General features: G+C 29.0%; 14 protein-coding genes and 1 pseudogene across 31 annotated transcripts; 6 read left to right on the top strand and 9 right to left on the bottom strand.

Annotated features, from left to right (window-relative positions):
- Positions 1-2,023: 2,023 nt before the first annotated feature.
- On the bottom strand, positions 2,024-11,461 carry LOC107164028 (UDP-glycosyltransferase UGT4-like). The gene is made up of 7 exons (XM_089220765.1): positions 11,237-11,461; positions 7,610-7,841; positions 6,407-6,617; positions 5,660-6,059; positions 4,101-4,323; positions 2,990-3,209; positions 2,024-2,319 (listed from the first exon to the last, which is right to left on the bottom strand). The coding sequence occupies exons 1-7, from the start codon at positions 11,246-11,248 to the stop codon at positions 2,052-2,054; spliced, it is 1,566 nt and encodes a 521-aa protein (XP_089076891.1). The 5' UTR covers positions 11,249-11,461; the 3' UTR covers positions 2,024-2,051.
- Positions 11,462-15,613: 4,152 nt separating this feature from the next.
- trio (trio Rho guanine nucleotide exchange factor) lies at positions 15,614-134,091 on the bottom strand. Of its 4 annotated transcripts, XM_015511720.2 has the most exons (36): positions 133,811-134,091; positions 106,395-106,580; positions 100,225-100,432; positions 100,043-100,156; positions 99,781-99,980; positions 99,487-99,715; positions 99,217-99,339; positions 98,966-99,157; positions 98,768-98,899; positions 98,587-98,709; positions 98,257-98,358; positions 97,937-98,155; positions 97,752-97,874; positions 76,736-76,927; positions 75,805-75,977; positions 74,568-74,739; positions 73,813-73,980; positions 73,494-73,676; positions 73,291-73,410; positions 73,042-73,233; positions 72,110-72,556; positions 71,851-72,050; positions 71,625-71,786; positions 70,807-71,554; positions 70,500-70,741; positions 70,365-70,440; positions 55,896-56,112; positions 26,816-26,915; positions 21,953-22,058; positions 21,179-21,334; positions 20,533-20,613; positions 19,970-20,316; positions 19,311-19,467; positions 18,838-19,065; positions 17,925-18,125; positions 15,614-17,046 (listed from the first exon to the last, which is right to left on the bottom strand). In XM_015511720.2, the coding sequence occupies exons 2-36, from the start codon at positions 106,571-106,573 to the stop codon at positions 16,786-16,788; spliced, it is 6,873 nt and encodes a 2,290-aa protein (XP_015367206.1). In that variant the 5' UTR covers positions 106,574-106,580; positions 133,811-134,091; the 3' UTR covers positions 15,614-16,785. The 4 variants fall into 4 exon arrangements, with proteins under 4 accessions (XP_015367206.1, XP_015367208.1, XP_015367209.1 ...); XM_015511722.2 differs by lacking the exon at positions 20,533-20,613; XM_015511723.2 differs by lacking the exon at positions 98,257-98,358.
- LOC149058768 (uncharacterized) lies at positions 107,685-108,711 on the top strand (annotated as a pseudogene).
- Positions 134,092-140,783: 6,692 nt separating the features above from the next.
- On the bottom strand, positions 140,784-143,370 carry LOC107164036 (uncharacterized). The gene is made up of 4 exons (XM_015511712.2): positions 143,102-143,370; positions 142,824-142,946; positions 141,911-142,091; positions 140,784-141,824 (listed from the first exon to the last, which is right to left on the bottom strand). The coding sequence occupies exons 1-4, from the start codon at positions 143,142-143,144 to the stop codon at positions 140,891-140,893; spliced, it is 1,281 nt and encodes a 426-aa protein (XP_015367198.2). The 5' UTR covers positions 143,145-143,370; the 3' UTR covers positions 140,784-140,890.
- Positions 143,371-144,959: 1,589 nt separating this feature from the next.
- OXA1L (OXA1L mitochondrial inner membrane protein) lies at positions 144,960-150,965 on the top strand. The gene is made up of 8 exons (XM_089220307.1): positions 144,960-145,424; positions 145,502-145,631; positions 146,462-146,605; positions 149,776-149,861; positions 149,923-150,087; positions 150,154-150,270; positions 150,522-150,681; positions 150,753-150,965. The coding sequence occupies exons 1-8, from the start codon at positions 145,113-145,115 to the stop codon at positions 150,896-150,898; spliced, it is 1,260 nt and encodes a 419-aa protein (XP_089076433.1). The 5' UTR covers positions 144,960-145,112; the 3' UTR covers positions 150,899-150,965.
- Positions 150,966-152,407: 1,442 nt separating this feature from the next.
- Positions 152,408-159,435, bottom strand: LOC107164034 (tudor domain containing protein). 3 transcript variants are annotated; one of them, XM_089220306.1, is made up of 3 exons: positions 159,360-159,435; positions 156,883-156,955; positions 152,408-154,245 (listed from the first exon to the last, which is right to left on the bottom strand). In XM_089220306.1, the coding sequence occupies exon 3, from the start codon at positions 154,226-154,228 to the stop codon at positions 152,666-152,668; it is 1,563 nt and encodes a 520-aa protein (XP_089076432.1). In that variant the 5' UTR covers positions 154,229-154,245; positions 156,883-156,955; positions 159,360-159,435; the 3' UTR covers positions 152,408-152,665. The 3 variants fall into 3 exon arrangements, with proteins under 3 accessions (XP_089076432.1, XP_089076431.1, XP_015367195.2); XM_089220305.1 differs by lacking the exon at positions 159,360-159,435 and adding an exon at positions 157,566-158,104; XM_015511709.2 differs by lacking the exons at positions 156,883-156,955; positions 159,360-159,435 and adding an exon at positions 157,566-158,104.
- Positions 159,436-162,686: 3,251 nt separating this feature from the next.
- LOC149058767 (general transcription factor II-I repeat domain-containing protein 2-like) lies at positions 162,687-163,683 on the bottom strand. The gene is made up of 3 exons (XM_089218457.1): positions 163,650-163,683; positions 163,142-163,549; positions 162,687-163,066 (listed from the first exon to the last, which is right to left on the bottom strand). The coding sequence occupies exons 1-3, from the start codon at positions 163,681-163,683 to the stop codon at positions 162,687-162,689; spliced, it is 822 nt and encodes a 273-aa protein (XP_089074583.1).
- Positions 163,684-169,130: 5,447 nt separating this feature from the next.
- Positions 169,131-172,541, top strand: SelR (methionine sulfoxide reductase SelR). Of its 4 annotated transcripts, none has more exons than XM_015511731.2 (5): positions 169,133-169,531; positions 169,633-169,833; positions 169,892-170,064; positions 172,040-172,230; positions 172,304-172,541. In XM_015511731.2, exons 2-4 carry the CDS (start codon positions 169,655-169,657, stop codon positions 172,216-172,218), a joined length of 531 nt encoding a protein of 176 aa, XP_015367217.1. In that variant the 5' UTR covers positions 169,133-169,531; positions 169,633-169,654; the 3' UTR covers positions 172,219-172,230; positions 172,304-172,541. The 4 variants fall into 4 exon arrangements, with proteins under 4 accessions (XP_015367218.1, XP_015367217.1, XP_015367216.1 ...); XM_015511730.2 differs by having other exon boundaries at positions 169,607-169,833; XM_015511732.2 differs by having other exon boundaries at positions 169,131-169,833; positions 172,076-172,230.
- Positions 172,542-172,929: 388 nt separating this feature from the next.
- On the bottom strand, positions 172,930-194,337 carry ctrip (E3 ubiquitin-protein ligase ctrip). 9 transcript variants are annotated; one of them, XM_089220983.1, is made up of 37 exons: positions 194,196-194,337; positions 193,479-193,578; positions 192,065-192,132; positions 187,315-187,417; positions 187,109-187,225; positions 186,919-187,012; positions 186,587-186,644; positions 185,411-185,584; positions 185,238-185,346; positions 184,944-185,173; positions 184,701-184,871; positions 184,400-184,587; positions 183,991-184,179; positions 183,742-183,903; positions 183,492-183,614; positions 183,256-183,426; positions 182,928-183,164; positions 182,309-182,511; positions 182,033-182,180; positions 181,406-181,679; positions 181,181-181,319; positions 180,782-180,978; positions 179,798-179,946; positions 179,497-179,733; positions 179,240-179,428; positions 178,368-178,550; positions 178,115-178,306; positions 177,289-177,488; positions 175,659-175,780; positions 175,343-175,530; positions 175,164-175,273; positions 174,824-175,094; positions 174,508-174,753; positions 174,245-174,433; positions 174,025-174,165; positions 173,638-173,959; positions 172,930-173,319 (listed from the first exon to the last, which is right to left on the bottom strand). In XM_089220983.1, the coding sequence occupies exons 4-37, from the start codon at positions 187,365-187,367 to the stop codon at positions 173,123-173,125; spliced, it is 5,973 nt and encodes a 1,990-aa protein (XP_089077109.1). In that variant the 5' UTR covers positions 187,368-187,417; positions 192,065-192,132; positions 193,479-193,578; positions 194,196-194,337; the 3' UTR covers positions 172,930-173,122. The 9 variants fall into 9 exon arrangements, with proteins under 9 accessions (XP_089077109.1, XP_089077106.1, XP_089077107.1 ...); XM_089220980.1 differs by having other exon boundaries at positions 194,034-194,335; XM_089220981.1 differs by lacking the exon at positions 192,065-192,132.
- Positions 188,046-189,526, top strand: dgt1 (KAT8 regulatory NSL complex subunit dim gamma-tubulin 1). Its single transcript, XM_015511725.2, has 2 exons — positions 188,046-188,624; positions 188,701-189,526. The coding sequence occupies exons 1-2, from the start codon at positions 188,293-188,295 to the stop codon at positions 189,173-189,175; spliced, it is 807 nt and encodes a 268-aa protein (XP_015367211.1). The 5' UTR covers positions 188,046-188,292; the 3' UTR covers positions 189,176-189,526.
- Positions 194,338-201,281: 6,944 nt separating the features above from the next.
- Positions 201,282-204,937, top strand: GlcAT-I (Glucuronyltransferase I). Its single transcript, XM_089220362.1, has 7 exons — positions 201,282-201,914; positions 201,998-202,050; positions 203,361-203,500; positions 203,562-203,721; positions 203,793-203,939; positions 204,031-204,324; positions 204,534-204,937. Exons 1-7 carry the CDS (start codon positions 201,797-201,799, stop codon positions 204,630-204,632), a joined length of 1,011 nt encoding a protein of 336 aa, XP_089076488.1. The 5' UTR covers positions 201,282-201,796; the 3' UTR covers positions 204,633-204,937.
- Positions 204,938-207,215: 2,278 nt separating this feature from the next.
- On the bottom strand, positions 207,216-211,399 carry LOC107164043 (uncharacterized). The gene is made up of 2 exons (XM_015511719.2): positions 211,064-211,399; positions 207,216-210,047 (listed from the first exon to the last, which is right to left on the bottom strand). The coding sequence occupies exons 1-2, from the start codon at positions 211,215-211,217 to the stop codon at positions 209,650-209,652; spliced, it is 552 nt and encodes a 183-aa protein (XP_015367205.2). The 5' UTR covers positions 211,218-211,399; the 3' UTR covers positions 207,216-209,649.
- Positions 211,400-212,131: 732 nt separating this feature from the next.
- LOC107164025 (H2.0-like homeobox protein) lies at positions 212,132-213,859 on the top strand. Its single transcript, XM_015511699.2, has 3 exons — positions 212,132-212,411; positions 213,495-213,652; positions 213,720-213,859. Exons 1-3 carry the CDS (start codon positions 212,321-212,323, stop codon positions 213,789-213,791), a joined length of 321 nt encoding a protein of 106 aa, XP_015367185.1. The 5' UTR covers positions 212,132-212,320; the 3' UTR covers positions 213,792-213,859.
- On the bottom strand, positions 213,804-228,763 carry Cpr73D (Cuticular protein 73D). Of its 2 annotated transcripts, none has more exons than XM_015511705.2 (4): positions 228,635-228,763; positions 223,336-223,593; positions 222,620-222,924; positions 213,804-215,974 (listed from the first exon to the last, which is right to left on the bottom strand). In XM_015511705.2, the coding sequence occupies exons 2-4, from the start codon at positions 223,581-223,583 to the stop codon at positions 214,836-214,838; spliced, it is 1,692 nt and encodes a 563-aa protein (XP_015367191.2). In that variant the 5' UTR covers positions 223,584-223,593; positions 228,635-228,763; the 3' UTR covers positions 213,804-214,835. The 2 variants fall into 2 exon arrangements, with proteins under 2 accessions (XP_015367191.2, XP_015367192.2); XM_015511706.2 differs by having other exon boundaries at positions 223,336-223,588; positions 228,635-228,757.
- Positions 228,764-233,096: 4,333 nt separating this feature from the next.
- On the bottom strand, positions 233,097-237,027 carry Obp73a (Odorant-binding protein 73a). Its single transcript, XM_089220907.1, has 7 exons — positions 236,742-237,027; positions 236,569-236,665; positions 236,393-236,508; positions 234,738-234,773; positions 234,446-234,602; positions 233,423-233,487; positions 233,097-233,354 (listed from the first exon to the last, which is right to left on the bottom strand). The coding sequence occupies exons 1-7, from the start codon at positions 236,817-236,819 to the stop codon at positions 233,304-233,306; spliced, it is 600 nt and encodes a 199-aa protein (XP_089077033.1). The 5' UTR covers positions 236,820-237,027; the 3' UTR covers positions 233,097-233,303.
- Between the last annotated feature and the right edge of the window lie 7,386 nt (positions 237,028-244,413).

The following is a 244,413-nucleotide window of genomic DNA, read 5'->3' as shown; positions in this document are numbered from 1 at the left end:
TTCAAGCCATACGGCAGATAAGACGATAAAACGGTCTATATTATTGTTCAAGATTTGTTTTACTAACAATTATTTTATACAATATAATATGTAAATATTTAAATTAAAATAATTTAAGTTCCGACTAACTTAAGATTATTAGGTAGGTATATAATATATATTAGATTATCAAATGAAAAACATCATAAGATTCTAATTTTCGAACGTAGTAGGTGACATATTTTTTCGAAATAACTCATCAGTACAATACATATTGGCCTGATGAATTTATTTTTGACTTGACTAGATGAATGATTTCTATAAATGCTGAAGTAGAAAATCGAAGTAATTCGAATACTCCAAAGCTTAATGACAAACACAAAAAAATTATTTAAAAAACACACAATATCATTGTAAATTATTGAAGGAATATATTATATTATACTGATGAATTTATTCATTGAAAAATATAATATTTTTTAAAACGCTATTCTCGTAGAAAATAGATGTTTATTGTTAATTTACAAGGTTTATTTGTTAAATTTACCTATGATGATTTTTTTCAGTATGTACAGGGTGATTCTTTTATCAAACAACACTCATTATTTAAAAAAGTATTGACTTTTTTCAATTTTTTTTTTTTTCAAAATTGTAGATTTACACTCTTCTTGAATTGTTTATTATTTTTATATTTTTCACCCTTATATTTATTATATACACCACCATCAACTTTTGATTTTCAAATGGTAACCTATACTTCAAATTTCATAATTTAATAAAGCTATTTTTTTAATTAATTATTACGTTAAAATTTTGAATTTAGCGCTAGTAGTTTATGAGTTATAGGTATTTAAAGTTTAGATTGGCAGAGTGGAGTGGTACGGGGTTACCCCGCAAAATGTTTGTCCACTACTCCGCTTGTCTAAACTTTAAATACTTATAACTCATAAACTACTAGTCCTAAATTCGATTTTTATGTATCAACATTTTTAGAAAAATATTCTGCTTTGGAATATGAAATTAAAAAACTATGTTGCCATTCAAAAAAGTAAAAAACTTAAAAAATGATAAGGATAAAAAATATTTAAAAATATAATTTTTTTTAAAAGTGTTGGTTTTTTAACAACTTGAAACTATGTAAAACAATATTTTGAAAAAAGTCAATACTTTTATAAATAATGAGTGTTGTTTGATAAACGAATCACCCTGTATATTCGCCGGCCGCCGATGTGAATACAATGAAGTACCGACATAGTTACAATTATTTTCATTGATTTAAAGCCAAATTGACGGACATTCTTGAATCGATATTGATAAAGTTCTATAAAACTATTACATACTATGTATGTCTGTCTTATCTATAATATACATTTCTATAATAATAATATACATTTTTGAACAATACTGTTATAGTAGCAGTACTCGTAAAATCTATCGAAAAGAGGCATTTACTGCTATAGAAGTGATATTTTTAAATGTTTTATGTATAAAAAATCAAGTTTCACTGTTCCCACACTCCATAAAGTGAGTTACATCAGGAACTGACAAAATAAACAGATATAAGTCGTTCTAAAATAATTATGTTATTTACACATAAATACATAATATTTGATTTCCAAATTGTATAAATAAACATATAGGAATAATATAATATATTATTTTTAATGGCAATTATAACTAGAAAAGAAATATTAACTTATATTTCGTATCATTTATTGATGATAATTATTTACGATTGTTTATCTGTAGTATCAAAATATTGTCACCCGTAACAACGACCTACTTACATTTTATGATATTATTTGATATTATGGAACTATATGTATACTGCTAGGTATTAAATAGCTGCAGTACTAGAGAATTAATTAATTTAGGAATGCTTTTTAGTTTTTATAATTATTTATAACCCTCATTGTTAGCCAAAATGTAAACTTTTTAAGCAGAACTAATTTATAAAATATGTTAGGTACATCGCATAAAGCTATTTACTGTACAATAATTGTATTCTACACATCAATATATTATTAAATAATTGTATAATATGTTTAGATAGGTATGACTTTATTTTATTTTTACTTTCTGTCTTTTAAATTAATTATCTTTTTCAAGTAATTTATGGACTTATATAAAATTATCGCGATTAAAGATACAATAGCGCCAATCAAAACCAGCACATCAATCAGAAAATATTGATACCAATTTAAGTGCGTGGACGCGGACAATTTGTAATCTGCAACGCCGTTTCGGATTAAGTATTCCACCGAATGTACTGCGGTATCCATCGCGGAAACTGGCACGTCTTTGAAGATATTAGAAGCTATTTGTGCGTTTTTCTTATAACTGAAATTAAATGTATCAATAATATAATAAAGGTATTTAAAAGAATAATATGCAGATATAACCATATATGCGAAATTACAAGTCATTCCAGTGTTATGCCATGGCCTGATTTACTACTGACTCTGACTCAAATTTAAAATTAAAATTAAAAACTTGTTTTGTAATCGAATTTTTTTACTATTTCTAATATCTGGTTAGTGGTTTCGCTTACGTGGAAATAATCTGCAAAGTGTAAAACTAAGTGATTTAAAATAATTTTTCAAACTAGGCTAAACCGGTTTTGAAGATAAATATAGACATTATTGTTATATTTTATTCATGCTTCTATATATGAAATACTTTATTATTGAATTCAATAATTCGAATTTAACACATCCATTATTACAATGACCTAAAGTATTAAGGTAACTACAAAATTGCAAATTATACTAAGTGTCCTTGCATGCACTATACAAAAGACAAAGTTGAACGTATTTTTTTTCAAAAAATAATTTGATAAAATTACCCCTAGATTTTCAGGTATCAAATTCAATCAATGATTGAAACTGATTTCCAACTTTATTTAAAGCTCTGGACATAAGCGTATTCATGTAGGCGTAAATAACACGTATCAGAGGTGTATTATTGTATTTATATTAATGAATCGGTTAGTACCTTCTAAATTTCTTACCTTTTATCAGAGAAGATTTTTCCTATAGCATCGACGAGAACTCTTACGTTTAGGTTTTCCAGTAAGATTTCAATTCCGAAACCATTTTCGATAACGAACCTCATGTTGTAAAATTGATCAGTGAAAAACGGGAATCCAATCAATGGCAGACTATAGTGTAGTGCCTCTACAAGACTGTGATATCCTCCGTGAGTGATGAAAAGCTTACAGTTTCTATGGCCTTTGAACAGAAATCATAATATTATATAGGTATCAACGATGTATAATTTAAGTGTAGCTAATCTTATGTAATTAATATACATAATAATAATAAATAAACTACCTAATAAAGTTTAGTACACGAGATATATATATATTTTTTTTTAAGGCAATAACAGTAATAACACACAATTATTTCATAACTAATTATTGTCAGAATTATTAAAAATGTCAATAATAATAAATAATATATCGATGCATAATATAGGTATTTATTTATAGATATTAGATATTGGAACCTACAGATTCAGTGTTTATTTCGTAATATTATTTTTGATGCTGCCTTTTCTATCGATTTAAAAATAATTCTTATCAGTGTAGTACCGTTCTCGATAAAAAGCAGTATTTTACATTTAGTAATAAATAATTATTAATAAATATTATTAACTGTATGGATTTTTATAACACACATATCATATCAATTACTATTAAAAACCATACATTCATATCGTATAATAGTATAATATAGGCAATATACCGCTATCATAGTAGAGTCACCATCGAATGACGGTTGCAGCACAATTGCGTGACCCATGAACACAGACTTTATCTGGTAACAGATAAAAAATATTTTTTTTAATAATTTTTTTTGACGGTTAAAATAAGGGGTTCATTCGTTTTCATTTCAATTTTGAATTCCCACTTTACTTTCTTTGGATAAAGATTAAAAATATTCTTTAGATTTTGATCACCCCGAAAGTGAACGATTCCTAGCCTGTGACAGCACATATCATAATGACAAATAAGTCATAAGTATATAGATGGTCTCATAACCAAGCAGTGTTTATTTGCATCTAAGAACATGTAGTATAACTTGTCGAATATTCGATAATTATATTATTCGTGCACTCACTCAAGATGTATTGTTGTGGAAACCATTTATCGATGTACACGTTGTCGGGTAGGTTAGCAATAGTGCCGTTTTCCCATTTCCATAGCACGATTTGCTTGAGTTTCCTGAACGATTCGACAAATGCCTGGACTTCGTGTTCTCCAAGGTCCGACATTTTTATGTTCGATCCGAAACTGAAGTAGATCGCTCCATGGGTTGCACCGTCCAAGAGTGATTTGAATTTCTGCCGAACATTAAAATAATGAAAACGTTAAAATTGATCAAATGACTACCTATGTATGATATTTGTGATATTAAATTACGTACATTTTAGGAACCTAGCTTTAATTTAGGCAGTCGGTAATTAGACCACATTCTATCTATACGTGCTTTGCATACAGTATTAGTTTACATTTTACTACCCAGATATTGTACAAAACGAAAATATACGAATATAGGTATGAGTGGTATGACATTTATTAATAACAGTCTGTTATTAACAGAAGCTATATAATTTGGACTTTTTTTTAATAAGTATAAAATATGATTCTATAGGTTCGTAAAATTAGTCAAATAATTATTTGTTTTTCAGTAACTTAAAAATATAATTATTTCTTTAAATCATCCGATTTATATTTCACAAATTCATATTTGGTTTTTCCCTTCTTCGTATTTTTTGATTTAATTAATATAATTAATATTTTCCAATTTATAAAGTTTGTTTCCCTGGTTCATATGTTCATATGTGTTTAATATAAAATTTCTGCTATCTACGAATCCCAATTCGTTAATGAAAAATTTCTGACAATCTTTAATTATACGTATTTATTTTATGTTGTACTTATATAAAAATTATTATAATAGCTACACATGTTTTATTATAAAAACCGTGTTGTTATTACTATTTAAATTGAACATTCATTTATATTTTTCTAAAAACTAAAGCGTTTAATACATTTTAAGAGAAACCTACTTATAATTTTAGTAATTTATGGTTGATAAAATTATGGACGTACATAATATGTATAGTTGAAATGCATTACATAACTATAAACTATTTATTGTTAAGTATACCTATAGTATTAATAGTACAACACATTACATATACAATTATTGAAGTTGATTAATTGATTTTGTTTAGATATTATATTATTTGAATAGTATTTACCAACAAAAAATTGTTTGTAAAATAATTACACTTTTATCATTTTATACTGTTTTATAGTTAACTTTTTTCGATGTATGTTTTTCAATTTTTGATTTATGATTTCATATTTGAATAATTATTGTTGAGACAACCTGTATGTATAAAAGACAAATTTCAAACGTATGGTTCTCCACCCCCCCCCCCCTCCTTAACGATTTAAAAACATTTTTTTCATAGATATTTCAAAGATATTTTTTATTCTCACGCCAGCTATGGTCAGCCGTCATTGATTAGTATTAAAATAATCAGACAAATGGAGTGAAAATAAAATATCATAAAACAATTTTTAAAACCTGCTGTCGTGGTAAAATTTTTTTTTTAAATCATCCAAAAAAGGTGAGTAAATGTGAAGATGTCTGCACGTGCAGCTTACCCGGTCAACGGCAGTAGACGTCTGCGGCTGCATGTGCATGCCGGCCACTTGCACCACGTTAGGCGAATAAGGCCTGGCGTACGACACGGAGTGGTGGCCGTTGACCAACGTAAGCTGAACAGCATTGCGGAGTACATCCAGCGGCGGGCAGTTCCGGTGTCCGGGGTACGTGTACAGATCGTCCAGCATCTGCTGATCCGTAGACCGGAAAACTACCTCGGACGCGATCAGCTCGGCGGCAGCGATAACCGAGTTGTACAGCCGTTCGCCGAATGACATTGAGTCGGAGTACCGAAGCCACAACGACGGCACGTACGCGGGATGGTCCGGCACGTCCAGTGTTTGGCTAAGCGTCACTGATGGTGCCATCGGACTCAGGCACACCACCGGAGCGGAATATCTGCTCAGTCATTGTGAAACGTTATTATATTTGCAGGGTGATTAAAAAAGAGCACCAAGTCTTAGATGTTCATTTATGAATATACATATTATATAGGTATTAATAGATGAACCCGATGACATTTTGTGAAATCATTTAAAGAGTAAACAATAAACATGTCCAATTCATATTTGCTGTAGTTGTTTCCTTCTCCCCACTAATGTAACAATAAATAAAATATGAGGCAAGAAGTAAAAACCCATAAAGATTGGCGCTATTATTTACTGCTCACATCCCGTTTGAATTGCCCATATGATCTATATTATGAAAAAACTGCAAGACATAATTATTACTGTCATTATTATTACCTGTGGCCTACCGCCAGATAAATGTCACTGTACCAGCATTCAATCAAAACAAGATCGAAGACATACCGAGTGTCATTGAGAAACGCACGAGTCTCATTCAGCTCCAGAGTCCGCGTAACCATCTTCATCATAGCTAGCTTGACGTTGATCATATTGGTCACCCGATATAAATGGCGTATTTCCAGTGGATTGCGAATTCTCTGGATTTTCACTGCGCCCACGAAAAAAATTCATATTATATTTTTAAAAAAATTCACTTGATCCCACTCGATATATCTTGCACCCTCTACGTATTCATGTGATTTTGATTTTATATTTAGCTTAGGTAAAAGCATAATATTTTTCACTAGTATAGCATATGGCCAATGACCATGTATATCAATATATATTATTACTTATTTATTAGTGTTGGAAAATAATTAGAAATATTAAGTCTTGTACCTAGCTACCGTAAATTATTATATTTGAATAAAAGATTGGGCGTCACGCGTTTGGGCGAATTTTTAAAAATCGCAATGTGTTTGGGCAATTTAGCATAATGCGTTTGGGCGAGTGATTTTAAAACATTGCGATGTGTTTGGGCGACCATTTTTTTATTATTTATTTTGAATACCCTGGGACGCTGTATTTTATCAATCCATTTTACCTCTTATTTTGACAAACTTGGGACTTTCTATGAATTCCACGGGTGTGATTAAAACTGGATTGTTTATTTATGTGCGTGCGCCTGAAATTAAAAATTGAAATGATTTAGATTTTTTATAAATGAAGTTAAAATATAGTTAAAATTGAAAAAATATTTTTGTTTTTTGTTTTATCTTATAATCATTACAATTTTATCTTTTATATTGTGTCGCACCGTCCGCACTGCACGTCAATCACTTGTTTAATAATATTGAATCCTCAGTACACGTCGAACCACGACCTTCGCTCACTAATTATGTGCAATCTAAAGATAAATGATAAACAAAATACGAAAAATAATAATCCCGTTCACAAAATTCAGGAATAAAAAAAATATATTGTCTCGCCCAAACACATTATAAGAAACTCGGTTAACTCGCCCAAACACATTACTTTTATTATACAGGTAAAAAGGCAATTCGCCCAAACGCAAACCGCCCAAAAGAATAAATATCAACGATAGATTGGGTAAAAGCAATTAATTAGGTAGGTATATGCATAATATTATACATTACATACCATTGGGAATGGGTACGTGTCGGTAAGTGGTCGGCACATTTCCCTTTGGATAGAACGGGCTGACTACAGTCACGTGGTGACCACGATTTGCCAATTCCAGAAATAGTGGATTGAAACCGGAAAAATGACTGTAAATTGGCAACGGAAAGAACGCCAATATATTCGCACCGTCAGCCATTGGACGCACTACACCACTACCGAAGATTGTCAAAATCGCGACAATTATTGAAACCTACGATGCAAAAATCAGAAAAACAATAAGTTAAAACACATAATAGAAAATTATTATTAATGATGTTTTTGAAACATCGCATACACCAATTATTGAAGATCTTAGATCAGTATTAGGTATTTAGGTGTCCCCAATTTTGTCCAACAAGTGTGCTACATTAATGATTTGAAGTATCTGGTGTTCGACCACTTTTTATTTAGGTACATTATTTATATTATTACATGCCACATAAAAATAAAATATGTAATATAATTCTCCTTTCGTTATATTATCTCCATCGCAGGAAATCCGAAATATTATGTTTTTCTTCGCTATTAAATACTTAAATTTATATCTAAAGCGTAATAGACAATAGCTTGTTAAATATTATGCACGCGTGTCAACCGATATTAGTTTATCTAATTCATTTTTAATATGATCGAGCAAAATTATTCCAAAAATCAACCAGTCGATTATTGCGATCGATTTAAAGTTAAACCTTTAACTTAAATGGCCAATAGTCAATACCATCTCGAAATTTGTAAATTGACCTCACCATTTGTATAGAGCTATCGAAAATTGGGTTGCGACCTACTAACCACCTTTAAGTTGTAGAAATAAATTTTTAGCTAACAATAATCTAATAATGGGCGATACCCGTTTCCACCAAATAAAATTATTTACCACGTTTTTACAAAAACAATTGTATACTACTATATATTCTACGATTGAAAAATAAATATCAACCAATTATATATATATATATACAGGGTGATTGATTTATCATAAATTCATAAAACACTCATTATTTCAAAAAGTATTGACTTTTTCAAAATATTTTTTTACATAGTTTCGAGTTGTTAAAAAACCAACGTTTTTATTAAAAAAATTATATTTTAAAATATTTTTTATCCTTATAATTTTTTAAGTTTTTTACTTTTTTGAATGACAACATAGTTTTAATTTCATATTTCAAAGCAGAATATTTTTCTTAGTATTTTGATATATAAAAATCGAATTTGGGGCTAGTAGTTTATAAGTTATAAGTATTTAAAGTTTAGATTGGCAGAGTGGAGTGGTACGGGGTTATCCCGCAAAATGTTTGTCCACTACTCCGCTTGTCTAAACTTTAAATACTTATAAGTTATAACTCATAAACTACTATAGCCCCAAATTCGATTTCTATGTATCAAAATACTTAGAAAAATATTCTGCTTTGGAATATGAAATTAAAACTCTGTTGTCGTTCAAAAAAGTAAAAAACTTAAAAAAATGATAAGGATAAAAAAATATTTTAAAATATAATTTTTTAATGAAAACGTTGGTTTTTTAACAACTTGAAACCATGTAAAAAAATATTTTGAAAAAAGTCAATACGTTTTGAAATAATGAGTGTTTTATGATAAATCAATCACGCTGTATGTGAGTAGATACAATATATACATAGCTAAATATACTAATATATCATTTTTTCAATCCATCATTAGTATTTTAAATAAAATTATTACTGTATTAAAGATTTTGATGTAATTAAGCGTAGTACCTATACAAATTATTTAGGTAAATTAACCGTGGTGAAATTAGGTAGATCTCATTTGGTGGTAACAGATATTGGTGGAAAAGAAAAAGATGATACACCTTTGGTAGATACGGGTATTGGTGGAAAAGGGAAAGGCCAAATTTTGGTGGAAACGTGTTAAGCCCCTAATAATGATTAGTGGTTTTCGAAAAAAATACGCTGATTACGAATTGCGTCTCATATGAAAATAAATAAAAAGTTATAATACGTCATATTTTCTATAAAAACAAATTAGTAGATTCATAAAAAATTATCTTTCAAACTTATACCGATACAATGATATTTTTTACTAGAGTTAAAATTGCAAAATACACACAAAAACAATATATTTTTTACCAATAGCGGCAATAATGGTAATATGTTTTATACGCAGTTACAATTTCAAATATAAAAATGGAAACATAAATATTGTTTAATTTTTATAATTTTTACTAGTATGATCCTATAAAAAATAACCGGGGCGCAACTAATATAGTATTACCCTCAAGAACACCAGGGACGCAATTCGGAAGGAGTTATAAAAGTATTTTAACTATAAGAATTAAATTTTACCGAAAATATAACACTGAACGTTTGTCAAATTTCGTCACACGTTTGCATGCAGACCGTCAAAAAAAAGAAATGATAAATTATTTAACATGAGATACATAATTATAATTAAAATTTAGAATACTATAATGAGAGTGTCAATAAGAATATTATTCAATGTAACGATATTATATGAGTAAAGTGTATTAGTATAGTGTACCTATACTAAGAATTTTCACACTTTTATGATACACATTTTGACGAAACTTATTCCTTCTGAAAAATAAACACGAGTGTGCATTTTGATTATTCGCAATTATGCTCAATTTGCTTATAGCTCATATTGCTCATAATATGTAACAAACCAAACATGTAATGGAATTATTTCAGAAAAAAATAATAAAATACGGATTATATTAACGTATTTTTTGACGTTATAGTTTTAATGGATACTTTTAGATGAAGTTACACTGATATTTGTTGTCTCCGTCTTGCAAGTGCACAGCATAACAAATTTAAGCTCAACAGATCACGTGTAGCTGCGCTAGTTTATCAATCAAAGTGAATCGACCTATTACGATTACGAAACATGATGATGAGAATATTATCTATGTTTGTATGTGAGTTTCTTACGATGGAAGAATTTTTTAGAAAATTTTGCTTAGTATAATATATTAGTATAGCGTATAGCGTATAGCATAAATTCAAAATGTTCATGACTAACTTGAAATCTGGATTTATTGTAAAACACCCACACACAAATCTTCAGGTTTCGTCAAACGTCGATTCTCTTTAATTTATAAGTTATATAGCGAACCCTTACGTGATTCGCTGAGCTTGAATTTGTTATGTTACGCTCTTGCAAAATGTAGACAATAAATGTCTGTGTTACGTCCTCTTTAAAGTGCCTGTTTGTCTTATAATTTTTAATATAAATAATGCAATTAATCAAATAAATATAAACACAATATTTCCTGTAATAAATAAGTACGTATTTCAAATTGTCTACCATTTGTAGATTATTATTATACAATTTACAGGTGCCTTAAATAATTTAGGGGAGACTAGCGTAATATGACATGGGTACGGCACTAAGATTATAATAATTAATTATATTTTATGTATGTTTGAAATATTTGTGTATTTACGTGAGTGTGAATAATTGACATAAATAAATAGGTATTTAGTCAATCAGTCTCAGATCTCAGTTCGTATAATAATAACTAACAATTAATGATGATGTGTTTAAGAAATATTATAATGTTGTATTAATGGCAAGTCTCTCGATGGCGTATACGTGTGCACTTACTTGAGAGAACATTTTTCAAAGAAGATGAACCGAAATGATGACCGTCACAATACAACCACGCGGATGATGTTACACTATATCGGTTTATATTTCAACACCCGATGACGTTATGAGTTACAACTTGTACAGATATTATTAATATTGTTATAGTCCTATAGAAAAAATACACGAAATCATTAGTGCGAGATCGCTTCAATAAATGAAACGGATCACTTCCAATAACTAATAAGCCTATAATAACTGAAACGTGAACTCACACCGTTATTATCATTATCATTCGCACTGTATTTACGTAACGTACACATTTACGATTATACAGCATAGTTCAAACGATCGGTTATTAAAATTATTGGCGAGTTATAATGGTTTATTGGCTACTTATTTTCTTTATAATAATATGATAATGCGTAGTTACACACGACTTCGGTAGAAGTTTCGTATTCAAGACACTTTTTCCTATTCTTTTAGAATAATGTCTAAATAAAATTAAAGTTCTCATATATATTATTATATATAGTTCTATACAAATACAGTATAATATCTACCTATTAGGTTTCTATGGCGGAACAAAAAACACCAGAAATAAGGAGATATTTAAGTAGGTACGTTTATGCGAAAAATGAAAATAAAATTCAGATAATATGAACAGAGTTTTACCGTTTTTGTCATCCTGTATTGTACAACAATTAACAGTGAATATTATTTATATAACTATATATGTATATATGATTATATTATAGTTCCCAAAAAGAAAAATTAACGATAGAAGTTATAATATTATGATGATTCGTAGATGTGGCTTTTATTTTTGATACAATATTTCGATTTACTCGATTACGAAAAACAATTTTTGTGTGCGTTTCCAAAGCCGGAGATTAACCACCTGCCGTCGGCCAAGCAAAACAACAAGTCATAAACTCATAAATCATTATATGATATCCAATGAACATTTGAAATTTTAACTAAATTACCATTATTCCTGTATGCGTTGCTTAACAAAAATACTCCTTTTCGGGATATGAAATGGAAAAAATATGCTGTCTTTTAAAAAATAGGAAAATCAAAATTTTAATTATACCTATTCCAACAACGTTATTATGATGTAATAATTTCGAATCATACAAACAAAATATATTCAAAAACAACTTCTTTGCGATAAATGAATCGCCCTGTATGGTGTGTCATATTTTATACGTGGTGGATTTTTTTTTTCGATTTCACATGTTGTTTCTTTATAGCAAATGTGACTATAAATGTATATAATTAATCATCGAGGAAAAAAAATTCTGAACATTTTATTTATGTATTTATTTTTTATCTCCGTATTAATTAGATTGGTGTTTTGATCATTATACATTTCATATATAGGTAGTCGTGGTTTGTATTTGCATCTGTATCAAATTTAATAAAAGTAATATCGACTAATGTGTTTTTATTTATAATTAATTATTATATTCGAATTTAATTAAGTGTGCTATGTGACTACATTTGCTACACGGTAGTAAACATTTAATAGTATACATAATAATATAGTATCGAAGTCTTTTGATACTACTACGGTCTTGGAGTAAGAAAAGTTATAAATGAAGCTTTCTCTTTCGTTTCAAACTTTCAATTGCAAAATACAAATAAAAGGCAGATAAACATCACCTAGAGGTCTACTCACCAATCGCATTAACTCGTTTAACTAAAAACGATCTTGACGATCACGACCCAACATAAAAATTACATTTTTAAAAATTGAACGTTTTGAACCAAATAAAGTGTGAATTACATTAGAGATTATTTTTTCGTTTCGAAATAGACCGACGTTTAATTTTTAAAAACGTAATTTTGATCGATACAAAATAGAGTCGATATTATAAACATTGATTTATAACGTACTTATGTTACTGATAAAAAAATTCGTCATGTAACATTTTTTTTTTCACGATGAAAAAAATTATTCAACACATTAATTTATTAGTCATGTACAAGCACAGCAGTCGAATGTTGAATTCCAATATTTACACTTATTGTAATAAATATCTACTTACTTTTAGGTAGTAATAAACACTTGAGCTGTCGTCAGATCAGGGCCGTGCTAAGATTTTCGGCGCCCATGGACATTTATATAAGTTTATGATCCACCAACAGCGGTTTCTCAAGCTCGAGGCGCCACATTGATTTTACCAAACTATAGTGTCCGAGGACAAATGCCTCCATTGCCCCCCCCCCCCCCTTAACACGGCCCTGCGTCAGATAGAATCCATTTGGTGACAGGCTGGATCTTTTTTTTTTCAATAAGGCAAAGCAAAAGCTTATTAATTAGTGTTTAATATCTAAATAATTGTCCAATTGATTCTTGATACTTTACAATAAACTAAAGTACATACTTATCTATAATTAAACTATATAGCACTGATTCGTATATTATTTTGAATAGACAACCGCAGGACGTTCCAACACGATAATTATTTCACCCATCTAGGGCGAATAGTTGACCGAACACTAACAAAAACTTGACAAAAGCACCATTTTACCATGGGTAAAATTGGATTAAATTTTCAGTTTGATAATCTGATTTAGTGAAAAAAAAGTAATAAATAGCGATTAATGATGGCTTGAAATCAATACTAGAACAACAACTGTATTACAATAAATACGGAATGGAAATCGAGTACATGGTCATAATTGTGTATCTGTGCGCTCAACCACTAAAGACTAAACGTCTAAACACGTCTTGTTCTTGCCCCATTGCAACTACTGTTGTACACATGGCGTATTATTTAACACCGGATTTATATTCTCTTACAAAACCGGAAATATGATGCTAATATTTCTATAAAACCAACAAATCGCATAATCAGAGCAATAGTGTAACAACTAAAAAATTGTCGATTTTGAGTTAAACACGTTTTCCAATGGTAAAAACATCGTTGTTTACGATGATACCTACGGTATACGTAAAAACAGTAATGCATTTAGGAAAGTAATTGGTGGCTAATGGCTATAAATGGAATAGTGTGATATCTCAAAATAATACATCACTATTGCCACACAATATTATAGCCTTACAATCGTTATTGTAGTACCTAATGTATTTTTTCGAAATAACACCCAACTGAATTGTAAATTGAAATTGTTATAATACTATTATTATTTTAATTGGCTATATTTTTTATTTATATGATAATAATATTTTAATGTTCCATTATCATAATTTGATTAATATGAAAATATTGACAATAAGTTAAAACATTATTTTACAAATCATTATCTACCTGGTGAATAATAATTTTTAAATATAGATTTAGATCCAATACCTAAAGTAAATAAATAATATAGTTTAAAAGAATAGTTTTATGAATATTTTTAATTAAAAGGTAATTTATTTTGATAAATAATTTAGTTGTATTAAAGTAGATAGGATTACATTATGTAACAATGTAACATAAACATTGATACCAACCTGCCATTATTATTATATACAAAACAAGTATTAAGATATAAATTCAAATAAAATATCATGTTTAATATTGAGACTGAAAATAAAACTGATAAGAAGACAATTTGAAGAGAAAATTGTTCACACAATAAGTCTAAAAAATATTTAAAAGTTTATATAAAACTAATAGTAATTGTTTTTTTAGCGATTTAAGATATTTTTTAATACATTAATATAGTTTACCTAATGTTCTCATAATCTCTATTGATTATTTTTCTTTTTTATTAATTCAAAAACAGAAAAATTAATTTTACTACCTGCCTATGTAATTATAAAACCAAAGTTTAGGTTAAAAATTTTATGTAAGATTTCAGTATAAAACTATATTATTAATAGATTGATAAGTATAATTTAAATTTTTTCAAGTGTCAAACAATTTATTTTTATATTATATAAAAGGTAGGTACCTATGTTTAGTTTTTACATAAACATCAAGTTTTAAATTTTACGTGTAAAAGGTATTTTACAATGTTGTCAAAACAAAAAACTCGTTTTTATTAAAACATGGTTTTCGTGATTTGCAGCATTAATGTTCTGATAGTACGAAATATTCTCCTTTTATCCTATAAATATTAAAGGTAAAATAAATTAGTATCTTTTTCTCATAATTTACAAATTATTTCTAAATATTCCAAATTATCTAAATATTCTCTAATCCTTAAAATATGTTCAAATATGCAAAAAACACATTTTCTTATGGACTGTGTCAAATGAATCGTCCACATTTTTAACTCTATAATACAGCATTAACTCAATATTTAACGATATTATGTAAAACATATAAATCTGGACTTTACTAATTATTAACTGGACGATATTTTATCACGTTTTTAAACAAATAAACAGCAATGACAAAAATTACAAAATATTCCAAAGTAAAAATAACTGTCTTAAAAAAAACAACAATTTTTGTTTTATTATTGTTCTTCAATATTATATACAAACATATTATAATGTCATCATAACTTACAATCAACAGTTTGTGCATTAAATTTTGGCAAACAAAAATATAATAATTATAATTATAATATATTATATTAATATAATGTTGATGAAATTAAAATAATAATAAAAAAAAATTATTACACAAAATCAAACATACACAACCTTAGTTTTAATAAGAGCATGGCGATGACAAATCATCCACCAGAGACCCACTCACTCACATTATTTGTGTATTCATATTTTAAAAGTATACATATTAAATAAATATAATAATTTAATATTAGTTTTCTGGTGTCCGTTAGGTGTTGGTATGATACAATAACAATAGAATCTTATTAGATAAGGCATCAATATGATAATCGTAAATATTGGACCATCACATCACTAATGAATATTACGAGCATACTAATAATGAATAGTAATAATTTTTTTTTTACTAAATTTTATTAGACATTTAGATAATGTTTATATTGTACATGTAGGTACTGTCTATAGTATTATATGTATAAATATTGTAGGTTTTAATAATATCAATAATAATGAACGAAACTGCACAGGATTTATAAACAAAAATAAAAATAATTATAGTAAGAGAAACATTATAAAATAGAAATTAGTCTAAATAAACATTTGACTAGATCCTTAAAAAAAAAGAACCTGAAGATGTTTATACAGAACTTGTATGTAATCGTTGTCTACATGGATATTTCTTTTTTTGAAAATCGTTGTTCTCACAGTAAAAATTATAATACATAAATATATACCTATATATATATCCTCTAGAAAGCTCTAAAGTTAAAAGTCAATCTCACGTGATGATAATATTTAATCGATGTTGTCTTAAATGTAAAAACAAATAGTATTATTTTTCTTTATTTATTTTTAAAAACTACTTAGATAAAAATTTAAAAGATAATGTAAAATAGGAATGTCGTCTTGATATTAATAATATAATAATTATTATTATTATAATATTCAATCTGCTTGGGGACATGGTCAGACTTAAATTGTCAATGTGCCGAACACAATCACACTAAACTGTCATAGCTGACAAGTTAAGTAGAATAGTATTTTTTTATTTTCTATTTTATTTGTTTATCATAACACACTCTGCCAACTAACTGGCCTCCTTTGTCTGTTCTTTTTGATAAGCTATAGGTGATTGTATGGCTTTAAGGAAGTCCTGTTGCGTCTGAAGTATTTGCCTGAGGTTCTGCAACCATTCAGAACGCGATTCAGCACTGTGCGCATGACACACAAACCATAGCGGAGGCCTCTTGGGGTCGGTGGATTTGATAATGAAAGATCCATCAGACGAATCATCAGACGAATTACTGCTGGATGAACCGTGCCTCTCATCCAGGGTCATTTTGTTCACCTGAAACACATTAATATGATAAGATTTATAGCCATATGATTAACAATAAGTTTACTATTTATCAGGATATGGAAATCTTTCATATTTAATATTATACTACAAAACAAATCAAAAACTCATGAATTTTTCATGATGTGATAATATGAAATGAACACTTAAATTAGACATTGTGTAATTTTAGCCATCTAATATATGAAATGCAATTTAAATATTGTAATACAACATAATTAATAATTATGATTGTTATTATTATTTTATTATAAGTAATACACATGGGAAATCATAACCTCCTAATAGCACTAATATGTTTTAATCACATAAAGTGCAAATTTAACACATCAAAAATAAGTATTTACACATATATAAGTGTAACAAAAAATTAGAAATGAATCATAAAAGAAAGTTTTATGAAGTTTTAAAATATTAAATAGAAATTAGATTGCTAATAAATATGCATTGTAAATAAATAATCACGTATTGTTATAAAATAAATATGAATGTAACTCATAATAAATCATATTTTCATACGAAATAAATTCTACAAATTTTTTTATGAAATCGACTTTATTGCAATATTATATTGAAGTATAATATTTTGTTTATTCGTTTTTATATAAAAATTGACAGTGAAAACTATTCTTGTAAAACAAAATATGAAAATAATTAATTGTATCTAAATCGATAAGAAAACAATACATGAAACATTAGGTTTCTGTTTTCGTTTCATAAAAAAGTGTACACTTGATGAATTTTTTTAGTACTCTACGATGTGTAAAACGAATAGGTTTTATCTTATGAAATAGCACCTCACTATTTTGTTAACATTTTAATGTCTTAAATTTTTTTTAAGCAAAAAAAGATCGTAGACGATTTTTTACCTGAATGTGCGCCTTGTAAACGTACACTGGACTGCTGAACTGCGCCTTTTTACGCATTTCTTCACTGAGAATTATACTCTGTTCGAACAGGAATACGTGCAGGTCCTTGAGCGGTGGTACTCTGTTCGGATTGCAACTCGGGCCCTCGGCGCACGTCAACATGCCATGCAACAGTAGCTTGCCCTGAGCGGTGATTTTGCCCTAAAACGGTTAATGATAGGTTAATATAAATCGTTTTTATCACGATTTTGTTTGGATTGGATTATGGTAAAATCCGAAAAGCCGAACTTATAAGGATGGGAAATTAAGGCCAGAATAACATGATATAAGAATTGAGCGTAACTAACACATTCCAAAAAGTCGATTTACCGAAAAGGTATTATTATTATGTTGATATATTTTAGAAAGTATCTACCCCAGATATTGGTGTAAAGCGATAGACGAGTTGTACAAGGTAATTCATGTACATAACTACACAAAGTCAATAAAATGCCAATAAAGGCATGTATCCACTATCCAGGGAAGAGAGTAAATTAATATTTTGAGTCATAATCATATTTAAGTTCTTTAAATTTTTATACAATAAAATTTTTTAATTTTTTAGTTTTTTTTTTTTGAAAATTCTAAAACAAATGATTTTTTCGAAAATTATCAAATTTTAAAGCAGTACCTAGTAAATTATACAGCAATAGGTAAGTAACTTACAGTAAATTACGTGACGTTAAAAACAACACTGTTTAAAAATGCATTATCAAGACTTAAAATTAGGTAAAAAAATCTTTTGAGAAACGCATACCTATATATTTGCCAAGAATGTGATTAGGTATACATTGATAAAAGAACCACAGTGTTTATAAGGACCGCAGAGTTACCAAGTCTGTGATTGTATATAATAGGTATATAATGTACTCACGTCAAAACCTTGCAACCGACCAACGTCCATCATGTCGTTGGCTGCTTTGGGCACTACTTGCATGACGTGCATAGCTTGCCGAAGGGCTTCCATCTCGTCTGCCAACCTAGCCCGCTCCGTGTACTTGAACATGTCCCGCAAAAGCAGCTGGTATTTCATAATCCTCTGGACAGGTTTGATGAGGATGTCACTAAGCTGGAGTTTGTGTCCTAGGAACTGACGCATTTCCTATAAAAAAAACGACAAAACAGCTGTTAGATCATATTATAGTGGTATATTTTATGGTCGACCGTATATAGATAAAGCAGACAAAAATATAAAATGGTTATAATTTAAAACATATTTTGATTTTTATACCACCAATATTTTAGTATTACGCTTTAGTGACTGTATTATTAAAATCAGATATAATATTATTTTTCTCGAGCTTATCTATATAAATACTTTAATTTATTTATGGCAGACGTTATTACCTCGAAATAATCATTGTGATCAGAAACGAGGTATTCGGAAACTGGCTTGTTTTGACAGTAAACTACGTACATCAAAAGCTTGCGTTCGTATTTTTTGAACAACTTGCCGAGCTCGTGCGGTCGGGTGAGACATCGCTCAACGGCCGCCAGGAATACACTGTAAAAAATTAAAAATACCAAAAAATTATAAAGTGAAAATACCAAAAATTGAAATTCACTTATGCATAATTCATATCTATTGAGTAGATGATGCACTAAAAATATCAGCGCACTTCCGAAATAATTTATTTCATCAACAATTAAGTAATAAAATTAAGAATTAAAGATATTAAAAAAAAAAATACAGGCATCTTGATAATTATTCGGTTGAATATTTAAAATTATAATATAGTCAATCGTTATTTTGTATATGAAACTAGACCTATACAGTATACATGTAAAATACGGAAATAAATAAGAACACGTCATAAGACACAATTTAAATAATATGATGACTGACTTAAATATCCAAAGATATTTTAAAATATTTAATTATTTGAATAAAATGTAATTAAAAAAAAATATATGTCATTTATTATGATAAAAAAATATTATATACATATGTGTATGTATCTAAATCTACTGTAACTAAAATAAATCAAAAATGTAAAATAACTTACTCTCTATGCCATTCGTAGATGAGTTCGATGTTACCGAAGATCATTTTGTCTTTGCCAGACTTCAAGTCCTCAGGCATAGGGATGTCACAGCCAGCGGCCTCGGGATCTCTCATCACGGTCATGTAGCCTTCGACCACTAGAGAGAGGTCTCTGACGTAGTCTCGTTCGGTCTCTACCAGCTCTCTCATTACATACTCCCGTTTATGTAACGCGTCTTCGCACTCGACGACGTCGTTTTTCAGTCTCGACTCACCGCTTATCTTGTCGGAGGAAAAGTTGGTGGAGTTGATGGTAGAGGCAGCGGCAGCGGCGGCGGCGGCGGCTGCAGCGGTGGTGGTGTGTTGTTCCTATAAAACAGTTTACGATTCAGACAAGAAAACTAGAAGGAAAGAAGGAATAAACAAAAACAAAAAGACAAGCCGTGCACAAGAAATAGGTAACTACTGCGATTGCATACACACATACATACACACAACACTAAACTCTAAGAAATACATCAATTTATCTATATAATCTATATAATGAATTCAATCTACATAAAAATGTTCACTCTCAAAATTCACCATTCTATCTTTGACGATCTGTTCGATTTCAGCCAAGTCGGCCGAAGACGAGGCCGTCACTTCTGCTGACAGTCCCGAAGTCTGAAGAACAACAAACACATCGTGGTTTTGTCAGTTATTACAAAACATTATATAATACACATACACATAATAAAGTCGTCATGATCACGAAACAATAAATAAACTAAACTATAATATAACATGGAACTTTTAGATACCCCCTATCACTGTATATAAGCGAAAACCTGAAGAGGGCTTATATAATCACTTCCAACAATTTTAAAGAACAGGCTTACTCTTGAAACATACGATGATGATTTATTATTTATCCATCAGAATTTTTACTTACATTAAAAAAAGTTCTCTCTACCTACGCCAAATCTTTTATATTGGTACGAAACAATTTGGTACTTATAATAAAATCCCCAACATTTAAAAAAAAAGCTATAGTTGCACCTATGAAGATTGCCTAACGCGCGTATAAAACATAATACTATAAAAGTGTATTATACGATTATGGTACCAATAAAATATTAAGGGTATATTGGTTTAAAATAAATAATCAAGGACATTACATTATTATTATTCATACATCCAAAAATAAAGAAAATTGATATATACTATTGTACAATATTTGTATACTCACTCTTTGTGAAGGGACTGTGGCAGAGTCGGAGGCGTTCACCAAAATCGACTCGGAAATTGGTTTCATGGGTGGCGGCAATTCGAGATCGTCATCCGGTTCTTCACCATTCTGTTCGTCTTCATTCGGCAAAGTTTTGTTGACTTCGCTGACGGGCGACTAAAGAAACAAAACAGCACGCATTAGTATATTTAATATACATATTAAACTTCCCACATTACGAGCGGATTAGAATAATATACTATACGGACTTATTAATTAGTATTAATTTTTACTATGTATATACAAAGTAAAAATCCTGGTTTGAGACTTATAGCACTTAAAAAATGTTAAAATAAAAGCTTTATTTAACACGCAATGTTTTAAACTTTACAAATTTCACATTAAACACATTGTGGTTTGTTATTTACCCACGACGTTTATTATGATAATTTAAATTATTTAATTTTTATACACAAATAACATTGTTTATAAGATTATAACTTATATATGTATATGAAAAAACCGTAGTAGAACATAAATAAACGAGGCGTAATCCTTTTAGAACTTTGAAAAAAAAAAACCATTACTTGAATTATCTTTCGTTAGAATGACTTTGTATAAAATTCTAGGCTATAATATATGTATTAAACATGGACTACATCTCGATAGGCATTCGCCACAAGTCTCGAACTTATAGAGATGAATTATAGATTCATAGCAGATAATAGTATGACGGTAATAGATAAGTGACAATATAGGTATATAAGTATATAGGTATATAGTATTTAATTTTACTTTGTATTTTTTATCCGTTCCCTTTTTGGCCGACGACTGCACGTGGTTTTTGTCGACTTTGCTGCCGTTGCTGAATTTCCTCAATGGTTGTGGGATCCACATCCTCCTGCGGACAAAACGCGTGATGAGTATACGACAAATAAACAAAAATTAAATTATATAATATATACCATGCGCCTATGGTCAGAGATTGCAATACATACATATATATATGTATATATATGAATGTATAACATAATAAACAACCACATATGGTCATAGACTGTAAAACGCGTATTATTATTATCTCAACAAAAACACTACGTCAACTCCGTGTAAAAAAACGCTAAGTAAAAAAAAAAATATATATAAATGCAATAAAATGTGTGATATAAGGTGGAATCTAAGTAAATAGTTTAATGAATAAAATGTATGTATAAATAATTAATTCAAATTTAATAAAAATTGGTTATTTATATTAATTTATAATATGAATTATTTTAACTCAAATTGATCCAATTTTGGTTTACTTAGCCGGAAACAATTTATTTATTGTAATGGTGCTTTCATTATTTATTACATAAACTATTAGTACTTGGCTATACATTTTTTAGACTGAATCTTCCGGCCAAGTAAACCAAAATTGGATCAATTTGAGTTAAAATAATTCATATTATAAATTAATATAAATAACCAATTTTTATTAAATTTGAATTAATTATTTATACATACATTTTATTCATTAAACTATTTACTTAGATTCCACCTTATATCACACATTTTATTGCATTTATATATATTTTTTTTTTTACTTAGCGTTTTTTTACACGGAGTTGACGTAGTGTTTTTGTTGAGATATCATTAGTTTTATTAGGGTCAAGATATTTTTTATTTTTTTTTCCATTATTATGATGTAATGTCTTATTTATAATTTTTTTAAGATGTTTAAACATATCGTTCTGTACAAAAGTACATTTTGTTTCCTATACTTCAGCACCCATTTTAATACTCTATCTGCAGTACACCTACCTTGAACCAGAGGCATTTTTAATTTACCAATTGATCTATTGGTACATTTTTCAATATTTAATAAAATGGAAATAACTGTTTGGATTTTGGATTCTTTCTTTTTAGTGGTACTTCATGTACCGTGTTAATACTGCACTGTTTAATAGTAGTACTATTATAACTTTCAACTACGATTTTAGATTGAGTAGACTCCTGATATTTTTTTTCCTCATATCTCGCGCCTTTTGGAGTTAAGTTACCATTTTTAATGTAGACACAATTCGACACAAATATGAAGACAGTCACAATAAAGTATTATAAATTATAATAAAGACTGTTATAATAATAATTATTATTATAACGACTATATATTATTTAACAATAAAATGCTCAATGGAAAATGATAGATAGTCGATACGGTTAGGTTTGGTGATACCACGTGCATTGAATAATAATATTATGGACACGAGACAATAACGCCGACAACAAGCTCGTACGCAGGACGCGAGACGAAAGAAGAAAGAACGAAATTTCAAATTACGAAAACAGAATGCACCGATACCGATAACTGATAAGCGATTGTGGACCATGTTCGCGTGTTAGTATGTTGTATGTGTCTAGCGGTGGGGGGAAGCAATAGTAGTGGGAGACACACGCCGCCGTCGCAAGAATCCTCTCACTCGTCCCGTCAACATGACGCGTTTAATACGGCAGCCGGCGGCGAAAGTAATATAAAATGATCACTTAAATATCCACAGTTTTTTGATCATAACTAAAATACTATTCAACCGATTCTATTTAAAATTATAAAAGCACGTAGCCTATGATTTTCTCGATCGATTGATATCTCATTCTAACTATTTGGTTCATTTATTAGACCTACAGCCTTTAATAAAGAATACCAAAATATTAACACGTATTAAATGGGAATGTTTAGGTTTCTGTATATATACACGGTCGAGTGCTTCGCCTTCCTTTTTTTTTTACTTAGCTCGCGACACTACCGTGTCGCTGGATAATATATATGGTAATGGGCCGGAGGTTGGGAAATCTCATTGCGGCCCTATAAGGAAACCCAACCGCGGACGGAATATCATCGTCGCAGTGGCGCCGTACGGCGTCGTACACCGCCGAGCAAATCGCCATTATCAAAAAAATATCGCGTTACCGACGAGTTGGTTTTAATAATATACATGTATATATTTATACTAACCTAGGTACCTATATGCGTAACTGCGTAAGTAATATATTTACATATCATCACCAGTAATAAACGTTTGTGCGCGGTGTGAAGAGAAAGTTGTACAAAATACGAATTAATCACACGAGGCAAGTTTAAGTGTAAATACTGCATGAGGAGGGCGCGCACCCATAATATTATAATAAATACTATTTATCTATATAATTAAAACCACGTCGATACAGGACGTACATGATACTTATAAGAAGCGTGGTGGAACGATATGTATATAGTATGTACAAAAAGATACAGGTACATGAACTACGTATAATAACTACGTAATCAAGACTATAAGAACTTTCCGCGGGAAACAATATTTTATATATAGGACAATTGCTGTACGCGTCTTTCTATTATTTTTCATAATTTTGGAATAATATAAAAACGTATATTTTAGTATTTAGGTTCTTGATTGATTTCCTAAATAGTTACTTATTCAAAAAAGTAATAATATTAAAATAGAATACAATAATTATGGATAGGATTTAAATGTTTTATTATTATTATTATTCTTAAAATAATTTTCGTATAATTGAAATCATACATTTTTTAGAGCTGTAAAACACTTTTACAGACAGAACTGATTGTTTTGAACTACTTAAATCTGGAAAAACTATTGTCTAAACTTGCTGTCGGTTCAGCATTTTTAATTATACCTATTATATTAATAAAGGTCATAAAATAAAAAAAACTAAGTGAAGAAAAAAATGTAGGTAGGTGCGCATGTTACGACATTAAACCCCATACTAAAGCTGGATATCGCCGGACTTCGATTTTATTGCGCCAACAGATTAATTAAACTACACCATTACAGACTATTTCTAATTATTAAGAGTATGGAAATTCAAATTACTATATTGTCCAATAATATAATAGACAACAATTGCTACTTAATATTATACCTGAAGGTATTAAATTTAAATAAAAATCATGCATGTAAAATGTTAAAATAAAATTCCAAAAATTGCTTCAATATATGATATTAAAACAAAAATGTGACTTTAAAATCGTCAAAATATGAATGCAGAATGCAAAATAAAAAACTTTTTACTCTAATTCAAAAACATATGAAATGTAGGGTATGTTATAAAATGAGCATAACGTAGGAGCTTCAGAAAACATTGTTAATAATAATATCAAATTCAGTTCCATATATAAATAGGTATATGATAAACTAAGTATACAGGGAGATCCATTTAAGTGGGTACACTAATTATCTCGAAAAGTATTAACTTTTTTTGATTTTTTTGTTTTTAATAAACTTCTAGATTTATGTTTTTCTAAAACACATCATATCTCATTAGTTATTACGTTTTCATTCTACGGGTGACATATTTTATACGTATATATTTGATTTTGCAATATCATAAAATTGAGTTAATTATGTATTCAAAACGGTACATGTATACTTAAATATAGGTAAAATGTAGAACAATATAATATAGAAGCTATTAACTTATTCAGAAGAAATATTAACAAGATACGTTAAGCTCAGGTAGGTTACAACCTAATTAAAATCTGAAGCCTATAAAATATAAATATTGTAAATCGATACAAAATTAAAATGGGTATCAGTTTAATATTATTTAAAAATACATCAATATTGATTTACAGACATTATAATTATTGTGATTAAAAAATTTTATTCGAAACAATAGATTAGTGGTGCTGTGCGTGCAGCGGCGATTCCCCCTCCTCCCATGGTAAAATAATTTGATTGCAGCCACTGCGGTGCACAGCATAATTTAAATGAATCATTTGTGAGTTTATGATGACGAGTTGTAAAAATCAGAAAGTCACAAATATACCTACCTAATATATTACTTTATATTTTATCATGTGAAAAACTGACAATTGGTAAGCCGGATCAACAAATTGTGTATATTTTCAGAACATTCGAATGGGATTAAAAGTACCAAGTAAGCAAACAAAATACAAAATATATATAAACATTGGTTGCCAGACAGCAGCCCACCATATAATATTATGTCAACCGATATCGATTATTACTTATGTACTTGAGAAATTGTAATGTACAAACTCGAAGTATCGAACCTATATAAATCGATCACACAAAATAATAATGAATCCTATAATTACTCAAAATATAATTTCGGGTTTCTAGTTAAAAAAAATTGTAAATTTTAATGATACTATGAAAATAGCTATATGTAGATATTAATATAATTTATTAAATAAAAGAAATATTTTTTGATAGTTATTTGATAATAAATATTACACATTATTAAATATGTTATCACGTCCTATTATAAGAACATCTGTTGCGAGCGCTACCTATAGTAACAACTCGTGAATTATATATATTATGAATTATGAATGTAAATAATTATATGGGGTAAATTTTCGAATCCCGTCAGCAAACATAAAATATCTTAATTTGTGACCATGAGCATAATATAAAAGTATATTTAACACATAATAATATATTATTATACGATTTATAAGCGATGGAAAATTATATGTGAGTGCGGCCTGCATTACGATGTGGGACATGCGTGGTATATATTATATTTAGGCATTAATAGACGAATCGATCGATACAATATATTATAATTGTACTTTAATAAAATAGCATAGTCTGCAGTGATTGTGCGAGATTAAAAATCATTACGTACCCGCTAAAGACACGTCTTTTGGTCACCGGTGAGTTATTGCAAACCAAAGATGTTGTAACGGCAGCGGAGGCATTATCCACACATTCTCCCGAGGTGGTTTCTGAAAAAAAGAAAATATACGAATTGCAATTAGTATTTAGTACAAATATTTATAATCACATTACGTACAATAATAATATACAACAATCACAGGTCGACCGAAGTGATGCAGGATGGATAAATAGGCGCTGTATTGTTATACAACTATTTCGTCGGTTGACAAAAGAGTAAAAACTGCATCGAAAACGGGAATCACGTTTGGCTTACTTAATGTCAATCATTTGAAAAAAAAATAGAAAATACAATATACTGACGGAAACCACAAAGTATTTAATTTATTTGCGGACAACCGCAGTATGCTATCGTGGAGTAATATTCCAAAAACCTATGCGCAAAAAGTAAATATAGCGAGGGGGAAACATTCCCTATCTAGACGGAGTATACTGAATAGTGAAGTGAGTGCGACGATGACTATGCTATGACCTATTGACTACAACTACTTCAGAAGCCAATAATAATAATAAAACAATCTCAATTATTGTACCGAATGTGTATGCGGAAGGTTAGCCAAATAATAATAAAACAAACAAATCAGCCAAAGTCAAATTGTGTTTATTATTAAATTATATTAACGAATTATTGTTCTAGCATTGAAAAGTCTAACTACAATTGATACACAAATTTAAATTTAAATTTAATTTCACGAATAATTTTAGGTATTTATAGGAATGTATATTATTATCATTATAAGTTAGGTATATAACATATTATAATTAATGATTTGACAAGTTTTGAAGTGGTTTGACATTATCAAGTGAAAACATTGTTTGTTACCAAAGAATCATCGATGATTCACCACCACGATTTAAGTTATACTGCAGCAGTTAACACAGTAGCAAAACGATACTTTGTGCTGTATCTTCTGAAATGAGTCATTTGACACTCGATATTAGTTTGTACTACTACTGCTTGCAATGGCTATTTTTATATGCGATAAATGCGTGTTATCAAGTAATGTATAATTTTATTATTATTAGGTAGCATAAAATACATTACAAAAACATGCTGAAGTAATTAATTAACCACGTAGGCGCGTGCGATAGTATTTTAAGTTTGTGGACATACTATTATGTATAGGTATATCTAGATATCGTTAAGCTGGTTTTATAATAATAAGGCATAGGCTAAAACAAAGGTATATCTTAAAAATTTATCACAATTTAAATATTACACTTAGGTAAATAGACATTAATTAAAGACCTTGGATATTTAAAATAATTAGTTAATTCAATACACTATCATTTTGCCTCATGGTGTGTAAGCTAAAATATTTGTTCTTGCAAATTTTCGATAATTCCTGCGAATCTCCCTTCAGTCGTGTTCCCAGGAATGGATCGAGATATAGGTAATAAGTCAATACACCTATACCTGAGAGCGATTATTTGAACGTTACATTTTTTAACCTACAGTATGCAATTAGATTATATTGTTGAAGTTTTTCATAAAAATCTAGTCTATATAATATAAGAATTTTATACGCACGCTTAGCGCCCTAGCCCCCATGGTATACTTGTCGTCTCCAAAATCTATATAATACATAATATAGTACCTACCTACCTAAGTAATATTATAATTGAATTTATTTTTTATCTTTCTCATATTTTCAATAATAATAATAATATAATATGTAACGACGGTGGGTGGCGAACCCTGGAGGTAATTTAAAAATGTACGAGTTATTCTTTATTATTATTATACCACGTTTACATAGGTAGTTATTGAAGTGTTATACATCGATTTTATTATGATGTAAAGTACGGTTATTGATTTTTTGGTTTGCTATAGTATTGCAGCAATACTAATACCAAACTTATAAAATATAAGCCAACATTAGTCTTGCCGTCCCCAGTATCAGTTCCGGACATATATATATGGTATATTATCATTTATAGCGTAGGTTGATATAATGTTTTGTGACTGTGGAGATTTTTGAATGTCAACCATATTATTACAGATTACTCCATTTAAATATTCTACACATTTTGATATACAAATATAAAACGTTTTGAACCATTGTTAGCCTGATATATCATCAACGTATTTATGAGTATTTAAAAATAATAATGCACACGACAATCTCGCGGAGTTACGAAACCACATTGATATCAACGTTTTCAAAAATACTTTGCTGAATTGTTTTTCTATTTTCTTTTTAAAAATTATATAAATGAGTTTAAGCAAAACCACAATCATTGAATCGAAAAATCTTCTAAAATAAGGATAAATTTTCGTACCCGTAAGTTTGATAAATCATAATAATTATAATCGATGATTAAAAAATTACTTATTGTATTATTATAATTATTATTATGCGGTATACTTTTAAAACAACAATATAATTTTTAATCAGTATAAAACTGATATGATTTGTACACAACAAAACTTTGAACTATTACACATAACAATAATAATATTAAGTGGTTTCTAAATCAAAAAAATTAGTCTATCCCGTAACGACTAACGACGAAAAGTAGGTAGAGCGCTAACGTACAGCAATACGACTATGGAGTTTAAAATATCTTTCTCTTCCGTTAACCCGTTGCGCTATTTGTTTACCAATAATGGTATTTTGATTTTTGAGTCAATAAGTTGTATAATATCGTCACTGAGAGGTTATGCATAATACAATTAAAAAAGTAATAACATTACACAATTAATAACCGTTATATAGACCAAGACCATGAATATGCCAAAGAGCGAAAATAACGTCGTTTCTTTTTGCAAAAAATTATTTGAAAAGATTTATGATGTAGGTACCTATAATATATTACCTGCATAGTCGTTAAGTGTAATTATAATCTATATAGGACATGGGTATTATTATTATTATTATGATTATTCATTTATTAATATAAATATTAAATATACATATATAGATTAAATATACTTTTTAAATGTTATGTCCAATGCTATATATATATAATACAATTGCAATAGCGGTAAAGGCAGTTACATTTAAATATAATTACTTTGTCAGTATATTAAACAGCCCACGGTAGGTGTATTTCTCTATAATGGTCGTTGCGTTTATAGAATAAATGATGCATTTATACAATATAACTACTACTTAATGCCTATAATAAAACCCTCTAATGTTATTATGCAAATGCGTACCTACGTGGAGCGTCGAGGGCGAGGTCTTAGAGGCGAGATCGACAACCGTCTGTTACAAAAACGAAACTACTTAACTATAATTAATACACATAATATAGTTTGTAGTCAATATTATTACGGTATGTATATACCGACGTCGAAAATATAAGTAACATAACAATATACATTATATATTTCGCTTCCGCGGATAACGAGTATTGACCATTTTTTTCCGACTTTGAAATGCCCACAACTCTGGAGAACGGTGAGTGCGTGATCGATGTAGGATGGATTCGTAGAGAATATCGAACAATGTAATAAACTACGTGTATAATATAATGCCATTGCGCCACACGTCGTTATTCTGAAGAATAAATGGCAGCGAAATAGTATACAGAACCTTGTATAGCACAAAAGATTCCGCGCGTATATTTTCCACATTCTCAGCTAGACCGTCTCCGACGGAAGTATAATACTATGTAATACGAATTTGAATTATTAGAAAAATTTCGGCCTCGAAGCCTGCAGCGGTGTATAAAATATATTATGTATTGTGTCTATACAGTAGTCCAGCGGCAGCGTTGACCGCCAATCGGCGAAGTGAGCAGGGCCAAACGGTGCTTCTCTATTGCGGCACATAATCTGTTTTTTACACGGTACAATACTGCTAACGATAAATTTATTTTTCTCGAGGCTGATCGTATTATATGAAAAAATGCACGTCACGGGATTTGAAAAATTGACCGCTTGTTACGTTTTTTTTTCCGGCGCCCTTGTGTATGGCACGAGATGAGGTCTATCGCCATGTTATTTATTATTATAGTTATATGAGAGTTTTCGAATTTTAGCACGAATTGTGGGTGGTGGATGATGTGAAAGTCCGCCGACGACACGCACGGGGTGATCCATTATAATTGCGTTAGGATATAAATATAATAATGTATAAAAAGGGGAGATTTTTTCCTCTAGCGTCGCGAAAATTAACGTTATGAAAACTATTTTTTCAGACCTTCAGTATATAAATATAATATATAGGCGTATAATAAATAGATTGTTTGTGGGTTTATGTATTCGTTGTGGTCGCATTGTTAGAAATGTAAACAAAAAAAATGACGCAGTTTTATACCTGTAAATTATATGACGAGTAAACGACATTACGGCACAATTACGGCGGAGGAACGTATATAGGAAATATTCTTCTCAGTTCTTTGCCGCCGAGATTATTATGTTATCGCATCACTATACGTATAGTAATAAACATGGCCGGATACCCGCTACTCACGGGAACTTGGATAAAAAGATACTGCAAACCGTATAGTGGTAAGTTTATTTGCCATTCACACATAATACACAGTCCAGTCGAAGGCGATTGGCGCGTTTGTCGATAAATATTCGATAAATCTCATGTACACAAAACACAGAGCGAACGATAACCGTTAGTGTGTTCATTACACAACGTTTAATATTTTTACTGTGTTACACAATAATATACAATATATACTTGTATGAGAATTAATATAAAATACTACATTCCATCAAGTATATACAAATAGTTGAATCGAAAGACACAGGCTTCTATAGGAGGAAAACAATTTAAAATGAGCACAACTATGATACAGAATCGTTTTTATAAATATAATAATATATAATATACGACACTTAAGTTATTATGCACCTAACATTTAATATTTGCAATAAATTATCACCCACACGGTCAACGCGAACATTATTAAATCATACAAATTCATATACGAATAAATAATTTATATACATTATACAATATACATTATACAATTATATCTGAATAAGTATACTGCTGTGTATTATAATATTATAATCAGTTTTCCAAGTGCACTCAACATATAGTTCGAGTTATCTCGTGGAATATATTCTATGATGGCGCCCTAATGGAAAGTGCATGCAATTTTTTTATTCGAAACACCGTTTAAAAAAATGACCGGATGTTTGTCGTATTTTTAGTATGTTGCTAGAGTGTTTTAAAAATATATGTCAGCCTTTTTCAAGCGATATCTATATATGTATAATAGAATTCGAATGGTAATTGCGTAAATGCATACAGTACAGAGTTAAGTATATTGCAGTGCAATAATTAATCTAGTTTGCAGAAAATGTCGAACCATATGTCACTGACATTACAGTATAATTTAGTATTTTATACTACGATAATACAATGTGTAAAAGTATGTAGATACGTGTTAACAGCGAAATCGTCATTTCGAGCCGGGTTTGTTTTTTTGTCACTATCCTCAATCATTATTCAAACATCGTATACCTATACTATTACATCATAATGCGAACAACAACGCGAATATAGATCGATCAACGTATAATCCACTATTGTTCATTCTGATAGGTATGTATTATACTACGACAGTATGGCACATATAATGAGGCTTTGACTGCAGAGTGTAATATAATAATATATTCATCATATTTGATGATAAATGTTTTTTGCAGGAATATAATACCGTTTGCCAAGTGCAGCGCAAAAAGTTCTGTTTAGCCGAGAAACGAATTTATCTAATATTATTACAAGTAAATGAAGATGTTATACTGTGGTAGGACGTGATCACGAATATATACTACGGTTCAAACGTTTTTGTTCTAAAAAAATCGAATACGCATTTTTGACTGGTACACTTTTTTTTTGTATTTTTAAAATAAATTGTTTTGTGTCAATTAATTAAGTAATGTTTGTTGGTTTTTAGGTTATTTTTAATTTCATGATCGGAAGCAGTTAGAACCGTTTTCTAGAAATATTGATGTTTAAATATAAAATAGTGAACAAATAGTTTTGTATAAATAAGCATTTAAAGTTTAGACGAAGTGAGATAAAATGGCGAGGGGTAAAAAAGTTATGGTCCATTAGGCTTGCGCTCATCTATACATAATAGCTTTAATGCTATAATCAAAAACTGTTCAATATACGATATTCTTTATGTCAACATTATTAGAAAATATATTGTATTCGAAGTGAAACTAAAAATATAGATCGTCGTTAATTTTTTTTTTTTAAGCCAAAACCTACTAAATGATTTTAAAAAATAGTGTATAGCGTATTATACTCAAAATACATTAAATTGTATCGCAAAAGTTATTATTTTAAAAACGTATAAATTGACTTGAACATTATTACCTATAGTATAGGTCCTATACCTAACCTAAACATAGTTGATTTGCTAATGAAACAATATCCTGCGTATATGATGTATATTTAATAACAGCGTTTAATATATAATATAGGTATATATATTAATATATCATTATAAAATCAAAACTGTAGGGGGAACAATTTTTATCTCCCTAGGAATGCACGAGTGTACCTCAGATAGTTTAATATTATAATACTATAGAGTGGGCATTATTTTATGTACTTATATGTGTGTGTACCATTCATTGACTTTAGACATGTTGTGGCAGAGGTCAACATTAATCAATTAGTCTAAAGTTTTTTTTGGTATGCTTTGAAAAATCGATAGTAGGTATAATACATTATTCTCGATTTCAAAACATGGGTATACAATATCATAAATATAATGCGCTCCGCCTTAGGTCATCCACACTAAATAAATTGCAAAAACAACTATAAAAAATAGCTTCCACTTCTTCATACTTTTCTATAATATTTTGACTTTAATCTAGCAACACAACCGACGTTTTAAAACAATTATGCGAACAAACCCCGAGAAGGGGTAGGAGGGTAGTCGATTTTTGGACAATTCGATGAAAATTGTTTTTAAAAGTACACATGATGTATGAAATGTAGAGATGATAAGCTAATAAATTGAGAAATAAGAACAATTTACATAAAAATAAATCTTACACGGGAACCTGACACCGAAAATACTCGTAATTGGTATTGAGGCAGGTTTTAGAAAGTCATAATTTAGAATGCCGAGTTTTAGAATATAACTCTTAGAAACACTATGTTTTAGAAAATAAAACTTTTAGAATTTCAATTTTTAGAAAAAATTTTTTACTGTTTACTCGTATATAAAATGTTTTCTAATAATTCTTTAACAATAAAAATAAATATAATAATTGTTAATACTTATTAATTATTAACAATAGCTCTCATAAATTTATCTAAATTAGAATTAGAATTATTAATTATTCGTTTACATATTTGCAATAAGTTTTGTTCCGTGTTTCTTTGTACTTTTTTCTCATGAATATCATTAAAATAAAAATTTGATAACGATTATCGATTAACAAAGCATTATGTTTATAAATATTTTGCATTTTGATATTTCCCGTCTTCGATCAAACATTAACTATATAATTACAAATTTGGAAAAGTATCTATTATAAAGTATAATTTCTACATTCTGTATCGTAAATTCTATTAAAAAATAAGACAGCATTTTATTTAAAAACTGTACGTTTTATTTATTTTATTTTATTTTCGAAAAGATGCATCCAAATCCTCGTAATTCGACATTAAATTAGATTTAGTATGAGAATCAAGAACGATGATATCTTACTATACATTTTTAATTTATAATATTAATATGTTTAAGATCATGGAGGTCCTTGTGAAACACGACACGGAATAATGCTGGTACTGTTTTTAGGTTCTGGTCACTACAGATGATGTTTTTTAAGTAAAAATATACTTGTGACGAAGTTTAAATGCCATAATGGGCATCGAAATTACGAGTACCCGCTTTAATTAGCCATTACAATATAATATTATATAAATCGTTTAAATGGTTGTTTACCTATACGACGTTATTTTATCTGCCCGCATAGGCATCCCGCCTGGATTACAAAAATGTATAAGTAAAAGTTTCAAAAATCAATTTTTATGGGAATTTTCACGACTTTGCAAGCATAATATTGATGGAAAACGACTGATGATTTCGTGACACATTTAGAAAAATAATATCTTCGTTTACTAAAGAAAGAACAATTGTTTAACGAGAACGAATAAACTCCGTTACGAAATGAGTTCACTCTGTTGTTTAACCAAGCAAAGCCTCCATACAATTTTTTTTCAGAATGAGCGTTTAGCTTTTATATATACCGCCACGCCCATAAATGGTATAAACGCTGAATATCTCGTCGTCTATTTTCCAGTTTAAATAGTTTAATAGATGAAAACAAGTTACAATAACTATAGGAAAAGTTTATGCTGCCGACTTTAATAAAACGTAATTTCTGTATGATATTACGAGTATATTAAAATAACTAAATTAGAGTTGAAGGGGGTCGTGCAATTATAAAGATAAATCAGTAACTATTTTTAATAAATTCATATATTAAAAAGGATAACAATGTTTACAATAAAGTAGATAAGAATAAATCGTAGGTAAATTTCTATTGTTTAATAATACCTAAACATTAAACAATAACAGTATACATAAAATCAGCAAAATGGGAGGTAAGTAGGTGATATGGTCACTCCCTTAAATAAGCCCCATGGCGTGGATCATATTATATTATATTCACCATGCAGCACGCTAAACGTCTCAAACTATTTGTGTGCATCATATATGTATTATACATTATACAAACAAACAAGTTGCTGAAACACGATCCTCCCCTGACGTACCTACATATTAGGTTTTTTTGTTATAGTGTGGCCACGCTTCTAAACGAGTTTTGTCATCGTCGATCTACGGATAAAAAAAGCATCTACGGCGTATACCATAATGATAGATATTTGCGTATTAAAATACATTGAGTACTGCAACTTAATTGTATACTTTCGATCTATTTAAAAATACTTTATAGTATCTTGATAGTGTAAAATGTTTATACAGCAATATTAGACGGGAAAGATGAAAAATAAAACGATAAATTAATGTATAAATGCTATTTTTCGTCTATATAAAATATGATCATAATAAATTATAATATCGTGTATACATGAATGGCGCAGTTTTTGAGCGAAATTCTGAGTAATAATATTAATAAAGATAATAAAAAATGAAATAACAACTACGATAAATATATTACATGTTTGGAAACGCTACTCGCAAATACGATTCATGCTACTTTTACGAGTCTAAAGCGTATATAGACACGCGAATCGGCATTTGACTTTTACGGACCCTCGCGTGTCTCGTATACATGGTGATGAAAAAATATATTAACTATAATAATGCACACACCCTGTATCGAAATAGCACTCTGATGGATTAACCGGACAACTGCGCCGTAGTTTATACGGAAGTTCGTATATACTGTAACATATATATAATATATATTACACCCGCGACCCGAGAATTCATGGTGCTAAACAAACACGTCAGTGAGGACTTAGGGTGTAGAACAATAAACACATACATTATAACGATCGAATAGAGTATACGGACATTTAACATCCTGTGTGTGTTGTATTACAAGGAACCTAAAACCAAAAAAAATAATTTAAAAGAATACAATGAAAAATGTCAATTATTACATCGTTGGAGACGAAACATAAGTATCTATTATTATTTAGGGTCAACACGTGTCCCTGAGAAACAATCGCAGTAACTAATAATTTACATAAACACGCGATTTTTTTTTTTTTGCAAAATAATTATTGATGCCACGTATAGCGGCTATATACTGTGAATCTCTCTTAACACTGATTAGTAATAACTGAATAAGAAAATATTAATACCAAAATTAATATTCAACTGTGGACTTCCCGAAAAAAACAATAGTCATTTATGGCTATATATTATCCCTATTTAATTTCTAATATGCCACTGCCACTGTGATGGAATTAACCATACTCTTGGGGGATAGACGGTATAGCAAACATTTTTATAAACTTAAATTTTAAATACACATAAAAATATATGTTTTACCTATAGGTACTTGCGTGTTCGTACCTTTTCCAAAAATACACTAACAAATATATTAAAAGAACGATGTATTCAACCAAAAATCAAAATAAAATTGAACTGTTTTTCTCATAATTACATACGACTATATGACTCAGATTTCATTCGACACACAATAACTTTATAAGGTAATGATTATTGCTACCCTTTGCTACACCAGTTACTCGCTTATACCTATTGGCAACTAGGTACAAGTCTATAATCATACGAATATACGATATTTCGATTAATTTATAATATTATTTAATATATGATTTTTGTTAAACAAACTATATAATGAGTAAGACAATATTTATAATACAATAATATTGATAGTCCTTTGTATAATATTAAACATATTTCATTATTTAATGATTTTGGTATGGAAAATATATATGCTATCATAATTAAAAATCTGTTCAAAGTTGACAGTTACATATGATATTATAGATATTATAGTAAAAGCATTTACCTTCAATATAGTAATATAATATTATTATGTATTGCCTATAGCTATGCCGTCCATCGAAATGTTAGCAATTCATCTCTATACAAACGCTAATGAGTAAATATAGGCAATAATTCCTGCTGGCAAAAAATGTTGGTTCATAACACATAATTACACAGCTGCCGACAATATTTCTATATTATATTGATACACAATGGACCGACCGGCTGAACGGCGGCAAGAGAGTGAGGTACACAGCCAGTTGGTGTATTATACAAATCATAAAAATTTGGCACTGTGTTCGATATTATTAGTAAACAATCCGAGGAGCATTCGAATTGAAACTCTTGCTAATTGCAACATTTGATGATACTGTGCACTTAAAATAGTTATTTACTGCGTTCGATTATACAGTACTACAGTAGTAATATGCATATTTTAAATTAGGTACACTGTTTGCAACTGCGCCTCCAATGATGTATAGTGTAGCGCTGTTGATCGGGGGTAGGAGTGGGCAATTATTACCAGGAACTTGAGGGAATTGTAAAGAAACAGTGATGGAAACGAATAATAGTTCATGCATCATAAAGCTAAATAATGATGTATTGCATTTCAGTATTCAGATTTTAGCTAAATATAAATTTAAAATAACACTTATATAATAGGTACCTATCTAAAATATGAAACACAAAACATTACATTATACATCTCAAATTATCAATTGAGAAATGTATACATGTACTGGATAGAGTTGATGGCGGGGTATAATTTATTATAATTCTCAGATTTTAATTATATTAGTAGCAAAAAAAAAAATAATAATAATAAACTATACAAATATTGAAGTTATGTAGGTACTTAGTAACAATTTAATAAAATAAATTGTTTATTACTGTTTATAATAATACTAATAATAATAATAATAAAAATAATACTAGATAAAGCAACTTCAAAAAAATTTTAATACACTTCTAATTTCACTATTAAATAAATAAGTATGACGAAAATTAATGATACTATAAATATAAGATAAGTAATATAAATTATCAAATGATACAATACAAATTAGATGATACTTAGACACCGCAACTATAAAAAGTTGGGACGTCTGGACACTCCAATTATTATTATAGTTTGCACATTATTCGCAAAACTCGAGCATCGAGGTAAAATACTAAAACGTAATAGGCATTCATGGAAACTATATTATAACAACTAGCGAAAAGAAAAATACATTGGTGAGCTTGCCACCATAGGTGCATGTTATATTAATATTGCGTTGTAGTTCCGAATGTTAATTTTTAATAAACCAACTATAAACACTGAGTTTTTCGATTTTTTTTTTTTAAGTTTCCTTAACCTTCTCAGTATCTAAAACCTAGGTTTCACCAGTAATTGAATAGCATACAAATTCTCTAAATACAATAACTCAATTTTTTTTCTCCTAAGAATATTAACTGTAGGTTTAGTCGAATAGATCACTAACTATAATTCTGTGCTTATAATATAAAGTAATTTAAAATATATTTTGAAATTTATTATTATAATTAAATGTATAACATAATTATAATATTATATACAGTTTTCAATATTCTCGGAAATTACCGATCCCGACATTTATGGAAGTGACTAACCTGGATGGGGGGAGGGGTTGTCATTTTTGTAATTGGTTTAGTAATTGTTTGCAAACGAAAACGATCGGTTCTTTTTCACGGTTTATACTTCAAGCAGTACGTACGCGAAATAGATGCATACGATTGTTAGTCAATTCGAGATTATACCGCAACCTTTTGCCATTTTTCGTATTAACTGCATAAATAATTATATTAGTCGAATAAGAATCGGCTGTCGTTGTGAAAAGTTTTTAATGATTCTCGATCGAGTCCATTCGCGTGTCATAGCAGTACAATAGAAAAAGCCTTATTGTATGTCTGTATACACTGTTGCAGCGTTCTGAATGTGGACTGAAATACGAACACAGTTACCGAGAAACGCTACCGCAATGTTATAATTACGATTCTTATAAAGGTCAAAACAGTTTGGTTAAGTAGAACGAAATTTAAATATTCGGTTTCAAATAGCTGGTTAACGGTAGGGTGGCAGCGATAGGTGTATACTGCTAAAACGTTATGTATACCGCACTCTGTAAACGACTCACGGTCATAAAAATCGTCTAACACATTTTTGATTTTAAACTTTTCACAGCACAAAAACATACACACAAATAATATATTATACACGCAAGTCCGGAATTCCTGAGCGTTCATAAATTCGCTACATAACGTAAACTATTATTTTTAGTGTCTCTGAAGGACAAGCACGCGCGTATAAACGTTCTCAATGAAACCGAGCGCGAATCAGAAGACTTTTATTATACGTCAACACGCGAGACGAGTGAAAACGGGATGAGTACCAACAATAAACAAAGATTATAATATACTATTTCCTTTTCTCTCTATCATTATTATACGTTCTTTTTCTACCACAAATAAGAAATAACGATGACGACGATGACGACATTAATACTTCGATGAGTATAAAACCGAATAATTCTTTGTAAAATAATAATATAATATAGTTGAGTACTCAAGATAGCAACAAGCGATCAGCGGCGGTAAAATGAACAGTTTGTTTGCCGACAACCCTCCTCTCTGTCTTCCAGCACCAACATCATCGGAAAAAGCGGTACCGATAAAATAAGAATAATAATAACGAAAACGACAATCAACGGAACAACGAGGTAACCAACACCAATGTGAGAGAAGGTGGCGTTGTGCATTTCTAGAATAAATACTTTACTGCACCCTATAGTAAGTACATACATATAATCTAACATTATTTTCTATTTCAACATTCGCTCTAAAATGTCGACAAAAAAATTACGGGTTGTTAATTTGTACTAGATCAAGCGTAAATATATATATATTATTTATATATAAAATAATTTAAAAAAAAAAGTTTTATCGTCAGAAGCCCAGAATTTTATGGCGCCGGTATATTATATTCTACCTGCAGCCGGATTCGAGATTGGTGGCGCCAATGTTTCTACGTCGTAATACTGTTGACACGACGACGACCCGGCGGTCACATCTGCTGCGGTCGAGTGTCTACGATGGTGCCGCTGGCGATGGTGGTGATGATGATGGTGATGTCGGTGGTGGTGATCGTGTTTGGCCGTCACTACCGCCACTGAGGACGACTTCTTGTGCCGGAAAGACCGTATCTTCCGGCTCCACCGGCTCAACCGACCCGGCGACGATGAGTCCGAAGAGTCGTCCGAGTCAGCTCCGCCACCGCTGGTCGTGCTACAAGACGCATCTCCGGCTGGCGATGAGTCGGACGAATCACTGTTGTTTTCGGCGCTGTTGCTGCTGCTGCTACTGCTGCTCGACCAAAAGCCCATCGTCGGACAAATTTCGTTTTACTCGCACTAAACGTCTGAACTCCGATACACGGATACCCGTAAAAACCCACGATTGTATACCGAATATGATAGTTAAGATACGAATATAAAGACGCATACAGCGTTGACGACGACGAACGAAATTAAGCGCGAAACATGGAAAAACATTCACACGATGACCGCCGTCGTGTAGCGGACAGTCGTGCCACGCGTTTGACGGTAAAAACGTCGTCGACGTTAAGCTGCACGTCGCTGCACCAGTTCTTCACTCACTCCTCGCTTCTAGAACGCGCGTCGATGACGAACTGTGAACGTGCGCGCAAACTCACGCACGGGCGCGACAGAACTTGCCACTTGGTGACCGGCCAAACGTGCGCGCGACACCCGTTCGAACTGGTGTCGTCTCTTCGTTAGTGAACGCTCGCGTACACTCACACACACACGTCACACACACAAAATGCACTGTGTAGCCGCCGCGGTCATATTATTAGTGTATTACTATAACAATATATAATTATACAATCTATATATTATTTACTAAATTTCTTCGATCTATCCGTCTAATTATAAACTGTAATATTCTTATACTATAGATGGGTATTTGGAAAAAATTCAAACACGCACTTCTGTTATTGGGGTAAAATTATTTTAAATCGCAATAATAAGTGACATATTATTTACACTAACACTAATATACCTAATTAGAGAAAAATTGCATCGCATGCAGATGATGCGACAATGATATTATTTTCTACCGCGCAAATTAATTGATTACTGAAAAGTATGGTATAGGAAAATACGTACCAGTAAATATAAAAACAAACCAAAATAAAAATTCTCAAGTATAGGATTCAATTTTTTACCTAAAAAATTCAAATGTTTATATAAAACAATACAACCTTTGAAAAAAACTTACATGAACTACACATTTAAAAATGTGAGACAAAAAGAAATTAACATTATCAAAATATTTTCAAGCACGAAATAAGTGCTGACAAATTACTTATTAAAACATACGTATCATTAACTAGATCAATTTTGAAATGTGGAACTAATAAAATCGGATTACCAATATACCTGTTGATATATGTGTGTAAAATTAACAGAAAAATCTCAATGTTAAAATTACTTAATGTTATTCACAGTGAATAAGTATCTTTATGAATGACAATATGTGGTTTTAAAAACATTACATCAGTCCCATAAACAGTCTACTTAATATAACCGGAGAATACCTACTGATCATACCAATAGATCAATTATAATGCTAAAAATGCGCAATCAATATAGATAATAGCAATAGACCCAAACAAACATACGTATGCTGTATGCATCATTTTTCTTTAATCGGTTTGTAAATACTTTTAATAACACAAAATTAACATAACCTATGTACAAAATAATTTATAATAACCAACTCACAAAATCAAAATATAAATAAAAAAAAAAAAATATATCAGAGAAGTAATTCAAAAGCAACACAGAAAATAAATACTTATTTAATATGTCAATTTCGTCTAACAATATAAAAGAAATTTAACATTATGTAAATAAAATTTTATACAATATGATGAATGAATATAATATTATATAATATTGGTTCACATGAAAATATATACAAATGCTTCAAAAATAAACAAATGAGTTGACGTTGTCGGAATTATTCAATAAACTAAAGCCAAAATATGAACCACAACAAAATACTTATTTGATATGTCAATTTCGTCAAATATTAAAAAAGAAACACACATTATCGGTTATATTAAAGAACGGACAAATTATCGGTTGGCATGTAAATATATACACAGATGCTTCAAAAACTAACAAATGAGTATAAGGATATTGCAGCAATTATTCAACCAACCAAAATATTTGCAAAATTATCTGAAAATTTTACACAGCTGAAGCATTTACAATATATAAAGCTGTATCATAGGTATATATTCAATATAAACTTGCAAAATAAAAATAACCAAAATTCTAATGGATTCCATTAGTCCCATACACGCCCTATTAACAGTATCATATAATTTTATTCATGGAAATCAAGACACTGTAGGATAATAAATTGGAAATTAAAGAATGTACATAATAAATAAAAACCAAACAACAAATAACACTAACGTTCTAGCTATCTTTGGAATACAGACTTAGAAGAGGATATACAAATGTATCAACTGACACTGTTGATTAAAAAAATAAATGGTAAAACGAACGGTCGGATATAATAAGTAGTAAGTTTAGTGAAATAATAAAAATAACAGAAAAATAGAACAATCTGAAGAAGAGTTGAAATTGTAAAAGCTTACCTGTGAATTACTCGTCTTATGAAAAAATAGCCAAAAAGAACAATATGTCAAACATATTAATGTATTCATTCAATGCAGTGATAAAAGCTCAATAAAAATTTGACATAACCAAATACCTCCACGGCTTACATGAACATGGCGAAGACACTGTTAAAAATGTGATATTGTTCAGCAAATTCGTTAGTTTGTACGAATTAGTTTAAGTTTATTTTAAATATATAATTATTAAATACAAAATAAAATCAACAAGCCAATGGTTAGCTATCGAGAGTTTAACAATAATACATACACTAAACATATAGATTATAGATATGTATCAGTATTTCATGATTATCAAGAGTTGGTAATAAAATAGAAAAAGTTGAAATATGAAATTAGTATAATAATGACTCCAGCCACATATACACCATATTATATATACACTTCAAAAAAATGAATACTGAGTGAGCATCATGAGCGTCTCATGTTTACTTTATATAGTTTATAAAAGAAATTAACTTTGACTGTTACTCACATAAGTTTGAGGTTATCTCTAATTAATGAATAGGTAACATTCGGATGTTGACAAATGATTTTTCACCGAGATTCAAAACAAATTAATGGACCGCGTGATATCGAAAATAACGATGTATTTATGTGTGTGATATAAGACACACGATGTTCTAGAATGAGCTTTTAATGTCTTTAGTTTTATTCGATATATTATTAAGATTGTACTACAGTTTATTTTATGTATATATTACATCATGTGTTTGTAGTGTGTGGAACGCGCACGTTAATCTCGATTATTTAACTGCAATAGACAATATAACTATACTATAGTATATATAATATATATTAAACTATAATCTAGTACAATGCAACGGCGTTAATTCAGCGTGTACATTAATTCTGAACATCAGATCAAATGAAAACTTCGTTCAACGGTGTAATTTTAAAGCGATATTTTATATAATAGGTACATTATATAACATATTATATCTGCTATCATCACCGGCTAACTGATAAGACATATACATATGTTGTTAGGCTATATGTCACACTATATGATATTTAATATTATACGTGTGGAAATAATCATATTATATTTTACCCGCGGGCTATTATATAGAATTCTTAAATCAATTCATACTTTTATATACTTGACCGCTTTTTGTGCGAGGTATTAATAATTGTCCAATTTCCGAAAATAATGAATACAACTCTAATCGATGTTAATCATATTATACGAAGCACACAAAAATTGCGAATATACGAAACGATTTAGATACTGAATATGGCGGTGGATTTCGGCATAAAATAAATATATAATTTAAGCAGGGCGCCGACTGCCGAGATGACGATTTAAAAAAACAAACAATAACACCTTAACAATGTCACATAATATTGCAGTAGGCAACCTTGGTTGAGTGTCATCTATACATAATACAATATAATATGATGGAATGGAATACTGCAGGAGGAGGATGTGCCTAATTCGAATTGGATTCCGTGCGCCGCAAATTCGGATCAAGGTTGCGGAGGACCTTAATGGCATTTTCAAACGCTAATAATGACTGCAGAATAGTGAGAGAATGAAAGAGGGGAGAAGCAACAAACCCGTTCAAAAGGCGATAACTGTGACTGGTACACATTGTGTATATTATAATAACATTTAAACAATTATATAGATAATATTATAATATCTCTATAATAATAGCCATGCGAAAATTACGATAATTATAATATTGGTGATAACAATAATAAAACGTGCGATAATTAATGTAATAACAATATCGATATTAATGTATAGTCCAAGTAATAAATTAGCGCCAGCAGGTGAATTGCAAAATTAACTGCCGCTCGAATACATGTGCAAAGTGTACAGAAAAACAGTTTCATTTTATATCTCACCAAAAATGGTTATATAATTGCAAGGTGTCACAATTTACGTATATATATATATATATATATTTATATACATAATATATATTATAAAATAAACAATGAAAAATGTGTTTGTGAGTGTAATATACTAATTTACGTAACATGTAGAGATGGTCAATGATATTAATAAACTGATACACAGTATCGCAATTTGTTTAGAATTATTTGATGTACAGAATCAAGATATATTTATAGAAATATGGTTGTGTCAGATATACTGCTGTTTAGATGTTGTGAATTAAATTTTTATAAGACTTTAAATCAATCTTGAGTACCCCACAACACTACCATAATGAGATTATAACCAAGATAAAATAAATTAAACCAAAAACAGAATCTGAGTATATAAAAAATATAATAAACATTGTATTTTTAATGATTAATTCAATATTTTTCTATAATACAATATCGATATTTGAAACTGTCATTGGCCATCACTATTTACTTGTAACACACGTCATCAAATCTGCGTACACAAAACACACAAGATCACGCAAATTACGACATATCGATTTGGCGCGAGAATACAACAAAAATAATATAGAACGATATACTCGTATGCCAAACGTCAATGAAAGGGATTATTTTTAAAAAAAAATGCGCACGCCAACGTATACACTATACACACACACACATATATGTGTGTGTGTGTGTGTGTGTACTAAAAGAAAATTAGGGTCATCGCTAAGTTTGTAGATATTCAGAATTTTGTGGTACCTACATTTTTTGGGCAATAATAGAAAAAAAAACTAATATAAATGTCTTGTGGAAAAAGCAAAAAAGGTTGTGTTAGTCTGAAACACACGGTCATATTGCAGAAATAGAATCTGGACGTCGGCCAGTGATATAGATGTGAATGTATATACGAGAAATAACACGGAGACAGAGGAGGAGAAAAAAAGACAAGAGACGCGCGCGTGTTACCGCATAATACCATTATTATATTGTCCGAGTGTGTACCGTGATGACCCAGTTGAGATTTGAATATGTGGTGAATCGACACTCAAAATGAATCTCAAGAACAAATTTGCTGAACCATAATAATAATAATATCAAAATACAAACACGGGGGCCGAATTCATGTTTTATAGTTTTTTTCTTGTGTTTGCGTTAATATACAATACATGCCCAAATATTGATTATTTCAAATTCAATTCCGTCTAGTTTTGTGGATAAAATATATATATATATTATATATATATATATATATACGTTGTACGTCTTCTAGACTTTTTTATAACGCTCACGCAAATTAAATACTATTTAGTACATCAAAATAATATAAAAACATTAAAAACGTTATTATATTGATTTTCTAGGAGCATTTTTTTAATGTACTACAGCAAGTATATAACTTATAATTTAATAACATTTTTAAAGAATTCTACACATAAAAGCTTAAACAACAAGTATAAGTTAACATTCTCTAACAATTCTATTACATTCTAATAAATAATGTTGATGCACATACAAGATTCAAAAACAAATTTTCTATTAAATTCCAATACTATATATATAACTATAGCTGTTATAACTGCAGATTTATTAGCTTTTCTGCAGTAGATATATATATACTGTATAAGGCGTATTTATATAGTTTGCACATATGGTATAATAAAATGCATTCATTAAATAAGAATATTATTTAAGTCGCATTTATTAATATAAAAGTTAATTTAGTATTTTTTGCGTCAATAATATATAATTTTACGGTATAATTAATATCACGTGGATATACATATATTAATACATATACTATTTTAATAACTGCAACTAGATAATAAAATGTCAAGTTTTAATGAAGTATTATTTCACAAATATGTTAAGAGCAATTCAAATTCGAATTTATACATATGTTTATAATAAAATTATATAGGTAAATAAATCATACACGTTGGCGATGGATACAATTTTACTCCCAAGTGAAAACGAAAAACAAACAATATTTATAAAATAAGCACGTAATCAATATCCATCATCCATTACGTTTCACGTTCATAATGTTTTTTTAGAAAAATACATACTTTACGAAAACTATCTATCTTACATCAAATTTTATGAATGATGTTTTTCTTTGAACCACAACAAATACAGCTAAGACGATTTAAGCTTCGGGTCAAGTCAAAAAAATTTACTCATAACAGATTATTGTATGTGCGAATATGGGGTAATATTATATATACCGTATTATGTACATTGGAAAACAAGCTGCTATCACGTTCGATCAATCTGCAGGAATTAGGTACCACAGTGAATAATTAATGTTCAGACATTTATTTTAATTGAAATTCACTAAAAAAAAAAATGCCTAGCACAATAACTCTAGTTGTATAAGCTATTGAGAAGTTATCATCATAATATTAAAAGACGATAACTGAAAATATGGCACATCATTATACCAATTGGTTTTTCTATATATGAGATTCCAAAATAATTAATAAGTATAAAATTACGTCAAATTTGAATTTAATTACATTAAACATTTGTGTTATGCCATATTGGACGAGCGTCATGACTTTATAATCAACTGCAGGAGTTGTTAAAGTGAAAATATACTCATCGCTTGAATAACATACATTCTGCCAGAAGTTGATTTTAAAAAAAAAGATATACCTTTTGAATGATAATAATTTAAATTGACTTCGAAGAGAATAAAAAATTGTTTTTAAAACTTACATTACATTATACTATATGAGTCAATATTATATCGTTGGATTAAATAAAGAAAAAAATGAGCAATCACCTAAAATTAAGTATAGGTATACGGAACAAAAATGGACCATAAATTAATAGTAGTTTATAAACATAATATACGACCGAAATTTATCCATATAATATTATTTATAAACAACGATTTAGTGTTATTTTCATACATACAATAAAAACTTCATAAGTTTATCGTACATTTTGCAATTGTAAACATTCTGAAATATCGTTTTACAATAATATATCTACTATCTACCGTTAAAAAATAAAAAGTGTGATACTATTAAAAAGTTCAGTGATTATTATTTGATATTTGATTAAGTATACCTTTTGGACAATCATCCATTTTTTCGAGCAGTTAATCAGTTATAAACACAATAATTGTTTATAATATAATGCATAGTAATACTACCTAAATATAATGTACGTAACATTTTTCGAAAAAAATTATATTGTGATAATAACAAAATTTTCGGAAATCACTGCATACTATAATATTTAATGTAAGAATAAAGCACCAACAAATTAACTGCGGCACGACGACAGAAGAGGAATTACTATAGGACGATGTGTTACAGAATAGTAACCGACCGTCATTCGTTAAATTTTAATATTGACTGGCGTTTCCGGGCAAGGCGCGATTATCTACTCTGCTCGTGAAAATATAATATAGTATTTAATACAATTACTGGCTTTAATAACTGCAATTTGCAAACACAATTTATATTCGTTAAGTCCTTCTCGCAGTCCAATCGGAATGAATTAAACTAGTATATTAAATGATGTAATATAATATGAATTATAAACCTGATAAGTATCATTATAGTTAAGGATTACAAAGTATAAAATATAAAATATTGTATCTGTTATATATCATACGTGTGATCTACCAACTTGGAAATTATATCGGACAGTTAAAATTCAGTACTTATTAGAAGGAAGGCGAATGATTTAAATTTTAAGTGGATCGATTAATATAATATTATATTGGTTTAACAACAATGCATTTTTGTTGTGCCTATCGCGCCATCTTTTGGAACATTAGCGACTAAAGGAGTCTCAAAGTTGCAATACAAAAAATTTGAATTAAAAAAATATCAACAATATGTTAACATGTATATTATAGTAATATATATATATATATATAAGTTTGGATGATTATTGTCAGAAAAACTTAATAAAAAATAATAGTTATAATATATAAATCTCACGTAACAATACAGGAAAACCGATAGTTATTAGATCACGCGTGACAGTATAGTAGTATAATATGGTGCCCAATAAAATAAAAAGTTTAGTATAAGTTCATATTTACCAGTTTTTTATGTAATATTTATTAAGATATAGGTATGTAAATAATCATAAGTCTAATAATACACATATACTATATAATATTATATAATATATTATATATTATATATATAATCAAACCGAAGTTACAAAAATTTAAATGTTACGGGATTTTGTTTTATATTATGTATTTATATAGTTCTATGTAAGAATATAAACATATTATGTACCTACCTATACCATTAGTAGTAATACGAGTATATTTCATAAACTTTAAAATATAGTATTAGATACAATATTATAATATATTCTAATCAATGAACACTATTTAAGTCATCTATATGCGATTTAACCGAAACCTTGCGTTAATCACCATATTATATGGGATAGAGTACCTATTAAAACTCAACAGATATAGGTAAACCTTTAATTCAAGAAGACTAAGCGCCCACCTATATATACAATACGTATAGAAAAGTCTGAAAAGTATTATATTATAATATATATATTGGACGAAAATTGCGATAAAACGCTTTCCTTTATACTTATAAGTTATAAGTATACTAAGTTATATATATATATATATACTATACAATTATGTACATCGTTCCAATCGTATATAAACATTTATTTAGACATTCTAATACCTATTACGCTGCTCTCCCAAAAAAGCAGGTAGTGGATTAAAAATAAGAAATTAAGTCATCAAAATGAAAACATTAGGTTTTTTTTTCATTTAATTATTAAAAACTATTAGTTGGTGCTATCAAAAAAATTAAAACGTCTCAAAAAGAATAGAATTTACAGGCTGTGCTAATCGCGTTTATAATATTTAAACTCGAAGACACTTTTTCATTCGAGTTTTTTCTTGATATAAAATGAAACATCGCAAGCAAATCGAAGTTCTTCTCTGAAGCAACAATTTGGTGCCTTGACTACATATGATTATAAATTGCCCTAGTGGTATTTATTTTTAGCCTACTTCAAATTTTTTTAACAAAACATTTATATTGACTGCTTTAATTTTTTAAAATTACACCAGCATTCATATTCAAAATCAGAATATACTTTTTCGAAAGTTCTGACGTATAAAAATTGAATTTTCAATCATAAGTTAGTAAGTTATAATAATTGTTTATTTAAAATACACATACATCCATTGATAAAATTACTGTTTGATAAAAAAAATAATCACCGTGTATACCTATAGCGGACGGATGGCGTTTATCCTAGAGCCTAACCCATGTCACTGATGCATAGATATTAAATAGTCGACCGCGAGGGATGATAACGTGTGCTTGCGAAATAATAATGTAATCGAAAGACGGCGGCGAAGGTTCAATATACTCATTGTTGTAACCGGCCGAAAACGGCGATTCGCGATGCCGTTATACAGCCGACCGTCTCGGGAGCGTAACGGCGCCGGAAGCGATACACGTCGCGCCGCCGGGAGCACGCGGCGCGCAGCCGAGCGGCGTTTCGTCGTCGCGGTTGTTTCATCGATTTGACTGCGGCCGCAGTGCAGCCTCCTCTACCACCGCCGCATTCTCATCAACCACGCACCACAATGACCCTGACCTTCGGAAGTATTTGATCCCGTGTCTCTTTATCCCTTTGCCAACAAGCACAAAAACCGATTTGTTTGTGAATAGAAAAAACTAAATCAACATTTTAACGGCATTCATTAGTTGTAGAGGATATTAGGATGTCATCTTTATTGGTGGTACCACCGTCCGTCACGATTATATTGGAAAATAAACTTTCGCATGAAAGTAGCAAATTCACGCGACTTTCTGGTTGTTGACAATCGGTACACGAGCATGAGGCATGCCACACAATGTGCAAAACCTATCATTATATAGTATGACACGAAAAAACAATGTCCGAAGCCCTCACACATAATATATTATACACAGCGATAATTTTGTCACGAACTCCACAATAAATTACGAAAAAATACTACATTTTTAATGTTTTTTACTAGCATTTAATAACACACTATTCAGTATTTTATATATTACTTAGTTTTATTGACAACATTTTTATTTCTAATTTAAAAATATATATTATTTCCTAAGACGTTACCAAATGTATCACGTTGATCTCACTCTGTATACAGTTTTACACTAACGTAAACAGTTATAAGTCAATCTGTCTTGCGTATCAATGGTGGTGTGGCTGCGGAAAGTTTAAATTTCAAACACGAGTCTTCTTATAACAATAACAACAACGACAACGACAACGACAACGACAACGACAACGACAACGACAACGACAACGACAACGACAACGACGATGACGATGACAATTATAGCATTATGACCATTGCAGAGACGATATATCAAATCCATAAAATTGCATCTTTTTAAACAACTGTATCTAAGGATATAAATGTATCATATACCAACCAAATATGTAATAAATTGTGTGCGTATTAAAACTTTTACTCTTGCGATACATATACATAAAAACATTTATTTCGACGTTGCCTATTTATTTCTTAAGTTAATTTTATGCAATTATTAATTTTCCCCATCGATTATAATTTATAAATGATAACCAATATTTATTATCACTAAATACTCAGTAGTTTATTAACTCAGTAAATGTAGTAGCTATCTTGCTACTGCTACTTATATTATTATTATAAAGTAGTGTAAATTATAGAATGAAGCGACGATCGAGGAGCGGTGTGCCGAGTGCAGGAAGCCCGAAATCCCAAACGAGTGTGCGTAATACGAAAAGCTTAACAAATCCATAGAAATCTAATTTTAATTTTAAATAAGTTCACTCCATCCCTTTAATTTAATTTTCCTATTAAAATACTGTATACCTACATACAATTTATTATGCATATTGTATAGTTACTACTATTAGTATAGTATACTGTTATTTTTACTATAACATAGCCGAAAATTTTAACTCATAAACTCTATATAGGTTATGAAATCAAAAGTACTATCCATTTTTTCCCTATAAAGTAAGCTACCAATATCCAGAATTTAGGAATATTTAAAATATTATATAAAAAACATTTGACACCTACGTAATGGATAAATACATCATGGACAAATAACAATAAAATAATGAATTTTCCTTAAACTGGTGTTATTCAATAATTTGTATGTAGGTATTTATAAGAATTATGAAAGTCTTAGTGGTATTCATGAATATTATATTTAATATTAAGTTTGATAAGTGAGTGATGGATGTCCATAATAATATTATAATACTTTTAAAACTTAAGAAAATCATAACGTTCCTAGAAAAAAAATAGGGTTTGTGACTATAGGAGTCATTGAGTGGACAGTAGTGATGGAATAATATTGTTCTAATAATATATTACTATGTAACAGTGATGCGACGGACACAGCAATCAATAAACTATACAATAACCCACCGACGGGCTCGTTTCCTTGAGGTTCTACTAAGATTTTGCAGCTAGTCCGTTGGGAATTGGGTAGTATATAGTAGCTATGGACAAAAACAATTCGTACCCTGTACCCATGCTATCGTTCGGCACTATCCACTACCACTCACAAACATAACTCAATACCACACAAAACGCATAACCACTATATCACCCAATACCGTACACAAAAATAGTACGATACCACACAAATTTATTAAAACCAATACATACATATATCGTTTTACAATATACATAAGTGTATCTCGAGGGCTGACTAGAAATAGTGTGTATTATTAAATAGAAGACAACATAGCGCGTAGAATGAGTGTAGTATGCTAATTACTATCAAAGGAATAATAACATGGAAAAATGCTCATGGACAAGCTCGAACAGTTGAAATTTCGACTACTTCAGAATCGGGGATGAGGGAGACTACGCGGTGGTAGCTTATTATAATAGTCAATAAGATTTTAATTAAGATGGAGTTAACTATATAATTTTTAAATGTGTTAATTACTTAAAATATAAATTTGGTTGAGCGATACGTGACTGAGTGAGGTCGACAGGGAACACTTACCTACCTGTCTATCTAACTTATCATAACATTCATACCCTATCACACGACCATATCGGTGCTAATGCCGATGCTCGATACCGATAGTGATCATTGTCATCAAACTAATGACCGTCACGTGTATAATATGTGACTGCAAATATAAATTTTATAACCATGGCACTTCGGGATTCGTTTCTTGACAGTCGTACAGATTACACGATTAAACAGGACATACATTTATAATACGAGTATACAAAGCCATTATATAATAGTTACGGGGTTATGACGGTTCTTCCGTACTGCACTGCACACGTGTTTGGAGGAACGAAATCGATAACGAAAAAAAGGTATCAGGTTAGAGCTACAATTTTTAATTCGGATTCTACATACAAACGGTGATACTTCTACGGACTACATAATACGTGTCTTGAGTTGAAATAATTTTTGAAAAATCTCGTCTACAGTAGCTTTGTAGAAATTGCACACATGGAGGTTATTTTTTTTCATTCAGATTTTTAATACTATTAGTTTAAAACTTTGAATATCTACTTTCTATAAAAGTAATCGAAATATAATAATAAAAATAATATTTACGAAATTTAAATCAACGATATAAACTATTATATTAATATTATGTTAACGTATTGACGTCCTTAACAAGTATGATGAAACGTGAAAAAAGTCAAACACTCACCTGCCTGCAGTTATTGAAGAAACTAAAACAATAACCTTATTATATAGAATAAAAATTACCTTTTACACGATACACCTGACTAACATTGAAGTCGTTTTGCCTGCAAATATTCACTTTTTTGTGTGTAAAATATTTGAAACTTACACTACAATTTATACACGAAAAGCCAACACGATTTCGACTTTTGTTCGATCGATTTACAACGTATACGTAAACTATTGAATACATTTGATATTGAAGTTACTGCAGCACTATGACACTGCACGACAAACAATCGTTATTATCAGTTCTCATGTGTGGTTATAATTGGAAAGGTTTGGGATTGTAATTCACATACACTGTTTAAAAATATAAATTATTAGGTAAACGACATTGAAAAATTCCGTTCGATGTATAATCTGGTTTTAAAGTCTCAACACAATATAACGACGCCGCAGTGGTAATGTTTAACTTTATTACAATAAACAAGATAGTCGAATACCTCAAAATACAATCAAATTAGTCATTATAGATAATAAACTAAAATCATAAAAAATTCAACCGTATTTGTTAAAGAATCTGAATTAAAAACTTGGCAAGATATAATATAACATAACACTATGAAAGTGTGTTTTTTTTAAATAAGTTTACTTACAATTTAGCGAAAGTCAAAACGTGGGAACAGTTTATTTTTATAACTGTCTAATAATAAATATTTTTTATGTCAAAAGATATAATATATTGAATTAATGAACGTACAAGATTAAAAAAAAAAATTAATAAAATATACAAACTTTGAACTTTCATAGTTAAATTTGATCTTTCTCGCAGTTTGGGTAAAAAAAAAGGTAAAAATCAAATCACAAAATATAAGCAATAAATCATTATAAATAATTATTGACTCTTTTCAGGCTTCAGGTATTTATACAAATAAAAATAATGAAATCGGTGAAATAAAAGGTATAAGGGACGCGCTATGTCGACATTTCATTGTAGACACTTTGTAAGCCAGTTTCCTTTTTTGTACAACACTGCCACACTGGCTATACTAGGTTGATTATTTATAATGCCATCATGCTATTACAAGAACAATTATTCATCAAAGGACAAAAAAAAATCCCAATGATATATGCAGATATGCATTTAATGTGTCAATATTAGATTCACAAAAATACCTAAAAAACAAGTTGATATTTTTATTTATGGAAGATAAATTATGATATTATATTGTACCCTAAGTATTATAATGACTTGAAAGTTAAAATTTACAAATTTAATTTAAATCTTTTTAAATCAATATTACCGAATATAAAATAATTGACACATCGCAGGAACAACCAACGAGTTAATTGACAAAGTTTTCCAAAATATAGTACAAAATTACGGAAATTATCAGTGGCCATAAATAAAAATGTCTCTTATATCATATCAGCATTCAAATCGAAATTCCATGCAACACGGCAATGTAGAAGTCCATCGATACTAAAATAGTTTAATGAATCAAGACGATGTTGTCATTAATCCAACTGAATTTTTAAAGTCACTTGATTTGCTTGGCATGCCAATCATTCTACTACGAAACATCAATCAACCACGACAGTCGTGGCACGACTGCAATGACACCAGATTTTCAATGAAAAAGTTGATGATCAACATTAACAAAATTACAATTTTAAACGGAAAATTTAAAGGCGAATATGTATAGTTCTGTTACTACGCATCCCAATGATTTCCACAAATACGCCATTCGAATTCAAACTTTGCAGTTTCTGGTGCGATTCGCATTTGTAATGACCATCAACAAAGAACAAGGACAATTGCTACATAAGTGTGTGGACTGAATTTGGAAAATTTTTACTTCTCACATGGATAGCTCCCATGTTCCCATGTTCACGCGCACCAGAAAACCTTCTGATTTATTTACAGAAGAAAAACAAAAAAATTGTGTGTATCAAAATGCACTTCAATAAATAGCAATAAATGCAACAGTGGGTAATTCATCACGTATAATATAACAAATGGTTATAAAAAGTACACGGGACCAGCAGTGATATAAATTCAAATTAACTTGTTATACTCGTGCGTATAAAAATTTATTAAGCATGAACATTTAAATTATTGTAGGTATACAACTGCTTTAGAATATCGAAAGTACAAAACTACTTTTTCTATAAATTAACTAATAAACGATACAAGTATCAATGTATCATTGAGATAACACTTCGGGATAATTATTTAGCCTCCTCCGTACTTTATCACGAACTTATTCCTAATCACGTCATGTATAAACTAATACATATTATCTTATGAACGGTGTTTTCCTTACCTGTGGTTTGCGGTGACTTGAGTGACGGCGGTTGTTTGAGTACAATATGTGGCACCAGTCCTTCGGTACAATCGGATGGTACCCGCACTAAAACCATTTCACTCGTACCACCACAGCAGTCCAAGAGCTCAACCTGCTGACCTTTGGCGACGGTCACCTGGCCGGCGGCCGTGGCCGTGAAATCCGCGATTACCCAGGTCATCTCCACGCCCGAGTTCTGTGAACAAAAACCATAGGACATTAATAATGCGCAACGAACTGCACAAGGTGAAATTATGTGTAGTACATAACCGAGAAAAATAAAGTATAATAATGAAAATGTTCAGTAGATCGAAATGAATATATGTGGTCAAAGAGATTTTGAAACGGGTGAAGTACATCAATACATAATATATATATAAATATATATGCTTTATTGTAATGCAGCAGGACCTACATTATTACAGGTAGTAGATTGGACACCTGTGCAGCGAATCCGGAATGTTTGCAATAATGTATACTGTACTATAATATAATATATACAAACACAAAAGCTCAATTTACGTATATATACTGCGATGCTATATTATAAATACACAAATTCGCTTGCGCAACATATATTATTATTATATCGCATACACAGATATATAAAACTGTACAAGAAAGGATATCCGATCGTATAAAATAAAATTAGAGAATACAGAGCAATTTTGGGATGCGTTTTTTTATACGACCTACCTATACATACGTATCCTATCCTATATAACAATATATACGCGTAGCTATAGCTGCTGGTACACGGATATCTGGTAATGCGTGCGAATACCAGGCTATGCAGCCATTATATTTATTAGAATTTTCACCGATTTTAATACAATCGTTCGATCCAGCTGCGCAGGTATATATATTTATATATTCATATGCACAGAGAAACGATGTAAGATCCTCCCCCTTCTGTTTCGATTAGTGTATTGAATAATATTTTCTATACACTGTTATCACTTATAATAGAATAAAACGAGAAGCTATTAAATAATATATCATCATATTATATCATATGGTTATAATTCTATAGCTGCAGTAACGGAATAAACACATTTTCATGCTCGTTAAATTTTAATTCGCTTATAAACGTTATCCGCTCGAAACGCATTTACATGATTTTAATAATCAAAAGGTATTTTTATAAATTTAGTGCGTGAAAAACGATAGCGCATCGACGGTACTACGGCTAAATTATTTGTTTTATTATTTGACGTATATATAGTTTCACGGTTCGCATGTCTAAATTTACAAGAACAATTTATTGAAAAAGAAGGCATATAATATATATGCATATATAATATTGGTACGCAAATATAACCGTTATTAGTGTCGTTTAATATCCGTTTGGTAAAAATATAAATTAAAGGCTCACTTATAATTAATATTACGCACTTAACGGCAATAAATACGAATTAAAATGTCACATGTGTTTACCTACCCCAACTTTATTGCAGCCTTACAACCTTAACTACTTCAAATACAATAAGATGAAATTTTATCCGGCTAACAATACACTAAATATTATAACACTGAGGCTACAGTGCTACATTATACAATATTATATAATTAGGTTTATGAAATAAAATTTAAAGTGAAGCGAATTTTTCAAGCTCCTTTTATTTAAAATGTAATAAAATATTCACGCAGAATTTTCAAGTGCTGCACGAGGTATACTATATAGATCATTTAACAACTGTTCCCAGCCAATTCTCGAGGGGTAAACTTTTACTTTAAAGGTAAAAACACTGAACATAAAACTACGAATATTATTCCGACATATTAAAGTATACACTTTCACAATAACACAAAGCTTTCCTCTAAATTACAAAATGATATAATTTATGTTTTTTGCAAACATAACAAAATATTTATTATAATAATTATAATAAATATATTAAGATGAAAATATTGTATGTTTATAGTGGGAAAATATATAATAAATAATAATGATTACTGTTGTAATAACTATTATACTATTTGCGATTTCCAAAAATGTAAGTTAAAAATGAATTTTTAGTTGCGATTTCCCCAACCTTAAGTGCCTCCAATGGGCGGTTTCTTATTTCCAGCCTCTCAAAAGCCATATCACCTCCATCACATGCACTTATTGTAAAACAACATTTACAGATTGTGTATATTTAAATAAACGTTAAAAAAAAAAAGTTGCGATTTACAGCATTATACCTATAACCGCATGATTATAAGTACTATTTTTTTAATATCAATACTATAACATATTATTTAGCATAAGTTATAACGTATATACTGAATATAAGGTTATAATATAATTCATATGGTAGAAAATAACATTGCGATATACGTTTATTTTACATATTATAACAATTTTTAAAACAATATTTTAATAATAAGCGTACAAATTATTACTATCGTGGAACGCGGGATTCGTCATCATACTTATGGCCGTTCTTACAATATTCAGTTAAAGTTAACGGACACTTAACCGGAAATTGTAAGAACAGCCCTTAATAATAAACGAATAATCCTATATAATAATATAATATGACACTGATATATAGAAAACCGTCAAATAATAAATACTATATAGTTAAATTTCAACTTGAGCCGAGAGAGTTGTAGACAAATTACGAGTTCCTATAACGGTAATAAATGTTTCGAAAGTTTGATCCGATTGTTTGCCAAATAAAACAAAAATATAGTCTGTTTGGTTGAACGCTATATAAATCGTGCATTACAGTACTACCAAATAATATTATGCGCAAAAATTATTATTATTACTCAATTTTTTTTATGAAAAAAATAATAAATGTTATACACAATTTTCGCAACTATATTATTCTTATCCAGAGTTTTAAACATTACCTTTTTAGTATATATAATATTTATAAAAAAATTAGTCTTGACATTTAATGGTATTGAGATATCGAAATTTCAATTCAAAAATTTTATTGCATATAAATTAAAACGATAGTAAATTCACACAACAACTATAAGTTTTAAATACACAAAGTCCAAATTGTGCTCGAAGAAAGGATTTAATAAAAGAAAATGTTTTACTACTGAATGGCTGATGATGGTATTCAAGAATTATAATTTTAAATAATAAGAACGGTGATACGGATTTTTTTGAATTAATTTCATGCAAGAATTTATAATAAAGAAAAAATTAACGTATGTTTATGCGCTATATTTGATATAGGTACAGGCCCGAAAGTTAGTTGACACCTATATATAGGTATATGTATATAGGTTATATGTATTAATTTAATACTAATATACCAGTGCCCAATGACGTATTCAGGAAATACTACGATAAATGGCCTCGCGCATTTTTTTGAAGCTATATATTATAATAAATATTTGTATCATCTATTCTTTATATTTATACAAATAGTGTACTCATTAACTTCAAAGAATAATATAAAATTAAGAATTAAAATAGTTAGGATTATTTAATATTTTAGGGGATTGGGAGCTTTGAGAAATCATATAATAATAATATAATATGTAGTATGTAGTATAGCGTACCTATAAATTAATTTAAACAATAGTTATCAACATCGTTAAGTAGGTACATCATTAATCATCTTTTCTTGCCTATCTATATTCCCTTGATAATTTAACTTCAAAATTACTGTAAATGCGCATAAATTAAAATTGAGGGATATTTTCAAATTTTAAAGACTAATAATAAAGTTAAGTTTATAAAGTATTATTACATTTATTATCCCTCATGAGTGTTACATTATTCATAAAAAAAAATAATAATAATAAATAAATAAGATAGAAATTTGATTTAAAAAAAATTAAATGAAACGAGATTTCGTTAGACTTCTTAAATGTATAAGAAAATAATAAATATACACCTAATATACTCATCATACACATTTATTAATTACTTCATAAAAAAAAAAAAAAGAATACTGAAAAGAATGAAACTAATGTAATCGATTCAACAAATTATGCTATATAACGTCATTCGCCAATACACCGATATAATAATATACATAATATTATATACACTGTTCATAAATAAGATATTACACTTCGAGGTTAATGGATACCCGTAAGTAAATAATTATTTTTTGTTATCTACTTGAATAAAAAACTTTCACGGATAACACACACAAATATTTTGAAACTATATATAGGGCGATAAAATTACAACTTTTCATTATCTGAGTACATAACTATATACAATATTTAATACTGTTATTAAAACGTGTGTATTTCATAAAATTATATCATTCTATATATATTTAAGTTTGTAATTTATTTTTTGTAACTATAATACCGAGTCCATTTTATAATGAATTAAATTATGAGAATTAGAAAAAAAGTACAGTATTGAAATACATTATAATCCAAACAATAGGCAACATAAAACGACAATAGAAATCTTAAAGTAATAATATATAATAGGTATCTATAATACCTATACGGCTATAATACCTACATAATTTATATTATATGTGGTATATTATTATATATTGCTCATGAACTTAGACGATATTGTCGACATAATAAAATATCTATTAAACTGACTTAGATAATTTAAAACTGAAAATATTAGAAACTAATATGTATATATAATATATATGTATATGTATGGATGTGTATAATACATTATTTTGCACAATTAGCAGATTAATACTTGATACAAATAATAACAATAATAATTCAAATGTACATACAGAGCACCTGAGCGCGGTGAATAAAATTTAAACAGAATATTTTGTTGTCAACAGTACAGGACACAGGTTTATGCATAACAGGTAAATTACTATTACCCTAATAAAATATAATTAAGTAAAAAGTGCAGGAAGACGCCTTATTCTATTTTTAATATAACAATCAATGAATAACCACTATCATACTTTAAATTCTGGCAAACATTAAAACATTAATTTGAAAAAAATTGAACTGCGTTTAATATGGTTCATATACCTACGTGTTTAAAATAACTAATTTCATTATTATCAGTTTCCATAACGTAGGAGGACAAAAAGTAATAACAATAATAATTACAATAAAAATTCTTGCGATCGGTGATTAAAATAAAAGAAGTATGCCATAAATGTTTTAGTAAAAAATAATGTAAAATTAGAAAATTGAACGAAATTCACGCACTTATTACGCGTGTTGGTCATATATACATTTGAGCGCGGGTAGAATACGCCCGATCCATATAGACTTTTTGCTAAAATTATTAATTTTTGTTCGTCGCCGTAGTTATATATCGATATATTATATAAACATAAAGTAAATAGGTGTGACAATTTCGTTTTAAGACACCAAATTAGAACAAGAAACGTTCTCAAAAATTTTACATAAATTTAAGATTTATGTGAAGGTTAGCTCTACTGTGTGAGCCTCCCTTTCACCACCCCATCGCTGTCATTCCTCCACTCCTCCCTCAAATTTAATCATTGTAAATAATATGTATAGTATATAGATTGTAAATATTCAATAAACGTTATTAAATAAAAAAGAAGACACCACGAACCGAAATGACGACAACACATTATACATTTGTATCATATACCTAATATGAAAATGATAAGATTGGGGAAAACGGGATAGATAGCAATAAGACCTCGCTAAAAAATAACAAGCCATTTATTAAAAATACTCAAAGTTGCTCCACCGGGTGGTTTCTTCGTTTTGTGAACTATATGTCTTATTTTTTCTCTCTGAATATCACATTCACTTATTGTTTGGTATTTTATTTAAGCAGATTGGACAATAAAAATATTAAATATATTATAGGTATATGGTATATATTTATGTAGATATAAATTCATGTTAATAGTTCAATGAGTTGAGATTTAAGATTGAAATTCAAACAAAAATATATTATATTTAGTTGAAATTATTATTTTTTTAACATGTACAATAGGTAAGAATTTTGTAACATTTTATAACTTCCTGCGACCAAGGTAATACAAAATATGATTTAATACCTCATAATTATACTAATGTACAAATTGTACAACAATGATTATTATATCACTTAGGCAAGTAGTACATATTAACATCACCACGAAATCCAATCGAATATGGCCAATTGGTCGACGATCTACGTGTTTCAAAAACGCGCGTTGGCATGGACCATACACTACTGTACTATATACCTGCAGTTCGGACGCGGTGGCGGCTGAGGATCGCGAGACTGTTGAACGGTGCCTGTACGATCCCGGCGTGTCAATGGTGTGTTGCCGGGCGAGCGCGGCAGCTATGTTCGACGCGCTCGTCTGTCTGAACCACGGCAACGATATCTTGCGCCGGTGGGACTTATCTGCAGCCGCCACCTGAGTGTCCGCCAGACGCGGACCGCCGACCAGACGTTGCAGCGGCGGCATTTTCGACGGTGTAGTGTTAGCCGTCGTCGTGGTCGCGGTCTTCGGGGCGGCGGCGGCTAGCGGTACGGCCGCAGTCGACACGTTGTCGGCGCGGCGGGCACCACCACCGGAGCTCGGTGCTGCCATCGACCAGAGCGGTTCGCCATCGACTGGCGACACTCGCCGGCCGCCTCTGCTCGATCGCTCGCTGCCGCTACCGCCGACGAGTCTTTGTGTGTATACGCGCGTAATATGTACGTGCGTGATGAGTGTGTGCGTAGTGCGTCGGTGCGTACGCGAGTGTGGTATGGACCAGGTAGAATGGTGGAGACGCCGGAGGATGGGTGGTATATGTGTGGAGCACGGAGGGAGCGGTGTAGCGTCAAGCGGCGCTCCGGTCGCTTGCGCTTTACAGACGGCACGCAAAGGGAGTAGAATTCGTCGTGGATGGCGGTTGGTTTCGAGGGGCGCATGTTACAGGGTGTGGACGGGTGGATTGGTATGCGGGGGCTGGTCGAGGAAAAACCGCCCCACACGACCTACCCACCACCGAAGCGGATTATCCTTATCTAAAAACTGTTCACCACCACTGACCTCACCTGTATCGCCCAACATTATCCCACATATCGTTCACGCGCGCGACTATGCCACTTTCGTACACACGCAAATAATACTATATTGTACGATCTGGGTGAGAATAAAAGCATAGAAAAGGAACAAAAAATAAAAACTCTTGTCGGCCCTTTTCGTTTTATTTATTTTAGGGATATAGGTATTATTATATTTTTACCACAATGGTAAAGGCAACATACATATTATATATTTGTATATATAGGATCAAATTTCACGAACGTTCAAATATCATGACGTGTGTTTTGGCGATGCAGTTTTGATCAACCTGGTTGCTTATAACTGCATCCCCAAAATATCAACGATGATGAAGAGAGACACCTGCGTATTTATAATTCTGTAACACGTATATGAAAAAAAATTATGTTCAATTTAAATGAGTCTATTGGTTAAAACACACCGGATTCATAGATACGTCGTAATAGTTGTATGGTGTTCAAAAGTTTAGATCAGTACAACTCTGGACATTTCCCGATAGATTATAATTATAGTGAATGAATACCACGATTAAAACAGCCAATTAGAATAAGATAAAATCCACACAACACGACAGATGACGTAGATATGAGCTTTAATATAAATATAATTTATAAATATGATGGGGAGAATTTAGGCTAAGCGGTATATTGAACTATTATAATTTATAGTGATTATATACGTCTATATTATCTTATTATATTATCTACTTTTTTATAATAATTGCGATCTAGGGTTATCAGGTACTTAACACTTGTCGTAATATATTATTTGAATTGAATTTCAGCGATCATTTCCGTCACCGATGTGAAAATTAAACTACCGAGTAACCGAGTTATCAATCGTAGTCGAACTAAATAGACGGCTATATATAATATGTTACGTACGTAACATTTTATATAGAGGTATGAGATATTATGAACAAAAACTCCATAACGTAGGTGCTATTGGAAATGTTACAATGTATACTATTTTCCCTCAGGGCGTGTGGAGGACGGAGGTCCAAAATAATGTGTTCTGTTGCAGATCATAATCATATAAATATATTATATCATAATACGAAGGTACATACTAAATACTACTATACAACATAATATTGAAATTATTTCTCGGTATCGATCGATTGCTGCGCACTCCGCTGTAGCACACCACGACACAGTTGGTCGCGCGTACTTATTATGAATATTTTATGTTGTCCGTCGACAATAATTTACCATACAAATATTCAACAGTAGCAATATATACAAAACAAAATTACTATTTGTGGGGTCCTCCTCACTTATAAACACATACTCACAGAGTGTGATGTGTATAGCTTGGAGAGAGGAAGAATGCAAATATCAGATCACCTTACGGAGTCTCTAAGCCCTGAACCTTCCAACATCACCAACCTTTGCCAATTTCTTTCGACAACACAGCTGTTAAATCTATTGTAATTAGCATCACATACCCCCATCTATCCCATATAGCAAAGAAATATTGCATGAATATACCTTGATGATTCATTTACATATATGTATATCTATTGTATGTCTTATATAATGCTGTACAAAATTTTTTAATAAACATGAGATATCTGTGGCATGTCTATATTATGAACCAACTATACTCATCGCTTGGATGTTCAGAATGAATATTCAACATATATATCAGATAAAAAATAAATATATGATATTTTCCTAATATCAAGGAAATATTAAATGTATATTAAATGATTATTGATTCAAGTACAATGATATATGTAATTAATATACTTTTAATATCAACAACATATCCATAAGATATCTGTCACATGTCTTATTAACCAATTATCCACATCTCTTGGATGTACAGAATGAAATATTTAAAAATATTAGATAAAAATAAATATATGATATTCTTCTTATATCAAAGAAATATTAAATGTATATTCAATGATTATTGATTTTAATACGAGATATCTATAATAGGGAGACAAAACCTGATTTTTCCTGATACACCTATATGAACTAGAACAATTAAATTAAATTAAATCTTTTAAGTTAACATTTTCAAAAAAAAACCTAACCTATAAAAATGGGTTCAATTTTTCAAAAATAATAAATTAGATACATTTTTTTTAAAACTTTTTTACCAAAACATTAAATTCAACTAAAATATGAAACAATTGTAGACCTTTTAGACTGAATTACAATGATTACAAAATTATATATGACCTCAGTGCTGGCAGAACGAATGTTGGAATTTCAGGAGCGGCATTGTTTATAAATAAAAATATATGAATTATATAAGGGTGACATGTTATAGGTAATTGGCACAGGGCAGCAAAAAATCTAGCACCGACACTGTATGACCTAATATTATAAAAATATTTGTATTAAATAAAGTGAACAATAGAGATATATATTTTTGAATGAAATTCATCTTAAATTTTTTTTTTTTTAAATCATAGTTGAATTGAAATATAATAATGTGCATATAATTATTTAATTTCTTTTTTTTCGAGCCTTCCTTTGGCACACGTTAACCATTTCCCAATTGAGATGATGATTTCGTCATCAGACGAATGTTTAATATCACCTATACTTCATTAATTATGTATATATTTTTACCTATTTATATTATTTTGTATTATCTCATTTATCTTATTTATCTTATATAACCTAACTAGTATTATTAATTATACTCTGTAATTTTATGCATTTAATTTAATATCTGTATTATTTAATGTATCGTATTGTTTCGTAAATTGTAATTACGTCTAATGGTCATAGCAACCGCGGGCCTGTTCCATATAATACGAAAAAAATACTATTAATACTTATCATAATAAAACGAGTATCACACAACCCAAAAAAGAAACCCAGTATAGAATAATCATATTTTTATGTCCATTCTGAGATGCACACAATTACAACTATCAAAATACGCATTGGGTATGTAGTCAGTACTCAGTTGAACTAAAATTAAAAAATACTCAAACGTTTTAAATTATTTGACGCAAAAAAAATATTTCAGTATTTTTATCGGGCTAGGATTCAAATTTAAATAGCTAATATTTATGGCCATAATGTTGTTTTAGACTTCTATTCAGTAAAAAAAAAAACAAATAACATACCGGCTTCAGTCCCTATTATTTATTTTGGTATACTGTAGAGCCATATAGACGACGCACATTTCATGCATTCACCATCACTCAATACTTTCACATACAATTTACTCAGTCGATTACGAACTGTAAACACATATGGACACGAGCATTTTTTAACCGTTAGATATTTTGCGCAGTTTTTGATTAATAACGACTTTATAATATTGCATAGATACCCAACGATAGTAATAATAAATAGTACGCGGGTTAGATACCGAAGCTATTCAAATTATAAGATTTTTTAATTTTAAATGTAAAAATCCCGAGCCCATTGTCGATTTTCAGTGCTGTCAAAAATAAAGTATTTGGCCTTAACTAAAACACATTTTTTTTGTTAACCTCACTATGGTTATATATACAGGTATTGGTTATAGATTATAAAACCTTTTTAATTTTACTATAGGCAGTACCTATATTAGTAGGGCATGGACCAATTGCGCCTAAAACAAAATTTGTATTTTAGGGTCAGTATACCAATTACGCCTCTTATATTTTATAGTTGATGTACCAATTATTACGCGTGTAATTTAGTAAATGTGCAACATTCAATCTTGATTTAATCCAAAAATAATCGTTGCCGATTTCGAACAAGCTATACATTTTGCAGCTATACAATTCTGCCTTCAATACTTTTAGTGGGATTTAGATTTCATTTATCACAAGCTTGGTGGAGGAATATTCGAAGTTATGAACTACAAAAAGAGTATAAAAACCCTAATTCTTAAGGAGAAAAATGGCTGCATTTAATTTTTGGTTTGTCACTTTTTCCACACGAAAAAGTGAAGGATGTGTTTGTAGAAGAAATAATGATGATTCTAATTATCTCACCTATTAATACTCTCAAAAACTTATTTATGTGTTTATATATATTTTTATTATATTTATAATTACGATTTAATTTTAAATAATTAACGATCAAACTTCGACAAAATATAGGCTAAGTTAATAAGTGATAGGCCCAAACAGGAAATGAATTTAACACACAGTTTGAGACATATAAGAGGTAGGATTTTGAATAGGCTACGAAGTGAATGGGTTCAGCTATAGTGTTATATATGTGCAATTTTAAAAGAATCCTTTTACACTATACAATGTTAAGTCTGCAGTTTAATTAGTGACATATTACCACATAGGAGATAAATCACAAAACACTAATATAAGGCAAATCGATTAAATAGTCAACTTTAATGGTCAATGGTGTCATGGTGCCGACTAAGAGTTTACAATGTTTGATGGGAGAAATATATGATTGTGAGGTGTGTCAGTGTGGAATATATGAAGTGGTGTAGGTATAGTCGTTACTCATCATATATCAATTATATTAGAGGTTTACACTGTAGTTTAATTGAAAATTTGAAAATCTAACATTGAAATTAGGATCTTAAGTTGTCGCTCAGTCCTGGGATTCGACAAATAATGTGATACCGATACAAAAGTCAAATTCAACATCATGCAGAGTAACCGTTTTTAAAATACGTATAATCCAAAAAAAGGACATTAATTAATATTAAACGATGACCTATCCCATGTTAAAAACAAAACCTATATATTATATTTTAGTCATTATTCATTAATATTAAACTGTTATGGTCTGGAATGATTGGTATAGCCGTATAAGTACTTTAGTTATAACTAAATTATATAAACACATCACTCAAAACTATTATTGAACCAACTAATTTATTGTACAGCAATGTTAATCACGAACAATATAATATAATGATATTAAACTATACAAAATCAATGTGCAAAGCTCTCACTTGATATAAAATATGACGAAAAGCCATTAACAGTCAATTAAAATATAAAATTTAGTTTATAATAGCAGTGTACGCTATAGTGTAGATGTACTGATAAAGTGCCTATGAGAGAATTTCCGGAAAAAAAAAACTATATTATTATTTATTACCTACAAATTAATCTCCACTATACATAATAATAGCATAGTGACGTTTTGAAGATCCGAACCAATTATATCAGTAGACATTCAGACTTAACTTTCTGAAGTTTGCAGAGTAAACAATGTATTTACTAAATTTACCTGGACAAACATTGGCTAAAATGGCTATATTCACGCACTAATGCTCTATATTAAGTCGATTGAGCGGATGCCAATTGAGTGTTGTTAGTTACCTATACACACATTTTTAACAGATGACGACAGATCGAGTTTTGGCATAAAACTGTGTTTGAGTATCTATACATTTACGCACATTAGATTATGCCGAATCTGTTTAGAATGACGGGTTTATAAGATACACAACAATCGAACATTCTTATTAAAATAATCGCTTTGAAATATTTTTATGTAAATTGTAGTTGGAAAAAAAATCTACGATTAAATTATATTATGTTTAGCAAAATTTTTTAACCAAAACATTCAACCTTAACCCAAAACAGTTTATGCCAAAATCGTTCTACGTTAATTTGTGTTAAATTTGTTTGTGCCAAAAATCCGTTTTCTCCCATAAACAGCTAGTATGTCATCTTCATAATTGTCTGATGTTATGATTCGTAAAACAGAATTTTAAAAGAAGTTTTATTTCGAAAAAATATTATTATGGACCGGCATGTAGTATTTTTTTTTTAAACTAAATTATAATGACAAAATTGTACTTCTTAACATGACAAAATAAACAGGTATGACAGCAATATTTCATTCTGATGATTTTCTGCGCAAATATGGCGTACGTTATGCTCCACTTCTCATTGGTCGAGAATTGATCACAAGACTTATCAAATATGCATAATTCGTTTTGTGATAAAAGTGATATATTTTGAAAAATGAAGTGTCTTTCGAAATTAATCATTACTCTTCGAATTCTTATTTAATATTTTTACTAAAGACTTGTACCTAGTAATTTTATAAATTAGATTTCGCACTTATTTATAAAATGCCGATGAGATCGTTCGAAGGGTTTTGTCTTAGATCATATAGTAAATGATCTAAGGGTTTTGTGAATTGCGAATGATAACAAACGTACTGATAAGGAGCAAAGCGTCAGCCATTTTGTGCGTATCACAAAGTTGCTGTCATACCTGTTTATTTTGTCATGCTTCTTAATATATACGATATACCTAAGTTATAACAACTTAATAATAAACACTTTCTCCTTTGAGCAATTCATAAAAAAATTAACAAATAAATTTGTTATTTGTCTGAAATAGTTATCGCCATATATTGAGGAATATAACGTAATTACTAAATAATATTAAAAAAAACTTTTTTAATAAACCGTATTAAATACTGTTCTTCACGACTTCACAAGACATATCAAAAAACCACAAATTAAAAAAACAATGCTTATTTTCGTATAAGGGGAACATAACAAAATAAATTCATATAAATAAAAGATTTTTTTCTCAGTTTTCTAACAATAATTTTAGACTATTTAAACTAGTGACTTGGTATTAAACTTAGGAACAACATTTTCAAACAAAAATATCTAGTTTAAAAACTGTAAGTCAGTCTTTGCCAAGGTAACTTTTTTTTTTTATGTTAAAATTACGGATACATAATAACCGTGGTTACCATTTAAACGCTTGAATAAAAAATATGAAAATATGCAATATTCATAATAATTATAATAGTAATTTAATCTGTTTATCATTGAAAACCATTATTTATACAAACAAAAATATTTGGTTTTCGTAAGCCAAAACTAAATTTTAATTCAGCCAACTTAAACCAACATATTATGAGAGTTGAAAAATTAAATTAAACATCTTAGTTATTGATAAAAATGTCATGAAATTGGTCATAAGTTCTAAGATAAGTCGTCAGCAACTTGCGTTCGTTAGAGTAACAAGTTTTCGTTTGTTTGCACAAAATTGTTACAGTAATACATCTTCGGGAAGCGAGCACATATATGATACACTTCTCTGGTAACTTAAAGTAATAACTATTATATTCAAAATAAAAGAACTTGAAACAAAATATAGGTATGTACTCTATTTATAGGTGTTTTTAACGAAAATTTACCTAATAGTTTTATTGAAGTACATTAGTAAATGGTTTAATGTTCTAATACAATCTGACACATAAATTATGCTTATATAAGAAAATTATTTTACAAAAAACTAACGACATAATAATACTCACAATATTTAAAGATAATCTAATTTCAGGTCTAAGCTGAAAAATAAACATTTGTTTATTTTGAATTTGTTACCAGGTTACCTACTTATCAAACGACAAACAGTACATTACTTTATTATTAATTTTTAATTAAAAACTTTTTTAAAAACTACTGTGGTGCCTCACCGGACTAAAAAACTCACGTTGAGCCCCCAAAATAATTCATAAAATAGAATAAAATTCTAAAGTTTTTATTTTATAACTTATTATTATTATTACTATTATTTATATTATATTAATTTAGTACGTACCTTGTCGGAATCTGTAGTGTTTCCTGATCCAAAAGAAGCCAGTGATCCTCGGTCTAAGTTTTCTTCTTCTAAATCTCTATATGATAAATTAAATTGATTATAATAATTTGAGAAGCAAATGTGTAATACACATACCGGCTAGATCGTTGACTGTCAGGTTTAAGTTTTGCTGGACTTTTGGGCATATACATACGCAAAGCTGAATTGAAGTATGTTTCTTGAATTACTTCCCTGAGTTTTTTCACCCAGGTTTGTTTTGCTTCTAATGTGGACGCTTTTAACACAATACGGTAATCAGAAATTGGTGCACGGCCAGTCCACACGGCAAATTTGCATTCATCTCCTTCAATGTGTTCAGTTACACCAAGTTCCGAAGTCTGAAATAAGTTTAGTATTAAACATTAATACTATAAAAAAATCAAACATATTGAAGATAAATTACCATGAGTTTATTTTTGTATAGGTATTTTACTTTAGGATTATTTGAGTGATCTTTTACATGTTTGGCAAATACTAAATACAATTCAAACAAAAAACAATGCCTTTCACGGCTTTTACGTAACAGATGATGTCTTGAATCAGAAACGTATAATGTATCTTGTACAACAACATCACCAAGTTCATCAGTAGAAATATCACATCCTTCTAATAAAGACAGATGCAATGCATCATTGGCCTTTCGGGGTACACTCAACATCACGTCCAAGCCATCTTTAATTTCTCCTTGGCCTTCTTTGCAACATGATTGGAGATCTTTTAATAGCAATTGGTACTTGGTGATTCTTTGTACTGGTTTTATTAAATAAGCAGCAATAGGATGATCAATGTTATGTTTCTTTTGAAGCTCTTCAAAAACGCCACCACACGAACCAGAGTGTTGCACTAATATGGCATTAGACTCTGGTTTATTTTTACAATATTTCACATACATATCAAATTTTTGAGCCCAAGTGACAAAACAATGTCCCACATCTTCAGGCATTGTCTCATACTTTTCCAGTTCTTTGATAAAAACATCTCTATGAAAATTGCGTATGTCTTCAATGTTACCAAATAGAATATCAATTCGTCCATGAAGTCCAATAGGGACATTTTGAAGAGCCCGTATTTCATCTAAATAAGCTTTGATACAAACATCTAAGTCTTTTACATATGTTCTTTCAGTTTGGAGAAGTTCCGCCATAATGAATCTAGATAAACAAATAAAAATATAATAATTTTTGTAAAGTAAAATAAAAATAAATTCTTATTTTAACTTACTCTTTTCTTCTAGCTGATCTCCTTTTTTCTTCATTTAATTCTTTCAGATCTTTAGTTGATTCTTTTACTTTTTGTTCTAAATTTGGATCTGAGTTTCTATCAATGGACAGATCACGAGTATCAACATGTTCTTGAATGCCTAAACTCTTTTCCAATTCAAACCTTAACATATAAAATCAAAATTACATTTTAAGTTTATAAACTTTTAGTTGTACCATTTATATACCTATATTTATCCATTCTAGAACTAAAATGTTTGTAGGTATTATCAACTGCAGCCACCCATTGTTTTATGGCATTGGCGTGAGCATGGCCTTTTTCCACTAAATTGTCAGCTAACTGTATTAATAACTTGACTTTTTCTCGTGTCTCTTTGGCCGATGTTTTAAACTCATTATGCTCACGAAGTAAATGTCTTGTTTCATCCTAAGTGTAAATAAAATTTTAATAATAATAATTTAATCTTAACTATTTATTTGACTAACCTGTGTAGCACCAACAGTAGTATGAGTATTTAGATATTGTTCACCAGCATTGTGTATCCACTCCATTGCTTGTTTGGCTGACTTATCAAACAATACAAACTGCTGACACTGATCAAGTCGTTTTTTTCTTTGAGACCAATGATCGAGTACTTTGTTTTCCTGGCCTGATAATTTTTCAAGAATGTTTTTAACTCTAGCTTCAGAAGCTGTGTCTACAGTAGCTATAGACTGATTAGTACAGCTATAATACTGCAAGCTACGATTAGTATATTTTAAAAATGTTTCAGCCGTTCGCCTGGCCAATGTGCATGCTTTTAGAAAAGCTTCTTTTTGTTCTTGATGTTTAGTACAAAGTTGTCCTAATTTATCAGCTTCAATACTACCACCACCACACCAATCTTCCTCACGACGGTATTCTCTTTCAAGACTATCCATAACAGAACATACCTAATAAAAATAAATAAAATTGTAGTATGATAACATAGATAAGATATTTTGTTTGTGCCGTCGGCCTACAGTCCGACGTTAAACGACTGTGCAGTAGTGTGTGTGTGCGAGTGGACACTACACACTCGTCCACAGTCGTCGTCGTTGTCGTGCGAGCGCTAGCGGACGAGTCGTCCGCCTTGCACTCGTTCGCGTGATTATTATTTATTACGTTTCGGCCGTTTCGCTGTCTTTTTATAAATTGTTAATAATAATTATAATGTTCATGTTTAATAAATATCTAATTGTGTTTTAATAATTGGCTTGTGAGTTTCCTAGTGTGTAGGACTAAGGCCCCTCCTACAGTTCAGAAGTGGGATTCGAACCCACGCCCTCAGATTTAATTTTATTTTAATTTTATCATTAATTTTATGTTTGAAACAAATGCATTACTAAAAAAGTTTACAGTTAACACAGATAATACAATGGTTAAAATATATATTTACTTGTTCTGCAGTTTTATAGAAGTTTAGACTAGCGGTGACTAATTTGTGTCGTTCTTCAGCACATGTAACCAACTGTTGCCACCGTTTAGTCACTTCAACTGCCATTTCTTTTACTGTAGTTAAATCATAATGATTTGCTGCTACAAGAGATTCAGCCAATTGTTTTACTTGAACAGCAGCTGAATGAGTTTTCTAAAAGTAAAAATGGTTTGAAAATTATCAAAGTATGTTTTATTTTAGTGTAATTACTTCAATCGCAACTTGAAATTGTTCATGTTCTTTTTTCAGAATTTCTGCATCAACTAAACAGTTGGGAATAGTAAAATTTGCTGATAGCATTGATTCACCATTACGAATCCAACTAATTACCTAAGAGTGAAAAAAAATTAATACATATCATCCTGTTATATAGTATAAAACATAACGATTCTCAATAAAAAAAATATATTTACTTGTGATGCATCATTATTAAATTGACACAATTGAACAGCTTGATCAAGCCGGCTACGTTTAATTTCTGATAACTCTACCAAGTCCATATGTCGTTCATGCAAAAACTCAAGCAACACTTGTACTCTAGTTTGAGCAGTATATTGACTATCAGCCATTACACCGACTCCGGATTTATCCAACACCTTGTTTAACAAATACACATAGGTACATAGCACATTATTAAAAATATTTTTGGTCCATCATTTTAATAGTGGTGATTATTATTAATTAATATTTTATTAATCCCATTATCTTCTTCTTATATTAATAATAATTTACTTGAGCCAATTGTTCGCCTTGCTCCAGTGCTTGGTAAACTGCTGCCTGCATTTGTGCTACTGAATCATTGTGGCGAGATAACCGTGACTCAGCTTCTGCTAATGTTGTTATTACTTCATTTTGATTTCGTTCTAGTTCATTTGCCCAAAGTTCCAACTGAGAAGAAACCTGAAAGGCATAGATAAAAAAATGGAAAAATAAATAAATAAAATAATACTTGGGTGCTGATTGAATTATGTGTCTGCACAGGGTGTTTTAAATGAACATGAGAATAACTATGAAGACAACGGGAAATCAGAGAATAAACTTTTTGTTTTCATATCAAACTGACATTGAATTTAAAGTATTATTGCCAGTATGTCCCTGCTATAGTTCTAAAAGGCTAAGAATAGAACTGGCTTAAAACCAGTGAATTGAAAAAATTGTATTTACTTAGCGCCTGTTATTCTGCTACAATTCATAGAAAAATAAAACATATTATCCACAAATTATTTGTTAACATTTAAGACATTAATTTTAATGATAAAAAAAATAACAACAAATTCAGAACAATTATATAAAAAATCAATGCCATAAATGATTGTACAAAAAATATTGAGAAATACAGTCCATGTGACTATGTATTATTGATACCTTTAATAATAAGAAAAATTAATTAATTAATGTTAATTATAAAAACAAAGAATATTCATAATGTCAATTTTTTTCTTATTTATACATATAAAGATACATTAGATTATTCTTAAAGAACTTACTTCGAGTGCATCCCTTTCAAAAATCCGTAATCTCAGGCATAAATCCAATTTTAATTTTCGAGTTGCCCATAGTTGTTCCAACTCTAAGCGTTGTTTATTTAAACGCTCGAGCGCAGCATCTACTGCAGCAACTGATCCAGTGGGGTCCATTTCAGCAGTCACGCCTCCACTTCTACAGAGAAAAAAATTTGGTTTTAATAATAGTTTTGCAATTTTTTTTTAACTACAAACTCGTATTCTAACAATTTTTTTATAGTAGTTTTGTTATTATTTTTCGCCCAAGTAATTTTAGATTTCACCATAGTACTATTAGTTTGGGTAATTGATTTTTTTTTTTTATACATTTTTTTTTAAGGTAAACCAAAAATTAATAACTAATGAAAATGTTGTGAAACGTACATATATAATTATCATCATTAGAACGGAGTAATAACACTACGAATATATAAGCGCTTAGGTTATACATGCAAACTTAAGATAACAAACGTAAAATAATGCGTGAATAAAATTATTTAGAGACGTACAGAAACGTAAGATAAGAAAATGCGAACGATAAAGAACAGGCGCCAATGTACTGACTGATTTTTAGCCAATCGCAAACAAATTAGCAGCTAGGCAGAATTGGGATAGTTTGCTTTGCTATTAAACGACTGTTTTAGTAAATTATTTGATTTAATTTTATGAAACACGTTTATACTAATGATGTAACTATGTTGGTGCACAGAGGATAACCCTCTCACTGGTATTATATATATCTAATTCAAAAATGAATGCACAAATTCTTAAATCTTTAGATCTTAGTTGAATAATCAATAATATCTGAGGACTGACATTAATAATATATATATATATATATATATATATATATATATATAGGGGTGTGTGTATGTGTAAACCAATAAGAAAACAATTTCAGAATCAGAAAATCTTTTAACTTTTACTGAAAAAGCTCCAAAATATTTTTAGCTATTGCATGATTGTGCAAAATGATTATCAATTTTAACCTATATCATTTTTAATTCCGTAGTCTGAAATAGAATAGATTACATACGTAGTACTTGTATAAAATGTGTTGATATACAAAATATATTGGTGATATTAATATTAAATTCTAATATTATGCAAAAGTTGTTACGAAAAATAATTTAACAATACTAACTATTTACTATTATTATTATTTTTATTATTATCTAGTGTTCATAACCTTCCGACTCTCAAAACATTATTGTTTGATTACCTAAGTTCTTGTAACAACGCCTCCCCTTCGGTTATTGTAGAATGGCACGCATCCAAACAAGAATCCCGCTGGTGACTGACTTGTTCTAGAGCTCTTTCAGTTCCTTCCAGAGTGTCTGCTGCCTCATCACAACCATCAGTTTCGGCTCTGAGTTCATCGAGCCAGCCTTGGAGCTATAATATATAATACATAAGTAACACAACACACGTCGATCGATAGAAGACAATATATATTATTGTACGTGCAGTGCACAATTATATGATGAAGTCAACGGGACAGAAGGATCCACTATTGTTTGCGTGTTAATAGTTTTATATTATTATACTCATACCTATGTATTTAGAAACGTATCTAGGTTAATTTATCTTGGTATTTGGAGTATTATTTTAGCTAGGTACTTCATCAATTCTACTTTTTTTTTCTGAAATTATGATTTATGTTAATCTATTTTTTAAAGAACGATTTTCGAAATTATAAATAACAAATATTCTAGACAATATGTAACTAAACATTTCTGGTAAAAAATATATAAACTTTTTTAAATAATTGTAACAAAAAAAAATATTATATTTGTAATCAATTTACCTATATAATAAGTTTTTACTTATATCAAGTTATCCATGTTACTTTGTAAAATAAGTATTTTATAATTACTGTATATTATGAAGAAAAATAATAATATTAACCTAGAGAAATAGCTTTATTTGTTGAATTTAAATCCATATACGTTTTCCAATATTTTTTGTTACTTTTAGAGCTACAATCAACAAATCCTCTTCTATAAATATTAAATTAGTCTAATCAACTAAGTACACCAACTATATATTATACTATTAAGATTTGGTATACTTTACACACTTATTTAAAGAAAATTAAACATCAAAGAGCAGTAAAAAAAAATTATTCCCTAATTTTGTTCTGTTATTTTTACCTCAGACTGATGGGTATAGAAATTCACCGCTCTCTGCAAACGCCGTCTTCTAGCTTGAACACGAGCCGCAAAAGCGGCTACATGACTTTCAAGTTCAGCGGCTACCGAGCAAATGTCAGACGCGTCACATTCACCAGTTTGAGACAGTTCTTCGGCAGCCGTCAGCAATTTCTCAGCATTAGTATACGTGTTCTGAAATTTAAATAGATACGTGTTATATATTATATTGTTATTCATTAAATATTTTAATGATTTTTTTGATTTTTAATACTGTGCCTTAATCATATTCATTAATAATTATATTATAGTCGTTCGATGAAATTATTAATTTTTTTTTTTTTTTTTTTATTAGCTTTCAGTTTAACTATTACAGCTCAACAATTATATGAATTATTAATTTATTCATCGTAATAGTATACATGAAATTATATAAATTATTTTACCAAAATTAACTTCTTCATAGAAAATGTAACACCCTATAGAGTATAATCCTTAAAATGCGATCCAATCTTTGTGTATATGGGTTTATTTACGAAAAAAAAATCGAATTATGAAACAAATTAACATATTTAAAACACGGCTTCAACAACACAAGTTACAATCAGCGGTGCGTGAAGTTTATAATTGTTACACTGCAGTTCTTTATTAATACATAATTATAAGTATACAGCTTATTCAATACAACTGTTGATCTTCACGTGAAATCATACATTTACATATAAATTAAACAGATTATATCCACGATGTATAAGGTAAAATTGAAAAAAAATTCATCTAACTTTGTGATATAGATATTGTTGATAACATTCTTTTGTATTAAAATGATATATTTTAGATTTAAATATATAATAGAGTAGGTAGGTATTAAGTAAGCATCAATCTACACACTTTTCACATTCTCCCCCGTGTGAAATTAACTTATGATTTATAATTCCGCATAATTATATGATGATAAAGGGAGGTGGTGAGGTAATTCCCAAAGGAATTAAAATTGCAAACGTGTTTGGCTGAAGTTATATTTTTTAGATTCTGAGCGGAGCGATGAATGTATTGATTTTACCATGATGTGTTTTTTTTTTTTTTGTGTCTGTCATCACGTTTTGGGGCAGTAAAAATGCTTCGATTTTTGACTTCAGTACCTCGTTCGATCAGAAAGTGAATCTAGTTGGTACTTTGGGGGGTCAAAAGTAAAAAATTCTTAATACTTTTCTTTATCACAAATAAAAATTCCACTGGAAATTCAAATTAAATTTTTATGAGCATTTGAAATTTAAATTTTTACAACATTGGATTTTCACTTTTAGCGATTTCCTTATTTTGGTGTAACTCTAAAACAAATTACCACAGGTTGAAATTTTGACTGAATGTTTATATATATGTATATATATGTTTATATATGCGTTTTATGTATTTGATAAAGTTTTCAAAATATTTAGATTTGTTTTGAGCTGTTTACTGACATTTTAATTTTTCAACTTTTTTAGTTTTTTTTTCTATAAATATCGATAAAAATTTATTTGTTCGGTAGAAAAGCTTGAAAATTTAATACAAGGCTTCTAACACATTGTAACATAGAAGTTAAGAAATATTAAAAATTCGTAGGCACGATTTTTTTTTATAAGCATTTAAAGTTCAAATTTTGACTAAATACGTAAAAATTACGGCAATGTTCAAATTATCTTAGATAGAAATTCATAAAAGTTTTTCTTTTTAATTCTAAGATTTGAAAATTTAATACCAGGCTCCTAACATATTTTTACAATAGAAGTTGAAAAATAAAAGAAATACATAGTCACAATTTTTTTTTTAAGCATTTAAAGTTTAAATTTTTACAACATATTATGTAAAAATCACGAAAATTCGTAAATTATTTTATGCTAGAAATTCATAAAAAATTTTCCTTTTATATCTAAGATTTGAAAATTTAATACAAGGCTCATTATATATTTTTACAATAGCAATTGAAAAATAAAAGAAAATAAATATATAGTCACAATTTTTTTTTTATAAGAATTTAAAGTTCAAATTTTGACTAAATACATAAAAATTACGGCAATGTTCAAATTATCTTAGATAGAAATTCATAAAAGTTTTCCTTTTTAATTCTAAGATTTGAAACTTTAATACAAGGCTCCTAACATATTTTTACAATAGCAGTTGTAAAATAAAAGGAATACATAGTCACAATTTTTTTTTTAAGCATTCAAAGTTTGAGTTTTGACAACATATTATGTAAAAATCACGAAAATATTTCTTTTTATATCTAAGATTTGAAAATTTAATACAAGGCTCATAATATATTTTTACAATAAAAATTGAAAAATAAAAGAAATGCGTAGCCTCAATTTTTTTTATAAGCATTCAAAGTTTGAATTTTTACAACATATTATGTAAAAATCACGAAAATTCGTAAATTATTTTATGCTAGAAATTCATAAAAAATTTTCTTTTTATATCTAAGATTTGAAAATTTAATACAAGGCTCATTATATATTTTTACAATAGCAATTGAAAAATAAAATAAATATATAGTCACAATTTTTTTTTATAAGCATTTAAACTTCAAATTTTGGCTAAATACGTAAAAATTACGGCAATGTTCAAATTATCTTAGATAGAAATTCATAAAAGTTTTCCTTTTTAATACTAAGATTTGAAAATTTTTAATAATCTATAATATATCCTAGACAGATAAACCGTCTTCGCTCAGAATCGTTTTTTGTATACAATGATATAATATCATTGGATTCAAATTTAATTCCATCCATTACAGTAACCCACTTGTAACCTACTGTATAGCAGAGCGACATACACGACTTACCCGCTTTTTTTTCTAATGCTTTTTTTTATCTATTCTAGCCACCCAATTTCGATATTTCTATATTTAACCCTCTCCCTATATAAAAAATGAAAAGAAAAATAAGTCTAAGTATGCAACTTTAATTTATAAAACAAATTATTATCATAGTGTACCAGAGAAAATATAATTTAAAATAAATTTAGATTAATTGGTTTTAAATATTAAGCAATTTATTATAATATAGAACGTACACTGATTAATATTATAATAATCACCTTGCATATAAACATACTTATACATAATAAATTTGGTTTATTTATTACAACTAGTTGGCCTAAAAACTAAAAGACAATTTAAAAAAAAAATTAAAATAATTCTTTTTTATTACTATAATTTTGTGTACAAGCGGACATTTTAAAATTATACAAGAACTGAGTTCATTAAAAATGTACTACCTATGTCTAATTATTATACTCAAAGTACTACCTTAATAAGTACCATACAGAATACAAAAATAATACAACGTGTATTCATACACAAATTAAATATTATTCTTAACATACTACGCATAGGTATACTTATATAATAATGGCAAGAAAAACGCCAAACGCAATTCCCACATTGTTATTTTAACCTTCTCAATAATTAGAGGACTATAGGTATGGCTAGCGGAATTCATCACTAACATTTAGGTATAGATTTACCAAAGAAAAAAAATGGCGTAAACAATATATAAACATTATATTTAAATCATTATTATTGTTTTACGACCAAATAGCATAATATTGTATGATAACGTTCATTTTTATATGTATATACTAATATAATATTAAAAAGTATATATCGTATATATCATGTAGTTTGGTACATCGTTGTATTAAAGTAGTCTGTCGAGTAACTATATATATATGTCCACTCCCAAATAAGGATCTCGGCCTTCGACGTCCATCATATTTTTTTATTTGCTTTCCCTCGATTTAATGGCAAATTTAGAGTTATACTGAGATGTACTATTTTACGACTGCGATCAGGCTTAGATAATACATATATATATATATATATATTGTGAACACAATAAAAGTATATACCACAAACGAACCTCGTCACATTCCACACCTGACATTTTGTTCGGCTAATATTGTACGTCTGCAAGTAGTTCATCCGTTCATATCATCGATATATTATATATCTTAAACATATTATATTGCACGATTATACTAACTTATCATATACCATAATATATTAATATATAATATTATATGGTCTTATAATAATATATCGAACGAAAAACGGTTAATATTTCATAACATAATATAATGGTTCACAAACTTCGCGGTTCGACTACTATGCATGCGCGTATAGATATTATGCACGTTGTCATAAAATCGTATGAAATATTATACAATGTAAAAATTCATGAACAAAAACTAAATTTAATTATATAGCTAATATATATTCTACAGCAATAACTATAATTTTGTTTTCAATAAATAAGATAATATATTATTAAATATATAACATATATTATATTATGACACGTGTATTATATTATACTGTGTCGGAATCCATTTACAAAATATTGTTTAATAAATACAATTTAATGTGTATATAGGCTATCTAATTCATTTTGCTCAAAGATACGTTATATTATTTCAAATGTTGGTGTTAACAACTATTATATACCTATACGTTTTTTTTTATACACATATATTTTAATATTTATTTTGCTGAAAATATTTTTAATTGAAAACCTTTACTAAAGTTTGAATCTAATTGTGATGTAGTATAAATTGGTTAGTTTTAAATGATACCTAAATACATACAGGGTGTCCCGTGAAGATTTACCCATTGCGATATCTCTCGAAATAATGGTGATATCAAAATTCTAGTTTGGCAATAAAACTCACAGGGATAAGAACTACAATTGTTTCATATTTTAATGTTTTGGTAAAAAAGTTTAAAAATATACTTTTATATTTAATTATTTCCAAAAAATTAAAAGATAGCCATTTTGTAGAGAATATTTTTATGAAAATAATGACGTTTCAAAATTTTATTTTCATTAATTTCCTGATTTATAATATTTTTTTTAGTTTCGAGAAAAATTGCAAATTATTTAACACCATAATATTGTTATCAAACATGTGACCCGCAGCACCACACGCATCCTTATACGGCCAGCCGAATATACTCTCCATGTATACAGTCCAGTTATACATTTATAATCATATTTTATTTCATCAAAACTAGAAAAAATATCAAAAATCAGAAAATTAATGGAAATAAAATTTTGAAATGTCAATATTTTCAGAAAGATAAACACTACAAAATGGCTATCTTTATTTTTTTTTGGAGATAATTAAATAAAAATATATATTTTTTAAATATTTTACAAAAACATTAAAATTAATTTTAAAATGAAATAATTGTAGTTCTTATCCCTGTGAATCTTATTATAAAACCAGAATTTTGATATCTCCATTATTTCGTAAGATATCGCAATGGGTAAATCCTCGCGGGACACTCTGTATACTTAAATTATTTTCGAGATGATTTTTATATTCATGTGAACATATCTATACATTTAAATTTAAAGAACATAAAAAAATGTATTACACTCAAATATTTAAATTAAAAAATATAATTATTCAATCAGATTTAGTTAGATAAATTTAAATTTAAATATTTTACGATTTATTTTTAGCTAAATAAATTGATCAGCGTTCGCAAATAAGCAGACGTTGATAAAAAAAATTATATAAAAATATATTATTTTATTTTAGATAAGATACTGTCTTAAAAATATAATACGACCCTAAACCTCACAGTTAAAATAACTAAGCATCTAAATAATTTTTAGTCTTCATAAAAATGTCCTATCTAGTTTTATTTGATGACGATGTAATTCAATTTCCCTAGAAACAACTAATCTACTATAAAAAAAAAACAATACGCAGTTGTCATCGAAAATACTGTCGTTATGGTTAACCGAATGCGAGATACATATATATACTATAGGTATCATAATATAAATCAAAAAAATTACGCCTATTAGATTTCTAACAACTCCTGTGTTTAATTGATCCACCATCAATAACAATCTCATGGGTGAGTGCCCAACACACAGAACTTAAGTATATTTATATATATATAATACGAATAATATTACTTTACAATTGAAAAAAAAAGTAAGTTTTTAACTGCTTAATTACTAGGAACCACATAATCATAGTTTTATTTTCCGGTCGTAGTGTATTCAGGTTCAATAACCAGAAATCGTTAAGTTTTAATGTAATAATAATTAAACATATCTAACAAAAACAATAAACAAAAAGGATATTATATTATCGTTAACTCAATTGGATTAATATTTTAAACATAATACGAGTAGATATTGTAGGTACTACACATTTTCTTACACAGCTAATGCACATGAAGATAACTAAATCACCATTAAAAACAGGCAATCAATCATCATTCAACCTAAACTGTAATAGCACTTAAAAGTAAAAAATTTAAAACACTGCGAAGTTTAGATAAATACAGTACCAGTGAGTCTAAAAAAATTCCGTAGCAACTATTTATAAAAATAATCATAATCAAACATTATGGCAATCAATATATTTTGTCAATATACATGCAATATTAGAATAATATTATATAATATTAATAAGTCTTGAGAGGGCGTCACGCCCGTATTTGTTTGCGCGTATAATAAATTGTAAAATAAAAATACTTATAACTAACTTAAAAACTGAATTATCGTAAAAATACTTGCAAAAAAACATATACAAAATGTTCTTTTTGCCAAGTTTTATGATAGGCCTATTCAATATAATGTTTAAGCTAACGGAGTAAAACGTGAACTGCCGATCGTAAGTTCGCTTTGTTACGCGTTTGTAAGACTGAGACAACCAATACGGGTGTTGCGCCCTCTTAATTAAATATTGTAAATAAATTAAAATAAATCGATTAATCTAAATTGTATAGCATACATTATTTTCATACTGATTTTGTACACACTTATATTTTAATTTGTATACCATTTAACTTGATATACCGGGTATAACGTGTAGTTTACAATAAAACGGATCGATTACCAATAAGCGTTTTATTTTAAATTCAATTGGCGTTCCGCAAACAATGAATCAAATTATTAAATGTATTTTAATGCTCACGTAGAATACATTTTAATTTAATTAACCTGGACTAAACGGCTTGTACTAGATTTACTGCGGAAATGTTATGGCTCTAATATTATAATATTGTTTTGAGGATGTTGATAATTTGTTAGAAATAATGTCCCATATATTTTTTAAATTCTTATATCTCGTGTTCAACATCAAAATTATATTTATAATCTACATTATAATACTTACTTATAACTACTTGAGTAAGATTATTTAAAATAAATACATACTTACATTATATATACATTACATAATGTATAATATAAATATACATATATAAAGATTCAATGGAACAAATATAACTAACAATTATTACAAACTGATAACCACAATAGTTAAATAATATTACAACCTTACATTTAAAATTGAATTCATTAGAAAACTGAGATCCATTCATAAATACAAATTATTAAATATGACGTTATCTGCGGTGTATTAAAATGTTCAAATATACATCAATGAAACATTACAAAACTACATAAATTACCTTATCAGTGGACACGAAATTATCCGAAATAATAAAATACTATAACATTAATATAATAACGTCTATAATTTTATTGATAACAGATTAAGTTCGAAATAGTTCAAAATCATTTAAAATATAATATAGATAAGCCCTAGAAAAAATTTAACATAATAATAGTATCAAACATAATAACAAGCAAATAATATCAAAAAAGTAGTATCAAAGCCACCGGTTTAGCGAACTTTTCTTAACCATTATTGTAATTTCCACTATGGGAGTTTTAAAGAATTCTAATTTAAACTTAAATTATCCAGGAACACTACGCCACGCCATCCTCGAAAAAACAATAAAATACGTTTATAAAAAAACACTAAGTCTTATTCTATAGTAATTTATACAAACACACACCTACATATAATTATATATGTGTATAACCGTCAATATATAGATAATGAACTAGATTTCTCCATGTTCCCTTTAATGTTCTGTTTAATATCATCGGTCGTGAAAAAATTAATTAAGCCGTCAATAGCACGCATCTTTTATTCGTATGATTTAATGTAATGGTGATAAAATAATATTATTGACGGCATTAAAATAGTTTTTTTTATTAATATAATGACAATAATTATATAATAATTTTTATACATTTTGATACTGAAATTGTTTGAATTAATGATCACGGTACCCGCTATATTATACTATTATACAGTGCACGGCGTACATAAAATATTTCTCAAACCCAGCAATCGTATCAAAATTTAAGGGACATTTAAATTTCAAGTGAAAACATTTGTAATGAGAAATTGCAATCACGCAGTGTACGCAATAAAGCAATATACTATATGGTATTATAGTTATATCAATATTTTAACTTCACAAGTCCAAAAACCAGTCGATTTTTATTTATTAATTCAAAACAATTTTGAACATTCATAACTAATATTTTAATATTATATATTTAACACGTAGTGTTGTGTACATACGCATATATAATAAAACATTGACAATGTATCAGTTATATAACGATTATACTTCCTTATATCTCTAGTAAATTATATTTTCTTACTTCTCATATCTCCACTCACTTCCATTGACGAGGTCTTAACATCTCTTAAACCACTATCAGATATCTGTAGTTTCGGTCCTGAAAGAAAAGCTGACCCTCTTTTATATCGCTACCACGAAGTACTCAGTTCATCAATATCTACTATTTTTAACAAATCACTTACTGAAGGGATATTTATTTAGAAATTTAGCCGCTTTACTCTGATTTTAAAATCAGGAATTCCGGCAGATATTACCAACTACTCTCCAATCTCTATCCTCCCATTATTTAATAAAATATTCGATTTAATCGTACTTAAATGTACGTAAAGAAAGGTCACTCTTTTTGACACTTTCTCAAGACCAAAATAGTTTTTTTCTAGTCACTCGACAGTAACCAATGATGTCGACTTTAATTTTTATCCACATGGATTTTTTTAATTCGAAGCACCAAGTTGACGTCATTCACATTGGCTTCTAAAAAACATTCGACTCAATCGACCACGGTACATTAATTTTCTTTCTGACCATCTTGAAGTTAGAGAATTATTCTTATCTTGCAGGTTAGTCGTCTTTGAACAATCGTAGGTAGTTCGTTAATCTTTTCAAGATGTCATCAGAACAGTTTAATATCCATTCTGGTGTACCTCGAGGTAGCTACTTAGGTTCCCTTATTTTTTGTTTTCATCAACGCTGTTGGCTCACAAATTTCTGTAAATCGTATTTCACTGTTTGCTGATGATTCCAAAATTGTCTATATTATTTTGTTTAGGACTTTATTAGAATACGGGTCAGTAGATTGGTCCCCTCAATACCTTAAGGAACATACGCATCTTGATGAATTTACAGCAGTGCAGACCCATTAAATGAGTTTTGTCAGTTACCACCTCAAATATTTCCCACTCTCCTCACGACTATATTCATATCATAGCACCTTATTTGTTAGAATGGCACGATATTCGTGTTCCCTGCAGTAAAACCAGGTATAAGGGATTATTTATCTAACCGTTAACCGTACAAATTTTGCTAATAATTCCCCCCAATTCAAAATGATATTGATAGCCAATAATAATAAGTAATTTTTTCGTACCCTTGCTAGCTCCAATTTATAATAATATACTCAAATTATATTTTTAATTATACTAGGAATTTATAGTTAGGTCAAGCCCAGTTCTGACACGCAAAACACCACAACAGATGATATAGCTGTGAAACCCAGCTAAAATCTAATTGTTGTTATCTTTTATGTAAGAATGTCACTAACGTATTTTACATAACTTTAAGGTATGTATTTGAAAAATATGGTATTTTAGTATTTTTAAATAATCAAAAAAATATATATATATTTATAAAAATGCATTAAAAATAATATATTTATCAAAATGCATTATTATTAATTATAAAAAGGGTGTGATGCCATGCTTAATGAAATTTTTACAAATATTACGATTCTTAAAATCTAAACAAATTAAAATTATATTTTCACTCATCCACGCGTATATGAGCGACGTATCCATAACAAATTGATGCAAAAATTCAGCAAATATACGTATAATAAAATATAGATAATATTACACGAGGACTGCCACTATTCTTGTTGCGGTTATAATTCATTGTGATACACATAATATACATTATGTATACCTATATACCAGGGGTGGCAAACATGAATAATTCTACGAACCACATGGATAAATAAATTATTATATCAAGAGCCAAAATGTTTATAAATACATTTCATAATTTTTATAATTTTATCGTTTGTAAATAAATATTGGTTTTCTTTTAATAAGACGTGAGCCACAAGTTGGCCACTCCTGCTATATGCCCTAATATCACGTCCATCCTTCTTGTGTACATAATGCATATATACTATATAATATACAACGTATATGTAATGCAATACATCATACATGATTTTATATAATACGAATCACTGCGCTCAACGCTACGATTTACACACATTTCGAAATATTAGGATCCTCGTATATCATGGGTTCATTTCAAAGTAATAATTGTTGAGACAATATTATAGACAAGAGAACGACGCGACGGTCGTTGAAAAACCCGGTACGCGAGATTCGCTGCAAATTCGACTTTTATATTAAACATTACATAGGCTTAGCATATTATAATACAAGAATGTACGCTTAAATAGGTATATACTATACGCAGTATATACATTTATATGTTAGACATTACTACACAACCATTCACTTTTCGTTGGCTGCAGGCTAAACAAAAAAACAACAAAAACTGGTCGAAAGGGCCGCGACGACGGCGGCAGCATGCGGCAATCGCGATCTCGATCCGATCGCGACGCCGTGCACGCGGAGGCATAGATGATTTCGTATTCGATTGAATAATAAGGTCAATAATTGATTTTTTCCCAAGCAATAACATTGTTTGCTGCCATTGGAGTACCTACATATATAATTTATAGTGGCCGCAGGTATCGTACAACGGTATTATTTATACGCAGTGATTGTCTAATACGTAATATATATATATAAAATATGAATATAGTATTAATTCTCACTTACACCGATTTCATTAGAATAACGGCGTTGTCAATGATCGTCGAAAAGTCACAGTAGATGGGTAAGTAATAGTTTTATTGTCGAGCTACCGTTTCCCACCACACAAATAATGCTAATTGGATTGGAAAAATAACAATAGAATAAGCGGTGACTATAGCGAGGAAAGTATGTTTTCCGAATTAAGAAAAAACGAAATACTATACTCTTCATCCGACGTTCATCTGTAGCATTAAACTCGGCCAATTTACACGCAATGAAGCAATATAATATATAGGTTGAGTATACAGACCCTAAAAAGTCGTCAGATATAAATGTAAACACTATAATAATATAAATCATATACTTATTAGTATAATAATATATAAGTAACTAGACAATTATTATTATTGAACGGGTTAAAATAAAAATTTACTTCTTTCATTTGAAGGCTATAATAATCACATTATTATAGCCTGATTCACGCCTTACCCCTATAACCTGATTATTTTTTCTGGATATTTTTTACTCGTGGTATATGGTGATTTTATGGAATTTAAGAAATTTTTAAGAGGCGTTTGTTTTTATCTAATCCATCTCATATTTCTCTACATATACAAGAGGGCGTTTTTTTGTTTAATAAGTATAATTTTAAACTGATTAATTAGGTGCTTTCTTTCCATATCCTTTTCAGAGATCATCAGCTGTCAATTACATGTCACCGAGCCCGCTGAACTTCAATTATCGATTGTATTCTTTATAATAACCACTACCTATCACAAAAAAAGTTTTAGTACACGACTATAACATGACAATAAACGTTATCGTGGTTTAATACCAACAGTAGTAGACAAATGTAATCGTATAGATAATCGATTTTACATAAAGAAATATATTTTTCCAACACGTAGGTAATATGTATTATATATTTTTCAAGCCATGGCTTGAAAATCTGATTAGTGTAGTCTAAATCTATGCATAGATTTAGACTATACTAGTCAGTAGTTAGATTATGACACATACAACATAATACAAATATCCACTCTGATTTTTATAATTCTATCCTTTCATATTTCCTAAACGAATAGTCTTTTTTTTAAACTTATTGTAGTTATTGCACTTTTATTACCAAATATATGCAAATTATTAGTCTGTTATGTTTCAAAATAAAGCTGATAAGTCGATTGAGGTTTCTGTTATTATTATATGCGTTCATCATACAGATACCATGAGATATTGGAACTAATTAAGAATTTAAATTTAACAAGAATATATTGTAAGTAATGACTATAATGACTAATGAATATTTCACAAAAATCATATACAATATTTATCTGGAAGTAAGAACTTGTATAAGACTGTTTTTCATACTCAGTATACGAAAACGAGAATGAATGAGACATTTCGAAACAAAAGAATAATTTTGAACATGGTAAATACAAATTCTTAAACAGTAGGTGTACTTAATAACACTATATTTTGTCGAAAACCAGGGCAAATAATATCATTGTTCTTATAATTTTCTGGAGGCGACAAGTGAAATGGCTCGATGCATTGTTTATTCAGAAGCTATGTATTAATAGTTGTATGTCTTTTGCATGCTACATAATACGAAAGATAGATTATGTTGTCCACGTTGTTATTATGTAGGCCAATCTAACCTAAATATTTTGGGTTTAGAGCAGTTATTATTTTCATATTTATTATATTAATATTTCACACACAGATGATATTTTTATGGTCATCTACGATATCTCAGTTGAATAATAATTCCACTACATTTGCATTAAACTTTTATTAACTATAATAGGTAGTTATAAGAATTATTGAAATTATAATTCACACCTGCAGGTCACAGGTCCTAATAAATATAACCTAAAACATAAAGAACTAGTTTTTAATTGTGTTTTCTTACGAAATAATGTATAAATAAGGCTGACTGGTTTATCATGAATATTAAATAGTCATAAAATACATAGGAATATTAATATATAAATACATTATTTTCTTTTACATAATTTAATAAAAATTAATTTTGATACCATGTAAATTAAAAACACAAAACTAAGTGCAATAAAAAATCGTTATCCCTAAATTACCTAACTATCTAGTACATAATATTGGTATAATGCTTATATTAATTAAACAATAAACAATTTTACGATATTTTGATAAAAATATATTTAAATGATAGTGCTTTAAAATATACAATAATACCATATAAATATATAATATTACCTTACACCAATTTGTAAATAATACCTATTTACATCATCTCAGTTCAAAACTATTTTAAAATCCAAAAAGCAAAGAACCCAGAATTAATAGCGGAACCTCTTTAATAACAATATTTATTATAAAAGTGTAATATCATATAAGAGAGTAAACAAACATCCCCACATTCTATTATAAAAAAAAATTAAAGAGAATACTTAATCTGTATGTATAGGTAACATAAAATGCGAAACAGGTTAATATTTTGTATAAAATTATAAAACTATATTGTAAAACAAAAATAACTTAAATTTGAAAAAGGAATTTTATAAATAAATGCAAAATAATAACTATCATTATCAATGAAATTTTGAGTGTTTACACCTATCCCATTGTCATTTCCCCCTAATAAATGAATTATTTATGTAATAAATATATATGAAAATTGTAAAAAAAAATGTAGTTAAATCTATACTTAACCCCCTCCCCCAATTTCATTATCCTAGCCACACTATTGGCCATTATAAACTATACCATACTAATAAGTAATTAGTAATTATAATTACTATAGTAATAGCCAATAGGTAATTTGTAATAATTCATGTATAACTATGCTGATATTTCGGATAAAAGATTGTAAAATGTTTAATTGTTAAAGATAATAAACATAATTTATTGGTTAAGAAAAATTTAATAATTTAATCTTCAATTTTTAAAACAATTCAAATCTTATTTAATAAGTTTTAGTCAATATTTTATTTTTATTCGATGTTATATTAAAATCAGATTGTTTTCTATACCTCATCACGTAAATTATAAAAATATACTTAGGAGAGAGCACTTTCAAATGAATAAACGCGTTCGTTAGCGGTTAAAAACAATAAGGCGTGAACACAAAACCACTTCCTGGCTTAGGTCACACAACCCCAAGTCCCCACATTTCATCAGACAAAACCAACTCTATTGTCCAGATAAAAACAGGGTGCAGCCTGAATAATGGTCTATTCAAAGTTAGACCACGTTGATATTATTTTATATATTTTCTAAAAGAAAATATATATTTTTTTTTTAATTTAAATTGAATAGTTTAAGTATTTTGTAAACATAACATACAAATTCAGTGAGTTTATGTTTTTTAAAGGTATTTTATAAAATACTATATTATGTTTAAATATTTTATAAATCGATTTATTTATTTAAATAAACCGCAATCTAATTTTATTATTAAGTATCTAAGTAAAATCAGCTAAAATCAAGAAAATATAGTATGGTTTGGTATAGTAGACTACTTATTTTTAACATATTACTTCACCGTTGTTTAAATTACTATATATTTTAGTGAGAAAATAAAAATTTTAGCAACTTATAAAAAATAAATAAAGAATAATTAATTGCACCTACATATAAATTTAATCAAGTGAATATTCGTAGTATTATCTATCATATTCGATATGTTTGAATGTGTGATATAGACTACAGATGAGGTATATTATAGGGTTATTATAAAGTACTCTTTCAGGTTTTTTTTTTAATATTCCAAACACAAACATTATATATATATATATGTATATATATATATAAAATATTAGAAGCTACCTTATAAATAATATAATGAGAAGACACGAGAAATCAAACATTTATAAATATGAAGTTGAGTATCAGTGGTGTTTACTTTAGGGGATGTTAGTAAACTCATGCATATAATATGTAACCAACTGAAAAAAAGGAAAAACTTTGCCGTAGAACATACTCAACAGTCAACACCCAACAAAGAAATCTGATGTTCTACAAAAACGAAAGATCCAATGTTTGGTATTGAAGATGTAATAGGCATAGAGATAATCTGAGAGAAAACTAAAAAGTACAAAGGCCAACAACAAATAACCATTTTTTCGAATGGGGTGATATGTTAAGTTGAATGCAGCATAATCATATATTTATTGTCTCTCAAAACGAAGAAGTTCATTTATTCTAATTACAGGACTACTTTTGTCTAAATACACGGTACATATATATAATATACGAACATCTTTGCTTTGCTCAGTATATAATAGATTAGTAATAGCAACCCCAAGGACAAGCCTATAGTTTTTCAATCATTTCGATAGTTGGATTTTCATAATAAAACAACAATATACTTTTCATTAAATTAAAATATATCCTTGTATTGTAGACGCACATCCGTTGATGATAAAGCACATCAAAGAAATTGATTTTTAAACATCATTATTGTATGTAAGTTTATTATATACAAATTATATTAGGACCTTGTAAAATAAATCTAAAAAAAAAACTAAGCAATATATTGGTATCTCAAAGCTCCCACGGTTTACCAAACATATTAGGTAGCTACTATAACCTTAAAAATGATTGATAAAAATTAGAAATAATAAAATGTTTATATCTTTCTTAAACCTATGACTAACTATTATTATCATTATTGAAAAATCATTAACATTATCTACATGTAATATTATAGTTTCTTACAAATGTTGCGATAGACAGAAGTTTATCATAAATTAACAAACAATTTTGGGTTTACGGATGATTGTTACACGTTGAAACAAATGAAAAAAAAAATTAGAAATTCGTTTTTTGATACACCTATAGTCTATCTATAGAGAAATAGACATAAGAAACCTATTTCCCGCAAGACATGAAAAACCATTTGTTTATACCTCTTGCGTATATATATTCATAAGAATAAATCAGAAATCTGTTCAAAATAAGTAGCTACCTACCTAAATGTATATATACATTATTTAATATATAGTGTTCTATAGTGTTTATATTGGAATGATATGAATGTAGTAAAAATTAAAAATCCACGAATATTTATTTCTGTTGTCTTTTTTTATCACTATGTATACTTACCCATACGAATCAATAGGAAAATCGAATAAATACACGAGTAAGTAGAACGATGTCTAATACTTTTGCAAAACGCATTACAACGTTTGTATCATTCATTAAAATAAAATAAACAACTGAAAAAGTATCCAATACACAATGGCATAAGTAAACGTACGCAATAGGCAAAGAAGCGCGTGTTTGCGGAAAAGTGATTTTCCGCAACATTGCAACAAAATATTTATATTACCCATCGAGGCGGTTCACGTACACCATAATATGTTCACTTTTCTCTTTCTAGTCATAATATATATATGCTGGAGAGACGCTTTATAAATGATTTATGTTATATATATATATATATAACGAAATTACGAAACAACGGTAAAGTTTGAATCGTCCGAGAATGGGTTAAGAATCTGGGTGTTATAAATTTATAACACATTAAAATTATTAAGTGCCGTATATTGACGGTTTAGTCGACGAGAAGAATACATATTTATTATATGTATAAAATGTAATACGTATAAATAATAACGTACTCACCGAATGTGAGGGAGATACGTTTTTTTCTTATTATTCTTATTTTTATTTTATTATTTTCGGAAGTACAAAAGAACTCCACGCATTCTTAGACGTAAATATAATAGACGATGGATCTCGGCGGCAGCGGTGACGACGACGTGAACGATATATGTCATGCATGCAAAAGAAAAAAAACTAATAATAAACAATATTATATTACACACGGCTCGCGAACTATATAACGTGCACAAAAGAAACACCACACACGCACACAAACCCGCACGTACTGGCGACCAGAGAGAAGAACCTTATTCCAAGCACAAGTACCTGTGGCATGTGAGCACGGCATGGAGACTGGAGGATCAGCACTCAGCGCGGCCCGCGTATACGACGGTCGCCGCGGTTACCACTACTACTACCACCACTACTATACAATCACCACTGACTGTCGACGCCACTTACCACGATTGCCGCTACTGCCGCTACTGCCACCACTGTCTAGGCGGCACTATAAACCTACTTACATAATGTAATGTAATAATAATATGGTCTATGGATGATATTTATTATATATACATCATAGGTACACGCGGGATGAAGGCGCGGACGCACGATCTACGATAACGGGATAAACAAATAAGAATATGAAAAATCGCAGACTTCTATATTAACTATAAAAAAAAAAAAATAGATAAATAACTCCGGGCATTAGTTGAAGCCTGGTTCCGCCATTTTCTTGGTTGGCAATGGCATGTTATATATGTTATATATATCATATATTATGTATTTGTGGTAAACATGAATTGATGTTGTATTGTATTCATAATTTCAAGACTTGTTTTAGTAACAAAAAAAATAAATATTTTATATAGATCATTTTGTCATTATTATAATATAATTCACCATTAAAAAATGTATAATTTCATTTATTCCTCATAGGTACATTTAATACATTTTGTATGTAAGATCTTCACTGATAACAATGTAAATAATATAGGAGAACCTTATATCTAGTTAGTATAGAAGTATGTGTGAAAAATGTACCGGTTTCACGCATAGATAATATATTCTATATATTATTATCTATGAATTATGATTTCACGCCATCGACGCACATTTAACGCCTTGTACTGCTATCTCTATACACACGAAGGCACGCAACTTGGGGTACGTAATCTATCATAGGCTGCAATATCGTTAATTATTAAAGATTCATGAAAACCACCCAAAATTACCATTTCGATTCACTCGCTATTATTATATGTTGTTATACTTACATAATATAATGACGAACAATAACGCGAACCATTTATCTGGATAGGCCTAGTTAATTTCCCTGGTCATTTCAAGCGACTTTGAAGAAAACAAAATTATTAAATTTTTTTACTATTTCCCATTATAAAGATTTTTTTAAAACATCTATTATTTTTAATTTCATAATAAATATTTGAAGCGGAAAACTGCTAAAAAAACAATGTATAAGCACTGAATATTCAACAACAAGATTTTTTTTATAGTAATTTTATAATCAAGGATTGATTTGATGGAAAAGTAGTGTGATCCAAACTCTTGCAAGATATTTTTTGTAATTTTATAATCCACCCATCTTTAAAAGCTACTTACTATTAATAAATAAATAAAAACTTTATATTTAAATTTCAATCGCATCAGTTTACTTTTCAAATTAATTTATCGATTCTCGTTATTAAATTAAAATTATAGGTAGCTAAAAACCGAATCTTTTGTAAACTGTAGGCAGTAATTCTATTATATAAACAAGTATTCCGAACAAAGTGTATGAATCAAAATACTATTTTCAAAATCACAAAAATCTACAGGCCAATTTGTGTAATGAGTATATTCTGTTAAATATTGATTCCGTTTACGAATTACCATTACAATATTATCATTAATAACATAAGTAATTAGACAGCCTAAGTCCTAACTATTAGAATACTTCAGATGGGCGAACGCCAGTTATATAAATATATAATACAAGAATATTACATAACGCACAACGGGGGACTAAATCGGTAATACTAAACGAATATTAATTAAAAAGAAAAAATACAATAGTCTTTCGTAGCTATTTGTTCTTGTTTAGAATTTACCATGGATTACGATTTATGCAATTAATTTTGGACACAAATAATATATAGACGTTTAATAGTCATCGATTGTGTATCGATATTATACTATATGCGTTGGCCGCAGGAAGTGTCCCGTTCCTGTCGAGACGGAATACTCGTCCAGAATTTTTACTGCTGTTTATTGTGCTTGTAATTTACAATATTTTGGTATATATAGATTACGTTTATTATGAAAGGATTTCCGAGTGCTTTAATACTATACGAATATACAACTTCTTTCTGCAAAATTAGTTTTTACGGTATTATTAAATACAAAAATATGTTATATAATTAATATTAGTGTACCTACTACCTTTACCTACACTTTTTTTATTTACGATATATCTAGTAAATGCAGCGTATATACATTATACATAGGTTGTTTGGATATTAGGATTGATTATATATTGATACCTATATCCCAACAAACAGGGTATAATTATCACTATTTAAACTTCAAATATCTTTCAATTTGGTTTGGGGGACATTACACTAGAATAATCAATTCTAAATTCCTATGACATACAATTTTTTAACTCATGTATTTTGCTTAAGCGCAAGTGCACAACAAAACTTCTTTTTTTTTTAGTGACAATCCCTATTTTAAATACCATTTTTGGATTGATTATTTACTTTCAAGACATTTTGATGTAATTGTAAAAAATAAATATTATAATTTAATAAGATTTTTAAATTATACCTCTAATTTGGGCAATTTTGAGTTTACAACAAAAGTTGATGCATAAAAATGTCTTGAAAAAATCAATCAATCCGAAAATGATATTTAAAATAGGGTTTGCCATTTTAAAAAAATGAAGTTTTGTTGCACATGAACCAAATAAATAAGTTAAAAGACATTTAAATCATAAGAATTTATGATCGATTAGTCTAGTATAATGTCCAGCAAACAGAATTGAAAGATATTTACAGGGTAATTAGTGATGAAGTGTACCCTGTTTTTTGGGACACACAATATATAATATATTGGGACGTGATTTTTGATTAAATAAATGTAATTGTATAAATAATTATACAAACTTAATCATCGGAATTAATATTATTGCATATAGTTTAAATAAATATATATAATAAATAAAAAAATAAAAAAAATAATTATAATTCAAACTTGATGTATTTGATACCCACGTTTTTTATAATAGCCATAATACATAACCATATCCGAAGTTTGTAATTTAAATATTTACTTCCAACATAATACCAACTTAAAATGACTGAAATTTAAGATTTACATCAAAAACCAAAATCGATTTTGTCGAAAAATGAGTGTGCGTAAAATTTCCCGTTTTTCCCTTAATTTTTAGTTTGTTTTTCTCAATTATTTAGAAAAGTATTAAGAACTTTTTACTTTTGACCCCCCAAAGTACCAACTAGATTCACTTTATGATCGAACGAGGTACTGAAGTCAAAAATCGAAGCATTTTTACTGCCCCAAAACGTGATGACAGACACAAAAAAAAAAAACACACATCATGGTAAAATCAATACATTCATCGCTCCGCTCAGGATCTAAAATATTGATGTTAAACATAACAATAATGTTCTTGGTATTTTTCATATTAACTACGAAGGAAGAGGAATTATATGCATTTTAAGTTTAATATTACCTCACACTAATCGACTTCCACCAAACGAAAAATAAACACAATGCTTTAATAAAAAATTTTCGGAAAATAAATAATTCTATAATATGCTAGTCATAATGAAAAGATCAAAAATAGGCAATTTCAATGATTATTAACGTAAAATTAATATGTTCAAACTGTACTGCACAAACATATCAGTACCACATCTGATCAGACAATTTGTAGCTAAATTTTTCTACAAGAAAAATACTTAATGAAATACTGCATTTATACAAAACGGGATTGATAATTTTTTAATATTAATTATCATTTTTTTATATTCCTTAGTAATAGTTGACAGTATTGCCTATATAAAACTCCTTGAAATCATCACATTGCAATGTCTGACTGATAAATAATGTAAAAAATATTTAAAAGTAAATAATTTGCAAAAATATTATGAAATTACAGTATACTATTGAATATCACTCATTTGTATCTACTGATAAAATAGTTCACTATTTTAGGTGGCTATATAACATAATATTGTATTTCTCTCTTCATTATCAATACAAATAATTATATTTGCTAAAAAAAATTTCTTACAGACCACTACTATATACTACCTATCGAATATAGAAACTCGACTTAGTAAATGAAATGAAATGAATAAGTAATAACTTTATAAATTACCTGGGCCACATTTTCGAAATGTTCATGACTTTTTTGGTATACTCTGGCTTTTTGTAATGTACGTCCAATTCCAGTATTTTTTCTTAGAAACACTTCTCCATGGTTGGACAACCAATCAAGAACCTAAAAATAAATAAAATAAATAGGTATATCTCTAAATAAAAATGATTTTGATATATCAATACTTGTTTGACATCTTCTTGAAATAATCGTAATGCTAATTTCTGATGAAGTCTAATCTTCTTAGAGTGCCATCGATGTTCTAAACTCCTATGATGGTTTAAGATTTGGTGTATGACAGCAAGCACATGACTGGCACCTTCTGAATAATCAGCTGCAGCTTGTTGATGATTTGTTCCAACTGTTTTATTTGTGTTGGCTGAAGAATCTGATCCACTATCCAACTATAGGTAAATAAGAAATTATGCTTATATGTTATGATTAGGTTAGAAATAAAACTAGTAAAAGCTAAAAGCCAATTTCATGCGTGTTAAAAAAAGCTTACATGTTTATGATGTTGTTCAGCGACTGGTGTCAAGTCACTTTGGTTACACACCTGAACCAAATGGTCCAACTGATAGAGCAGCTTCTTACTGGTGCTATGAACCTAACCCAAACCAAAAAATCCCATCATGCATTTAAAAAAAATATAAAAAAATTTACTTTCAATGATGGTTAATTATTTTAAATGCCCATAAACCAAAGTTTTGTAATACAAGGAATAAACCATAGCCAATGCATGAGTAGCCACCGAATTCTAACCAAGGCTTTAGTATTTTTTTTAGGAATTCTGTGTTATCAAAGAATCCTTAAATTTTACAATAATGGAACATACACTTTTTTGTGGAGAATTTCCATAATGTATAAATGGTACATTGCTTGGAGGAGTTGGAAAACTTTCACAGACTTGTACCAAAGTATCCAGTCCGTTTAATAAGCTTTGATAGCCATTATAAACCTATATTTGTCTCAAAAAATTAAGTTTTGTAAGGGAAAAACTATAAAAATTAATTTACCTCAGTATATGCTTGGCACATGAGTTCGTACAAGTTTTGATGTTGGTGAATTGTATTTTCTAAAACCATAATTTCATTTGGTATGGTGACATTTTCTATAGCCTCATCCCAGTTTGGTACATTTTCCACATACTAAAGTAAATATTATAAACTCATTTAAATAAATATTGAGGTGGTTTTTAAACTAGAAATTTATACCTGTTGAGCTTTATGATGAAATAAAACAGATAATGCTAACACTGATGTCCGTTCGTCTAATCCAGCTGCAAACTGTTTCCATGTTCTATCTAATCGTTGAGCAACTGTTCTTATATGATTAGAAGCATAATGTCCAGATTCTATCATGCGATGTGCAACAGCTACGATACGATTTATGTTTACATACACATTCTATAAACATTAAATATGTTAAAAAATATTTTTAATTTACTTAACATTAAAAATTATACCATAGAACTCATAGTAAAATGATTGTGCTCTTCTTGTATATCTTTGGCAAGTTGATAGGAATGTCCAATCTCAACATAACTCATTAAAAATACATCCCGATTATGGCAAATCCAATCAAACATCTAATAAAATGATTATATTGCATTATAAAATATTAATATTATGTAATGAATATTAATTATATAAACATGTAACAACATAATATAATAAAATCCATAATCCATATAAATATAAAAAAAAACACACATAATATATTCATGAAATAATACCTTTTCACAATCTTGTTCAAACAGTCTCAATTGGAAACATTGATCTAATTTAAGTTTTTTATGCTGCCATAGTTGTAATACATGTTTATGAGACGTTCTAATGGTATCCAATTGTTGAAGTATTAGTGGTACAGATGCTTGTAAATCTGGATTACTAATACCATTGCTAGCTTCACTATCACGTCCAGAATACCCAGAATCATAACCACTATTATTGTCTCCAGATAATCTAACCATAAATGAATAATAATTAATTAATATATTTGAATAATTTTGCTTGTCTAGTGAGATTACCTCTGCAAAAGTTGTTGACCAGCTAAATCCATGTCCTCAACAGGGGTTTTAAGAACTTTCTTTTTCATGTCGGTATGAAAGTCAAGGGCGAGTTTGGCACCAGCAATATCATCTCTACAATCATTACGACTCAAGTCTTCTTGTAAATCATCTAAACGATCTAACAAATCAGCAGCTTGCCACATAAATTCTTCAATACTCTAAATAATAATAGAAAATAATAATAAATAAAACAGAAGATTGTAAAATTAATTAAACTCACAAGTCGAATATCAATCCATTGGGCATGATCATAGTGTAGAGATCCATCGAGATCTGACGTCAATTGTGTAGAATCTATAAACTTTGATAGGCCTTCTAAGTTAACCATTGTTGTCTAAAAAATTCCATAAATAGCATTATATTATTTTAAATAGATAATGTTAAAATGTATAAAGTAATTACTTCAAATTTATATTTATGACTAGCCATGCTGGTTCGTTGTTTATGCCAAAAATTATCAGGTTTTACAACATATACAGCATACACATGGTTTCCATTGCCTCCAGCACACCAATCTTGGAGGGCTTTCAAGATTGGTTTGACAGATGACCAGCCAGAACCACCTCGCATATCAATCACAGCTACTAAACCTGATTCTTTAGCTTCACACCTAAAAATTAAACAAATACATCAAACTTTACTTTAAAAACAAAATAACATACCATTCACTTAAATTCAATAATTTTATAATTATAAATTTAAGGAAGAGATAAAAAATTACATTTTCAAAATAATACTTTTACCTTTCACAAAATTATTTAATTAACACTAACTTTAAATACTACTTAAATAAGATGTATAATGATTATCTTCTTAACTACATATTAAAACCAATAACAAAATGTCTGACAGGTGCATTACATTACTATGCGCAACCTGTTAGACTAACAGTCACAATATATTTTTATAAATTAAAATTATCCTCTCTTTTTTTTTATTAAAAATCAGATATACCATCTGATAAATTATAACTATAGATCAGCGGTTCCCAACCTTTTTAGCAGGCGGTGCCCTATTGTTTGTACAAATTGTATTAGGTGCCCTTCTGTGAATATCATGAGAAACGTGATAAAAATAAACACTAGTTTTCATTCATAACTGATTTAAATAATTTTATTGAACATATTATTAATAAATTATAATTTTATTGTTGAAATAAAAAAAAAAAATTCTGTTTTAATAGTGAAAAACTAATAATTAATGAGATATTTGAGGCTGCTTATTTTTGAATAGTTTGGCAATGTTTTTATCTATTATTGAATTATTCCACACATATTAGAAACATTGTATTTAATATTGGATAATAGGTACAGATAGTATTCTAAGTAACTTTGTACATAAAATAATTTTTTGTCTTTTCAACTACAATAAATTTTTAATATATAATTTAATAATTTTTTTCATTCTCGGATGAGCTGTGGCGCCCCTTAAATTAGCTCGAGGTGCCCTTAGGGAACCGCTGCTAAAGATTATTATTCTGTATTCTGTATTAGAGTGTAGTGATAACCATGAAAATGTTGGAAAATTCTGTATAAAAGTTATAAAAACAAAAAAATAGTTGTTCTCAAAATGAAGATGTGATTTTTTTAAGATATATAATTAAAAAGGTTGACAAGTGGGTTACAGCTCTACTACTATAATTAGTAAGGGATGATTTAGAGGGTTACTGTAGAGGATGTGTTAAGTTTTAATTTAATGATAGATCATTGTATAATATTATGACAAATGGTTCAGAGAGAAAAAGGTCTGTCAGGCTTTATTACTAAGTATATTTTATGATATTATTGCTATTACTGCTATTATTGCTATGACTATTAATAATACACAAAGTTGAATTAATTTTTTCCTTAAAAATTGACATTTTCGTCGAAATAATATGGTTAAACGTTAAACGCTTATAAAAAATATTTTGACAATGTATTTTCTATGTTTTGTAAATCCTATATAATTAATTTTATAAAATAACCTTCTACTAAATTTTCAAACTTTATAACCAAACAAACATTTTGTATAGGCAGAAAATGCCAATATACACATAACACATTAGGGGAAAATTTCAAGTATCTAGAATTATTTGTTTTTGAGTTACAATAAAAAAACAAAATCGATTTTCTGAAAACTGATTTTGCGTTAAAGAAAAATGCTTACAATTCTAATTAAGTTTATAATTTATAAATCTTATAATTTCTCAACTAAAATGCACGAGTGGGTAAAGTGGGCCCTACACCTAAATCTAATGTCTCAGTCTTACTAACATACAATCGTGGACCAATACACCATACTAAATTTTTGTTCAGAAGACTTAATTTTGTGTTGTTAGTTTTGTCGTTATTTAAGATATAGTGGATTCGAATATTATATAATTTAGAGGCAAGAATACCCATAATTATACCATCAATTTTATGCTTGAATTATGCATTACATATTCAATTTTAATTTTTAAAATATTTAAATATGGATACAGGGTTGGGCACTTTTCAATTACAGTAATTCAATTACTTAAGTAATTTGTAATTAGTAATTAATTATTAAATATTGATGTAATTTGTAATTGGTAATTAATTATTAAATGTTGATGTAATTTGTAATTGGTATAAAGAATTACAATTTTTCAATTATATAAATTTAGGATTTAGGATTTTCTACAAAGTACAATATATTATATATATATATAAGTTGTACAGCATAAGTTTTATCGAACATTCGATACCGATTCTAAAAGATAATTTTATGATGAACTACAAAATACAGATAATATAGAAAGATATAATATTATACATTTATACTATCTTAATTGTCCTTGTTCTATGTATAAATTAACAATCGTACTATACGATGTACAAATTGTACACTTCGTGTCTACGTATAGGCTTTAGTAACCATCTCATTGTAGTCCGTCACTAATAACGACTTAAAAGTTGATACCTAATTATTTTACTTTTCCTTATTTATTAATAAGTAAAAAATTACTAAAATGAACGCTGATGAATTTTCTCAAAAAATACCAACCATCCAATTTTTGATGGAACATTTTTTACCATTAAGAAAATCGAAAATGATAATATTCGAGCTCTTTGTATTTTGTACAATAACGAAAAGGCTGTGATTTCTGGTTCCATTCAAGCCAACTCAAACCTTCGGACTCATATCAAGGTATCTATTATCAAATCATAATATTTAAAACAATTATTGAATGTATGTTTTATACTTTATACAAAAGCTTTTGGTAAATCAAAATAACGGCAGATAATGCATTTTTTTATTTAGAGAATACATAAAGATAAATTTGAAGATTTCCAAACTCATTAAAAGTCACAACCACGATCATTTAAACGAAAAATATGTGGTGACAATACCGTTTCTTATCCAGTATTAAAACAAACAAAATTAATAAACGGATCAAAATTATTCACTTCTAAACAAAATACATTCGATTGAAATATAATAAATTATGTTGTAAATAGTATGAAACCACTATTAACGATGTCCAATGATATTTCATTAAAATTATTCATGGTATGTATGATGTATCAAATATAGTCTATTTGAAATGTATAATTTTATCCATAATGGATATGATATATGAGTTAAAATAAACTTTTTTTTAAATTCTTATAGAGCTAGGAGTTAGCAGAATTGAATATTATTTAAACAAGATTTTATTTAGATTTTATAAATTTATCTACATAATTTTTACATTATATATGTAACTATAATGATTTATATAATATAACAGTCATATAAACGTTAAATAACGTTCATACTAAATACGAAAAACATGTGAAGTATAAATTATGTTTCAATTGATACATAGAATAAAGGTGCATCTTCAACACATAATCCTTAAGATAAGATCGAGATACTTTTAGATTCTGAACGAAGTGATGAATGTATTGATTTTACAATGATGTGTTTTTTTTTTTATTTGTGTGTCTGTGTACAGCATAACCAGTCGAAATAATGCTTCAATTTCAAACTTTGGGGGTGGCTTCCGATATAAAAGTGAATATCCTCGGTGCATTATAGAGGTTAAAAGCTAACATTTTCCAACAGTTTTCCAAAAAATCGAGAAAAACAAAAAATAAATGACAGAAAAACGGGAATTTTTACGCAAAACCAGTTTTCGACCAAATCGATTTTTTTATTTGGTTGCAATTCAAAAACTTATCACTGTAAATACTTGAAATTTTCACCAAATGTTTATGTTAGTGTTATCTATATACAGTTTAATTTTCACAAAATTTTGACTTTTTTTGAGTTATTTATAGACCACTGACATTTTCGATTTTTTTGAGAATTATTTTTTGAAGTGTCGGTAAAAAAATGTTGGACGACCGAAAAAAGTTGAAAATTTAATACCATGTTCCTTATGAGTTGCTCTTATTGTAGCTAAAAAAAAATTAAAAATCGTTAGTCACAATCTTTTTTTATAATCGTTTATAGTTCAAATTTTTACGAAATCTGTCGAAAATTTGAAAGTTGAAAAATCATATAAAATTTTTTGTGTTTATAACTAAGGATTAAAAATACATCAAAACCATGAATATTTGCAAATTATTTTGTAGTTCAAAATTCATAATATTTGTTTTTTTTTTTTTTATTGATCATTTAAAACTTCGGCAACAAAGGCCATTAGTTATTTTATTTTTTACATTACGTTTGCTTACATGTTTCGATTTGGTTATAAATATTGGTTTGCTTGAGGAAGTTAATTTGTTTGTTTTTATATCTAAGGTTATAAAATTTAACACTAAGTTTTCCATAAGAGTTTTGCTTCAAACAGCTATAGAGGAAATTTGAAGCGTCATTATAGGGAAAATGTTTTGAGCGTTTGAGTTTTAAATTTTTATGAAATCGTGTAATGATAACGATTTATCCTCAAACCAGGTAAATGTATATCTTAGATAATATAAGGTATTATGAATTATGATAACTACATGCAATGTTTTTGGAAAAATTGATTAACCATGCCTTTTGCAAAATGCGTCTTAATTGAAAAATAATATATTTGTTTCAAAATAGAATATATGACAATATTTAAATATAATATATCCTAGACTGACAAATCATCTCCGTTCAGAATCGTTTTTCGTATACAATGATACTTATCATTGCATTCAAATCTAACCTACCCTAGTCAGAGTTCCAGCCCACTACCTATTGTACAGCAGAGCGATACACACTTTCCCGCTTTTTTTTATAAGCGTTTATAGTTCAAATATTTACGAAATCTGTCGAAAACGCGAAAATTTGCAAGTAATTTTGAAGTTGAAAAATCATAAAAATGTTTGTGTTTATAACTAAGGATTAAAAATACAACACTAAGTTTTCCATAAGTTATCCTTCAAGTAGTTATAAATAAAACTCAAAACATCACTATAGGAAAAATTTTAAGTGCGTTTGAATTTTTACGAAATAGCGTAACGATAACGATTTATCCTCAAACGATTTTAAATATTTATTATTATTCAAAAAGTACAAGTCGTAAATATTTGAAAATTTTGCCAGTTATTTAGATTGGCATTTTCTTTACATGATTTAATTTTTAAAATATTTTGACTTTTTTTGAGATATTTATAGACAACTGAAATTTTCAATTTTTCTGAAAAACAATAATCGGCAGCTTTTTTCCATTATTTCGCCGTTTGCTGTTCGACTATCGATTATAAACGCCATAATAATATATGGGAATCAATAATCATAACCTGTAGAGCAACGAAATTCTAGCAGAACGAATTTTTTATAAGTGGGTGATGCTTTTATCAAACAACACTCATTATTTAAAAAAGTATTGACTTTTTTCAAAATATATTTTTACATGGTTTCAATTTGTTGAAAATGTTATTAAAAAATTACATTTTTAAATATTTTTATCTTTATTGTTTTTTAAGTTTTTTTTACTTTTTTTAATGACAACATAGAGTTTTAATTTCATATTCCAAAGCAGAATATTTTTCTAAGTATTTTGATTCATAAAAATCGAATTTAGGACGAGTAGTTTATGAGTTATAAGTATTTAAAGTTTAGACAAGCGGAGTAGTGGACAAACATTTTGCGGAATAACCTTACCACTTCACTCTGCCAATCAAAACTTTAAATACTTAAAACGTTATAACACATAAACTATTCGTCCTAAATTCGATTTTTATGAATCAAAATACTTAAAAAAATTATTCTACTTTAGAATATGAAATTGAGACTATGTTGTCATTAAAAAAAGTAAAACACTTAAAAAATGATAAGGATAAAATATATAATTTTTTAATAAAAACGTTGGTTTTTTAACAACTTGAAACTATGTAAAAAAATATTTTGAAAAAAGTCAATACTTTTATAGTTACCCTGTAACTGTTTATATATACCCTGTATATCTTAATTTCTGGTTTGAAAAAACGCGTAACTGCGGCAAGAGCATCTGATCTGACCTGAGGGTGGCACAACAGCTATATTATTCACATGAACTATGAAGGAAAATTAACATACCTACTTATAATTTAAATTATACTCGTACAATCAAACACATATGATTAAATTAAAACTTTCAATTATGATAAAAAGTAAAAATTTCTTACGGAGGTATAGATCCAAAATATTGCAATAACCGTCGATAATCTTCAAGTTTAGCTCGTTCTCTTCGTGGAGTAGAGGGAAACGTAACTACAGGCGCCCCTCGCTTGTCTCGACCACCAGTGAGGAATGCGATCTTCTCTTGAAGAAGGCCCATCACTTCCAGAGCTCGAACACTATCCATAGTTAACCTTTAAAAAAACTTTTATTTAAATAATATTTTGAATTGTCATGTTACAATCATTGATTATTATATTAAATATATAGTTATTCATTATTATAGTAATATATAAAATATTTAATTATATATATTGATTATTCGATTCAATTTATAATGATAGTCTATAATTTAAATGTTATTTTATAAACAAATTTACAAGTCAGATTTAATACTTAGCAATACAATACTGAATTAAGAATTCATTTTAAAGTTAGTAAAGTATAATCTGGAAACTGTTGAATTATTTAATTGAATAACAATAGAAAAATCTGAATGTACCGCAACATGAAACAAACTTCCGTACCCATTGTTCTTTTGAGACTACTATTCAAATTAAATTGGACTGAAATGAAATATAAATATGCATTGCATTGCATCTCATGTACAAATTATGCTTAGTCTCCGCAATCAATACATCGTGATCTGGAGTGAATACCACCAATATAATGAACACAACCATAATATGATAATTATTATTCGTGTTTTTTTTTTACATTTTTTCCGAAACTAAAATAAATTATTGCCACAAAAATAAAATCATGGCTTCTTATATAATGTATATAACGTTGGTATTAGTAGTTCAATGACTTTAAAAATAAACATAATGCATAGATATTATATACTATAAACGATCACACATAAACATATTACAGTAAATTAAATATTACTTTAAAGCTTATACTACTCCACGGTTTAAGATATAATAAAAAAAAAGCACATCTTAACTACTCAAAAAATTTTGAATTAAAACAAATAATTATGATAAATAATAAACATAGGCGTGCGTAGGAATTTTTCACAGGATTTGCAGAATTATTTTAGTAGGGATTACTTAACCTACTACAAATGAGTAAGATAAATATTGTTTCTAAATTTTGATAACTGGTTTATAATAAATGTGTGTATTTTCCAATATAACATGGGGAAATATATTTCTTTTTGTGTAGAGAGTAGAGATACAAACGTGATAATATTGTAAAACGTTCGGCATTCGGTTACGGGTTCACTGTCTTTGTCGAATTATGTTATTGTGAGTTTTAGTAAATTTAAATACGGCGATATTGTGATTTTTATTATGTGTGCTACATTAGGATACCTATATTGACACGATGAAAAAATGTGTGTATAATTCTTGCAGGACCGAGAATTATTACCAACACTAAATGAAAATAATAATCGTTATACCAAAGAGAGAAACAACAAAGAGTGAGGTGGAATATTAAAGGAATGTGAGAGAACGAGTAAAGAACGAAACTCAGATGGAACCTTCAAAAAATACATTTCTTTTAAGTGTTCAAAAAGAGGTTGCCAAACTTATTGTTCAATTCGAAAACAAAAACCAATTTTTTTCTTACTTAGATTTAAATAATATACGTCACAGTAATTTATCATTAACAGAGATTATGGAATTAGTATGGCAGTGGACACATTTGGTACCAGATCATCAAGTTGTACAATTTACTGGCCGAAGTAAGATCGATTGGTTTAATTTATGTTGTGATGTGGCTATTTATAAATTTGACAAGCGATCAAAATTAGGTGGAAAAGATGTGATAGTTCAAATACAACCGTAGTCGTCTTTGATGTAATAATGATATTAGACCAAATGAGGTAACTGAAAATGATAGTGATGACACAGAAGAAGACAATTATACAGTGGGTGCAAAAAATTATGGAATGCGTGTATCTGGCCTGTAGGTTTTTGGACTTTGTTGCAAAAAAAATGATATTTTGGAATGACGTTTATTCATCATAGAAAAAACGTGACAAAGAAACATTACTTCCTATAATTAAAAATGAAGTAGAACTAAGAAGTATAATCCATAGTGATGATGCAGAGCTTATTCGTCATTAAACAATGAAGGGTACATATACACAGTACTGTGAATCATCAAAAATTGTTTATTTATTCTGATACAAATGCCAATACTCAAACCATAGAATGTTTGTGGAAAATAGATCTGAAATAAGAGTATATACATAATATATAAATTATTACCTAGACAACTTAAAGAGGAGTGGTGCAGATCCCTTCACCCAAACAAGCTAACTATATATTTGACGAATTTCCGTCAGACATAAAAGATGCTTTTATGACATAAATTACGATGAATTCTTATCAGACAAGAAGGATAATTAATTATAAATGAATTAATAACTCTAATTATAACTATTAATATGGATAAATTTAAAGGATAAAATAATAAATTAAATAAAATATAACCTATATGTAGGTCGCACACTGGACCGAAAATGTATGTGTAGGTCGCACATTGGACCGGTGCCTTTATTTTTAACTGTTGCCATTTTATAAAAAGCTTTTTCAGAAGAACAACTAGTGACTGGAATGGTAGTAAATTCTTGTAGAACTTTATATATATTTTCAAAAGTTCTCATTCGGTCTGTTCCAACCTTAGTTATCCAACTCAATCACTGAGTTATTGTACAGTCTGACTTCAGTGTCGAGTTGATCAAAAGATAAACTAAATGTATCATAAATAGTTTGTATAATATGTTCTTTTTCTATTTCTAGTTTTAATAAGTTACCAAAACTATCAATTAAATTTAATGTATCTTGACTGAAACGAACTTTGATGCCATTTAACATTTTATCAATAACACTATTATACACAGTTATCTTCATTTCTTCTTTTGTATTTTCAAAAAAATGTTGCGAATGATGTTCATAATCTACTTTAGTTGATACTTTACGACTTATTACTTCAAGTATGGGTACAGATGGTACATCAATTTTAGTACAACCCATTTTAGTTTCATCAAAAATTGTATTAAATGTTTCGTCGTCGTCGATAGTTCACCGCGGCCAGCGTAGCAATACACATCGTTGTCAATTGCTCCGCGCCATGCGTACACTACCTAGTGCGATTCGTAACCGATTTTATTCTAACTTAGATCAAAATATTAAGGAAATCAATTCACGTATTTGCACAAAACTCTTATTCAAATCGACCGTAAGTGTAATTCCACACGGTCAAATAAGTGTTGATACTAATTAGATCGATTAACTTTCAAGCGTATGGTTCCGCAGGCACTGCACTCGCACGCGACCTTGGTACCGTAGATAACACCGCGGCGCAATGCCGCCCAAGATAATCTCGCCTATTAACAATCAGTCCTCCGTAAGCAACAGTATACAGAGCGGCTCAAATGATGAAGCGAATTCATTAAAAATTGTCATAGCTAAAAATACACAGAACAGTCCATCTGACAGCACAGATTGGATAATCAAAACAAAAAAACGCAAGTCTTCTCCAGGTAACTCGCCTACATCTAAAGTAAACAACAACCTTAACAAATTTACATACACCACTCCCAATCGCTATGAAGCACTCAACGCCTTAAGCGAAGAATCAAATAACGAACATGATGTCACAAATGTCCAAATGCAAACCGAAAATATCATACAGCCACCAACCCCTCCAGCAATTTTTATCATCACTGAAGTTACCTACCATAACTTCTGTAACCAAATAAAAACTCTGATTGGCAATAAAGAATTCTTATGCAAAACCACAACCAAAAATCTGAAATTAATACTAAAATCCCCTAATTCTTTTCGTCAAGTACTAAAATTATTAAACGATAAGTCTATGGAATACTACAAATACCAAGCGAAAGAAGACAAATCTTATCGAGTAGTGTTAAAAAACCTACACCCCACAACGCCCACTGAACTTATTACTCAAGATCTCGAAGATCTTGGATTTTCGGTCAGAAACGTTACCAATATAAAGAAGAAAAACCAGAGCAGAAGTCCACTCCCACTCTTTTTCGTCGACCTTAACCCAGCGCCAAGCAACCCAGAAATTTTCAAGCTCAAGACGCTTTGCCATTCAATAATCAAGATTGAAGAACCTCACTCCAGACGTGATCTACCGCAATGTCACAGATGCCAAAACTACGGGCACACGCACACTTACTGCAATCGTACACCTAGGTGTGTTCGTTGTGGTCAAGCCCATGTCTCCGACATGTGCGAAAAATCAAAGGATACCCCAGCTACTTGCGCCCTATGTGGAAAAGATCACCCAGCAAACTACAGAGGATTTGCGGTACACAAAGAACTACAAAAGTCCAGAAACACGATAGCCTCAACCACACATGTAGACGTTAGCAGGAGACCACTCGACAGCAACGATACAGATAAGAACAAGCAACACTTGAATTGGGGAAAAACACAAGGTAAGCCTCCTAGTAATGCCACCTATTCTTGCTCTTACGCAGATATATTAAAACCACCTAACTCTAACTCTCAAACACACGAATGCTCCTCTTCCCCTGAACCCCCTCCAGCCACTCTTCTCTCATCCTTTCTTGAACAGTTTCAATCACTCATTACACCATTAATAAATCTCCTCACAACGTTAATAAATACAATTTTAACCAAAAATGACAACTAGCCCAAACGTAAATTATCCATTATCAATTTTCTCTTGAAATGCCAATGGTCTCAGACAACACTTAAACGAACTCCAGCACATCCTATCAGAAACAAACGCCGACACTTATTTCTGAAACTCATTTCACCCCACACACTTGTGCGAAAATCTACGGCTTTAATGCCTACTTCTCATGTCATCCTGATTGCACGGCTCATGCAGGTGCTGCAATTTACATCAAATCGAACATAATCCATCATTCACTAACCCCTACTCTACACCTCACATTCAGGCAGCCAGTGTCTCATTAGATGTACCTAACAACATACCTGTCATCGTTTCTGCAGTTTATTGCCCTCCTGGCATCATCACCACTTCAGACCACTTTTCCAACTATTTCTCAACCTTGGGACATCGTTTTATCTCTGGTGGTGATTTCAACTCTAAAAACCCTGCATGGGGTAACCGTTCTCCCAACACCAGAGGCAGAGCTTTACAGCAATGCATAAACAACAAAAATTACTCATCAATAGCTCCCCCAGGTCCAACATACTGGCCCTCTCATAGTAACAGACAACCTGACATTTTGGACATTTTTGTCAAAAAACTACCAAGCAACATACATACTGATCTCACCAACTTCTACGACCTTTCTTCTGACCACTCCCCAACAATGCTTAAACTCGGATTAACGTCCCTCCTCAACAAAGGGAATCTCTTACCCCAAGTCAACTAAACTGGTCAACCTTTAAAAAAATAATAAATAAAGATATCAAACTGTCGGTCTCACTAAAAACAACGAATGACATAAATGTCGCTGTCAATCTCCTCACAACCTCTATCCAAAAAGCTGCACGTGAATCAGTAAAACCCAATAACCATACATACCCAAAAAAACAAACCCCCTATCACATAAAAGTACTACTAGTCGAGAAACGAAGAACAAGAAACCAATGGCAAACATTCAAGTACCCAAATGACAAGGCAAAACTTAACAAACTGAACAGCAAAATAAAAAAGGCTATCCAACACGACAGAAATCAATCCTACAATAATTACGTAGAATCACTGACCACAAAAAACTCATCTCTTTGGAAAGCTACCAAATCTCTACTCCGTCTAAATCAACCTACCCCTCCTTTAAGAAATGAAGACAACTCATGGGTTATTACCGATACTGACAAAGCAAATATTTTAGCGCAACATCTGGAAAAATCTTTTTCTCCTCATATCCAACCCAGTCATACCCAACTAAAAATTGTTGAAAAGTACCTCGAAGCTCCTCTACCAATGTCCATGCCTGCCAAACCTACATGTCCCCATGAAATTAAAACACCATAATCAAAAAAATTCCTGCCAAAAAATCCCCAGGTCACGACCTAATAACGAATTATATCGTAAAAAACTTACCACGTAAAGTCATAGTATACCTATCTCACCTTTACAATGCAATACTCAGATTATCCTTCTTCCCAAACTCCTGGAAGCACTCCATCGTAATACTCATTCTCAAGCCAAACAAACCTCCCGAAAATCCAGCATCATACAGACCAATAAGTCTTCTCCCTACTTTCTCAAAAATCTTCGAAAAAATTCTCTTAAAAAGACTCATCCCTCTTGCCACTGAAGCAAACATTATCCCACACTCCCAGTTCGGTTTTAGAGCACATCACTCGACTATCCACCAACTTCATCGCACTGTCGATAAATTTCTAACGCACTGGAGAAGAAAGAATTCTGCCCTACTGTGTTTCTGGGTGTCTCACAGGCTTTTGACCGGGTCTGGCACGAGGGGCTACTCTACAAACTAAAAAAGTTTCTCCCAGTACCATATTTCCTATTAATAAAATCCTACCTATCCGACCGCTCCTTTAAGGTTCGTCTAAAAAATAGCTATTCAACCAGCTATCGTATTAGCGCAGGTGTACCCCAAGGTAGTGATATCGCTCCCTTTCTTTATTCTGTGTTCACTCACGACATCCCCAAAACTCCCTACACTTTTCTTGGTACATATGCCGATGACACACTAATTTCAGCATCACACCAGGATTCCGAAACTGCTTGCCGGATGATCCAAAGTCACCTTAACATGATAAATCTATGGACCAAACGGTGGAAAATAAAAATCAATGAAACAAAGTCTACTCATGTAACTTTTACATTGCGTAAATTTGTTTGCCCTCCTGTCACATTTAACAACCAAGTAATTCCTCGTCGGACGAAATTAAATACCTAGGGCTAATATTTGACAAACGCCTCAACTGGAGCTCGCATCTTAAACAAAAACGCAAATCAGTGAACTCAAGACTTCATCTTTTGAGACCCCTATTAAAATCAAAACTTTCTTTAATCAACAAACTTATGATATACAAATCGATAATAATTCGTCCACCTTGGCTCTACGGCATTCAACTATGGGGACCAGCTAAACCATCAAACTCTAAAACCCTCCAAGCATTCCAATCCATATGCCTACGGCTAATAACCTCTGCCCCTTGGTATGTTACCAATAAAAATCTACATAAAGACCTGAACATACCAACCCTAAAGGACTTAGCCAAATCATATTACTCAAAATTCCTCTCAACGCTCCGTACTCATTCAAACCCCATAATTAAAAGTTTATCCTCTACCTCAATCATTCCTAGAAGGTTAAAAAGGCAATGGCCAAGAGATCTGCTCAATACCTAATTAAAAAAAAAAAAAAAAAAAAAAAATTAAAAACCCTAATTAAAAAAAATAAAATAAATAAACTCAAACCCTAACTTTTTGTCAGGTGGCACTGCTGGGAGCCTTCCTTCTCTGTAACTAATGTTATTTTTTTTTATTTTTAAGTCACCACACTTACTTATTATACACTATATGTATAGATTGTAAATAAACTTTTATCGTCAATAAAAAAAAAAAAAAAAAAAAAATGTTTCGTCTGATCTCATCGTTTGAAGAGAGTTTTTCAAAGCAGTAATTAGTGTAACTGCTGTATGTAAATCCAAGTTAGGTGATTGTAATATGGCACTACCTAACTTTGTTTACTAAATTTAGAATAGGGCTTAACATAATATACATAGCAAAAACAAATCTAAAAGTTTTCAAAGAATGAATGAGACCTTTTGTTTTGGCTCTTACATCTGGAAGATTTGTTGAATCTGATATTTCTTCCAATGCTTTTAATATTGATACATAATTATGTTTAATTGAGTCAATTGCTTCAGAACGGCATGCCCACCTTGTAGTTGACAGTAGTGCCTTCAATGTTTTTAACTTTTCATTCATTTAAGTTGAAATTTTTTCTAATATAGCATGACGTACACAATAAATTATTAACTAATTTAACAGTTCCAAAAAATCAAATGTCACACGGTTTTCTTTTCCAATGGAATCTATTAACACAAGGTTTAAGCAATGCCCATAACAATGAACATGGGAAAGTTTTGAATTTATCTCTTTACATTTAGCTTGGACATAACCAGACATTGTAGAAGTACCACCGAAGCAATAAACCGATAACACATTAAGCCATTCAATGCCTATATTGTTCAATATATCACAAAATTCAAAAAAAATAGTTTGAGCATCTCCATGTAATAATTTTTTTAAACTGGTCAACTGGTCTTTTTTAAATAATTAATTTGTAGTTTTTAATCTGGTCAATTTTCTTTGTCCTAACCTTATTGATAAACTAAACAAAAAAAAATTGACCAGATAAACTACAAATTAATAAAAATTAAGGAAGTAACTAAACACTACAATTTTGTTCTTAATTTTTATACATCAAAAGCTACGCATAATAACATGAATTTGAACTACGAATAATATTAAATAATAATACTTTTATTTGGTCCTCAATTAAATTTATTACATGCATATAATAATACCTACAATGAATTATTATATTGATTTAAAACGGAAAAATACAGAATATATAAAAATAAATACTATATATCCGAATAAAATCATAACATTGCCTATTACAGTATTACCTATACTTTATTAATGTAAATAACGCAAGCAAGAAATGCAAACGACTGCAGTTGAAGGACAATATTATAAACAGTTGTATTAGCTAGTACTAAAATTTAAAATCCAAATATCGAAATATAGAATAAACATTACACAAATCTTAATATAGAAATACTTTCTAGTTTTCAAGAAGACACAATCAATTTATATTCAATAACCGTAAATCATGTACATGTGGCTTTTTATACATAAAACATAAAAACACATAAACAACAAACTGCAAGAGATGCTTTTAATATGATATTATAAAAGTGCATATAAAATATAATGTAATTCATTGTTCTTAATTACTACATCCCCGGCTACATAATGTATATATACTATATACAGTAGAGAAATCTCTGTGTGTAATATATTATAATACACTTTAATATGATAGTGTTATCACACACCAAAAGAAAAATAGGTATTCCAATAGTTTTTCATCATCCCAATAACTCGGCGTGCACAATCATCTACAGTTGGTAATATTAGAAACAAATCATATCGCCATATCAGGCTAATAAACCATTATTCGTGGTAATACGATGATATTAAACAATACGCTTTACCTATGACCTTTACATAATATATAAGGTGATTTTTTTTTAAAGCACACTTTTTATTCCTAGATTATATTGATTGTTTTAGATTTTATAAATTCTAAATTTCGATTTTTTAGATAAAATATTGTATCTTGCGCCGTTTAGACCTAACCTAACCACGAGACCCTATCTACTTGCATTTGTCCCAACTCCAAGTGCAAATAACAAAAATAATACATTTTGTGTACCTATTTAAAAACTTAGAGAAAATTTTGTCTAATGTTTCATAACACAAATATTTTTCCGATTAAAGTAATTAATATAATATTATGTACCTACTATAAACATTTTAAAAATCTAATTCAAACCTTCAGAAAGACCACAAAAAGGGGCAATTACGTTAAGAAAAATTACCCTATATAATATATAATAAAATAAACCTATACTTTAGTAGTTTAGTCTATAGTTCTATACTTTTTAATACAGTATACACGGGGTATCGATCTCGCGATGTCGTCATGATTATTATTCGTATCGATTCTAGGTATTTGACAGTGGTCGTATACAGGTTTTTTTTTAATATTATTGTTTTTTTATTGGAACACAGAAAACAATGCCTTTTGCGTAATTTATAGCGTATGGTATTATATTATGTGCAGCTATAGCGCGCACAGACGACGGACCCGATGGCGATTGCTGTTGCTGCACAGCTTCATAGCCAAACCGAACGCGATATTGAACCCCGCCAACCACCCGCGGCTCGCGTACGTTTTATACCGCCACTACGTTACTTCATCTCATCTTTTATTTTATTTATTTTGTAATTAATTAATCACGTACGCAGGATAGACGATGGGCCCCCGCAGACCATATAATAATATAATAATATTATTATGTTCTCGTGTATTCTCAACATCACGCAGCAGACAACGGCGGTTCTCGGCGACCGCCGTAGGTCTAGCGTAAAAATGACCAATCATACAATGATACAGTATTCAGGAATCTCTGAATTTCTGATTAGCGGCACACCACGAATAAATTCTCCTTTCATTATTAATCCAGAGCTTACGCTAACGAGCAGTTCTATTATATACACAATACTATCATAAAATACAACTATCTATATAAATACAAATGTATGCAAAACGCCTACATTTTGCCCACGTTGTTTAAAAATTATACTCAGTACATTATACCAATAAGTTATACAATCAATTTCTCAAGTTATATACTTCTATCAACGGCGAAAAGGTACAAAAATATTTGTGCAGTTCAGACATTTTGTTAGCGGAACGCGGAAGCTCTACAATCGTCCACAATTAATTTGTAATACATAATTCGAACCTACAGCCGTCATTGTGTCAATTGTAATGATAAATAATATAAAATACATTATGTAAGTACCTATACTACAGCATACACCCACGCACTCGTCCATCGTACACAACTCTTTGAAATATCATTTGTATTCATTAAATTTACGATAACATTACGACGGAGAATAATCTGAATGTTGTGTAAAGAATATATTATATATTATATATAGAATACTGTGAACCTTGTATAATAATGTAACAATTTAGTTCTGAGATAGAAAAATTGTTTACAAAATCGATTATTCCGACCATCAATAGGAACAGAAAGTTTGAGTTGAACAAGTTAAAATATGAAATAATACCGTATTGCGATAACTACTGAACCATCGGGTTCGAAGAAATAATAAGGAGCTTAAAAGTAATCAATCGTATCTATAGCATTTTGATGACTTCCATATTCCATTCATTGCATTTTCAGTTGATTGCACTATTGTAAAAATTATACATACTATAATCTACATAAATATTCCTTGTTAAAAACAGGGTAAAAACTAAAACTGTACTTGATCACATTTTGAAGAAGAATAAAATAATTTAGGTCATTCCACTAATGCCATAATACATATAATGTATAAGCTTTCAATTCTTGAATAAAAATATGAAAATAGTTTTGTATTTAAAATAAAATCTATATATATGCATATTATAATCTATATATTATTTTAAATCTTAAATCTAGATAAGTAACCTATTTTGTAAAACATAAATTCATACCGTCACAATTGCATTTACCAATTATTGTAAGGAAAAAAACATTTAAAAATAATCTAATTTTGATACAAGTTTAATGTGAATTAAATATTTAATAACACGCTGAGCTATAACAAAAAAATACTCTTTATCACTTTAAAGCTATAACTTACCATTTTATTGTTCAAATAAACAACTATTTTATATAGGTTAATATCTTATACATATTATAATAAACTGTGAACCTCATTATTTATGAACGATTTATACACAAAATGCATGGGAAAGTAATATTTCATTATAGCCATTACACAATATTTTTTACTACACGTTTACCACCGTGTCTTAATAAATAGCCAGTCTACCGTTTATAACAAAAGCTTAATAATTAATTCAATTTAACATATTTTTTTAACACATGATCTACTATTTTTCTCACTTCTCAGTAATCTATTTACTATTTATTTTTGTTTGCTTACTTTTTTTATTGACTTCATGTCTTCATATAACAAGTTCATATCTAAATACAATCATAATCTTTTACAACATCGAGTGATTCAAATAATTGACACCTATAATTTGCAGTTGTAAACTATTTATCTCTCTTAGTATAGTAAGTAAAATATACTAATAGATCCACATTAACCTTCGAAGAATAACTAATATCTTTACCTATCCTACTTTTTCCTTTGTTTCATAAATATAATCGTACTGTAGCCAGTTTTATAACCAAAAATTACGATGATTGTAAAAACGTTTAATTGATTTCATATTCATTTTTTCTACTTTTAGATTTAAATTTTTATAACTTCTTAAGCATTAACAATTTTTTTAGTGAGCCTAAATATTTTGATCAATTTTTTTTTTAAATAAACTAAAAAATATGATTATCAATGCTAAAGTCATGTCGTATACTCGTATGCCTATATTCTCGGAACAGTTGTTCATCTAATCGACGACAAAAAAATATTCTGATTTTATCCATATTGTAATAAACTAATAACACATTAAAAAATGTATAAAAATGTAGAAGGTATCAAAGTTAAATCTACATGACATATTATTCTAACCATGGTAAATAAGTTGAGAAAAATGTTAAAACACACTTAAAAGTAATATAATTTACAATATCGATTGCAAATATCAACACAATTTTCCCAAAATAATATGAACGATAATATAATTTAAGTCTAGTTTTATACAATATTAATTGAAAATTATCTATATCCTATATATAAATAGATACATATACCTTAATAACTAAGTATAGATACAAATGAATCGTAACGACTTACTATAAACCTGACGACTAAGATGATGTAGTTTTTCCAACGCGGACAATGATAAATACGAGAGAATATAGTATACATTGGAATTCATCATATCCTACATATTATATAACATTAATTTACTAGTATACTGCGATACACGTCATCGTGTTATTGAATATCAATACAGTATACGTGATACATTTATATATATATATAGTTTCATAAACCTCGGTTCAGTGGGTTCGTTGATTAAATAATAATAATAACAATAATAACAACTACAATGTTACACGAGTATAAAATCGACGTTACCGAGAAGAGTGAGGACACGCCACTTAAAAAGGAACACTGGAACGATCGGTACGCAATGCGGTCGGGGCAGTTGAGATGAGGGCACGCACTAGAGACAGAAGAAACGACAGAATAGTGAAAACTATGGATTTCTGCTGCTGCAACAGCGGTGAGCGATCGGCGACTATCTTCCATGGGTATTATTACTGATTATTTTGTAGTCAGCTTACCGGTTGACAAAAATCGGATCGGCAGCTACGCATTTTCATGTTCTCGGCGCGAGAAAAAGGAAAAAAATCATCAAGTGGGTATAGAGATAATACGGAGAAAAAAATAAATTGTCAGACCGTAAATCATATTTACAAAGGGCGACGGGTGCGAGTGAACAAGGTATATTATATTATATCATACACACAATGTAGTATAAAATAATATAAGTGCGCGGGCGGGCTCTAACACACGTACCGGCGTACAGCGTACTATTCTATAATATCTAAACAGGCACGTGCAAACGTATACGTCGGAGATTTACATGTGAACGCTCGAGGCGATCCTCTCCATTGTCGATTAAAGAGGGAGGTGGAATAATTTGGAATTCAGGCGAATGGTACACGAGAAATTGTTATGTATACGTAGTCTGTATCAGTACTCCATGATCAGTAAACTGTAAGCATCATATATACCAATAAACGTAATAATCTTGATATATAATATTGAATATATACTATACGTCATGGTACATAAATTTTAGTATATTATAAATTTATTTATATAGTATTATACTTCATATCTTACAGTCATGCATGGTGTAAATTTTCAACCAAATATTTTAAGGTTTAAATAAAAACAAACTTATTAAATATAAACGTCACTCGTAAGTAGCACAACCAGAAATGTACTGTGAGGCAGAGATTTCGTACCTACCTACCTATATATAATTATAAATACTTATCATAGCTCAAAGGGGAGGTCCAAAGTTCAAACAAATAGTGTTGTCAGAATTATAAAATCAAACACCACAGTAGTTTTTATAGGAAAATAATGTAATTAGAAAATAAACTAGATCTATAAGTTAGGTGACTGCACACGGGTGCAGGTGAGAGCAATGACATTCAGACAGTCATGTACCAGATGCCCTCAAAAGTACCTTTTTTATACTAACCCCCCCCCCCCCCCCCCGGAAAAAACTAACCAGAGCAAAATGTACCACACATATGTTAATATATATACTATTTCATTATATAGCCCGTAAAATATACAAATAATAAATAAAATAAAAATAAATGGTTGGGTGGATGGTTAACTTTTTTTAACTGCATATTATGCACTCAAAATACTTCTGTACGCCACTGTATATTAGCACGAATAAACACGTGCAAGGTGCAACTCTTCTCCACGCGGTCAAATCGTGACAGACAGACATTCACTGCCGAAAGATTGGTGGAAAACGGGTTGCGGTTCCGCAGTCATCATGAGAACGGCATGTAAATTGTAATAATATATTCTGATTCTGACGGTTATTCACGGCAGTGGCGATGATGTTTTCGTAAAATTCCTTTTCGATGATAAGCCACCATCATCACCCCACCACGCCACCTAGGTGGGAAACTCATTCCTATACCGTCATAATAATGTATATGTGTGTGTTTATGAATCCAAGCAACGTGACCCAATTTTTGTCTAAACTCAAGCTCTTTGCCCAAAGATAAATATTTTTATTATTATTAACAAACGCTTGTTAAAAAACAAAACTGTTATAATATTCTGAAATCGTCTGGCTCACACCGAACGCGGATTTAGGCCGGAAACATATAACCATGGTTCACCGATGATCAGCGGTTGTGTGGGTATATAATGAGAGATAACCAGTGACCGATTTAGGGTGGCCAGCAGGAGGCTGGGCCCAGAGTGGTAATTTTTAGGGGTGCTAAATTTTGGAGAGCATTTCGATATAATACACTACTTAGGTCACTTGGATGATAAAAAAAAGTAATGACATTCTGATACTAATAAATCATCGTGTTTTTTTTTTACAAATACGCCTATTGCTAAAAAAATCTAGATTGGAAGGTAGTTTTTTTTTCTATTCTTACCTGGGACGCAAAATTCCTAAATACGCATCTCTGGGGATAACTGTGATGTAACGATCCCAATTTAAATAACCACAATATTAATAACTATTAATACTTATATACAATATACTATACATTATAATTAAATGTAAACATTTAACATTGTACACAATATTATAAAAATAAAACTTTATGTAAAAAATCTTATGTATAGGTACAGCATAAATAATCGTTGTACATCACCATGAATATCACTCATTTAAATTGGTTTTTGCAATAAAAAAGAAAAACCTCAATAATAATCTATTGGTTATTAATTTCGTATCAAACAAAAATATTCAGATAAAGTGACAACTATTTTCATTTCTATTTTTTTATCACTAAAATATTACGAAAATTAAACATGTTTATTTTGTTTCAATAATATTGTCATGTGTAAAACTCAAGTTCCACAACTAGAAAAATAATCAAAACAGGACACTATCAACATAAAATATAACTTTATTTGACTCATCTGCAAACGAGTACCACTTCCGTAAGTACAATTTAACATTGTTCGTAAATATATGGAATATGATTATTTGTTGATAATATGCACAGCTGCTGTATATTTCCAATAAATATATTATACATTTATACACTAATACACTGAATTGAAATTATTCATCGATGTTGGAACATATGTGTAGTATTAATGTATTATAAATTATAAAATATTAATAAGATATCGAGTAAGATATTTAATACAATTTCACTAAATCACTACAGCCTATAATGCCTACTGTGCCTAGTGATTAATCCGGCACTGACTATAGGTATTTCAATAGTAATAATAATAAATATAAATAAGAGAAATATTTCCTCATTTCTAGATAATTGATGTGTATAAGCTAGTAAAAACTTAGCTCAAATATACGTGAACATTCTACAACAATATAACCAAAGGGTAAATTCAGGTGTAACATTCCTTCATTTCGAGACAAATTTTAAGTAACTTACTTAGTTTCAAATATTAATTAAACAAAATTTTTAATTCCCATTCTGGCATTTTATGGGCAGAATAATAAATTTAACAAAAATAGTATTATAGTTATATATAGTTTAATCTCAAATGATTAACGTTTTATAATCGATCTACTAAAAAAAGGTTTCATCTTTACATTTATCTCGTCATTGTAGATGATAAACTCATAAAATTGGTTTTCCTACCTATATCTCAAAATTCATTTAGGTAACATTAGCATTGATTAAAAATACTATACAGATACTATTATTAATATTAGTGTTACTTTTAGCAAGCTCCAGTGTAAAATCATATTATTTAAAGACGGGTTATGTAATCCTTGTTGTATTATATGTATATTTAAGATTCTGAGCGGAGCTGTATTGATTTTACAATGATGTGTGTTTTTTTGTGTGTGTACAGCATAACTAGTCGAAATAATGCTTCACTGTAAATACTTGAAATTTTCACCAAATTTTTATGATAGTGTTATCTATATACAGTTTAATTTTCAAAATATTTTGACTTTTTTTGAGATATTTATAGGCGACTGAAATTTTCAATTTGTCTGAAAATTTTTTTTTGAAGTGTCGATAAAAATTTTTTGGCCTTATCAAAATACTTGAAAATTTAATACAAAGTTCCTCATAAGTTATTCTTATAGTGAATAAAAAATTATAAGAATGAATAGGCACAATTTTTTTTAATTAGCATTTGAAGTTCAAATATTGACAAAAATTCGTCAAAACCATGAATATTTTTTTTTGTGTTTGTCATTACTTTTTGGGGCAGTAAAAATGCTTCGAATTTTAACTTCAGTACCTTGTTAAATCAGAAAGTGAATCTAGTTGATACTTTGGGGGATCAAAAAAAAAAATTCTTAGTATTTTTCTAAAAAATCGGGATAAACAAACTAAAAATTAACGGAAAAACAGGAAATTTTACGTACAATCAGTTTTCGACAAAATCGATTTTGATTTTTTATGTAACTTTAAAACGAATGACCATTGATATATGAAATTTTCACCGAATGTTTATATAAGTACCTATGTTCTATCCACCATGAAATTTTTAAAAAAATTTGAATTAAGTTGAACTATTCATAGGTATATGCAATTTTTAATCATTATTAGTTTTTTTTTTTAAATTAAAATCGATAAAAATTTATTTTTTAGATAGAAAATCTTGAAAATTTAATACAAGGTTCTTAAAATATTATTACAATAGCAGTTGAAAAATAAAAGAAATTCATAGTTACAATTTTTTTTTTATAAGCATTTAAAGTTTGAATTTTGACAAAATACGTAAAAATCACAAAAATTCACAAATTATTTTAAGCTAGAAATTAATAAAACATTTTCTTTTTTAAAGTAAGATTTAAAAATGTAATATAAGATTCCTTACAAGTTTTTCAATCTTTATCACAGAAAAAATGTTCACCGGAAATGCAAATTAAATTTTTATAAGCATTTTAATTTCAAAAATTGACAAAAATTCGTCAAAACCATGAATATTCGCGAATTATTTTGTAGTTCAATATTCATAATATTGTTTGTATTTTTTCTAAGGTTATAAAATTCAACACTAAGTTTTCCATAAGTTTTGCTTCAAATAGGTATAGAGAAAATTTGATGCGTCATTATAGGAAAAATGTTTTGAGCGTTTGAGTTTTAAATTTTTATAAAATCGCGTAATGATAACGATTTATCCTCAAACCAGGTATATGTATATCTATGATAATATAAGGTATTATGAATTATGATAACTACATGATAACTACACTAATTGATTAACCATGCCTTATGCAAAATGTGTCTTAATTGAAAAATAATATATTTGTTTCAAAATAGAATATATGACAATATTTAAATATAATAATATATCCTAGACTGACAAATCATCTCCGTTCAGAATCGTTTTTCGTATACAATGATACCTATCATTGCATTCAAATTTAATCCCATCCATTACAGTAACCTACTGTACAGCAGAGCGACATACACAACTTACCCGCTTTTTTAAAAATGAATATCGAAAAAATTTATTTGTTGAGTAGAAAAGCTTGACAATTCAATACAAAGCTCCTAACATATCGCTACAATAGCAGTTGAAAAATAAAATAAATTCATACTCACAATTTTTTTTTATAAGCATTCAAAGTTTGAATTTTGATAAAATACGTAAAAATTACAAAAATTCGCAAATTGTTTTAAGCTAGAAATTCATAAGAAAAATTTTTTAATTTGAAAATTTAATACAAGATTCTTTTCAAGTTTGTCAATATTTATCACAAACAAAATATCCACCAGAAATTCAAATATAAATTTTTATGAGCGTTTGAAATTCAAATTTTTACAACATTGGATTTTCACTAGATTTTTCATTTAGCAATTTTTTTATTTAGGTGTAACTCTAAAACAAATGACCGCAGATACTTGAAATTTTCAATGAATTTTTATACAGGCATTTTCTATATTTGATAAGATTTTAAAAATATTTTGATTTGTTTTGAGCTGTTTACTGGCATTTTAATTTTTCAACTTTTTTAGTTTTTTTTTTTTTTCTATAAATATCGATATTTTAATTTGTTGGGTAGAAAAGCTTGAAAATTTAATTCAAGACACCTAACACATTGTTACAACAGCAGTTGAAAAATATTAAAAATACATGAGCAGGATTTTTTTTTTATAACCATTTTAAATTCAAATTTTGACTAAATACGTAAAAATTACGGCAATGTTCAAATTATATTAGATAGAAATTCATAAAAGCTTTCCTTTTTAAATCTAAGATTTTAGAATTTAATTCAAGGCTCTTACATATATTTACAATATCAGTTGAAAAATAAAACAAATATATAGTCATATTTTTTTTTATAAGCATTTAAAGTTCAAATTTTGACTAAATACGTAAAAGTTACGCGGCAATGTTCAAATTATCTTAGATAGATTTTCATAAAAGTTTTTCTTTTTAATTCTAAGATTTGAAAATTTAATACAAGGCTCCTAACATATTTTTACAATAGCAGTTGCAAAATAAAAGAAATACATAGTTACGATTTGTTTTTATAAGCATTCAAAGTTTGAGCTTTGACAACATATTATGTAAAAATCACGAAAATTCACATATTATTTTAAGCTAGAAATTCATAACAAATTTTCCTTTTGTATCTAAGATTTGAAAATTTAATACATGGCTCCTATCATATTTTTCCAAAGGCAGTTGAAAAATAAAAGAAATACTTAGTCACAATTTTTTTTACAAGCATTCAAAGTTTGAATTTTTTTAATAATCTATAATATATTCTAGACAGATAAACCGTCGACGCTCAGAATCGTTTTTCGTATACATGCAATGATATAATATCATTGGATTCAAATTTAATTCCATCCATTACAGTAACCCACTTGTAACCTACTGTACAGCAGAGCGACATCCACGACTTACCCGCCTTTTATTTTTTTATTAAAATTATTAAAATAATAATATTTACAATATTTATAATATTTTATAATATCCTTTACATTTCATTAACTATTTTGTTTTTTAACGTCATAAAGTCATAACTTAAATTAATCAAACAGAAATCGTATTATTAGACCTCTGGGTCAGAGATAGTACTTAAGTACTTTAATGTAATCATTTTTCATATAATTTTAATTATATTTGTAATATAAAACATTAAAAAAGCGGGAAAGTGGGTATCGCTCTGCTGTACAATAGGTAGTGGGCTGGACCTCTGACTAGGGTAGGTTAGATTTGAATGCAATGATAGGTATCATTGTATACGAAAAACGATCCTGAACGGAGATGATTTGTCAGTCTAGGATATATTATATTTAAATATTGTCATATATTCTATTTTGAAACAAATATATTATTTTTCAATTAAGACGCATTTTGCAAAAGGCATGGTTAATCAATTTTTCCAAAAACATTGCATGTAGTTATCATAATTCATAATACCTTATATTATCTAAGATATACATTTACCTGGTTTGAGGATAAATCGTTATCATTACACGATTTCATAAAAATTTAAAACTCAAACGCTCAAAACATTTTCCCTATAATGACGCTTCAAATTTCCTCTATAGCTGTTTGAAGCAAAACTCTTATGGAAAACTTAGTGTTAAATTTTATAACCTTAGATATAAAAACAAACAAATTAACTTCCTCAAGCAAACCAATATTTATAACCAAATCGAAACATGTAAGCAAACGTAATGTAAAAAATAAAATAACTAATGGCCTTTGTTGCCGAAGTTTTAAATGATCAATAAAAAAAAAAAAAAACAAATATTATGAATTTTGAACTACAAAATAATTTGCAAATATTCATGGTTTTGATGTATTTTTAATCCTTAGTTATAAACACAAAAAATTTTATATGATTTTTCAACTTTCAAATTTTCGACAGATTTCGTAAAAATTTGAACTATAAACGATTATAAAAAAAGATTGTGACTAACGATTTTTAATTTTTTTTTAGCTACAATAAGAGCAACTCATAAGGAACATGGTATTAAATTTTCAACTTTTTTCGGTCGTCCAACATTTTTTTACCGACACTTCAAAAAATAATTCTCAAAAAAATCGAAAATGTCAGTGGTCTACTATAAATAACTCAAAAAAAGTCAAAATTTTGTGAAAATTAAACTGTATATAGATAACACTAACATAAACATTTGGTGAAAATTTCAAGTATTTACAGTGATAAGTTTTTGAATTGCAACCAAATAAAAAAATCGATTTGGTCGAAAACTGGTTTTGCGTAAAAATTCCCGTTTTTCTGTCATTTATTTTTTGTTTTTCTCGATTTTTTGGAAAACTGTTGGAAAATGTTAACTTTTAACCTGTATAATGCACCAAGGATATTCACTTTTACATCGGAAGCCACCCCCAAAGTTTGAAATTGAAGCATTATTTCGACTGGTTATGCTGTACACAAACACACAAATAAAAAAAAAAAACACATCATTGTAAAATCAATACATTCATCACTTCGTTCAGAATCTAAAACGTATTGATATCTTGGATAATATTTGTTGCGGTGGATTATTTTGCATAAAAGATACGTATTATAAAATCCAAAAACTAAAAAGTAACTGATATTTTGTAAGTACGGCTAATATTTTCTTACACTATAAATTTGTGAGAAATAAAAGCAAAATCATGATTCATGATATATTGACTTTTTTAACTTTATGATTTTTAACAACAGGTACTTATTAAAAATATAAATTTATAAATGTAGGTTTAACTATTGAATGTAGTTAAGAAAACTAACATACCTATTAAAACCGTATTGACAGTTATAGAGTACCTAATTAGTAATTAGTAATGAATAATAATGTAATCAGACAAAACTCAGCAACAGCCACAACACAATTTCCCTTAAAATCGGTTTGTTTGATTTTGTTACATTGATATATTATGATATTATATTATTATAAGATAAATTATTAAGTCATATTTGCAGTTTTTAACTAATAATACAATAGCCGAAAATTGCATTACGCCATATAATATTATATTATGACATAAATTGTAACAAGTGTCTAGTAACAGGGAATTTGAATGGCTGCAAGATGGCCGACTTCATTATCATTATCAGTTATCACAAATTTTACTATCATTTCCTTCTCAAAATAATATAATATTTCTTTCCCTTACCTTATTCCTACCCAAGTTGTATTCTAAGTAGTGTGTTCTAAGTCAGAAGTCTAATATACTAATTCTAAGTTTATTATACTATAGTGACAGTAAAATATCTGATTACTTTATCTTATTTTAAATATTGAACAGGTAAAATGAACTCAATACATCAAATACTTCTGAAAATATTTGTGTTTGAACGAATGATTATCAAAAATGAATTTTTACTAATTGTTAAAAAACTTGTTTGTTTAATTGAATGTATAATACTGTCAAAGTTTACCACTACTTGAGTTTAAAATTTTAAATGTTTTATTCATCCCTTTTCTTGATGTATTCACCTGGAGTATTGTTTTAATCGTATTTTTTTTTTATTTTTTTTTATGGTTTTCGTTAATTATGTTATGGATGTCTATGGATGTCACTCTCAGGATTTAAGGATTTTTCTATGTATTATGAAGGTTATAGCTTATTAATAATTAATTGGAATATCATCATTTTTGATAATTATAAACAATATAATATAATATAATATATATTATAATTAAATAATATATATATATATATGTATATTATTTTTAGAATATAAAGTGATAGTAAAATCTGTGATAACTGATAATGATAACGTAGTGTGCAATCTTGCAGCCATTCGGATTCCCTGCCGGCTGTCACTATGTAGACGCTTGTTAAATTGTATAGCATTAGTATAGGTACACAGTGGTTGACTTGGAAATAAAGTAGTAGAGGTACTAGAGCTACTTTTAAAATGTAGCGTCTCTAGCATTTTAATAAAACTTACATAATCATGGCGGTGGGGGGTTAAAAGTTTACATAACATTCCGTCCCATGTGTTCCCCTTTAAAAAGAAGTAGGGGTACGCTAGCGTATCCAAAAAATTAGTTGAGGTACTCAGTTCTCCCCAAGTCAACCACTGTAGGTACATAATTATAGGTGATATGCTCGACGCTCGTATGCATAAAATCTTAAATTATTATAGTACTTAACAGTAAACATTAAGTAAAACCTACATTGTTAATCAAAATAAATCATTTTACCAAGGCGCTAAAATGAACTGTATTATATTAAATAATTCTTCTGAACTTGATTTCATAATATATTTTAACCATAACAAACCTATTTAATTATGTATGCATAAAATACTAAAATTTAGGTGATAATTCTGTACAAATTACAAATTACAAAATAAGTATATTTAAGTAAACAATTAACTCCTATAAAAAAAAATAAAAAGTAAGGATGAAACGAAATGTTGAGAGCATGTGAAAACAACGTAAAAAAATCTGCTTTTTATTCATCTAGCATAAAATAAGTAGGAATAAATAATAATTTTAATTGATATAAACAAATTATTTGAATGGCAATATATTATAAAATATGCTCACATTATTTTTGAATTTCAACACAAGATGCGGCGGAGTTATTTTATTCGGTTATGTTTTCTGAAGTAAAAAATAAACACACAACATATTTTAATCTACTTGATAAATTATTTCATGTGAGAATTACTCGCCACTTAAAAACACCACACACCATAATAGGTAAATTGCTTCACCTACATGATCAATTTTGATGAAATTTGATATGCATAATATGTGAAATATGTAGGTAGTGTAGGTACCCACTAGTAATTTGTAGTGATCTATCAAAAATTTTGTCTATGATAAAGTTTGATTATTTGAAGGCTAATAATATTAATTATTCAAATAAATATATAGATATCTAAAAACAATACAAATGTTTTTTTAGCTAAAAATATATTTGATTTAAATCTCGTAAAAAATAATTAGTAGGTGTATTTACAAATATTAGAAGATATAATTTTGATTGCCATAGTCACTAAAATATTTTTTACAAAAATAAGGAGAAGCTTCAAGTACATAATAATACATACAGTGGCACAACATATAGTTCATTTCAAGATTATCATGTTAAAATTGTTTATACCTACCTAAGCTAAGCTTTCAAATACATGTATACATTTATGATTAAACATTAAATACAACAACATTTTACAACTTAACTGCTTTAATTTAATTGTAATAATGGTACTTTATAAAATCAGAAATAAAATAGTCATTAGTATTGTACATTGTTTTTAAATAAAGCATTTAAAAACTATAAAGGTGAATGTTTTAATAGCTGTTTAAATCAACATTTTAAAGAATCATTTTGGTTATGAATTCATAAAGACGAAGACCTAATTTCATTTGATCATAACTAACTAACTTTGACTTTTAAAAACTACAAATAGACAAGTGCAAGAGCAAAATCATACATGGTCTATCAACAATGTTTAGTAAATGCCAATTTTACTTTTGAATGAATGAAAGTAGTACCTAGGAACTAGCACCTACATCATACAAATACAGATAGGTACTTACTGAGATATATTTATAATATATAATATGTAAGTTGCACTTATGATTTAAGACATTTTTAAAATTAAGTATAAGTATAAGTTTAAGTATATTCAAAATATATTCATCAACAAAACAAATACATTTCTCTTAGTTACAATGAATTATTTAAGCATCGATTTAGGTATTAAATTCAATATTTTTTTTATCTATTACTAAATAAAAAATTTTTTGAGAATAATAATTATAACTATAATAAAACAAAAAAATCCATAGTTAAATAATTAATCAAATAAAAATTCTATACATATTAAAACTTTATATTGCAAAAATAAAAATATTTTGCAAAAATGTTCTTACATAATACTTATTACATTAATACTTCATTAGTTATTTTGCCGATATACTGTACCTATAATAATATTATACATATATAAATATGAGCACACATTATTGTAAAAATAATGATTTTCTAGAAAGTGGATATACCATAAATCTAAAAAATATACATTAATATTAAACAGAAAGATGTAAATGGGTACCATTCTGTTGTGTAGTAAATGTTGAGCTGATCACTATAATAGATACATTTAATTTTGATTCATTGAAATAAAATCATTGTATACAAAAAATAGTTCTGAACGATGACAGTTTGTCAACCTATATTACTAAAGTAAATTTTAAGATATTATTGCTACTAAATTAATTAATTTTACTATGAGTAATACAGTACCTATGATAAATTAATTATTTCTGAAAACATTGGAATTGAAAATTGTACTGTGTGTATAAAATATGATAACATACTTTAATAATTTCAAGTGGGTACTCACAATTAATACTTTTAAATTATGATAAGTCCACTAAACAACTAACATCATTGTTCTTCATTTAAATGTCATTTTGTCCAAACCAAAGAAAAATTTTATTAATACAATTTTAGATTTTATGGGTATTACTATTTTGAGTTAATACTTATGAGAAACCTTGTTTTTAATCCTCAGTCCTTACTCCTTAGTAATAAAAATAAAATTATTTTATAATTACACTATTCAACATCCTATTCTGCTACCTATTCAATTTTTTGTAGAAGGGAAAAATATTTTATCGACAATAATTATAAAAAAAATTTTCTCAAGCCTCAAAAAAACTCAAAATATTTAAGAAATTATATCATGTATGGAAAATACTAGAATTTAGAATACTTAAATTGTAATGTTACTTTCCATTTAAGTTTTTTTTTTTGTTAAAAATAGAAAAGCACCTGAGGAAACTATTATTAAATTTTCGAATATTAGCCATAAATATTAACTTTTAAATGAACTCTTATAAAAATTAAAGGTGTCATTATTATCTAGGTTATCACAGAGGCTTTTTATTATATTTTTATTTTAGAGCGAGTTATGAGTATTTTTAAAATTATAAATTGTTTATATATTATCTTAAAATACTCATAGCTTGCTTTAAAATTAAAATATAATAAAAAGCCTATGAAAATCCTCAATAATAATATTACCATTATTTTTTATGAAAGGTCAATTTACTCTAAATTTTAAACTAAAGAAGCTAAACATGATCTACTGAACGTAAAATTTGCTATGTTACACACTTGTAAGACATAATTTCATGCATCATACTTTTAAAAATATTTAACCACTGTGTACAATATTATAATATACAATATACTATAATAAGGAGGATCACACTACTTATTGTTTACCAACTTCAAACGAGGTAAGTAGGCACTAAGTATTTAAAATAACAATTTTAGGTAATCTAAATTAGATTACTTCAATAATAAAAAAAAAGTTGATCTATCAAAAATTTTAACCGCTTTATTTTAAAAATAATGCCTAAACATATTGAAGTATTACTTAAACTCAATTTAAACAAACACTAACATAGGCGCAAATCACCCAAAAACATTAGGGGGGGGGGGGCTTAAGCACCAACAATGTTTGAGGAAACAGATCAAATTTCCCGTTAATATCATAATTTCACAACAATTATTATGATATTATGTAATATGTTTAATATGTCATTGCAGTTTAATATATACAGATGTAAACTCGACATATTATATTATATATAATCAAATAAATATGAAACTGTTTTTGAATTTTTAATAAAAGTAATTATCATGGAAATATGATGGTAATGTTACTATAAGTTATAATCACGGGATTCGGGGTGCTAGCATTAACATTTAGGGTGCTAAGCACCCTTAGCACCCCTGCGATTTGCGCCTATGAACACTAACCTTAAAGAATTGATTTCTCATAACTTTCTGAGGTATCTACAAGACTACTAACATAAACAATAAGGAATAATGATGAACCACATGTTTACCAACATTGTACTTTAACATAAATACTACAATATGCATTTACTACTAATACATATAACATAATATATACCTACTTAATAATAAATTAACAAACTATTAAACACCTACTGAATATCAATGTACCAAAAAGATTACACGCACAATTGATAATGTACATTGAATAAAGTTCTAAGCTTCTATCTACCTACATTATAATAACTTCTTTAATAAAGGCATCTTTTTAGTATTTTAATATAATTACAGAGCCAATTAAAACTTAATTGTACTTGTAAAAGTCAAGGAATACATCAAAATAATATTCAAATACCTTATCAGTTTTAAACTTTTGTAATTCATCACATATTCCATATGTTATACATTCAAATATTTATTATTGATAAATTTGAACTGACACTGAATGAAATATCTAATAGTTTTATAGTTTACTGGTATAAAACATCTATATTATTTGATGATCATTGAAGTAAGTGTTGACACTGAGGATACCTACCTATAAAATACTACTATAAAATCAATAAGCAAATAGATGTTATACAAGAGTGCAATTGAAATAAAGAGATGAATCTTCAATCTAAGATAAAATATATTCATATTAATATAAACAAAAACCTGTATACCAATTATAAACAGTAAGGTTACAATGAAAGTACAAAAAAATCAACAAAAACATTTAAGCCAAGGTTTAAGTCTATGCAGAATACCTAACTTGTTCTAGGGATACAACTATATAATCAATAGAGGAGCTATAATATGTTGATAGATTTTAACTAAAAAAAACAAACCTATCACAATAACCACATAATGTAGGTATATTTGTATTTTACCAAAAACCATACCAAGGGCAATGAAGACTATTATAGTAATATTTTCTGTATCTAACTACAAGTCAGTCAATGGGATTCATACTATCGAATAAGTAAGGTAGAAGACTCTTAAGAAACAGAATAATATTAGAAATACACAGATTCTACAGTCATGTAAGAAAATGGTGGCAATAAGTTAATGCTTAATGCCAAGGGTTAACGACAATACCACAGAATAGAATAATAATATGACAATACTGAGCAGGTTTCACTGGAATGATAACTAGATAAATGAATAAAATGATTACTCCTTAAGACGTCGTCAAACCATAGGCATACTTATTGGTAGTTCTATGGATAAGACTTACGGTGTTATCGCGTCTTTCGGTTCAAACTGTTGCTCGGCAGTGATCCGACGTCTGGTCGCTGTCGGATGTCCCACACAAAACCGTTCTGCTGGTGCACATCGTGATCCCTAGAATCACTGGAAAACAAAAACCCGAGAATAACAACCAGTAACGGGCGTATATAAACGTTTCGTTGTTAAATTCTTTTCACTTTTCGTACGACTCCATACGCACGACGCTACTGCCGGCTGAACGTCAACACAGAATCGATGGTAGTCGACACTTCGACAGTCAAAGTTCCCGTTGGCCAGAAGCAGCCCCCGACTCTCGGCGATTAGTCGTGTCCCGCCGCCGGCAATCGGAACCGTTGTTGAACCACGGCGACATCTATCGAAGCAACCATGCACCCACCAAAACTCAGTGTGACCATCACAATGTGCTTACTTTTGTTATGACGACAATTGATAAGTGATAAACCATGATCGTTGAATTTAAAACCGCGCGCCCGCCTGTACCGATCGATCATATGAAACACGGTCCCCTGGGCGTTCCGTCGCTTATTGCTGTGCAACCGAGACCCGTGTGCACTCTAGATTCATATTTAACTTGTAGACAATTTTCCTGGCTTTCCGAATATACTATCAAATCGCTTCGTCACCTTCCGGAATATTATCAAAACAATTTAAAACCGCGCGCCCGCCTGTACCGATCGATCGTATAAATCTAAATACTCATTATCTAAATAAACATTATATTATACAATACTAAAATCAGTATTCACTGGGTGAATTACATGGCGCTATCTTGTGTTATAATGTAATTTAAGCGTTGAGCGCCTTGAAAATAATAAACTGCAACCAGGCGTACAAGGTTTCTCATCACTAGTCGTCCGAAAAAATAGTCCCCTAGCTTTGGTCCCCCAACTTCACACACGTCCTTTCACCGATTCACCGTAGTGATTTTGGTAAAGGTAAAATGCTATTTAGTATTTATTTAAATAGCAGTGATTAATAGCAGCTATTGCTATTTTGTATTTTTCTATACACACCATTACTGATTCGTTATTATCACACAATGGCGCCGAACCTATATATACCCTGTTTCAAAAGAGAACAATATACCAGGCGGCCACGGACAAAACCGGTTTTCTTACGTAAATCTGGTATATTGTCTTTTGAAACAGAGTATAGTAGGGGTGGCGGCCGCCACCCCTTTTAAATGGGTGGGTCCTGTTGGCCATACGAATACCTAATAGACAAATTTGTCTGAGTAGAGATACTGAGCGTTCGATTGTTCGCTAATAAATTAGTATACTTTTAACAGTAGTAAACTAGTAACGAACCCCGCGTAATAATATTATGAATTATGAATTTATGATAGTATATATTATGAGTGTATTAACATACGCCACACGGCCACTCGGATGACAGCTGATTGTTAATCCAAATTACCTATTTTTAAACTATTTTGGAAATATTGGGAAAAATTACGTAGAAAAAAACAATATAAGTAAATAATTACTTTTAAAATATAATCAGTCTTGCTATAATAGTATAATCATTATACTATAATGCGATTATGGTGTTTATTACAAGAAAACGGCCGAGTTCCAACTGCCAATTGTTATCTTTATGCTAAAAGTTGTACCAAAATGCCGATAACAGTAAATTTATTTTTAGAATTAGGCACTTAATTTTTGGAAATATAAACATTGATAACATGTTTTGTGCGTTGTTGAATTTTAATGAGTAATTTTAAATTTATTTAGTTGCGTTCGTACACACTACACTCCGATACTCGTGTCTCGTGTCTGGCATATATTATAACCTACTGCATCTCTTACCTACATATTTTGTTTCCTGTGTGACGTATAGTAGTTGATGCATATTATTATAATTTAATCTATTGTAATTTACCTAATTGCTAAGTGTCAAGAAGTGTTTAATGAATAATGTTTAATTGTTATTTTTATTAAAATGTCTGAATTACATAAGAGTTTGGTTTGCTTATGCGGAAAACAAAAATCCAATTTAAATGATACCAATAGGAAAAGGCACATAAGTGCATGTAAAATAGTAGTTGAAAGGTCAAAAGTTGAAGTTAATTAAAACTCGTTTGCGTAGCACAATGGTCGAAGATCGGTTGGAAGCGTTGATGATAATATCTTGTGAGAAAGATGTACCGGTTGATAATACTGAAGTCATCAATATTTTTTTATCATATAGTAGTGTACTTCGTAATTTACTTCATTAATTATTATTTCATATGTATGTAAAAATATATATTAATGTGCAAAAAATAAAATGTTTTTAATGAAAATGTTTTTTTTATTAGCTACTAGTATAAAACTATAGCTCTCAAAAATTATTTAAATATACATAATAGTATATTTTACATTATATAATATAGCCAGTATCCAATTTAAAATAAATTACAATTTTAATGGCAGTTGTGGATTTTGTGTTGAGTATGAAGTAGATATTAAAAGAAATATTAAGAGTTTTTAGAGCGTTTATTAAAATTGTAGAGCAGGGCAGTTAAATAAAATATGGAATTGGTCACAGATATATTCATTTAGATGAAGAGTACTGAATGGATAATCATTGGCCAAGTTTGAATGAGTGGCTGGGTAAAAGGTGGTATCTATGCTTAGCAGATTGAATTGTACAATATATGGACATATGCTCTATGTAAATGTGTAAGTTATTAAACCAAGTTTTTTTTAAGGATATTAGGTGTAATATTTCTATATCTTGAGGTGAAGCTCGGAGGTAGGGTTTTCAGGGAGAGAGAGTCACATACTGGATTTGAGGTGTATTGTTTTATTAGAGGGATGAAGTCCAAATGTGGGAGTTAAGTAAAATAAAGGAAGATAAGATAAGATGAAGATTTAGCTAGGTTGTCTTGATTAAAATATAAAAGAGACAAGTGGTATCAGAACTACTATAGCCGAAAATACATTTAAGAGTTAACGGAAAACCTAATTCATTCATGTAAAAGTTTTTGTAACACATTTAAGAAAAAGTAATTGAGAACATTTTTATAAGTATTTATAATATTTATAAATATAAGTATATATTTTTTTTTCTTTTGATAAAAAAAATGTACTTAGAGACTTAAAATATCTAATCTCAAAAATAAATTTGATTTTTGATTTTCACTACCGCAGACTAGTATTTAAGAATAATTAGGGTAATAGAACTAAATTATTTTACATAACTGATGTTGAGGTATAGCAATATAGGTTTAGTTTAAGGTTGCTGGGTGTTTGGTAATTTTTTACTACCCCCCCCCCCCCATTTGAAATTGAGTTCGGCGCCACTGTTTCTGATGATATTCGAAATGTATTTTATTCTTTTTGTACTTAGGCGTAGAAATGGAATACCTGCAGGGAACTTTCGATTTTAGATTTTCAAAAGTAATAATATAATATATACTTCACAACAGTCAACAATCACAACACTGTTGAAAAAACATCTTATATATTATATTACAATATTATCCGTTATTTATATTTTATTTATTTATTTGCGGATAACGCCCAGCAAATCACATAAGACTAATAATTTACTAAATAGTAATATGGTTATTAGCTAAGCATTTGGAAAAATCACCTACAAAGTTATTAATTTTAATGAAATTATAAATCGCAGAATACGAGTCTGATAAAAATTGTACGTTTGACCCGTGCAGGTCGGTACCGCTATTCGTTCGACAAGCGGATGATACCAGTGTGGACGCTGTACGCGTGTCTGAATGTGTTCGTGGTGCACTACAACTACGTGGAAGGCGTGCGGTACGCGGACGGATCGTTCCGGACGTGCTTCGAGGAGTCGTACTGCTTCGCGTTGATCGAGCTGCTCAACCGGAGCGTCGGCCCGTCGTCCAACGTGATGTGCTCCATGTTCTACGGGCGGGCGGTGGCATAAGCTCGCCGGGCTGGCGGGCGCCAAACGGACGCTCCAGTTCCTGCCTGGACGACACTCGGGACGCGGTGTCGATGGCCAACCGCCTCGCCAGCGTCGCTTTCGCTGCAGTTGTACATGATGTCTGACATGATACTGGTGCCGCCGACCGTGGTGGTCGCGTACTGGTTCAACGGCATGGGCCAGATGGTAGTCTACATACTGGTGTTCGTGCAGTACTATGTGCTGGCCCGCGGGTTCGGCCGCGTCAACGACATGGTCGAGTCGCTGGACATGGTCCGCGGGCCAATCGCTGGCCCGGTTGACCGGCGTTTACGACGAGCTGTGCACGCTCGCCGGCTACGTGAACCGGGCCTACGCGGCCGAGATGCTGCTCCAGTGGGCCTACAACATCGTCCGCGTCATCATGGTCGTGTTCCGACTGATGGAGATCGTGTATTCGCTGGACAGCCCCGTGGCCAAGTATACACGCCTTATCTGTTGGTCCAGCACTTGGGCGAGCTGTTCATCTTTGTGTTGCACACGTCGCGCGTGTGCACGGTCGGCGACCGCCTGTCCGCCGAAATACTTATATACCTATTTACCAGGCGCGCACTAACACAATAGGAGGTTTGAGGGTTTCAACCCCCCCCCTCCAGAAATTTCAGGAAAATTATTAAATATTACGTTTTCATATAGGGTGAAAGTAGTTTTAGTCAATATAAAGAACATAAATATAACTTACTATAGTTCTATTATTGATATTATTAAAAGTTTTAATATTTAAAAATTCTAATATAGAGATACCCTGCAGCCTGCATTTTCAATATTTCCATTGTATTATGAATCACATTCTCGTTAAGATCTTGGTTAGATTAGAGATTTTAAAATATTATAGATCTTATATTATGAAAGTATAATTAATATAATTAGTTATTAAATTCTGTAAAACAAGCGTCTCTATAGTGGTGGGCATATAACACTATAGTTGAAATTGTGTAATCTTATTTTTAGGTTAGATTATATAAATAATTTATTATTTAATGTATTTATCATTATGGATTGTATAAAAACTAACCACCCTCATCCCCCCACCAAAAAAAAAAAATGATTGTGTACGCGGTCGCCCCTGCCTGTGTATTTCTAATATCGTGTTTCGTGTCTGCGCATATTATTGTATAGGCAACTCTCTTCTAAACCCTCAAAAAACTAGATTATAATACAATAATGTAGGTATACAAAAGCCAAAGTCCAGATTAAAAAAAAAATTGAAAACTAAATACCTATTATTAAATTAGAATTTAAAAGCTATACCTAATAATTCTTAACAATCTCAACTTAAATATACATTTAACGGGCTTATACAGTTGTACCTCACTCTATAGCTTATACCTACCTGGCTACCTATCCGCGGAGTAGGTACCTACAAATAAATAAATAGATTAATAACATATTAAATGATCGCACAACCCACGTTCAAAAATGTACCTACAAAATCACAAACTTTAATATTTTTGAAAAATTGAAAAAACGGTTTGACCTCGCCTAAAAATGTTTTAGTTATTTAGCAACACCACAATTAATATTAGGTAGGGTCACTGATTTTAGCGTTTGCCGCCCTACCAGTGAAGATTTTTTTAAAACAGGGCTATAACTAAAAAGAAGAAAAAAACATATACAGCACGCTTCTCGATAATTTTTTTTCACCACAAAGAATATAATATATAATATGAATCATAAATAATAATTTGTTTTTGTCAATAAGTATAAGTAACCATGACAACAAAAACTATGAAACAAAAAAATATGTACCTACCATCCCAAAACCATAGGTTTACCTAACCTACTACCTATACTTATAATAATTTAATTTAAAAAAATTAATGGAAATTGTTCAGGAAAACGTCTTTAATGTTTGATACCTAATTTTTATTAATATTTAATATAGTATGATTTGGATAGATCGAGTAGAAACAAGCAACAGCAAACTCTTCGATTTAAAATTGTATTTTCGTGGTCGATTTACTATAAATTATATTAAATTGCTTTAATCGTACTCCGCGATGCTAGTGATCTTCAAACACTATCCTCAAAACCGAGGTTACTCGGGTAGGTAATACTGTAATCAGAAATAGTTGTGTAGGTAGGACAGGTAGGTAAAATGTGCGTAAAGGTAGTGTTTATTATTATGTTAATACTCCATTATCAATAACTACATCTTTTCGAGTGTCTAGTACTTAGTTTTTTAGGTGTTCCTTTATGTATTTCAATAAAATATAAATTTATGGACTTGGATTAAATAACTGCCATTTTAAATGGTAATATTCAAGACAATTGGTAGTCTTTGGTTTAGTTGAAGGCAGAATAGGCAGATCAACTTGGCACGATGGATATTCAATATAATTTTTATTATGTCTAAATAATTTAAGTATAAACAGAAAACTGTTTACACAATCAAAAAATAGAAAACTGCTCGGAGAAAATTCAATAGAGAGTAAAAAAGAAAATTCAACGGAACATTATGACAGTATTTTAATTTTTTTATATCTAGAATTAGGTGTTAGACATACTTTTACAAATTGTCAGTTCTAAGCTTATTGGTAAAACTGAAGACGTGACATTTTTATTTCCTTTCTAAAACCCACAAAATTTGAACATTTAATATTTCAAAAACTTTTTTTATCTGAATATTAGACATTAACTATTTATTTAGATATAATGGCCTATACCAGGTGACTATGGGCTTTAATTATATCAAATAACTTAATTCAATTTTTGCTTTAAGGCACCAATGCAGAGCTGTCCCAATCGGAAAACAGTAGAATTCAACTCCTATAAGTAACGGCTAGTTCTTTTGTGTAGTAAGAAAACCCTACATATAGTACAGGCAGTGCCGCGTTAAGCTATGTTGCCGCCCCAGGGCCAATTAAAATATGCTACCCTTAATTTTTTATTTTATGTTGATCCTTAAAAATTTTCCGTCCTATCAAACACCATAAAATTTGCCACCTCTGGGCAGTTGCCCCTCCTTGCCCCCCGTTAAATGCGGCTCTGAGTACAGGAGTTGATAATATAATTTTTGAAATAAATATTCATTTTTTAGATGTTGTATTACATTTTATAATATAGACTTTTTATACATATATACAATATAAACAAGCAAAAATTGTTATTATTTTTTATTAAATAATATAATTCACCATTCGCCATACCCTTTGATATCATTTATGTTACTACCAAAGAATAACACATCTCCATGATTGGCAATAAACATAGATTTTTCATTTACGTATTTCGCCAATTGTTGACGTTTAGATATAATCTCAAGAGCTTTGGATTTTTGATCTTCAAAGTCGTTAATAAAATTTTTGTCGTCTGGATTCAAAATTATTGGTTTAAAAGTTGTATCTTTTTTTAATGATGATTTTATATCAGCAGAACAAACTGTGGTCGAAAATTGGTGTTTAACATTATCAGCAAATTCTTTCATTTTCTCCTGAAATAAAGGACTTGTTGAATCATTGCAATATTTTTTACCAGCAGAACTGTTATCTATCAAGAGGTCAACCAAATTTTGATATTTATGTGTCAAAACTAACTCCGATTCTTGGACATCAAGGTCATTTTCTTCTAATGTTTTGTTGTTGTTTTCTTCTGATTTATCATCTAAATCCTCATTTATGGGTAATTTACTTTTCTTAATTTTTTTTTTTGACGATTCAACATTTTCACAGGAGAGCTGTTTCGTTTTTTTCTTTTTATTCTCTAACTGAATGTCGTCATAATTTGGTAGTACAAGTTCTGTTTCTTTCATCTGTTTAGCTCTGCGTTTATTTTTTTTCAGTAGCATTGTATTTAATTCATTTTCAGTTTCAGTTTCTTTATCTTCTTTAACAATAATTTCTTCGTGCATATTGTCATTATTATTAATCATATTATCTTCAACACTTGATGATGTATCATGTTTATCTTTATGCATTTTTGAACGTTCTTTTTTGGATTTAAAATATTCTTTCATGTTCAAACCATTTAAAATTTGACCATCATCTTTAACACCTTTTCCAAGTATACATGTCAATTCTTCTCTTTTGTATTGTGTTAAGTCTTTGCCTCTGGTAAATTTGTGGTAACTGAAAAACACATACAATTATTTATGGACTTAATAAAACTATCAAACCTAATTCTTTGATAAACATTTTTGTTCTTTAGTACATACTGAACTCTTGATCTTGAATTCAAAGAATTTTGAACAAGTGATTTTTTAGTAGCTGTATCTCCATTTAATTCTGATAATTCTTGATACTGGTCAAACTTCTCTGTTAACTGTGATAATAAGCGTGAATATTCTTCGCCTGCTTTGAACCAATCATCTGCATTATTTGCTACAAATCCAAATCCTGTAAAATTTTTAAAATTATATACAGAATTAATATAACTTTTAGAGATACAATATTAGCTAATACTCTAAATTTAGTAAAATAATTTAAGTAATTTGCTAGTTATATTTAATGTAATATTGAAAATTGAATAGGAACACTTAAAAACTAATAAAAAATACTATTATTATTATTAGAATAAGTAGGTTGGTTCCTATTGTTAGATATTCTACTAAATTAAAAATAGTACATCGTATTAATAAGTAATGCAATAGTTAAGAATTAATTTACCTTAAAAAAAAAAAATTTAGAAAAGATAGGTACAATTTGTAGCTTATATTATATACATAACTTTTGTATAATAAATTAGTGGACAAAACCTATAGGTCTGCGATGCATGAAAAAAATTATTTTTAGATATTTATTTTAAAAATAAACATAGATTATTTAAAATAACTTAACTCAACTAACAAAACTTATAAGCCTTGAAAAAGGAAAAATATTTTTATTAATAAATTGGACTTAACTTGAAAATTAGTTTACTTTATTTAGTTTTAGGTATTTGTTTTAATTGTAATACCTATGTTATTTAATATTAAGTGTAGAAAGTTCTACACCTTCAAATAAAACCAAGTTATGAGCTTAGATAAATATGTTAAATGAATACATTTTTAATAACCAAATCAAATTGAGACTAGACTACTAAATTTCTACAAGAAAGATAAGTTTAAAATACAATTTTTAATTAACTACCTGTAGGTTTCACCTTATGTACAACTCTTATATTTTCTGATATTCCTTGTTTATTTTTTCCAAGACCAGATCCTTTAGACCAACCAAATTTTTCAAGCATCCGCTGACCAAATTTTGAGTCGTCTGAAAAAAAAACAGGAATGTTATGATGCACGTAATGCAAAAGTAGATATTTTATCTATCTAAGAATAAAAGCAACTTGGAAATGAAATATTTTGTACCAATGTAATGATTTATAACAACCTTGCTGAAAAAGAAAATTGTTTAATTAAACTTACCATTCGACCAATGATTTTGAGCCGACAGCTTAATACTGTTCATAGTAGAGATGTATCGTTCGCGAGACGCGAACGAACGGATCAAATTGAACGGGTCAAACCTGTGAAAAAAACAATCCTAATCGTGAAATAATAAAAAGTCGTTCATTCCTTCAATTTCGTTCTCGTTCGGATTGCATTGCTAATTGCTAGTTGCTACCAACTCAAAATTCTTAATAAAGAGTGATCCGAACTTGGGCATCGGACAGTTGGGCCACAGAATATTTGAATATATATTTCATCTCTTCTGTGGTTAGTTTATTAATCTCATGGAATAAACGCATCAATCGGGGCCGAACTAAAATGCAGATGTACCAACTTAGAAATATAAAAACTCCCATTTCATTTCAATTTTTATCCCAAAATTATGTATTTTCAAATTCAAATATTATTGTACAATTCGAAAAACCGTGAAAAAATGCGTTTGAAAACGGAAAATTTAGAAAATCTCGTTTACGTGTCATATTCATTAGTAGTCATTAAATAGATTTAAGGCCCTGCTGGATATTTCAGCGTTGGGCCATTTAAAAAAAAAAAAGGGTAAGTGGGTATCACCAGTGTTACTGTTCTATGGTATCACTCTGCTGTACATTAGGGGGTGGGGTGGACCTCTGACTAGGGTAGGTTAAATTTGTATGCGATGTACTGGAGGGGCGATAACAAACAAGAGTGGCGGGGCAATAAATTTTATTCGGTGTATTGGCGGGGCGATAACAAACAAGTACCAAAATTTTCAAATCTTAGATTTAAAAATAAAATTTTTTATGAATTTCTAGCTTAAAATAATTTGCACGTAGCCAGGATTTTATTAATTTTTTTTTTTTTTTTTTTTGGGGGGGGGGGTCAAAATAAATTTTAACAAAATTTTTATACATGATTGATATTCAAAACCTTTTATTTTTTTTATAAACTGAAAGATTAAAACTTTTATAATACTTACACTCAATGCTCATGTAACAATGTAAGATTAATATCTCATGAAACTATGAAAGACATTGCCGTCTGATGATATATATATATATATATAGTGGGTGGGTCCAGACTCATGGACCCCCCTGGATACGTGCCTGCTACTGGCTACTGCACAGAAGCAGAACGGTACTCTGAATTCATTATATATTGTCCACATTTTTTTATTTTTTTGTACTTATAATTATATTTCTATCTTTCTTTTAATCTCTTAGTTAATTTTGTTACAAATTATGTTTATTCCTATAAATAATAATCGTTTAGCCAATTTTTATTCTTACTAACTATTGTTCCAATTAATATTTGTTCCTTACTTTTAAATATATTACGTGATAAAAATCCATTGGTACAAAATATAATTTGGAATAAATTTAGTTGAGAACAATGAGTCTTAAAACAAAAAAATATTGAAAGCAATTAATATTGGTAGTTGGCAGTGTTGGCTTAATATTAACTATTAAGTATTAGGTATTAGGTAATGACTAATGGCTATTTAAAAAAAATAAGGACATAAATGAATTTTAGAACAATTATTCACTGGAACAAATTGACTAAAGAACAACTATTTTGTGGAACAAAAAGTAGTTAATCTTATATATAAAAATCTTTTGTACAAGTTAAATATCTATAATATCTTAAAAGTAATGTTGAAATTATAATTATTGTCATTTGAACGACATTTAATAAATGTAATTACAAATTTAATGTAAATCCTCATTACAACTTTCATATAAATCAGCCTTCTTATGCCGCTAGCGTACTCTAGTGAGAAATTTTGAACTACAAAAATATAATTTTCGGAAAGATATGATAGCGGCAAGCGGCATCACCTTATTTATCTATTATCTTTTATACATCGTGGGTGCTGTAATCGCTAAACTCTAATACCATTGAACATTTTACTATTTTAGTCTTAGTACTCTTGTGGCCTACAGGCTACAGGCAACAGTGAGAGTGAGTGTTCACAACTCATCGGTGGATCTGGTTTTTCAGTCTGAGCGAAATGCCTCCTCCGCGATTAGTTATGAATTTATGCCTTCGTATGCGGGTTGGACAGGTACGTCATTTCCACCGAATTTCTATTTCAAAACGGGTAGTTTTATTTGCCCCAACAAAATTCACAACTCCAGATCATAGGCACGTCTTGTACGCTACAAATCTCACGTTCATTCGACACAGTAGTGACGAAAGTCGCGAGCAGCCGGAAGTGCTTTCATCGGTTAAACGCGAACCCGTGGATTTGAACGAAGATGTTATACCTGAAGCACCAGAAGTGCCTGTTGAAGAGGCAGTTGAACAAGTCGCAGTAGTCTTGGTATATTTTTTTTTATTTGATAAACATATTAGGAAAGAACTGATTTAATAATAATTTCGATTTTGATTTCTGTACAGAATGCATTAGGTGAACAGACGCTAAAAAGTGCAGGACTTGGATCGTTCACTCCTGTAGGATTGTTACAAAATGCTTTAGAATTTATGCATGTATCTTGTGGTTTACCCTGGTGGGGTGCCATTATAGCAGGTGAGCAAATATAATTATTTACATTTTTAAAGATTTGAATACAGACAGATATTTTCCATAAGTAACTGTTTTAAGTAGTGTTCACTGTTCAGTGTGTTCACTAAAATAATGAATTTGTTCATGTTCACATTCAATCCTTAAAAAAGGAACTCTTTATTTTTGTGGTATTTTCAAACAAACCCGTTCATTTAATTTTTATTTTATGAATACTTTACCAGCAGTTAATATAAAAACCCATACACATATAGGACTCTATCCAAAAATAAAAACATAATTATTAACTTTAGAGCATGTAGGTACATATTTTAAAGTATCTGAATTAAATACATATATTTATTAAATAGTAAACAAATTTAGTTTTAAAATCCGTGCAAATTCATTAAAAATATAAGCATATTTAACGTTCTATATTTGAAAAAAATCTGGTGAAGTTTGGGTATCATTCACTTACTATGTATGTGAACGTGTTTTCATGAACAGCGTTCCTTCCATTTTCCAAACACTAGTTTTAATATATGTTAATTTAACAATTTATTCCTTAATAACAACTATTTATTACTATTAATCATATAAACATCTAATAATGAAAACAATTTGGAAAATATTTAATTTATTCATCAATATTTTTTTTGTTTTAAACAAAATAAAACTTGTTTGAAGTTAAACTATTCAAGTTGACCAAAAGATAATTCATTGTTCAAAAATACTTATTATACATAGTTCATAATGGTTATTTTTAACAGTTTACCTAATTTATTAAAATAGTTGAAAAACTCATAATATTTCACCTATAAATAATATGATAACTTAAAATGTATTTATTCTTTCAGGTACTACCATATTGCGTTTATTAGTTTTTCCTTTAGTAGTTACGTCTCAACGTCATACTGCAAGAATGAATAACAATATGCCTCAGATTCAAGCATACCAAGAAAAAATGACAGAAGCTAGATTGCATGGAAATCCTTATGAAAGTAAATTGTTTACTTATTTTTGTTACTGATACTGGTGTATAAATGTCTTTCAATTTGATAATTAATATCCTTGTTCCCTATTTTAATTTAAACTGCAACTGGTTTACCCATTTTAATTGATTTAAAAAAATTGTGTGACTTAACATATTACTTCTCAAAACTTTATGGTTTTGAATAGAATATTGCATGAACAGTGAACTGTGCACTTGTCTTATCAATAGTAAATTTATAATTTAATGAACATACATTGTGAAAGAGACAATTTTTATACAGATGGTTTTATTTAGAATTTCAATATTCATTATATCCAACTTAGTATATCATTAAATTTAGAATGAAATGAAACTTGCATTTATAATTTAATTGTACCTAATAATACATTTTATTATTTTTAATTTACTTTTTTTACAGTAGTTACTGTTACTGTACTTAATATATATATATATATATATATATATAATAATCCACTTAATATAAGTTATTAATACCATAGAAAATATTGTTAAATGTTAATAATTAACATAATAGCATATTTGTATTTTTATCTAGCTTAAATTTTAATACATTTTATTTTGCCTTTTCTTCTAAAGTTTACGTTTAGGCATCTGGCATGCATACAGCAGTATTATATAATATGGACTTCCAGTCATGTTTTTCATGTGATAAAATGTATTTTAAGTATTATCCACTGAGATAGATAATAACATGACAAAATATAGAGGTGTCAGCAACAATACGTGTTTGAATCTTGCATGCGCATTCCCACTTTTTCCCATGTATTAGGTTCTCCGATCTTAATGCTTTGGTATATGCAACCAATGAGAGGCGGAGAACGTAACACACAGTAAAAAGTGGCAAATATGCGCATAAGAATGTTGCTGACATACCTATTTATTTTGTCATGGATAATAATATATACTGGAGTGCAGACTCGGTCGTAAAAACGAGCCGTCGTGTTTGCCGTTACCCCAACCACTGAAGGGCAAAACATTTCATTTTAACATACAATGGACGTAAAGTTATGACTATTTCCATTCATAATTCTTAATTCTTTAACTAATTGAATGAAGTAATAATTAGTCATTACCTTATTGTATTATCATGATTATATATACCTAATATGATATAATCATATAAAAAGAGACGAAATTCAGCAATAAATTAAAATCATATAGAAAAACTTATGATACATTATAATTTAAAAAGAAAAAAATAACACTCATATTTTATATCAGTATATTTATTATTTATACATAAGTACAAAATAATTATTTAAGTATTTCCTTTCGTACCATTATTTAACATGATGTATGTCGGGGTCAGCTACCTAGTTAATATAATATATAAATATACACAAATAGCCCAAATAGGTAATCCAAAAACTATTAAAAAATTTTAAATAAAATTATTTTTGATAGTTTCTTTGGGTTAGAAGGTATATTGTTCAATACTTCTCTCAAATTATATTCCCTTTACTAATGGTGCATTCTTATCTTTTCTGAACGTGGTACTTATTAGTTTAAACAATATATATTCGTGGCTAAGTGCCCCTAAATCCACATTTATTGGAAGCGAGTTAGAAAGAAAAATAAAAGACTACAGCTTTGTACTTTTTTAGCATATTCGACAATATTGCGTGCTCAATTTGTATGCAATTGACTTTCCTGGACCACAACACTTTAATAGCTTTTTCTAAATGCTGTAATATTAATAGAAAAGATTTTAAAGCCTTAATCATTTTACCTCTACTATTACTGCATTCACAAAAGTAACGGCTGTATTATTATTATGATCAGATTGATGATTTTCTATCAACATATCAGCACACAAATTTTTTCATCATACTTCTCACAGTGCATCCAGAAATATCAATCACATATTCTCCCTAATAGTTTTTAGATTACCTAGCTAGTTGTTAGATATATATTAACTAGCTGACCCGACAGACATTGTCTTAAGAGGACGTGATACCCGCATGTGTTGTCTCTGTCTTACAAGTGTATTATATAGTAAATTTTACGTTCAGCAGAACACGTGTAGCTCCGTTTGCTTAGAAATTAGAGTGAATTGACCTCTTATAAAATTTAAAGGTATGATTGTTATCTAGTCAACCTCATATGCTTTTTATTATATTTAAATTTTAAAGGAAGTTATGAGTATTTTAAGATGCACAAAAATATTTACAATTTTAAAATACTCATAACTCGCTTTAAATTTGATATAAAATAAAAAGCATATTAGGTTGTCTAGATAATAATCTTACCTTTAAATTTTATAATAGATCAGTTCACTCTAATTTTTAAGTTAACGGAGCTACACGTGTTCTGCTGAGCGAAAAATGTACCATGTTACGCATTTGTAAGACGGAGACAACACATGCGGGTATCACGTCCTCTTAAATAAAAGCACAAAAGGAAATATTAAAATATATTATTTTGTACTATTGTATAATTTAAACCCAATGGCCTATGTTGCTGAGGGTCTTAATTAATTAAAAATAAAAAAAAACTTGTTTACATAATAAATTTACTGTTATAAAATATGTGTGTAATTATTTTCTTTTTTAAATTATGATTTATCATAGGTTTTTCTGTGTGATTTTAATTTATTGTTAAATTTTATCTTTTTTCATATCATTATATGATATTATATAATATATAAATAATCATGTTAATACAACAAGATAATAATTAATTATTACTACATCCAATTTGTTTAAGAATTAAGAAAATAATTGAAATAAATTAGGAAATATGAACAAAAATAGTAAAGTACACGTCTTTCATACGTAGAAATTAAATGTTTTGCCTTTTGGTGGAGGTGGGGGAGGTGGAATTCGAGACAGCTATTTTTTTTATCATTGCGAAGATTGACGAGTCCGCGGGCTAGTATAATATATTATCAACTATCTCAGTGGCATTATTAATTTATTATCAGTCATAATCATCAATAATAAAATTACTATTTCTATAATTAGTTAGGTACAACTTTTGTTACCAGCTAAAATATTTTTTTAATTAGCATTTAAGCCAATAATAGCGAAAATTACAAGCTATTATATCTAATTATTTATGAAAATATCAAAACCTATTTTTATTAAATTGTATTTTTGATCTAAATATTAAATAATAATGTAATAAGTATTTCAATTTCAATTTTTTTTTTTTTAGTGGCAAGAGCTTCACAAGAACTCATGTTATTTATGAAAACGAATCAAGTAAACCCATTGAAGGGTATGATACTACCAGCTATTCAAGTAATTTACAATCAATCCTAAAAAATGATCTTTTAACAATAATCTACCTTTTTGTTTGTAGTTTCCTATATTTTTAAGTATGTTTTTGGGATTACGAGGAATGGCAATGTTACCTTTAGAAAGTTTCAAATATGGCGGTCTTTGGTGGTTCTCAGATATCACGTTGCCTGACCAATATTTCATATTGCCTGTTGTTACTGTCATTACTCTTGGTGTGACATTAGAGGTATTGTATTGTAGCTATAAAAATATGTATATTTATATTGATTAATTAGTTTTTCAAACATTTTAGCTTGGAGCAGATATTGGTAAACTTACTTCCTCGGGTGTAGGATTTGGAAAGTATCTTAAATATGGAGTACGTGTATTACCTCTTGTTGTGTTTCCTTTTATTGTAAATTTCCCATGTGTGAGTATCAATTTAACTAAATATTTTTATTTTAACTTTTTCAAAACAACATTGATATCAAAAAGATTATGAACTATATTTGTATTAATGACCAAATATTCTGTCCCTTTTATTATTTAATTAGCTAAGTCTCTAACATTTAATAATCTATATCAAACAATTGAATAGATATTTTGTTGCTTGACAATATTGTAATTTTAAGAAAAACTAACTGTGTAATTTATCAATGTATAACTTTATTTATTTTTTAGGCAGTATGTTTATACTGGGCATCTACCAACTTCATTTCACTAGGCCAAGTACTATTTTTGAAAATACCAAGGGTAAGGAATTATTTTAATATAGAAGAAAAGAGGAGTGTAGAAAAACCAAAGTCAAAAAAGAAAGGAGTAATTGGAGAGTTTAAAGAATGTAAGAAATTGTACTTAGTTTTCTTAAAAACACAATATTCTTAAAATAATCATACGCACTTCTTTTCATAGCATGGAAAAATATGCAAGTTGTTAAAGAAATTGAAGAGAGGGAACGTTTAGATCATATGAAATTCACGCAAGCCGGCCGAGCAGCACCAGTTAAAACGTTTAAATATAATCCAAAAATTGTTGGAGGCATCAAAAAGGAAAATTAATGCAAATCATTGTAGTTTAGTTTCTGTTTGTTTTTATATAATATAATATACTATTCAATATATAAAATGTATTAATTATAACTATATTTATATGTATATAATATATATACATACACACAATTTATCTTTAAGGGTCGGGCCACACATAGTGGTCGAGCCGCAGCGGTTCAACCGCTCAACAAATTTAAATTGTTTTATTTTAAATGCAACCGCCCGATACGCGTTCACACTTACGTGGTTCAGCCGCGGAAATTGCTGCGGTCCAAAAGTTGACCGCAACATGTCGCGGTTGACCCGCGTGCGGTTCGACTGCCCAAATGATCAAAACACATTGTTTTGAATTAGTCCGTTCACACATAGTCGCGGTTCATTTTTTCAGAGATCATTTGCATTAAAAAAAAAGAATTCCAATAGTGGGGCCTAAGGTTTATGGTAACTTTCATAACCTAAAATTACACTGTTTTTTTATTTGTAAAAAAAACTGATGTTTTAAAATATAATTTAAATTTTTTTTATCAAATCTATTATAAAATACATGAAAATCTGGTATATTTTCTTTTGGAACAGCGTGCATGTCAACAGTAGTATTACGAGCATGTCAACTGTAGTATATGGTACTATTAATTACTAAGTTTTAAAATATAATAATTTTTCAATCACCCAATACTTTGGTATAACCGCACGCGGTTCGACCGCGCACATGTGAACGGTAATCTGGCGGTTGAACCGCTGCGGCTCGACCGCTATGTGTGGCCCGACCCTAAGAGAGCAAGGAAATGTTAAGACTAAATTGCAATTAGTGACCAATAAATTTAAGACTTTGGATCATAGAGAAAAGGTAGGTCCTAAATTTCAAGTCTCCCCCCCATCAAAAAAAAAATTCTTTAATTTTTCATAAGCATATTCAATATTGTATTAGGGCTTCAGCTCCCCCACTCCCAAAGATCGATTTGCAAGTTTGTTGTTGATACATGTGTATTCTCCAAAGCTACAGCCACTCTTTCTGTGACATAATTACTTATTGATGGGGTATTTATGATGCTTGTCGATATGAGTACCTGATGTAATGTTTAAAACATTTTTTAAAACACGGTGATGAACACCATACATTTCTAACTTAAATAGAAAATTCAAAGAATGTAGTCATACTGCAATATAAAATAATTGGTATGAATAAAACATTGACTGTATTAGTACTATATTCAACCTAAAACATCAAAATACATTTTTTTAAATCATATTATATTGTATCAAGTATATATATGGCATTAGATATTTCAGAATCTCGTTTTTACCAAAGATTTCCTTTAAATTTAACTCTGATTTTATTGTTGTCATAATCCTAATCTGTTTCACTTAGTTGGGTTTTTGTTTTTTTGGACTTAATTGAATTTCAATAGAAGTATCTAACTCAATATAGTATAATATATAGAACCAATTTTAATTGTTTAGGCAGGTATAGGTAGTTTTTAATGAATATTTTTAAATGATATTAAAGTAATACAAACATTTTTTTACAAATTTAATTGTTTATTCATAATAGTTATTAAACTGTTTATGAGTATAATTTAGGTATATCATATTTTCAATAAGCAATACAAAAAAAAAAGGAAACAAATTGACTTATGTATTTATAAAATAAAAAGATAATAAATGTACATTTTTTTTGAATACTTCACAATAGTGTGTATTAGAACAAATAAATTAAAATTAACGTTTATGAATAAAAGAATTCATATTAGAAAACACAACAAAACAATTATTTATTCAATCTTTCTTAATGATCATCGCAACATCTTCATCATTTAAAAATAAATGTATAAGATGCCCATCAACGTAATTGTTTTCAGTTAGTATCATCATAAACTCTGTTTTAGTATTACATATTTGTTTTAGTTTATGCACACTGAAGTATTTCTCATCCAATCCTAATGAACAGCGTAAAGTCAAGTATTTAATGTTTTGTAGGTGTTTAGGAAGCTCGAATAATTTTTCTACATTTACCACACTACTTCCCATATCCACCAACATTATATCCATTGAACCTCTAAACTTAGTTTTTAATTCTGCACGATACCAGATATTGTTCACCAAAGCTCCATACATTTTACAATATTTTGGTTTTTCAACAGGATTTAAAGTTTTAATTATACTTAATTCAGCCAATACAACTTGTCTACTAGGAGGATTTATTTGAACTGTTAGCATATTTAAATGAATAACATTAAATATAATCACTGGAATAGGTTTGATTAGTTTGGCCACATTAAAATCATCAACAAATAGTTCAACTACAGTAGGTTCGCCAGTTTTTTTTACAGTTAAAATCATCTTTTTCTGTTTACATTGTTCCATTTCATTCACAAAACTTTTTGATAAACACTCAGAAAGCCTTTTATTTTCAATTTTAGCTGGAATATGTAATGAACATAGTTTTATAAATGGAGGAGCTGTTTTTAAATAACCAACTGCTTCATAGAATTCTGAACATTTGTCTTGAACTCCATAATCAATGAAATAACAAGTACACTCACCTTCCTTGTGTATCATTAAAATTCTTACTCTGTACCATCTATTGTCAGTTTTACTTTTTGCAATAGCCATTTTACCAATCTTATATTCAGTTAATGGTTCCCAAACAGTTTCATTTTCAAGTATATATTCAATTTTATTTTGTATTACTTTACTATCTTCAGTTTCTACATAGAATTCATTTATTGACTGAGCATAAATAAAATTCACAACCATTTTTGCACCAGATTTATCAATTGTCTTCAAGTTTTCATATGTCTTGGGGGTAATTCCATATGAAATAATGTTATTTACTAATATTTTTATACATCTATCATCCCACTTCATACTCACCAAATAGGTTTCTTCATTGTTTAAAAATGTTACAATTACTTCTATAGATCCTAAAAAGTCAAAAATAATATCATATATATCATTTACAGTTGTAATTACATATTCTTCATGTTCCACATCATCAAGCATGCAATGATAAGCCATTGCATGGTGACAGGCTATTTTTTCAGGTAGTATTTTAAGATTTGACGACAACTCTGAATTTCCATAATCAATAAATTGAACTGTATAAGAGTTTTCTTCAATATTTAAAATTTTAGCTCTATACCAAAGACCATCATTTTCATATTTTGCTGCAACTAGATCTCCGGGCATCATGGAAACCAACATTGAACCTTCATTTTCAAGGAGTTGAAGACTTGTTGCTATATCTTGAATAATCTGTTGATCATTTTTATTTTGAATATAAAAGTTCTTAAATGAATAAAAATATGAAATATAGGCATTCCAACATTTAACTTCCATAGTATTCAGTTTACCACCTGTTAAGTAAACATATTGGAAAATTAATACAACCAAAAACCTAATTTACATGTAGTTATATTTAACAGTTAATCTGGAATATACATCGATTTATTTTAATAATTAAAATTTGTTTATATTAGTCAATAATGTTTACACTGTACAACAATATTGATTTGTGACAATATCAATCGATAAATATCACTTATATCAATCTTAACATTTTTAATACTCTATAGTTTATAGGAGGAGGTGGCAAATTTTTGGACATTACATTCCAAAAATCCCTTTTTTTTCAAGCCATGAAAAATATTATACATTATATAGCCAATATATATATAATAGAAATATTTTAATTTATTCCATGCCGTCAAAATCTTATTGTGTGCCATGAATTTGTCATTCCTGGTCTATAGGTAGGTACATAATAAATTAATACCTAATTAATTGTAAAAACAGAAATGATTTGCAGGGTTAGAGCCATTAAGAGGACACTACACCCGCATGTGCTGTCTCTGTCTTACACGCGTACTACATAGCAAATTTTTGTTCGCTAGATTCAATAGTGTGCTGTTAGTTTTAATATTAGAGTGAATTGACCCATTATCAAACTTTTAGGTAAGAACATTATCTGTGTTCTAATGTTGGTTTTTTTACGATATTTTAATTTTTAAATGAGTTATGTGAATTTTCAAATACCCACACTTAACATGCTCATAACTCAATTAAAAATTAAAATATCATAAAAAACCAACATGAGAACACAGATAATGTTCTTACCTAAAAGTTTGATAATGTGTCAATTCACTCTAATATCAAAACTAATAGCACACTATTGAATCTAGTGAACGAAAATTTGCTATGTAGTATGCGTGTAAGACAGAGACAACACATGACAGTGTAGCGTCCTCTTAAAGGATAAAAATATATCAAAATAATACTCATATAAGAAATAAAAATAAATATCATCACGAAAAAAATAAGAATGATACTTTATAATTTATAATGTTTCTACCTACCATCAGTGGCGCTGAAGTCTTAAAAATCTAGTAGGGCGAAAAATATTTCAAGAGGCCCAACATCTTAATATCGGAAAAAATGGCATACCGTGGAGAAGAAAATGGTCAATATGAAGCGGCCCTATCTAAATTTTCAAAATATGTCGGGCCATGGCCCGACCTTAACATAGGGTTCGGCGCCACTGCCTACCATATTAGTAAAAATAACTTCATCACACTATGCTATGCCAACTCAATATCTAATCAATAAACAAGGTTACTAGAATCTTTAAGAATATCCATAAAACAATTAAAAATATCAATGTAAATTATAGGTATTCATTTTATTGTTTGGATTCTAAAAGAATGTTAGTGGATTAGTGTTTTAATTCTACATTTGGTTTTAGGGTACCTACATTAAAAATTTTAAAACGTCATTACTTCAAAAGTAAAGTAGATACCTGTATTATTTAAAATTTCATTTATCTTACTTGATAAATAATTAAATTTTTTTTTACATATTATATTATATTCTAGAATACTTAAGATCAAAAATACAGTATGATCACAATATTAGGTACTACTGAATATCTCAGCTGGGTGACCTAGTACCTATTAAAATGAGGTTTTCGGAAGTTGATATGAAGTACTTAAATACATATTTTCAGATCAATTTCAAATTTTTAGCTCTCTCAGTACGCGCAAGTCCAAATTTTGATTTACTTTAACTTGGTCAGTTTTGTAAAAAAAAAAAACTTTTTAAGAATAAATGTTTTAAAAAAAATTCTCTATCTAATTTACAGAAAACAATTTGGGTAGCCATTTAAAAAAAGTAAGTTATATTGCGCATGTGTGTACCGAGGGAGCTAAAAATTTGAAATTGGTCTGATGATATGTATTTAATTACTCCCTATCACTTCCCGAAAACCCCATTTCAATACAATGTCACCCAGCTAAAGGTATTCAATGGTACCTAATATTGTGATATTATATATATATATACACTGTATAATATATATATAAACAAAAGTTAAATCTATCCGTATGTTTTGAATTCTTAAAGAATATTAAGTACTCATTCAATTTCTACTGTTTGTAGGTGCCATTAAATATGTATCAAACACCTAGTACCAATTTTAAAGAAATTTTTTCTGAAAGGTCGCTAAGCTTTGATTGCGCCTACCTATGAATAGTTGGTTCAATAAACAAAAAATGTAATGGCAATGACAATTAATACGACCACAGATATATAAGATATAGCTATAGATATAGTTTATATACCTGTGAACATGGCTATGAAAATAAATAAATACAAACATACATAATGTTTAATTAAAGTCTGTGATGCAGCCAAGAATATGTAAGGGAAGGGGTTAAGTATAAATTAAACTAAGTTTTTAATAGTTTTTATACATAAATAATAAATTTCTTAGAGGGAAAAACAACCAATATCCCCCCAGACTATGACATTGATTATAATACATAAATTTGCAAATAAAACACCAAACCCGCATGTTATCTCAGTTATACAAACGTAGAATTATTTAGAATGTAGCAATTTGCATTCAGCAGAATCAATTCTATGTTGTTACCGTTAGTAATAGAGTGAATAGACTTATTAACAAACATAAGACAATAAATATAAGAATATTATCTTACCTCAGGATTTTTTTGATAATTTAATTTTGAAATGAATAACAATTGGGTATGTACCAATGAGATAAGTAATGCTCTGAAAAATATTTGAATAATTTTATTTAATAATAGGTCAATTTACTTAAATATTTAAGCTAGGTAACAACACAATATTGATTCTTTTAAACACAGATTTACAATATTGTAAGCTTGACGCTTGTTAACACATATGAGTTTAGCAACATTAGCATAATAATGCAATTGATAAAATACTTCTATTAATGATGTCGGTGGATCCCAGAGATGAGATTCACAATATAACCTAATAATAGTGTCTTTCTCATTGAATCATCAGGAATCACAGTACTGTATTAACACAATGCTAATTATTCTTGCATTGCAGTAACATCTAACCGCCTTTTGTGGAAGCCTTTATATCTGGGACTTTCTGGAGATATTATATGCGTTAATAGTACTTAATACACACTATGTGAATTAAATAAATGTACCGATAAGTAATAGTAATTATAATTAATTATATAAATATGTCATGATCCTTAAAGAAAATAATAAATTATGTGAATATTATACTATATAAGTAGGTATGTTTACAATTTTCAGTTTCTTAACAGTCTTTTAAGTTATTTGTCAAGAATCTGTTAATCTTCTGTATTGTATTACATATTTACATTTAAATTTACACTTACTCATGGTATCGTTATGATGATCTACGAAGATTGTAACCGAACACTTGAACTACGACGACAAGATTTTTACATTTTAAGAACATATAAGCATGGTAACGAAATATCATCACGAACCGGGGACTGGTGAGACGACTAGTAATGAGTGTCAACTGTCAATATTCGGTAAACGTTAACCTTAACAAATTCACAAAATCCTTAATACACGTTGCACGTGCTCAATCGTCGCATCGTGCAGTCACACTCAGCACCTTAGATCGGCACAACACACACCACAAACACTGTCATAATTATACCATAATAATTACTATAAGTTACCTATAAATATTATAGGTATAACAATTATTACACATTAATATTAATAAATATTATTAAATGCGGAATTACGTAAAGTATGTTTACAAAGTGCACAGCTGCCAGAGGTACAGACAGTGGTACAGCACTACAGAAGTATAGAAGTCAGAATCAGAAACACCGCCACACGGCCACGCGCCCACACGGCACACACAAGCGAATACGGTAAATGAATGACAATAAATAATAATACATTAGGTAATTGCGGGTAATGCGGGTAGGGTACCTAGGTAATTGATTAATACGGTATAATATTATCATTTACCATAATATTTCAAATTCTAAATATAGCTGTTAACAATTAACATTCAACACGATAATGGAATAATATTATTGTTCATTTTTTTTTATTCCAAGTTATAAATATCAAGGTAATATAAATTTAATACACATAATACACTTAATTTTTTTTATTTTGACTCATTTGTGTACATTTTGTTAAAAATCCATCAATTTTAGGTTCACCTAAAATAAGTATGAACGTAACAGGTGTACACTGTACAGACTAACAGTTTACAGTTGTATGCCCGTGCAAGTTGCAAGTACCTTTATAGCGGTGACGCGGTGTATACTGGTATAAGTAATTGGGTTATCTGTCGCTGGATTAAAATATCTATTTATTTAATCTTACTTAGAAGGTAGTGTGCTACAGATCACGAGATTCATTAAGCATGTACACTGTGTACGTAAACCTATAATAAATTCTATAATTTAATTTTTTTACTCATTAACTTGGATCTTAAATATTTGTAAAATCTCTATAAACTTTTAAAACTTAAAATTATGCCACACCGCCCACACCAGAATGTAATGTCACCCTGACCATAATATTTTAAATGTAAGTAGTACGTAGGTAGTAGGTACGTACTATTACAATGATGTTATATTCACACATATTCTTAACAAATTAAATAAAATGCAACAGTTCAAAAAACAACGGCCAGACTGTTAGATAAATCGAAAATTTCTAGATATGCAAAAAACCTTTTGAAAAGGGCAAGGACGCATGTCTCTCTCTCTGGCCTGCATATCCTGCAGTAGCGAGCGCCAGCCATTTCAGTAACATCCTCCCAATACCGAGTCCTGCGAGTGACAACTGCCCGTCTTGTGACAATAAATAATCCATGTGATTAAATATTTAGAATCGAGTATTTTGTATAATGAGTTGTCGTATTGTATCACCCAGACCCAGCGTATATTATATTTGTAAGGGGCTGTTGAGCATTGTTTGCAATATTGTGAAAATTTTTTGCGCTGTTAGAACTTGAAATACATTTTTATGTTGTTGATAATGTAATAATGATAATAATAATGGCGAGGACTGAGAAGGTTGGTGAAATGATACAAAAATTATATTTTTGAATAACCACCGTCCGGCGTCCACCGATGTCATAATAGTGTGGTAACATTGATTAATGATTATAAATACTATAGATCACTCACTGCAATACAAAAATACAAAATACGTTGCGCCGGCCAACACAATCGGATACCGCTTTAAGGCGTTGCGGTCGCCTTGTTGATCGGATAACGTCGTGACATGTAATCGCTAGTGTCGCTTTGGTCAGCGGCCGTCGCGTTATGATCGTCTGCGGTGATAACAATGGAAATATGGCTATTTTTAAACATGTTTCCTGCCTAAATAGCTACAAAAATATTGTTTACAACTACAATGGAAAATCTGAAAACGGTTAAAATTAATCATTCATATACTCCATAGTCCATTGTCTCCATTGAGTTTTGAGTTCATTCGAATATCGACATTCGCACACACCTACATTTAATTGCATTTAAATAATTAGGCGAATTTTTTAAGAAAATCTAAATTTATTGCGCTTATAATTTTTAAATTCACTAAAAAATGTCGGGAGGTGAAAAATGCATGTACTTTAACTGCTATAAAACGTGGAAGACAAGCAATAATGTTTTTCATGTCTTTCCATCAAATCCAGAAATTTTAAGAACATGGATAGTGAATTCTGGTAAATATTTTTTTAAAGAGTATACAAAATTAAAAATGTAGAGTAATTGGAACAAATGCACTTTACCAACCCCCTCACGATTTTCAAAAAAATTTTTTTTAACCGACTTGTTTTTTTATGCTTAAAACGATGGTGTAATCTTTTTTTTTACCGGAAACTATTATTTTAGAAGTTATAGCCTTCCAAAGTTTACGATTTTACGCTTATGTGTTTGCGGGCAAAGCTATAAGACAGCCACTATAACAAATTTTTATTATTTTTTTTATGTATTTTAACCAGCTGTGGGACATTTCGACTTTTTTTGAGTTATTTATAGACCACTGAAATTTTCGATTTTTTTGAGAATTTTTTTTTGAAGGGTCGGTAAAGAAAGTTTGGACGACCAAAAAAACTTGAAAATTTAATACACGGTTCCTTATGAGATGTTCTTATTGTAGCTAAAAAAAATAAAATATCGTGAGCTATAACTTTTTTTAATAAGCGTTTACAGTTCAAAATTTTAAGAAATCTGTCGAAAAAGCAAAAATTTGCAAGTAATTTTGAAGTTGGAAATTCATAAAAATTTTTGGCCCTATCAAAATACTTGAAAATTTAATACAAAGTTCCTCATAAGTTATTCTTATAGTGATTAAAAAATTATAAGAATACATAGGCACAATTTTTTTTTATTAGTATTTGAAGTTCAAATATTGGCAAAAATTCGTCAAAACCGTGAATATTTGCAAATTAGTTTTAAGTTGAAAAATCATAAAATTGTTTGCATTTATAACTAAGGATTAAAAATACAAAACTAAGTTTTCCTTCAAGTAGCTATAGAGAAAACTCGAAGCATCATTATAGGAAAAATTTTAAGTACGTTTGAATTTTAAATTTTTACGAAATAGCGTAACGATAACGATTTGTCCTCAAACGATTTTAAACATTTGTTATTATTCAAAAAGTATAAGTCATAGATACTTGATCGTCATTTTGATGCGTCATTATAGGAAAAATGTTTTGAGCGTTTGAGTTTTAAATTTTTATGAAATCGCGTAATGATAACGATTTATCCTCAAACCAGGTATATGTATATCTATGATAATATAAGGTATTATGAATTATGATAACTACATGATAACTACACTAATTGATTAACCATGCCTTATGCAAAATGCGTCTTAATTGAAAAATAATATATTTGTTTCAAAATAGAATATATGACAATATTTAAATATAATATATCCTAGACTGACAAATCATCTCCGTTCAGAATCGTTTTTCGTATACAATGATACCTATCATTGCATTCAAATTCAATCCCATCCATTACAGTAACCTACTGTACAGCAGAGCGACATCCACGACTTACCCGGTTTTTAATATTTGTGATTAGGTATTCAAAAAGTATATGTCGTAGATACATGAAAATTTTACCAGTTATTTAGATTGGCATTTTCTTTACATGATTTAATTTTCAAAAGATTTTGACTTTTTTTTAGGTATTTATAGACAACTGAAATTTTCAATTTTTCTGAAAAATTTTTTTTGAAGTGTCGATAAATTTTTTTTGGCCCTATCAAAATACTTGAAAATTTAATACAAAGTTCCTCATATGTTATTCTTATACGTTAAAATTACGGCAATTTTCAAATTATCTTAGATAGAAATTCATAAAATTTTTCTTTTTAATTCTAAGATTTCAGAATTTAATACAAGGCACATAATATATATTTTTATTATAGCAGTTGAAAAATAAAATAAATAAATAGCCACATTTTTTTTTTACATGCTTTCAAATTTTAATTTTGACAACATACGTAAAAATCCCTAAAATTCATAAATTATTTTATCCTAGAAATTCATGAAAAATTTTCCTTTTATACCTAAGGTTTGAAAATTTAATACAAGGCTCCTAAAATATTATTACAATAGCAGTTGAAAAATAAAAGAAATATATAGTCACAAATCTTTTTTATAAGCATTTACAGTTCAAATTTTGACTAAATACATAAAAATTACGGCAATGTTCAAATTATCTTAATCAAACTATCATAATTACTCTATGCATTTTTTACATTGCAGCATAGGAAGTGCACAATCCGTTTTCATATAATCTGTGGTTTGTATTTTGTAACTGGAAATAACTGGGTTCTAGAAAAGTACTTCTGAAATATTTTAATGGAATCTGCATATAATTTCCTTGCGATAAATGATACATTTAGCCGAGTATATTTATCCTATGTTTGTCGACTTGTCGTGTAGTGAGAATGATTAATCAGTCATCTCATCCGCAAACGGACGGCAACAACTACGTTTCCCATTCTTGTTTAGCCTTAGAGGCGTCGGGTCATGTCATTTGTATATTATATAAATAGAAAAAAATTACGAAGTTGGGTAACTTTTAACAATATAGCTATGACTAGAAGCAATTCAAAAATGCACATTTAAACAACAATTTTCAAAATGGATCAATGTTTAGTAAACTCATTTAGAATGCCTTAATGTAGTTATGTCCATTATTTATAGCATTTTTAAAAGCTTATAAATCATTAATTTAGATCAGGGGTCGGCAACCTTTTTACCTACACGGGCCATAATTTGTTTCAGTTTTTAATGGAAGGCCGCATACAAAATTAAAATATTAAAAAATATAATTTTAACAAATAATACTAATATATTTACAGATAGCAACAAACATATTATGAATTTAACATTGCAGTTGTGCTTATTAACTAATTTTTAATTAAATACATTAGTAGAGACAATTTAAAAGTTTAAAAATAATTATTAATTAATTCTTGAATGCAATTTAGTATACAAATATTAAGTTACTAGTGTGATTTTTGAGGTTGAATTTTTCCAATAATGCCAAAGCATTTTTGCGTATATAGTTAACCGTCGATACTACAATATTCATTACATCTTTCCATGCTAAAACTTTGCAACATAATGCCTCTTGATGTATGATGCAATGAAATATCATAGGTGCTTCATGTCTTTCTTCCACCATTTTCGCATTTATTCTCCCAATTAATCCTTTATTAATTCCACTCATATTTCTACCACCGTCTGTAGTAACACTAACTAGTTTGTTCCAACTTAATCCAAGTTTTTTAAATGTTTTGTCAATTTCGATAAATAAGTCTTCTCCCGTTGTAGTTCCCTTCAAACTACATAATTCAGCTAATTCTTCAGAAATATTGAAATTAAAATCAATTCCTCGAATAAATATTAATAACTGAGCAGTATCTCAAACATCAGTACTTTCGTCAGTTGCGATAGAAAAACAATCAAATTTAGAAACTTTTGCTTTCAGTTTAAATATTAAATTTGTTCCTAACTCTTCGGTACGTCTAACACAGGTCCTAGCTGAGAGACTGATGTCTTCAAATTGTTTTTTTTTCTCAGGGCATATTTCATTTACAACGGCTAACATACATTTTTTTATAAACTCAGAGTCGTTGAATGGACGATTACACTTGGCTATAATTTCAGCAACTACGAAACTAGCTCGTACTCCTGATTCGTTTTGATTATGTTGTAATTTAAAACTATTTTGTTGATTAGTTAATGAACTTTTAAAATTGTTTATTTTAATCTGTCTAAGATCACCAGTGAGAGTGTCAAATTTTAATTTATGCTCTGTTTCATAGTGACGTTTAACATTATACTCTTTTACAGTTAAAATGGTTTTTTTTGCAAATTAAACATAATAGTTTACCTTTATTTTCGATAAAAAAATATAAATCTGTCCATGATTCGTTGAATGTACGATGTTCATCACTAATTTTACGTTTTTTTGACATTGAATTGATAGGTTATTATAAAACAGTTGAAATTTAAACTTCACGTTGGAATGTTTCGAAACGAACTGCACTAAGCCACTAAGGCCATAACCAATACGTATTTGTCGTAATCGACGATATATACATTACATAAGATTAGATTACGTTTTCGATCATAGCTTATCTCGCATTGATTAAATATTATTTATACATTTTATAATAATTTAAGCTACAAAATTAAAATTTTAAATACCATGAATTATATTTGGAGGGTCGCAACAAAAAGTTCCGAGGGCCGCATGCGGCCCGCGGGCCGCGGGTTGCCGGTGCCTGATTTAGATGATTGAGATGAAAAATGAATTATAAAAGTTTATTCAATTATTTTGTGTGCTTTTCTTGAAATAATTATTTCAGTTTTATAATAACTATACCTATAAGGTAAAATTAATTTGGTGTATACACGGTAAATATTTTTATGTAAGAGGAAATTTGGTGGACAATGAGTGTGTAATCACCGTATTGTATCACGCGATAAATCGGAGTGCTCTAAGTGAGACATTCCGGCTTGAAACATTTTAGTTTGGTACCGTGGAAGAGCTGGCTGTGAACAAAAAAATACATACTACTACCTTTTACAAAAATTCTACTATCTTATAAGCTATAAGTTTTAAATCTACAATAATCAATACTTGAAACCTTTTTAAACACATCAAACACATATCTTATTAATTATAATAATAAAGTTTATACCTAGATGGCTAGATAACTCTTTTTATTAATATTACATTAATGATTAAGATAAACCAGTAAATATTAAAAAGTAATACACTGTCCACTACAGTATACATCTACATCATAGACCAGTACTTTTTGATGTGATCCATTGGTTAAAAATTGATCGTAAATCGCGTTAGTAATCCATATGCCTACAAAAAAATGGCATGCTTTCCGCAGAAAGGCAATTATATTCCAAAAAAATGTAAACATATGTAAACAGAGGCGGATTATCCATTAGGCTCGTGAGGCTCGAGCCTAGGGTGGCAATTTGTAGAGGGCGGCAAATTGTTTCATGTTATTTTATTTTTATGAACAAAAAAAAGAAAAAGATACTGGCATTCAAATGGGGTACTCATAAGTCATAATGTTTGGTATCTAAAGAAATTAATTGCTACTTGTTTCTTGTTATAACATGCATTATTACACAATGTTTTGTTAGCCCCCCCCCCCCCAGAATGTTAACCCTAGTTGCGCCTATGGCAACAATAGGACATCTCCATATTTTGGTCAAAATTAGTTTTTTATTGCACATTAAATTGTCATTAATAAATTATTAAGAAAACAAATTGCGTCGTTTGGTGCAATAACCAGAAAAATCTGATTGTTAAATACAGAGATATCATATAAAATATGGAGATGACTATTGTTTTTACACTAAAAATATTTTATTTATTACGCGAATAATTCCATAATATATGTACATACTGTATTATACATGTATATTATAAATAATTAGACATCTCTCGCATAGTCGCATCTCCCCGACTCAAAATTTTATTCTGATAATTGGTCACTAGCCACTGTAGGCTAGAATAGAGGTAAGTGTTTGCCACATGCCCACATATAACGTATACGGTATACAAACAGACAATTTATTAATTGGAGATGTCTTCTTGTTGTTGCTCCCATGTCTTCATTTGTTTAGTACACAATACACATGCACTATCATATTAGGTATATTATAACTTATAAGACTATTCACTTTTAAGTGGACGTGATACCCGCATGTGTTGTCTCCGTCTTACAAGTACATAACATAGCAAATTTTACGCTCAGCAAAACAAGTGTAGCTCCGTTATAATTATTTAACTATACGAAAATATTATTACTAGGTAATTATTAGTAGATACCTAGTACCTACTACCAATTTACCAAGACAATTTTTATCAATAATTATCATTATCGTTTATCGTCGACGGCGGTATGAGATATCCAAATACACATTATTATAGTTTTGAATTAATATATAGATTTGTAAAGAAAACTGAAAAGTTCATTGTTGTGGTGCAACTAACATGACTGATCAGAATGTCGATTATTGAAAAAATCATGTTTTTAAAATACAATTAACAAATTTTTGATTATTACAAATTATTTCAGCACTAAAAAGTAAAAATAATTTTTTTTTGTATTTGAAGATTATTTCAAATACTTCTAAAAAGTATTTGAGTATTTCTCAAATACTTTACTATTTATAGTATTTGGGTGGTATTTTTAATACTTTATTTTAAGAGTATTTGAGTAATTACTTAAATACTTTTAAAAAGTATTTTTTACAACACTGCTCATAGTTCGTTCGTTTTTTTCACCAGGGACTGCGGTAAATTTACACCATGTCGACATGTCCAAGCGAGAATGTTCGCAACTGAGTAGGTACCTACATAGATTTGACCGTAGTACACATCACGGAGAGATTACGGCTGCATACTAGTTGCGTCCCGAAAATATTTACGAAAAAAGGTCTAAATCCGAATTGCGGCCCGAGTTTATTTTGGGTACAGACGAGTTGCGGCCCGGGTTTTTTCAATTCTAGATAATTTAATCTTAACCGAAAGACCTTTCATGCAGTGACTTGGTATACTTTATAAGTACGTCCTGATATCTTCAACGGATGTAGAACGAAGTTTTTCTCGATTTTAGAGTATATTTACTGAAAATTTAAGTCTTTAGTAGTCAACTGTAACTCTTCAAGTAACTTTGAAATATTAAAAAATATACTTAATTTATTATTGTTCATGACTTTTTATTTAGATGAGTGAATGTTCAAAATGCAACATCCTACTTTATACAAAATACATAGCTAAATATATCTACATTAGGTATACATCAATTATTTCAAATAGATATATATTTAATACATTTTTTTGTCCATATTACTCATTTAATGAATTATATATATTTGTCATTTTTAAATTAAATAAATTTAATTAACATGCATTTTTGTTAGCATATTTTTGCATATTTGAATGAAAATCAATGCATATTATAACATAATAAAATATAATTACATACATATAATTAATTTAATTTTAAATTCCGGGACGCAATTCATAGGTAACTCAAAAAAGCTCGGGCCGCAATTCGTATGCATCCCAAAAAAACTCGGGCCGCAATTCGGAAGAAATTTTTACCGCGGGACGCAACTAGTAGGTAGCCACCCGAGATTACACAGTCGTCGCCAACCTATTGTCACCTCACACAGTAATATTTACCATAATATATACATCAATACATCATTTTTTTTGATTTTTTTTCATCCTATGTAAACTCGATTCACTAAACCTTACTATAGAACTGAAATAATTTGTGTTATTTACTTGAAATAATTATTTCAGTTTTATAGTAAACCAGTATAAGGTTTGGTGAATCGAGTTTCAAAGGATAAAAAAAAAAAATATTGTGTATGCGGTAAATATTTGTGTGCGAGGCGGAAATAGTTTGGCAACGACTGTGTAATCTCCCCGTGGTGTGTAATACGGTCAAATCGATGTACGTCCCTCTTGGACATGGTGTAATTACGGCGGAGAAAAAAACTAACGAACTGTGAATAGGTATACAAATGTAATGTACTTACGTCTTACATACACTACTCACTACTGTTGATAATATGTAAAATCAAGTTAAGTAAGTACGAATGTACGATATTATTTTAACGGTACCTATCTATTACTTATTAATTTAAAGTGACGACACTTAATATAACCACACTAAAAATTGTTGGCCTAAATATTTTGAAATTATCATTGTGTATACTGTATGTCTGTGTAGGACGTAGGTGCTACTTCAGTACTTCAAAAACATTATTCAAATTTAACACATTAATTACAGTGATACACACGATACCCACTTGCGACTTGCCAACCTATATATTAATATATAATTTTATATAATACAATAATTAATTATTATAAAACGTCACTAATATAATATTGCAGTAACGACAGGTAACGTCACAATGTTCTAAGTAGACAATAGTACCTACATATTGCCATATTGGTGTGTTTTTTGACAATTTGAAGTATAATAGTATCAATTAAAAATTATATTAAGTAGTTACATGCCAACATTTATAAAGGGTTCTTTAAAAACAGATAACACCAAATGGCAAATTTAAATGTTCAAATAAGCTGCATGCCCATTGACGGTTGCCTATTGAAAATGGCTTCCTCATTTTTGTACTAGCACAGTCGCGCCTTTAGGTACTACAGACTCTAATGCTTTATATAACCCCATATAGGATAAATAATATTATCTCAATTAAATTGTTGACTGGTTACGAGGAATTATTGTTCCATACAATGGTTCCGCGTTATAAATTATAATATAATTATAATAAAGGTACCTATTCCTTCTTCAACAAGTCCTGATTAAATCGGCGTAAATAGAAAATAGAAATTATGACTTTGAGACATGAATACAATATTGTGGTATATTATTGTGAATGTGAAAGTGTGATACCAGATTATTATATAATTATATGATGTATTAGGTTTGTTCGTTTTGACAAAAAGTGTACACTTTTTCATAATGGTGTACACCTGAAGCGTATGTTTTAGAAAAGTGTTAGCATACACACTGTTTGTTTTGAAATAGTGTGGGTTTGGTGTGTGCACTATCCACACCAACTAAAGTGCAGGTGTCGAACTTGATTTTTGGTGTGGAGCCAGTTATTATCATAAATATTTCCTTATCACTCACTACATGCTGACTGCCGAGCCAACCACACGTCCTGAAACGTTTGTTTTAAATTGGCACACCACACACCATACCCAACACTTCTATACTATAGTGTTAACACTTAGTTTTTAAAACGAACAAATCTATTAATATAAGCAAGCTGGTGGTTGGGCATTGGGCAAGACGTGTTTGTCCCAAATAAACTTTGTTCCGCAAAACATTTGTTCCATTGTACTTTTGTTCCATAAAATATCTGTTTCCATCTACTTTTGTTCCATAAATATTTATTCTACAGAACACGTCTTGTTCCACGTTTGGGACAAACGTTTTTTGGAACAAATATTCGTGGGACAAAGTGTATTGGTATAAATGGTTTATGGAAAAAAAGTCTATAGGAACAAATGTTCTGCGGACAAAAGTCTTTCGGAACAAATATTTTGTGGAACAAGAGGTAGTGATCCATATTAATCTATTCAATCAATCATGGGTTACACCATAGAACATAATAGAAGCGACAGCTATCAAAATTCCATTGTTCACCGAAAAATATTTCTGTTGACCTTGAGCTGGAGGCTCGGCATGATGTTGGCAGCCGCGGATGACCGGTATGATGTTGTAATCGTATCGCAATGCTTAATGTGTTTCCTTAAAAAATTTAAATTATCAATATCACAGAAAAAAGTGATAACAGTTGAAACATGCTACAGATCACGATTTAAGATATATCTTATATATCTTAAATCGTGCTACAGACCAAGGTTTATAGATAATTATCTATAAACCTTGTCCATTTAGCCTGCAGCTGTTTGACTGTCGCTTCTATTATGTTCTAGTATGGTTACACGGTCTCCTTATCACAAATCGATGTGTAACCAGCCTGCTACAGCGGCCTATGACCACAGAATGACCGAATGAGATGAACTGATAAGGTTGAACAAGCTTGATGGCAACTTCAGCTAATTGCTAAATGGCAAATGCTCACTTGACTGTGGTCAGTACCATGACAAAATAAATTTAATTCTAGTACTCTACTACTCTAGTCCATTAGTCCATCTCTGTTTGCGTTTGGTGTGTGGCTTATTAGTTACCACTTACCATTGGTGTTTGGGTTCTGACCAGATACGATCACTACATAGTACGTACGCATATAATATTATACATTTACATAATATTATATTAATACGTATTTTATTTATAAACCGTTGAATAGTTCATAAATAAAATTCTTTGACCCAGATAGTCGATATTGTGTACATGAATGTATTGTAAAAGTAGAGTATTGCGTTTAACCAGTGAAATTTTACCGCTGAAAAACAAGATTAATTATATTAAAATAAGGACCATGAGTCAAGGAGAATCAGCCGACTTCAAGGCAGATTTGAAAAAACGTTTATCACCCATTCAATACCATGTCACCCAAGAAAAAGGAACGGAGAGGTAATCATTTGTATTGACACGTTTAGAAACTAAAAAAAGTTGATGATTGGTTTTACAGAGCCTTTACTGGCAAGTTTAACAAAACCACAGAAGCTGGTTTGTATACTTGCGTTGTATGCAATGAAACATTATTCACTTCGGAAACAAAATTTGATTCTGGCTGCGGTTGGCCTGCGTTCAATGATGTGATTGATCAAAAAAAAGTAAAACTAACAACTGACACTTCAAATGGTATGTTCACAGAATTTTGGTAGTAGCCATGGTTTTTCTAGACTATTCTCTTTTTCTTATTGTATCTGTCGAGGGATTGGAAACGCTGCATAAATAACAACACAATATACATTTCATTAATGATTGTTTGTTAGTTGAATATTTACATTATAATATATTTTTGCTATTCTTATATACTTTTTAATTTGATTAAGAGTATCTATCTAAAGCTTCTTAGTAATGCTTAAGAGAATGTCAGCACACTATTTGCTTTTTCTCTATGATTCACAAAATGCATTTACACAGAATCATTTTTGTTATGTTTATAGAGTAAAATCACACATTACAAAAAAGATAGATAATAATATTTTTGAGGGGATGACATATTGATATTATATTTTATTGTTATTTGATTTTGTATTCGACTTTCAAAATAAACAAAATTTTTTTTGTAGATTTTAATGATATTTAAATTGTATTGAGACAATACTTAGACTAATTGATATGTCATTCCCTCAAAAATATTATTCTCTATCTTTTTTGTTATGGGTGATTTTTTTCTAAGATTACTTATCAACATAGCAAAAATGATTCTACTTAAATGCGTTTTGTCTTTGCTGATGCTCAACCTAACCCTGGTCAAAGAAAAAACAAATAGTGCACTGACATCCTTATGTAAAAATCTTTTAAATTTTGTAAGCAATGCAATAACAATTTCAAATGCTATATTAATAGGGTTTCCTTTTGTATTTTAAAATGTTGGGTATTATTGTGAAACTTTGGATAGTGGACTAGTGAAATAATTGTATTTTAGTGTGATTTTGGTAATGATTATGACATTGAGTTACTTTTTAAAAATAACTATTTGACGTTTGATATTTAGTTGCATCTTGTTAGTTGAATATGTTATTGATGGATAAATCAATTATTATTATTTTAGTAATTGTCTTGTAAAATGTTAATTTTTCCAAACTTGTCAGATCTCATTTTTCAATGTTTATCTTTTAATTTGTATAAGGTTATTATAATTTAATTCTTAAGCTTTTATCACAGAGTAACCAAATACTTTAGGCATGGTCAATTAAGAAGACGGCACATCCGCATTTGTTGTCTCGGTCTTACAAATGTATAACACAGCTATTTTACATTCAGAAATTCACATCTAATTCTGCTAACTTAGAATGTGAGAGAATATAGACTCCTATTATGAAACTTGATGATTAGAACATTATTTGTTTTTGTTTTACGATAATTAAGTTTTTAAGTGAGTTATGCTCGTAACTCACTTAAAACTGTATAATTGTAAAAGACTTCCAAATTTTTTTGACACAGATAATGTTTTTACCATCAGGTCTATTCACTCTTATTTTTAAGCTAATAGAATAAGACGTGAACTGCTAAGCATAAATTTGTTATGTTAAATGTTTGTAAGACTGAGATGCGGGTATGGCCTCTCATAATAATATTATATTTTCTTTAAACATTATCAATTATTTTTTTAATAATAGTGTAAATATTTATGCTGCAATATTAAAACATTGCAATACATTTTAGTAGATCTTTTTAAACAATTTGTTTTTAAATCACTCATGTTACATAATTATCTAAATTAATCCCCTGTTAGAAAAGTATCTATCGACAATAACTATTGGATTAATATTATTTTATAAAATATTACTAATAAATAATGTTGTTGCATTATATTAAATTTATTGACTGTTATTTATTATAAATCTCTAATACTGAATAATTGAACATTATAACTTAGTAATGAACATTATAATTTCAAATTCTATAATATTCATATTGTGCTATTTTTCTTTTCATACAACTGGCAACTGCGTATGAGATTTTCACATTTTTTAAAGAATATTCAAAAATTTTTTTACAATATTAATATGCATATAAAACACAATTTATTTGGTGTTGGTGGCGTTTCCTTCATTCCTCGAATATACAAAACAATGCTGTCGCTTTATGACGGTGATGGACACAGTTGGAGCAAATTTGCTGTTATTGATAACCAACCCAGGTATGATAAGAACTGAAGTGCAGTGTGGAAAATGTGATGCACATCTAGGACATGTTTTTAAAGACGGCCCTCCACCAACAGGACGAAGATTTTGTATTAATAGTGCTTCAATGAATTTTTATCCAATAAATCCAGAAAAATAATCTTTGCACATGGTAATTCATTAATGTACGAAGTTTGGTATATGTAATATATATATATATATATATATTTTTTTTTGTTTTTCAGAAATATTGGGTGTTTTTGTTTGCAGTTACTACATATTTATTAACACAAAATTGATAATAGTCAACATAAACATGTTAATATTTATTTGTGGTTTCCATAATTTTATTAAACTAATACTTTATTCTATCTGTTATGATAATTAAACTATTAATTATCCCCTAATAAGAAAATATTGTAATTGATGTAAGGAAATTAATATTTATTTGGAATTGATTAATAAATATGTTTGTAAACAATATTTTGTTCAATTTTTCATTATTAAAATGAAATAATAATAATATTGAAAAGAAAGACAAAACTTTTAGGATTGTTGTATAAATATTCTAATCAATAAAGATACTAAAATGGAATGTATTTCAAATGTTACACGTGCTAAAAAAAGTATATTTCTATATATTATATATATATGTATATATAATATATATACATATATTATAAAATATCACACACCCAAGAACAAAGAAACATTTTAGAGATCTTAAAAGTATTAAATTTAAATTTAAAATAAAAGCAATTTCAATAGTTTAGAAATAAAAAATAACCCTAAAAAACAATCTTGTTTTGTATTATTAATTATATGCATATTATTTACACAAAAATTATTCAAAGAAAATTACTAAATAATATATATATATATGTATGTATATTATAGAGAATATATATGGATATTGCTCTTTTTTTTATTAATAATGTAAGTTTTTAACCAGATTATTATTTTGCCATTAACAATACAATGTAATTATTTAAGTTGGAATATATCAAATGGTTTTATATATTTTTAAAGTGTTGATACTACATTAAGAAATTACTCTGCAGTAATTATGAAAGGTGGAAGGAATGTTGTCCTTCAGAGGCTGCCAGTTGCAGTTTTTTTCTCATTAAATCAATGCTGGAGTAATCTGGTAGTTTAAGGTAGTTTACACATGTCATTACAGATGGTAAGTAATCATCTGGATTATCATTATCATCAAATATTCGCCGCACAATGGTCAATGCAGGAGAAAGTGATTTGAAACCTAAAACAAATTTTTTTTTTTAATTGTAATTAAATAACAAAAGAAGGAACCAAAATTATTAATAGGATTTGAAAAATTAGCTATTTTAATAGTCATAGATAATACATGTTTTTTTTTTTTTTTATTGGTCTTGACATTTCTGCTTAGACTACTAGGTCATTAGCATATCACTATAAACATAAATTAATTATACTTATAATAAGGAACAAAGCAAAGAAATAAGAGAAAAAACAAAAAAAAAGTACAAGAGAATTAAATTGTTTGGTATTTTAATACATGTATTATCTATGGTTATAGTGCACATAAGTATATGTTTACCTCCAACAGGCAGACGTGGCGCACCGGTAACGAATCTCAAAAAGTCCCTCTGTTGTTGATAATTATACTCTGACAATATTTTGAAAAGAAACCCAATAGCTCTAGAATTTCCTGTATATCCATGGTCCAAGCGGCATGACTCTGATAACATACGCACATCCCAATTTTTAGTCGTGTTTGTATGCCCACAAAATATTGCTTCCAACTCTTCAGGATAGAACAATTGTCCAAGGCGTTTAAGAGAGAATACACTTTCAAATCCTTCTCGGAGACTCTCCATTTGCTTGGAAACGCCTTCTCGTAAAAACCAATGACAAACCAACTAAAAATTAAATTCAAAATTAATACTAAAGGTAGAAAACATATTTTTTTTATTTATCAAATTACCTGAATATATTTTTCCAAATTGTCAATTGTGACATCTATATTTATTCCATTTTTCCGTAATTCAATTGAGGCATGTCCAGGTAATGTAAAATTAAGTCCCAAATCTTCTACCGGACAACCATCTAAAGTAATTTTTTTAATCTAAAATGCATAAGAGTTAAATTTATTACCTCAAAAATCATAACTATGTTAAGTAATTGTTGATAGTAGTGTAAAATACCTTTTCAGCTTTTTGTTCATCATTTAGTGAATTATCAATAAGTATTAGTCTTTTTTCAAGTACTAATTCATGAAGTTTTGATAAGGTTTTGTATATTTCAGGAACTATATATGAAAGATCACCAAGAGTAAGGTAATTTTCATGGCCTAATAGCCAACGATACATGGTAATACTTAGTGGTAAATCCAGCTTTAAAAAAATATATGTATTAATGATTATATAAGCTGTATAATTGTAGTTCAATAAATTATCTAGTATCTTACTAGTCTTGAATCCATAATAGCCTTGGCCATAAACTTTCCTAAAAATTTAAATTTTGATTTCATTTTAACTTGATGTGGAAGTTTAGTAGTTCGAGATAATGGATTGGGATAAAGTCCTTCTGATGAATTAACATAAGAGTCAGATTCTGATTTTGAAGGATTGTTCCATAATTCTAAATCAGCTTTTTGTAACTCTTTTGAGACTAATGCATAAAATTCTAAGGTTGGTCCTAAACCTGTTCCCACCTGAAAAAAAATTAATTTAATAATAAATCAATTTGGTAAGTAAAATTAATTATAATTAATTTATAATTACTTCATCTTCATATTGTATTTCAAGTAAGGCTCGCGAAGTAGCGTTTTCAGATATCACAGCTTCAGCTTGAGAAAGTATATTAGATCTAGTTACTGAACGTTTACGTCTATCTAGTCGTGGTGCAACGCGATCATGCATGTCACCATTGGTGTTATTTCCAGCACCTTGAAGCTCAGAACTGGAGTCAAGTAAACGTTGCAATGCACGATCTCGGTCAAATACAGTCGCATAAAATAATAATTGTCGTGTTTCAAATGGCAATAAAAATGCACTATAAAATTTTAAAAATGCACAAAAAATTTAAATATACATAATATTTAAAAAAAATGTTTAAACTTACCAAGCCGATGCAACTTGTTGAAGCCAAGCAGGTAAGTTACCAGTCATTATTACTAATGGGTCTTGAAGTTGCCTGTTTGCTTTTGCAGATATTTTAACATTAATAAATTCCTAAAACAAATGGATGATTTCAATTATAAATAAATAAAAATATATACATTATTTTAAGAGGTTACTTACACTAAATGGTATTATAGAGTTATTATGGAGCTGTGTTGGATATAATGAAGTCCAATACCTATTAATTGCGTTTAAAACTCTTAACAGACTCAGTACTGGCAATGAAGGATCTTGGATTTGAACATAGTCGGGCAATGATAATTGAAGAAATGGTTCAAGTGATGATTTGACGGGAGACACTACTCCTTCTATAATAAACAAAATGATACAATATGTAATAATTCTCAGTTCTTAGAGATTCCAGTCATTATTATACATTTATGTATCTTGTTATAGTGGTTCAACTTAAAATAATATAAAAAAATAGATAATTTACCTAACCATAGTTCATCTTTCACTTTTTTAGAGGCACTCTTGTGAGCTCCTGATCTTCCTTTTTTACCTGAACTGCTGGTAGTAGGTTTAGGTGAATGTACTTCAGTATCTTCTGGCAAAGGTCTAATTAAGAAAAAAATTTTTTTTCATTAATTGTTAGAAGTACCAATATTAACTTTACAATATATAAATATAGTGACAAAAACAAAGTTATAATATTTAAATAATAATAATTTATGAAGAGCTTAAAAATATATTTTTTTACAATACATGTGATTTAATATAATGATAAAAGTCATTCCTAAGTATACATAAATTAAAAGGAGAATATTTTTACATATGGGCCACAAATGCTTTGGTTGGTCTTGAGAGAGATATCGAGAATTAAATAAAAAAATTATGCATGGTACAGGATTTGAACTTGCAACTCACAGCTGCGTAACACCAAAGTACCCCAACTTATTCCTTAACCTCGATATTCTCCTACTTAAGCCGGAGTAGCAGTGTGTAGGCTGAGGAAAGTATAGACTGGTTGCAATAGGCTAGTACTTTAATACTTACTTGATGCATACTACAGGAAAATTGCTGAGACCAATCTAGTAAACGCAACAAAAAGATCCTAAGTACTAACCAAATCAAATAATTTATCAGAAACCCTTCAATGTTGAAATTAATTTTCTGCTTCATTACACAAAATAAAATTATCTATATATATATAAAATGACTTGTTCTGTGTGATTCATCATAGCCTAGCTGGAACTGCTGAAGCAATGAGTATGAAATTTGGACAGTAGTCTTGTTTAATGATGCGAAAAACCTCTAAGAAAGGATTAGTCATATCCAACCCCTACAGGGGTAAAAACGAAATATGAGTATGGAATTGTGTCAGATCATATTTTTATAATGCATAAATCTCTTACAAAAAAAGTTAATTTGACCCCTACAGTGGTTAAAAGGGTTATACAATATAAAGAGGAATAATTGTTTGTTTGATCTGTTTAATCTCTTAAACTATTTAACTGATTTTAAAATGTTTTACTTTTTTCAGAAAGCTACACAATCTCATGAATCTTTAAGTTATATTTTATCTTGATAAGTTGTCCTTAATTTTTTTAATGCAAATTTGTGATTTTTTAAAGAAATAATATTAGTATTAAGAAATTAGTAATTTTTTATAAGGTACCAATTTTAAAAATTATTTCACCTTTACAAAGCTAAATATGCGATAAAGTATTATGACTGAATATACTTTTGTCTTTTAGTCCTGTATTTTAAATGACTTAAAAATCTATTATGGATATTAAGATGGGATATATTCAAGGAAATTTATCTTAAGAAGTTTCGATCATGACTAGCCAAGTATAAATAACATTAACCAACAATTTTGAATCACATAGAGTGGGTATTTTTAACGGGCAATGAAGTGCACAGGGATCAGCTAGTAAACTAAATGTTATTAAAGTATCAGATTAATTTTTTATGCAGTTTTACTCTAAAAACTTCTGGTTACGAAAATGAATAATAAATGCGGGATATTATATCATAAAGGTTGACAAGAGGGCATGAAGCATCTTAATATTTTACGTGTTAATTCAAGTTGTATTTTTAATCATATCACAATTATTTCTTACCTGTAATAGATGGTATGTGTTTGCACCCATATTCCAGCTGATCCCAATGGAAGTTCAGATTCATTATCAGTCTCCATGTCACTGGTTGTAGAAAATTGGCGAACAGCTTGATAAACAGTCATATTATAAGGAAGTACATGATTTCCTATGAGAAATTGTAATTTGTGTCTTGCTGATCCTTGTCCAATCACAACTGCTGCCTGTTAATATATAATTTGCTTAAAACTCCAGCATTTACAACATATACAAATGCATATTACATTTATTTTATAAAACTACTTAAGTACATTATAAACAACTTTTAATCATAAATATAAAATAAGTATTAACATATTATCTGAATCAAAAAATTTATTAAAGATACAAATAATAGCATTTGTAGGTATTAAGAGGTTTGGTCCAAATTTTAAATATTTTTTTACTGGTAAAATCATAGTAGTACTTAAATGTATGATTTAAGCATCAATGGTTGTCCAATTGAAAGGTGAGTTGTATATTGGTGAAGCAAAATGCTATTATTGAGCAGTTAACGTGATTTGTGGAAATTCATGGAATTCATACAAAATTGGATAATAATTTATAAAAAAAAATTCTATGCATATATTAAGTGTAACTAGTAAACCAAACCAATCCAATATTTATAATGATCCAGAATTAAATTGGACGAAGATTGTTATAGAAAATTGTTTAATTTAATATTAACTGTCAAAAAATGTTGTGTCAAACATTTTTATTACAGTTTCTTTTACATATTTTTTTCAACAATTTAAAACTGTAGTAGTTAATGTATACCATACTAATACTAATGTAATTAAAGAATATTTACCAATGTGTCATCAATATCATCATCAGAATTGTCATCATCAGATTTAGATTGATTATTTTCTCTTATATGAGAAAAACCTCTAACCACTAAATATCTTTCAATTGCTTGTACTAAAGCTAATGGATCAATTTTAACAGTTCCACTTTTCCATTGTTTCAAATTATTACACTCTGGATGTCTTTGTAACAGACACTAAAAAGTAATTTTATCAATCATTAATTATGTAATATTAAATTATTACTGAGTTATTTACTTTTAATTGATGTGTATTAAAAAATTTCAAAGCGCTATTTCCAGCTCCAGTTGATAAGTCATGTACTTTTACTGGAAATTGTTCCAACTGCGAAACACAACTACTCAACTTTCCAATTAATGCCGAAAATGGTCGAGTTTCTATATTACTGTGACTCTTTGTAAATGGTTCAAAACTATCGAGCTAAAAAGAAATAATGAATAGTTAATTTACAAATTTAACTATTTTTAATAATAACAATTCTGGTCAAATTAAAAATAAGTTATATCATGATTATATATTTGTATTATTTATCAAACATGTTCATAAGCCAGTTATATGTTTAACATTTATCTTATTTCATTTATTTATATACACATGATGGTACATCGAAGAGTCTACACTCATTATTTTGAAAAGTTTGACTAATATGAAAAAATAAAAATAATAATTTTACATGCAACAACATAGAACAATTCTATTATTATAATGTTTATAATTTTACACATTTTTCATTTCCAAATAAAATATAATTTTTATTACTTTGATGACTGAGTTAATTAAGAATTAGAAATTTAAATGATCGGAATAGTTAATACACATGTGACTATGTGTAATTGAGGGGTACTAATGTATCTTCTAATCTGCCGATATTGAACTTTTATAACTCAAAACATATTGACTGCTCGGTCATTGGAGTGTTGAAGAATGAAATAGAAATTAACAGAATTTTCATTAAAAAATGTGGGAACTAAATTATAATTATAAGGATAATGTACTTATGGATTCATTTATATAAAACATAAGTTAGGTACTATGAGTATGGAATTAAAAGCTTTAGATGTTATTATTTATTAGTAATGTTAGTAATATTTAATATTTGTCACACTTACAGGATATCCAGCAAAAACATGTAAAAACTTTCGCAATCTCTCACTTCTATGATCAAAACCTAATGTGACTTCAGTCAAGTATACAGTTAGTGACTTCATTAATCCACTATGATTCACTTCAAATGGTGATATATCTGAGGTCAATACTATTTCTCTTAATTCCAACAGAGCATTAATATCTTCATTTCCCTAATAAACAAAAAAAAAAATTGTATTAGGTATCATTTTATAATATGGAATCAATAAGTGAATTTTACCTCATTTTGTAATTTACTAATAGCTTTTGTAAGACGTGCTAAAATACTTTCTGATTGCTCATTTTCTGTAGTCATTTCTTCATCTTTTGCATTTTTATCATAAGAAATTATAAAATGTTGTGATCTTTCTTTCACCCATAATTTAGCTTTTTCTTTGTTCACAGCACTTATATTTGATGTTGGATTCGTTAAAGTTGCTGCTCCATTAATATGCATATTGGGATTTTTGGTTAATTCCTTAAAAATTAATATTATTAACATATATATTTATATAAATTGGTATATAATCATTGGTAATTACTTTAGAAAACGCTCTTTCTGTACTTCTTAAAAGTCTTGCTGGATTTAACGAGGCTAAAAACCCTGATGTTGATTTGAAATTTGAATTAGAAAAACGTGTTCTTGATGATGAAGAATTAACACCAACAGCACGCGAAGAAGAAGTGTTACCTGAAATTAATATATTGTTATTATCCTTATTAGTTTTCAAAAAAGTATTTGATTACATTTATTTCTAAAAATATGTTTCTAATGGCTTCACTAGTTTTTAATAATAAATAATAATATGAAATGAAAAATTATTTATTTAGTACAAAATTTTATAAAAATGTAATATTAAAGTAGCTTGCGAACCTTTATTGTTTGTTTTGGGATGGGTGTTAATTTGAAATAAAATATGTCAGCATATGCTACAGTATGGACATATTCAAAATTTATTGGTCAGAATATAAAAATTTTAATACCTCACAAAGAATGTTTGTTGTAGTTTAAATAATCAACCATCATATACAAATTAAAGTAACTGTTGTAGAAATTTGCACTTTGATCAAATTAATGTTGAATACTATCAGAACTCAATAACCCAAAAATATATATCGATCAAAGAGCTATTTTTTTGGTTACTACGTTATTTTAAAATAATTTTTGTAGTTTTAGGAATCTGGGAGGGAATATAATGTTTGATACTTGTTATGATTTTAGATTTTTTAATATAGGTAGTAAACATCACACATAAATAGAGAATTGAAATATTTCAATTTAATATAATATAATAGAGATAATTTCCAAGCTTGTTATGTAAATATTTGTATTTATGTAATAAAAAAAATAAAAAAATATGCGGTACAATCGCTAAATAATATTTATAAATCTGCTAAAAATAAACAAATTTAAATCAAACACTGGTATGATTTTATATAGTTACTACTATCACATTGTACAGTAACAACTTTGAAGAGAATTTTGACGATCAAAATAATGTATTAAATCATTTATAAATATATACCTTTTGATATAAAAAATTCATGTAGCGTGATAGCTTGAGCAGAATTAGGTGAAAGAGTATTACTACTACTAGCACTACTACTGGCCATAGTTTGTAAATTATTCACTTCACTGTCTTGATTTCCTTTTTTACGCGCAGCACCGGCAGTCTGTCGTTTGTTATGTTTTTTATTTCGTTTGAATACTTCTGACATTCGACTACAATTAATAAATTATCATCAGAATTGCATTTACTTTAAGCGAAGAGAATAAAATTATATTTATAGTTAACTTAAGTAGCTAGAAAACCTTGTTTCTTAAAAAAGATTGAAAAATCTTAAAATTAGTCTTAGTTCATCAAGTATAATAATATTATAATTTATAATCATAATCATAACTATTAAGTTTACAATATACATACTTAGAAGAACAACGAGCTACTTGGGCTAAAATAGTAGCTTCTGGTACAGATTCTGCTTCAAATTCGATAACACTATTTGTGGATTGAACTTCATTAATTCCCCTTTCAGCTGGTATTGGACATTGATTTAAAGTATTGTCTAAAGAACATTTATAATTTAACATATTAAAGATATCCTAACAAGAAAATGTTTTAAATATATAGATAATAAAATTCAAAAATAACCATTATGAGTACTTCTAGATGGTCCTGGCAATCCTTCAACTCCTGCACTAGATGTAGATGGAGAACACTTCACAGGTGTTTGAATATCAGCTTCAGCTAATAGTTTAACTTGATGCATAACACCCTCACGTATAAAATGAGTTTCAAAAACATGTGGTAGTTTTTGCATTAAAATTTCAGCCATCTGCATTGCACCAACCACAATACGTAGATCTTGAGACGCCATCATACCAGCAATATGACTGGCAACCATTTGTTTTTGTGTAACAACCTTCTAAAAAATATTTATTTAAGAACTAAAAACATTCCACATTACCTAACCTAACCTACATAAACATGTAATATGATAAATAATATTTTCAGTTTAGTAAGCAATCAATTATCTAGCTATTCTAAGCCATTAATATTATCAGCTAATAAAATTTTAAATATATCATTCTGTTTTAATCAATGTTGAAAAATCAATAGATTTATATATGTGTATACAAATGACACAATATATTAACTATATCTCATACAATTAGTATAGAACATTATTTCTTAAATATACAATTTTTGTAGGTATAAAAACATTTTAATGATTATAGATGAAGAATTCATAACAAATATTTAATTTATTTTTATTACCACAAGCAATTCAGCAGGAGAGTAGTAAACCATGCGCAACAATGCACGTAGACATTTATATCTGACCAATGGACCAGCTGAACTATTATAAACTTCATACAATATACTAAATAATAAACGTACAAATGCTCCAGCCAGTTCATTTTCACTAAAAACATTTAACAATATTAATAAACAAAACGTGTTTTATTTGATCAAATATATAGAATTCTTTTAAAGTTTAATTCACCCCTCTCCCCAATTATCACATTTTAATCGTAATGAAAAACACATTACCCAAATGATGCAACTACTGACTCCATGTCAGTGGTAGATCTTGTTTGATGGTTATTATTGAAAGATGATGGAACTGTTAAGACTTTACGTTGAATTGCTCTAGTAGTGCCAGTATCTTCATTGATTTGTCTCATAGAATGGAGATCAATTGTGTAAGGAGCATGACTTAAAAGAACTTCATCTTCACCAGCTTGATGTGCAACCTAAAATATATTTACAAAAACAAATTCTATAGATGCTGTTCCTATGATAGCAAATAACACGGTGTGGGCAATTCTATTATTGAGACTATGAGTAGTTTTGATAAACCTATTTTTTATTTTATTTATTTAAAACAATTAAAGACAAAAATTAATTTCATACTAGTAACTGCTAAAGAAAAAAATTCCAATATCATTGAAATGGTTTCCTATCCCATATAAACTCTAGTGAATCCTAAGGGTCTTTAAATGTTTGATATACATATAAATAGCATACATGGTGGTTTAACTCTGATTGATTTTTTTTTTGTTTAAATTTTGAAAACCCTCATTAAAAATTATGTGATGTATGACTGTCCCTTATGCCATAATCTGCTATTAATGTTATTAATAAGTGAAATATAAATTGTGACCTATACCTCGATTATTCTTGAATCTAATGATGTATAAGAATGCCACATAGATCTATCATCCCTCCATTGCCACTGTACCATTTGTTGAGAAGATCCAGATCCTTGAATTGCACCATAAGTACCATGACGATCAAGAAGACTATCAACTGAAAATAATCCATCTGCAGGCAACCTTGGCATAAGTTCACCAATAAGACATGTAACTTCATATAATTCTTGAGAACTTCTTGGAAGCAATTCAATCTAAAATAAATTAGAAAAAAATATTAATATTAATATTTATAGTTTATTAATAAAAAGTTAACTTATAGGTATAAAAAATATTTATTTTTACCTGAGTAAGTTCTGGAGAAGGAGATCCAGTTAGAAGGTAGCAAAGAGTTTCAGCAATATTATTTTTCAGTAAAGTTTGTGACAATTCTGGACAGTTTGTACATAATGTTGACATCATTCTCAACACCATTATAAATGTATTTGTACTCATAACAGGAGGAGATGCAACGACCTAAATAGATTAATAAGACAATTTATATATAATAATTACCAAGTTAGGAAAATTAAATATGTTACCAATTGTTGAAGATTAGTCAGTAATTCATCACTTGCTATCTCTTTTAATTTAATAGGATCAGATTGGAAGTTCTCGACCAAACGACTAAATGCTAAACAAACACTTTCTACGCTTTTCTTATCCTAATATCAAAAGAACAACATTAAAATGAATAATGGGTCATTTTTTTTTTTACAAACAAAGTCTATCTATCAATCATAGTAAACAACTACATAATTTAATTTAATATTTTGAAGAAATAGTGTATACCTGTTGAGTAATACGACTTGACAGTAATGGTAATGACTTGGAAACATAGTGAAATTCATCAGCATTCATATTTTGACAACAATTTGCAGTGATAGCTAGAGCTGCTCTCTGTGCATTAATGCTAAAGAAATCTATAAAAGTCAAGCATGCAGCCACACCATTCTAAAAACAAATAAGTTTCCAATACATTAGTTCATTAGGTTATTTAAACTTAATATAAAAGTTATATATTTATAAATATGCACTCACTGATTGTAATATAGATCGACCGTGTCTTCTGGAAAGCATTTCTAAAGCAGAAAGAGATTGTTCAGCTACATCCATGCATTGGATTGCTTGAAGTTTATCCAGCATTGCTGGAACAGCATCAAGAACAGCAGCTGATGAACGAGGAAGTGCTTCCATCATATAAGTTAAAGCACGACAAGCATGATTCATCTAAAAATATTTAATATAAATATTAAATTTAAAGGAATAATATATTCTTTAACGCAATTATATTGGTAATTTCAAGTATTTAGCAATTGCCTGGTGTTTATACCTCACACCATTTGATATGATTAAGTAATAGTTAATGATGTTTAAGAAAACATTTTTATGATATATTAAGTTGCTAATTTTTTTTCATAATATTTATAAATTGATTTATACAACATACCATATCAAAATTGTGTTCCATCGAAAGTAAAATTATTAGTGCAGAGACTACAGGTTTCACAGGAAATCCAGTTAAAGTGTCTTCATTACCCATAACCAACATTTGACACATTTCAATAACAGCTTGAAGTTGCTGTCCTTCATCTCCTGTAGCTTGCATTCCTTGTAATAATTGTTGAGCTTTAGAGGCTACAAAAGAAAATTATATAATAATATTTATTAACTTAATAACATAAAACAAAATAATATATAACAAACACATATATGGCACAATTTTTTTTTCATTTTAAATAAGCTCTTACTTGTAGATGCAGCACCCATAGAACGATTGAACAAATGATGCATACGAGGGGCTAATGCGCCAAATAAATGGGGCGGTAGTCCTCTAGATTCTAATAATGCTTGTAAACGACCAACTTCACCTTCCTCTTCACTATCATGACTAGTAGTTCCACTACTCCATGCTGTAGGCCCTTAAATAATTATAGAATAAGTGTTTATGGTTCATGTATTAAGGTTTATATAAAAAGAAATGAAAAAATTACAGTTCACACCACCTCCAGTAGCTTGTGTGCCAGATGAAGAAGGATTAGTATTTGAAGTGGTGGATGATGATGTAGCCATTTCTGGGACATTATTGCTGATTGAACTCGATGTGGAAGGTAATATATTGTTCATGTTGTCATTACTTTCAGCCATTCCATCCCCTTCAACCACTCCTTCCATAGCCAATTCTGCAGCCTCTCTGCCACTCGCTTTGGTATTACCGCGGCGACTATGATTAATTAAAGTGAAAATAAAATTTATAAATCAAAGGAAAAAGTTAACTGTTTTATTACCTGCTACTAGCACAAGACCCCGTTGTTGGTCTTCCTCGTTTCCTACGCAGCGGTAAAGACGCGCGTAAATTAGTTTCCTCCCTATTCTTACTTTGACTTGAAGACGTACCTATAATTATATAAGTTATAACATTTAATTTATAACAAAATACAAAAAATTTAATTAATTATACCCAGTGTAGGGAGTTCTAATTTTGGCCGTTTATTAGGAGAAGGTTCTGTTTCTTGGGTAGAAAGTTCGTTGGTTAAATTATGTTCTTCAGAGTGTGATGATCCTTTTGATTTACTACGCAATGGATACCTATTTTTAGCAGGGCTGAAGTTTGAGCTATCTACTTTCTGTTTCCCTTTAAAAATAAAAAAACAAAACAAATTACAGTGAGTTTTGCTAAGAGGAAACACTTAATAATTCAGCTGGAATAACCTTGGGTTAAAATGGGGTATATATTTGGGACGTAAAAAATGTCAAAACTACACATTTTAAGTAAACATCATGTTTATTCCTTTCAATAGAAACATGCGTATACAACTTAGTTTTTCTTTAATGGCAATACCAAATTTTGCCTAAAAAGTTATTTTTTAACTACAAAATTAAAAAAGATGAAAGAATATACATTTACATATGATTGCTATTTTCAATGATATAATAAGTATGCTTATTATAAACTGTAGATATTTGTGATATTATTAAATGACTTTGTGTATGTAGAGTAGACATAAATGAAATGTTTATTAATAACAAAATTTGAATAAACAATTTTTTAACTATCGTTAATTAAAATTATTTTTTCTAATTTAACAAATACAACTTAGGTGATTTATTAAACAAAGAAAACAAGATAATAAACAAAAAATTGTATTGTACATAATACTATAAAGGGTATTTTATGAAAATTTTAGTACTCTTTTTCATTTTCCAAAAACCTTATTTTAATTAAAGGTTATTCAGAGGAAATATTTAAAAGCCCTTATTATCGTGAAGACATTATATATTCATATACAACCATAGTGTAAAATTCAAATTTATAAATATCTTAAGTAAACAATAATAAGTGTTAACATAATATGCGTAATTAAATTTTCTTAAACATTTTATAATTAATTAAAATTTACAATATTACAATTATTATTTTAAGCTGCAGTTCCAAAACAACTACAAATTTACTTAGCTATATAAAAGCTGTAAAGTGCACTTTTTCAATGAGGTCACTATGATTGATGTATAAAATGATAAATTATTGCAAAAACCGATTAATAAGTATTTATATACCAAAAAAACATATGCATATTATATTGTTATATTTTTACTATTCTTTTAAAACATTAATATTAAAAATTGGTATGCTTACTATTCTTAGGCGATTTAGATATTGTTGATTTTCTACTTGTACCTGGTGGATCCTTTTGCTGTAAAATTAAAAAACTTATGAATTTTTTTTAAATAAAATATTTAGGTACCTATAATTTAACATTAACCTTCCAAAAAATTATATCATATAAAATAACATATAATAAATAATTATGTATATTTTAAAAGCTTAGAATTCAAAAAATTTATATTAAGATTTATATTTAAATCTACATAGGTAGTATATATTTAAGGTTTTGTTTAATTTTAAATTTTATAGTATTACTTAGAATCTAAATTAATGTTGCTATGATACAACGTTGATGAACTTACTGTTAGTGTATTAGAATTACTGGTGCGGGTATTCCTAGTACTCGATTTACTTTTACGACTACTTGGAATAGATGCAGATGATTCATTCACAATTCTGAAACAGTTACAAATTATACATTGCATACATTGATTATTGATAATCAATAGTATTAATATAATAGGTAGCACACAAAAAAATTTTAATACTCACAGTGTTTCAGTATTATTTGAATTTAATATAGCCACATCCACTTGATTATTTGTGCTTTTTTTACTATCCTTGCGAGAACCAACTCTAGATCTAGTATTTCCTTCTATATTTCCCCTCCTGAAATCATAATTTAAATGTATCACTCAATAATGAAGTCACAAATAAAAAAGTATTTGTAGTAATAAAACACTTTTAGTTTCTCTAACCTGGTACTAATAGAAGACGCGTTACCCAACGCGAAACTAGCTTGTTCGGCCATAGACGTCACCTCCAAGCAATTTAATCATGCCACAATCAAATCACAATTCCCTGCAATAGTTTTAATGAGTAAAATAGTTTTTAATTAGGGGATTTCAATGAAAATCACAACCCCAGATTTAAAATCTTTAAAATGAAAAAAAAAATTATAGACACAAAATATTTTATCAAAACAATATAGTAAAAATAACACAATAGATGCTCTTAGATGTTAGTCCCAAGTAGATATGTACTCTAAATTCTGATCGAATGCTACAAACCCAACACCTATCCCTTCCATTGGCACTCACCACAAAACCGGAAGCGATTACTATTGGGATTATTTGTATACAGTGATTAGTTAAAATAAGCTGTGTTCATGATTCTTTGTCGAACACTTAATCCAAATTTGTTTAACGAGAGCTGCCATGATTCAATTCAACGTCTCGCTAAATGCAAACGAAACTACGAAACTGGCGTCCATGGAAGTAGGAAAGTACAATACTTCACTACCCAAAACGGACCAACGTCATGAAAAGACAATGGAAAAGCAAGATTGATTCAACAGCTGTTAAATCATATGAGTGTGCGCATGCGTGATTTGAGACAAATCAAGTGTATACCACATCGTACCGCGGATACCAGGATACTGGGTACTTACTACAACACATCATTGAGGTTATGTACGTGTGTCTACTAACTGTCTATATAGAAGTGATTAGTCTTTAGTGTTTACAATTACAACAATAAAATTGAACAATTTATTGTCTAATAATAATGTTTTATAAATAACAAACCCAAACCAAAGTATTTGAAAGTTCTAAATGTTCTAATCATAATTCATATTTCATATTTAGTAGTTCGTGTATAAAACTTGTAATAAAATATGTAACAGCGTTAAATAACACTTGTGTTGTTTCATCGTTATTTAACTGTACATTGGCGAAATGGAAGGAAAGAAACAAATTGATTTAAAAAAAGAATTTGGTCATTATGCTACCAAGTATAAAAGTTTAAACCCTTTCAATGAAATAGACTCAAAAAAACTTCTCAAAGAAAGATACAAACAAAATTTAGACGATTCCAAACCGTTGGAAGATGAAGAACCGACTAAAACTGTCACCGTGGAATTATTCAAACAAATCCCATTGTTAGAGGATATAAATTTGACTAAATCAGATCCTTTGTGCAATATGCCAAAACTTTCTGAGAAAGAAGCTGTACGTAGAGTGAGGAACAAATTTATACGACTTCAATTGTTATACGCACAAGAATACAGGTAATATTACAAACATTTTATTTTAAATAAAAATACCTACAACTTAATATATATATATATATTTTTTTTTTTATAGATATTTATTATATAAGTATCGAGTAAAACGTCGTGAATACTTAATAAATAAAAAATGTGATTCTGAGTCATATGGACAATTAAATAAATCAACAAAATGGACCAATGATGAAGAATATGCAAAATTCCGTAAGCTAAAACTTTTGCAACACTATCAAAAAATGACAATAGGGCAAGAGGCAGTAGTATTTAAAACAGCAATGGATAGAAAAATAAGAGCAACTTCATTACTAAACAATAAGGGAAAGTCACATCTTCCACATTGTACATATGTAGAAATGGGTATAAAATGCACAGGAAAAATGATACCAAAAAGTAAGTATTGCAAGAAACATATCCTCAAAGATCCAAAGCAAATTTTATTCAGAGCTTGCAATGTTCTTCAAAGTGATAACCAGTGCCAAGAGCCAATTGTCAATTTTGATACCAAATCTACATGCGTTTTACATGAAATATTGCCAATGCTTCGAGATTAAATATTTATCTATAGATATACTGAGTATATTTTATGTACTTCAATTTAAGACCCCTACTGAAATACATTTTTTAGCTAAATAAGTACTCTTATTTTAATTAAAAAAATTGTTTATACTTAAACTAAAATAATTTCTATGTAACAAATATAATTAATTAATCCATGATTATTTAGTTATGTTTAAACCACGCTGTTAAGTATTGGATATTTAATATTGGTCTAAGAGTATGAAAATGTACATATAATACATTTAATTTGCTATTAAATTAAAAGAAAAAATTTTGACATTATACTATTTATATAGCTAATGTTTATTTTTATTAACAATAAATATGTGTTATGTGTAATGATATATTTTATTTTCATCAAATTTATTAGTTATGGTTATCTTTAGAAAACTTGGTATATCAAATACTAAACAAAATATATCGACATTTAGGGCTGCTTACAAAAATAGTAATAAAATTGCATGTCTCAAGTGTGAACATAAACAGAAGTCTGGCATAAAGAGGAACTGTACAAATATTAGTCATACCCAATGTGAAAAGGTCAAAAACCTCGAGTTTCTATTAAGCTTACTCTCTCAAGTCAAAGTATGGTGATTCAAACAGAATATTTTAAAATTGATTAAACAATTTTCAATGAATAATAATATCTAATATTTTCCTAACTAAAGAAAGTATAAATGTTTAAAAGATAATTAACCGGGCTTGAAGAGTATCCGAAGAAAAATACAAATCGGTTTCACGCTTCCCTGATGTAAACAAAATAGTATTTAGTGATTTTTGCATATACACTGAGTAAAATACTATGTTATGCTTATTTTTATAAATGAATGGAATCAAACATTTAGTTGAATTTGTTTTGTAATTGCTCATAAATTATGTCTAAAATTAGAATTTAAATTATTGGAAATTTATCAGAATGTAGGTATACTTTATTAGTAAAAGAACATTCAGTACCTAAATCCACATATCATCGGTGCATAAGAATAGTGACAATTCAAAAATTGTCATTTTCAAGGTTATTATGAAAATGCATTGCAAAATACCCATATTTTTATGTGCAAGAATGACATTTTTTAGGTTTCCAAAAATCGCTGTAAGATAGGTGTAGTATTGTTATTCCTTTATCGCACTATCAAAATTTTTAATCCGCTGTACTGGAAAATCTACTGTTTTGAGTTGTGTCACTATTATTGAGCACCAACATTATATACAATAGATCAATATTATGATTAAATAGGTATTTGAAAAATACAAATGTTTTTTTTTTTTTAATTTCTTTTCCATATTTTCCAATATGCAATGTTATACATATTAATATATAGGAAACAGTACATATTTTGACTGAAGTGTACATACTGATGAAGAACTAAAAAGTATCTTTTTAAGTCCTATAACTTCTGAGCCGACCTTAAAACACAAGACAATAATCAATATTTACCAAATATGGCAATATAGATGTAAGTTTAAAGTGTAGTAAAGATAATAATTATAACAAAATTAGTTAATTCTCAGTTATTTTATTTTTTTAAGTATTGTACTTTCTATAGGAGTCACAATTTTTTATTCTTTTGCATATTAATACAAAGTTGTTCCAAAAAATTATGATTTACCAAAATTAAATAGACAAATATAGGAAGACAAAATATTTTCTAAAAGAACATTAGACTACTATTGGATCCATTAACTGTTTAAGTATTTATTTATGTGAGTTGTTATAAATGTTTCAATCTTACAATTTAAAATTACGTATGCAAAAACTAAGCATATATTTATTATATATCATACATATAAACATAATAGCATGTAATATAAAGATAAAAAACGACAAACCTTAGCAAATCTTGCTTATTTAAACTTGTGAAACATAATTTAGTCTATTCGAGTTCATTTTTGTTGAAGTTGAATAGTTTTAAAAATACGAATCCCAGAATCACATTAATTAAGAATAATTTTATTAATTGTAAGTTTTTCTTCAATTTAATATATTTATGTAAAAAAAATGTATGATACTGTATGCATTTTACAGAGTATATGCAATGTAGTAGTATGATAAAGCGTTTGAAATTAACTAAGGTAAACATTTTATATTTAAAGTTTTTCAAATCATTTCTATAGTAATTTAGACTGTGATACAAAACTTTTCTTTTTAAAGTAGTTTAATGTTGATTGCTCATTAAAATAATTTTATTCATCTATGATTTATAAGTATTTATATTTTATTTTTTACCATAATTCACGGACATAATTTAGTTTCACTGATAGGAACCATAGACCAATTATAAAAAGTTATAGGTGCTATGTACTGACACCTAGATGTATATAAACATGTTTAACTCCACATTATATTATTAAACAAGCCAATAACCTCGAGTAAGATTCTGATAAACCGAACGACCATAAGTGAAAAAGGTACTTAGGATAAATTGCTATAGTAATTTCTGAGCTAAACATAAAGAACTGGGAATTGGAAAATCAGCAGTGCATAAATAAAATTAGTAAACCTTGTTTTATCTAATAATTACATTTGTTGGCAACACTACAAGGAGAGTGTCAACAGGTCTAGTAAAGACAGTAAAGTGAATACTGAATAGGCGACAGTGTGCATTTGTTCGTTGAACCGTGACCTACGATAGTATGGCGTGTGGAGTTTGGAGCTCTGAAAGCTCTTATTTTCTTGTTTAATTGTTTTACTACTTGTGATCTTATGGTAAATGCAAAAAATGTTTATGCTAAACTATATTTTGAGTAATACTGTAATACTTGGATTCCTGACAAATTGTATATATTATATGAAATTATATAAGTATATATAATTGCCTGATTTGGCAGCTAATATATACTTATTAAATAGTATTGCTATACTAGTAATCTAAACTACGTACCTTTATATCAAAAACAGGATATAACCACAAGGTAAGCCATGAGCGTGAAATGTTACTATTTCCTGAAACTTGTACAAATGCAGTATATGACTACCACGAGGATAGCATTATCTTATCATTAAGAGAGAAAAAGGGAAAAGTGGAAAGTCAGTTTATATAGGGGAGACCCAAATGGAAAATTCAGATATGAATTGTCTGAGCACCTTCACGTCAGTGTCTCCATACAAATTTAATTCAAACTTAAAAATATTTCAATCATACAAATTTTGGATTTAGAAAATATATCTTGTAATTTTTGAACACCAACATACTTTAACGATTGGACAGTTTTTAGTGCCTATACTAATTTTATTAGTATGAAATTTTAACTTCAGTGAAACTTAAATAAAAACTTATTAATTAATCAATTATAGACAACTTGTTGATTAATTCTATTGCTTTCCTTCTATATACCTCACAAGGATCCACTTTCTGTATCCTACCTAATTTAATTGAAAATGGTAGATATCTAACAAAGTATAGTTATAGAGCTTTATTTTTAAAACTGTTTTTTTTATTGAATAAATTGTTATATAAAAATTTTACAAGAACTTAATAGGACACTACACATATTTGTAGTCTCCGTTTTACGAGTGCGTAATATAGCAAATTTACGGTTAGCAGATCACATTTAATTCCACTAGTTTAAAAAATTTTAGTAAATTGAACTATTATGAAACTTGATGGTAAGAACATTATCTGTGTTGTATGTGGGGTTTTTTTTGGAAAATTAATTTTTAAGTGAGTTATGAGCATTTTTAATTTACACTTATTTATATAAGCATAACTTGCTACAAAATTGAACTATTGTAAAAACCCCACAATACAAACACAGATAATGTGCTTTACATCAAGTTTCATAATACCTAGGTTGATTCACTCTAATTTTTAAACTAAAGGAACTAATAATGATCAGCTGAGCATAAATTTGGTACCTATGTTATGCACTTGTGAGACGGGGATAACAAATTATTGTGTGGCGTCCTCTTAAAACTACACCAATATGAATACTAGAAAATAAGAATGCACTTATAAATAAAAGTTTTACCTGAAAATGTCCATACTGCTCAAGTTAGAGGTTATTAAAAAATTGTATGCATTAAAAAAAATTACTATCAAAATTTCACTTGAATTATTGTTGATAGTCACTTTTAGAAGTTACCAAGTTGTTTAATTATTAGGTAACTTGTAGTTATTATCTTATTTTTTATAATCAGTTGACAGTTCCAAACAATGATTATAGATATAGATATAGATAATAAATATTTTAATAAAATCAGCCATCAGGATATCACAATTTAAAGTAAACATTGACTAGTCTAAAAAGTATTTAAAAAAAAAAATTAATTACAGGAACCCAATTGTTTGTACATACCTATAACTATTATAACAGGAGTGATAATATGCTGCATCTATGGTAATATTCATTTGATAAAACTCAGATGAATCGGATGATACTTGATTATGATATATTTCTGCAATAAAATCAATAAATAAATATTTTATTGGACTATATATTTCATAGGCTGGTGTAAAATGATAAGTACATGTACACTGTACAAATTCACAATAAAAATTTTAAAAAAACCATGCAGTTTTAAACTATTAGTTAATGTAACAATGTAGATTTTAAATACACACACAGCTGATATCAAGGTGTAAATGTGTGATACGTACACATAAGTTTAATTATTTAAAAGGGAAAAAATATATGATGTTAATATTATCGTTACCAAATTGATTAATTTAATATGAAAAAATGCAAATAACTAAGGTGTTCGGTGGATATAATATAACTTGGGTGTATAATAAAAAACAATCGATATCCAGTTGTATACTGTATAGTATTATATTATATATAAATTGTAAATTGTTGAGGAATAAAACAAAATGAAGCATTAATACACTAATACATAATTATTACACTCACCGAATTATAACTAATAACTAATATATGACCAACTGTAGACACTCTGTATTAGTTTAGAACAACAATCACTAGTCAGTAGTCCATTAGTCTATGAAGTAGGTACAAAACGTCTACAAAGTACAAAATACGAATTGATCGACGAGTGACCAATCCGATACTTACCGCAGTACAATCCACAAAATAACTAATCAGTAATCAGTAATGACTAACAACAACTACACACGAACACACGACCATAATTTACTAATCTATGCAGACGACTGAATCGACTGACGAATAAAAATTAAAAATATACAAAACGTGCGATATAATCAGTATACTATTGACTTAACTTACTGATCATGGCACATACAGTCAGTCGATCCACTCGATCCTGATAATATTGAAAAACAGGTCATTCTTGACATTTTTGTTATTGTTACCACCTTATATCATATACAAAGTTACCAACATTATTTTTATTATATGTCATTAAGTATACATTGATTATACCATTAATACCCAACGTCAACCCGTCAATCAATCTAATAAGCAACTCTCGAGATGTATTTCTAGGAAAGTAGGAAAAACATGCGTCTGGAAAAAGTCAACAACCATATTAATATTATGATCAAAATTTAAAATAATTTTTAATTCAACGTTATTTTGGACGTTGATGAAAAATATTGATAAAATTATGAAATATTTGAACTAGGTATACGTCTAAAAGTATAAAATGGAAGATATATGTCCTCAAAACTAAAAAAACTCAAAATAAGCATTTATATGCAAAATAAAATTTCAAAACTAGCTTTGTGAAAATATGAATTGTATTTATTTTGTTTCGTACTCTGCTATTTTTGCGGGTACCGCGAAAAAATAACCCCGGAAATTTAGACCCCGAAAAAAAGAACCCCGAATACGGCCGATACGGCTGAATAAATAACCCCGTCCCCGTGAAAAAATAACCACAGAAAAAGATCTTGCAAATTAATCTAAATATTGGTGTTAATATGTCATTGCGTGAAAAAAATTTAAAAATGTTTAATATACCTATTACCTACGTACAATTTGTATGTTCCCACAAATAACGTTAATTTTGGATTCAATGATAAATTATTGATTAATTTAAATAATTAATTATTGATTGACGAAAATTTTATTTTCATTAATTTCCTGATTTTTAATATTTTTTCTAGTTTTGAAGAAATAAAATATGATTATAATTTATAACTATTAGGAACACGAAAGGTATAATTTAGCCGGTTGTATGGTAATGCGCGCGGCGTGGCGGTTCACATGTTTGATAACATTTCAATTCGCAATTTTTCTCGAAACTAAAAAAAATATTAAAAATCAGGAAATTAATGAAAATAAAATTTTGAAACGTCAATATCTTCAGAAAAATAAACTCTACAAAATGGCTATCTTTATTTTTTTTTGGAAATTATTAAATAAAAAAATATATTTTTTAACTTTTTTACTAAAACATTAAAATCAATTAAAAAATGAAATAATTGTAATTCTTATTACAAAACCAGGATTTCGATATCATCATTATTTCGGAAGATATTGCAATGGGTAAATCCTCACGGGACACCCTGTATTAATATTATATTATAAATAATTATTAATAATAATAATACAGTAAATGTATTAACGTTTTTCTGTCACTTTTTTTTGTTTTCCTCGATTTTTTTGAAAACTGTTGGAAAATGTTCATATTTGACCCCTCCCCCCCCAAAAAAAAAAAAGAACCAACTAGATGAATTTTCCTATTCAAAGAGGGGCTGAAGTCAAAAATCGAAGCATTATTACTACTCCAAAACATGATGACAGACACAAAAATAAAAAAACACACATCTTTGTAAAATCAATACATTCATCACTCCGTTCAGAATCTAAAAATAATTTATACAATTAATAATTTAAAATAATCGCTCCGTGCTGAATCTAAAAACAAAAAAATATAATTTAAATTTAAAATTAAAATTATATTATCAACATAATATATTAATTATTAATATAATCATAATTGTACTGTAGGTGAATGGAGTATTTATGAAAATGAAACGTTTTTATTATTTGATAACCATAGTGAAGAAAATGAAAGGGTCATCATTTTTGGATCTAGAAGTAACTTGAAGTCTTAGCTAATTCAAATACCTGGTATGCAGATTGCAGATGGTAACTTTGGATTGGCCCCGAAAAATTTTTTGCAATTATACGTTATAAGAATTGGAAAATATAATGAATTTTTTACGGTTCTTTAATCTTTTCTGCCTACTCGAAAAAAAAAACTCAAAGTATTTATACGAAATAATGTTCCATGCTATTCTTTCAGTCTGTGAAAATAATAATATTTTTCCAGATCCACATACCTGAAAGTTGATTTTGAAAAAGCACTTATGAATGCTGCAAAAAATGTATTAGGGGAACATTTAACAATGTTTCTACCATCATCTTTGTCAGAGCACTCACAGGAAATTAGCGGAATTAGGGTTAAAAAAAAAGGTATCAAGATGATGATAATTTTAATAACTTTTGTGGTATGTTAGATGGTTTGGCTTTTTTGCCACTAACTAGATTAAATGAAGGTATTGACTATTTAAAATTAAATATACCTCTTATTGGTGCGGAGGATTTATTTAATTATTTTGATGAAACGTAGGTACGTGAGTGGAACGTTACGTCGTGTTAATAAACAAAATGTTTCAAGTTTAACAGTACGACGTTTTCCAGCAATATTTCCTCCGGAAACTTGGAATGTTCACCAACAACTATACAAAATAATCAACGTACCAATAATGTTTGCGAGTTATGGAACAATAGATTTAGTCATTTAGTCGGAGTAAAACATCCATCGATTTGGACATTAATCAATAAAATAAAAAATGAAATGTCGGCTGACCGTGCAAAACTTGCTTTGCAAACTGTAGGAGAGTCCAAAACTAAATGTTTTAAATCAAAAACCGCTCAAAAGAGATTAAAAACATTATGTGAACGATTAAATTCAAACGAAATTGAAGTAGATATGTTTTTGAAAAAAATATCCTTTAAGAGGACGTTTCACCCGCATGTGTTGTCTCCGTCTTACAAGTGCGTAACATTACAAAAACTTTTACGCGCGGGAAAGAACCGAGAAAGATACAGTTATAACTAAGAAACGAAATTTTCATCACATAAAAAGGAGAATTTTGTCTGTGCAATATCGTTTTTATTTTTTCGATATCAGAACTACAAAAAAAGTTATTCATGCTTAAAAAACGCAAAATTAATGTATTATAAAACAATAAGAATTTTTGTTGTATAAGTGATATCGAAAAAATAAAAACGATATTGCACAGACAAAATTCACCTTTTTATGTGGTGAAAATTTCGTTTCTTAGTTATAACTGTATCTTTCTCTGTTCTTTCCCGCGCAAAACAGTTTTTGCAATGTTACGCACTTGTAAGACGGAGACAACACATGCGGGTGAAACGTCCTCTTAATTTAAGAAAACTATATTATAAAATAGATATTGATATTATATATATTTTTTAATATTATTATTTACCGTAACTGAAAAGTTGACAATTTGTTTTAAATTATTATTATATTATTGAAATTATATTGTATTACACATTTATGGTGAATATTTTGTATTTATATATTATTATATATTATATATATAATAATATATTATTATATTATTATATTATTATTATATATTATATATATTATATATTATTACATTTCCATTCGTTTCTACCGTAATTGAAAAATTTGACAATTTGTTTTAAATTATTATTATATTATTGAAATTGTATTGTATTACAAATAGGTAGGTGCCTGCAGGTACACCTTACAAATCAATTTTATTATAGGGTTATTTTTTTGGGGTTATTTTTTCCGTGGTTATTTATTAGGCAAATCATTTTTGTGACTGTGCAAAAAAATATGGAAATGCTACAAGTGTTCTGCCCTAGTTATGTGATATAATTTCATTAAAATAATTAACTAAGTTATTGAAATTTCGATTAAAAAAAATATATATAGCTAAATGCAGTATTATATTTATTTATGTATAATATAATATTTTTTAATTTAAAATTGGAATAGTAGTTAGTGTACAAATTACAGTATTTTATTTTATTATATGTTCAAATAACAATAATAGTACTAAAATAAATAGTTAAATGTTTGTGTTATTGTATGTTACACGCAGGGTCGTATTAGGGCATAATAGGCACTATAGGCACTGTGCCTAGGGCTTACGAACATTTTAGGGGCCTACGAAAATGAAATGAGTGGCTACGATTTTTCTGTAATATTTTTTTAATATTATTATTTTAAGTTAATTAACTATCTGTAGATGTTAGCACAAAAAATAAAACATTTTGTATAATAATATTTCTCGTATATTTACACTCAATATTCGTTATCGTAATTTGTAATAATTACTTATTTAAATCAAATAGTTAAAAGTCTGTCTGAAACAAGATGGTCCGCGCGTAGTGATGCGACGAAGGCATTATCACTTAATTATGTAGTAATCCATCAGGCATTGATATTTCATTATCAGAAAGACAGTCTCCTAATGCTGTTAATGAAGCTAAGTCACTTGTTAAAAAACTTAATCGTCTTGAAACTGGTCTAATGTCTATTATTTGGAATGACATTTTACAACAAATAAATGTTGTATACAAATGTCAAATCGTTACAAACACCCGGTATTGAGATCTGTACCTACAGTCGTTGACCTCTATAACAGTCTTATATCATGTTTTAAAAAAATGAGAAGCGCCGAAGAATTTGATTTATTTGAAGAAAAAGCAAAAAAAAGAGTTTCTGGTTTATCTGATTATTTTGAAATAGAATCTAGAAAACGTATACATAAAGTCTCGATAAACGATGGCAATGCAATTGATGCTGTTGATAAAATGAGTGCTAGAGATAAATTCAAAACTCAAACGTATTATGTAATAATTGATAAATTGATAGTTGAAATGGAAAAACGAAAAAAAGCTTATTTAAAATTAGATGAAAGATTTAATTTTTTAACTGACGAAAGATTAAAAGATGAAGAAATAAAAATAAAAGCAAATAATTTAGTTGAAGCCTATAAAACCGATTTGGAATCTTCATTTGTTAATGAGTTTTTGATTTTTAATAGCTTTCGAGAAACTGGAATGTCTGTGAATGAAATGCTAATTAAACAAATAAATACCAAAATGGTAACCAGTTTTCCAAATGTAAACATTGCTTTTAGAATCTATTTATCAAATTTTGGGACTTCGTGCGAAGGTGAAAGATCATTTTCAATTTTAAAGAGGGTTAAGAACTGGCAGCGGTCAACTATTGGGCAAGATAAATTATCATCATTATCGGTACTTGCAATTGATGAATTGAACACGAATTGCTCCAAGAAATCGATACTGAAAAAGTTATAGAATCATTTGCAAAAAAAAAATATTGTAAAAAAGTTTTGTAACTATAAATTTATATTAAGAAATAAGTAATTTAAGTAACTTAAACAAGAGGAAGAAAATGCAAAATGGTATAAAATAAGTTGTTTTTATGGTTTCTGGAAATTTAATTTTAAATAATATATTTTGAGTGAAATAAAATATATTTTTAGATGTGTTAAAATTGTTATCAGATAAAGTTATAATTATAAAAGTTAATATTTTATTTTCATGTTGTAAATAATTTTTTTTTTAAAGGCTTAAAATACTGAGATTCAACACTACCTCTCCCAAACATTAGATAATATCTTAATGTAGGTAGGTATAATCAAATTGTTTACACGAGAAAAAATAGTATTCAAAAGTGCCTATGTTATAGAATTCAATTTTTTCAGTGCTTAGGGCCTACGGATGGCTTAATCATGTGATATTTTAAAGTAGTATTTTTGTATAGTAGAATATGAATTATGTTTTACATTATGTTCAGTATGATCTGATTTTCAACTAAATAACTTATTGAATAAATTTAACAATATATGTAGTCAATTTCTTGTATTATAGACTTGGATTTGGATGTAAAACAACCTGAAGCTGCATTTATCCAGGATCACAACTTTTTTAAACTAATATCAACCATAGAGAAAGGTTATGTTAAACATTCTACAGACCCAGACGTTTTTAACAAAACAATATTGATCATGTTCATGAAGAACATGGTGATTTACTGACATTTCTTTGCAGTAATGCAGTGATCATAAAAATGAAATAATGACAAATATTTTCCAATTCTACATCACTGTGGAGGTGGACCCGTATTACAATAATTATAGTTGAACTCTGGTTAAACCACTAATTTTACCGGCCAAATTCCGTGGTTGAACCGGAGTTCAACTATTGTAATACTACAGGCCCTTACTCACTATGGCATACAGTGCACCTACCCAAATTACTGTTGTTACATTTTTTGAATGAAACGGTTTACTCTATCTCAAAACAAAAAATTTAAAAAAATGTTACAAGAAAAAAAAAATATCAAAACTGGCAACTACGTAATAGGTTCTACATATTATTTTTTATTTTATAAATACTACCTATATGATAGGTATACCTTATTTCCATGATATTATGTCAATAACAAAATACTAATTATAAATTGTAAATTATAATATACGGTTATTACAAATTATAAAAAAAATATATATTTTTTTAATCATGATACCACCAGCTGGCACCTATATGTCTATAACACTCCATAGTATAAAAAGATCAGTACAAATGCTGCATTTGAAATGCACAACATTATTTAATTGTAATTACTAATTTAGTAATTTGTAAACAATGTAAACATAGTAAGCTATAAACAACGGATTATATAACACAGATAATCCATGTGATTATTTAACAATAATTATATATTTATATATATTATATTTTATATACTATATACAATAGTTCGGATAACGGCCGCTGGCCAAGAGCTGAGCGCTAGTGTTGATTAGAACTGAAATTCCCTCGTCCCCCGCACAATCATAATAATAAGTTGTACCCGTTATCAACCTTCTTTACCAGTCCTGTCCATAGAGTAATATTATTATACTATTACTCTATGCCACAGACATCTATACCAATGATAATATATTTTGTTACGAGTCCAGCTGCTGCAGCTGCTGCTGCTGTATATATTTTACTGTAATGTTCATCTATTCTGTGACTGTTCCATGGTATATATTGTATAAGACATAAGTTATAATATGTATAGTCCGTGATATATATTATAATTTATCTATGGTTACTGACGTTACTGTATAGTGTATATTATCTCTGATGGTTACTACAAAATACAACCACAGCTGATTATATAAAATTAAATTTTATAATATAATCTGTGAATCTGTGATACAACTTACTACTGAGTTACTAGTCACCAGTGAGCCTGCAGCTGCAGCAGCAGCTGTCCTCTGAATTATAAAATATAATCTTATTATCACATGTCACAACATGACAACAACAAAACATTAAATAATACTTAACTCAAAAAGGAAAACTATTTTTCGAAATTCCGCTAGATTTAAGACTGACAATAAATATTTAATTGACAGAGTAGTGAATATTTTTATTAAATCATTATAATATTTTAACTAAACACTTTTAATTTATATTATATTATTTATCATATAATTTAGTACATATTAAAATGTATAAATCAAATATTAAGTATTCTTGTTTGTTGGCCATGACATAAAGTGAAAGATTTGTAGTTTTTATCAACTGATTATTATGAATTGTTAGATCGTCGTAGATATTTCTACAAATTGTAATGTTATGAGTTGAATAAAATGAGTAATTATAATTCTAACTATAAGTTCTTGGACATGTTTAATAAAAAAAGAACAACATTTTGTTTTGGGTTTTTCACCTTACTTATTTTTTGGTTCATTGGAACTCGAAGTAGAGGTAAATATATTTTTATTTTATTTCACTAAAAATTAATTTTAATAAAATTAATAAATTGTTTTTAAATATTTTGTTATTATTAGATGCATCACAATATCAAATTTTAAAACAAACATTGGAACACACAAAAGAAGAAGTATGAACACCATTATATTTTAAAGTAGTATGCTTATTAGGTTTATAAGCAATTATTAATTTAGGGAGTTTCACTGATTATTTATTTGTAACCTAAATCTATTATTTTTTGTATACATTTACAAGATATGAATTTAAATACATAAGCCTAAAAATGATTTTTTTATAACTGTTTACAAGTCCTCATTTATATGTACATTAAAAAAACATTTATTTACGATTTATATTTCCTTATATTACTATATGAGTTAATTATACATAGCCATTCTTACAAATACATATAAAATGCTATCTATCTATTAATTATGAAAATTATAATTTATATTTTATATTAACTATATTATTTTCTTAAATTTACTATGCTCCTACTCTAGATATTTCAGGATATGTTTACAAAGTATTCAATTGTTCTGAAATCCTCGAAAAATATTCTAGAAACTAATTTAATTAATTAAATATTTAAATATGTCAACTAACAATTTGGAAAACTACTAACGGTTTACTTACATTTTATTAGTAATTGTTGAAATGTTTTGTTAATAATTGTTTTTACTTAAGTTGTACTAAATTAATTATTAGTATTAATATATACTATCAGTCAAAATTATAATATATGCATTTTTTTTTAAATAGTTTATTAAGGCTTCAACAACACAGGTTTTTAGCCTACTTTAATCAAAATTTATACAAGAAAAAGAAATGAAAATATATGTGTACATTAAATTTTGGAATACATTTTACTACATTATTATAGTTATTATTTACAATGGGTATTTAGTGTTGATGTTATGGAAAAATGTACTGATTGCAGCTGTGTTTTCATCTTTGAAGGCTTGATAGAGTGATGCAGGATTTTGGAGTATCTTGCGAACTTCAGTGTATTAGGGGCAGGTGATTACGATATGTTCAATTGATAGAGTTACGTTGCAAGTATTACATATGGGTGCTGGTTATTTTTTGATGATATGTACATGGGTTAAGTAAGAGTGGCCAATTTTGGCTCGAGTGACGGTTACTTCCTCTTTTCTTTTTGTGCCGGGAGGATAGTTTAATTTCTTGACGAAATATATGAATTATTTGACGTTGTTTAAAAGTATTCATTTCATTAGAACATTTCAAGTGTGCATGTTTTTATAAGCCTTTTTTAAATTTACAATTGATAACATCTAATTGTTATTACTTGTGATTTTCTTGGTAACTAATAGTCCTCAGATGTTACATTTATTCATATTTGTATAATATGAGTAATATGGTAAATTATCAATGTATTGTAATTTTAAAACATTATGTTGGTTTATATTTTTGTTTCAGTTAAAAATCAAATCTATAAATTACAATATTTTAAAAGAAAGGTTTGAAAGTATATGTGATAAATGGCAACCAAACATTCCAGTTATATATGCCATCACACCTACCTACAAAAGACCTGTACAAAAAGCAGAACTAACAAGGTAAATTTACATTAATATTTTTCTAATTTTTAATTTTTTCAAAATTGTTATTTTTTTATAGATTGTCTAACACTTTCCGTCTTGTAAATAATTTTCATTGGATTATTGTTGAAGATTCTGAAATGAAAACATCACTTGTAGCCAATTTACTTCATAAAAGTAATTTAAACTATACACACTTAGCCATAGGAACGCCTGCTGAATGGAAAAGAAAATTAAAAGTATACAATTTTAAATAACTGATATTTTAATTTGATTTTGTTAAATTAAAGTAATCATATATACATTTTAGGAACCTAAATGGAAAAAACCTAGAGGAGTTAAACAAAGAAATAAAGCATTGGAATGGTTAAGAAGTAACAGAGCTAATAAAAACGATGAAGGGATAATTTTTTTTGCTGATGATGATAACACATATAGTGTTGAGTTATTTAATGAAGTAAATGTTACTCATGCTATAGCTGTTTTAACCTTACCATGAAAATATAGTTATACTATTATAATATTATTTTTTAATTTTATTTACATAGATGCGAACTGTAAAAGGTGTTGGTGTTTGGCCAGTTGGTCTTGTTGGTGGTCTTTTAGTTGAAAAACCATTAATAAACAGTAAAGGCAAAGTAATTGGTTGGAATAGTGCTTGGAGACCAGAACGACCATTTCCTGTTGATATGGCAGGTTTTGCCATTAATTTAAAACTTTTACATAATCATCCGAATGCCGCGTTTTCATGGGATGTCAGTCGAGGTTTTCAGGAAAGTGCTATACTTTCTCAGGTGACCACTGTAGAACAATTGGAGCCTATGGCAGATAATTGTACAAAAGTAAGTTTGTGAAAATTATATTTTATTATAGTATATTATTATATTACAGTTGTCTCAATAACTCAGATTTCAAAGGAAATAAAAATAAATTTGACCTGTATTTTTCAAGTTCTATGATTCACGACTTAAAAAAACTTCATGTGGTTAAAACTAAAATTGAGTTATTAAACCTTAACTGTGTAATTATTCCTAATCATTTATAAATTTAGGTGTATGTTTGGCATACGAGGACTGAAGAACCAATACTAAAAGCAGAAGAAAAACTTAAAAACCGTGGACTTCGATCAGACTTGAATATTGAAGTTTAATATTCTCTAGTGATGTTAAAACCGGGTGATGCATCAGAAATTATTTTAGTCTATAAAAATGACCTTAAAAGACTCACTGCTCAATGGAGAAAGTAAAGGCCAACTTGTGTTTATATTTATATACATTATCAAATTAAGCTATGACGTTGATTAAAATGATCTGTTAGTTATTGCTGATAAAAACCATATTAAATATTTATTTAAATCTAAACCTCCAATTGTAAATTTCTAACCAATAAAAATTATTGAAACAATAATTAAATTATAAATAATATTAATTTTATCAATTCAAATTAAAAATAAAATTATTGCTTTTTCATTGTCAAGAGTAAATCCATGTCATTCAGATTTATTTTTAAATGTAGTTTAAAATAACACTTTATTGTTAAATATTAATTTAAAAAACATAATAGGTTATTTTTTTAAGTAGTTCAATATAGTTAAATATTTTGGTAAGAATATATTAACTTCTCACTTATCTATCTAGTATCCACTATTAAATAAACAAAAATAATAATTTAATTTCAACAATTTCAACTGGTAGGCGAAAAATATGGCCACGGAAAAAACCCACGGACCCCCCCCCCCCCCCAAAAAAAAAAAAACCCCACTGAAAAAAAACCCAAACTGAAAAATACATTCCATAAAAAAACTCACCGAAAAAAAGCCCAAGAAAATAAAAGTGCAATCATTGTAAATTGTAATATTTTATAAAATGTGGTTGATTGTTGATTATACAATGGATTTACAATCATATAATATTAGAACATAAGAACAAAATATTTACGTTTCTGGAGTTGTGGTAACATAATAATATTGATTGTATTGTTAACTATCACACGTACAAATCTAGTGTTGAATTAACAACAAACACTTATTAAGAGTTAATTAATAATCATTTACTTGGTTTAATTTAACTCATGTATTAATACAATTATTAGAATCAATATTTAATACAAAATGATTTTGACATTATAGATATTTTAAATATAACTTATTTAGTTGAACTATAAAGTTAATTCAGCATTTCAGCTACACGCTGGTATTACCTTTAACTACTCAAATCACATGATTTACTTGAAAATTAACTTAACTGTAAAATAATGATAATTAACTATAAAAAGCTAAGTTAAAACAATGCAAAATTTAACTGAAGTTAAAAAGTTTAAAAAAAATGAAATAAATACTTTGTATATTATTTAAAATATTTATCTATAAATAAATGTAAATATATTATGTATAATATATTTTTTTGGACTTTTTTCGTGGGTTTTTTTTCCGGGGTGTATTTTTTAGTTTTGGGTTTTTTTCCATGGCCATTTTTTCCGCGATTCATTTCAACTATATAAAGGACTTACACTACAAAGTATGTGAAATACTTGTTAATAATTAAAATGTTGTTAGGTCATAAATTATAAAAATTTAAAAAAGCACTATTATACATTTTTTATATACTTTTTTTATATTTTTGTTTCAATTAATTAACCTTGAATTAATTAGCTATTTTCTGATGTAATTGTTTTTAAAAGTTTTTTTTGTGTTGGTACACACAAAATATGATAAAAAATTAAGACATTTTTGGATATACACAATTTATTAGAATTTTTATTTATTTCTTAAGTTTTATTGAGAAAATTTTGTACTCCTACTTATTTTACATATTATACTACATTCTAATTAATTATGCAAGCATAATCTTTTTCTATTGTATCATGTGAGGTTTATTTGATCAAATGTAATGTATGTTTTAAAAGTAGTATCCCTTTTCTTAAATATATTTTACTTTATGCTCAAAACTAAATTCCTGATTATATTTTTAATTTCAAACTATAAAATAAAATTAAAATTTTATAAAAAACTTTTTTCCTGAAAAATTGAATTGTTCTACATAGGTTGATAAATCTAATAACTATGTTAGAAGCTATAATAATATTTTTTTAATCAGTCATTTATATTACTTAAAGGTGTAATTAATAAATACGTTATACCACAATTAATGGTGTACTAGTTGTCCAACGATTTATGATAAGAATATTAAATATGGTTTCCCGAAGTGTCAAGAATACAATTCTTACCAGTCAGAAGTTAAAGACACTTCAGGGGTCTTTTAATCACTCTTCATTGTGTAACCAGCATATATTAAGATATCTTAATTTGTGGTAACCAGTATATCTTTATATACTACTAGAAACTAGACAAATCTTTATTAAAACCCAAATACACAATAAAAATGTATTGATTAAAAATTAATTAATTAATTAATTATCCTATTAGTTTTAATCAATAAGTAATAGTATAATATAATGGTACATTAAAACAAAAAAATTAATTCAACAATATTTTAGCATATTAATATTTTATATCATGATCAACCTTATTGCAGACAAGATATATATTAATAATTTAAGTTGAAAATTGTTTTATTTATAACATATTAATTCATTGTATTATCATTCAACCGTCCTTAAATATTTATGTTAAATTTAAATTATAAAAACCTTGTGATATTTTAAAACGTTGAAATGCCATGACATTTTATATTATATAGTTACCTAAATATATTTTTATACTTTTAATGGCTTGTGTTTATAAAATAATATAAATTTGACATTTTTAGTTGTATTTTTTTAATTTAATGTTGATGTAAGATAAGTTTATTTGAATAAAAAATATTGTTAAAAATAATAATGCCGGAATGGCATAGTTAATTGTATTACAACATACTTATGTATTACATTTTTGAAGTTGAAAATTATAAACATTATTTATATTTTTACTTAATTTTGTATAGTATAACAATCGAAATATTTTTATAGTTTTGTAATTTTTATTTATTTTTATTTTATCTAATGTGTAGCTTCATTGATGGTTTTTACTTTTTAGATTTTTGTTACCAGAAAATTGACAGTTATTTATACCACATTATATAAATGATTGATTATTACCTTGGTGTATTAATATGTTATATGTTTTCTCCAATGACATAATTATTTATTTATTATTTAGTAAACTACAAATAATTTAATTTAACCTATTTAGGATACAATTTTAAATTGCTCTCTTTCGGTCAATATTTATTTTATAACTGTAGCCATAATCAAGTTAAAACTACTTGAATAGTATAGCCCTACTAAAATATACTATATAAAAAAGCAAGGAAATGGATGTCTCTCTCTCTAGGTTACTGTAATGTAGGGCTGGTGGTATTGAAAATAATTTTCGGTATTATGGTATTGATTTCAATACCGGTTTGAAATGGTATACCAAAAAACTGTAAAATTTCGGTATACCGAAAAACCGTAACGTTTCGGTATACCGTAACAACGAAACGTTGCGGTATATCGAAATACCGATATGGTACAGTACTACCAGAATAATACATTTTTTACTTTAATATTGTTTCACAGTATACCTATACCTACTTTATAGTTAATTATAAACTATATAACCTACACTATTACCATTGATACTAGAAAACAGCAAGCACTAGAACTTGTACTAATGTCTAATAATTATTTCATACTTCAAAAAATACTAACGTACAGAACATAAAAAAAAATGTGTGCTGTTTACAGTGTATAGGTATATAAAAAGTTCACTGTAAATCATGTTATAGTCGGCCAGTCGGGTGAATGAAAAGTGGCCGCTGATGCTCACGCACCTAGCAGTGAATTTTCATAATTGTACCGCAAAATTATGGAAAAAAGCGCTCGCATTTTGAATTATTAATCATTATTAATCGCATTTTACGTGATTCACTTTGAGAACCCATGGCTTATCGAAAAAAAAAGGTTCCTATCATATTGTCAGTGGCCACTTTTCATTCACCCGACTATAGTAAGATAACTTAAAGAAATATATATATATATTTATTTATTATAATCATAAAGTTTTATTTTATTTTATTAAGGAATTAAAGAAAAAAAGAAAAAGAAAGTACCAGGCGCGGATTCAGAGGGGGGCTATGGGTGCTCAGGCACCCCCTGTCATCTAGACACCAACAAAATAAATTTATATTATAAATTATATAATTTGTTATTTTTCAAAATAAAATTAATAATATTAATAATAATAATAATTTCGGTGCTTTTTGTTATCGCCGTCACTACGACAATAATAACTATTATTGTTAATAATTGTTTTCGTAGTATACTCGTGTGTATTATAACGACACGCGTCAACGGCGGAAAGCACCGATAACAATTATTATGAAAAAAAAGTTAGCACTAATAAATCAAATAGAAAATGGTAATATTTAAATAAATAGTAAGGTGTAACAATTTTTTTTTTTTTTGAGCACCCCCTGTTAAATTTTTCTGGATCCGCGTCTGGAAAGTACTATAATAATTTCGCGTCTTGCGAAAGAATAATAATTATAAAATGTAACAACAGTAATTTGGGTAGGTCACTGTATGCCATAGTGAGTCATTAAGAAATATATACTTGGCAATTTGGCATTCATAAATAGAAAAATTAACTCTTCAGCATGTTCTGGAGACAATGAGGATCGGTGATCAGTATAATGACAGTACCACTGTAGCAGCACAACTACACGGTTTATTCGGTATTTAGGGTTTACCATCTATTCGGTTTTATTTATTATTAGACATATGCGGGGCAGAAGATAGGCTAAGTTAGAAAGCGATGTGCCTAAATATCATTCAACTGAATATTTAAATAATTGTCAAAATTATATTAATAAAACGAAGAAAATTACATAATGATATACGAAATTGTTGAAATTGAATATCGGCAATATCGCTGTAAGATTATAATATATTTTAACCACTATCTATCTATCATTATGCATAAAAATATACTGCTAGCAATGCTAGCCAAGCATCATTACATAAAATGAATTTAACAGTTTAACACACAGCATGAATCATATAAGAGGTAGGATTTTAACGGACTACGAAGTGCACAGGTTCAGCTAGTTGTATATAAAAGTGTACAGATTGTGTATATTATAAATAATAATAATAAAAAAAAAAAAACCAATCAATATAAACAAACACTAGTCAGAACAGACAAACGTGGTACGCGGTAACCTCCGGCTCCGCTTTCGTCGGCCAAAGCTGACCGTGGTAGTGGGTCCGGACGGTCTGCTCAATAGACCCGGCCGTTTATTCCGGTTTACCACCACTGCCTTGAGCGGGTGCGGCGCAGTGGCACCGTCAAGTGACTGCGTCGATCTGCGCATGTTCTGCGCGACCAGACTGATGAGGTAGCCGCCGAAAGCCAGGAACGACAGGACGGTAAGGGACATCTGAAAGGCCGTCTGCATAGAACTGCCCGCCGCCGCCGTCGACGAGTATAGAACATCAGTGGTCCTCCGCAAGGCCATAGCATTCGGCGTGTCCTCTACTACTGTAGCCGCTTCCGCATCGTCCGTTTGTCGTATCGAACTTTCATCTGATGGACAAAATATAGCGTACATTTTATGTCATGACGGGGCTGCTGTTACATATAATGTTATTGTGCTCAACGCTCAAGGACAAAACCGAAATAGGTCTTGGGTGGCACTCTACCACCCTGCCGCATTAATATATTAATATATTATACTTTCAAGTTTCAATTGGCTGTTGAAACTTAATAAATTCTTTCGCCATTTAGCGAAAATTCGGGATTTCTAAATCAATACCTCCCCAGTTATATTTTTCTTAGATCATCCCTGATTGCGCTGTGTTTCGATGTAAATGATTTACTGGTGTAAAGTTTCCCACCTTCCATCATCAACACTATGTACCTATAATTATGATACTGCATATTATATTATTAATAGATAAACATCTTTATATGATATACTCTTCGCGCGCGGTATTCTAGGTATATATTGATCCTTTTTTTAAAAATTAGAATTAAGTTTTCAATTACTCAGGTTATTAGTTTGGTACCTACTGTGTGGGGTAACGATTTGTTAAAACACACTTTGTATGTGTCGCAAGAGTTTGTTTCTTAAAACACGGGTGGTCATTCATCCGAGACTAGGTACTAACTAGCAACGCCGGCCCAGGTAAATTCTAATTACAAAATAAGTTTTTTATTTAAATTTAAATTTAATTATGTCAGAATATAATCCAATTAGTATCAGGTCAGGCCATGGCCTTAGTGGTCTGACCCATAGTTTCGCCTACATATACCTATATATATCATTATATATTATAGTATTTTAATCATCGGAGCGCTTAGAGTCTAAAATAAAAATTATATAATACGTAGTATTGTTAATTGTCATCTATATAATATAATATTAATACAAAAATTGAATTTTTTTAAAGAAGATCCAGCGTTGATTTAAACATTTATGTTATCACGATAATAGAAGTCAGCATTGTGCAAATAATGTCCATTTTATAGGTCAATTAATGAATATGTATATTTAATAAAATTGTATTGTTTATAGTTTAAGTACTTAAAACATTTCTTACCTTTTATCCTAAGTTCTTTTTTCATTTCTAACAGTTTTTCTAAAGGCAATGCTTCAAGATCCATAGTTTCTTTGTTCCAATAGGGTTTTTTTTCTTCATGCCCGTTTAAATAACATACAAATGACAAAATTAATCCTATCAGGAAAGTATTCATTGTTAACTTGCATTTATCTACATGTACATATAGGTAGGTACTAATATAACTTTGTAATATGTTGCTTCAAGCCCTCACTGTTAAGGAATGATAAATAATATTTTATATCATTGACATGCTGTAAAGTGTAAATAATCAAGATCTAGAATTTTAATTTCATCGTTTCGCACTAAATGGCGAACACATTTGTGTCGCCTGAAGTAACAGTGCAATGCAGCACATGTGAGTATATGATGTGACCTAATGATCTAATTATGTTATTAATGCATACACACCTACATATACATATATAGTAGGGAGATTTAGATAATTATATAGACAAGTGCAATAGCATAATTATAAGTACCTATTTAAAACTTTGTTTTATCCTCATTTAAAAATAGCTAAAGTTTATGATTTTAGAACTAACATATTGAGCATCATTTTAAATTATTATTTTAACACTGATCTATAGCCGTATACGTACAGCACACATGTATTATTGTTCGCGGATAAAAATTGAATAATGTACATCATTACACACGCAACCGCACGCACTTTGGGGTGGCGTACATGCAGTAATTGATTAATATTTATTAGGTATTTAGAATTTTAACCAAATTTTAACTGTTGTACTCCTAAATGTCCTGTATGACTTGACATATGGTCAATATATTTATAATAGATACTCCATTGGCTATGATTACTAGAATCACTATTATAAATTATACATCACGCAACCAATGCACTTCAGAAATAAAGTCTACAGACTATAATATACAACATGATAATGTGTATAAATGCCTAAGATTATATTACATAGTCATAGTCGTATATAAAATGTAATTGATTTTTATTTTAACAGCTGCGTCCAAATGTTCTGGCGTCAAACAACACGAATCTCATAACATGAAAACTGACACTTGGTATTTTACGTTTACGTGGCGTAAACATTGTTAAAACATTTAAACCACAACGGTCGTAAATTAGATTTTTAAGACACTAGTGAACAATTTTGATTTGTTAAACTATTAATTATCTTCTCCTTCTACAATCATCTCTTTGGAAAACAAAAACTAAAAATACAAATTGTGAATAGTGAATTTAAATATTTAGTATTCAAAATGGATCGAAGACAATCACAAGTGTGTCTGCAAGTGACGGATTCATTGAATTTTGGTATTGATAGAATACTGAATACTAACAGTAACTTGGGTAAATATTAAATTTATGCTATTATTAATACTATGAGGAAGGTCTAAGTTTCAAATATTATATTCAGAGGCTTAATTCGTTGAATCGAGAGTCTATGCCAGGGGTGGCGAATCCACGGCACGCTTGTAAAATTTCAATGGCTTGCGAAAAATTATAAATGAGAAAAATTATGTTATCCTTTAAATTTTGGCAATTTTGCTTGTAAAAAATTAAAGAAATAAATAGTTAACATTGAAAAATTTATAATATTTCTTTATGTAAAATTGATTATTTTACTATATATTATTTTCTATTTGGTGTTTACAAACTTTGGGCATCACGTTAAAAATTGTCAAACCCTTGATTGCAAAAAAAGGTTTTCCGCCCCTGGTCTATGCTATCTCCCATTAATATATAAGATACTTAATTATTCCCAGTTTATTAGTGACATAATCGAAGTACCAAAATTTAATTTGGAATTGTAACGAAATAATGACAAAAATAAATAAATATTAATTGCACAATGTAAATTTTTCATATATCTATATATTATATAAACAATATTAAAGTTACAAACCTTTCCTAATAGATGCATTATTGAATTATTGAGCGATTTACGCTTTAATATAATATTATTTTATCGTGTGGTTATATTGTATATATAAGATTTAATATAAATAAGTTAAAGCTATTAAATAATATAAAATCTACTGTAATTTATATATTTTCACATTTTTATGTCTATTTTATAACAAAAAAGTAATGGCAGGTTTCAGAATTTACTTTCAAATACACTTAACCATTCATTAATACAATATTTAATTAATGATAATTATATATGGATAAGGTCATTTATAAATTTATGTAAATATCCGTGTATCACTTTACTGAAAAAAAACCACAAGGTTTTTAGTAGATATTTTTGCGATTTTAAACCACAAAATATTTACCTATATATTTTGTATGGGTACTTTAAAACAAAAAGTAATATAAATTGCTCGTACGTAGGCATAATATTATAATCTGCATGTGATCGGGCATTTGTATAGGCATTGTCAGAATTGGTACCTCATCTATATACTTATGTATTAAATTGTATAATAGATCGATCGACGAATAAAAAAAAAGAGAAGTGTACCGGTAGAGCTGTGTTCACAGTCACGCAAAAAAATTGGTTAGAATACTATTTCCAAATGGAAAAATACATTACCAAACAAAACAGGAAGATATTGGCTTCCAGTCTTGGTCTTACTGATTTGCAGGTCAGTTAATATTAAGAATTAGCATTAGCAAATCGTAACCATATTATAATATTAATTTTATTCTTAGGTAAAGGTATGGTTTCAGAATAGAAGGATGAAATGGCGGCATACCACAGCTGCAACGCATTTAAGGAAATAGAACTTACAAAAATTCGTATTAATTTTCATTTAATAGTTAAAAATTACAAGTATGATATAAGTTAATATATAGGTACTATAATAGGTATAGTCACAATTCATTAATAAATAATAATATATTTTGTACACAATATTTTTTAATAGTTTAGTGCATGATATAATATTATACTGGTACCTAATTATTAATTACTGCGTGTGGCCTTCTTAAAATATTTTAGTAAACTAGGTACTTATTATAAATTCGTCCTTATTATCTAAATTTTGATGAATAATAAAACTATGACTTACACTTCAATTGTATTTAAAAATATTATATGTTATTTACTAAAATATATTGTACATATTATATACTTTCACAACAATACGCTAGCATCAAAAGTAGTAGAGCACGCCACACGGGCATTTTTCTCCGTCTAACAAACGTACAATATTATACATTTTACTTTCACAATAATAATTTTACTCTATTTTCTAAAATTAGAGAGAAATTATCTCTTATACAATTTAAAGGCAAAAACAATATCCAGGGAATCTTAGATGATTTTATTGATATTATTATTTTTAAGTAAGTTATATGTCTATTTTTAAACTGTTTTTTTTTGTACATTTTAAAACGACCATAACTTAATTAAAAAAATAATAATACCAATAAAATCCTTCAATATGCCCTAAATAATATTGTTGTTTTTAAATTTTATACGAAGTAAATCAATCTTATTTTAAAAATTACAGAGAAAAATGTATTATTGCAAAGTAGTAAAATTTGAAATTTTGTACTTTGTAAGACGGAGACAACAAATGTCCGTGCGGCGTCTTCTTAAGTCTATCTTATGTCAATTGACAAGTGTCAATAATATTTCATGTTGTTGATGGTCAATATAACTGCAATTAATATATTGAAGGAAATTAAGAATAACGTACACATGTTTGGAAAACAATGAATCTTATCATGATGGCCAGGAACTTATACATTATTAATAAACATGATAATATTAGCAACTACGTGTACATTATAATATCATGATCGTGGACGGTGTGCATCGTTTTATTTTTTGATCGAATTCTGAAAGTCGTTGCCAAACTGTTTTTCGAGAACGTATGACGGCGATGGCACCCTGTACCCAAACGGCAGTATGTCCAAACTTTGTACGTGGGCCTTGACCACGGCGCCGGTCGGGAACCTGCCAAAAGTGTTCGGGACGCCGTCGTCTTTGGACTTCTGGTAATCAGTGCCGCCGTATTGTCCATACTTGTCGTCCACCACAATCGGCCGCGAAGGTTGGCCATACGACGCGTCCGGCGGCCCAATCGGCCTGCCAGTGGATGACTGGGACTGAAGTAGGCCGTACGCACCCGTCGTCGACTGGCCGTAGGAATTGTCCTCCGGCACTGCGTGGTAGCCCTTCTTCGGTGGGTTTCGCTTGTCGAACTTTTCGAGTGACTGGAAGAAGGATTCTTCGTCCTTGTTCTTGTACGTGGTAGGCCACCTCTTTGGTGGAAGCGCGGGATCGTCCTCCGGGAACGCCGAACCCAGCGGCAGTGTGCTGTCTGGTGACAGGAATTCGTCGGACAGGCCGCCGCCCCCAAAACCTTTTACTGGTGGCTCGGGCCGCCGGCGATCCGGGAGCGGTGTGGACGTGCTGACCGCGGGCCCAAATAGTTCTTGCGATTCGAACGCGATCGGTGTTAGTGGCGTGGACGATGCCGACGAAATCAACTGCAACGGGGGCAACACAGACGGCGTCACTGCAGATGGTACCACCTGCAGGCCACTGCCACCGACGCTGCCGATACCACCCACAACTACACTGCTGCCGGGCAGTGATGGCGCCGCGGCCGCTCCTCCGGCCGCCGCGTTGTTGACGATTCGATACCCGATGTTGGGCCCTGCCACGTACTGCACCGTTCGCTGCACGCCCTTGTCGTCTACATAAGTGTACGAGCCCTGCACGCGGCCGCTGGAATCGCTCACTTCGGACCGCCGCTGGTCCGGCCCTGACGCAGTAAACCCGTAAGAGCCATCCTTGCCCAGTACTACAGATGAGTGGCCGCGTGGTCGGCCCCCCGGCTTGCCAGGCGGGCCATTGTAGAACACGCCACCGTACGCGTCCGAATCCGGGTGGGGTGACTTGACGTGGAATCCGGTACCAGCGCCCGCCTCGTACTGAACGTCGTGTCTTTTGCCTGAAAAAAACCCCCCCCCCGGAAATTATTTATCAAACATGGCTGATGATGGCCATACGGGTGTCGAGTCGGATTAAGTTATGCACCAGTGTTGGTATGATATATTTCAGGGGAATTACTGCGTATAGTTTGTAGTATTTATTATTTAACTGACTAATATGTAGGCTATGGCCATAATATAATAATTATGAATTAAAATAGCCAACGAAGATTTGTAATTGGTGGAAATCAAATCATGACGATCGATTTGCTGTATATAGATTTTATATAACAAAAACCCACGAATTTAACTGAAATTAATGTTTTTATTTTTTTTTTTTTTTTTTTTATTTAAGATTAAGCCGCAACAACAAAGATTATTGGCTGAAGTTAAATTTAACATAAGGTGATAAAGGATGGATATTTATACAATTCAAGCTTGGGGTGTGAAAGTGTGTTTAGATTAAGTTATATAATTTAGTTAATTTTAAAAAGGTAAATATCTTCTGAGTGTTGTCGGGGTCAGGACCAAGAGCTTCGTAGAGATTGTCAGCTAGTTTGAGGTTGACTCTAACATTGTTGTGTTCACGGCAGAAACATATGATGTGTTTGACTGTAGGTGTTTCGCCGCATGAGAAACAAGGTTCGGGATCCGTTTTAGACATTAAGTGTTTGTGGGTTAACCATGTGTGACCGATTCTAAGTCTATTAAGAATTACTTCTTGACGCCTGGTAAGTGGAGTGGTTGGCCATGGGAAAATGCTGGGTTTGATTTCGTTTAGTTTAGTACGTTGGGTTGACCAGGAGTGTTGCCAATTTTTTAGAATGTGATCAGTAATAAAGTTTTTTGAGTCTTGCAGAGTATGTGAGCCGATGATTAGAGAGTGAGGAGATGAGATGGACTGTTTGGCATATGTGTCTGCTATCTCATTTCCAGGTATGCCGATATGACTAGGTATCCATATCATGGAGATAGTCTGTGCGTTGTTTTGGAGAAATGATATCTGGTTCTGGATTTTTTGTGAAATGCTATTAGGTTGGAAGTAATTTTGGATGCTTGTAAGTGTACTAAGGGAGTCGCTTAGTATAATGGATTTGTTTATTGAGTCCTGTTTTATAATATCTAATGTATGGGAGATAGCCAAGGCTTCGGCCGTATAGATTGAACAATAGTCAGGGAGCTTGAGCATTCGTCTGGTTTCACCGAATGTAACTGCAGCGCCTACGCCGGCGTCTGTTTTGGATCCATCCGTAAAGAAGAATGTGTGGTCTTGGTATCCTTCGAGAATAGCTTGTAGTTCACTTTTATAAATGTTAGGTGTAGTTTCGCTTTTCGGGAGGAAAGATAACTTGAGGTTGATGTCAATGTCCATAGTCCAAGGGGGAGTAGTCGGACATTCATGTTTAATTAAGTCAGAGAATTTGAAATTGGAGTCTCGTAGTTCAGTTCTGATGCCGTGGTGGATGTCTAGGTTGTTCTGGGCTCGTCTTGCAGATAGAAGCATGATGTTTTTTTTTCTTATGAGACTTAGGGGTGGAGTATAAGAGATGTTGAGCAAACTGGGAATTGGACTCGATCGGAATGCTCCGGAGGCTAATCTCAGTCCCAGGTTGTGTACGGTGTCAATCATTTTTAAGCTGGATGGTTTAGAATTGAAAAAGAGGAAGGATCCGTATTCTAGCTTGGAAAGAATGAGCGATGTGTATATTTGTTTAAGGGTTGTGGAGTTTGCTCCCCAAGAAGTGTGAGCTAGAGTTTTGAGGATATTCATTCTTAGCATGGTTGCTTTTCGGAGATCTTTAAGGTGTGGGTTCCAGGTATTTTTGCGGTCGAATGTGATTCCTAGTATTTTAATTGATTTTGAGGTTCGTATTGGGATGTCATTCATTCTAATGTCTAATGAAGGATATTTTTTAGCTCGGGTGAATGTGATGCACTGAGATTTAAATGGGGAGAAACGGTATCCTGATGTCTCGGACCATGCAGCAAGTGATAATATTGTGTCTTGTAGATATGGTTGTATGCAGGATGAGTTTTTTGCTGAACACCAAATGTTTAGGTCGTCTGCAAAGAGAGAAGATTTTACTGGGAATTTGATTCTTTCGCAGATGTCGTTGATGGCTACAAGGAATAAGGTGACTGAGAGAGTGGATCCTTGTGGTACTCCATTTTCTTGATTGAAGATTGAAGAGAGATGACCGTTAATTTTGACTTGGAAAGATCTGTCTTCTAGGAAATGTTTGACAAAGATCAGTAGGTTACCGTTACATAGGATTTTTTGTAGTTGTTCGATTATCCGGGGGCGCCATGTGGTGTCGTATGCTTTCGCTATGTCGAGGGCAACAAGTCCCAAGGCTTGGTTGGTTTCTAGGGACTTAGTTATGTCTTTTTGGATTTCATGTAGACTGTTGTGTGTGCTCCTGTGCTTGCGGAAGCCATTTTGTTGAGGGGAAAGATAGTGAGTTTTTTCGAGAAACCATCTCAGTCGCGAATCGATGATCTTTTCAAGTATTTTACACATTGTATTGAGGAGAGATATTGGTCTATATCCCTCTGTGCTAAATTTGTCCTTCCCTGGTTTTAAAATCGGGATGACGATGGCGTGTTTCCAAGATTTTGGGATTTGTCCGGTATTCCATATTTTATTGTACAGGTGGAGGAGGAACTGTATTGCTGATGCGGGTAGGTTGTGTAAGAAGCTGTATGGGATTTCATCAGGTCCGGGAGAGAGGCTAGAGCATTTGGAAAGGGCCCAGTTTAGCTCCTTAGCGCTAATGGGGATGTTTAGATGGTGTTGATCCTGATTTAATGGGCTGTAGTTGGGTTGGAGCAAATGCTGTCTACTGGTCAGGTTATTATTAAGAAATGATTCATTATAGTTGTTATCAGAACTGTTCAAATAGAAATGGTTACCGAGAAGATTAGCAACCTCGATTGGATCGGTGAGGAGAATGTTGTCATTTAATATGAGAGTCTGTTTTTCTTTGCTGTTGCCACGTAAAGATCTGATTTTGCTCCATACAGAGCTGGGGTCGCTTTTGGGGCCTATGGTAGAAGTGAAGTTCTTCCAAGAGGATGCTTTACTGCGTTTTACGAGGAATTTTGTTTTTGCACGAAGTTCTTTTAGGCGTATGTGGTCCTCGATTTTTCCCGTTTTTTGGAACCGTTTTAATGCGATATTCTTTTCCTTAATGGATAGCTTGATTTGGGGGTTCCACCAAGGAACTTTAGGATTGTTTAGAGTGCCATTTGTTTTTCCAATTGATATGTTTGCTGCATTAGTTATAGAATTGGTTATGTGGGCAACGTCATTTTCGGTCGGACCATCTGGAGGAGGGGGGTTTGTGTTTACGTAGGCTTCGACTAGTTGGGAGAAAAGATTCCAGTTGGGATTTTTGAGTTTCCATTTGTTGGGAGATGTAGGCGAAGTTGCTTTGCTAGAAAGAAGCTCGATCTTGATTGGGATGTGATCACTGTCGTATATTTCGGGAAGAGTTGACCATGAAGTGCGTTGGGCAAGGTTTGAGCTGCATAATGATAGGTCAATCGCTGAGAATTTTCCGTTCGAGGGATTGAGTCGTGTGGGTTCACCGCTATTAAGTAGTATTATGTTATCAGTCTCGAGGACTTTTTCGATTTGTTTTCCCCGGTCGTCGGTTTTGTCCGATCCCCAGCTTAGGCCGTGACTGTTGAAATCTCCCAGGAGGAGAAAGGGGGGTGGAAGTTGTTGTATTATGTTCACAATATCAGTGGATTTAAATAGTTTTTGGTTCGGTATATAAATATTGCAGATGGTGATGCTAGACTCGAGCTGGATGGATGCTGCCACCACTTCCAGAGGAGATTGGATCTGGATTTGGGAACTTGGATAGTCAGATCTGACCAGTATCGCTACTCCTCCGCTAGCTCGGTTGCAGGCTGTTCTGTTGGTTGAGAAGATGTTGAAGTTTTTGATGGGCGGGGTGAAGGTATTGTTGAGGTTGGTTTCTTGTAAACATATGATGATTGGGTCGTGTTGTTGATTTATTAGTTTAATATCATTAAGTTTTTTGACAAGGCCGTTAATATTCCACTGTATTACATTTATGCTCATTGTATATGTTATATTGTTTGTTATTTATGATTGATTTTGTGTGGGGTCTGTTGGTTCTTCGGGCATTAATTGGAATAATAAATTGCGAAATTTAGTTAGTTTAGTTTTCATTCTGGAGCTTTTTATCATGACGTAGGTTTCTTCGATTATTGCCATTAGTGTACGTAATTCGATGTTAGCTTCTTCGCATAGGGAGCGTATATTCATGGACTTATTTGAAGAGCATTCAACCAGGTACTTGAATTGGGTGTATGTTATTGGCAGGGGATTGTCGTCATGGAATAATTTCTGGGCCGGAATGAGGGGGTCATCGGCGGTGTCGTCGTCAGTGATTGATGAAGAATTAGACTGAGATCTTATTTTTTGTTTCTTTTGTTTTTGAACTGGTTGCTGGGCTACTTTTAAAAGGGGGGTTGAAGGGGGGGACATTAGGGATGAGGTGTCAGATATGGGTCTTTTGTTTTGAGTATTGGTCTGCATAGTTAGAGGTATTTTTTCGGTATTAGGCGGAGCTTGGGAAGACGATATGATGTGTTGTTCGTGAGTATCTGATTCCTTGTTTTCCGTATTGATTTGGGCGGGTGGTATTGGGGGTATATGTTCTTCATTGGTGTTCAGATTGGTGTGTTGAACATCGTGTTGGGAAGTTTGGCTTTCTGCTTGGTCAGGATCGATGAAGGGTGGTGTCAGATCGCTTGTTGGAGTGTCTATAACAGTATTTTTGGAAAATGTGGTAGGAGGAGAAGGTGTTTCGGAGATAGTAGAGACATTCTTTTTGCAGGTCTGAGCTGTGTGACCCGTTGTCTTACATGTGTAACAAGTAATCGTGTCATCCGTGAAAAAAATTCTGAACTGAGACTGATTATGGTTTAAGATCAGCGACCCAGGGAGTTTTATCGTGTCTTCGTGCTTGATATATATTTGTCTACGGAAACTTAGAATGTGTTCGTAGCCATCTAGGTTAATTCCAGCTTTAAGGAAGTTTATTTGTGATGTAGGTGATATACCCAGATTGTTTAGGGAGTGGAGTATTACGTGATTGGGTATGGACGGGCATACGTTAGAAATTACTATACGCTTAGCTGGGTTTAGTAGTCGTCGTATTTGTATTTCTTGACCGTTTATAATTATTATTTGTGTTTTAGACAGAAGGGATTCGAGAATTTCTTTACTGGATAGAAATATGCAAAATCTATTGTTGGAAATTCTGGAGACGAATAGTATATTTCTAGGTTGAACAATATGTCCAATGGCTAAAATATAATCTTTTTGTGGAACTCCGTCGATTGAATTGAATACTATCGCTTGTTCTCTGTTAGGAGTGGTCTCCTTTGCTGTGATGCTAGCGAAGTTATTGTGATTATCTGTATTATTTATATTGTTGCTGGTAATCTGACTGGTGTAATTAACGTTATCGGCGTTAGTTGCGGTCGAGGTAGTGATGACTGGGGGAAGAGGAGGGCTGACGGCGGTGTTCTTTTCGATAACGGTCCGTTGCGATATTAAGTTGCGCGTATTTAATTGGTGTGTTTTGGTTGAAGGTAATGTGAAATTTTTGGTATTGGTAGCAGGTGAATTTGTGGTTGTTTTTTTGGGAGAGCGTAGGGTGTTTGCTCTGTTGAGGTTTGATGGGGGGGGCATTTTGCCCGATGTGTTTCTGTTCATTTCGAAATTGCCGAAGATAGTTGGGTGTATAATTATATAATAATCATATTACCTGATATCGATGCAATGAAATGTGACTGGGGTTTTGCTATCGAAGCTATAAAAGCGCACTCGCGGTAAGATAACACACGTGTTGCTCTGTCGAGTGAGGAACACGTACTGTTTTATTTTTTTTTTTATCAAACCCATAAATAAGAACCCTGCTTAAAATTATAAACCATGAAATATATGTTGTACGAACACTGAATATTATTTAAATCACATGTTTCAAGTCTACAGTAATGTTTTCTGTTTTTTTTTAGAGATATATTTGTTTTTGAGGGGCAGCTACAACTTTGTATCCAACCAACTTCTGTAACGCTTTATTTATTGCCCTATAGAAACGCAAGAAACGCCATAAAAATTAAAATAGAATTGAATTCCTGTATAACAAAATGTAGCACATACTTCTTGTATATTTTTTCATCACACCTAACACCCAAAAATATATTAAATAACATATTTTATGATTCTTACATTTTCCTTGCAGAAGAAAAATACCTATTTAAGCATACTATTTTATTAAATTAATGAAACGCATATTGTTTCATGATGCATTATTTATGTATAACGTCTTATTGAAACATGTAGTATTCTCGTACGGGAGCGCTCTGCTATTTTCCTTTACACACTATATTAGTAATCTGCACTTTAGTTGTTACGCACACATTTACAAGACACATAGAAAATGCGTAATTCGAATTCCTTAAAAACTGTCGGTATTTGAACCCTATTTTGACACTTTTCAACTAATTTTAGGTGAATTTAATAATTATATATTAAATCGTACCTATACCTACCTCACTACCTATAATAGAATATTATAGATGTAATGTACCTACGCCAATTATTTAAAACGTATGCTTACCGACATCGTCCAAGTACGAGTATACGCCTTCGACGTGGCCCCTGGAATCGGCAATTTCGGATTTCGATTGCGTGGGCGTCCGAACGGTGAACTTGTAGCTCGGATCTTCGTTTGGGTCGTAGTATCGGTCGTAAGCTGGATCGTATTTGGATGAATCGGTGGGCACGGGTGGGCTGTAAGGCAAACGAACTTGCGACAGGTCTGTCTGTCTGGCAATGTCCGGTCCGCGGGCTCGGAAACCGCGGGGTCCGGACGAATACGATGTTTGCACGATTCGACCGGTTTCGGGACTTCTGGAGCCAAACCTGTGTGAGTTTATAAAATCAGTACGACATGAACACACTTAAAAATGTATATCCCTATTATTTGTCTTTTGCTTATATTATATTGTATCAAGTTTACGTATGAGCGTGAAAATCGGTACCAATCATTTGTGACTATAATATAATATGCGCCTCGACCTCATATAAAACCATAAAATTGTTATTGTTGCCGTAAGTTTAATTATGTCGTTTTTTTAATTACTACAGTTGAAAACGGTTTCATTATGTATCGGCCGAATAGGCAAAAGTGTGCATAATAATTATTAATTATTATAAATTTAACTGTATTAGTATTATTGGTACAGTGGTACACCCACATACCTATCGTATTATACCTAAATTTAAATTCATCTGTGTTAGTGTATAACGCATACATATTGTTGAAGTAAGTACCTTCCGGACACGACGTTGTCCTTATTGGCGGCGGCCGAGTGGAACTGGTTATTGTCGGCGTACCGGAACGCGTACGATCCGTCCGACGACCTGTCCGTGAAGTCACCTTCCGTGGGCGCCTGTCGCTTGTCCACGGTAGCCCGCCGCCTGTCCACGGCAGCCCGCCGCCCCGCACCGTCCGCCGACACCATCATCACCATCACCGTCACCAACATCATCGACAATTTCCACCGCACCGATAGCGCCATAACAACTGTACTGAAGAATAATCGTGTCGACATTACTATTACAGTGTTAGGTTAGGTTGCACCGTGTCAATATGTGAATTAATCAATCATTAATAAATACATCGTTGACAATGGATTTCTTTCGTAATACGCGTCTCATTATATTTTGAGAACGTTCAACATTTATATTTTTCCTCACGTTGCTATTATACTTAATAATTTGTTATTAAACTGTTTATCACGATATTTGGTACTGCCGTATTGGTCCAGATAAATAGAAACATCGACTTTGAAATGCATATAAAAATTTTGATGATTTAGGAAAGTGAGAAGCATCAACTGGATTAACTATTAAGTCATACTTTAGACTACAGTTTTCTAGTAGGTAACGATGAAAATGCCTAATAAGCGTTTTAATGTAATAGTTATGTGATACAAAAATATAAAATGCTGTTAATTTCTTAAAATATTTAAAATATTATGTTGGCTAACGCTATTCAGAAATTTTCATATGCCATATTTTTATAAAATTTCAATTTATAATTATTATATTAATTGACGACAGTGGTTTATGCTTTGTACACATTTTATTTAAGTATACATATTAGGTATGCGTTTAATATATTATTATTTTCATTACATTAAAATTTTTAGTTTAAAATTTAAATTCGTTCTCAATCGTATTTTTTTTTTGAGTCAGCGGAGAGTTTTTTGTAAATTTTTTATTTTTTATTATGTACATTACATCGGCCGTATCATTTAAGTATACAAATAAAATATAAATCTATCGAAAACGGGCCAGACCCTGGTGAATCCATAATTAATAATTATACCGTGTATACAGGGTGATTCTTTTAAGTGGGTACACTAATTATCTCGAAAAGTATTTACTTTTTTCAAAACATTTTTTTACATGGTTTCAAGTTGTTAAAAAACCAACGTTTTTATTAAAAAATTATATTTTTAAATATTTTTCATCCTTATCATTTTTTAAGTTTTTTACTTTTTTGAATGACAACATAGAGTTTTAATTTCATATTCCAAAGCAGAATATATCTAAGTATTTTGATTCATAAAAATCGAATTTAGGGCTAGTAATTGTTGAGTTATAAGTATTTAAAATTTTGATTGGCAGAGTGGAGTGGTACGGGGTTACCCCGCAAAATGTTTGTCCACTACTCCGCTTGTCTAAACTTTAAATGCATATAACTCATAAACTACTCGTCCTAAATTCGATTTTTATGAGTAGACTTAGATGTAGTACCTACTTTAAAACCAATTTAAAAGAACGTCATACTCACAATAGTGTAAATATTAAATAGGTATCTTCAATAAATTGTGTATTTACAGTTTTAAAATGATCATATAATAACCTACTTCAAAATTAAAATTTCAAATTAAATCTATACGAAGTTCCCTGGATGACAGCATTACCTTAACGCCGTTTGATAGTCGATCAATTCACTAAATACTAAAATTTATCAAAAATAACAGATTAAAATGGGTTCTATTATTGACATAGATTTTGCTATGGATTGTGCGTCAGTAACATTAAGTAACACACGACATTGGGTACGACGACCTCTTAAACGTTTTTCCAAAATAATAAATCTGATTGCCGTCAACTCATTGCTGCACACATCTCATGATCAACTACATGTACCTATTGTACTAGACATTTCGTCGCGCGTGTTTGGTACTCCGCGCAATTGCGCACCCGCGTAACGGTCATCCGCAGACGGAGGCGACATATTATATTATTACCTCAATGATATTAATATGTATATAATATAATATACAGGTAAAAATACCTACTGATTGATAAAGATGATTTTCAGCCAGAATATAATATATAATTAGGTATCTACACGTTTTCTGGTTCGATTCACATCGTAACAATAATATTATTGACGACATTCTATTCTGAATACTGCAAATGTATTATACGTATATTAGTTCATACATTCTCATAAAAAGGATAATATAATATACATACACTCAAATACCATATTTAGATTGTATCGTCGAGAGGATACTATTGCTCGCTATTATAGAAAATATTACTTTTACACATAATTTTTAAGTTGTTCCAAAAAGAATTTTTTTACTATTTTGTATTGTATTTCGATCCATAAAAATCAAATACTAATCAATAAACTCCAAACAAGTACTTATAATTTATTATTTAGGTATAAATATTTAAAGTATTAATGACGAGCTGAATAATATATGTCAATACTTGTACCAATTCACTCTGTGCATCACAACTTATACAATACTGATAAGTTTCAAAATCAAAAATTTGATTTTTATACCTAAGCTCTCTGAAAATTTTTCTTTTTTAGAATAGAGAATTAAAATACATGCTGTCATAAATAAAAAGATTAAAAAATCAAAGACAAAAAAAAAAGAAATTAGAAAAATCATGAGTGTCTTACGTTGCAACCTAAAAGTATACCCCGGTATATACAATACATGTTACAATTATGTATATTTTTTTTATATAGTTTGTGAGAGCCCGTCTACACTGTAGTACGACTTTCGTCACCTATAATCCAAAAAAAATAATATAGTGTGGTTCAGTCAATTTAAAAACGGTTGTTTTGACGGTAATGTAAAAAACCTTGGGAGTTCCACGGAACACAGTTTAGTTTAAGAAACACTGTGTTACAGTGTTAGATGATCGTTTGAGGTGTGCATGTTTTAAATTTATTAAACTAATATTGATTTGAATATTTTGAATGTTATATTTATTGTGTAATTGTGTATAGTTCAAGCTGTGGCAAAGTTTATATGTATATACATTAAACGGGTTAGTGTTCATATGAGAACCAACGCAGTAATACACCCTGAACGTGTTTGATATTATTATTTTTTTTTTTCAAAGTTTATTAAGGCTTCAACAACACAGGTTTTTAGACTACTTTAGTTACAATTTATACAAGAAATTGATATTATTATATTATGTGGTTCCAATGAGTATAATACAACAATAATAATAACAACAACAACTTATTATTTCAAGCTAGATGAAAAAAACTTAAAACAAGATCGCTGCAATACAAATAATGGTCATCGACTGCAGACCACTATTCATTCACACGCTACATTTACATGTACGATGTACATACAATATAATTATATATATGACGTATGTATTTATAATATATTTAATATTTAATTTATTATTTAAGATAAAAATTGACTGATGATTATCTTTGTGAAAATCATCAATTCTAGTTTCCACTTCCAACGTTATTTAAATATTAAAATTGTTTAATAAAAATGTAATCATTTGAGACGGCGCATTGTGCATGCAATATAGCAGCACGAAAGTGTTGTTGATATTGATAATTGCGTGTTATTAAAATTGAATCCAGCAATTATACCCTATGGGAAAATTTAAGAGAATAATATTAGTGGTGGTCAAGGATATATTTTATTTGGGAATCGTTCTAATTATAAAATAATACATAATACATGTTATGTAAATTGCATCATTTTCTGTGAAAAAATATGTTTTTATTCTATAATAATATAGAAATATTAATGAGAAATAAAAACAGTTTTTTTTACTGTACTCCTGCACATGAAAATCAAATTTAATTTCAATGCAATCGAAATTTTAGCCCGAAACAATGTTTACACATTTTTATTTGTCAGAAATAGTAATATAAAATAATTAATTATATTAAGTACATTTTTATTGCATAGCATAATTAGGGAGTGCTTAGTACTGTATAAACTAATCTAATAAAATATAAATATTTGTATAACTAAGTTTTAAATGGAAAACATTATCTTATACCTAAAAGTGTTATAATTTTTGACATTATTTCTTGTTTTAAAATACAATAATTTATCTGTTTTATCAATTGAATTAATTTTTGAAAAATAATTTCCCCTCCTAACAGGTCTTTGGACAACATTAAGTATTTTAGCACTCTTTGATTTCACCTAAATGTTTACCTGTGTCACTAAATCATTTTTTGTTCAGCTTAATAACGTTTTTAAATAATATAAAGTATGAAAATAAATAAATTTATATTTTGTGTGCATAAACTACAATACATGTGTATACACAACAAATAACAGTATGTGTATTGACAAAGCCATGATAATTTTTACAAATAATGTTTTGGTTTTAAAATACAAAAATTAATTTTGTTCTTAAGAAGTGCAATCACTGAATGAATTCTTCCCTCATCCTGTCACCCTATACATGTTTTGATTAAATTATATTGTAGCACATATTTTAATATGCCTTTGTGTATATATTGTATATTCTCTAATAAAAATAAAAATAAAAAATAATATAATTGAGTCAAATGCGACAGTTTTAAATATAAAATATTAGTTTTGTGGATTTTATAAAATTATAACTTTCTGGATAATTTGTATTCTGTTTTTTTTTTAAATTATCGTTGATTTATATTATTAAGTTGATTATAGCTATATGTCCTATGTTATCATAATAAAATAAAATAATACACTAAATTATTTAAAAAAATAATCATTATTAGTACATATCAAAAATATATAATGATTATTGATTCATTGTTTCATTGTTTCTCATAATGGATCAGAAAACATACTAACAATATTTATTTGATTATAGTATTCCTGTTATTTAAAATATGAACTATCCTTAAAAATATTGTATAATATTGGGGATCTAATAACCTAAACATAACATAAACCAAATACATTCCTTCTATAATTCTATTAGAATATTAGGTGATCATTCTAGTTAAGTTAAAGCATGTAAAAATAACTGAAAAATGTCAGAAAATCAGTCTGCCTAAATAATGTTAACTACCATTTAAAAAATTAATGATGAAACCCAAATTTTAAATATTGTGAAATCGTAATTATTTGCTTATATTATAGCTTTATAAGTACCTACTTATCTTCACAATCTATACAATTTAAAAATTGATTGTGAATAAAATAGTGCACGTGCAATAAATATTTATGAATTACTTATAAATGTTGTGCCTATAGAGTACCATACGACTATTCTGTGCTTATAGTGATAGCAATATAGAATATATATAAGATTAAATACTTACAAAAATTTTGAAATCCTGAAGAAAAATGTTTTTATGTACCTATTACTTTAAGAGTATTTCTAAACGATTCGGAGGTTTTGCCTAGTACGCTGACTTATTTCGAATGCCGCCAAAACAACTGGCTGACAGTCTTTTCGTTCTATGCAGAATCGACGTATATGTTTAAGGTCTTGCCCACTACACCGTGAAGATGCTAAGAAGATTCTACTGACGTCACGGTCAATAGGTGCCATTGGTATATTGTTAATTTCAGTTTTTATACTCGAAATATTTGCAAACAAAAATCACTTTGTTAGTTTGTTATCCATTGTTAAACTCATGGAATTCTAATTCATCCCATTGTATACATAAATATAGGTTCTAATGTATTTTATAAATAGAGTGCTTTAATTTTTGACCTGAATTAACGTTGCGAAATCGTTTAAATAGTTAATTGTTTGTAGAACTGTGAGCAGGTATATAATATAATATAATGATTATAAAGTATATATATACCTAGTATACAATTTACATATTATAGTGCTTTATAATAATTGTGTGTCAAAAATTCAACATAATAAGTCGGATACATTATATTATAAAAATAATTTGGGTGTGGAATTTTTCGTAAAGAAAATATTAAGATCGGTAAATTTAATAATATAAAACTATAATACATTTTATACTTAAGTCATTTACTGTTTTTTTTTTTTTTTTATGTTTCCCATTTAAAACAGACGCGCCATTACGATCTAAATATTTGTTTATTATATATCTTGAGTTAAGTCAGTAGTCGCATCAATATCTTTAAAGTATATAAAACATCTATCTGTTAGGTATATAGGTATTTATTAAAAACCTTTAGTATTATACATTAATAATAGTTATTGATGTATTTAGGCGAAAGTCATCGGGACCTAGGCACTGGGTCCCCGAGATATTTTCAAGGGGGCACAGGACTTATATCATTGCATTAAAAATAATAGGTACTAAATATTTTTTTTTTTATTATTATATTTGTGTTGAAAATAATTTGATTTTATAAGCGAAAATAAATGTACAGTGATGACGTTTATTATTTTACATATTACGTAGATAATTATATAAGTCATTCGTTTTTCAAACGGGTTCGGAAACTCGGGATATAAGTTACAAAAATAAATTATCAAAGTTAGTCCTAATATGCACTAATTGGAGCACAGTTATACTAAGAATGTTATTTAAGGCAGCCGCCATCATATTATTATAGAATGCTCTATAATCTATTGATGAAAAAATTGTAATTAAATGTTTTGTGTTAAAGAAAACTCTGTGATTCTGTCTCTTATTGTTCTTTGGTCTCCAAGTTTTTCGCTTCGCCACTTCATTGGGTACATAGTTAGTAAACTTAGTTTCACAGTTACACAGAAATACTTTAAAGTTGGACAGTTACCCAATTAATAATGCAAAGCAATTAGTAGAAATATATTTCTTAGTGGTTTTCTAAAATACTAGGTCAAAATCCTATTAAACTACTAAATTAAATTAATGCATTAAATAATATACATTTAAATATTATTTATTGTTATAACAATATTATTGGGGACTTTGGGATGGGCCAAGAATATCGTTATATTTTAACAAAACTAATTTGTTTTTATATACTCACACCACTTATACTTGTATAGCATTATCGTAGGCATACCCTGAGTTTTTGTACATGTGTGACAATATTATATTTTAGTACTACTTTATTATCTATGATGGGTATATTATATTATCACAGCTGGAAGTGTCATATCTACGAATTTTTTTTAGTGGGTGGATGAATTTATCAAACGATTTAGGATGATTTAATCAATCTTGATTGGTCATTTATTCTATATACAGGGTGTAACAGATAGAACTGACTTTTGTTCTAATTAATATTTTTTTAATATTTTTTTAATATTTTTTTTTGTTTATTATTAAGAGACCCTTGCGCTACACGTACAATATAAAAACAATTTCATTTTTTTTAATAGTACAAATAAAAAAATTTAAATTTGATTAAATTTTTGTTGGAAAAATTCAAAATAGCCAATTTGTAAATTTAATTAAAAGAAATATTTTGATGGTAAAAATATTTATCTAAATCAATTAGTTTATTTTTTAGAATTTTTTAAAATATCAATATTTTTTTGCATAAATTACTTAGGAGCGTTATAACTTCTTCAAATATTATTTTCAATATTATTTCTGAAATGAGTATATTTCTTAAATTGGTTATTAATCATATAATTTTCACAATTTTTGTTGTACGTTTAATTAGCATAATTTTTTTTTTTTAGTCAGTTCTATCTGATACATCCTGTATATGTTATGGTAAAAGTACAAATACCGGTTAAACCTAGGATTTACCAGTAAATCTTAGGTGTCGCCGACTACTGTTGGTAAATGTCTGAATTTCGGACATTTACCAATTGATTTCGGTAAAACCTAGAATACACAACATTGTTTGGTCAAACCCCGAATGATTTTTGTAGTTCGGACTTTTACAAACGAGATTTGGTAAATCTTAGGATAAACAAGCAGTGTTAGTAAATGGCCAAACATTTTTACCAAAGTTATTAATTATTATAATAGGTACTACATATTATTAAATACACACATTTATATTATTGTTATATATTATGACAACAAATTTATATAATTATTACATAATATTACTACTGTAGTACTAGTTTATTATTATTATTAAGTACTAATGTAAATATTGACATATTAAATGCACTAGGTACATTTATTACTAGTATATACTATATTATTTTCATTATAATTAAATTAATTGTATTATTAAATTATTTGTTTGTGCAGGCTTGGCTACTATGACATCTCGAGTTGTTTTCAATCTATTCAATCATTTCAATCTACAATCAATCTATTATCAAACTTGTTCCGTATCATAAACTAAATTGTATGTGCAACACAGTATTAAGTAGGAACCACTTAAGTAGGTACCTTTTTGGCTAATTTATTGATTGTGTTGTGATTCTATTGATAGTGATTTTATTGTATACGTGCCAAGGTCTTTCATTATCATGGTGTATATGAAAGTCGAAATGAAAATTTCCAAAGCCAATACTTAAATAATAATAATTAATAACTTTGGTAAAAATTTTTGGACTTTTAGTTTTTACTAATACTGTTTGTTTATCCTAAGATTTACCGAATCTCGTTTGTAAAAGTCCCAACTACAAAAATCACTCGGGGTTTGACCAAACAATGTTGTATATCCTAGATTTACCAACAGTAGTCGGCGAAACCTATAGGATTTACCCGTGAATCCTAGGCTTAACCGGTATTCGTACTTTTACCATAGCACATATATATATAAATATATATATATCGTGTTAAAGGGGTTTAAGATAACTGTATTATCGACATTATCGTCGCTGTATTATTATTTTTAAATAATAATAAAAATAACGCTTTTCTTGTAGAAAAAAGATAGCAATACCTAATCGAATGTCGAGAAACCTAGGTTCTAAGATGTATTACTGCAGGCACTCATACCGACTAACGCCTATGAGTATTATATTTGTATAATAGTATAAAAGTTAGTAGTTACTATTGTTCGAATAATGAATTCAACACACAGTTTATGTTTTAACTCATGAACATACATTTTATAGCATTTAATGAATTATCTTCACTTTTAATTGCTTATCTTCTACACTCAGTATTAATGTATTAGATTTTGTTATAATTACTCAATTTACATTTAATAGATACGTAAATAAGATAATTTGTTTGGCGTTGTACATTATATCATAACTGAATAATATATTATGATGATTTTATTGAATAAAACATATTTAAATAGTTATTATGCTTATTAAATCATCTTATACCTATGCAAGAATAATAGGTCTGTTATACAGCAGCATTACTTTTATATTCAATCTTGATACAAGAACCAAATCATCACATATTTTCTAAACGCATTATTTAGCTGATGGAACCAATTATAGTTTTAACTTTTTTAAGCATTTTATTATATTATGAAATGATTTGATCTAGTTTGGTCAGAAAGATTTTCAGTACCAGTTAACGAGTTAACCCATTACTTTTCTATTGTATATTAAAATTTAAATATACACCAATACGAATATATCATAGGAGTATATAGTCATATAGAACTACCATATTTTAATGTATCATGTACTCAATATAAGTATTGGATAATAAATATACTTAACGTTAACTGTAATGATCAAATGTTGATTTCCTAATGATTTTATTTAATAGAATCATTGTTGGCTGTAACAGCAGTGGTCAACGATTTAAATGAATGATTAGTTGTGTGGTTTATGAACGTATATTTTCAGGATGTCTTCTAACCACTAAATAAGATAAACGACCTTAAAAATAATAATGATAATAATAACGTAATATCAAATAAAATTAATATTTAAACTTATATCTAAATTCATGTTATTTTGTGTAATGTTATAAGATAGCATTATAATAATAACAAAGTTTTTATTCTATTTTATCAAAATACATTTTACTAACAATTTCACTAAGATTTATTTATTTTTGGTAATTAACACAGCAACGAAAGTTGATTTGAATTTAAATAAAATAAGATTATATTAATTAATAACAATTATAAAGATAGTTAGTTATGTACAGTGTTGGAATATATTATAAAGTCAAAGAAATCTTTTTAAACTTGACGTTGGCTTAAGTTATTTAACTTATTCTCAACTCCACAGTTCTAAAATAAAATAATTAAAAAGGTTTAATTATCAATATAGTTATGTTTTTTTTTTTTTTTATACGCACTTCTTCGATTTTTTCACTGACGCATTCAAACATTTCATATGCAAGATCACAAGTCTGTCCGTCATCTAAAATTTAAAAAATAAATAATACTCAAGTTACAAACCATGTGAAAGTGTTAAAGTTTTATCAATTCATAATATATTAAATATTATACAGTATATGTTAAACAAATCTCGATTATTTGCGGGTTAAAATTCCTGATACACAATTATTTTAACATTTTAATTCATTATTTCCATCACTTTTCGATATTTAAAAAAATATGTAAATGATAATAAAAAAAATCATCGTATAATGTTTGTGCCTTATTGATACGTTATAAACTCTTTGAGTTTAACCAAAATGTAGTTTCAAATTCAAACACGTAAATAAAGTATAACAAATAAAAGTTATTTTATGACTTAAAAATATGACTTTCAATGTGTTACTGTTACTTTCTCTGGGTTAGACATTCATAATAAATGTATAACACTTTTTATCATAATCTTATACCAAATAACATATTAATTTTATGTATATTTGTACTTTTACAGTGGTTATACTGGTTCGTGTATGTAATATGCATTTGTTTTTTTTTTTTTAAATATTTGATTTTATGATGTTTTATATGCTATAATAGTTATATACTGAGAGCTAATAAAAAATAAATAAAATAATGTTTTGTAACATCATGTTAGGTGTAGTATTTACCGGATGCATACCATTTTTAATATTCTAATAATAGATAAGTTTATCCTTATTAGAATTAATATTGTATTATGTTTTTCTTTATTGTATTAGTAAAATTCTATGGGAAAAGTTAAAGTATTATTTAATTACCTACTATAGTTTGGAAACTGGATATGATTTCAATTATCATTCATTATTTACCTTGTTTTAAATTAATTACATTTTATTTTATCAGGGTCACGAATAATATTTACACAATTCATTGTAATTGTTAACTAGTATTGTATAAATAGTGATAAAATAACTCATAATTATATTTGTATACTTTATAAGTATGTTTTATAAATGTTTTACCGAAACTTTTGGTAGGTTGTTGCTGCTTTAGCTGTTGTGCGATGGAAATACAATGCCTAACTGCGGATAAAGTAGCAATGTAGTAGTTTCTGTCCTGGACACCTTCATTGTACAGTTTCATTAAACCATCGACTACTGGAAAACCAGTTTCATCAACCTAAATCAATTATATTATAATACATTGTATAATATTATGTAGATCAATAATCAGACTATTCATTTTGTTTTAATTTAAGATGGACGCAACAAATATATAGGTTTATAGTTACTAAACGAAAATATTCTACTCAACTGCTTTCACTTTCTTGTAGACGCACTGGAGCAAACACTGAAAACAATAATTACTATTATATAGAAGAGTCGTAATATTATTTATACGTTTATGTGCAGAAAACATATGCAATGAGATATTTGTTTTATTATGAATGACCAGACCATTTGGAACAGGTTTCTGTTATGCAACAAGTGAATGTGTTTTTTTTTTTTTTTTTGCTAGCTTGCTTGCTCACTTATCACATTAGGTATACTATACTGCATGTACTGTGCACGAGAGTATAGAACGGTTTTTATAATAATACTTATAAAACTATATATAAGTTTGTATTTATAATTTGATGGGTACAATTTGCTTTCGAGTTTTACTATTGGGTAATGTAATGAATTTCTAAATTTTGTTTTTATTTTCATTTAATTTTTTAAATCTAGAACTCATGCAATCTATATTTAAAAAAAATACAAAAGTATAATGTTTTTTCTAAATTATATTTTACTGCACCGGCTAAAGTGATTTGAGTGAAAACCCAATAACCTGCAGTGAAGGCACTTGTGCGTGAATTTAAAAATTCTCATAAATATTTATTTAATATTTAGGCACCTATACGACTGTAGTGCATTAAGAAAACTATATGGACATATGGTTATACTTCTAACATGAAAACTAGGTATCTTGAATTATAAGAATAATTTTTAAACGTATTACTTATATTGAATTCAGTTTATATTACCACCACAAAATGGAAATAATAAATCTTCCTTAATATAATATTATATAATATACCATATAATTTCATTTAAAAATATTTAAAAAAAAAATTATTTTTAATAATAGTTATTAGCTTTACAACTTTTAGTCGTTATAATAATTTATAATTATCTTGCTTTTTTGGATGACGACATACGTTTTAAATTTTATACTCTTATGGCTTATGCTATTATGTTTTTTTGAGACATTCTATGAAAATGAAATTTTAAACTAGATTATATAGGTACCTAGTTAATTTGTTTTGATTTTTAAAGTTTATATGATCGAATAAGTTTTCCAAAATATTTAGGGTACTCTTAGCTGTACCAAACCACTCCACTCATTTCAACTAAAACTACCTACTTAGTATTTAAAGCTAAGTTTTTTGTGAAATGTTGTTGTATAGCGACTTAAAATTATATGTAATATATATATATATGTATATTTAATGTTAAAAGAATCGTGGAGTGTAACTTTTATGAACTATTTAATAGGTATCATAATAATGTTTTGCGTAATTTAATATAGTTATAATTTTAATTTATATAGGCTATAAGTATTACAGAACCATTAAAAATGAAAAATTATTCTTTAAATATTCGATTCCTTAAAGTGACTATAGTTATAACTTAAGACACATAATAGGTTTATTTTTATGGAGATTTTTTTCAAACATTTAATAATAAATTATAATCTCTTTAAAGAATTAAAAATATATTCATTAATGTAAAATAAAATTAATCGCTACACGTAAAATGTGTCTTAATATGATATATATTAATAAGTATACCTTATAAAAGTACTTTCATATACGTGATAATTGATAATTGAAAACATTTATAAGCAGTTATTTATTCGAGGGTTATTATAGACTATAGTTGATGGTTATGTTTTAGTTGAAAAATAAAACAATATGATTATCTTACCCCTGCAACTCTACGTTCCTCATTAGTCAAATCTTCATCAGCATCTCTTTTTGATCTACTGCTATAGCTTGGCGTATTTTGTTCCAAATTGCCATCATTGATGATATCTAATGCTTCTGTAAATTCATTTAAATTCAAAAACAGTTCAACTAGTGGACATAATTGTTCAATTTTACCTTGAAGTAATGCGGATTTGATTTCTTCTTGGCAAATATTAATTATTATTTCAAGATTTAAAGGCGCCTTATCAGGAGCTCTACATTTTCCTGATAGCTTTGCACGAATAAATATATTTTAATTAAGCACTAACTTGACATAAAGTATAATTATTTAATATGAAAATACTCACTTCTTGTTTTTGACAATAAATATCTTGTAATCCAATTGCTAACATTAGGAAAACCATTAAAGAATAATGTCCACACATATTTAATTTATGATAGAGACACTAATAGTAATGTATAATATAATATATTTCAATATTTGTATTTAAAATTATTATTTTTAAGATCTCTTCGCGGAAATAATGAACGATGTGTTTCGAGTTGTTGCTGTCATCAAATAAGAAATTCAAATAAAACTTCTGGTACGTACACACGACTACTTTCTTTGTAGCGAGTGCAAGCGTGAATGGCTTTATATCAATTATGTCACTGGTCTTAGACTCTGAGTGTACATATGTAAGTGCGTTCATCATTATGAAAAACCGGTACCAGAAAACTCTATCTAACCACAACCCATAACGAGATCATAGTGTATAGATATACGATGTGTATAAGTGTGCTAATCACAAATTCAGGTTATTTTGATTGGGTCATCATATTATTATACTATCCACACGTGATTATATGCATATTTATTAGTTAATTATCAATGACCACTAATGGGTAAGAGAAACGCTTGTTACGTTTTTAATTATAAAAAAAAAAAAATGTATTATGACTAAAAATTGAACTCAGCTACCATGTTATGATTTTCACGAAATACAACAATTTTTGTAATTACTTACACATGAATTTCAGAAGAATTGCTGTTTATATTTCAAATATACAATATACATTATATACAGGGTAATTTACCAAGTATTTGCATTCCTAATTTCCATTAAATAATACATTTATTCAAATTCTGATTTTTGGAATTTTTAGTATAAATACTCAAATTTCTAAGACCATTTCTTCAAATTCTTGAATTTTTTTGTATTTCTTAAGAATATCTTCCTGTATAAATACAAACTTCTTATTTTAAAATGTTTTTTATAGGTACTAATGATAATAGTCGTTAAAAATGGTTTTATTTTTACATAAATATAAAATAGATATATTGTTGTATAATTATTATAGAAATACTTTAAACCTTGACCATTTTTAAAAACTATTAATAATAATAAATTATTTTTTCTTTCTTATTAATCACTAAAATTTTCAAATCTCCATGATCAGTAGTCACCATATAATACAAACATTATAAACCTATTATAATAGACCAATATTTTTCTTATCAGTACCTACGCAAAATTAAATAACTCGTACGAATTTTGAATATGGGTACATAATAATTTCCAGAAAATGAGGAAAATATTAACTAAATAATTTGTAACAGAAAAGGCCGAAAAGGAGGAGGGTTCTCATTTGAAAAACAAAAGTTTGTTTAGGTACACTCGCTTAATAGTGTGAAAAATCTTAAGAATTTGAAAATATGATCTTTTTAAGTATATTTAAAAATTAAAAATTAAAAATTTTGATTTACTAATTATTGAGCAAAACTGGTTGAGCATGCTTGCTGAATCATTTTCAACATTTTAGATTCTGAGCGGAGCGATGAATGTATTGGTTTTATAATATGATGTGTGTGTGTTTTTTGTGTCTGTGTACGCGTTAAGTTGTCGAAACAAAGTTTCGATTTTCAACTTCAGTAGCTTTTTTGGTTAAACTCCCAGTAGTTTTCAAAAGCACCGGAAAAAAACAAAAAAAATAAAAATATGGAAAAACATGAACTTTACGCGAAATTAATTTTTAAGAATATCGATTTTAGATATTGGTGTAACTCTAAAACGAATTACCATTGACACACGAAACTCTCACTAAATGTGAATATTCGAATTTTCAATACTTCATAACATTTTCAAAATATTTCAAAATTTTTAAAGTTATTTAAAGACATTTGAAATTTTCAATAATTTTAGTTTTTTAAAAAAATATAAATGACAATAAAATTTAATTCGTTTGGTAAAAAGTTTCAAAATGTAATACAGCAATACAAGACTCCTAATATATCACCACAACGGTAGTTAAAAAATATTTAAAATACATAGTCACAATTTTTGATAAGAATTGAATGTTCGAATTTTGACAAAATACGTAAAAATAATGAAAATTTTCAATCTATTTTTAGTTAAAATTTCATCAAAATTTATCTTTTAAAATCTAAGACTTGAAAATTCAATGCAAGATTCTTCATGAGTTTGTATTTTGTCAAGTAAAAAATGTCTATCGGAAAATTAAATTAAATTTTTATGAGCATTTGAACTACAATATTGGTATTTTCACTAAATGTCTCTTGCTCCGATATTCTTATTTTGTTGTTATTCAAAAATGAATAACTGTAGAAATTTTAAATTTGCACGATATGTTTATTTTATTAATTTCTATACTTGATAAAATTTTCAAAATATCTCAACAATGTATAAATTATTTATAGACATTTGAAATTTTCCGTTTTTTTTTAGTTTTTTATTCTATAAATGTCGATAAAATGTTATTCATTGGGTCAAAAAACTTGAAATCATCTTTATTCTGGTCAATTAAAAACAATGATCACAAAATTTTTCTCATCAAATCTATAAAATATGAACCACACAGTTATTTTGAAGGTTAAACTAATGGAATGAAGAGTCTTGGCATTACCATGGAGTGATGGAGTATAAACTATATTATTATTACAGGTATCTAAACTACTAAATCTGATTTGTCGATAAAATATATAATTAGGTATATAAAAATATTTATTCACATCGAAACACGAGTACATTATAGAAGGTACCGGTTTAAGTGTTTGAAATTGTTTTATTAAATGTATATTTTTAACTTAACATTATATCAACAATTTAAATTAACTAATTTATAATCCATTTGTGACCTCACCTTATCCTTTACATACTAATAAGTTTTAGGCACATAAATAAAAACCTAACCAAAAGATAATTGATAATTTGTTAGTGCTATTAATCAAAATTTAATATTGATATTAATTGACATTTGAAGACAACTTAGAAATTTCGATTGGATATTAAGTCATTCATGCTTAGTTTTACCATTGATGATTGAACGTCACTTCTCACTTGCATCTATGTGTACAAATATTTACTATTCTTTAAAAAATGTAATTATTATAATAATATAGGTACAACGGTTATATACAATCAAATTAATGAAGATAATTTCTAATTTTATGCTAGATAAACAACATTGTGCCAATAGTATAATAATATTTATTGTCATATTGTCATTAGTATTTATTAGGTAACTATAATATACCTATACCTATATATTATATATATATATATATATATACTATTAGTGATAAAATATTTTAATTAATTATATTTTATCACGATAATTATTTCGTTGCGCGTCTTGTGGTTTAGTTGTTGGTAGATTAATAATAATAAAAATATTTTAAGGAAGAATATAAAAATCACCTTCTTCGTGGATTTGAGCTGTTAAGTCATTGCGGAGTTTATTGCTAACCACTCACCATTGACTCAGCTGTTTTGTTGACTAGTGTTTTGATGGCTTCTGATTATTTTTAAATATAAATATTATATGATTGCTAATTGCAGTTGATAATTGTATTACAAAATTCAATATTATAATACTAGATTTATGATTTTTTCATTTTATTTTTTTCAAAAATCAGAAACACGCACTGAATCACAATTTTATTTCACGATCTCTAATTATTAATTCTACGTATCTGAGTTACATTTATTAATAGTTTAAGTACAGTGACGAGACAACAAATAATCTGATTTAGGTTTAAGGGTTATTAGCAATAAATAATAATGAATATAACGTTCAAACAGGAGTAATTAAATGTCAAATTGGACGTAGCATAATTGGTTCGTTGACTAATGCGACAGACTTTGTTGGGGGTCCAATCTTTTTATAGCAATTTAATTGTGGCTTATATTATTTACAATGATGATATTTGTTTCGTGATAATGTGAATATAATACTGACACTCTCGATTAAGCCACGTTTCGATTGAAATATATTTTATACTTGATATTTTTTTGAATAGATTTGGTCAAGCAAACGCTAATGGGAATATTGTCCAAAACAGCTTATTAGTATTATAAATATTACTTGTGACTTATTTCCACCAAGTAATAACCTTGCTATAAAAAATGAAAATGACGTATAATAAACGACCTTCGACTATAGAGATAATGCGGATATCACCATTTGTTTCGTGCGTTTTATTATTTTTAAGTTACACGGGACTATTGGAATGGAGAAAATTTAGCTTTGGCTATAGAAATAAAAAATATTTAATCATTAACTACTAAAATTAAGAAACTATCATTTTTATAGTATCCAGTCTAGTACTTTAACGACATTGACAATTTCCGCTAAAGGAAAATACTTAAAGATTAAACACTTAAACTGTTTTAGGTTGTTATACATGGGTTACACATATATCATTTACCGTTTTAAAAATAAGTCATTCTAACCTATATAATTTTAGATTCTGAGCAGAACGATGAATAATATATTGATTTTCCAATGACGTGCGTTTTGTTATTTTTTTTGTGTAGAATCTACAATGTGAATACTTGCTTCAATCTTCATCATTGAGAGAGTTTCTGTAGTGACAAATTGAATATAGTCGCCAGTCGGTACTTTTAAGAGATATAAGTAAGTATTTTCAGTACTTTGATATGCAGATTTTTTTGGGAAAGGGACTTTTTCTGAGAATTCGCTCTTTTTCCAAGGTGAGGTTTTGTTGGATTATTTATAAAGTTTTAGCTAATTTAGTTTTACTTTAATAAAGAGGATGCAGATGGACAGTTTTGAAAAAACGCAATTTTCAAATTATATATACTCTGCAGGGCGCGGGTCTTGCATATGTGTGCTTCTTGCATAGAAACTAGAAAGTGATCATTAGTGTGTAAAATGTAAATAAAACAGCACAATTCTCCCACATGCTCACATGCAAGTCATCGGCTCAGCAGTCACTATTGAGAGCATGAATGGTAAACAATGTATACCAGTGAGCAGTGGCAGTAAGCGGATCTGAAGATTTGAGGAAGAGGCGAATTGGTAACATAGATTGACAGGTTATAGGTACTAACACTAACAAAGACGTACCTAACTGAATACACATTTCCTATTTTCATATAAAAAAAAATACCTTCTTTGTATGATTTATTTATAAGTTTGAAGTTATAGTTATGACTTATGAATTTCATATTAATTTTATCATACTGCACTATAATTCAAGTAAAATAAAATGCCCTAATGGTGGGGTATTCAAAACCACCACTGATCAGTGGCGTAAGATTTTGTCAAGGGAGGGGGGGATATACGTTAGCAAACATTAAATGTCCCTAAGGAGAGATGGTAGTTCTCTTCTCTTACCATAAACATCACAATAATATCATGAATAATTAACAAATAAAAGACTAAGGGGAATCAATCCCCCCCCGTAAATACGCTACTCATTTATACTCATTTTATTTTGTATGCACTTATTGTCAATTTTACCGATTGATCTGAAAACGAGATAAGACTTCTGAAAACTGATTTTATTTCGTAAATTTGTCTAATTTTTTAATAATCATTTAAAATTTAAAATAATCAAATAAAATTTAAAGGAGTAAAAAAAAAAATTGTTAAAATAGGACTGACCGATCCGATCTTAAGTAGACATCAACAAATTCAAATCAGTTGTCTGAAGTCTTATCAAATAATAAATTATCAGGTTCGTCGGTATGAACTATAATTGACAAATTGTTCGAATTACATGTTTTTAATTAATTCAAATAACATTAGATACTTCCTAAATATTGTTATTAATGTTGAGGTAATGATAGACATTTTAAATTAAAAATCTATTTTATAAATGTCTATGAACATTTTTTTTGCTAGGTATAAAAAGCATGACTATTTAATACAAATAATAAGTTTCCTCAATTATCATTATTATATAACTATTTTAACGAAATATACATAGCCACTTTTTATAACTTTCAGAATATCAAAAAGTTGACAAAATCACAAAAATATGATAATTAATAATTATGTTGCAGTTAAAAATTTACGAATTTATGTATACTCGATCAATCAAATGCCAGCCGAAGAATAAGGCATTTACCACTCGTTACTAAGATATGGTAAAATAACACTAAAAACCGGCAAATATTATCAGACTTATTTGTGTTGTCATTTTATTTTTTTCAGAACATTTTAGTTGTTGTGTTGTCTGTACCTAGCAAAACCTTTGCTTCAATTACTAATTTCAAATTTGCAAATAAGTTTAAAAATGCCCAGGTTATTTAATTTACCTACCATTTAGGCACATTGCCGATACCTATGCATTTGGTGTAGGTACGGATTTTGTTACGGCAATGCTCTAGCCGCAGTGCAAGAGTAAAGAAGCCTCCGATATCCAGGAAGACCTGTTTCGGGATATCGATCGTTCATCACTATTCACATTTTACAGACAGACTAAGAGAGTTTGTTTGGTTTAGTACGACGTCGTAATGTTGTAGATGTGGAATTTCGAAGAATATTTGGTGGTAATGGCTAAGTAATATCAAAAACATCTCCGTGATGTTGTTTCAACTTGATGGCGGTCCTGCACACTTATCTCGTTCAGTCCATCATTTGTTGAATGTGCATTACCCACAATGGATAGGGTGCAGGGGTAATGTGGCTTGGTCATTACGGTCTCCAGATTTAACGCCTTTGGATTTTTATTTGTGGAGATGCGAAAAGGAGACAATTTATGTTGTTGTCATTGAATGCTGTGAACAATTGTTGAAGCGTATTCATGTCGTAGCAAAAGAAGTAACGACAAAGTCATTGGGAAATACAAAGAAGTACAGTGTTTCATTTAGAGCTCAAGCTTGTCTGCAGTCAGACGGAGAACACTTTGAAAATCTGATTGATGAATTATAACTTTAAAAATATAACTTTTATTTTCTTGTTATTTATTTCTATTTTTAAACTATACTTAGTATTTTTTTACGTTGTTTAACTAACATATAACTTTAAAAAATAAACTAACTTATTAAATAATATTTATAACCTACATTGAGTTTATTCCTCATTTAAGCACAGGGTTTAATAAAATTATAAATTGGCTATACTTATAGTCACAAAAGACGTGCAATGTTTAGCAGCGAACGACGTCAATTATGGAAAATATGAAAACCAACATTGTAAGGTATTCTAAATATTATTCAATAAAATAATGGAGTAAAAATACCCCCCCCCCCCCATAGAAAATACTAAATTATTTGAAGTAATATACGATTTACTTTTAAAAATACTAATTTTTGATAAAAAAATGTTTTTTTTCCAATTTATTAAAAATAATTTGCATATTTCTGATTAATTGTGTATGTTAGTTGATAGGATATTTAATTAGCTATAATATAAAAAAAAAAATTAATTAACATTTTCAACATTTTTGAAGATAAATAAAAAATCTGCGGAAGGTTTGGTTTTATTAAAAAATGTAAATTGACTTCAAATCTTTAAATCTTAAATTTTTAAGTTTCAAATCTAATATATTTTTTAATAAATCTAACAAATTAATTTTCAAAGCAAGCAAACCGAAATGTTTTTGTTTATTTTTCATGAAAAAATGAAATTTTTCCAATCTTAGTATTTTCTTCACTTTTATGACGTACATTGTATAACATAATAAAATACCACACTTCATTATAAAAGTCTCTTAATAGTTAACAGATAATGTAAGTGTAAACCAGTGCAAGTGGTCTAAAATAAAAT

Source organism: Diuraphis noxia, unplaced genomic scaffold (assembly GCF_037042655.1).
Source record: "Diuraphis noxia isolate RWA-SAM2 unplaced genomic scaffold, SU_Dnox_SAM2 contig0002, whole genome shotgun sequence".
NCBI classification, from domain to species: domain Eukaryota; kingdom Metazoa; phylum Arthropoda; class Insecta; order Hemiptera; family Aphididae; genus Diuraphis; species Diuraphis noxia.
Note: the sequence above shows the minus strand (reverse complement) of the source record. Positions and strands in the feature narration are given on the sequence as shown.

What these genes read in the sequence shown, in the direction of transcription:
- LOC107164028 (XM_089220765.1), bottom strand. An exon ending in ACACGTACCCATTCCCAATG is followed by an intron (nt 6,618 to 7,609) that starts GTATGTAATGTA and finishes TCGTGGGCGCAG; the next exon opens with TGAAAATCCAGAGAATTCGC. An exon ending in AAAATCTTCTCTGATAAAAG is followed by an intron (nt 2,320 to 2,989) that starts GTAAGAAATTTA and finishes ATTTAATTTCAG; the next exon opens with TTATAAGAAAAACGCACAAA.
- trio (XM_015511720.2), bottom strand. Translation starts at nt 106,573, where the DNA reads ATGGATAGTGTTCGAGCTCTGGAAGTGATGGGCCTTCTTCAAGAGAAG. An exon ending in GCGTTGTTACAAGAACTTAG is followed by an intron (nt 74,740 to 75,804) that starts GTAATCAAACAA and finishes TTTTCTCTGTAG; the next exon opens with AAGTGGAGGCGTGACTGCTG. An exon ending in TATACAAAAATAAACTCATG is followed by an intron (nt 70,742 to 70,806) that starts GTAATTTATCTT and finishes AACTTATTTCAG; the next exon opens with ACTTCGGAACTTGGTGTAAC.
- LOC107164036 (XM_015511712.2), bottom strand. Translation starts at nt 143,144, where the DNA reads ATGAACAGTATTAAGCTGTCGGCTCAAAATCATTGGTCGAATG. An exon ending in ACATAAGGTGAAACCTACAG is followed by an intron (nt 142,092 to 142,823) that starts GTAGTTAATTAA and finishes AAAATTTTACAG; the next exon opens with GATTTGGATTTGTAGCAAAT. An exon ending in AATTCAAGATCAAGAGTTCA is followed by an intron (nt 141,825 to 141,910) that starts GTATGTACTAAA and finishes TGTGTTTTTCAG; the next exon opens with TTACCACAAATTTACCAGAG.
- OXA1L (XM_089220307.1), top strand. Translation starts at nt 145,113, where the DNA reads ATGCCTCCTCCGCGATTAGTTATGAATTTATGCCTTCGTATGCGGGTT. An exon ending in TGATACTACCAGCTATTCAA is followed by an intron (nt 149,862 to 149,922) that starts GTAATTTACAAT and finishes TTTTGTTTGTAG; the next exon opens with TTTCCTATATTTTTAAGTAT. An exon ending in TTATTGTAAATTTCCCATGT is followed by an intron (nt 150,271 to 150,521) that starts GTGAGTATCAAT and finishes TTTATTTTTTAG; the next exon opens with GCAGTATGTTTATACTGGGC.
- LOC149058767 (XM_089218457.1), bottom strand. Translation starts at nt 163,683, where the DNA reads ATGTCAAAAAAACGTAAAATTAGTGATGAACATC. An exon ending in TAAAATTAGTGATGAACATC is followed by an intron (nt 163,550 to 163,649) that starts GTACATTCAACG and finishes TAACTGTAAAAG; the next exon opens with AGTATAATGTTAAACGTCAC. An exon ending in TTCTATCGCAACTGACGAAA is followed by an intron (nt 163,067 to 163,141) that starts GTACTGATGTTT and finishes ATATTTCTGAAG; the next exon opens with AATTAGCTGAATTATGTAGT.
- SelR (XM_015511731.2), top strand. Translation starts at nt 169,655, where the DNA reads ATGTATTGTAAAAGTAGAGTATTGCGTTTAACCAGTGAAATTTTACCG. An exon ending in CAAGAAAAAGGAACGGAGAG is followed by an intron (nt 169,834 to 169,891) that starts GTAATCATTTGT and finishes TTGGTTTTACAG; the next exon opens with AGCCTTTACTGGCAAGTTTA. An exon ending in AACAACTGACACTTCAAATG is followed by an intron (nt 170,065 to 172,039) that starts GTATGTTCACAG and finishes TGATGGACACAG; the next exon opens with TTGGAGCAAATTTGCTGTTA.
- ctrip (XM_089220983.1), bottom strand. Translation starts at nt 187,367, where the DNA reads ATGGCCGAACAAGCTAGTTTCGCGTTGGGTAACGCGTCTTCTATTAGT. An exon ending in TTAATACACATCAATTAAAA is followed by an intron (nt 178,307 to 178,367) that starts GTAAATAACTCA and finishes ATTACTTTTTAG; the next exon opens with TGTCTGTTACAAAGACATCC. An exon ending in ACACATACCATCTATTACAG is followed by an intron (nt 175,781 to 177,288) that starts GTAAGAAATAAT and finishes TTTCTTAATTAG; the next exon opens with ACCTTTGCCAGAAGATACTG.
- dgt1 (XM_015511725.2), top strand. Translation starts at nt 188,293, where the DNA reads ATGGAAGGAAAGAAACAAATTGATTTAAAAAAAGAATTTGGTCATTAT. An exon ending in TTATACGCACAAGAATACAG is followed by an intron (nt 188,625 to 188,700) that starts GTAATATTACAA and finishes TTTTTTTTATAG; the next exon opens with ATATTTATTATATAAGTATC.
- GlcAT-I (XM_089220362.1), top strand. Translation starts at nt 201,797, where the DNA reads ATGAGTAATTATAATTCTAACTATAAGTTCTTGGACATGTTTAATAAA. An exon ending in CATTGGAACTCGAAGTAGAG is followed by an intron (nt 201,915 to 201,997) that starts GTAAATATATTT and finishes TGTTATTATTAG; the next exon opens with ATGCATCACAATATCAAATT. An exon ending in AATGGAAAAGAAAATTAAAA is followed by an intron (nt 203,722 to 203,792) that starts GTATACAATTTT and finishes TATACATTTTAG; the next exon opens with GAACCTAAATGGAAAAAACC.
- LOC107164043 (XM_015511719.2), bottom strand. Translation starts at nt 211,217, where the DNA reads ATGAATACTTTCCTGATAGGATTAATTTTGTCATTTGTATGTTATTTA. An exon ending in AAAAGAACTTAGGATAAAAG is followed by an intron (nt 210,048 to 211,063) that starts GTAAGAAATGTT and finishes TTTGTCCATCAG; the next exon opens with ATGAAAGTTCGATACGACAA.
- LOC107164025 (XM_015511699.2), top strand. Translation starts at nt 212,321, where the DNA reads ATGGATCGAAGACAATCACAAGTGTGTCTGCAAGTGACGGATTCATTG. An exon ending in GAATACTAACAGTAACTTGG is followed by an intron (nt 212,412 to 213,494) that starts GTAAATATTAAA and finishes ATTGTATAATAG; the next exon opens with ATCGATCGACGAATAAAAAA. An exon ending in TTGGTCTTACTGATTTGCAG is followed by an intron (nt 213,653 to 213,719) that starts GTCAGTTAATAT and finishes TTTTATTCTTAG; the next exon opens with GTAAAGGTATGGTTTCAGAA.
- Cpr73D (XM_015511705.2), bottom strand. Translation starts at nt 223,583, where the DNA reads ATGGCGCTATCGGTGCGGTGGAAATTGTCGATGATGTTGGTGACGGTG. An exon ending in GACAACGTCGTGTCCGGAAG is followed by an intron (nt 222,925 to 223,335) that starts GTACTTACTTCA and finishes AAACTCACACAG; the next exon opens with GTTTGGCTCCAGAAGTCCCG. An exon ending in CTCGTACTTGGACGATGTCG is followed by an intron (nt 215,975 to 222,619) that starts GTAAGCATACGT and finishes GGTTTTTTTCAG; the next exon opens with GCAAAAGACACGACGTTCAG.
- Obp73a (XM_089220907.1), bottom strand. Translation starts at nt 236,819, where the DNA reads ATGTGTGGACATTATTCTTTAATGGTTTTCCTAATGTTAGCAATTGGA. An exon ending in CAAATCCGCATTACTTCAAG is followed by an intron (nt 236,509 to 236,568) that starts GTAAAATTGAAC and finishes ATGAATTTACAG; the next exon opens with AAGCATTAGATATCATCAAT. An exon ending in ACAACCTACCAAAAGTTTCG is followed by an intron (nt 233,488 to 234,445) that starts GTAAAACATTTA and finishes TTTAAATTTTAG; the next exon opens with ATGACGGACAGACTTGTGAT.